At 36.2% G+C, this 288,358-nt stretch overlaps 1 protein-coding gene and 1 long non-coding RNA gene across 15 annotated transcripts; one reads left to right on the plus strand and one right to left on the minus strand.

Annotated features, from left to right (window-relative positions):
- Window positions 1-32,065: 32,065 nt before the first annotated feature.
- Window positions 32,066-196,519, minus strand: IKZF2 (IKAROS family zinc finger 2). Of its 14 annotated transcripts, none has more exons than XM_019838617.3 (9): window positions 196,097-196,519; window positions 194,058-194,124; window positions 192,479-192,527; window positions 191,574-191,681; window positions 91,391-91,657; window positions 84,500-84,667; window positions 54,379-54,516; window positions 46,329-46,472; window positions 32,066-40,434 (listed from the first exon to the last, which is right to left on the minus strand). In XM_019838617.3, exons 2-9 carry the CDS (start codon window positions 194,058-194,060, stop codon window positions 39,710-39,712), a joined length of 1,602 nt encoding a protein of 533 aa, XP_019694176.1. In that variant the 5' UTR covers window positions 194,061-194,124; window positions 196,097-196,519; the 3' UTR covers window positions 32,066-39,709. The 14 variants fall into 14 exon arrangements, with proteins under 14 accessions (XP_019694176.1, XP_019694179.1, XP_019694184.1 ...); XM_019838620.3 differs by having other exon boundaries at window positions 194,021-194,124; XM_019838625.3 differs by lacking the exon at window positions 196,097-196,519 and adding an exon at window positions 195,369-195,717 and having other exon boundaries at window positions 91,469-91,657.
- A 24-nt stretch (window positions 196,520-196,543) lies between these two features.
- Window positions 196,544-210,480, plus strand: LOC109502845. Its single transcript, XR_002161719.3, has 3 exons — window positions 196,544-198,072; window positions 209,214-209,274; window positions 210,448-210,480. It is a non-coding gene; the product is annotated as an uncharacterized LOC109502845 (long non-coding RNA).
- Window positions 210,481-288,358: the final 77,878 nt, after the last annotated feature.

A 288,358-nucleotide genomic window follows, 5' to 3' on the forward strand; every position in this document is an offset into this window, starting at 1 on the left:
ATATTTATTAACTGATACCAGTCTAAAACATGCTTGTACACGCTTTGTATTTTCTCTTCATTTTCTGTTTGCGTTCCACCCAACTTGTTCATTTTCCTCATCATTCAAGATTTAGAAAAGGTGGATTCATGTCAGTCCCACATCATGTAGATTGACTAAAACTAACTTCAAGATTAGGGTAGACCTATCTTCTCTGTAGAATAATCTGGAATTGCCCTTAGACTCCTTTGACATGTATTTGTCTGAATCCATGGGACGCTTAACTGAATTTCTTTGTGTTCCTACTGAGACAAGTGGTATGTTAGATTCTGACTCTTTCCAATCTTAGCTGAAGAAACATAATGGACTTTCCAGTGATTTATTTACTCCAAACAAGTTGCTACCACTGAACTGGAAATTCTTCTTCAATTATCCGTTTGGGTCTGATTTGGGATTAAAATGCAGAATTTTAGCCAAGATGAAACTATTAGCAATTTAGAAAACTAGAAATACATGTCCTGTCTTTGAAAAGAGAACACAAAATGCCAAATAAGCAAATATGACATCTATTTATATTTGTCCCTAGAAAGTAAGCTTCTGGAGAAAAGACCACAGTGGAATCGTAGTGTATGCTAGTGCATGAACAGGAAGGTAGTCATCATGTAGCATTAGCTAAAAGACCAAATGTGCATGATGGGTGCAGATATATTTTTATTTTGGATTTAACTCCTTAAAGGTCGCCGTCCTTCTGGCTGCAATTTAAAATACTTACAAATAAATGAGAACTAAATCCAGCCTCTTTAACAAATTGTTTTGGAACTTGAATTCTCTCCTCCGGTGCCTACATTTAATAAAATCAACTTAAGTGTTTCTTTGCTCCTTTCCCCTTTCTTTATTAAAGATGTGATTGGGGTGCCTGGGTGCAGTTAAGTGTCCGACTTCAGCTCAGGTCATGATCTTACAGTACGTGGGTTTGAGCCGGCATTAGGCTCTGTGCTGACAGTTCAGAGCCTGGAGCCTGCTTCAGATCCTCTGCCCCTCCCCCTGCTCATGCTCACAGGCTTGGTCTCTCTCTCTAAAAAAAAAAAAAAAAAAAAAAAAAAATTAAAAAAGTGACTACTATCCTTTTGTGAACATTTAGCACGAATTTACATTTCACCAATGTATTCGTACCTTGCTTCTTGGCCTTTTAGCAAAGTCAAAACTTGTTGCCAAATGCTCGTGCACCACCTAGAAGCCTCCCAGACAAACTATTGAATGACTCAGTTTTTCACACTGGCAGAAATACCCTGCCATTTTCCAAAATACAACTGCAAGCAGCATTTCTCCCTGCAGGACCACAGGCATCATCCGGTGTTAAAGAGCTTATGCCCAGACTTATATTTAACTAAACTGGAGGTGGGGGAGGAGGGCGAAAATATTTGTTTCAGAACTAATACAATGTAAAACTAATACAACTAATACAATGTAAAAGAACTGCTTTTAAATACTAAAGGCTAAGCCATACACCTAGAAGTATAAAGGTGATGGAAATAGTTTAGAATTTTTGTAGGTTGCTTGCTTGTGTTGCCAGGTTATGTTGTCAACATTGTTGCTAGGATGAAATGAGGGGCTGAATCCCGGAATTAGACCTCCTATCTCCCAAATACTCACGCCCATCTCAAGTTTTCTTTCCGATAGACTATTTTCCTATGATTTATTGTGTATCATAAGAGACAGCATATTGGGACCTTTTTCTAAATTTAGATGCTTCATATTTATTGTGGGGAACTTGGACAATGCAGTGAAGAATAATCCCTAGGCTTCTTGCAGATTTAATCAGTGGTTCCTTTTGTTATTTAAGACTGAAAATACTAAATGCATTGAATCTTTTTAGTTCAGTAAACAAAAACAACTAAGTACACAAAATTTGTCTTTAGATCTCATCCTCAATTCTACCCTCTTCTGGGATCTCAACTAAAAAACTTTCTGTCCCTCCCTCTCTCCTTTATACTTTTCTGGGAGCTGTGCTACTATCCCTGTGCTACTTTCTTCAGGGGGTTTGCAATTAAACACATCCTTCTGACCCGGGAATGTAAAGCTTTGTCCCTGTGACATTTCGGTTATTAATACTATGTTTTTCTTAAGAGACAGGCTCTGAAAGTAAACTTCATTAAATTTGTGATGGAGGAAGTGGTAGGAATTTTGTGCTCATCACCATGTTCTTTTTTTTTTTTTTTGCACTGGGGATAGTCAAGAGGCTGCTCCAATGGCAGCTGCAGCACACTCTTTTCCAGGAGGTTGTAGATAATAATGGGACTTAGGGGTGGTTTGATATTCTTCTAGTCAAAATTGAGACCGAGAACTCCTGGTGAATAAGCAGGGTTTTCTTCCGCTGCTAAATCATGGCTTCCCTCTCTTCTTTTCTTGTCATGGTGCCCAGTGTCCTTCAGATACAAAAACAGCTGGGAACATGTGGAATATGCCTGTGTCCTACAAGCATAGGTCATGAGTTTCTCAAGGGAGAATGATTTTCTTTTTCATTTAGACCAATTCAGGAAAAATTTATAAGCCATTTAAAAAAATTCAACATTCAGTATAGCTTCATTTGGTCTTTTGTGAGAAGTATACTCACTCCACTTAGATTACCCACTTAATGTCAGTAGAAAAAACTGGAGCCACTTCTTAATTACTTAACATGTTGAGATTTTTCATAATACAGGACAATTTTCTAACTGCATCCTGAAAATAGGTCCTCTATTACATGGAAAAGTCAGGAAGATTATAAAACTGAGTTAGGAGTTGCTCATCATTGACGTGGAATCTGATCTGTAAGTCATTCAGAACAATTAATGTCACAATTTCTATGAAGGGAGAATTAATTCCTTTGGAAGTGAGGACAGAGAGTTTCAAACTTGAGTCATGTGAGAAGAGTAGGAATTGAGGATGTGAATCCAATACTTAATTTTTAACATGAAGGCAAATGTCAAGATTATCTAATTCAGCCTCTCAGATTTTATAGACAAAGAACCGGCTCAGTTACATAACTTTTCAAGGCATTTCGTGGCAAAAGCTGGGGAGTCAGATGACTTCAGTTTGATTACTAGCTCCAGCATTTTCCAGTTGTGGGGCATGAAGCACGTTACTTTAGCTCTCTTTGCCATAGTTTTCTGTCTACAGAATTGGGATGATTTTGTAGTACTACCTCATAAAGTTATCACAAGGAATAAATGAATCTACTCATATGTTTAAACCTTTCAAACCCATACATGTAACTGATACGCACTCAATAAAGGATAACTTCTTCAACTCTCCTTCAGTGTGAGGCATTTTCACTTTTCCTCGTGACTTTTAGACTAATTTAAAGAATATTGAGGTATCTCCCATTTATACAACATTCCAGAAAGAAATAGCATCCCTATGAAGTTTAGAATTAAAATATGTTTTAGTTCTTGTTAGAAGTTTAAGTGGTCTTTAGCATGAACTTAGGCCAGACTTGAAAACCTGTAGTAACTCAACATGTTGAACAAGCATTTCAGGCCTGGCTAAGCCTTGAGGAATGGGAAAAAAGGAAGTGGAAAGCCTCCCCCATTCAGAGATAGTACTTCCCCATGCTACTCATAACTCAGACAGATCTGCACTTTGAAGAGGAGAGGGATAAAAAGATAAGAAAAGTAAGACTTTTCTTGCAACTCTGCCTTTTTTTAGAATTTCTCTTTTTGTGAATATCTTCCTTTGTCTTTCTAGCTCTCTGCCTATCAGTCAAGGCCAAAATCTTCATGAAAATTTCCCAAGGTACCCAGCCCACAGTCACCTCTTAGTTTCATGAAGTTCTGGCATTTGTTGTTGTTCCATTCATTTGGATATTAATTCCAAGCCACACTCTGAGAGCTCTTCTGCTGCTTTAATAATTGTGTTCTAACTTTTCCTGTGCTAATGTTTTGTTTCCCAACTAGGTTGTAAGGAACTTGAAGTTTCTGGAAGGTAGCTTTGTCTTTTTCAATTGGTTGACCAAGGAAAGAAAAGGAAAGGTAATACAAAAAAAGAAAAGTAAACACTGTAACTCAGAGGAATTTGCCAGAACAACTCAAATACCAGCTTTGCTCCATAAGCCCCACCCCAAAACTAAGCAGGACTGAAATGGCCAAAGCAAAGCCATAACAAAGCTCAGTAAATATTTAGCTTGTCTTAGACTACCGCAATAGATTCCTAACTAATCTTCTTGCCTCCAATCTCCCCTGTCCAATCTGTTCTCCACACAACTCCTCAAATGATCTTATGCTGGGCACCCAATAATCAGTTGTTTAACAGAATTCACTAAGCATATGTTTTGTCCAAGGAAAAAGTTACCTCAGTGATCCAAACAATGATATCAATCTTAGGCTGTAAGGGAAAAGGGAAAACTTTGTCAATTTAAAAAGTATAAGAACCTCAACTTAGAAAACAAGGTTTTAGCACAATGTATGCATTGTTTCTAAATTCATAAAGATGACTGCTAACTAGAGCTTGTTGCTTGTTCTTTGCTCTTTCAGCAATCATGGCAAAATAATTTTTCATTACATGACTCTGTATACAGTATTCAGTTTGATCATTAATTGTCTTAGTGGAATAATACTGAGGTTAGAAACTGTAATTTAGGAAATAGTCTACATTACATAGATTCATTTAATCCACCAACAAGTAGATATTCAGTACCTACTATATTCCACATGCCAAGACTGATAAAATACAACAGAAGTTAAGTCAAATACTGGGCTGTTATGAGAATCTTGTTTTGTGTTAGGCATGACAAAATTAATGCTTACAGGTAAAATCCTACCTTTTGAATCAGTCAGAGTCCAAACAGGAAACAGCACATTCAAATTAGGAAAGTTTGAGAACAGCATGTTGTCCCTTTTATGAACTGGGTGGAAGGAAACGATGGGCAGTGTGGTACACCAGTGTGAGAGCAGGGCCTGCACAAGCCTTAGGCTTGCAGAGGCAGTGGAGAACGAGGAGTTATCGGAATTTGGAGGCAGAAAAGTTGCTTGTGAAGAAGCAGCTGGACAGAGCTGAAATCTTTGAAATCCATGGGACTGGGGCCTTGAGAGATCCAAAGCCCCCCACTCTCCAGCACTCCCTCTTATGCTTGCGCAAAAGTCAGAGTGAAGGGCCTAATTTACTGGCATACACACACTTCAGCCACCCAGGCCACAGAGCCGCAGGGGATGGAGCATAAATGCAGAAGCGATGCTATTCAGCACCTCTTTAAAATTTTATCATTGGCATCTATGCCACTCTGTGTATGTTGGTTGAGCAGTGCAAACTCTTGATGGATGATTGATTTACATTGCATTTTGAAAACGGCACTATTATATTCTAAGGTTCCTAAGGCAAGGTGTCAGAGAAGCTGTCAATCACGTTTATAGAAAATAGGAAATTAACAAAGAAGAAAAAGATCGATTTGAACTTGACTTGGCTATGCAAAACGTCTAGTAATTTCAGCCATATATATTAATTGCTTACCATTTATGCCTAATTACCATGTAGCACAATAATGTGTATCATTAAACATGTGTCAAAGTCACTTTACTTACTTTGCAATGTTAACTTTAAACAATTAGCTCAGCTCTAGTTTGGACAGTTTTTGTAGGTTTTGACTCATGTAGATGTTCTTTCTTTTAACTCAAATAAAATATTTGCCTCAATGATATTCTGCCTGATCATGTGATTTCCAGAGACTGAGAAAAACTGAAAAAAAAAAAGTGGCATATCTTCTAGCAGTAATATGACTTAATTTAATAGTACTTAGAGCCAAACCAAAGCCCAGGATTGGGTTATCAACTAATTCCAGCCATGATATAAAGCAGGGAAAAGCTCCTGCCAGACCCTTTATAGCTCTTAAGTCATAGGACTCAGTATGCAGTGAACTGGCATCAGCAGGATCAGATGGGCAAGGGGTGTGCTAATTTTAGCAAATGTATCCTGATCACTAAGACCATATTCCATTTTTGTGCTTGAACTAATTTTTGATTGTACCATCAAACTGGAGACAAGCTGACTTGCCCTCAAACACCAACGGTTAAGGTTACCATGATGTGTTAGTACCACATATTTGCATTTCCAGTAAAGATTGATTACTGAGTGTATGCATTCATTCTAAGCACTTATCAAACAAAAATTTCTTTTTTATTTTTTTATTTAATTTTGAGACAGAGCATGAGTTGGGGAGGGGCAGAGAGAGGGGGAGACACAGAATCTGGAGCAGGCTCCAGGCTCTGAGCAGTCAGCACAGAGCCCCACGCGGGGCTCGAACTCATGGACTGTGAGATCATGACCTGAGCTGAAGTCAGACGCCCAAATGACTGAGCCACCCAGGCACCCCCCGCCCCCCGCAAAAAAAATTTATTTTGCCTCGATAAACAGAGAATACGTATAGTCCACAAATTCTAGATATTTTACATTGCCAGACAGAGAATGCCTGAAATACATTACAAGTTGTTCTAAAAAGACACAGTTTAATTCTATCAAAAAGCCATATTCAGCAGTGAGACTGACCCTGTAATTAGAATAGGCTCAAGATACTATGTGTTACTCATTTAAAGAATTAATTTGCTTTAAAGAGATGTTCCTTTCATCGCAGTGAATAGTTACTTTGCTTCACTTCTGGATAAGGATCTATACTCAGAAATTCAACAGTTTGAGCATCTGCTGAAACATGGGCCATATTTCATGGACTCACAAAATATCAAGATCTTCAGGGATTGTCTCCTCCATGGGGATTAATTTTCTAGGGTCTCATGAGACCTCTCAAAGTTACCATCTTCTCTTGGGGCGCCTGGGTGGCGCAGTCGGTTAAGCATCCGACTTCAGCCAGGTCACGATCTCGCGGTCCGTGTGTTCGAGCCCCGCGTCGGGCTCTGGGCTGATGGCTCAGAGCCTGGAGCCTGTTTCCGATTCTGTGTCTCCCTCTCTCTCTGCCCCTCCCCTGTTCATGCTCTGTCTCTCTCTGTCCCAAAAATAAATAAACGTAAAAAAAAAAAAATTAAAAAAAAAAAAGTTACTATCTTCTCATTGCAGGCCTTCACTTGTGGTAAGAGGGAGAGAATGGTTGCATTAAGTCCCAGTATGTACCAAGAGAAGCAACATGGTGGATGTGGAGAAAGACCAGTTGTTTGCATTTTGACTTCATCCTTGCATGCCGTTGTGTTATTTGACCTTTAGATAGTCTGCCTGCTGTATAGTGAAGACTGCTAAATTAATCACTTAAATGCCAACAGGCATTAACTGACCATGGTAAACAAATGATGCAAATAAGACAGCTGAGGGTATTTTTTATGAGTTGAGAACGCTTACTATATAATAATGTAGGGAACATAGCTTCCCTATATTGTTTGCCTATTTTCTACTATATGTTTAAATCCATCAGGTTATTATTTGAACAAGCATGTGAACTAAACCATATACCCACTATATACATGAAGTAACAGACACTAAATGGGAGCAGAAACATTTATCCCACATATCGTTGCATATATAGGAGGAAGAGCCTGGGATTGAGACCAAGTCTGTCTAGTTCTAAACCTCATAACCTTTCTACTTTTCTGTAAACCTTGGCAATGCGTTTCAGCATTCCAGTTACAGTTGGGTTTTTTTCTCCATGGAGATTTCCCCATTATCTTGTACACACAAACCCACAGCTTACTCCTGACTCTTCTTCTGACCTTTGTTCCTTCTTAAACATCTGACTCAGAGTAATCTTTCTGAAGCAAGACACTGAGATGAATGAAGCAGAAGTACTATTATGTCATTTGGGACAACGACCTATGGGCTGTGGTCAGCAGATTACAGCCTGGAAAGGTCACAATTTGGGGGTCAGAGGTGATGATTAATATGATGTCTTCTTTTATCAAGAGTTTTAAGAAATGTCAGAATGTCTAGTTATCCAGGTTTTCTAAGAAATCTGACAAAAGAATTCTTTTTCTCAGAGTTTGAAATAATCCACTTAGGTGCTCTGTAGCCCATGGTTTGGGGAGACTGTCAGGAATGAACAATTACAGATGTCTCCTTCTCCAAGGCTCATTCTGGCACCTGGGCCTTAGATCCCATCACTTCCAAATTCCTCAAGAAACTTGTTTCTACATGTTTTACCTTCATCTCTAGAGTCTTCAGTTTCTTCTTCATTTCTTTTTTTTTTTTTTTTTGCCTTCAAACTTCACTAGAAAAACTTTTAGTTTGTTCTGCTGTCCCCTCTAGCTACCATCTTATTTTTCTCATTCTCATTGCCAAGCTTTTGAAACAAGTGGATTCTATGTGCTGCCTCACCTTTGTTTCACACAGACTCCCTGTGGCTTCTGACATTCTGGCTGCCCCACTACCCTCTCACAGAGGCTCAGTGGTTTTCTGTTTGCCAGACACATTGGACAGGCTTTCTTCTGGCTATCTCAGTGCCATATTAACTGCTCCCTCCTTGAAACACTGGCTTCATGCTTAGGCTCTCCCTACAACTTTCAGTAGCTTCCTTTTCTTTTTTTTCTTTTGTATTTTTATTTTTTTCTTCTGTTTTAAGGCTTCTATGTAATGATGACTTAATGAGCTTATTCATCTTCCTTAGCTTTATTGAGAGGTAATTGACATACAATAAACAGAACATATTTAAAGTGTACAGCTTGATGTTCTGATATTCTTAAACACCCATGAAACAATCACTACAATCAAGATAGGAAACCATCAGCCCAACCACTTCTTCATGACCCTTTGGAATCATTCTCTCCTCCCTCTCTAACCGCCCCCATGCCCTGCCCAACTTCATCCCCAAGCAACCACTAATCTGGTTTCTGCCACATCAGATTAGTTTTCATTTTCTAGAATTTTTATAAAGAGAATGATACACCATTCTTTTTTGGGCTGGCTTTTTTCAGTCTTCATAATGACTTTGAATTGCTGTTGCGTGTATCAGTAGTTCATTCCTTATTGTCGTTTAAATTTGTTGTATAAATACACTTGAATTTATCTACTCATTTCAATTCTATCTAGTCTTTGGTAGACATTTGAATTATTTCTGAGTTTTGGTTATTACACATAAAGCTTCTATGAAAATTTATGTACAGCTTTTCTTCTCAATATATGCTTTCATTTCTATGGGATAAATCTCTTAGAGTGGGATGCAAAAATCACATGATAGTATATTTAGCTTTTTAAAAAACTGGTAAACTGATCTCCAGAGACCTGTACACCTTACATTCCCACCTGTAGTATATGAGAGTGTTAGCTCTTCCAAATCCTCCCTAACACTTGGTATGCTCTATATTTTAATTTTAGTTATTCTAATAGATGTGTAATAGTATCTCATTGTGGCTTTAATTTGTATTTATCAAATACCTAATGATAGTGAACATTTTTGTCATGTGTTTGCAATCGGTATATTTTCTTTGGCGAAGTGTCTTTTCCATCCTTCTGCCATTTTTTTTTTTAATTTTGATTGTTTTATGTTGAGTTTGAGATTCTTTACATATTCTGGATACAGATTCTTTAGTAGATATTTTCAGGTTTTCAAATATGTTTCACCCAGTCTGTGGCTTTCTTTTTAACAGTTTCAAATAGTTTTAAATTTTGACAAAATCCAATTGATCAATTTTTTTTTAATATTTTTGTTGTCATATCTAAGAAATCTGCCTTGCCTAAGGTCACAAAAATTTTACACTTTATTTTAAAAGTTTTAGTTTTAAGCCTTACATTAAGGCTTGTGATCCATTTTTAAGTAAGTATTATATATAATATGAAATATTAATCAATTTTCATTTTATGGCATTTGGGGGTCCAGTAGTTCTAGCACCATTTGTCAAAAAGACTATCCTTCCACCACTGAATTGCCCTCGAAGCTGTGTCAAAAGTCACTTGTCCATATGTGTTTGGGTTTCTTTAATTCATTCCACTGGGTTATTTGTCTATTATTATACCAACATCTTTATGTCTTCATTACTGTAGCTTTCTAATAAGTCTTGAAATCAGGTAGTGTTAGCCCTCCAACTTTGTTGTTCTTTCCCTTCCTTTTTAAATTCCCTACTGTGCCTATTCCTGTAGGTAACGCTATTGACATGAGCTTTTCTCTCCAAGCATGACCGGACTTAGTGAATTCTGGAAACATTCTCATGATTTTCATAGACCCTTTTTTGCTAAAGCCTCTTCATAAAAAAGCAGAACCACTAGCCCCAGCTTCTCCTTTGAGTTCCAGGCCTGCAGTTCTGCCAATAAATAGACAAGTATATTTGGAAATCCCATTTCTTCAAACTCTGAACTTTCTGCACTTCTCTGACATTCCCTACTTCCCTTCCCTTCCCTTCCCAGCTTCAATATGTCCCTCCCACCATTCTTCTCTCTGTTGCTCAGATCTTCATCTTTGACTTAGCTCTGTCTTACTTTCCCTTCTCCAATGAATCACTATACCCTAGCCATTTTTTTTTTCATTCAAAATGCCTCTTATGTATGTTTTCTCTTCTCTATTCTCATTGTTAGTTCATATGCTCATTTTCTCATGCCCACACTTGGCTGACTGAAAGCCCAACTGACTATCCCATTTCCAGACTCTTGCTGCCCAAACTATTTTCTCATATTTATGTTTCTCTTTCTTTTATATGTTTATTTATTTTGAGAGAGAGAGAGAGCAGGGGAGGGACAGAGAAAGAAGGAGATAGAGGATCTGAAGTAGGCTCTGTGCTGACAGCACAGAGCCAGATGCAGGGCTTGAACTCATGAAGTGAACCACAAGATCATGACCTGAGCTGAAGTCAGATGCTTAACTGATTGAGCTATCCAGGTGCCCCATTGGATTTATATTTCTAAAGCAAATTTACTCCCAATCACACCCCGTCCAGAAGTTTTCCTTTCTAGCTTTGTTTCCCTCTAACTCTCTTCTAACTTGCTCCAGATAGCTACTTTTTGAACTCTTATTATACTCATGAAACTGATTAGTTTTCTGAGAAAGTGTTTTCTCAGTAGTAGGGGATTTTAAGTAACATTTATTTAAAGACTTTGTAGAAAGGCTGTGATATCCAGGACTATCACAGGCTTTGTTTCCCAGCCCTACTACTCTATTTAAGCTGTACTTTTAGAGTTTTCAGTGAACTCAAAGACACCCAGTCATCTGACATGAATAATTTTATTTTATTTAAACTTGTCCCTTGTTAGAGCACCTGGGTGGCTCAGCTGGTTAAGTGTCTGACTCTTGATTTTAGCTCAGGTCATGATCTCATGGGTTCGTGGGTTTGAGCCCTGTGTCAAGATCTGTGCTGACAATGCAGAGCCTGCTTGGGATTCTGTCTCTCTCCTCTCCGTCTCTCTCTGCTCCTCCCCTGCTCGTTCTCTCTCTTTCTCTGAAACAAACTTCAAATAAATAAACTTTAAACAAACAAACTTGTCCTTTGTCCTATAGCCATACAAGAATATACATCCTATAATAAAAAACACAATAAAAAATAAGATCTAATGAAAATTCTCTGAAGTCTCTAAGACAAGTAGACCAGTTGGACTAGTGCTCTGTAGTGAAGAGTACAAATTCCTGTGACTATAGGTAACTAAAGGAGAATTTGCAGAAATGACAGGTTAATAAAGTTCCCCTTTCTTCAATGAAGACTTCAATAAATGTAGTTAAGTTCAACTTCAGTAAATGCCCAATTACTCTTTAGATTTCCCAGCCCTAATTGAATGTCATGGGAAAGTAACATTTATCATAACCAAAACAAACTTTAGAAGTTTCCTTCCTTATGATATTTTGTAGAAGAGATAACACATAGAACATTTTCTAATAAGTTTGATTCTCCTGTAAAGGAAAATATTATTTGAAGATCAATTATTTTGAAAATAAAAGAAATCTTAGAGCCTTGTTTGTGGATACAGAGAGACATGAACTAGGAAATGTATCTTCTGCTGGTTTTCAAGACTGTGGTATCTTTTTTTTTTTTTTTAATTTTTTTTCTACGTTTTTTTATTTATTTTTGGGACAGAGAGAGACAGAGCATGAACGGGGGAGGGGCAGAGAGAGAGGGAGACACAGAATCGGAAGCAGGCTCCAGGCTCTGAGCCATCAGCCCAGAGCCTGACGCGGGGCTCGAACTCACGGACCGCAAGATCGTGACCTGGCTGAAGTCGGACGCTTAACCGACTGCGCCACCCAGGCGCCCCAAGACTGTGGTATCTTGAATAGAATTATTAATATTATGAAAGTACCATAGTTCGGGAAAATATCAATGTTGATTATTCTGGCATAAAATCCTCTAGAGGCAGGTATTTATCTGTTTCCAATTAGCACCTAACAAAACACCTTATACATAGTAATAAGCATTACAATATGTATTTAAAAATTGAGTTCAGTGATACAATTTCCCCAATAGTAATAATACCAACATAGTTAAACAACCCACTTCAAAGGATTAAATAGATTCCTAATTGGCAGGAATAAAATGAAAAATGAAAAGACACAGTATAATTCAGATTTAATCTTATAAAAGCTAAGAAAATAAAATGGACAACCTGAATCAGAGCAGGGCACCTAATGATACAATTTTCTGATGGATTATGTAGGTTTATTTTTAAAGGCTAAAAAGTAAAACTTAGGGGAGCCTGGGTTGCTCAGTTGGTAGAGCATCCGACTTCAGCTCAGGTCATGATCTCACAGCTCATGAGTTCAAGGCCTGCATTGGGCTCTGTGCTGACAGCTTAGATCTGGCCTGGATCCTGCTTCAGATTCTGTGTCTCCTTGTCTCTCTGCCCCTCCCCTGCTCACACTCTTCCTCTCTCTGTCTCTCAAAAATAAATAAACATTAAAAAAAAATTAAAGCCTAAAAAGTAAAAATTAAAAAAAAAAAAAAAAAAAAAGCCCAGCACACTGTGTTTGTAGAATGATTTTCTTCCAAGGAGTTCAGGTTCTTTTTGGAAAGCCTCCATATTTTCAAGGACGTGCAGGTTCAGGTACGTGACTGTGTGTGGGGTAAAGGTGTCATAACCAGAACATGGTGTTTACAACACTAGGGCCTGTAGAATCTCCTGCAGTGCAACTTCATAGTTGCTTCAAAGTATGAGAGAATATTAAGTTTCCTAGAACTCTCATGAACAGAAGGTGTCTAGCTTATGTTTCTCTTCTTCATGTACGAGGAATAAGGGTTCAAGAAGGGGTAGTGCCACAGTTAACATCACATACCGAGCTTGCTCAAACATTGCCTGACTACTCGAGGTCTATATTGCATTAACTTTTTACCTGTTCAGGAAAGAGCAGGAAAGTGCAATGCTTTGTTTGGATGAAAACTCAAGAATTCAGGTAAGCCAAATCAAACAGCTTAGCCAAGAAGATGATTCAGCTTATTAGGACTTGGGCAGGCAAATGGGGGAAAAAAGGAGAGGAAGGCAGGGAGGGAACTCTATTCTTCCTCAGAAAACCAAACTCCTTCCCCCTAGAAATCAGCAGGAGAGTTTACTTTTGTAAAAAATACATATATATATATATATATATATATATATGTCATTTAATAGAGTCAGCAGAGTAAACGTTGAAAAAGAGAGACTTAGAAATAAATGTGCATGCAATGTGATTTCTGATGATTTTAAAAGACAATTTGAACATGAAGAGGTTTGAAGAGACTTGAAAAGGAAAAGGGGAGGGATGTAAGAGCGTGAACTTGTCCATTTAAGCATGTTTTTCCCCCCAGTCCTTACTGCTCATCTGAAAACAAGAAGTAGAGCAGGTCAGGAAAGGGGTTATGGTTAACACTGCAAGATGAAAGATAAGCAGCCAGGCAGTTAGAAGCCAAAGCATTTTATCTAGAAGAGCAGGTCTGGCCTTGTTTCCATCTTGATAAGAAGTAGATGGGAGAGCTTGTTTGTCCATAGACTAGGATGGGGCGGCAGGGCTGAAGGAGGGGGATAGGGAAGCCAGGGGCTTAGCTATGGAGTTGTGGCAAACCACTAATGTAGTGATAAGTGCCTCTTTTGTGTTACCCGTCTACCTGAACTTCGAAATTGTTAGACTTGTCTGTTTAGATAGCATGGCTGTGTTTCTTTCCAGTGTGAAGGCTTAAAATATACAGAAGGTTTAGGTGACCCGAGCAGGTTTATTATCGAAGTCTAAAATTTTAAGACAATGGCTGACCGGCTAGGCCACTGACTCAAAACTTGAAGAAAATGACATCTGAACTTAATTCCTCTTTAAATGGTATATTTATCTTTATTCTGAAGCATATGCACAGTATACTCTGAATTTCTTTTTAAAACTCTGTTTTCATTTCACTTCAATTCCTTTTTGTAAAACAGATTATAATAGGGGCTTCTCTTTTCATACTGTTCTAATCTGATGATCTAACTGGTTCAGAAGTGGTTTTTAAAATTATTAAAACTGACAAAGTTCTAAGATCACTTAGTTTTGTTCTTGGTATTGTTGGATAAAAGCCAAGGTGGTACGTTTCCTGGGATTTTATTTGCTATTACTTTTAGTATCTTGGTCCATCATAAAACTAAGAAACTAGAAATTCAAAATGAAATGAGTTGTTTCTATTTTTTTTTAAATAGGCCTTTACAATTATTTTAATGGCTAATTGAAATGATTTTAATTTTGCTGGGCTTATGCTGCTCATGCATTAATGCCATTAATTGCTCATGTACAATTTATTGAATAAGATGATTAGTACAGGATAAAGCATTGCAGGATAGAAACAATCCATAAATGTGTTGGAGTTTTTATAATCTAAACGACTCAAGAGAGAAAGCAGAACATCTGTAGTCCAAATGGTTAGATACTAAAACAAGTCTGTATAGATGACAGGTCAGAGGGAAGATCTTAAAACAATGTATTCTTAGTTATCTTGGCTACTTTACAGATTGTCTAGCACCTTGAGTCTTATCTTCTCTCATCCTAAGGCAATCCCTATAGATAATTAGCTGTGGACACTCCCTTCACCACTGGGAACAATGTCCAGAAGGCTCCACCAAGAGAGTTCTCTTTCTAAAATGCTCCCTACTTAAAATTTTTCTGTTACTATCTTTTGCCTTTGGCTACTCAGAGTTGTACTGGTACTGAAAGCTTGAGACCTGAAGAAATTTTAATGATGATGATGATAACAGCCTTTATTTATAGGAAACCTCCCAGGTGGCAGGACTCTATAAAGCAATTTACACATGCTGATTCTCCATTGGTTATAAATATGCTTTAGCTACTTGGCCCTAACTCCACTTCCTTTCACAGACAAGTTTTGCCAAAGAATAATTACTACTTGCTATTCTATCTCCTGACCTCCAGGATGCTTTTTTTTTTTTTTTAATTTTATTTATTTAGTTTGAGGGGGACAGTCCAGGATGCTTTTGTTTTTTTCTTATTAAAATAATGTTTATACACACAAATTTATAAGTGTGTAAAAATTAAAAAGTAAAATGTATTAATAATCTAACCACCCCACATAAACATTTTGATACATAATTTTCTAAAAATTGTCATTCATATCATTACATATGTACACATTATTTACAAATGAAATAATTTTAGTCATTTGGTTAGTAACTGTTTTCTAATAATCCATTGATATATTTCCATAATGTTAAATAGTTAACTTGCAACCATGAAAAATTATGTAGTTATCAGAAGGCATGGATATATAACTTTTTAAATAAATCTTATTACCATTGAATATTTTGGTTACTTTTGTCTGTATTGATTCAGCAAACAATATAAATACTTTATAGCACTTACTCAATTCTTGTAAAATCCAATTCGGCTGCAAAAACCTTACTGATAATGGTAATCCTTTTACTATTTTATGGATAAAGAAACTGAGGCACAGAATGCTTAAGAAGCTTCCCCAGATCACAGAGCTAGTAAACAACTGTGATACGGCTGCTCTCATACACAATGCTGCACTGAATGTCCTCATTTCTTATTTTTCCATAGAAAAATCTCTAAAATGAGAATGCTGGTTTTTCAAATGCATTGGCAGCTGACCTTCATAAGATTGACACTTTTCTTTACCACAGCTGTATATTTGCAGAATATAGACCATACTGGGTGTTATAATTTAAAGTTAAATCTCATGCTGTTTTAACTTGTATTTCTCATTCACAATCCTCTCAATCTAGTGGGCTTTTTTCAGTCCTGTTCCTTGAGCATTCCATAGCATTTGATAATATTTGATCACTCCCTTCTCAGGCAACTCTCTCCTGCTTCTGTGTGATATCACCTCTACTACTCCCTTCTAAGTTGTATTAACATTCCTTCTCTGTCCCTTCACTGATACTTCTCTCTGACCTCCTTTTTAATTTTAGTGTTTCTTAGCTCTCCACTTGATTCTCTTCTCATGTTGCAGTCTCCCTGGGAAATCTCATCCATTCCCATGACTTTAACAATTTAAATGCTAATGCCTCACAAATCTTTATCTCTTCTCAGACATCTCCCGTAAATTCTAGACTTATATAATGTAACTATCCATTAGACATCTTCACCAGGGATATTCTCCAGGCTTTTTAAAGCAGAGTATGCTTAAAATTAAACTTACCTTTTTGCCTCTAAACCTGCTTCTCATCTCATATTTACCACCATACAACCAAACACCTAATGTGAGACTCATTCTAGATTTTAGATGCTGTATTTACAGTAATGACAAATAGCAACAACTGTGAATTAGGTAAAGCTGGGTTTGAACCTCACCCATGCAACTTAAGATCTTGATGACCTTGGAAAAGTTGCCTAAACTCTCTAAACTTCACTTTTATTATCTATAAAACAAGGATAAAAATACATACTTTACAAGGCTGTTGAGAAGATGAAATGGGATGATGTATGTTACATGTGTTCTTTTCAGAGTTGCTGCTATACTAAAAGCACTCACTAAAGAGTATTGCTTCTTTGGGGATAATGTCTCACTTCTCACATCCAATCAGTTTCTAAAGCGTGTTGTTTCCAATTCTGTAACTTCACTCCAACAATCCTTTCTCTCTTTACCATCCCTGCTAATAATGTCTAATTAGGATCTAGTCATCTCTGCTCCCTGTTGAAGTTTTCTCTAACTTGGCAGTCCTCAACCTTTTTTCCTGTCATCAAAAAGCAGGATGGGTGATGTTCACATGTGGGATTCATTCCCTCAGGCAGTCAATGTTAAGTACAATTCTAGAAGTTGAGGCTGTAACTCCACCCTTTTCTTTCCCTCGCCAAGAGAGAGCACATTAAACTGAAAGAAAGAGTAACATCATTAAAGGGGTTAACTTGGATCAGTTCCAATTTATTTTTTAAGTCTGGTGCAAATCTGAATACTATATTTTTAGTAGCAAACTGCTCGTGGCACTTCTGTATGCTGCTACTTCATGGTCTAAAGCTTTGTGTTAACCAGCTGCCTTTACCAATTCTCTTGCACCACACTAATCCCATCCTCCACACTATTGCCAAAGTGTGCTAGTTTCTATTATGTAGACTTTACTATGCGCCCTGCATTTTCTATGGGATGAAATTCAACTCCCTTTAGTTCGGCATACAGAGGACTCCAAATGTGGCCCTTTTTAGTTTCTTCAGGCTTTTTAAATTTCTGTACTTCACCTTGCATGTGGACTCTTAAAACAACAAAATAATTGTCATCTCTTTCTTCACTCTATGCCCCCCACCCCCCGCCCCCTGCCTTACTCCTCATCCCACTGTAGTCTGCTTTAGGCTCCAGATGCTCCCTCAAATGTGCCTTTCATCCTGGCCACCCACAAACTATACTGCTAAATGTACTGGGTATTTTTCCATTCCGCAACAATGGGCACTTTGAACACTCCCCCTCCTCCTAATTCTTGGGCTATTCCCTTATTAAATCACATTTTTGGCTTTTTAAAAATTTTCCTGCCCATACTTTAATATTCTGCCTCCAGGACTCTTTCCTATGCAGTTTTCTCTTTGTCCTTCTGTTCTTTATATTCTATTAACCATCTTTGGGAGATTATCTCTGCTCTGGTTCCAAATACTATTTGTATACAGATGTATACAGATGTATATAAGACCACCTGTGGTCTTATAAGTGACATAATAAGCACAGTGTTTCCAGAAGGGACTTCATCATCCCCCCACGTCCCTCAACAAAACTTTTCTCATTAAAGCTGCATACTTCTGTAAATGGCACCACCCATTTACCCAATCTCTTAAGCCAGAAATCTATGATAATATATATTTAACCTCTCCCATTCTTTTTTGACCCCTCTATTTCAACCAGTTACATTTTTTATTGCTTATGCCTCACAAATGTCTCTAAAATCTGCCACATATCTCCAGATTCATAGCTACTACCTTAATGCAGGCTGCCATTGTCTCTTAGATTAACTTATCTCCTTCCTCCAACTTAGTTCCTCACCAACCCATTCTCCACACTCAACTGGTTCTTTTACCTCAATGCAAATCTGATAATATATCCCCCGATTTAATTCTAGATACAAAGATTTAATAAGACTGATAAGGCTTTCCAAGACCTGGATCTGGTCCTGCCTACCAGCCCAGACTACTTTCCAACTCCACTCTCATGCTTATGGGGTCCATAAGCTACACTGAACTTTTTTTTAGGTCCTCCTATTTGTTTTTGTCTCTGTTTTGCCTGCATGAGATGCTCTCCTCTCCCTACTCCCTTCCTTTGCCTGGTTTATTCCTACTTTAGAGTTCCTATCCTCTAGGATTGATAATGTCTGTCTCCCTACTGTAGATTTCTAAGTTCCCAGTGCTTTCCATATCATGCATCACATTTCTTTACTAGAAGCTCTCATCCCGTATGACTGTCAATAATTAGATTCTAATTGGAGAGCTATAAAAATGTTATCTACATATATTAAGCATTTATTTTAGCCTAATACATTTAAATGCACCATTACTCACCAGTTTTGGGTTTTTTTGTTTGTTTTTGGATTTTTTTTGATGTAGGGCTATGGCTTTTAATTTGGAGATGGGTCCATTGACTGGAAGTTCTTTGTCTTTCTTTACCACGTGTAAGTTCTAGTTTTATTTTATTAATTTTTTTTTTACATTTATTTATTTTTGATAGAGAGCACAAGTGGGGAAGGGGCAGAGAGAGAAGGAGACACAGAATCCGAATCAGGCTCCAGTCTCCAAGCTGTCAGCACAGAGCCTGACACAGAGCTCGAACTCACAAACCGCGAGATCATGACCTGAGCCGAAGCTGGATGCTTAACCGACTGAGCCACCCAGGAGCCCCAAGTTTTATTGTATTTAAAGTGGAGTTATAACTTCAAGTGAAGTGAAAACTTAGATGTTTGCCAGCCAACCTGAATGCAGAATTCTCTGGATTATTAAGACTTTCTTCTGAGATTTTCATAGTAGTCTATCCTATACCTAGTTGTGTGTGTTTGTTTGTTTTAAATGTTTGTTTATTTTTGAGAGAGAGAGAGAGAGTGTGAGTGGGGGAGGGACAGAGAGAGAGGGAGACACAGATTCGAAACAGGTTCTAGGCTCTGAGCTGTCAGCACAGCAGAGCTCGAACTTGGGAATGGTGAGATCATGACCTAAGCCAAAGTTGGATGCTAAACTGACTTGAGCTACTAAGGTGCCCCAATCCTATATCTCGTTTTGATAGAAAAGTTTTTACTGATTCTTCTTTACTGAGTCTTTCCAAAATATTCAACTTAATTTTGAAAGGAACAACTCTTTCATTTTACACTCTATTTCACTGAATTATGTAAGCAGTGTTTAATTATATTATGTGGTTACAATAATAAGTTAACTGTCATAAATAGTTTGGGCACAAACACAACTAATTCTTGGCAAGGATGCAACTCAACCAATGAGAGAAGTGTGTAGGCTTACTGGAGCATAGCCAACTGCCTGTGAGCTTTCACTGAGTCCTGAATATTAATCGGTTTGCTTAGCAAAGGCGATTGAAAATATTAGTTAATTTGCCAAATCAGTTAAGTGAGGGTCTGTTAAGGATGCTTTGTTATCATAGTCGTCTCTTTTCCACATTGACTTAGGCACTGTGAGGTCAGGAGAGGCATGCATGTCTTAGAAAGGGACCATCTCTCTTTTTATCTACCACTACACCTACCACCATGTGCTAGACACAAATATTTGCTGAAGAAATGAAGATATTAACAAACACGTGGAATACATACCTCTTCTAGCCTGTCCTTTCTCCACTATAGCTCAAGTGCCAATTTCTTAATTTATGCTGACTTTCCTGACCTTTCCATCCTCCAAAGTATAATGTGTAACTTTTTTTTCTGCCCCACTGTACTCTACACTTACTCCCAATATACCACTTAAATATACTCTTACTAACATTTGATTTTGTTTCTGTTTCTCTTTAATCTGTGACATATCTCCTGACAGCAGAAAAATGTTATTTTTGTAACTTGTGTTTAATATATGAATGGTACATGCTATTTATTCAAGAGCATTAATTAAAAGAATAAATAGTTCTGCCATGTAGATATTCTTGTCATCACTTTAGGTGAAGAAATTGAGGCCATAAAAATTGGACATTTTAAGTCCTAATACAAAACAAATGAATCTTGAGGTCTCCTTTACCTGTGGATCCCAAAGCTCATGTTCTTTTAACACTATTATATCTCCTTCAATCACTTAGTACAATAAAACCTCTTCTAGCAATGGAAGTAAAGCATTTCCTGGCCCAAATCAATCCTTCTCACCTGCCAGCTATTTGTGAATATTAATATTTTCTGTTTTTTTTTTATTAGACTCATAGGTAAACGTCAAGGAGGAAGGGCAGATGAAGAATGCTTAGGAAAAAGGGTACAAACCTGAGCAATAAGGAAAAGTATGTGGTTTGAATTAGAGGAATGTGGAGGTTGAGGTGGGAAAGAGATTGCATAAAGCAAGTCAGACTCAAGGATATAGATTTACCGTATGGCATTACTTAACCCATGGAATGAGACATTTGTATAAATTATCCATGCCGTTGTTTCCCTCCATGGAGGATACTGTATTTCCCATGTGTGGTTTGGGAAGGCTTCCTGGAGTAGATTGATTTGAAGTAGTATCTTGAATGGTAGAGAAAAATAGAGCTTAGTGTTTGGAAAAAGGTATTTAATCTGCAGACTGTAAGGCCAGTGATATTGAAGGAATTGACAAAAACAAAAAACAGGCAAATCCCGAGGGTGGGTAGTGTGAGAAGCTATTGCAATAGTGAGTGGTAGAGAATCTGTAGAATCTTTTTATTAATGATTTCTCCAGGACCTCCAACTCTGTAGCACTGACCTTTGAGTTCATCTTTGATTTTATCCAGATCAGACTTGCCTAGTACTCCTCTTAGTTCTTAAGACAACATACCTTGTGCCAAATCTCTTTGTTCTCAAACTAGTAACTTCATGTTTTAGAAAGTTCCGATCTAAAATCAATTCTCCAGGTTTTTTTTAACATTTCTGTAACTTATTTTCTTTCAGCATACTTAATAAAGTAGAAGTTCAACTTTTTGTGTGTTATACCACAGATGAACTATCTTCCATATCATCTGATTAAAACATGTCTAGGATATACTACTATCTTTCCTACCTCTCCTCATTTTTAGCTTTTTTGGCAAAGATGTACCTCCTTGTGGTCACCTTCTTCAATATCATTCTCTCTACATAATCATCTCTTATTTTTCTTGGCTACTTATAAATTCTCTTCACCTACAGCAAGATGGGTCAGTGGTCTCTTACTTTTCCAACTACCAATTTACTTCAATCACTTTACCATGAATTTTCTTCCCCTAAAATTAAATTGGCTATCTTCACTAAAAATTAAAGATACAGAATGATCCAAAAACATAAAATATAAATATCATTTTGGTATACTTTGTTTATCTTCATGTTTAAATCCCTGGCCCATCATTTGTTGACTACACAGATTTAGGTAAGCCATTAAGTACTTTTAAGTCTGATGTTACTCTAACTACAAAATAGGGTTGACAATGGCATCTACATCATATGATTGTTCAGAAAATGAAATAAGAAAAGCACCAAGATCACCACAGCAACTGCTACATAAGAACTTACTAAAAGGTAGCTGTGGACATTATTATAACACAGGAATATGTATAGAGTTTAAATGTTAGGATAGATCATAGATTTGCTATTGAGACCTTGGATATATGGCTAGTCCAAACTGAGATGCACTGTAAATATAAAGTACAAACTGGATCTCTAAGACTTTATGAAAAACAAAGAAGGTAAGACATGTCATTAAGTTTTCATATGTTTACATGTTCAAATGATATTTTATTTATTTTTTTTTATTTAAATTTTTTTTTTCAACGTTTATTTATTTTTGGGACAGAGAGAGACAGAGCATGAACAGGGGAGGGGCAGAGAGAGAGGGAGACACAGAATCGGAAACAGGCTCCAGGCTCTGAGCCATCAGCCCAGAGCCTGAACGGGGCTCAAACTCACGGACCACGAGATCGTGACCTGGCTGAAGTCAGACGCTTAACCGACTGCGCCACCCAGGCGCCCCGATGATAATATTTTAAATGTACTAGATTAAATAAAATCCATTAAAATTCATTTCACTTTAATTTTTTAAATGTGGCTAAGAGAAAAACTTTAAATTACATACATAGCTTATATTTGTAGCACATATTACATATCTATTGCATAGCACTACTACAGATAATGATAATCACACTCAGGAGTGGGTTTAATTTTACTTAGAAGTCCTGTCATAATCTTTGTATCTCAGGTAAAATTGTTATTTGTAATAAATGTTTACTAATTCTTACAATATATACATATTTAAAATATTTTGACACCTTTTATTATAAGATATATAGAAGATGCTCTCTCTTAGGATTACAGATTTTAAATGATCAACTTATAATTTGAAATTCTTTCTGTGTCCTGTATTTGTCAAATATTCTTATGTAGCCTGTGAAAATAATAAAGATTTACATGGGCATCATATATTTATGTACCCAGTTAATCTATATCTGTGTGGGCAACTGAAGATCCATGTGATAATAAATGGGAAAACTTAGTTAATTGTACTATAAATCATGCAGGTTACCTGATCTGTGGTTAAAAACTGGTCCTAGAGAAGCCTGTGTAAGGAAAAGAAATTGTCTAAAAGCTTTGTCTAGATATGGGGCTGTTCTATTACTGTATACCCTGCCTCTTAATTATGACCTTGAACATCATTTGACTGTGATGAAACCCTAGTCCCCAGTATGTGATTAAATAGTTGTCAAGAAAAGAGGCTTCTATAAGTACCGTCACCAAAGGCCTCAGGATGAGTGCCTCAGTTTCTGTCTCTCCAAACTGGGATGAGCTCCAATAACCTCTATGTCAAAATAAGATAATAATACATAGTACATTGAAATAAGTATAAACATATATCTACTTTTTAAATATTTATATATGCCACAGATCTTAAAAGAATAATCTTAGGTATTAGTCCACCACATAGATAACAAAGAAAAACAAACTACTCAAATGTTCATGAGGGAAGACACATGACCAGACTTCCCCCATCTCCCTGTCCCGTTCCAGCCTCCACAGCTGAGGTGTATGGGGACTCCCGCTCAGGCCAAGCAGTGCCCTACATTTGTGCAGGTTTAGGATCTCTGGTTCTGCTCTTTGTTTCTCTTTCTTAGACACGTTCAAATTCAGAGGAAGTGAAAATTGAGATACATTTCCCTTAAAAGTCCTCTGTAACGTAATTTCAACCTAACATTTTATCTTCCTGAAAACTTTTCAACAAAATTTTCAAAATTTCTCTTAAATACCACTTTTTCTAGGAGTCTATTCTTGGCTTCTAAACCTTCCACTATGAGTCCCAGGCCATTTGTACCTCTGTCTTAACCCCTGGTGACATCTTTGCTTTATAGTCCTTTTTGTATAAGTTCCATTCCTTCTACTGTTGTACACATTTATTGATAGAACTCTTTTATACTTTACATTTTAACCCCTTGAGTTTGACTTTAACACTTGCTTTCTTACTGTTCTCTGTCCCCAGATGATCTCATCTACTCTATGGCTTCAAGGACCATATGGTGTATAAATACACACTATATGAATTTCAAGTGGAGTTTATAAAACTTAGGCTCAGATCTCTTTCCTGGTATTAACCCAGTATCTTTAATTTCATATCAGACTTCTCCATTCGGATATCATACTAGCATTTCACACTTAACCTGTTTGATATGTTTCTCCTCTTTCTACCCCTCAAATCTGTTTCTCCCTCCATGATTTTGATGTCAGTAAATGGCACCACCAAGCACCTGCTTTGCCAACTCAGAAACTAGAGTATTAGCCTTAATTTGTCCCTCTTCCTCACTATGTGCATACAATCAATGACCAGTCTAACATATTCTACCTCTTATATATCTTTGGAATCTGACCACATCTCTTCATTTCCAGACCATTCCCATAGCATAAGCCACCATTATCTGTTTCCAGAATTTACTGCAGCAGCTTCTACTTCCAGTCTGGCATCCGTCCAATCTAATCTCCTATTGAAACCCAAGCAATTTTGTAGATCTAATTATGTCACACCCCAATAGAATCTTTATTGGTTCTTATTTCCCTTGGTATAAAAATAAAATTCCTTGAGTTAGAAAAACAAAGCCCTAATACCTGACTTTACTTATCTCCAGTTTTATCTCTTGCTATATTCCTCTTCTTATCCTATGCTCTAGCCATATCAAATATGCAATCCCCTAAAGGTAACCAGTCATATTTATTTTCTTTCTTTCATTGTCTCTGACTCTCTTTTCGCTTTTCCCTCATGTGTCTGTCTGCCTCTCTCTCTACTTTCCCTTCTAGGACTTGGTAGATGTCTCCCTTCTGCTTAGAACACATGTTCCATTTTCCCTTCTCACACTTCTGTCATCTTCAACTTTACTTCCATTTATCCTTTTGGACTCGGCTTAGATGTCACTTCTATCAGGATGCATTTTCTCACTCCAGGGATAAATTAGGTTCTTCTTTCATTTGTCTCCATAGAATTTTACTTTTAGATTTTTATTAATAACTGTCATGTTTTACTCCTAATGTTTTCTTTCTCACTGTAAGATAATTTACTTGAATATAGGGACTGTGTTTTATTTAATAGTATGTCCTAAACAGCCAGTCTGGCACATTAGAAATACTGAATAAATGAACTCCCTATGGCAAAATGGCAGCATGCAGTAGGCATTCTAATCCCTTATCGATGATTTTACCAGTGAATACTGTAACAGGAAGCAATCACACAGAAAGAAAGTGATAGCACAGAAAGGAAAGGGAGAGAGCTTATGGTCTCAAACTTTCCAAAGAGATTTTAATGATGAAAACTAAATCATCTGCATATTCTATCCTCTTAAAGTCATCCTATAGGCTAATTCTGTAGACATTTCCCTAAACTCTAAGGACACAAAATGACGTTGCCAAGAATCCCAGAATAAATAATGTTCACTGGGCCAGAATCCTAGAATAAAAATGTGACCATGTTGCTCCAAGCTTGTTCTTTTAGTACCAATTACTAAAATTAGTAATTTAGGAATTTCTTCAGGGTCCTCAAAGACAACTAAAAACTTTCCATCTTTAAATGATAATAATTTGTTTCTTTCACCTTGACAGAATCAGGTTTAAATATAAGTTTAAAAATGTGTACATTCTTTGTTTTCTAAATGCTCTTAATATTACTCAATGAAATAATCCAGAATATTTTTCACACTTAAATAAAAACATAAGCTTCCTTTACTTACAGTAAAATATCAAAAGGCCTTGTTGTATCATGAATTAAGTGTTACTCCTTATAAGTCAGGCTTGCTTTTGTACATAGTGATAAATGGGGTGGGATAAGCCATTCACTCTTACTGTCATTCAGATGGTCAACACTGTAGCTGTCCTTGTTTCTCCAAATTGGTTTTATTATGGAGTTATGCCATAATAGCTGGACAAATGGGATAAATTCAGATCTCATAGACCAAAACAAATTAAGAAGCTAAAGCTCTTTTCTTTTCCTAGACGACTGCATTTGTAATTTACGCAGTCTCAAAAGAGTGAAAATAAGTCTTACTTAAAAATGAGAAAAGTGGGAAACAGTCTTTGCTTCTGAGAAATACAAGGATTATTTATAATTCAGCCTCCAGAGAACTAAAGAACAAATAGCAGAGAAACAGAAACCAGAGTATCTACACATTTGAAATGTAACAAGCGAATAAATTATACTGGTTGTATGTTCACACTGTCCTGGTATATTATTAAAGGTGACAATTGTCCAATAGGAGGCTGATAGATTGCCATTACTGATACATGATGCTTGGATGGGCTGGGTTACCATGGGACACCAGCAATTGCCCAAAGCTACTTATAAACTTCTATGTGGTGACTAATAATCGTAGATGAGTTATACACACATTAGAAATGTAGTTGGCAGGGCCTACTGATATTAATATGAGCCACATGATCATAACAGAAAACACATATTCTTCATTATCTTGGTCATTTCTGGAGGCTTGTTTCTCTCTTTCTTTCTTTCTTTCTTTCTTTCTTTCTTTCTTTCTTTCTTTCTTTCTTTCTTTTTCTTTCTTTCTTTCTTTCTTTCTTTCTTTCTTTCTTTCTTTCTTTCTTTCTTTCTTTCTTTCTCTCTCTCTCTCTCTCTCTCTCTCTCTCTCTCTCTCTCTCTCTCTCTCTTTCTTTCTTTCTTTCTTTCTTTCTTTCTTTCTTTCTTTCTTTCTTCTCAATTGAGGATAATTTTGCCATGTTTTCCGAGTCAGATACAGGAGTATAACATAACTAGTAACTGTAGTAACTAACTGTACTAGCTAACCAACTGTAGTAACTAACCCAAACTCTTCACTGTTAAATTTTCTATAGGTTAGAAACTATGAACCAAGATAAATTACTCTAAGAATTCAAAATACAATAGCACAAATGAACATTTTATTAAAGCTTAGAGATACCATATTGAAAATGGTCTCTGAAGATAATTTTTTAAAGGCCACTTTTTTATAATTAAGGCAGAGAATGTTTTTCAGCATATTATAAAGAGAGATGTGTCCACTTTAAAAGATTCTATTAAAAACAAAGGAGATATAACACCATAGCGCTCGCTCACCTTTATTTCATAAGAATTAGGCAACAACTCACGTCATATCTCAAAGACCCAATGAAGGTACTTGAGATCTTGCAAATAAAGTGCTATTCTCCCTTTACCCATGCCTGAGGCAGTTTTTCTCATGCTCATAATGTGACCAAGCGATCACGTTCTTAGCTATAATCAGATTTGTCAAAACATTAAATAAGAAAGCAGAAGACTCTGGGCTTATACTTTTAGGTTTGACAATATATCAGTGTTATGGTTTAGCCAAAGTACCATTTGTTAGAATGACTACAAAGTAGTTTGGCTAAGAGTTTGGAAAATCATGAGTCATTTGCTGTCCCAGTTTTTATTTTTCCCTTGAGTGTTATCAAATGATACTAATATATATTCATGTTACAATCTGATGGAAATAAATAAATAAAACAGTGAAGGGAGGTGGGATGGGCTGGGGGGACAAGGGGTAGACTGTTGGAAGGCCAAAATATCAGGTTACTTACTTACATTGTAGAAGTAAGACAAGGAGAACATGATGGTACAGCAACCATCGCTGAAGACTGGAGAAACTTGTCAGGTCAAAGCCAAGAAATTCCAAATGGTTGTACATGTCTCATTCCTGAGGGCAGACAACATGAGGTAGGATTTTATTATAAATATATCACTCACTTTACAATAGATAAAGTTGAGACTGGGAGGGAATCTTGGAAATGCCCGTATGCTATAGAATTAACAGTAAAAACGTAAGTTAGTAGATAGGTTTTAGCACTACACAGAATAAGCGTAATATCCAGGCAGCTCACTGACTTTGGAGGATATAATAGAGTGATAGCATTGCAAACCCTTGGTATATCATGGACAGAGCTTCTAGTATCGATAACTTCATATTACTCTTGATGAATTATTCAAGGTTTTTACATAGGAAGACATTAGAAAACAAAGTGTAAATATAGGAAATTACATTCTGCAATAAGGAAAGAAAATGAATATTTTGTATGAGGGTACAGATAGTTTTAGAAATGGGTGAAGAATTCCATCAGTTATGAAGGATACTTGGTAAAAAACTGAAAGCCCACACTTAAGTAAAAGAGTCTTTAGGAAACCAATTAAGGATAATTTATCCATTAAAATTTTTTTTTTAACATTTATTTTTTGAGAGACAGAAACAAAGCATGAGCGGGGGAGGGTCAGAGAGAGAGAAGGAGTCAAAGATTCTGGAGCAGGCTCTAGGCTCTGAGCTGTCAGCACAGAGCCCGATGTGGGGTTCAAACGCATGAACTGTGAGATCATGACCTCAGCTGAAGTTGGATGCTCAACCCACTGAGCCACCCAGGTGCTCCTAATTTATCCACTTTTAAACTTCCTGCAGAAAATTTTTTTTTAATTACTGCCACTATTTTTAAAAAATGTTTATTTATTTTTGAGACAGAGAAAGACAGAGCATGAGCAGGGGAGGGGCAGAGAGAGAGGTAGACATAGAATCTGAAGCAGGCTCCAGGCTCTGAGCTGTTAGCACAGAGCCCGAGGCGGGGCTCGAACTCATCAACTGATGAGATCACGAACCTGAGCCGAAGTCAGGTGCTCAACCGAGTGAGCCACCCAGGCACCCCTGCAGAAAAATTTTAATTCCAGGTTATTGGTGCCCTTCTACTTAATGCTGTATTTCTCAGCCTTACTGATGCTTTGAATTCATTTGGGATCATTCTGTTTAAAAATTAGAATGGGGGCGTCTGGGTGGCGCAGTCGGTTAAGCGTCCGACTTCAGCCAGGTCACGATCTCGCGATCCGTGAGTTCGAGCCCCGTGTCGGGCTCTGGGCTGATGGCTCAGAGCCTGGAGCCTGTTTCCGATTCTGTGTCTCCCTCTCTCTCTGCCCCTCCCCCGTTCATGCTCTGTCTCTCTCTGTCCCAAAAATAAATAAACGTTGAAAAAAAAATTAAAAAAAAAAATTAGAATGAACAAAACGTTACTTATAAGGTATGTCTGCTAAAAGAATATTTTTGTTGTTCCCTACTTGGTAATATTTGCTGTCTTAGTCCCTTCAGGCTGCTGTAACAAAATGCCACAGACGTGGTAGCTTAAAGATAAGAGATTTATTTCTCACAGGTCTGGAGGCTGGAAGTCCAAGATCAAGGTGCCAGCAAGGACATATTCTGGTGAAGGCCTTCTTCCCAGGTCATAGCTGGTGGCTTCTTTCTGTGTCCCCACATGGTGGAAGGAACTAGGGAGCTCTGTGGGTCTCGTTTAAAAGAACATTCATCTCATTAATGAGGGCTCCACCCTTATAACCTAGTCACCAGCTAAAGGACTGACCTCCTAATATCAAATTGGCATTAAGATTTCAACATATAAATTTTGAGGGGGGCACAAACATTCCTACTATAGACTTGCTATTCTCCTCTGTTAATGGGGCTTGCCAATCAAATGCTGAATAAACTTCTTTAGAAAATAAAATGCTAGGCTAAGTATATCTGGAATTAAAGTCTATTTTTAGTTTTTTCACTTACTTGGGGTGTTTATGAACAAAATCACAACTGATCTGAACTTGTTTCCTATCAGTAACATGAAGTATCAAATACTCTACACTGCCATGAGAATATTGAGAGTGAATTAAAGCCCGTAACAATTGTGCTAATTTGCAAAGTACTTGTGGAAAAGGTCATAGTTTAAACTCATATATATTCTGTTTGCATTAAATTACTTCTATTGAAAGAGACTATATTTCAGATTAATCAGAATTGTGACAGGATGAAGAACACATAGCAAATGGTGCAGCAGGTCATGCAGAGAAGAGGGGAATGACAAAAAAGTTGATACAGACACAGATGAGGACAAGTGTGAGAAAGGAGCTAGAAAGAAATGTAGATGAATTACAAGACATGGGGGTGGGGGGTGGAAACACCAGGAAATTAAGGTAAAACAAATAGGGGGAAAAAGAAGGACACTCACTGCCTGGCCTGGGAGAATCCATTTCTGAGATGTACATCCATGTTTACTGCTCTAAAAGCCAAATGCCCTAGGTCCCCCATCTGTAATTTTGAATGGGAGATTTTAAGAGTCGGAAGCTCCATCATTTATAAAAGCTGTGTTGGCCAGTCTTTTAAGCTTTTATATCCACCAAACCTGAAGCAGTACGTGGTGGGCCCAGGGCATGGATATAACAGGGACTGTATTCCCATGTCCTCTTGGTTATATTCTCCTGCTTCCTCCTCAAGGGTTTCATGAAGCACTCCCAATGCATTGTGACAGGGACTCTGAGTCCACTCTTCATCAATTGAGATAAAATGACAAGTGATTCCTGCCTTTTCAGTAATAGGCTTACCTAAGGTCCAGTAGAGTCCAATCAACACCCTTACTGTACCTCCTTTACACCTTTGGTTCTTCCTGAAGCACTCAAAAGTCTTGTTTCTTTGCATATGTTCCAATCAGTCAGATGATCAGGTTCATACAGCTCTTTTAAGGGTTTCTAGAACGAACAACTCAACAGCAATACGGGCAGTATCTGCTTTTACTATTTTGAGGGACTTTGCCTGTGCTTGACAAAATTTCAGGTTAGAAGCAGTTGGTCTGATCTAAGACATTCTAGGATTATAGAACATCAGTAGGGGAAGAAAAAAGGTTAATCTTTCTTTTTCTCAGACTATTTTTATTTTCCAGGATCTCCCCCCACCCTGACATTTACCCATTTTTCTATGGATTATATATACTTTATCTCCTTTGTCAATTTATCCCATCTGCCTGTTAGGCTACTTCAGGGAAGCAAGTTTTGTGCCAAATGGAAGAAAAGCAGAACAATTAAATTTCACCCAATATTATCCTCATTGGTCTTCTAGTGAAAAGTTAAAATCATAATGGGAAATTTTAGTGGGGCTATTAATAAAACATGAGATGTTACTGGAAGTTTAATGGGTGCATCTTAGACCTCCCACGAGCAAAAGGTACAGTTGCTCACATCCTAAAGATGGTCCTTTGTCTTGAGCATATTGGTATATCTAAAAGTCATCTCAAGATTTCGATTATTTATCATTTGTCAGACCCTACTGCAATAGAAAAATAAAAAACAAATGGCATCTTTTTAAAGTCTTTTTCATTTTGCTGTTGTCAGTATTATAAGCCAGGTGAATCTGATAAATATTTCTTGTTGATTTTCAAGGAATTCTTCATAAATGTAACAATAGTAATTATTTGTTAGGTGCATCTTTTTTTTTTTTTTGCCTTGCTATTTTGTTTACCCTTTTCCCTATAAATTAGGTATTTTGAATGAAAAGACCATCAAGGAAGGAAAATTTCATTTGTACTTTTCATTCTATGTGAAATTATTGGGAAATGTGATCAATAGCCACGAAGATCTATAAACAGTTATTGGTGAAGAAAAATTCTAACAACTATCTGCCATGTTACAGTAGGCTTGAAATTGTCATAAGCATACAGTAGGCTTGAAATTGGGGGATAAGCAAACAGCTAAATGTAAATAAAATGAGTTTGCAGTCATATGTGCTCTTTTACATTTCTGGTCACTAAGACATCGGTAACAGAACAAACTTCTCATGGTAAAACATAAGCTGCATTTGTAAAATCCGAGAAGTTTATGATTCATATAGTGATAGTGTAACATAAAGCAGAACAGACAACTAGCCACATTTTTGCCAATGTGATTGAACAATGTCTATGACCTAATTCTTATTTAATCTTGGTCTGACTCCTAAGGAATGCTAGATTCCAATATGGTTGACCATTTGTTGGATCATTAACTGTGTACCTTAGAGCAAGTCACAACTTTCTGCCCTCAGGGTTCTTCTATAGAGGACAGGCTCTGACATACAAATCTCTTAGATTAAGGGTAAAATGAGATATATATGAAAACTGTGGAGTAAAGAGATGCCATCATTAACAAGTCATGGAATACTTTGTTCCCTGCTCTGGGGGACAACGTAGTAAAGATGGAAATTTCTGATCTCAAATGTATCCCTCTCTGGGTCAGGAAGTGTGACACATAGACCCAACAGCAATAACTTAAATAAGCCTGATAGTATTCAACAGTTTAATCTTCTGTATTTGGAAGATATGTTTGTGTACAGAGTTTTCACCAGAAAGTTTTTATAGCAAACACTTTATGTCAGAAGTTTATTTTATTGGTAAAATATTAAATAATATACAGAATTAAAAACTGCACTTACACTTCTGAGAAGAAATAAATCTTGGACAAATTATATGCTTGTTCCTGAGATTCCCTAAATTTATTCCAGTAGCTGTGCACTCAGACAGTACAAACCTTTATAATATAATCCTTTTCACAAAGTATTACAAAGTTTCTGCAGCTTTAGTTGTACACACATACAGACACACACTCACACATGCATATACAACACTCATACACGTATACACAGTACCCACATACATGCGCAGAACATGTATGTGTGTGCATTAAAAACAAAATACAAGTCCCACATTTTAGTCTGCAGTGATAAAACTGTTTAGCAGAGGTCTCCAAATTGGTATATAGCAGAGCTGACTTGTCACACAGCTGCAAAGACTGTTTCAGTATTTCCATAGTAAACCTCATTTTCTGAGGTATTGTATTTGAACTTTAAAAAAACTACATTACACTGAGCAAACCTGACATACAAGTCTGGAATTTTAATTTTACATATATATTTTTATATATTTCTTTTCAAAACAGTTTTTATTTTCCCAAATTATTAGTTTGAAAAAAAATGAGGTTTACTGGTTTGACCTATTTTTTTTTCTTTCGCTTCTAAAACTCAAAATATCCTAGAAACTGTCAAGCAATTAGTTTTTAAAGTAGTCTAATTACCTTTGGTATTGTTAAAGAAAAAAAATCTAAAATGGCCAAGACACATACTGTACAAATGCAGTAACTGCCTTTAAAAGAAATGCCAAAGAAATGTTATCTTTTAACAAAACATGTATTTACATTACAGCAGTTTTACTACAGGGACACAGGTATAAAAAAAGAAAACCAGTATTCTACATATAAATATGTATGATACGAAAAATACTTCTTACTTAAATTTGTATGAAAACAGTGCTCCAAATATTTCTTAAAAATTGTCTTCAATAGGTGATAGGTGTTTAAAATTGAGCTAAGTGCTTTGCTTTTATTTTAAAGTTCATTTCCAAAAGAAGGAAAATGAAATAAAAACTATTAGGTTCTTAATTTAAAACATTGGACAAGGGTCTAAGAAGAAAATGCAGTCTTTAAGAATTGCAACTTCTTCAACTTGAGGACACATTTCTCAGGCAAAAGATTACCAATTTTAATGGAAATTTAGCCTAAATAAAGATACCATGAGAATAAACCAGTGGCTTCCACATCCTCTAATCTTTTTATTATACGGTGTTTTTTTCTTTGCTTGTTGTGTCCTTTAAACTAACATGCCATGATCTTCAAGGATTTCTTTTTTGCCATTAACTAAAGAAAGAATAGATCAGTTAAAAAAAATAACCATAGTTTTTAAGACTTCAAGGAAAGTATTGCACTTGTACAGAAAGAAAAGAAAAAATATCTTTTAAACTAAATAGCAGAAGCAATCATTCGGAGATTGCAATTATAACACATGGTCTAAAAGGTCCAAGTATTAAGAGCAAATATGAAGCCTGGAGAGCCCCCTCCAAACCTGGAATATTATTATAGTAATGTTAAAGCATCTTCTCCCGACTGGGAGATTTTTAAGACTTTTTGCTTTAGACTTTTAACATCTTTCTAAACTCTTGCAAAAAAATTATTTAATCTCTCATACATTTTAGGAGGAAAACCAAATCAGAACACAAACCCAACAGAAAAGGAAGGCAAACATACCATATTATGATGACATGATCTCTGGCGTCCTATTTTAGGTACCCAATATTTGAAAGTGAAAGTAGCACAATGGTTATATACCTTACTATTTTTAATCCAACCACTTCTCTTTTTAATATAAAACTACACTTGAGTATAAAAATATGTCAGCAAATTATACAGCCAACAAAAAATCACACACAAAAAGTTAAGACTTAAGAGACCAATGAATCGGAAGTCAGAGTTGACCTAATCTTCAAACTAGTGGGGGAAAGAGAGGCAGAGATGTCCAGAGGCAGTGATGGAAAGGATGTGGACGGGGAGAAAAGGGTGGTTGGGGGAGGAGAACAAAGTTGAAGAGGTAACAAAGAACTTAGTTACACAGAAGGGGAAGTGATTTTATGTTCAAAATCTGAGAGTGCCTGACAGTCAAAATGTTTTATCACAGTTTCAGAAATTGAACTACTTAACAAAAAGACACAAAATAATACAACAAAAAACAAAACCCAGAGTCCTTCCCTTGTTACAGTGTATTCATTTTTCAAAAATCCACTTCCAGTAAATTAAGTAGAATCCTGATAAGTGCATAGTAGGGGATTCAGTGACCTCCACCCGTCTGAGAAGCTTTTCTTACTGTGTGTCACTTGAGGTAATTTGAAGGGCCCAATTAACTGCAAACTGGCTTATCTGTACCTTTATGAAGTTATATGTTGTGTTTTATGTGGCTTAGCAGAGGGCCTCTAAATTTTATATCTTATTCACAATAAAAAGGACATCTTAGAAAACTAGTCATTCACGTACCACTCTCTGTATGGGGTAAAGGTTACTTCACAACAAATTTATACAGAAAATATACAAATGCAATGTTATGGGAGAAAAATCCCATAAACAGAATTAGGAACTTATTTCTAAGAGTGCATGTGAAAAATATCCACAAACTTACAGTACAGCAAGAGAAAACTAAAAAGCTAGAAATATAATGTTACATAAAAACCTTATGGAAATCCCAAAACTTTAGGTTACTGCAATAAATGTAATAAAAATATTCAAGGTGTCATTATTTGGCCTAGCAATACACTATGATAAAAAGAAACACTAGCATATCACAGCTTCTTGGTCATATGACATTTGCTTTGTATAACAAGCAGCTCATTTTTATTTATTTATTTTTTAAAAGCTGTCATATCCTAACACATCCATTGCAAGTAATACACAATCATGGCAGGAAACCATTTGAGATTATGCTTTGGAGAATAGCAATGTGATATGACTATTCAGTTTTGTTTTGTTCAAGGAGAATTAATTACCTGCTTCTTTACATTATTCCATAAAACATTAATAGATTAGGAGACAAAGATTCTCAGACTAGGACAACACTAGTCTATAAATGAAATTTCAAAACAATACTGTATTTTATTGACCAAAATTCCACTAATAAAGCCTGTGTGATACTAGAACTGATTCTTCCTTAAAAACAAAACAAAACCACATACCATAATGCAATTCACAGCTGAAATTTCCCTCTATGCCATATTTTACCTACATGATCTTGTAATGGTATTCAGAAATACTATCAAACTATTAAGATTAAAATCTGGTTGCAAAGTTTCCTTTTACTTTAAACAGATGAGCTGAAATTCTCTGATTGGAACTTCCTCTAACAGTTTTGCCCTAAGAACATGAAGATGTATTATATAGTACTCAAATTTAAGTGGTTTTTAAAAATACATAATAAAAGTGTTTGTAGAGCTACAACAGCTAACCAACACTCTCTCAATGCATTTTAAAAAGGCACCAATATAAAGAAATTTTATAAGTATTTAATACATTAAACTCAGGATCTTAAGATACCAGTTACTGTATATTTTAATTATTTTGCAGAAACTGGAGGTTTAAAAACATTTCTGAGATAACTCTCATATATACAAATTTTAATTTCACCTCTACTCTTTTCTTTTGCATTTGGGGATTTTTTTTGGATAATCTTATACAGATAGTACTTACTAAAAATAATATATAAAATATAACTAAAGAGGACCACAAATGTAATGTATCTCTTCTTGTACAATGAACATTTCAAAGTAAAAAAAAAAAAAAAGTAGTCAGTACCTCTTATAATCTAAGTTCTCTCTTGAAACTAGGGGCATACAGGTTTTTTTTTGTTTGTATTTTTGCAGCTTTTTCTGTTCTTTTTCTACTTTACAGAATCATTTTGGAGATAGGATGACATAACATTTGGAAAATCAGTTAAAACATTTTCATCTAAATGCCTTCACTGATGTCAACATATCATAAAGACTTCATAGTTTTGTGAGGTGTAGAGTTGAGACATGGTAAGTATAAATAAAAACATCAAGCTCACTAAAATATTGTCTCTTTCCATTTGCCAACACGTAAAAATTAATCATTTTTTTTTGTATCTTCCTATTCAAAAGTTATTTTTGTTTCCTTCGTTTTGGAAGTTATACCAAATCAGCTTAAAAATCCTTTTCTTGTTTGTTTAGATTCATTCTGCAAGTAGACTGTAAAGGCCCAAGGTTTTAGTTTAATAGTTGAACTAGTCCTAAAGACATACTAATAACTTCTTTAATATTTCTTAATACAATCTGGTAAAGTAAGTTTACTAAATTTCTCAGGTATTAACTCTGATTTTAACTCTTTAAGTGCTCTTGCAAGACATGTGGTGACTCTAATTGCTTCTTTTCATGACTTTTCTTCAAAGGAGTGTGTATGTGTGTATGCACACATGCACGCACTGACACACGCATACAATTGCTTGTATGCATGGAGGAAAACCATTTTCTACTTTGTAGCCAAATCTAAATCCTGGTCTCTCGCGTTCTGTCCCTCCAGAAAATTCTCAACGGAATGTTTTAACGACTCGAAATCTCTTCCAATCTGCTTATTGGTCATCTTCACCGTTCTAAAAAGCCAGGTTAGAATGGCTTTTTAAAAGTGATTGACCACTATTAGAGAGAGGCAGCACACATCTCCAACAGGAGCTGGAGGTAAATTTCTGGGCAAAATCAGGGCAAAGCAATGTGATGAATTTCTGAATTTTTGCCAAACCAGAAGAAAGAGGCTAACCCATTTTTATGCCCCTCCAGTACTCTAATGTGAAATCTCACCTAAATAAATTGGGCATATAACTGTTATGTAAAATTTGATTTATTTGGTGTCTGACCCTCATATTTATTTTTAGGCCCTACCAACTTGCATATTTCCTTTTGTGAAGAAGGAAGCATGCAAATATAGCCATTTAGAGTTTCCCAGAAAGCACCATGCCCACAAAAATTCTAACCTGCACATTTGAATTGACCTCGTCCTCATTTGTCCCTGCCACACCCTGAGCCATCTTTATCTCTTTCTGTTCCTCATATCATGTAGCTAAGAAAGTATAAGTATACACTTGTAGCAAATACACTCTCACAAATATTGTCCCTTTGATAAAGTAGATTCTCAAATAGATGAAATCAGAAAAGGAGTACTGTCTTCATGGGGGTACTACACAACTCTTTAGGTCCACCTAAAATTCAGCTTCATCCCAGGGTAGGTAGACACATGATTGTTCATACACTGAAAAAAACAAATAGTGAACAGGAAGAAAATTCATAGATAATACCAGCAGAAATCCACACACAGCCAAAGTTATGAACACACTGCCATCCACATTTCCTTAAATTGCAGTAAAACACAAAATCAGTAACTTACGTTATTTACCTTCCTCCAAAAGGGAAAAAATATGAAATTCCAATTTTTTGACTGGTTAGTGTAGGGGGAGGTAAGGAAGTCTCAAAAGCATACTTTACCTTTGAATAAATTGTGTGTTCACCATGTACCAAAGCATGCAGGAGGGGAAAAAAAAAAAAAAACAATATTCTATTTAAAACGTTTCATGTCTCTGTTTTGGTGCATTCTCTTAGATTTAAAGGACTAGTTTGGACATTTCTCCAAAAATAATTATAAGAGGAACGAGTAAAGGAGAGCTGAGTTAAAATCATCTTTGCCCAGCTCTAGCTGTGTTAGTGCTCAGAAGCTGTTTAAATAAGCAGATGATAAATGAGAAGATGAGTCAAGAGCAGTATTGGGGCCGGATTTGCTTCTCTGTCCTTAAGTCTCTAATTTTGCTAGTTCTCACGTCATTCTGCATTAAAAACATAGTTTCAGCCTCCTATTTAATTATTTTTTTAAGAGCAGTTATCAGTTACTGTTTAACAGAATCAATACTCATAAATGGCTATCAGATAATCCAGCCATGGTCAGGCCTGTCCTCCCTCAACACAAGCAGCAATTTCTGTATCCAGGTATGTCCCCCCCAAAATGACTTGAATTGATCTCATTTTTCCCTTCCCTCTAATGCTGTTGGACTGCACATAAAAAACAGAGCACCTTTTTATAAATGAAATAAAAAATTTGCACATGAAAAATGATAACATGGATGGATTAAGAGGTTTTTTTTTTGTTTTGTTTTGTTTTTTTACTAAGGTACTGAGATTCATTTCTGACAAGGACTTATAAGTAGTTGAATGTGTTTGAGATGGAAAACTGTGCAGGACATGATGACTTTTGCTTGGAGGTTAGGTTACATTCTAGACCCCAAAAACTGTAAAAAATAAGTTGTTTTTTTTTTTTTTATCTGTGGTCTAATGTACAGGTTACAAAGAAGTTCCCTTTTCCTTGCACCAAAAGTGGTAAATGTTATTATTCAAGAAATACTAGAATAAATAGCCCTAGTTCCATAACCTTATGGGGTTCAAGTTACCATATTCAGGTCGAATTAGTAATTGCTCCGACATTTTGAGAGCAAAAACCTATAGCAAAGAGTTTCATGATCTTCTACTCAAGTAGTAAAGGATGATGGACTATGGATAGAACACTGGGTGGTCACAGCTTGAAAAAATCAGTGGGAAAAGAGAAATACCAGAAAAGGGATTTCTGAGTAGGTTTTTTTACTCCTACTGTTAGCCTAATTATGTTTCTGCTGACTGGTTAACACTGATTAAATGCTGATAAAGTGACAATCGTAAGCATACTTTTAGAAACAATTATGTACACTATGCCACCATCACATTACAACTTTAAAAGAAGACTTCCAAAACAAATTTATGAAAAGCAGAGGTCCTTTCTGGAAACTACTGACTGCCTCTTAGCCACTCTTAGACCATATGTTATTCTTAAAACTAGATAAAAATACTACTCATTAAAGGTGTTAAAAGTAAGGCTGCCAGGGTGTCTATAAAATACCAGTCATCAAAACTATGGAAAACAGTGCTTAAGTTTAGAAAAATAAGATCACAGGACCTCAGATGTATTGTAGGTGTCCTCAACTACCTGTAGTTTACAAGTTTTGCTATATGGTACAGTGTATAACATACCGTATTATAAATTCCATTGGGGAAGTAAACATAGAACCCACAACAACTCATCCAAGGATTATCACTGAAATTAACACATGTGTTTGTGTTCCATGATCTCTAGAGGAAAAAAAAAGTTTACATTTTGAAACAGTTTCTTCTTTGAAGAGTAAAATTACTTATACCACTTTAAACTGTGGAAGTTCTACCCAGAAAACTCCAAACTTCCTTGCCTTCAATCATAATCCTGAACATCAGTGGCAAATTAGAATCTCTTAGGTGAACCTATATGAATCAAGTGATTTTTTTTCCAAAGCATGATATACCTTATATTTATGCATGGCAGAAATGAACCGCTCTTAAATTCCCACGTTACCAAGAACAATATCCCCTGTCCCTTCTCTCTTCTGTTTCTTCCTTATTGTAATTAGGCAGAGTAAATGACACTGCATCCACAAAATAAGAATTAATGACAGTAATAATATTAAACAAACAAAAATAAAAGGTATGTCGACATCTGAGGGAAGGTGGGATTGTAAGTGCAGTATTTCTTCATGTGCAGTTTGTTACTTCATAGGGGTCCCCTTTGGAATGAAAAGGCCTAGTGGAATGTGTGCTCCCCTCGAACAATGTGTGATGAAAACTCATAACGGTCCTGGCTTCTGTAGCCACAGATGTTGCATTCCAGTGGGTCCCGGTAGCCATGGCAACCCATATGAATGGTGTACATGACATGGTCTAGGAAAAGGACTCGGCAGTGCTCACACTTGAAGGCCCTAATCTGTTCTCCTTCTCCATTGAAGACCTTGTAGATGTCCTTCAGAGAGCCCTTAGGAGCCTTGGTGGTATCCAAAGCCTTGACATCCTCCTTCATGTAAGCTGGGCTTTGTTTCCTCTTGGGATTTAAGGCAGGGTTTCCTTGGTAGGACTGGTGGTCATCATGGCTGCTTTCTGAGTCTGTAGAATCCAGGCAGCTATTGCTGGGAGAGGCCTCTCTTTCTTGGGGTCGACTCTTTGGTCTGATGAGAGAGAGAGGACCATCCATGTTGTTTTCATGACTATCGGAGGTTTCCCTGCTAATGGGTCTTTCTATCCTATTTGGATGATAGACCTGAGAATAAGCTGAACTTATAACCGGGGCCACCTCAGCGATTGTGCTTGGCGGGTGCTGCATCAGTGGGTGAAGGGCCTCAGCTCCAAGGTAGGTGATTGCATTGTTGATGGCTTGGTCCATCATATGAGACTGCATTAGCTCAGCCTCTTTCTCATATGTTAAGTTCATATCAAAGTGAATGTCTGGGTAGCTGAATCGCATGAGCTTTTCCCCTGAAAGGGGGAGGGAAAGAAAAGTAAAAAAAACAAACAAACAAAATACAACAAAATTAGTGACTGGATTAAAATATACATGTACAAAGTTAATTGTCTCCATTTTCTATAATATGATATTCTTTAGATCAAGCATTTGTGCTCTTTAATTCTGCTAAGACTCAAATACTCTCAGCCTGCAAAGAGGATTAGTAATAAGAATTTCACAAGCCATTTGCACTTGTTTTAATGCCATCATGAAAATGCATCTAGCCAGAAAGGTATGATTGAGTGTGTTATCCTATTTTCATTCTCAATTAGAATTTCCACTTGTCTAGAGCTCAGCAACTGTAGGCAAAAGCAGAAATACCAGGTGAAAATAAGTCAGAGACTATGCTTGTTTTGCATATTTTAGACATCAGTGACCAAGCCACAAAGAGCATAAAAGCGAGAGTGATCTGATTATAACATCTGTCACTTCATTGTTATATATGGTTAATTTGGTTGATTTAACTGCTACATTAGAAAAAAAAAATTATAGAGCTGGCATTTGTCACCGTAGAGAATTCAAAGATGACACCATTAAAACACTGTTAAAAGTTGTATTGTTTGATAAACTGAATGGAATTTAGGACTATTTAAAAACAGGAGTTATTTCCACAAGTAGTTTATTTACAAACTTGGAAAATAATATGTTTGTTGTTTTGCTTCTTGAAATGGGGAATTCATCATTTTTACACCATCCCTTCCTCGTTTAGACATATGGGCAATGGTGCTGATATGTACACCCATTGTTAGTTTTCCATGCCTTATCTTGATTGAAGTATTTTTGTAGTTTTCCCTTTAATATCTACTTCAACAAATCAGTATTTTACTTCAACACAGTGTCTAAAGATTAACCGTAAAAGAGCCTTGTGCATAAAGCAGAAGTCATTTTAATTTTTCTCCTTTAAATGTTTCCAGCTTTGGACGGTGTATTTTATCTTTTTAAAATTCTGCCACTAAAACAACCTGGTCTCCTACTAATTGCCTAGTTACTTTCATAGGTAAATCTTACAGATAAAGGCTTCTTAACAATATATGTGGACTTCTTATAAATGTTTAGTATGTTGTTATAGATGGATGCCTAATTTGTAATGTTGATAAAAGAATGTTTATCTACAGAACTGCATTCTGGAAAAGCACTTTTGGATCACTAGTATTATTTCAGGTTTGAAAAGAGGTCCCCAAAGTGAGATTAGGGTTATAATCAGAGTAATGAAAATGGAAGAAAAAAATGATGAGACCTGATCTCATGGCATCCAATTTAAGATACTGCAATGTTAAGACTTAAAAAGTTAAGCTAGACAAACCTAATCTATATTCTCAAAGAGCTTACAGTTTAGAGAGAGTGACAGTGATTTAGGAATCATTTATAATACAGTGTGATATGTGCTATGAGGTCAACTAAAAGGAATATATATTAAGGGAGTAAAAGAAGACTTCTTGAAGAAAGTAGCATCAGAGATAAGAATGTGATGACAAATATTAGCCAAGTAAAGGAATGTGGGGGTGGAGCAGCTGGTAGGAAAGCTCAGAGGCAAGAGGGTATGACTTGTTCAAGGGATTACTTAAATTTCAGTATATAGCTGACAGTGGAAATAGATGAGAAAGAGAAGATAATAAGGCTCATTCAACAGCTAAGGAATTTGAATTTCATGCTGAGAGCAATACAGATTAATAGGGTTAAATGGGAAAGTGACTTGACTAGATATTTATTTATAAAGATGGTTTAGGAGGTTATTGCTATAAAGATCTGGTGGCCTGAATTAGTATAGTGGTAGTGGAAATGGAGAAAACCCAATGAAATGGAGAGAAATTTAGAAAATATAGTTTCTAGGGCTTGGTGATTATCTAGACTTAGAATGAAAAAAAGAAAGAACTTAAGCATGGAGCCCGTTTCTTATCTGGGAAACTTAGTGGATAGCAGATAGAAAGATGATGAATTCAATTTCGGAAAACTATGAGTAATAGTCGTGGTCCAGTAACTGCTGAGTAGAGTCTCAAATTTAGAAGAGAGATCTGGGCTTGAGATGTAGATACATAAGTCATCAGTTGATAGAAAGTAACTTCTGAAGCCAAGAGAATAAAAGGTATAACCCAAGCATTGGTAAAGTATGAAGATGAGAAGGTCAAAAATAGAACCTGGGAGAACACCAAGATTTTTATGCCTGCCCACAGACCAAGGCAAGTTGGATTCCTGCACTGGGCCCCATGTTTACAGAGTCCCTTGCTCCTCATGGAATGAGGAATGTGTAGAGCCAAAGGAATATGCCTATCTGGAGATTACTCCCTAGACCATACCCTGGATACCCAAGACTGAAGAATTCCTTTCCCAAATGGCACTGAATTTGCACTAAAGGTTAGCATAGTCCTCTTCATATGGTCTATCCTCCTGGTATGCACACACTTAGGCCTGAGGAGAGGCTAATACACTACTCTTTATGTGCTGTGTGTGGGGTGCAATGTGAAAAGAAGCTGAATGTGCAGGCTGAGGTGTCCACATGCATATGCATGAGGCCCCTTTTGGTACTGGAAAGAAACAGAAGTGGGTCTAAGAGAGAGGGCTGGCTCCAGGTCAGGCAGTGGTTCTGCTCATGCTGTCAAGGTCTGGTGTGGAACTCTAAAGGATCTAAGCATTCTATATTTATTTGAACTCAGTCTTCCAAGTTAGGAAGGTAGAACAACAGTTTTTCAGCTTAGGGGCATCTGGGTCTCTCAGGTGGTTAAACATCTGACTCTTCGTTTCAGCTCAGGTCATGATCTTGTGGTTTGTGATTTCAAGCCCTGCATCAGGCTCTGCGCTGTCAGCACGGAGCCTGCTTGGGATTCTCTCTCTCTTTCTCTCTGTCCCTTCCCCTCCCCCCCTCAAAATAAATAAACTTAAAAAAATAATTTTCAGCTTAATTTAAAATATTAAAATATTTAGGCATATGAATGGAGGCCTTCATTAGTACTTTTGCCCCATCTGCATAGCTGTTAAGGGTAGATTCACAATGAAGACTGAGAAGGAGCAGAGAAGCTAGAAGAAATGCAAGAGATCAATGTCATGGATACCAAGGAAAGAAGTGTTTCAAAAGCAATTAATTATTCAGGAGTGGCAAATGTTCTGACTGATATAAGATAGTCTAAAAAGGGTCCACTGCACTTGACACTATGGAAGCTGGTGACGTTGATAAGAATCATTTCATGGGGAAGAAAACCAGGTTGCATAGACTAGGGAATGAGTAGAAAGAAAGAAATTATGGAAAGCAAGCATAGAGAACTCTTTCAACCACTCCATTTTTTGAAGAGGAGAAAGTAGGTGTAGCAGGAAGGAGATTTGGTTTTGAGGGAATTTTTTTTTTAAATGATGAGAGTTTATCATATTAAATATTAAAAGGAAAATGCCAATAGAGGGTAAAGACTGAAAATACAAGTGAGAAAAAGGAATAATAAAATGTATCAGGTGGGGGGGGGGGGGGAAGGCTGTGACAGAAGAATTCCAGGGCACAAGAAGAGGAATTAACCTTAATTAAAAAGAGGGATACTTCTTTCATTGAAACAGGGAGGAAAAAAAGAAAATATTCCAATAAATGCATTTAATCCTTATAAAATTAGTAATATTATATTGAAATCATTTGAAATGACTTTATTCCCTGTAAATTGAGCTAGAATACCATCAAGAAGTGAGATACCATGTTTGTGGAGAATAAATGTTGAAATGGCTATAGGATTCAGCAGGAGAGAGGACTATGCAGGGATGGGATCAAAGTAGGACTGCTACAATGTGGATGGAACAACTGATATTTGAGATCACTTATTCACTGATTCATAGTGACCAATTTGTAAGGCTGTGGGATTTTCTCCAAAAGTACTAGCAGCCCTGTAGATATGGGACAGATGCTTCTCTGCTTTCAATAGAGTGGGGTTTCCTAGTGGGGTTTCACTAGGAGAAGGTGATAGACAACAAAGTAAGAGAGTCAAGAATATTGGCAACAGAGTAATAAACATGATTAACCATGGAATCTAAGCTGATAATAAAAAGAGAGGAGAACACAAAAAGATAGAAAGTTCAGGGATCATTGGTCTGTAGGGCTTGAAAAGGTCAAAGAATAGTATTTAACTGAGGGGCATGGTAAAAAGGAATTTATAGTGAGTGTGGAGTGATGAAATTTTCATTTCAAAAACCATCACAGAGACAATGTGTGATTGCTTTTTATATACTACTCGAAAGGATAATCCAAATAAAGAAAAAAATACCATTAAATTCCTAATAAGAATCTAATGTTATTATTTTAAAATCAAGATGTAATTAGGAAAAAAATGTGTCCCCCTTTTCTAAGGATATAATCAAATCAAATTGAGAATAGCATCTCTAAGTCATAGTAAACATTGAAAATGTTACAAAGAACAAAACTAAATAGATTCAGAAGACATAAAAAAAAAAAAAAAACATTTATATAAAGGAAGAAAGACTGGAAGAAAAGTTAGGGCCCAAGGCAAGCCTTTGAGTATTCTTGCAGTATTCTTGATACTATATCAGTATCAACTGTGATCCCTTAGGGCCGTTCTCTAGTCTTTTTTTCAAAGAGCTCTGTCAATAAATCTCTCCAGCTTGTCTTAAAATGATATTTTGGTGATTTGTTAGTTCTGCGATTTCAGATTGAAAGGATATCTTCTCTAAGTGATTGATTATTGGAGTAAAAGAATTTTATTAGCCTTCCCTCCCTGAAATAACCAAAGATTTTCTACCAGTCATCACTCAACCCATATCAGGATGTTCCACAATACTCTTTGACAATAGAATATGAGAATCTATTTGAATATTTTTCTCTTCTAATTTTTACCCTTTATAGTAATAAAATCTATAAGAATAGATATATTACATATATAATTAATGGCAATTATTTATATAGAATCACTATTTTTATGTATTCTTTTTTAAATTTTATTTATTTTGAGAGAGACAGAGAGAGAGGGAGAGAGAGAATGCGAGCAAGGGAGGGGCAGAGAGAGAGGGAGAGAATTGTAAACAGGCTCCATACTGTCAGCACAGAGCCCTACACAGGGCTCAATCCCATGAACTCTGAGATCCTGACCTGAGCTGAAAACAAGAGTCAGAGGCTTAAAACCAATGGAGCTACCCAGGCACCCCACTATCTTTTATACATTCTTAAAAAACTTAGATGTTTTTTGCATCTAAGGGCTTGGAAATGAAAAAGAGAAGTCTAAATACATTATATTTAATCTTTTTGTTTCAAAACCATAGGCCAGATGAAAACAAAGATCCAAATATGAAAGATCCAAATATGCAAGATCTTGAATGTAGGTTGCTGCATTCAATGCAGCATTTTGGGGGAAAATATTTCTCTTAATTCTAGATAAAATAGTAAAAGCATTAATCTCATGTAAAGAAAACAGTTTAAAGACCTAGAACTAGTGCAAATTGGAAAACATCACAAAACTGGCTAACAGATGACACTATTCTCCTTAAGTATTTTTATTTTGTAAATAAATGGACATTTTTACATACTAGTGTACTTTATAATTTAGTTTTGAGGTAGCAACTTCTATAAGTCTTTCTTTAATTTCCTAGGCCCATATATCTAAAGGTGTGTGTGTGTGTGTGTGTGTGTGTGTGTGTGTGTGTGTGTGTGAGAGAGAGAGAGAGAGAGAGAGAGAGAGAGAGAGAGAGAGAGAGAGAGAAAGAAAGAAAAAGGAAAGAGAGAGAGGGAGGGAGGTACACATGGAACAGCATAAGGCAGAAGTGAATAATGGACAAAAGAGATGGGTATTTATCTCTTGAACTGAAATATACCATCTGTAGTTCTAATACATGGGAACATACTTCTCATTAAAACCACCTTTGAAGTAAAATCATTTGTAATGCTTACCCACAAACTTTTGTGGAGTGGAGCTTTTACGTTTTCCCATATTCCCTGTGAGCTTCTCTATGACAGCAGGTCTCTCAAAAGGCACCAGAGAAATATTGTTGTCCATAATAGGCTCTTGTTCCTTACAATCTTCCATAGGAGGTACTATGTAAAACCATACAAAAAATGCAATCTGATAATTTCTTCAACATTTTAAAAAGATACAAAGCTGGATTTGCCATCTCAATATGTGTTAGATAAACATAAGCTAGTATGCTTGGATAAAAGTAGAAAGAATAACCTTTAGTGTTAAAGTACACTCTTTAATTTTACACACACACATACATACACACACACACACACACACACACACACAGAGGGGATTTGTTTTTATTCGAGTCGTTCTCAAATCAATGACAAACTGTTGGCCACTATTGGTGGCAAACATGTTCATCTTGTTTCTCATCTTACTCCTCTGAAAGTGTTTTTAACATTGATTAAAATCAATACCACTTTAAGACTGCACTATTCTCAAGGCTTTTGGAGTTTATTTTTCTAAAACAAATTAAGTCAACTTGTTTTGCAGGAAAGCTTAAACAGACACACAGAATAACAGCACGATATTTAACCAGGTTTTTTTTTTCACCCATGTATTTTCCTGCAGCAGATTTTCTATTGATGAGACAAGTGAGCTATTAGCCCTACTGGTAGTAGATAAATACCTGCACAAAGCAGCCTTCATGAAGGAGTTTCAATTCTGAACATGTCTATACACAGTAAACTGTGGCAGCTTTATGACTCTGATTTATTTTAAAAAGAGCTCTTCAGCAGGATAAAACATTCCATTTCCAAATTGGCATATTTGCTCACTAAACTGCTCTAACTCATTTGACATAAACTCTCCAAAGCTGCTCCCTCTGCATCACATTTGTCTAAGTTGCTAGGGGCTAATAGAGTAGTTCACAGATATTGACATTACATATTGACGTTCATAGTATAGAAAAAGGATTTAACAAAAGTTTTTGCATAGAAATACTGTCAAAGGATGTTTAAGGATAGAGTAACATCTGAGACAGATGAGATCAATGATTGAAGCCAGAGTTCACAGGAAAGACCATAACTTATTCTTGATTATTGTTACTTTCTCTAATTGTACCTGTGCCAGGACCGTTTGGGAGCCTACAGGATTCCTATTTTAGAATATGTTTACTTGTTCAGCATACACTGTAAAATGATTTATTCTGCTCCTTTCATTTGTAAAGGAGAGTTCTACTGTGTGAAACACAATACATTCTCATTTATAAGACCAGGCACTAAAGTAAAATGAGAAAGCAAGAGATGAAAGTCAAGAAAATCCAGTGAACCATTCAGGTGACCTACTTAATAACCAATACAGGTTGCTGATTTTGAAGAAATGAAAAATGGCAACAGAAAAATCTTTTCCTAATTTGGACATGTTTAAAGAAATCTATATCCAATCTAAATTTTGGGTTAACCTAGTATATTCTAGTGGGTAGACCAGAAGAATTTAATCTTCAACCTTATAAGATATGGCTACGATTGGCAAGAGATTCTGCAATTACTGGATGTTAATGTAAAAGGAGATTATGAGATTCAGGAAGAAAGAAATACTCAGGTCATTTTCTATACTGATATAATCCATGATGTTACCAAATGGAAAAAAATTATATCCCAAGATGTTACACGAAACATTATGTTCTCTTTAGCCAATACTAAAGTAAAAAGGAAAGCAAAGAAAGGCTGACCAAAAAATTCAAACAAGGGTGGCCAGGAGGATGGAATGGCAGTCGAGAATGGATGTGGTTGGAACCATTAGTTAGATACAGATTATTGTCAAAGTCTTAATTTTTGTTTTGGGTGGTGGATTCATAGGCAATTACTACATTATTTAACATAACTGTCAAGCTAAAAAACAGGCTATGTATGGACTGAAGATGAAAATATGTCACAAACTGGGATCCAAAATGAAAGAAGGAAAGAAAAAAAAAAGGTTTGTTGTTGTAAATTTTGTTAAAAAAACAGCAAAACTGGTTAACAGGGTTTGCCCCCAAATTGAATATAATAATTAGTTTTGAAATGAGTAGTCTAAAACTTGGCAGTTTTGCTCTAAGTCTAACCTTGAATTTTCATATTTGCACACATTTAACACTCAAAACGAAACCTGGGTGTGCGAACTGTCCCACACCACATCCACCTCAATTCAGATGATTTGTCCCAAGTTCAATGAAGCTCATGTGAACTGAAAACAATGACTTTGTCAGAGCTCTGGTCTTACTTCTATTTAACATCAGCCCTCCACATATCAAATATTGAACCTATTTCTACCATATCAGCAATAATAATAGTAACTGATATATACTATGTGCTAAGTACTGTTTTAAGACTGCATTAAATTATTTAATCTTTTCAATAACCCCCTTGAGATCAGTCCCATCTCCATTTTGCAGATGAGGGAACAAAAACCCAGAGACTCCTTGCTGTTTATATCTAGTTCATACGGAATATGTGAGTTGAACCTAGGTGGCCTGGCTCTAGAGCCTGGGCCCTTAGCCAGTACACTATACTATTTTTTTTTTGTTGAGATAATTAGACTGTTGACTTTTAATAAACAAGTTTGACATATTTTTAAGGTCTGCCATTGGGAAAAGATCTGATACATTTTCTCAATTACATAACTAATCTGAATGTTTTTTTTTTTTTTTTTTTCTTTCATGGGTCTGGGTGCAATGTTTGGGCTTGAAACAGAAAACAAGTTCTTAAGTTAACTCAATAATGCATCAGTCACATAGTGAGAGATTTATCTAGGCTAAGAAAATGCCAATAAGCTAATCTTACTTGTTAGAGCAAACTTCATAACCAGCTATTTCCTTGACCTTATTTTTGAAGTTATAGCCAAGAGGAAAATATGTTTGTAATTGCATTATTTCATTATCTCATCACATTTATAAATCTTAAAGACAGAAGCATCTAAGAGTGTTCCCAACATAGCCATGTTTACCAAACAATCCACTCAAATTCAAAATCCAAAAAGACAGTCTAGATTAGGTCACATGTCCACCCCCTGGCCAGGAAAGGGCAGGGAAGCTACGCTTATAGTCTTTTCATATAATAGGAGGACAGTTCTCTAAAGGAAAATGGAAGTTTCGTTATCAAAAGAAGAAGGAAGTTTTGTAGGGCAGGGAAAAATAATGGATGTCATCTATATTGTCACAGACTTTCTCCATGTTGCCAAATAAAAAAAAAAATCAGTTTATCTTATTTTCTTGATAACATCTGACAGTACTGGCTTGCTTTGAAATCACTCTTTCCATTATCCATTCTCTGCTCCTACTTATCTTCATGGCTCTTCTTTTTTTTTTTTTTTTTTTTTTTTCTTTTTTTCCTCCTGGTGTTTTCTTGGCTTTCTAGATGTCTCACTCTATAGTTACCCATATAACTTTAGAAAACATATTACTTCAGGTTACAACCTCTATAATGATGACTCCCAAATCTTTATTTCCTACCCAGACTTCTCTTGAGAATTTGAGATCTATATATTCAACTTCCTCCTAGACAGTTTCACTTGGCAGTCTCTCACAAGTGCCTAAAAGGTAATGTGTTCAAAAGCCGAAATCTCCATTTCTCACCCCATACTTTCTCCTATTTTTCCAATTTCCATCTACTTAGACAGCACCATTATCTACCTGATCATCCATGCTAAATATCTGTGACAAATACTAGATTTCTTCCTTTCACTCAGTCTCCTTTCCCTTCTCTCACCTCCTCCTAATATACATACATGGGTGTACTGTGTATTTTAGATTTTACATGTATAGTTGCTCTCAATTTCTAACTGTTTATGCCAGGCTACTAAGCCCCACTTGACCAATCAGGAGATTGTTGCAATGGTCTACTTGCTTCTCTCTTGACTCTTTTATCTCCTATATCTCTAGAAATAAAATGTGAATACAATAATATTTTTTAGGATAAAATACAAAATTCTTTGCTTAGCACAATAAGTCTTTGATATTCTGTTCACAGACTATTTCTCTGGCCTATCACCTTCCAATTTCTTTTGCCCGTACAAACTGGGCTCTAATTATACAGTTACTTGTTGGTCCTTAACTCTCCATGATCTTTTAGGCTGCTATATCTTCACACATGTTGTTCTCTCTGCACAAAAGACTCCTTTCATGGATGGCTGTGTTGTCTTTCAAATCTTCACTCAAACAAAACTTGCCCCAGAAATTTCTCTTGGACACCTTGTCTGGTTTAGACATCTATCCTACATGCCCCTGTAAAGCTTATCAGACTATTGTGTTGGTTTACTGGTCTATTTCTAACAGCAGTTGGTAAGTAACCATAGGGTACAGATTGCATTTTATTTGTGTCTCTAGTACCTTTTATGATATAAGACAAATACAATATTCAAGGTTTTTTTACTGAATGACTTTATGGAGGAAATAATGTTACCGGATGGAAACAAGTTGAAGGAACTTACTAGAGTTTACAGGTTCTCAATTATGTTCGCAGACTTGTAATAAAGAACTTCCCTTTCTCAAATAATTCAAAGCATAAACTTAATAATATATGTCCTTGCTTTAAAGCTAGCTATCTTTTGGTTCATGCTTTCATTTTTGTCTCCTGGCAAGGGGGAAAAAAGCTAATTACATACTTCACTTTTTAAAGCTTTTTTTTCAAGCTAAAGGGCCTTGAGAAATGAGCATAAAGATAATTTTCAAATAAGATAATCTGCCATAAAATTAATTATTATTATCTTATTTCCAAAACTACAAGTCATGAATTTTCTCCTTTTCCCTCAAAGTCAAAACTTCTTATTCTATCTCCAAAACATGTCTCTAGTGTTTCATCCAGTTCTCTTCTCCTGCTCCTGTCTTCTCATCTTTTCCTTGGCATTCTTAATTCCAGTCTCTCCTTGTCCCTCAGTCAGTCATATCTCCTATATTCTACACTGGTGACATTTTTCTTTACAAGAGAAAAATCAGATTACTCCAGTGGAATTCAAACATTGTATTAGCGTAAAAGGCTCCATTTTTGCATTGCAACCAATTATGTTAGACTTATTTCCTATCACTTCTTTAACTGCAACTATGTTCAATGTCCGGGAACCTGCGAATGTTCTTTTATACTTCCAAGTGTTAGCCTATGGCAAGTGCTCTGCCTGGAACGTACATTCTCTGTGAATCTAATTTGTGTGATTTTTCTCAACCTGATGTACAAATCAAACACTGCACATAAGATTTCTTTGTTTTCTCTAGACAGAGTTAGGTCAGCTCTGCATTTGTGCTCCTACAGAAGTATGTATATGTCTTTATTAGAGCATTTATTTCATTTTATTTATCTTCTTTTAAAAGTACATATTTCCTATCAGACTATAAATGTAAGAAAGAAATTGCATCCAGGTATCTTTATATCCCCAGAATGTTTCATAAAAATAGGCACATAGCAAGCCTTCAATAAATGTTTCCTGAATAAAGTGAAAGAGTGCCTCTTTGACTTCAGACATGTCCCTCCCTGGAAGAGCCAACATGGGAAGAACATGTTTTAGGAATGAGTGGCTAGGAGACATAACTATGTCAGATATGAACCAAAACAAAAGAATAATAATGAATTTCAAAGAGTTAATGGCAGCCACAATGATGGTAATGGCCACCCCTACCACTAAAAATAAGATAAAAAAAACAGACAAGATAAGCAGGATAGTAGGAGAGGGATGGGGATAAATATGAATTTCACCGTGGCTGTCTTTCAAAGGAGACACATGCCAAGCTATGTATATGAGACAAGGTTAATGATGAACTCTGAGAATATTCTGTCCATGTTTTTTTTTTTTTTTTTCCTCTTTTGGTCAGTTCCTACCCCATACACTCAATTCTGTATTAAGAATATTAACAAAAGGAAAAGGAGATTAAGGATAATCTCAAATTATTACTACAACATACCTAGAAGTACAGTATGAAATGGTACTAATATAACCTTAATGTTTAAAACTATATCCAACATGGTGGAAAAACTAGTATTTGGGCCTATAAATGATATCTAAACCTATGTCCTTCTTCCACTCTCACCATACACTTTGCCCCCTGCTCTACCCAGTACCTCAGTGTCTTTCCCACTTTCCCCATTCAGTTCCAGTTTTACAGCAACCTATAGAAGGCTTTTCACCGTCGAGGGCTAAGCAATCGGAGAAACGGAGGTTGAAGCTATAGCTGTTTAAATGTCTCCTCCCCTCCTCAAATACACCTGCTTAAATTTTTTTGTCAGCGCTTATTTTATAACTGGTTAATTTGCCAACGCATAGTTAAATGTTGACTATTTATGTACACTTTACCTTCCCATAACAACATAACCTGTTTTAGACGAGACTCTGTTTCTAATTCAGATGTGTGTGCAACAGAGTTTCACAAATAACTCAGTGAAAAATAAATTAATATAATTAACCCAATCCAATGTCAAAATTGCAATGAGAGAACATTATATGGAAAAATTAGTACCACAAGGTATCTTAAGTTTCGGCATGCCCTCAAGCCTCCATCAGTTACCCTGCCTCAAACCACCTCTAAAAACAATTTAAACAGAAACAGTGTGCTCAAGTAGGCAAACGAAACTTCAAATGCCTGTTAATGCTGATAAGTAACATAACTTTCTAGGGTATGGAACACTTAATATTTCTTAATATTTAATGCCCTGAAATCTAATAGTGAAAAGAATGGTTTATTTCACATCCAGTCCCACTTAATTCTCATACCATACATGTGATGCACACAGATGCCACACAGCCAGGCCAGGCTTACTGGACTCTGAGATTTAGCATTTTAAGTTCCATGCTCTGGACCCCATGTTACCCTCATAAGCCCAGGTGATGCAAGCTTGCACTATCAAATTTACTAAGACATAAAGCACAGACAGGTTTTTAAAACTGTTAATAATGATACAAAAATAAATGTACTCATTCTCAACAAATAGAATTATATAATTCTTTAGATTATATAAACTACCCTCAAGAAGAAATGCTTCACTTATTCAGGGTAACAAAGTAAATATTTTAAATTTCCAATTCAACAACAAATAATCACTTGCTGTCCAATAAACACAGTTCCACAGTATGTACTACATAAAATAACACAAAAAAACCCCACAAATAATCCTTGAGCTGTATATAAGTTGCTAAATAGATATTTACATTTTAAAAATGACTACAGCATTCCCCAATTATACTATTTGATATTGACTAAATCTTTTAAAATAAAAGATAGAAGTGCAACAATAAGACTTTCGTATGTACTTATATTAAGGATAAAATTAATCAGCATAAAAATATAATTAGGACAAAACAGATGCCCCATATCTAAAGAATTGAAATTTATAACTTTCCTTTGTAAGGCTGATATACAAACATTAATTTTTAAGTAACACAGAGTTATTAATTGATAAACCTTAGAAACTACCTTCCTACCTGCTATTGTATATTATGGAGATGAGGATGTTTTGCTTGGGTTCTGATTTTTGTGGAGGGAAGTGGGTGCCTAATTTTAATCTAGATTGCTCCCTATACTAGTAGGAAGCAAAATGAGTAATTCCCAAGATAAATCACAAAACTGATTAGAGAAAGATCAATTGTATCACTGATCAGTTACCAAGAGAAATGAAAATACACAACCAACCAACTCTTTTAGGAACCCTACAGACTTACATAGAACCATTTCTAACTACTTGGCACAGCCAATGAAAGAGAAAGAGTAAATGCTCTCTTCCTTTGGTGTACTCAAGGTCGGCTGCCATTATTATGTTAATTCAAACACATGTTATCAGAAATACTTTGGGAGTATCCTAAAAACTCACTATAGGTTGTTTGCCAAGGGTCCCAAAGCTCAACTCATTTCAAGTGCTTAAGAAGATAATCCCATGCAAAGTTAACGCGATCTAAAATTGTTTGAAAAAAAGAGTAAGATTTCATCTTCTTGCTTAAGGGTAGAGGAACTGTTTAACCCATAAAGAACTACAGAAGTAGTGAGGGGGAATGAAAATGGTGAATGCCATTTCTACCCACCATGGTGACTCATGACCTGCCCAGCAGCCTCCATGCTGACATTCTGGAGATAGTTGTGGCAGCGTTCCTTGTGCTCCTCCAGTGAACTGCGCTGCTTGTAGCTTCGTCCACAGTAGTTGCACTTGTGAGGTTTACCCACTGCAAAGAGAATGCGAGGTTAGCGTGCCAGCAGTCTCATCCAAAGCAAAATTAATATCTGACTTTTGATAGTGTGGAGGAAGCATTTATATGCCTTTCAGACTCAAATCTCTTCCTCCTCCACACTCTGATTTAGGCGAGAAAAGCTAATAAATTTCTAACAAGACTAAAAGCGAGCAAGAAGATAAGGTAGATCGTACCTTTGGAGATAGGGGAAATACTGAATCAAATTCATGCTCTGACTGTATCCTAGATCATGAAGGGCTGATGATCATTCTTCAAATTATCTGACTCGTAACACTAACATTTGCCCTTACACAATTCTCTCAGCTTTGACTCATTCAAAAGACAAATCATGAGTGTCCTAGATACATGGTAAGAATTTTTTTTTTTAATTTTTTTTGCAGGGGGAGGATAAAGACAGAAAATTTTTACTGAATAAAATAAAATGCAATATCTTGAATGTCATCGTATAGTGAAAAGATTATTCATGGGCACCAAGGAGACTAAAAAGAATTCAAGTGATGAGAAAAAGTAAAGATAAAAGCAGAGAGTTTCTCTTTTCTTTCCACCTTGGTAATAACTATTCATACATGCAAAACTTTGCAGAGGAGAAGTGTATTCTCCCACATCAGCCCTGTTCTTAGGTTACCAAGAACTAACCTACTAGGTGCTTTGAGTCAGAATTATTAACAGTAACCACTGAAGTCCCAATATATTTAGTTATACAATGATAGCAGCATTTTCTAATGCATTTCACATTCAGGAAATGAATTTTCTTAGTAACCAGAGAGCCGTATGTCAATATACCTGGTAAAATACTTCAATGCTCACATTAAAAAACAAACAAACAAAAAAAACTTTGATGAAGGAAAACACATTTATGGAAAGAGATATGTTTTAATGTATGTCAAGTCACAAGGATATCAGAGAGCACATTAATTCTTGGTTTTGAACGAATATAGGAAAAAACATAAAACACCAGCTGGTCTGTGCCAAAGCCCTCATCAGTAAAGCACAGTATGAATCAGGTCAGTGGCCCTCATCTGACATAGGAATCACTTTGTTTTGCCCAAAGGACAAACAGACCACTCTTTTTCATAGTCAAAGATAGTATCTCTAACTCCAGTCACCTTACAAACCCATGCTATGACGCTGGTCACAAGAGGAACTGAAATACTGTAACAAGGCAAGGTGTTCATAGCTGCATAGAAATTTCACTATACTGCTAAAACACACACACACACACACACACACACACACACACACACACACACAGAATTTTTTAAATTGTATTTGAGGTACACATAAAGTCACTTATTTCATGGTCATAATTTTTCAAAATGGTGTTAAATAAAAGCTATCCAAGGCAGGATTAGTCATTTCTAAAAATATGAGGCAAACTAACTTCTATTTTTCAGAACCAAGGATTTCTATACATTGAACCAAGGTATCTCTATATTGTGAAAAATCTTTATCGCTGTGTGAAAGCATTAAAAATTATAAGAAAATACTTTTAGTCAAAAACATTCATGTAAATAAAATATTTATACATAATTGCATTTTAAGATACAGGACTACATACTACAAAAAGCTTTTGTTTGCTATTACGGTTACTTAATTTGGTGGTTTCTTATTGCTGTTTCTCTAGAAACGGGTGAATTTGCACTGAACAAGTCTACCTGTAGCTCACTGTAAACTAGTTTCCTCATCTCTGTCTTACCCTTTGTCACTCCTATTGTATTGTGTCCTAGGATACTATGTTTTACTATGAACATATCAACCGACTATGCTTTCTTCCCCTTATTTATATAAGCAAACCTGAGACCTCTCAACTTAATTTAAACATAGTTCCCTTACTCCCCTTGGCTCACAATCCTTTAGGAACTTTTAACTCACCTGACAAGGAAGAAAAGACCGTATACTTTTTACTGTTTTTGAAACTCATTTTTTTTTACTAGCCTCATTTTTGAAGTCTATCCTATATCCTCCTTTACGTCAGCTTCTCCCATTTTGACATCTACTTTAAAACATCGCTCTTGGGGCACCTGGGTGGCACAGTTGGCTAAGCATCCAACTTCTGCTCAAGTCATGATCTCATTGTTTGTGAGTTCAAGCCCCACGTCGGGCTCTGTGCTGACAGCTCAGAGCCTGGAGCCTGCTTCAGATTCTGTCTCCCTCTCTCTCTGCCCCTCCCCTGCTCATGCTCTGTCTCTCTCTCTCAAAAATAAATAAACATTAAAAAATTTAAAAAAAAAATTGCTCTTTCCTCTTCATCCCAAGTTGAGCAAACTGTTCTAGAAGTATAACCTCAATTTCCCCAAATCTTGATCTGTGCTCTACTATAGCAATCCACATACTGGACAACATATGTTGGACTTTGATATCCTCTGTTTTATCTCTAAGACATGTACTCTGGGAATGCTCCACCTTGTCCCTCTGTCTCTCATCTAATACATATTGGAAAAAAGCCTATCATGTACAAACACTGTGATGACGCTGGAATGTAAAGTGGAGAACACTCTCTTGGTGCCTATCATCCTCATGCAACTGGTAGTCTGGTGAGGAAGGCAGACATTTAACAAATACATAAGCAATATCTTACAAATTGTGGTAGATTCAATGGAGCAGAACGGTGTGCTAGCATAATGTGGGGAGCCAAATTTAGTTGGATAAAGTTGGATAGGAAGGTCTGCCTGAGGTAGGAACACTTTGGCTGATAACTGAAGGAAAAGTAAAAGTGAATCAGATAATGGGGGTGGTGGAGCAGGGTCGAGGAGAGGCAGTGTTTGAGAAGTTCCAGGAACTGCTGTCGTCCTCGTGTTTGTTCTCATGTACTCAGCCCCTTCAAAGTCTAGATCATGTCCTTACTACTTTTTTGAAAATTATTTTCAAACATCATCAACAATCCTTGCCAGACCTAATGGCTCTACTAGCCCCTGAAGACCACTTCCCTCCTGTCACTCCTTTGGTATTTCTTAAAAATCAAGTTCACAGAAATATTGTTTACATTTACTCCCTCTATGATGAGTTAGTTCATCTGTATGCTTATAAACCATGAGTTAGTATGTAAAACATATACATTCATAGAAGACCAGTATTTTACATTTATTTTGATAAATATTAATACATTCTCACCATCTCAAACACTTCCATTCTGATATTACTAAAACATTTTTATAAAGTCATCAGTAGCCTCTAAATCACTAAAGCCAGTGGACTTTGATTCTAAATCTTCCTAATTTCTTGGCCACTATCAAACTTTCATGTGTCTTGAATCTCCTATTTGAGCTTCTGGGATTAGATTTTGTGTTTCCCCTCACTGGCTTCTCAATGACTCTTCCTACCTGGCAAATAGATATGTAACTTCAGATATTATTCTCACTATAATTAACAGTCTCCCTCTGTTCCCTCTAGGTGAAGCCCTCATTTCAATGAAATGTCCAAACTGTGCTTGGAATAATTTCCCATGTTTGTAACTAGCTACTGGTCATTTAAACCATTTTAGAATGATGTTGGTGAACCAAAAGATGGAGTTTTCTTTTCTGTGCAATCACAGCACTCTGTCCATACTCTGTTGATGCATTACTTATGATAATTGCATTCTAATTATCCATATGATATCTATTCATCTCCCTAGTCCAAAAAATGAGCTTTGTCCTAAAGGCAGAGATGGTGTTTTACTCAGTGCTTGAATTGATAGTGGTTGTGGTGGTTATTAAACATAGAAGACACTCAATATATATTTGCTGAGTAACTGCCCTTCAACCTCATACTATCAAATGCCTTTTGAGTATTGCCTCATGTATATTCCTCTGAAATCTAAAATTCAGCAAATTCAAAATTATCTTCCTCCACAAAATTACTTTTTTTTTAATGTTTATTTATTTTTGAGAGAGAGAGACAGAGTGTGATCGGGGGAGGGGCAGAGAGAGGGGGCGACAGAGAATCCCAAGCAGGCTCCTAGATGTCAGCACACAGCCTGATGCGGGGCTCGAACTCGTGAACCGGGAGATCATGACCTCAGCTGAAGTCAGACGCTTAAAAGACTGAGCCACTCAGGTGCCCCTCCACAAAATTACTTCTTTATTCTGACTGTTCTTTTGTGCCGCTGTTACCACTGTTTTAATAATCCAGACTCACAACAAGACAGCCCTTTTTGTTGCCTCCTACCTCTTTTCCCACATCCCAGTAATTGCTAAGTTCTATATACTCAACTCCTTTGATGTTTCTCAAGTTTATCCTTCTTTCTCATTCCCACAACCAATATGCAAGTTCCGTTCTTCATTATCACTAGCCTGGGCTGGCACAATAGACTTCAAACCAGCTGTTTTCTTGCATAATTATTTTAGTCCTCTCCTTAACAACATTTACTGACTCTTAACTTCTATTGAATAATTCCAAATATTCCAAATCCCTTTACCTGGCATTCAGTACCCTATACTAACTGGCCCTAAGTCATACATCCCATCTTCTACCCCAGGATCCAGCCAAAATCACCTGGAGCTTTTACACTTGAGTCTTAGTTCTTTCTGGAATGGCTTCATACAATTTGGCCCTCTTGAAATCCTATTCATCCTTCTATTCCCAACCTCCTTAAACCACATTCCATCTAAAAGTGATCTTTCCCACTAAAGAATTATAACTGTATTGGCCCTCATACCTAGGAAACATTTTATCATGTATTTGCGGTTATTTATATATACATTCATTTTGATCTCTCCCATGTTAGACTGTGACCTTCTTGAGAAACTAGAGCAGTGTCATATGTTTTTGTAACCTGCAACAAGTTTAGTATGGTGATTTGTTCACAGCAAGAATACATGGGGTTTTCATTAGTAACATCATTTCTTAACACTTTAAATATTTTTTTCTCACTGGCTTTCCTTAAATTTCCCTAAATTTCCAACTTTCAAAGCAGTGCATCTGTATAGAAAATATGAAAATTCACCAAAAATATTTGTAATTATACAATTTGGAGATGCTATCTTTAACATTTTTATCATTTTCTTGCATTTCTTCTTGTACATGCAAAGACACATTTTGTTAGGAAATCATGTCACTATACATTATATTTATACTCTGCTTATTTTAATGAATATGTCTTAAACATTTCTCTATGTTATGAAATAACAGTTGCTAAAGTGAGGTAACAGATTTTTCTTAGAGTATATAGAATTATGATAATGTTGAATTAGTTTGCTTAGCATTCTTAGTCCTTTTCTTATTTAATATTTCTCACTTTACTATCATTGTATATGCTCTTACTTGAAGAAATCAAATAGTACTAAAGGGCATTTACTGAGATACACAGACTCCCCTACCCCTCATCTAATAAAAATCTACTTTAATGTGCTCTTTTTGGAGTTTATTAGTTTGATGTTAGAACTTCTGGACTGATTCTTTAAATTTGTTCCCCTTTCCCCATGTCAAATATTTTGACTTTACCCTTTTGACAAAAAAAAAAAAATTCTCATCTTTTTCTTTGATTCTTTCTGCTAAATGTTTTCTAGCTATCATGCATTTTAATTTCTAAGAGCTCTTTCCTGTTTTCTTACTCTTTTTTTTTTTAAAAAATAGAATTCTTCTGTTTTTTCTTGGGCACAATAACTTCTCTCTCTGAGCATTTTCTCTCTTTAAATTTTCTTCCCTCTTTATATTGTCTGTTTTCTCTGAGCTTTTTTCTTTTTATGTTGATCTCTGTATTGGAGGACTTTCTTACATTAATGGTGCCTGAATATATATTGTTCTTTCATATTGAATAGTGAGGCACTAAAAAGCTAACTGGAAGTTCAGGAACCGTAGGTGAGGTTTATGAACTATTACAGTGTAACCTCCTTATTGTTAGACTCCCATGTCTTCTCTTTCAATTTCCTTAGAGAAGATGCCTCCAATTTCTAATCCCAAGGGTGATAGAAGCTGGCTGTCCGCATTTGGAAAGACAAGAAATGGGGCCACAAATCTAAATGTTCAACTGTGGTCTTTTGCATTAATCCTTTGTTTTTTCCCTTACCCTTTCCTTGTTCAGCAGCCCCTAAGCCTGAACATTTCCAATTCAACTTCTCCAAAAAATAAACATTTATTTTTCTGTAAGGGGGAGGAAGAGGATTAGCTGGCTGGCTGTACTGGATGAGAGTAACTCTATGGTCTAACAATTTTGTACACAGATTTTTAAATTCCTTTCTATTTACTCCACAGCTCCATCCCTGACTTCAGTAGTCCTGTTTTCTTCCACTTTTCAGGATTCTATGGTGCCAGTTAGCTTGCTACTCATCCCTTAATCCCCTCTATAATCACTAAAGGTTTTAGTCTGGTCTTCCTCTTACCACCTCTTCCTCTATCTGCTTTCCATCTTCCTCTTGGCTGCTATTCTGTCCTTTCTCATTGTCTTTGATCTTATGAGTTTAAATTTCTATAAATGTCTACTGTGATTTTCGTGGAGTTTTAAGGAGTAAGACATGTTGCTTTTCATTTCATCATGTTTAAACAGCAATATACAGTATCACTTTTATTGTTGGTATAGTATGGTTCCGTAAAGATGTATTGTAATTCTCTAACAACAACAACAAAAAAGGCATGATATATATTAGGAAAGCTTAGCCATCAAAAAAGTAATCACAGATTAGTAAAACAGGGAATTTGTGGAAACGTAAAATTGCATATCTCCTCTTTTCTACTGTTACTTATTTAAGTATTCTAACACAAAATCCCCTAAAAAATTTTTTTAATGTTTATTTTTGAGAGAGAGACAGAGACACAGCATGAGTGGGGGAGGGGCAGAAAGTGAGGGACACAGAATACAAAGCAGACTCCAGGCTCCCAGCTGTCAGCACAGAGCCCGATGTGGGGCTCGAACCCGTGAACTGTGAGATCATGACCCGAGCCGAAGTCAGATGCCCAACCAACTGAGCCACCCAGGTGGCCCCTCCCCTACCTATTTTCAAAGATATTTTAGCTTAACCATTTGCAATGGATCTCAAAATGAACCACAGGCTACCCATGTTAGAATTCCCTGGTGTGTTTGTTAAAATGCAGATTCTTGGGCACCATGCTGGGTCTAGAATTTCTGGGGGTGCCACCTGAAGGTCTGCATGTTTAACAAACTTCCTAAGTAACTGCTTTCATACTGAAGTTGGAAAACAGTGGTTTTATAGAAAATCATAAATCATCATGTTCTTTAAGTTTGGAGTTGAGTTAAAATTTCTTTTTAAGGTGAAGAATATTTTTTTTAACGTTACTATAACGATCTTAACTGTATTATCAAAGGAGTTGCAATTAACTTTGCTTTCTAAGAAGTTTTGGGACTAAAATCTGAAAACCCTTGGATGAGGCATCATTTTGTTACTGGTATTAATACCAAAAAAGAAGTATTTTGGTATCAAAATTTACTCCTGTATGTTGATTCCATATTTTGAGGACAATGATACAGTTTAAAGTAAACTTTACATCAATTCTCCTTCAAATAAACCTGTGTGTCTGAATTCTAAAATTCAAGAGGAAAAAGGTTCTATTGATCCATTTCTCCTAAATTGCAAATTGTGCTGCTGTCTTTTAAGAGGACTACATGATGTTATTTCACATTAGAAAAAGCAACATAGAAATTAATCATCTCTACTAATAAAAGACAAATGGTTTGCCAGGGTGTTGACTGTGGGAGTCTATCTTTCCCAATTTCCACAGCATGACATTAAGTGACAAAAGGAATATGTTGTCAGAACACAGCTAAAGCCATTAAGTCATCTTCTTTTCCCCCCAGCTATAACTTTGAAACAACTGGAGAAAAGACAAAGAGGACAGAAAGCAGTTGTTTTAGAGTTCTCACTTTCCTGACTTGATGAAGCAGGGCTCAATCTCATGGTAACAGTTTTTCACTGGCTCTTCTAAGCAACCATCTTCTTCACAAATAAAGACATGTTACTCCTGAATTCCGAGTTATAATACATGTAGATTTTTATTCTTAAAAATCAGCTTTACTGAGGTATAATTTACACAAAATAAAATCCACCCACTTTAAGTATACAATTCAAGGAGTTTGGAAGTATATACAGTTGTGTAACCAGCGCAATTAAACTATAAAACATGTCTGTCACTCCAAAAATTTCATCTTCCTCCTTAGCACCAAATCCCTTGGCAACCATTGATCTGCTTCTGTCACTACAGTTTTGCCTTTTTTCAGACTTCATATAAAACTGATTCATGCTGTATGTAGTCTTTTGTGTATGGTTTCTTCCATTCAGCATAATGATTCTGAGATTCACCCATGCTACTGCATGTATTGGTAGTTTATTTCCTTGCGTGAATGTACCACAGTTTGTTTATCCATTCACTAGTTTGGGCTGTGTCCAGTTTATGGCTATTAGGAATAAAGCTTCTACAAACATTTGCAAGCAAGTCTTTGTGCAGATTAATGTTTTCATTTCTCCTGGTTAAATACCTACAAGAGGGATTGCTGGGTCATATGGCAGGTATCTGATTGACTTTATAAGAAACCATTCATATGTTTTCCAAAAATGGCTGTATCACTGCATTTTCCACTACAAACATATTAGTTAATAACTGCTCTAACATCCATGCCTACACAGTATTGTTAGTTTTTCATTGTACCCATTCTAATAGGTAAGTAGTGATATTTTATGGTGCCTTTAATTTGTGTTGTTCTGTTGTCTCACAAGACTGATCTTTTCATGTGCCTATCTGACACTCATATATTTTCTTTGGTTTGCCACTGACACATTTTCTTTAAAGTATCTGTTCAAATCTTCTGCCACTTTGTTTTCTTGTGTTTTTATTATCGAGTTGTAAGAGTTGTTGACATATTCAGGGTACAAGTCTTTTATTAGATATTGTATATGCTTTGCAGATATTTTCTCTAAATATGTGGCTTGCCTTTTATTGGAGTTTCTTATGAAAAGTTTTTTTGATTTTGATGAAGTACAACTTATCAATATTTTATTTTATGCTTTAGTTTTTAAACATTCTGAGAGAGAGAGAGAACGAACAAGCAGGGGAGGGGCAGAGGGAGAGGGAGACAGAGAATCCTAAGTGGGCTCCATGCTCATCCAGAGCTCAATGCTGGGCTTGATCTTAAGATCATGAGATCATAACCTGAGCCAAAATTAAAATTCGGATATTCAACTGACTGAGCTACCCAGGAGCCCCTATTTTTTTTTTTATCCAAAAGATCTTTCACTAACCAAATATCACAATAATTTGCTCTTCTGTTTTCTTCTAGAAGTTGCATTTTAACTCTTACATTTAGGTCTGTGACTCATTTCAATTTAATCTGTGTATATATGCAAGGTAAAGCCTATGCCATTCTTTTTTTTTTTTCTTTCTTAGTATTTATTTATTTTGAGATACACAAAGTACAGAGGAGGAGCAGAAAGAGAGGTGGGGAGAGAGCAAGAATCCCAAGCAGGCTCCGTGCTGTCAGTCCTTAACCAACTGAGCCACCCAGGTGCCCCGCTATTCTTTTTAAAATATGGATATCCAAATGTTCTACCTCCATTTATAGAAAATATTATCTTTTCCTCCTTAAATTATCTTAATATCTTTGTTAAAAATCAATTGATCATATATTGGGAGTATATTTTTTGATTCTCTGTTCTATTTCATTCATCCCTATGTCTATCCATAAACCAAAAGAACAGATACTTATAATATAGTATTCAAATCAGGTAGTGTAAGTCACACACCTTTGCTTTTTCAAAATTATTTTGGCTGTTTTAGATCTTCTGCATTTCCAAACAAATTTTGGAATCAGTTTGTCAAATTCTACAAAAAAAGCCTGCTGGGATATTGATTGGGATTGTATTAAACTGTTAGTCTTAATTTCAGGAGAATTAATATTTTAACAGTATTGAATCATTTAAACCATGATCATACTACATCTTTCCATTTCTTTAGATCTTTTGTTTCCCTCAGCAATTTTTTTCTTGCATAAAATTACATAAATTTATCTCTAAATATTTCATAATTTATGAATTTTATTTATTTTGGATGCTATAGTAAATGACATGGCTTTCTAAATTTCAGTTTCCAATTTTCCATTACTAGCATATAGAAATAAATTTGATTACCTTATATTTATGTTGCTTCTTGCAATCTTAATGAAATCCCTCATTAGTTTTAATTTTGGGGGGATGAGTTCCTTGTTTTTCTTCTGTATAGGTGATTATATCATCTAAAACTAAACACAGGTTTACTTATTCCCATGCAATTTGTGTATCTTTACTTCTTTCTGTTGCCATACTACATTAACAAGATTCCCAGCACAACGCTGAATAGAAGTAGAGAGAACAGACATTCTTGCCTTGTTCCTAAAAGGTGAACTTTCATTCATTAGTAGTATGATGTTAGTTCAAAGTTTTTCAAAAACAGCTTTTTACCATGTTGAGGAATTTCTTTGTGTTCTCTTGCTGAGAATTTTTTCTCATGAATAAATACTGAGTTATTTCAAATGCTTTTTCTGCATCTGTGAAGATGATTATATGTTTTCTTGTCTTTTTTGTTGTTGTTAATATGGGGAATTACACTGATATTTTTCCACTGCTAAATCAACTTTGAATTCCTGGCATACACTCCAGTTGGTGGTGATAGGTTATCTTTTGTTCATGAGGGATATGACTATATAGTTTTCTTTTATTGCACTGTCTTTGGTTTTGGTGTCAGGGTAATGCTGAACTAATAATTTGTTTGGAAGCATTTTTCCCCCTTCTGTTTTCTGGAAGAATTTGTTCCCTAATGTTTCCTTAAATTACTTCTTCCTTGAATGTTTGACAGAATTTCCAGGTGAAGTAATCTGGAGTTTTCTTTGTGGGAAGGTTTTTACCCATAGTTTCAATTCCTGGAATAAATACAAGGCTATTCATAAGTATTTCTTTTTGAGTGAGCATGGATAAATTTTATATTTCAAGGAATTTATTTCATCCACTTAAATTAACTGACATAACCTTTGCTCATAATATCCCTGTATTATACTTCCAATGGCTATAGGAGGTTTAGGGACATCCCAATTTCATATCTGATGCTGGTAAATTGAGTGTTGTGTTTTTGTACTGATTGATCTTGGCTAGAGGTTTATATATTTTATTGATCTTTTCACAGAATCAGACTTTGATTTTATTCATTTTTCTGTATCATTTCCTGTTTTTTCTTTCATTGATCTCTGCCTTTATTACTATTATTTCCTTCTTTTACACTCTCTAGATTTAATTTGCTTGTCTTTTGTAATTTCTTAAGGAAGCTTAATTAATTGATTTGAGACCTTTTTTCTTTTCTAATATAAACACATTTCCTTTAGTACCACTTCTATTCTCATCACTTCACATTTTCCTTTATATTCTGAACATATATTTATAATAGCTGTTTTATCAACCTTGTCTGCTAATTTCTCCATCTGGCATTTCTGGGTCTGTTTCTATTAACTGATTTTTCTACTGAGTATTGGTAATATTTTCTGCCTTCAATGCATATCTGTTAATTTTTTAATGGCATTCTAGATGTTGTGAATTTTACCTTAATAGACTCTAGATTTTGTTGCATTTCTTTAAGCTGTACCAGTCTGCCATTATGTTACTTGGAATCGGTTCAGTCTTTTTGATGTTTGCTTTTATGCTTCAAGGCAGTTCTAGAGCATGGTGAGTTACAATGGCGATAAGCTTTTTGAGGATTTTACTCAGTGACCTATTACGTCCTTCCACATTGGCCGGACAGCATGGACTATTCCTGTTGCTGCATGAGCTCCAGGAATTGTTTGGCTTTCTGCTTTCTTCCATTCCTTTTCCCAGCTGCAAGTAGTTTTTTCATACACATAGGTAGATCACTATTAAGCCAAAGAGTCAAGGAAGACTCTGCAAAACTCCAGAGTTTTTTTCTGTGCAGTTTCCTCCTGATACACTGCCTGCTACTCCTGTATACTCTTAGACCATTGATCTTCCTGGATTCTAATGTGTCTCCTCAATTCAGCAAGACTGGCTCTGTTTGGGTTTCCTGTTCCTAAGCATGGCCTGGAAACTGCTTCAAGGAAGGAGGCTCAGATAATTAGAGGACTCTCTACCTTTGTTTCTCTGGAACAAAGAATCTCTGGAATCCTAGTCCTGCAGTGCCCATTGTTCAATGTCTAAAAGTCATTTAATATATTTTTGCCTGGTATTCTAATTGTTCAGAGCAGGGGATAAATCTGGTTCCTAATATTTCATCATGTTTGAAACCAAAAGCTATATATGTAATTGTATTAAATACCAAGAAAGTCACACTAACCTTGTAAGTTTTGTTACCAATACAATTCAAGTAAGTGAAATGAAGTTTCTTATGTCTAAAATTCTATAATATGTGTTATAATAAATAATAGTATACAGTATAATAAAGATTCTAAGACAAAAGAGAGCAGGGTTACTGTTCCCAACTATCTCAAAAGTTAATATGTAGTCTTTGACATACTGTCCCTCAAAAAAATCCTACACTAACAAAAAGAGAACTATCAGTATAATTTGTCAGAGCTATAGATACAGATTACTGAACTGACCTGAGAAATAAATTATAAATTGAAGATGCAATAAAGAAAATTTGATAATCCTGACAACTTTTCAATTAGAAAAAATTTGCTAGTATTTTCTCCATCTGTCATTATAAGGAATTAGAACTAAATACCTGCCCCTGTACTAAAAACCCCATATACCTACCCAAAAGGAAGACCAAAGCAAACAGCCATAAATAATTTTGAAATAGGAATGTTTACCATAAATTCATAGGGTGTTATGAAGGTACATAGCACAATCAAGTCTTGTTCACTTATGTTTTCTTGAAATATGTCACTTCAAGAGTTATCCTAGTGAAACCTATAAAACAAATTACAATAGCACTAATACATGTGGTAAATGTTTTATTCTTTATATAGATGTACGTATGTTTACACATACAGAAACATGCAAAAAACCACATCTATATACAGAAAATATATTTACCATTTGTCATGATACATATAAAATCAGCAACAGCATTATGCATATATCACATTCATTTTCCTTCAATAAAATTAAAAGCACCCACCGTCCTATAAATATTTATAATGCAAAAAATGGGAACTTTTTAATGTGATTTTACCTGGCAATTGCTTACAGAATTACAAATTAATCTGAAGAAAGATGGGCACTGAAATATAATGCAACTGATCATTTTTTTCTGAGTATCCATAAGTTATACTTTGAAATTAGTTGTCTATTTTTATTGTATGAACCCTCTATATAAACAATTCTAATGTTCTTGATCCCTATTGTTCTATTGCTGCCTCAAAAAAGATTTTTCCAATTCATATTCATGCTACTAGTGTACGAGAGAGCCATTTCACCATACTCTCAACCGGTACTCTGATTAAAACAGTAATTCTCTAATGTGCTAAGCCTGTGATCCTTAAATTATAATGGGACACTGAAGCAAACTCTTGGGAAGGATATTTTAAAGTAAGATAAGCACAGGATATTTAAAATTTTTGAGGGACATAATAATATTCAACATGCCTCAGACATGCAAACTACTTGCTCAGTTTCAACATATCACATTACATTCTTTTCAATGACGTCATATCTTTGTGAAGCTAGGTTTCAGGAGCTGTGGCAACACAAAGCAAGTACTGTGTGAAAATAAATGTAGAACAGCAAATGAGAGTGGAGGTATCCAATCTGATTCTAAGATGTGGGAAGTTGTTCAGTATCCAACAAGGAGCACAATCCCATCGGTAAAAAATTGTGGCTGTTCAAGAATGAAATAAAAATATTATCTTGTCTGTCAATTTATGTATATTATTTTTTCAATTAATTGACAAAACCTTTTTGATATCTGTTTTGTGCCAACCACCATTCAAAGAGCTGGGGATACATTAATAAGACAGAGGAGGTCCACGATCTCACAGACCTTACCTTCAGATGACAGTGGGGAGAGACGGGCAACATGTACTTGAACCAAAAAACCAAGATAAGTACAGAATCTGATTCAAGCTCTATAAGACTTTAAGATAGAGACAGCAAGATCAAGAGTAACTAGGGGGATGCTCTAGGTAGGGTGCTTATGGAAGGTCACTTCAAGGAGATGCCATTTAAGCAAGTATCTCAAGGATAATGAGGCATCCATGCCAAGAACAGGGGAAAGAACCGAAGGGAGAGACTTCTAGGATCATCACTGCAAAATCCCAAGAGTATAAAGGAATAAAGGAACCTAGAGTGGTAAAAAAAAAACATAGAGTGAGGGATAGAGTGGTATACAACTAGACAGAAAAGATGAGAAGAACTTCCACTGGCCATGATAAGCAGTTTGATTTTATGAGAATGGAAGCCCATTAAAAGATTTTAAACAGAGAAATTACATGATTTAAACTGAGTTACTAAAGAGAATTCTGGCTGCTATATGGAGAACAGATTGGAAAGCAGGAGTATGTACGGTAGCTGAGATCACAGGCTTTGGGGTCAAGTAAAACACAGCTTATATCCCAGCTCTTCCTGAGTAAAAGTTGCAAAAAATATGCGTATGTGGTTTTAATGGCAGTATTTTTACTATATCAGAGCCCAAGTTTTTAAAAAATACTCTCACAAATCTTTGAGATTTATAATTTATAATGCTATTAGATTTATTTTATTCTAAATTTCTATATGTCCTCAAACATTATGGAAATATTTATTTCAGTATGATATCCTTTAGTTTTGTTATATTGAGCACTTTGGTGTGTGGATGTGTGTATATGTGTTGTATGGTTAAAATCTAATCCAAACAGTATACACTGTTGGTAAAATATGAATAAAAAATTAGGTAAAAGTATAATAATAAACTTTACATAAAGAACCATACATATAATACTTAAAACTACAAATTGTGGGGATGTTAGGTAGCATCTCTCCTATTTATTTATTTACTCATTTATAAAAAATCTTGAGTATAGCTAACACCCAATGTTATATTAGTTTTAGATGTACAACATACTGATTCAGTTTCTTTATACATTATGCTATGCTCACCCTCTGTAGATTTAATTTTCCTTATCTGTAAAATAAGGCCCTTAAAATAGTGCTTTTTACAAGATAACAGCTCATTAAAAATTAGCCATTAACTTTTTATTTTTGTAATGGACTGACATTTATCATTTACTAGGAAATACATATAATCACCACTGACCTCTACAAATCTTTAACTTTGTAGTTAACGCAAGAAGGTTCAACTGAAAGCACCCACAGATTCATTCATTCATCTGATACAGTATAAGGGAGGCACAGGCAAAACAGAGTAAGATCTCTTCTTGGAGATGCTGAATTTAGGATCTTTCATTTTTTAAATTTTATTTTAAGAGAGAGAGCAAGCAGGGGGAGGGGTAGAGAGTGAGACAGAGAGGGAGACAGAAAACCAAGCTGACAAATCAGAGCCTGATGCAGGGCTCAAACTCATGAACCGTGAGATCATGACCTGAGTGGAAATCAAGAGTCAGATGCTTAACTGACTGAGCCACACAGGGGGCCCCTAGTATTCTTATCTATATACTTATTATCATAACATTTCTGTACAAATTAAAGGGATTACTACTGTGATACATTGATTTCTGATACTTTAAATAAAAATTTGGGGCACTTGGGTGGCTCAGTTGGTTAAGCATCTGACTTCAGCTCAGCTCATGATCACAGTTTGTGAGTTCGAGTCCTGTGTTGGGCTCTGTGCTGACAACTCAGATCCTGGAGCCTGTTTCGGATTCTGTGTGTTTCTCTCTCTCTGCCCCTCCCCTGCTCGCACTCTATCTCTCTCAAAAATAAACATTAAAAGAAATAAATAAAAATTTAATTATGTTCTAAATATATATGATTATAATGAATGATATTGGTTTTTATATGCCTCATTTGTAAGATTTTTTTTTTAACCATTTGGGAGTTTTCTTACAAGATTTGGCAAGACAGTACAGGCTGTGGATGAACAGGTTTCTTTGACTCACATACACGGATCAAGTAGGAAAATAAGAGAGGGTGGAGGTTAGCTTACCAAAAAAAAAAATCCTTAAAAAAAACAAAATAAAAAAAACAGTGTGATGTGCCCTTTTGGACACTGAGTAATAAAGTTGGCATGCTGCCCTTCCACTTCTGCCATGAGTTCCAAGAGAACTAGGCCCACAGACTCAGGCATGTGAAAGAGAAAGTGTGAAATGGCCACAAATTCAGACTGTCCACACCAACATCCATGCAGGGTATAAAACTGTGCTAGTCAACTTGGTAATAAGACCAATGTCTATAGAAGACTTAGAAGAATGAGAAATGGCTCCATGATTCTTGCCTATTTCTTTACAATTCCTGACAAGAGAAAAAGATAAGGAGGAAAGGTTCCAGCAGTAAACTGATCTAAATACTCCCTCACCCAATTTAAGTGCTATATCACATGAGTATGTGTTATAGAAGACTTCTCTTTAATAATTCTTTCTAGAAATGAGTGTTTGAAATTTAAAGAAGCATGACAACTGCTATTTGAAAAAAGATAAGGTCATATATGCTATTAAAAAATTTAATTTCACACACACAAAAAATTTAATTTCTGGGGCACCTGGGTGGCTCAGTTGGTTAAGCATCTGACTTCAGCTCAGGTCATGCATGATCTCACAGTTTGTGGGTTCAAGCCCTGCGGTGGGCTCTGTGCTGACAGCTCAGAGCCTGGAGCCTGCTTCGGATTCTGTGTTTCCCTTGCTCTGTACCCCTTCCCAGCTTGTGCTCTCTCTCTCAAAAATAAACATTTAAAAATATTTCAAAAAGTTTAATTTCTGAGGGATGTATAAGGTAGAGTATATAATGATTATTGGTCTGGAAAAGAAAAGTGTTCTACTTACTGGATAGAAATCACATGGATTGTCTTACCAGCTAGCTTGACTGAAAGTGGCTTTTCTCTCCTGATCATATTTCAATGGGCAGTGCCTTAAGGGTGTGTTTCAGAGTCCAGAATGAAAATACTAATCCCATTCCCTCTCTCCAGTGTTTATTGCAAAGCATACAGAGAGGTACCATGGGCATCATTATCAGGACTTGGGTGAAATCAGCACAGCCCAGTTATGCAAATCATGTGTGCAACTGACACTGCTTGTGTACTATCAGTGTAATCCACCTCTATCAAGCACCTCCAGGAAGGAAAGGGGGGTGGAGGGTGGGGAAAGTTCACACTTGGGAGATCACCCAGAAAGTGGGCCAGGTGCCAAGTTTACAATCAGGTGAAAACAGTTCCTTCTCACGGGAAGTCTGCAGGACAAATTATACTATGCTTAATGCACCATCACTATTATGAATGAGCCACACTGGATTCAATTTCTGAATAATTTAATCCAATATGTCTATCATTATACGAGGCCATGGGTTAGTAATTTTTAAATGTGTCTCTTTGGCAAATCTGGTAGAAAAGTCATGATAATCTAGTTTCAAAATAACGTCAATATGAAAATAACTGACAATGATACTCTTTCAGCCAAGTACCTAATTTTCAGACATTTTTTACTCTTCACTCATTTCACAAATAATCAAATTGTTAGTATTCAAAGGTCTATACTTCAAAAGCTGAAATAATACTGAAGCAAACATTGAAGGAATGGGGGGAAAAGGTAGAAAACAAAAGGAGACACGAGAGGGAAAGATAATTTAATACAACAAGATGGATCGTGATTACAAAAAGCAATATGCACTTTAGAATCCCTTCTAGTTTATGGAGTTCCTGATCAGTCAGTAATTAAAGGAGATGATGTGCCTGTGACAGTGAATCCTGTAGCAAGAAATGACAATATATTTGAAGGCATTTCATTCTTAGGATGAATTAATAGACTGTCCCATGTGAAAAGACTTAAAACTAGAGTATTTGACCTTAAATTGTTTCTTTAATAATATGGACAAAAGTTAGTTCTATCTCTCCAAGTCAGATACTGCTTTTGAGCTTTATTTTAAACAAATTTGAAGATGAAGAACTATCTCTTCTTATCAGTTTCTCTGAGAGCATGCCGTTTATACCTTAAAAATACCACTTGGTTGGTTGAACATTCTACTAAAGGTAAATGTTCAAATATATTCAAAAGCAGGCCGAGTCATAATATTTTATAGGTATTTTCTCATAATAGTTAAAAGCACAGCTGAACAAAACAGAAATTAGAGTTAAAAATAATGGAAAACATGTAAATGAGTTTATAACAGTACAGTATATAACTGATAATGTTTAAAAAAATCAGTATTGGGAACTAATTACAACTATTCAATACTTATGAGCTGTTTTTATAGACAGAATATAGACCTTGGGATTCCAGGGTCTCAAAAAAATAAAAAGGCAGTCCTTATATAACAGAGTTAGAAAAAAAAAAGGTACAGTGAGGGGAAGTTATTGTTTTAACAGATGGATATTTATATGGTACATCTGGTCCAGCTGCTTTTTATAGGACAAAATAGTTTTAAACTGACAATTCGACATAAAGCACAAAGTTCTTAGGCTAAAAACTGTCAAACACTGAATAACAGGCTACAAAGTAATATTGTAAAAATCAGCCTTCCTAAGGTGTTTGGAAATAAACTAGAGAACTGTTCAGAATGACCGTAAGTAAAAAGATGCAGACTTCAAGGCTCTGGAGGTCTCTTCAAACAGTTAGAACTCCAGGGTTATGTTATATCACATAACCTAATTTTACAAAGTACTTATTCTTAGGTGATCTATCTGAATAAAGAATTATACAATAACTATTGGCCTAATTGAAAGCTAAGGTTTTCCTTAAAATACCATAGCAAGTCTTATTGAAAACTCAAAGGACTTATTTTTGAAAAATAAAATGAACAAAAAAATCAAATAATTCCTACACTGATCTGCTTACTCAATTATATTTTAATAAATCTCTGAACAATTCTTTAGTGTTATAACAAACAAGCATCTTCAAAATATGAATATGGTAAGGAATATTTACTTGGCTTTTTTAGAGTACAATAGATTTCCTTGGGACACTAGGATTTTTAATTTTCATATGTTTTAAAAGATTTCACTTTTTAAGCAATAAATGATTTTTGTTAAGAATCCTTTCCTACTTACTTTTTCCTCCTTACAATTTATAATGCATATATGCTATACAAGTTTCCATATATTAAAAATACATAATCTTCTATTCTGTTTAATATTTAATTTGGACACAGCATTAGAGTATGGGAGACATGTACCTGAAATGGCAATTAGAAAAAAAATATGCAATTCTAGTTCCTCCTAGAGTTAAAAAAAATAAGTATGCTAAGTATTATTTTGATTAATAGGGGTCCCAGACTTAATTGAAACACTATTTCCCCAGTGTATTGGGTATAATAAAGACAATTAAAAGGAGCAATATATAACGTAAGAAGCACACTAATCAAATTTCTAGGAATGAAAGGACTATAATTACTTGTTAAACTAAAAATCTAAAAGAGAAAACTAATAAAAATCATTTTTGTAACAGGAGTACTGACTCACTGATTCCTCATGAAAAACTCCCATAAAAATGTAATAAATTTTTATAAGGCAAATTAGATAATTTGTGTGGTAAATCTTAAGATTAATGGATGGAGTTTTAAATATAAACGAGTATCTTTTATTTTCCTGTACTCTTATATAAAGAAGTGTAGATATTTTATCACTGGGCTAAAAATTTGACTGTAATCTTCAGCTGGTATACTGTTAATGATATATTCCAATTCTTTATTTCTTCTTCTTCCCCTCTCTTCCTACTCCCTCTTAGAATATCATTTAAATTCCACGTGTAAAAAGATGTGTTTTTTTTTTCCTTTTTCAGCCAGTCATCTTGTTTTGAGTGTGACAAAAAGCAAAAGAAATAAGGGTGTAATTGCTAGATGTTTGAATTTAGCTAACATATTGCAATAAATAAAGCAATTCTAATAAAATATCCAGCATCAAGTAGATAAGCTCTAAATAACTCATAAGTGAAGATACTTTTAAAAAAACAAAACCTCAAACACTGATGATTATTGTACAAGCATTTTTTCTGAATGGAGAGTATTTCAGAAAAAGGATACAGCATTGTCATAACCAAAGTAAGAAAGTTTTGATTTCTTCTCTTATAATCTTAAGAAGTGGGGAATAAAATACGGGAGTTATTCACGGAATTATATGCTACTGAAAAAATAATATCATGTTAATCTGATATATTTCCATAAATAATAAAATTATACTATTCAAAAATTATTGTTAGAAAACAAACTTTTCCATGTCAAATACTAGTAAACACTACCAAAGTATTATTGTTCTTTAGGGGGTTCTGATTTATTAATTATTTATAAAACTTGATATCCTTTCACTTTTAAAAAATGTTATCAATGACTGTAATCAAAATTTAAGGCATGCAATTAAATCAAGTAACCAGGGTTTTGTAACCTTAAACCCATTTTCTATTCCAGTGTAAAAAATATCTTTTAGGTACTAATTAGCAAAGGTGAGGGAGGAAAAATTCAATATTGTGTTATAATTTTACTGGTGTTCAGCAATACAGTAGAAAGAGTTTTATAAAAAATACTTTTTTTTTCTAAGTTTATTTACTGTGAGACAGAACAAGCGTCCACCAGCATAGGAGGGGCAGAGAAAGAAGGGGGGGGAGGGAGAGGGAGAGGGAGAGGGAGAGGGAGAGGGAGAGGGAGAGGGAGAGAAAGGAAGGAAGGAAGGAAGGAAGGAAGGAAGGAAGGAAGGAAGGAAGGAAGGAAGGAAAGAAAGAAAGAAAGAAAGAAAGAAAAAGAATGAATCCCAAGCAGGCTCCACACTGTGCACAGCCAGATGCAGGGCTTGAACCTACAAACCATGAAATCATGACCTGAGCCAAAATCCAGAGTTGGACACTTAACCCACTGAGCCACCCAAGCATCCCTAAAAACTACTCTTAAGTGGGAATGTGTTTTAAGTAAACTTCTGCATATCTGGACCTAAGAGTACAAAATAAGAAAATGTCTACATCAAGGCTCTTTTTTTTTTAATATTGTGTTTTATTTAAGTTTTTATTTATTTTGAGAGAGAGAGAGCATGTGCGTGAGCGGGGGAAGAGCAGAGAGTGCGGAGAGAGAGAAAATCCCAAGCAGGCTCCACAATGTCAGTGTGGAGCCCAATGTGGGGCTCAGACTCACACGAATGGTGAGATCATGACCTGAGCCAAAACCAAGAGTTGGACACTTAACCAACTAAGCCACCCAAAGCTACCTCTTAAATATAGTTTAGCACGGGGCGCCTGGGTGGCTCAGTCGGTTAAGCGTCCGACTTCGGCTCAGGTCATGATCTCACGGTCCGTGAGTTCGAGCCCTGCGTCGGGCTCTGTGCTGACAGCTCAGAGCCTGGAGCCTGTTTCAGATTCTGTGTCTCCCTCTCTCTGACACTCCCCCGTTCATGCTCTGTCTCTCTCTGTCTCAAAAATAAATAAACGTTAAAAAAATTTTTTTAAAAATATATAGGTTAGCAGATAGTTGCAGAGAAGTAATAGTGGTGCTATGAAGGTTTGTGAAAACAAATCCTACTCAATTTTATATAAATCTATTTTAAAGTTAAACCACAGCAAACTGTAAGAAAAAAACAGTGGGGAGTAGGGACTAGTCTTTTACCCTTTAAGATTTGGCTGTAATGAATGATCAGCAGCCAACTTCTGGGAGAGAAGATAACACACTGTATTTAGTTAGCATCATATAATATTGGGAGCATAGGGAGATTTAAAGATCAAATTAAGCGATTTGATGCAGTCATATGGCTAATTTGCAATGAGCCATTCTAAACCCAGATATTTTGACCTCTAGATAGTTAGTATTTTTTTCTTTATCATTTGGAATCAATAAAGTTTTATAGAATAAATATATAGGGCTGTATCATTTATCCCAGAACATAAAGTATAGATTTTGGAGTTTGACTACCTTGGTATGAATCTAGGCTCTGTATGACCTCTCTGAGCATCAGTCCCTCATCTGTAAAATAAGAATAATAACAGCAAAAAGCTCTCTTGACCAACTGCCTCTCTCTAAAGCCCTGAATTCCTGGAGCTCGTAGGCCCCTTTGTATGCCCAAGTAAACACTCCAGTGGTTGAACTAGTCACTGAGTCCTTATGATTCTAGCCAAATCTATTTATGCCAGCTAAACCTGTTATTATGATTACATAAATTATTTAAATTTCCATATTTCAAGAAAATAAATACAAAACTAAAGTTGTTTCTGAAAACTAACTTTGCCACTCCGGAGAGATTCAATAAAGGTGAGTTGACTTAAAAAATACTAAAGAATTGTAGATGGGCATGGATACTCCTAAAAAATAGTGAGAAATCTTAAAAATTTAGCTGTTGCATAACAAGGGTGTTTAAGTTCTTAAAGACACTGAAAAAAGGGTCGCCTGGCTGGCTCAGTCAATTAAGCAGCCAACGTTCATGATCTCATGGTTTGTGGGTTTGAGCCCTCTATGAAGCTCTGTGCTGACAGCTCAGAGCCTGGAGCCTGTTTTGGGTTCTGTGTGTGTCTCTGTCTGACTGCTGCCCCGCCCCCACCCACCCCCCAACTTGTAGTCTGCCCCCCCCTCTCTCTATCTCAAAAATAAATAAACATTAAAAGAGTATTATTAAAAACAAAAGACACTGAAAATGGAATTAGAGATGATGCATTATGACTGTGGTTTAGGACAGAAAACTTACATGGAATTCCAAAACCAAATTCCTCACTGAAAGAAAAGGGACAGGCCTTATATCAAGAGGTAAATGATTACATAGATTATATATTTTTTAAATGTAAGGACTTTTATCAAAAGAATTTCTCATGTTACTAGACTTACTGCTGTTAATTGATAAAATGCCTGGCTTTGCTCATGTCAGATAAAAGGGCTTTAATTAAAGGAATAATCCTTGGGAAGTGCTTCGTACAGTGCCTAATATCTAGGAAGGTCTCAAGAAATTCCATATATTATCTGGTAAGTAATTACTGGGACTAAACAATCAAAACCAAGATACTACCTGGTGTCCTCTACAGTATGCAAGTAGAGTTCCAAATAGGAAAGGGACAACAGAGATTGAATGTATATTGTATTCTCTATATATTTTTCCTGAGTGGTTTTTTTTTTTTTTTTTTATTTAACATATAAGTGTACATCAATATCAGGCTCTTTGTTACCAAACTAGTAGATGTGAAAATTTTCAAATCTAAAATACAGGAACCAAAGATGCAATATTAATATTATAGAACACAGTAACTAAAACAATGGACAGTCATTACCCAAAGTGGGGGGGGGGGGTAGGAGGAACCAAAATACTTTGTACTAATTATATTCATAAAAAACACAAATTAATATTAAAATCATTATATTATGTTTAATACCCTATATTGATCATTTTAAGCACTGGTTCCTAAATTTTAGTCAATCTCTGGCCTATTCTGTTTCACCTTCATAGCCATTTTCACCCTTCTTTGCTCCTGCAGAAAGCTAATTCCTATTGGCTTCATCAGTAGGCTCCTTTGTTCTCTGGCTTCTGGTTGGGTTCAGTTAATGTAAGGCATCATCAAGAGACTGGAGGGTAGAGAAAGTGAGATCAAGGTGTTTATTTCTCAGTCACAGGTAAGTGGGGGGTACATTCCTCTACTGAAGGTCAGTGTTCAAGACCCATCTCCTACCTCTCTTAATTCTAGTGATCCCTTGATCCCAATGTCCCTCCAGACATAGGGCTGCTAATGGCTTCTTACTATTGCTAGCCTCAGAGTGCTTCAACAATCTTTTGTTGGTTTCCTTTATGACTCACTATTCTCTTGTTAATGTTATCATGAATGTCTCCAAATTTCCCCCCATTTGAGTGTCTCATTGCTCCTGTCATGGCCTTGATAGATCGTTACTAGTAGGAGTGGCCCAAGGCTTCAAAGAGTCAAAATGGCATTTTGGCATTAACTTGCTCATATTTGTTATTTTTTCTATATATATATTTTTTTAACGTTTATTTATTTTTGAGACAGAGAGAGACAGAGCATGAACGGGGGAGGGGCAGAGAGAGAGGGAGACACAGAATCGGAAGCAGGCTCCAGGCTCTGGGCCATCAGCCCAGAGCCCGACGCGGGGCTCGAACTCACGGACCGTGAGATTGTGACCTGAGCTGAAGTCGGACGCTTAACCGACTGAGCCACCCAGGCGCCCCTAACTTGCTCATATTTGAAGAGAACAGAAAGGCCTCCTTAATGGGAAGCTGATGGGATACTACTATTTCTAGGCATTTGTTGGCAACGTGACTACTTAAATCATCACTGCTGGTAGCATGTAGCCTTTACTTGCTGAAGTGACAATGGTGGTGTTTAGAGTGAAGACTGGTGTGTGATATGGCTATTTCTGATGGCCCTAAGGATTTATACAAAGAAGAAAGGACAGTTTGAAGGCCTTGAATGATCACTTCATGTTAGAGCACAAGTGGAATATCAAAGTCCTCTGTTGACTTTAAGAGTCCTTATTTACTTAAGCCTCAGGACAAATAAGGCTAAAAACCAACTCCAGAATCTGACTTGAATAGTTATGGAATTGCTGTAGTAAATAAAATGGGCAACACCAATACAACTTGGTCTTGGTAATGGACTAGTGAAACATGATTTGGTACTATCTGATCAAATACTAAGGCTCAGAATGTTGAACCTCCAAACACTCCCAAACCATCCTTGCTGGAAGACACAATCCTCACTTCCCACACTGCCTTCTAAGGAAACCAATGTTCCTATAAATCAGCTATCCCATAGTAAGGGACTTTCAATTGCTTTAGCGGAGGCAAGAACCCAATCAGAGAATGGCAATTCTTTTAAGGACTCATTTCTATTACCTCTCATTGCCCCTCGTCTCATAGTAAGTTAGATCCTAATATAACTAAAATCAAGGCTTGATCCAGGTGACAGCCTATACACTGAAAGAACTGCAAAACTACCAATTTGTATCAACAGGAGTCCAGTTAGCATGTAAGGGAATGAATTGATACTAAAGGTTTTATATCAAGAAGATGAACCAAAATGCTAGATTATCTAGGGCCAAATTTATCAAATATATGTATTCACCTGGGATTTGGGACTTAATACATTGCCTTGAGCAAGTGGGAGTGACTAGTTAATTGAATTCTTGATTCAATGATGGTTTGTTTGTAAAAAGTTGAAATGCCACAATTTTCTTGGCATATCAAAGAGGAAGAAGAACAAAAGCTCAAGTAAGTAAGAATAATGGAAAAGATCAATTATGAACCATCCTGTTCAGTGTGCTGCTAACATACTTCTGAAGGCACGTGTGGAGCATTCCCTTCACCAAAGAACTACTCTGGTAAGGAAAGAAGCCACATGCTTCAAAAGCTTATGGTAACCGGGGGAGCCTGGGTGGCTCAGTTGGTTGAGCATCCAACTTCGGCTCAGGTCACGATCTCATGGTTCATGAGTTCGAGCCCAGTGTTGGGCTCTGTGCTGACAGCTCAGACCCTAGAGCCTGCTTCGGATTCTGTGTCTCCCTCTCTCTCTGCCCCTTCCCTGCTCGTGCTCTGTCTCTATCTCTTTAAAACAAAAAAAGCTTATGTTAACTGTCTTCCCTTGGCTGGGGAGAACAATGATAGATATTGCAAATAGAACTGAGCTCCCTGATTTAAATGTATGTGTGACCTCAGAGTGGTCTAGGCTCTGTGTTAGGAACAAATATCAGGAAGGTGCAATTACCTTAACAAACCATAGGGATGGGGTGATAATCATGATGTTTTGTGCCATAGGGTCCTAGGGCAATGGCTAATCAATTATGGAGTCCCCAAGAATGAAATAAATGGTTAGACTACCAAGCTGCTAACCAACTTATGCAGAAAATGTCTAGGTCTTATGGGCAAAAACTGAACTTGCATAGCCATGGTGGGATTCATGATCTCTTATCCAGTGCCTAGATCTAAGCCTATTGTATTCATAGCCCAAAGTCACATAATTAGATGAAGATAGTCCCTTTTGGAAAAGATCCTGAAACCTGGCCATGGATATATGCTATGAATCTTCTTCTAAGTCATTCCAGAATCACCATGGCCATTTATGATGGTGACTATGCACTAGGAAGAGGGAAATAACAAGTCTTACCACATATTATCAGTTAGTGCTATTAGAAATAGCTCTGAGCTGACATTAATCTCTAGAACTCCAAATGCCATTATGGTCCACCAGTTCAAAGCGGGGTGCATATGGAGGTCAAGATAAATATGCAGACTTTACCCAAGTCCATCTTACAGTATTGTGAGAACAAATAAATTAAGCAATAGGAAGAAGTGTGTCTTTTTTTTAAGTTTATTTATTTATTTTGAGAGAGAAATCAGGGAGGGGGCAGAAAAAGAGGGGGAGAGAATAAGAATTGCAAGCAGGCTCCACACTGCCAGCACAGAGCCCAAGTGTAGGACTCAAATTCACGAACTGTGAGATCATGACCTGAGCCAAAATCCAGAGTCAGACACAACCAATTGAGCCACTCAGAAGCCCCATGCAATGGACAGGATTCTTATGTTAGTTCCCTGACCCAGGGCTATTACCAAAAGCTGAGAACAATGCTGTATGGTGCAAATATGAGTCACACGTGTAATTTCAAATTTTCTAGTGGCCACATTTTTAAAAGTTGGTATTAATTTTAAAAGACTTTATTTAATCAAAAAATCATTTCAACGTTTCATCATCATTTGCCCGCAAGACCTAGACAACCATATTTAGGTGCTTAACAGCCACAAGTAGCTGGTGGATACCATATTGGAGATCATAGCCTTAGACTTATATCTCTCCCAAGACAGTAAACTAAAACTGAAAGATGTTGGGTGGGGATTCCTACACACACTCATTTATACTGTTTATTGGGCTAATGATGGTTATACTGTAAGATGGTTCTGTGGATGAATGTAGACTTAATCACATCAAGAGCCAACTACAGATGCAGTTCTAGCTGTAATACCTTTATTGGCGCATATTAACATAGCCCCTGATACCAGGTATGGAGGTAGTGACTTAACAATTTCTTTGAAAAATAATTCCTTATCAACAAAGATAATCTGAAGCAATGTGCCTTCACATTGCAGGGACAGCATACTTTTATTATCTTAGCTTCAGGCTAGGTCAACTCTCCTCTTTGCTATAATACAGTGCAAAGAAATCTTGTTCATCTTGACATCCCACAGAACATCAAGTTGGAACATTACATTCATGGTACTGACTGGACATGGTGAGCAGGAAGTAGTAAATACCTGAGATGCCTCAGTAAGATATATGCTAGAGAATAGGAGATAATTGCCACAGAAAGTTCAGAGACTAGCAGCATTAGTGAAATGTTATGGGTTTAGTGGTCTACACATACTGAATTTGATCCTCTGTAATAAATGCAAATGGCTGCACTTTGCACCTGTCATCATGAAGAAGGAGGCATGTTTGGGTATATTGTTCTGATGTATGGGCTAGGTACCCAAAGGAAGAATGTTTCCACCATGGATCAGAGCTCTGAGTCGGTCATATTGGACTACTCCCTGGCTATTTGGGGGCATCTCAAGCTGCTAAAGTAACAGGGAGAGAAGTGGACTATTGGTTGGTAACTTTTCCAGATTACCAAGATGATTTGGGGGTGTTGCTATGTTTGGAACTCAGGAGATTCAATGGGGCACCTCTTTTAAAAAAATGTGCCCAATAATCCTGGTTACTGGAAAACTGCAGTAGTCCCAGGAAAACAGGACCATCAAATACTCAGTATTTGTAGAAATTAAGATTTGGGTCATTCATCAGATAAAGAATCCTGTCTAGCCCAGGTGCTACAAAACAGGGTAAGCTTAAGGGGAAGGTGGAATTGGTAGTAGAATAAGAAAGCTATAATGATCAATTTGAACTTTCTGAACAATTAGAGAAGCACGGACTTTAGCAGCTATGTTTTACACTGTATCTATTATAAAAAAAATTGGCAAATATTTTAGGTTACAGTTGGAAGTATAACTGAATTCATGTCACCCATTGATGAGGCACTAGCTGGATGACACCCCCCCTCATTACTCCATTAAGCTCTCCTTATTAGCCACTTTGAGTCTGTTCATATATCTACAAAATCATGACTTTGTATACCAATTTGTAAAATCAGTATGATTGCCGCTATGGGTCCATGTCTTTATTTTTTTTGAACCTCAAAGAGGCAATATATTTACAGAATATAAGATTTGACAGAAATAGCTTCACTTTACACACACACAATTTATAATTACACAGAACCATGTAAGAAATGTCGTGTCTGGCCTGGTAAAAGCCAATGGGAATGGCCTACTTTTGGAGTGACACCTTTTTCATCCCTCACTTCATTAGGCACCAGTCAGGAACCCCTAGATGACTCATGACTAATTTGCAAAAAGATGCTGATTGAAACTGCCCAGCTCAATAGAAACAAAAACCAAAGTGTCTTCTTAAACACCACCCACAGGGATGGATGTGTTAAAAGAACAAAAAGGATATTAAGGCAACACAAATTAAGGTGAGTATTGAAATCCTTCTTGAGCGCTGAAGGCATTAAACCTTCTAAGGATAATATAGCAATCCCAGGTAAAGTAACATGTGTACATTAAACCATGATTATTAAAAGCAACACAATTTTGTTAAGAATAAAATAGATGCTTAAAGTTGTATTTTTGCTTCAACTTCATGTAACAGCTAATGTTCATGCAAAGCTATGTTTTATATAATCTGTGGTTAGCTCAGTAATACTTTAATAAGCCAGAGTACATGGCTAGCTAAAGGAAGTTACTGTCACGTCTTAAGAACATTCTTTCAATAAAGAATAATTTTTATAATAAAGATGTAATTTTCATAGCATAATTTAAAATATAAAATGTCATGGTTAGAAATAAGGGAATTGCTATGAGTCAGGGAGGCAAGTAACTATATATACTTAAAATATTTTGTTTTAATGTTTGAATTAATTTCATTTTTCTACAACTGCTCCACATTGACAAGTTAATATCTAAATTAGTTTTATACATTTCACATTCATGTTAAAAAATAAGGCCTTAAGGATTAATAGGAAAAAATGTAAAAATAGATAATACAAGTATTACCTCACAATCCACAGCACTCTTTAATACAATTTGTCAATGTAGATGAAAATATCACTTCCATCATATCTTCATATTAAAATTAAATTTTAATATGTCACTATGGACAGAAGGATATAAAACTGGCTGGAGAGTACTCTATATTAATTTTCCACCTTTAACTTCTTGGTTATGGCAATTCATGCTAAAAGTCAAATGAGATTCATTCAGATTTCTAATCATTCTTTCTCTTTTATGTACTATATTCTAGCATTTTAAAAATATCACACTTACTCTAGATTTTCTAATGATGATTTATGAAGCAGAAAAATGTTTCAGAGAAAATCCAATGACTGTATTTTGAGAGTTAAAGAAACAAGGAGCGTTTAAATGAAATATAAAATACACCACAGCCAATTTGCTAATGAGCATAATATTTTCAAGTTTAAAAATAGTGATGTTTGATTTCCCACTCCCAGACTGGGCACTATATCAGTTGAAAAATATCACAGCTTTCATCTCCTCTATGGTGGTATCAGTATGTAACTATGATATTTTACTAGATTTTCTATTATCCTGGGTTAACCATAATTACAGAATTAATTATACATTAATTTATATATTATAAATTATTAATTATACTGACTTAATAATTATAAAATTAAAAATCACAGAAAATCCATAGAACACTTGTTTCCTTACTTCAATGGCTTAAAATAAGAGACTTTTCAGTTGACAGTGCTCCTTTTTGCCAAGTCTACGAGTCTAAAAAAGGAAGGGCCATATGCATCTTGCAAGATTTATCAGTTACTCAGTGTACACAAATAAAAATATTGTCTAGATAATTCCTAGCCATATACCAAAGCTGTAAGTTACTCTGCATCATTCTTTAACACTTTGCTGAATTCTCGTATTTTAGCTTTCTTCTCAAAGAGTCAGTGACACTTACCAGAGTGGGTCCTGAGGTGTCCTGTGAGGGCGTCCCTTCTTCTACAGGCATAGCTACAAAAAGGACATTTGAACGGCTTCTCTCCAGAGTGTAACTTTATGTGTCTCAAAAGGTTTCCCTTCTGAGTAAAAGAAGCTCCACACTGGTTACAGTGGAAGGGACGTTCACCTGCCAAAAGGAAAAGAGGTAGAAAAGATCAAGTAGGTTACACGCAAGTGACCAGTTTGCTGTAGACTACTAATCGGTGCTAGGTTCTCTGTGCTGAGAATATTCTCCCCTGTAAGTCTTCTAAACTTTATCTAACTAAAATTTGCTAATACCAAAGCCTTAAACTTCAGGCCAAGCACCGTTCTCTCTCTTTATATAAATTTTACAGGATTCCTGTCACTGACTCAAAAGAATCAGCAATAGCACTGACCACTGATTGAACAACTAAGTGCCACCACTTTACTGACTTTACTAGTTGCTTTACAGAGAATGTTTCAATCCTTGTATTTCTAATTAGGTATCTGTAATTTCAATTTACAAATGAAGAACTTGAAGTTCAAGTATCAAAGCATCTGATTATAGTCACAGAGCTAAAAAGTACTCAAACTGATAACTGAATCTTGCTTAGTTGGACAACAAAATCTTGCTCTGTTGTGCCACACTATCTCTTTTAAAGTTACAGAAATTTTAGTTTGGCCTGGAGGGCATCTTTAGTCTAACTCTTTCATTTAGCTGATGATTTATTACCAGGGGGCCAAAAAAGTTCAACGAATGAACCAGGTTAACAAAGCTCATTATCACAAAATCTCTAAAGCTTCACCCAGGCCCCAGGTCTCTCGATTCTCCTAGTCACTAACAGTGAAAGCTTTGGAAAAATTTCCGATATAAACAGTGAAAATCCAAAGAAAATTATTAATCCAGACATTTCCTGTATTAATTTTGTTGTGAAAATAATTTTATAGAAATCTTTTCTCTCTTTTCTCCTATTACTGGATACCACTATAAAACTGTTCAAGCCAAAATTATCAGTTTAGTCTATTGGGTCAACTGGCTGTCACAAATGTCACTGAACATAAAAATACACAGTTGAGGAAGCAGTAAAATTGGCAAGTACGGTCAAACCATGAAGAAAATGCTATTTTAAGTTTGCCAGTCTCTAAAGATATTCATGAAATAAATTATAAATTAGTACCTAAATAGTACAAAATAGTAAAGCTCAAAGTTTAGAACAGAAAGTTAAAAAAAAAAAACAATGCACTTTTGGTTTAACTGTACTATTTCTGTATTTGAGATTAGATGAAGATTATAATTTTAATACCTAAAAATTTATACTGAATTGTCATGTTTTATATCTTTAACTGAAAGATTTGTAAATAGTGAATAAGGAAACCTCAATATTTGGGTGAGGCCTTTAATGCAAATTCAGTGATTCTTTTTATTAAAGGAAGGTAGGAGGCATAAAGAAGATAAACTTTGGCCATTTTCTTGCAGCTGCCACTGCATATTCTATCATATAGATTTGTTATAATACCTAAAGACATTGAGTGATACATCAGGTGTTATCTTAAATTTTTTACTACTTGCTCATTTTGGAACTTTTTATGATATATACCAAGGGAAAAAAAATATATAACCTGTGTTTGTGTAGCAAGGGTTAAGGTTTTTCTTACAGGAGATCTTCTGAGCTAATTTATGAAAAAGTCCTTGTGCTGGTGTGTTAAGTGAAAATAATTTATGTTATGGTTACCTTAAATTTTATCTTATTTCATTTCTTTGATTCATTTGATAAAACTGACAATTAAATCAATGCTAAATACTGCTTAAAGGAGAAATACTTTACCAAGAAACCTCTTGTATGAAGTCTCACAAACTAATAAAAGTTTTAAAATAAATCTAAAATTGGTACATCTTTACACACATGTGCGCGCGCGCGCACACACACACACACAATTTAATTCATTGACATTTTTTTCAATGAAATAGCAGTCCATAGCTTTTTAAAATCAGGATTTTCTACTCCCCACCCCTGCCACGGAATTACTAATTAAAAAGAAAGAGGCACTTTCTCTGTAAAAATTTTTATACCATAGGAAAATAGCAAATGGAAATTATACTTTTCACTCCAAATATTTGATTTTACTTTTGAAATCTCTCTATGTAGGGTCTTCCAGGCAAGTAACTAATTAGTGTGCCATAACTTTAAAATAAATTAAATTAGTTTGGTAAACAAAAACATTTGAAATCATGTTTGCCTTTAGAATATACTCCTCAAACATGCTAACTTAGATTTTCATTAAGCCTCTTACAAGTGAAATATTTAAAAATTCCTAATTTAGACTACTGAATTTGTCATTCCAAGTAATACTAATCAAAAAAGAAAAATAAATAAAATAATAACTAGCTTTAAAAAGAATTTTAAAATTCATCTAATTGAGTATATGAGACTAATGAATGACAGGATAATTTCATTTTTACATTTACAAAATATTCCAGATATCTTCTAATATTTTTAGTAAGAATTATTTCTGAATTTATATGATCATCCTTAAAGGGGTCAGAGAAATAAAAAGAGGTCTAGGTATATCAGGAAATATTGTCTGTTGCTGAGTATGTAAGTCTTACATGGGAGGCATTTGCTAACTATATTCCATGGCCATGGGAAATAAAGAAAGGCATGATGAAGGTAGCAAGTCATGTTCCCATTTGTGATAAGAGGAAAAGGGCAATGATAATAATTCACTTTTATTTCAATTGGATGAAGCTTTTAGAAATAATCCGCTTTACATGAATTAAGTCTTGAATTGGGATTATGAGATATGTGGAAAATGATCTGATATTTAAGTAAAAGCTTCACTTAGCTACCCATATTGTGTATGTTACTTGAAACAACACATCTCAATTATTTTTTTAAATAATTTGCTCTCTGTAATAATAGACTGAATCAACTAGTCCTTTTAGAATTAGTTTAGACTTTGTCTGAAAATATATTAATCATGTTCTTCAGATATAAATAAAAGCAAACTTCAGGAAAACATCACAAATTTACTGAATTCACTATACAGTAATTCAATTGAAAAAATCAAGTAGGCTACTGTATCTGTGATAACTAATTCCCCCATGGGTGGGCACAAAAGTCTGGATTAACAACTCTGAATCCAGGAGAACAATTAATATGTAGCCATGCTATCATTCATTTCCATTCTCAATCTGCTTCTTGTTTTATTTTTTTGTTTTTTAATTTAATCTACTCAAGGACCTTTTTGTGGTTATTCCCAGAATGAAGTTATCTATTATCCATTGAAATTATATTTCAATATTTTATATACTTTCATAAACACATATTTCTAGATCTGTGTTTAAATATCCAATTGAAATACAAATATACATGCATCAATTTGCTTTCGTAAATCAAAGAAAGAGGGTGTTCCGTGTTGGATGGAACAACCACCTACAAATATGAAAAATCCCAAGCACCTGTTGAGAGGGCTTTGGAGCAAGAGAATGGTTCCACAAAGCTACAATGTACAAAATAATGTGCTTAAAACTTAAAGTTACAAAGTTGGGAGTACTCTACCCCAAATAAGGGCAAAGTTAAGGAAAGACTGTATTTATAATGTCCACATCAATTTATGTTTGTGCATGAATTGATTTACTACCCCTACTTCTTCTGCCTATATCCCAGTGAAGAGTGCCTGGAGTATCCGATGACAATATTACCTGATTACCTACTAAAGTAGCAATACCAATGAAATAACACAAAGCCATTTGTAAGACACTGGAATTGGTACTTTAGTAGAGTATGAAAGAGAAAGAAGAAGAAGTGAATTAGATATGATACTCCATGTCATTTTAGTAAACTGGGTGGTTGTGTAGCTTTTTTCACTATCAATTTTATATTAGATATTCTATGAGCTAAACACACAAACATGTTTCCTAAAGGCTTTCTAAAAATTTAAGACCACGCCTTTTATACTAGCTGTAAATAATTGGTAAGAGGGGGAAGTTCTAGAATGAAGACAGTAGTTCATGGTATTAATGAGAAAACATTTGGTTAATGACTAGATCCTGACCACATTTTTTCAATCTAGTTTAAATTAAAATTCACAAATAGACTTTCTGTTCTTGAATAGTATTAAAATGGAGTTGAAAATGTCATGACCCATTCAGATGTATAAACTGAGTCATCAGAAATACATATAAACATAGTAAATGTAAAGATACATCACAATTTTAAGGTCAACAATGTGTGGCAGGTATCCCAAGCTCCTCTAAGAATGGCTATTAACTTTAACAAAAACTTTCCAGATCTGAGGGAAGTATAATGTTTACAATACTCCAATAAACATTTATTAACAATAAAAGTTCACTGAGTTGCAAGAGGACTTTAAATAGCTATTTTGCCCATTCTCCTTGCCTTTAATAGTTGAGTGAATCCCATATTCATAGACCTTCCAGAAATCTGTATAACTAAAAACATTTTCCATGTCAATTTCAGGATTTTCAGAATCAAAATAATTCAATGCTGCTATAGTAGTAAAGATCAAATGAACAGTAGAGTAGGTATGAAACTACTTTTGTGTTTACAAACCAACAATCCTCATGACAATCACTGCAGATACAGTGAAACATTGATTAACCTAAATACTCAATAGAGCATACTCAGGTTCTTTCAATTTCCTTGACTCAGACCATAAGAGGTTTATTAGAAATCTTACAAAAAAGTTGTTGTTAGTGTACTTTTCAGCCTTAAAATGCACACTATATGCAATTCAAATGAAAAGTCATTATACTAATTTTGTTTATATGTTGCTAGAAGGGGAAAGTTACACATTTGAATGGGTGCTATCTTCCTCAATATAATCACTGTGAGATAATGAATACATAATAACTGTGTAGAACTCTTCTTTTAGAACTGCAATTAACATTACTTAATGAGCATAGAAGAAAAGAAGAGTCATTATTTTATAGACTTTTCATATTTTTATTATGAAATATCAAACCTGATCTTTTAACTTTCCTAGGAGAATTTTTTTTAATTGAATATTTATTTTTGAGAGAGAGACAGAGTGCAAGCAGGGGAGGGGCAGAGGGAAAGGGAGACACAGAATCTGAAGCAGGCTCCAGGCTCTGAGTCATCAGCACAGAGCCCAATGTGGGGCCTGAACTCATGAACTGCAAGATCATGACCTGAGCCAAAGTTGGATTAACTGACAGGGCCACACAGGCACCCTGGGAAGAAATTTTTTTCAATTAAGGTAAAAAACATTTGTACTAGTAATATAAATATTTTTAAAATATGCCGTTTAAAAAGGAAATTAAAATCAAAGCAAAAACTAAACATGTAACTGTATAGTTGGAATAAGGGTACAGGTTCCAAAGCTGATGATTTTGATTAAGATAACACTGATTTTAATGTGTAACTTCTTACTATAAATTTTAAGATATCAGCCTTAGGGTCATATCTCATCAGAAAACGTTGGTGCATTGAAGATACTGAGCTTGGTATATTTGGACAAAACCAGTCTGGACATCAGGAAACCTTGGTTCTAGCGTCATAACCACATAAGAGATAATGGACAAATCATTTGACTATTTGGGGCTTCACTTTCTTCATGTGTAAATGATAGATTTGGACTAGAAAGACTTCAGTGTATCTTGTATCTTTCATATTTTAAGCAGCTACTAATTAAATTGATTACTTAGAAGTAAATCTTTTAAACCAACTTCATTATGATTTATGTCTCTTCCAAAGAGTACCATATTTAAAAACTCTGAGTATTAGTGATTAATATTTTGCTATATAATACTACTTGGCATTATAGCTAAAGGTATCATTATCTTTATATCAATTTTCATATGAACTTAAAACTTTTTTAAGAGTTAACTGTCTGCTTTTCTTAACATAATCTCATTTTTTTTTTAATTTTTTTTTCAACGTTTATTTATTTTTGGGACAGAGAGAGACAGAGCATGAATGGGGGAGGGGCAGAGAGAGAGGGAGACACAGAATCGGAAACAGGCCATCAGCCCAGAGCCTGACGCAGGGCTCGAACTCACGGACCGCGAGATCGTGACCTGGCTGAAGTTGGACGCTTAACCGACTGCGCCACCCAGGCGCCCCTTATAATCTCATTTTTTTAATTAAAATTTTTTTTTCATTTTGCCAAAGAATTTATAGAGAGATTTAAATAAAGACTTCTCCTCATTTAGCTGTCTTTTACATTACACAAATGTCAAAAAGTATATATTAAATTAATCTGAGGTCTCTTTCCTTACCCTATTCCATGATTGCACATTCCTGCCAGCATACTCACCACTCTAGCTATACTATACTACACCCTACATATCTCTTCGCAGGAGCTATAATAAAAGAAGTATCACAGGAAGATGGTAACACCTTGAACTAGGGAAAGTATCTCCCTAATACAGAGACCCATGGTAGGCAAAGATTGATTGGAAATTGTATTCCAAGAAGTTAACCAGATAAGGTGAAAATGATCCACCTCTATATAAATGCATGAGTACCATTTTATAGTATAAACTCTTAGCTAGCAAACTATATTACCTGCCCATGGGTATGGTAAAATATTTATAGAAATACAAAAGGATTAAGTTACACAATGAGATTCTCCTATACCTTTTGAACCCTTATCATATTATTGCTATATTAAGAACTGTGGAAACTGAATCCCAAACTTCTTTTCTGATATGCTATTCAGATTTGAAGGCTGGAAGTCAAGACCCAGGCTACTCTCTGCTTTTCAGCAATCCAATACTAGCAGAATTCTGAAAAGGTAGTTTCACCACTGCCACCCCTGAATAAAAAGGAAAGAGAATAGATGTCAGGTAATATCAACATCAGATGTCACAGGCAGTCATCAGGTTATTCTTTCAGCTGCTTACCAGTGTGACTCCTTTTATGTACCATAAGCACATTGGGCCCAATGCAAACCATGCCACAGACGTCACATTTCAGTTTACCATTCGGAAGCCGGATTCCTCCCTCGCCTTGAAGCTCCTGGACTTTCCTGTTGTCAGCCACCTCGCTGCTCTCAATTAGGGGTTCTTCTAGGCCGCTACCTTCATCATGGCCCCTGATCTCATCTTCACGGCTCAGGGGTTTCCTGTCACACTCTTCATCACTCTGCATTTCTAGTTTTACTGAATTTGCTGTAATTAGAGAGAGAGAGAGAGAGAGAAATGAAGACATTTAAAATGCAGGTTATGTGTTGTTATCTACACTGCTTCTCCACCCAGTACCATTATATCAACATGGATGGAGATGTTGCATGTGCCAACACCAATGCAATGTCCACACATACTGTGCTCTAAGATATTTTAGTGACTTTAGCATGAAAGTAAAGATGGTTCAGAAAAGCTCTAGGTAAACAGAATGACACTTTATTTCTGCATATATTTCTTTCTTTAACTTATATATTTTTTAAGCAAGTCTTGAATTCTGGTATTGGCTTTTGAGTTTGTTACTTTTTGAGACTCAGGTAGGATTCTGCAAGAAACAAGATGAGATATTGCTTAACCCCCTGAGCCATGCAGTCAGCCTCTTCTTAATTTAACAATCATATGATTGTATGAATATACTTCACATTAGGTTTCACATCAGAGTACTTGTGTAAACCTGCTTCAGAACTGAGTAAGAGAAACTACTTGGGATCTTAAGCAAATGTCTTAGATGTATGAAGGCATACTGTCAAGGCAAGTATCTTAAAATGAGACTGAAAACATATATTCAATGAGGAGCTATAGAAATGTAAGGCAGAGTGCACAGACCTCATATGCTTGTAAGCTACTTTTTTATGTAAAAAAAAGTTCTCCGTGGAACATATTAGTCTGCAAATCAAAGTATTCCAACTTTATGCACACTAAAAAGCAGTGAATGACAGGAATGGCATAGCGTGCATGCACACACTTGTGACTGTTAAGAAATTTAATGCCTTCTGTTTGCTGTTTTTGGATCATCCCACAGAAAAGTTGGAATTTTGTTAGCACAACCCTCATTCTGGATTGCTGACAAAGTCTTTTCACAAAGCAGAAACAGGCTTTAAATGAATACCAGTTTTGTTTTGTTTTGTTTTGTTTTGTTTTGTTATCCAGTGATCTTGAAAATTTCTAAAGAAATCATATCAGCGTTCCTGAGCAAAACAAATTATTTGGTACTACTTGAATGGAGGAAATACATTCATAAAAAGGAAGTAAGTTCTTTTTACTGCAGCTTTCTTAGAGAAACCACATATTCTGTGATTTGTTATTAGTACTTTAAACAGGTAGTGCTACCAAAATGGCTCTTCCCCTGCTCCCCTCCTTGGAACTCCCCTAAGAACAGAGGCAGCATGGTGCAAAATGAGATCACTGTGTTTAGTCCAAAGACCATAGCTCTAGGACTGGCTTTGACACTTATTAGCAGTATAATCTTGAACTGAATATTTAACCTCTGAATCTGTTGTCTTTTGTTTGCAAACTACAAATGAATTCAAACTTCAAAATGAAATTTAAGTAGAATAGTTTAGCTAGTAAGAGTAAGGATCCCATAACCAGACTGCCTGGATTTGAATACAAGCTCTGGCACTCACTATAAGCAGTGTCGCCTTCTGCATGATACTTGAATTCTCCATGTACTCTACAAAATGAGGATGGTAATGGTAGCCACTTTCTCAGGCTGATGTGAACATTAAGTAAACAAATACAGAAAATGGGCTTAACTATTATTCTTCTGGTGAAAGATAATGCTCTGTTTATTCCATAAAGTTTGTGAAGATCAATTATAGTATGTAAACTACTCTGAGATCTACAAAAGATTTTACAGACTTCTTGGCCCCATCTCTAACAGAAAATATACTACATTGAGTTTTACCCTATTTACAAATCAGTAGTACTTGACTGGTTTTTGAGAAGGGTAGAGACATTATTTCGTCCATCTTAACATCCCCAACATGCTCAAAAAACATGTGGCATCTAGGAGGTTTTCAGGCAGTATCCACTGAGATGTTTTAGTAAGTGAAGATTTTTTTTAGAATTGTTTTATATGTTTAAAAAATACATGAATATAGTAAAGATAAAAAATGAAAATTACATCCTTTTCTCTCCAAAATTCACCATCCCATTATATTCTCAAAAGCAACCATTATCCTTATTTTCTAATTCAGAAGTATAGGTGTGTGTGTGTGTGTGTGTGTGTGTATGTGTTTATAGATGATAGTCTTTTTACACAAACAGGAGTGTACAATTTACCTAACCTTAACTATGCTTTCTTCATTTAATAATATCTGTTTAATTTTTCCATATTAGTACACAGAAATTCACAGTGTTCTTTTTAATGCCTGCATAGAATCTATTTTATCAATATAATTTATTCCTAGGCTCTACTGTTAGAAGTTTAAGATGGTTTATTGCTAGTATAGACATTATTATATAATATCACATTGAACTGTCAATCTGATAGATAAAAACTGGTATTTTACCATAGATTTTAATCTGTATTTTTTTTTAAGGTGGAGTTGAGCATCTATAGACATACATGTTTAAATGTTTGGAATTTTTGGGGGATTTGTCTATGAAAGTTCTTTGCCCATTTTTCTACTTGGTTGTTGGTCTACGCTCACTGAATTTAAATGCTTTATATATACAAAGGAACTCAGCCCCATGTGTTATATTTTTGCAAAAATACTGGTTAATCTTATTACTCAAGGGTATCTTGGGAGCATATACACTAATTTTACATTTTGATTTTTTAAAGTTTTCAATTATGATTTCTAGATTCTGTATTTTGCTTCAATAAGTTTTTCCATATTCAAGAAATTTTTCCATGATTTTTCCCCCTGGGAACAAAGGTTATTCTAATCAAAGTAAAACACTAATTTTTGCCCTATGTAGTCCCACATAACTCCCACTTAAAGAAAAAGTTAAGAAAATAAATTAAGAGTATGACTTTATATAGCATGACTTCATATTCCAATCTGTGAGCAAATTGTCCCACATGTTTAAGTGATGTACTAAAGGTTATAAACTGCACAGCAATGCCATCATTCATATTCCTGAACTGGTCAACATCTGATCAGCTACATTTAATGAATGTAAAGTCTACCAACATTCCATTTCAAGACTGAAGAAATGTACCTTAAAGTGTAGGTCTGAGGGGCGCCTGGGTGGCTCAGTTGGTTAAGCGGCCGACTTTGGCTCAGGTCATGATCTCACAGTCCGTGAGTTAGAGCCCCACTCAGACCCTGGAGCCTGCTTTGGATTCCCTGTCTCCCTCTCTCTCTGCCCCTCCCCGCTTGCACTCTGCCTGCCTCTCTCTCTCTCTCTCTCTCTCTCTCTAAAATAAATAAAACATTAAAAAAAAATGAGAGATGGAAAAAATATTTCTATTTCTTTAAAAAAAAGTGTAGGTCTGAGTCTGAAAATATGGGCCTCTTAAATTTCAAAACAGCACAGAATTATGAAGAATATGACTTGATATTATATTATCTTTTCCCTTAATAATATTATAATACATACATCAAAACATAATACCAAACATGGATAAAATGTCATTAAAAATTATTGTATATTAAAGTTATAGTTAGAACTTTGTCTATAGAGGAATGTAACTGAATATTCAAAAAAGCATACATTTGTTAGAACTAAAATACAGAAGAAATGGTAAACCCTAGCAATCTTTTCTCTAGCAGTCTTATACTCTAAGGGATTATATCATGTATGAATGTATACACTACTGCTATAGTAAATACAGTAATTTACATTCACTGATATAGTAAGTCAATAAATGCAGCACATTTTAATATATACATATCAGATTAAATTTTATATACCTATGTTGGCCTAAGTACAAACAAAATCCCATCCTAACTAATATTTAGTCTGCCCTACTAAAATTAGGTTGAAATTTAGGATAAAAAGCAATTAAAATAGGCTTTGAATTTTAATTGTTGAATAGAAAAATTCCCTTACTCAAAGAATATAAAATAAATTTCCCTACAAATTTTTTTTCTATTTAAGATGTTTCCAATTAATGCAAGACACTATATTTTAAGTCATTAATGATTAAATTCATGTGTTCAGTAAACTTATATACACCCTAAATTATAATTTATGTATCAATGAAAGATATATGATTATTTATAGCTATAATATATAAAGCTATTATAACTATTAAGCATTGTATAATATTCATAGTACATTTGTTATCAAATCTTTGAAATTAAATTTTTATGCTTCATTATATGGTATTTCTTTTATAATTTGGTAACAGGAAGATAATTTCTATGAAGATGAGAATCTGTTACTGTGAGCAAAATGATATCTCATTACAAATCTCAACACCAAGAATTATTTTTCAAGCTCGTTTCCTTGCTATACCTGAGTTTTACATTCTTAGTATCCATAGGAATTTATACACATTGTTCTATAATGACAAACAGTAACTGCTTAGTAAGAACCATATTTTGTCAGAACAAATTATTAGCAATGAAAGGGATGTGAAATAAGATTTTAATTATTTGATCAATTCATTCATTGTCATTCAATATTGTAGTCACAAATAACTATAATATATAGATACTTCAAAATATTCAATGAACAAAATAAAGATGCTTAATATATGCATCTTTTTTTCTTAAGTTAAAGGAGATGATTTACAGTTGAAAAAAGGAAATGTCAAATTTTACAGCATTAATGATCATGAAAACGTTAATCATGATTTTTTTTTTAGTAGACTCAGAGGTTTATAAACACAGGTCAAACAATAGTCAATAAAAATATTTTTATGTTCAATTTTATGTAGAAGAAGCTCTGAATGTATTTCAGGACAAAAAGTACCACATACATCTTTAAGCAAAAAGTTGCTTCAAAATGCAAACTCCCTCCTCTTCTTTATGATTTTAAAGTACTATTGAACTTCAGAATATAGCTTATAGATGCTACAAAAACACACAATTTAATTGCCTCCAATTACAGATGATCACAGCAATGCAGAGAAGTAAAGAGACTTACGCAGGGGCTTATAAGTGACTCCCAGGCTAAACAATTTTCAATTATAAAAGTTTCTTCAGTAACCATACTAGGCTCTCTACACTCAAAAGCTTCATAATTATCTTTGTTTCAAGATACATAATAGTGAATGATAAAGTTACACTAAACTTGCCTTTCATTCACTAATAGGGTATTAAATAAAGGGATAGAAGAATAAGAGTATTCAGAATAAGAGATAAGAGTAAACTCAGTAAGAATAAGAGTAAACAGATACAGATTACTATGGGAAAAAAGGCAGAAAATCAAATGGGGAAAATTACGTTATTTTGTGAAGCTGTTTTAAAAACTATTTTAATTCAGTATGTTTTATAACAAAAATTTCCTTACCACTATTATTTTACTATGAAAATTTAAAAAGAGAGTTCAAAACTTCATATATACCATTTAAAAATGAAATGGAAAATAAAATGTACAACATTGTTACACACACTCATAGATATCACACCTCTAGAATTCACCCACCTCAACCAATATGAAACAAAGACCAAAACGGAATTCTCTTTAAAAATAAATGAACTAGGGGACCCGAGGGGCTCAGCTGGTTGAGTGTCTGACATCAGGTCAGGTCATGATCTTGCAGTTCACGAGTTCGAGTCCCGTATCAGGCTCTGTGCTGACAGCTCAGAGCTTAGAGCCTGTTTCAGATTCTCTTTCTCTCTATGCCCCTCCCCCACTCGTTCTCTCTCTCTCTCTCTCTCTCTCTCTCTCTCTCTCTCTCTCTCTCCCCCAACAAAAATAAATAAAACATTTAAAAAAGTTTTTAGGGGCGCCTGGGTGGCGCAGTCGGTTAAGCGTCCGACTTCAGCCAGGTCACGATCTCGCGGTCCGTGAGTTCGAGCCCCGCGTCAGGCTCTGGGCTGACGGCTCAGAGCCTGGAGCCTGTTTCCGATTCTGTGTCTCCCTCTCTCTCTGCCCCTCCCCCGTTCATGCTCTGTCTCTCTCTGTCCCAAAAATAAATAAACGTTGAAAAAAAAAATTAAAAAAAAAAGTTTTTAAATGAAATAAATGAACTAGCAAATATTAAGTACAGGCTGCTTGCCTAATAATTTGCTAAAATTATGAAAGTTTAAAATATGATGAATATTAACTTAAATAAGAAATCCATATTAACAGGATAATACATACTCAGAAACAGGTCACGAAAGAGTTCATGACTAACATATATAATTTGGTTGCATAATAAATTTATTGACCTGAATAGTACATAAATGGAAAGAGGCTCTTCCTTAGAAATTGGACATTTACTATTTTTTACTCCATGTCTTCCTCAAGTCACCCACTTGTGTAAGATAGCATATGATTTCACAATGTCTGGCAACTAATGTCTTCAAATACTAAAGTTCTCACCTTTTACAATTTGGGGGAAAAAGATCATTTTTAATATGGATGGTGAAATATACTCAGTTAATTTTGTATTACCAAATTGAATAAATAAATTCTATCCTGATCCTTATTATGTGGTTGTAACAGATAATCCTATCATTTTAAAATGCCAGGCTTGGGAAATACCATAGTAATCAGAACCTAAAATATCATTATTAAAATATTTTTAATATCTCAAACTTTCTACAACTTAAAATATTATTATTATTAGTATGACTTGACTTTACTAATCCATGAACAGATTATTAAAATTCCTAGTTTGGAAAATAATGCAAAGGGATTATGATTTATTTGCTGTATTTGAAAGGATATGATATTCATTAATCTAATGGAGTGTAAAATAGGCTTTCTAGATTAGTTAACATCAAATCAGTGATTTATATCTGTTTAGTTTCCAATAATATTTTTTCAATTTTTAATTTTTAAAGGAAGTAAATACTCTGAGTTAAAAGAAATATTTGTTTCACAATGATGAACAAAAGGTAACTAAAGCCATTTTTTAATTACTAAATTGGAGGGGGGGGAATATAGGTATGATATGTAAGTGGACTTTTTATATGCTTGGTTTCTGTTGTGTGAGAATTCAAAAGGACACTTAAGGGGTGTTATTACTTACAAGCATCAATTTCTCCCCATCTATGCCAGCTACTTGAAGTGGTGTTATACACACTAATTGAATCAATATGTCTATCTAATAGTCTATGGAAGTTGCTTCTGAGCTAACTCTCTCTCATTTAAACTATTGAAACACAAACACCAAACATGATTAAATCCATGTTAACAGCCCAGCAGCTCTTTAAATAATGTGTTAGAAAAACAAACTGCCTTCAAAACTCTGATGTAAAGCACAATTATTTACTAAGAATTCACCAACAGTCTAAACAACTAAAGTAAAATCACACACAAAAAAAATATTTTAAGGTAGGTGCAGTCGTTTTGTAAAAATCTCAACAAAATTTCACACAGTATCCACTTTTTGTTTCTTTCAACTGTGAATAAATAAATGTGTAAGCCTCACAAAACAGCTCCCTCACAACATCCTTGAAGTATTTGTTTTATAAATGGTTGGACAAGTGCAGACACTGGTGTTGCCAAACTGCAGCTGAGCCATTTATGGGTAGCATTCTCAATATGTACATCACATCACCACATTTTCTCTTCCTCCCCACCCTCTCTTTCTAATAAAGTAAGATTATGGGGTTTTTTTTTAAACCTACAAGAACTAAATCAAGACAGTGCTGATTTCTGAAATACTTTTATTCTAAGAACAGTATCATAGAAAGTTTCCCTGTACCTGAAGTACCTGAAGGCAGGAAACCGGACTCTTTACGTCCCCTTCTGTCACTTAACTAATTGTGGAACCTTGGGATATTTGTTTACTTTGATTTACCCATCTGCATCATCTGAACAATGGGAAAAATGACATTTGATGTTCGTGAAAACTGCAGACTAATCTCTTTACACTAAGGATACAGAATCCTTTTAATAGTAATAGCAACAGAAAAATAGCAACTTATTACAATTCTTTATTATTTACAAAATATATACTCTGTTTCAACTGATACTCAACAAGGAATGATAGGTAGGGCAGTTACAGAAAAACAAATGGAGGCATGGCTGTTAAGTGACTTTTCTAAGAACACAAAGTTAGTAAACCTAGTATCAACTTCAGATCTTCTCCCTCTTAGCTAAGCCATCTTTCTATGACATGATAATGGCTCTACAATTAAACAAGTAACTAATATTAGTATTATAGTAATAGTATTATATTTAGGACAAATATCATTCATGGACAAATAGATCTTTTAGATGCTATTAAACCTATGTCCACTGGCTGAAAAATACTAGGGATTCAAGTCTACAATGGACAGATGAAATAAAAATACGTTAAGTTTCCATAAAAGAAACTACTGAATTAATATTTTCTATCAAGTTTGGAACATATTTGTCCACTCAAAACAACTACCTCCTAGTTTTTACGTTTGCTTTGGTCCTAAGGCAAGGGTAGATCCATGTTCCTGAAGAATTTGTCAGTATGTAATCCTCTATCCACCTGACACTTTTTTTTCTATATCCCATGACATGCTATGACTTATCAGTGGTAGGTAAAGACAGCCATTTGAGGAATAAGTCAATATTATCAGTTTTAATCTCTAAACCAACAGCTTATGGAGGATGGCATTTTAGGACTTCCTTTGTGGTCAAGTTTTGACAGTTTTGTGTCAATTGTTACAAAGATAAATCATACCTACGAGCAACTCATGTAGTATTTCATTTACGTTTAAAGGGTCTTCACCACAAAATAAGTGCAAACTAAGTGTCCTCTCTATATGAAAAAAAGAAAAAGGAAGGCAAGACACCTGACTCCTTGATGGTCTCCCACAATGCATGAAATCTTACAGAGTATGCCCATCATCAAACCACATACCTTCATAGCCCAACACAGTGGTACCATTGTAGCCCAAGGATGAAGTTTCAATATTTTGGCAGACTACTTATTCATGAGAAATGTACAATGTGGAGGAAATAAGCCTACTTTAAATAGAAATAACACAGGCAAACAACAGTCTATCCCTTTATCCATCCTTTAAATGAATGACTTCATTAGCCAAGTTCTAAAGATTCAATATCTGCCACATCTTGCCTATCCATCTCCTTTTTTGCATTTTCATGTAACCCAGAACAACTTAACATCACCTATGCCATCTCACCCAGAACAGCTTTCTAACTGGTCTCTCTTCTGTCTCTTGCCACTTTCCATTCCCCCAACTCATCCCCCATTATATTCAGTTGTTCGATTAATCTTCTTAAAGCAGAGCTCGTATTACTTTTCTAAATGTCTTCAATGACTGTCCAGTGTCTACAAACTAAATACAAAGGTGTTGGTGTGGAATTTAAGGACACTCTCAAGACAGCTCCACTATAGCTCTCCACCATATGTTCTATTATTAGTCCTTTAGTTGTTCATACTTTTTCCAGTCATTTTCCAGCCATTTTTCCTGGAACTCATCCTATACATCTCTACTTACTCTTTGTTTCTTGCTGGCTCCTATTATTGTTTTCTGGTATCCGTTCCCTATTTCTATCAATATTAGCATGCCATTCAAAGCTACTTATCTGCTACCTTTTTTCATGAAGTATTTCCTGAGCATAAAGGCACATTCTAGTGATTTCATTCATTTATTTGTCTTCACTCTACATTCCCTGTAGAATAGGATCCTTGAAAAGAAGTGCTATCTTTATTCACAGTTGTAAAATCACTGTACCCTTACATACACCAGACAGTCAGTAACTGTTGGACTGTTGCTAATCTACATATTGCACCCCTCTTTTGAAGTTACAGAGACCATGCATAAATTAACTACAGGGGACAAACAAATATATCAATACAGATTTGGTTTTAAACATAAAACATTATCAACATAACCTTGATGAAAAGACCACTGTATTACAGGAAAGACTGTAGGTGCATAATATGTCTCCTGATTTCATCATGACAGCCACTCTGTGAAGTACCTAATACTATCCTCATTTTACACATGAGGATGCTCAGAATGGGTGAAGCATGTCCAAGTGACACAACTATTCAGAGCCAAATCTGAACCCAGAACTCACTGATGAACAAATTTTTGCTGTTTTCCTTCTGTTACCAAAAGCAAAGTGGTTACTAGTGACCAGTAAAGAAAAAAAAGGGGGGGGGATGTTAATGTTAACGAAAAATAACTCTGAATTAGTGTGTGCATCTGACATGTGTGTGTGCCATTTTTTATGCATGTCTAATACAGGTGTAGCAGTGTGCCAGCTTTGAGTAAAGAGAAATTTGTCTGAGAGCCTGTGTTGGAAGAAGACCAGCTTATGGTGCCAGATTTTCTGAGCATGGATTTTATTTCATATAAGAGCAATCTACTTTGAACTGGTGTTTGGCAACCATCTGCTTAACATAACTGTGGGAGGTTTGTGAAGCAAATTATACTATGAAGTAATATCTTTAATAAGGGGAGTACAAATTTTCAACCAAACTTCTGTAAGAAGTAAAAGCATTATTGTAAAATCCAGCTGAGTGGGCGTATTCCAGAAGGGACCCAACACATTGCATTGCCAGAGGTCACTAAGGACGCTTAAACCAGGTCAGAAGGCAGTGCTGCCGGCATGCTAAAGAGAAACAGATAAGAAGTGGAGCAGGGTTTCTATTACAGGGCAACAGCAACAGAGGAAAGAACCAAAGTCATGCGACGTACTTCAGCAGCTTTACTTAGTCTCTGAACTGAAGTGACAGAGGAACTCAACAGCTATTCATGCTCTGGGTTCACATATCCTCGGTTTCTTAAATCTGGAACATACATACTCACATCAAGCTACAGAAACTCTTTCCCTGGTGTTCTTCCATAAATACTTCACTACTTGTGTGAAAGAAGCAGAGTTAACATTTCTCTTGAGATGCAGGACTGGTCAGTTAAAAATGTATACCCAGTAAAATATATCAAATAGTAACAAAGAGGAGAAAACTCACAGTGGCGATTAAGGAAACAATCTGGACAACCACCCAGCAAATTTTAACAGATCAGTATCAGATACTTATCTTCCACAATGTAGCAGCAGCAATTTTGTTTTTGTTTTTGTTTTTTAAATAATACCCCTAATGAGTTGACATTTTAGATAGTCATATAAAGTACACATGTTAACAGGTAAAAAAAAAATAATAATTGCAACATAGGAGGTACTAAGTGAATAATGGAAATGCTGGATTCAAATACCCATGTTTAAGTTCTATACACATGTGAACCTTAAGTCACTTAATGTCTCTCTGTTTCCTACTGTGCAAACTGAGGATAATATCCTCTATGTAAAATTCCTAAGACTGGGAAAGCATACAATCACTTAGAGTGGGCAGTATGGCCTGTGGACCTAGATTCAGTCCCCTTGGGTGTAAGGCCAGGTTCTTTCATTTACTAGCCACAGGACCTTAAGAAACCTCTCTGTCCTATTTTTCTCTTCTGTAAAATCAAAATAATGATAATACCTGCTTGTAGGGCTGTATACAATTGTGTATAGATACCTTTAGAGCTATTTTACTTATTAATAGATAAAATATGAAAGTGCATCATAAAATGTAGGACATCAAATAAATATAAATGTACAGGGATGTTTACTATTGGGAAGCACAGGATGATACAGAAGGCTCCATGAGGGAAGAGGCATTTAAGATAGGACTTACAGGCTGGATACACTTTCTACAATAAAGAGAAGAGAGATGGCACTCAACATTGGGGGCCATCATAAAGAAAAGAAAAGGCATTGATACATGTTTGAGTGACACCATTTTTTTCTGAAATGCATACATGCAATGAGTAACAAAAATAATATCTAAGAGAGTTTAAAAAGGAATAAGATATAAGAGAATTAACGCTTGTAAAGCAGTAATTTCAAAGACAGTTACTGTCAATTTATTAACAGACTGTGTTTCACAATATGAAGGAGGAAACTCCTTAGAATTCACTTATTCAGCTATTCAAAATTACTAGCATCTGCTCTCTACCAGGTCCTGCAATGCAGCAGTGAACAAGACAGATACAGTCCCTGCTTCCATGGCACTTGTGACATTTATGCACATATGGATATGTGTGTGTGTGTGTGTGTGTGTGTGTGTGTGTACCTTTTTTATATATATGAGCAACTACACACAGTAAAATACTGTGGTGAGAATAACTGGTAAGCCCTCTCCCAGAATATAATACTACTACAAAATCTCACTGCAAAATGTAGAGCATAAATAATCAAACACTCTCATAAGATCACTATTTCAAAAAGAAAGCTTCTTCTGAATTGGAAGTGGTTACTTTAAGCATGTCCTCAATCTGTGAACCGAAGTTTTGATTATTCAATGAGTTGTCTGCTCCCATTTCCAGATCATCCTTTGGCCAGCTTTTTAAAGCTTGTAACTAAAGTACATGAAACATTCTTAAAGTGATGACATAGTTCTATGTATCATAGAGACCAAGTGAGATATGCCAAATACAGGGCATACAAATAGCTTTTTTTAAAACTTGTAAAGGTAAGTTATTACATGTCTCAAATGTAAAAGAATTCCTAAGTCATTTAAATATACTTATTTAAAAACACTTGATATTTTCTGGTCAGGTCAAAAGTAGACTATACTAACTGGGTTTTATTCCTCCTTCTCTCAGCTTATGATTCAGTGCTGACACCATAACTCTGTCACCTCTAACTGGGCAGGTTACCTTCTAGAGACTTTGTTTCCTTAACTGTGAAATGGAGATAATGTGACTTATTTGTGCAGGTAAAATAATTAAAAGCATATCTGCCTGAGGCCAAGGCTCTTGAGGTCCCTGGAGTCTGTGGTACCTGTGATTCTAGGATTCAACCAGATTATACTTGAAATTTTATGCAAAAACATAATTTGTGTAATTGGTAATAACTGTTAGCTATTTAGTATTCAATATAAATTTCTTTATACAAAAAAATCATTGCTAAGACTGATGTCAAGGAGCTTACCCCCTAAGTTTTCTTATAGGAGTTTTACAGTTTCAGGCCTTAAAGTTAAATCTTTAACCCATTCTGAGTTGACTTTTGTATATGGTATATGATATGAGGCCAGTTTCATTCTTCTGCATGTTGTTGTCCAATTTTCTCAGTATCATTTACTGAAGAGACTATACTTTCCCTATGTGTATTCTTAGCTCCTTTGATGTAAATTAATAGACCATATACACATGGGGTGATTTCTGGGTTCTCTGTTATATTTATCCATGTGTCTGTTTTTATGTCAACACCACACTGTTTTCATTACTACAGCTTTGTAACATGGTTTGAAATTAGGAAGTGTGATGCCTCTAGCTTTGTTCTTTTTTCCCAAAGACTCTTTTGGCTATTCAGGGTCTTTTGTGGTTCCATACAATTTTTTTTTCCTATTTCTGTGAAAATGTCATTAGAATTTTGACAGAGACTGCATTGCATCTATATGGATTACTTTGGGCAGGATAACATTTTAACAATACTAATCATTCCAACCATCAGCATGGAATATATTTCCATTTATGTATGTCTTCTTCAATTTCTTTTCATCAATCTGTACAGTTTTCAGCTTACAGATCTTTTACCTCCTTGGTTTAGTTTATCTCTAGGTATATTATTCTTTTTGATGCAACTGCAAATGAGACTGTTTCCCACCCCCCCATGCTTTTTTTTTTTTTTTTTACTGTTTTCTCAACATCTCTTCTGATAGTTTGTTGTTTGTATATAGCAACACAACTGATTTTTGTACAATGATTTTGTATCCTGCAACCTGAGTTGGTTAGTTCTACAGTTTTTCTGATGGGTTTCTTTAGGGTTTTCTGTATATAACATGTCATCTACAGGTAAATTCAGTTTTACTTCTTCCTTTATGAATCTGATGCCATTTATTTATTTATTTATGCACAATAGCCAAGATATGGAAACAACCCAAGGTGTCCAGCAATGAATGAATGGATAAAGATGTGTTACACACACACACACACACACACACACACACACACACACACACACACACTGGAATATTATTCAGCCATAAGAAAGAAGACAACCCTGCTGTTTATAACAACGTCAATAAACACTGAAGGCATTATGCCAAATGACATAAGCTGGCAAGAGAAAGACAATACAACTGTATGTTACTACTTATATGGGAATCTAAAACAAGTCAACCTCACAGAAACAGAGATCAGAGAAGTATGTTGCCAGGGGCTAGAAGATGAGGGAAGGATGGAGAGATTAGTAAAAGGGTACAAACTTTCAGCTATGAGATTTTATAAGGTTTGAGGTTCTAATGTATAGCATGGTGACTGTTGTTAACTCTGTATTATATAAATTTAATAAGAGTGTAGAACTTAAATGTTCTCTCACACACACAAAAGATAAACACGTGAGGTGACGCATGTGTTAATTAACTAGGTGGGAGGACTCCTTTCACAACGTATACATATATCAAATCATCACAATGTACACTTTAAATATCTTACAATCTCATTTGTCAGTTATACTTCAATGAAGCTGAAAAAATTTCAGGAAGCATTTAAAAATGAATACTCTTCTTGGGGCGCCTGGGTGGCGCAGTCGGTTAAGCGTCCGACTTCAGCCAGGTCACGATCTCGCGGTCCGTGAGTTCGAGCCCCGCGTCGGGCTCTGGGCTGATGGCTCAGAGCCTGGAGCCTGTTTCCGATTCTGTGTCTCCCTCTCTCTCTGCCCCTCGCCCGTTCATGCTCTGTCTCTCTCTGTCCCAAAAGTAAATAAACGTTGAAAAAAAAATAAAAAATAATAAAAATGAATACTCTTCTTTATACAAAATCTCTTCCTACTTTGAGGTTCATACAAGATCCATTTTAAATCATATAACTAAAAACTCTAGCTTAAAACAGCATTCCTAAATCTATGTCCTAATGTATTTCTGAAGGTCATAGGTAAGAGCATGTTTAAATGTTAATGTGCACTTACATATGTGTGTGTTGTGTGTGTATGTATATACACACACATATATGTACATACACACACAACACACACACACATATACACACACGTATACACACACACAGTATATATATTGGAAACCTAGTTGGTATGTGTTGATGTTGGTCTTTATTAAGCAATAAATGTTAGCTATTTAAGCAAAAGCACAGTGTGATTAATGTACCATCCCATATATTTCCTTCAGTTGAATACTGGCTGGCATCCAGGAGGAAAAAAAAAAGAGCAAAACAAACACAACATACTCAAAAAAAAAAGAGTCCTACAACCTTCACAAAAAGCATAAAGTCCTTGAATCAAATAATGTTATAAAGACACTTTTGAATTTTCCCTTTTTTCTGCTTTGTCCCTGTAGGATGTAAACCCTGCCATTATGCATGGCTTGTGGCTGTTTGCAAGCTTCCTCCCCATCTGGGACTAAGAGGCAAATTGCAGGTTTCCAGGGAGGTGGAATGCAGTTCCTGCAGGGACTGCCTCAGCACTTCACATGGACTGTGCCAAGCCCAGTGATACCAGCTACCTTGCTCTCTGGGACAAGCAGCCACAAGGTTTTGTAATTTCAGTTACTGAAAACATACCAGTTGCTAGTTTCAGAAGCCTAGAGTCTTTCTCTGCTTGAAGACCATTAGTACACAAACCATTACAAGTCATTTTACTTCTTTCTACCTTCAAAATGAATGAAATTATTTCAGGGACACAAGAATACCCAAATCTACATTTTTGTCACATCCATCTCAAAGCCCACTGTCCTCTTACACACTCCTAGTACATTGCCTTTTTTCAAAGCAGCACATGCTTACTAAAAGCACTTCATTCTGTGGGAGCTGTCAGCAATTACTGCCATGAACTTTAAATCTTTTTCCTCTAACTACCATAGTATTCTAGAAATAATGACACAACTTCTCCCTGCTTTAAAATGTCAAGCTGACCACTCGGAAATTTAAACTGGGTTTCTCCAGGAAGGCCCAAATGAGAAGACATTTCACGAGCCTCCCATTTTATCTCCTTTTCCATTACTACAGTGCCTAACACCTTCACAGTGTAACAACACCTTCTGGGACAAGCTGAAACTAAAACCACAAAAGCTGCCACCTTAACAAAGTTAACAATATGTGCCTGGCAAGAGTAAAGTGTATACATACATATATATATATATATATATATATATATATATATATATATTTTTTACTTTACACTATCATTTGAATTAATTCTAGTTTCTTCCTCATAGTGCTATTTCTAAATAGTTTACAACTGTTGCGTAACTATTTTACCTAATGTCAAGATAGCTTTCCTTTAATTGTGCAATAATATTTTAGAAATATATACCCAGTACAGCGTAGTACTTTCATGCATTTTAGGATTAAATTTATTTTCAAATATCTGGTTCCACTTGTTATACTCAAAGAGAAAAAAAAGTTCTCTCTCCAAATTTTGAACTAACTTCATTAAACTAATGAAGCTTTACACTCCCAGCTGACACCAGAATTACAGATTTACCAGGTTAATGGGAATATAATAAAATCTTGATATAGTTTTTCCAATAATACAGAAAGTATATGACATAGTTTTAACTATGCTCAATTTTGGCAAATAGAGTTACATTATTTAAGAAAGAGCCATGTAGGGGTGCCTTGGTAGATGAGTAGGTTGAGCTTCTGACTTCAGCTCAGGTCATGATACCACGTTTCGTGAGTTGGAGCCATGCATGGGGCTCCCTGCTATCAGTGCAGAGCCCACTTTGGATCTTGCTTCCTACCCCTCTCTGCCCCTCACCTAGTCACACACTCTATTTCAAAATAAATATTAAAAAAAATAAAAGAAGAAAGAGCCATGTGGAGATCAAGTAAGGCTTAAATGGCATATCTTCAACCATACAAAGGAAAACCAAATTAAGGCAAAGGATCCTGATAAATCACTTTTACCAACAGAAAATTTAGCTTCTCTCTTCAGATATTAACGTCTTGTTACCACTCCATCAAATATTTAGAGTGTGCTTGCGAAGGTACTCGGTTGTACCTCAAGATGAGAGAATTCACTGGGTTTCATGCTGCCATTTTTACATCATCACTTTCCCATTAAATTCGATAAATAAGCAAATACATTAATTGATTCAGTCCACATTCACAGAGTGCAATCTATATACTGGGCATGGCTAAGTCCTAGAGGTACAAAGGTGAACGAGACAAACATGGGTTAGAGTCTGGCTTGAGATGAAGATGATCCCAACAATGTAGGTGGTTCTCTGATAGGGACTGCCAGGAGAACACATATCTCAGTGACACAATATATAGAATTTGAGAGGAGGAAGAAGAAAAAGACAGGAAAACCAATTATAGTATCCAAGTCTCGAAATAGTACCACTAAGAAAAAAAGAGTCAAGGTTCTTAAAGGCTAAATTCAGTACCAGTGGGGCCACAGGAATATATTCATTACGTGGGCCATTTTAAAATGGCTAGCAAATGAAAGAGTAGATGAAAAGATAGGGAGAAGTACTGACATTTAGCAAGGTTCCATTTTGTTGGGTGTCCTTCAACATCAGCCATTTGATTCCCCAATTTTTCTGGTAGGTATTAGCTTTGCTTTACAGAAAAGAAAGGCGAGGATCTGGACCACATGATAATGCTAAATAATACCATGACTCTGAACCAGCCATAATGTATTGACTACAAAGGGAACCAAATGGGGAAAAAATCCAACTTCTACAAATATGCGAATTCAAAGTTCATTTTCAACTGATGGCGTTCAATATTTTACTAGGTACTATACAGACGAATCTTATTGGTAACTGACCTCAGAATAGTATAGGATAAAGATTTACCATATAAAGCAAAATACAAACTCATTTAATAAGTAGCATGCAAATGAGTGAAAAGCAACATAATAAATACAAAACTGCAAAGAATTGGCAGAGAAAAGGAACTGAATGCAATGAATGTGTCTAAGCACTAGATTTTTATGCCTGATTTTAAGGTGGCAAAAGTATGAGTGTTCATTCATTCTACAAAAATGTCTGGGGTACAACTTTTATACCAGATACAGTGCTAAGCAATAAAGATATAGTGACAATCAAATCAGAGATAGTCTTTGCTTTCACATTCTGCTCATATCTGGTGGAGACAAAGGGAGATGACAGCCTTGCATGAGTCTTTATGTGAAGGGAGGAGGTAGTTAGTATAAAGGCAAAGAATGTGTAACAAGAAAGGCCCAGAGTAATTCATTAAAATTTCTACAATTAAGGACTTGTAGCCCTACTGTATAACCCTTTATCGGAAATAACTTCATTTCATTAATGTTTTACTTCTCTGAATTTTTGTTCTTAGTATGTAAACAACTAACAAAGCAAAATATTTACTGTTGAAAATATATATTTAAGTATCAGCTAGCAATTGTCACTAATAATTCCTAGATTGTCTCCATCATAAATATAAATAAAACTAGCTAATTGCCTGTTTTTACTACCATGAAGGTAGCTGCACAATGTGAATGAACCCTGGGGGGAAAAAAAAAACATACACACACACAAAATTTGAATGAAAATTTAAAATGAAACCTCTTCAACCCATTATATTCACCATCATTAGCTACAAGATTGCTCTGACAAGTAATAGAACATTTGGTCAAAAAGTAATAGCTTGGTTAAAGTTTCTATGTGCTGATAATAGTTGCAAGCTTTCACTATGCTGCCATATTATCAGTCTTAATGAAATTCACTTGTCAGTTCCATTTTGCAACAGTGAAGGCTTGTACTGCATGACAAGGGTAAAATTAAACTCTCTTTTCTTTTCCTAATCAAATCAGCTAATGATGAAAAAAAAGAAAAAAAGAGGTAACCCAGAAATTTCTGTCACTAATTGGTCAAAAAAGATTAGTTTTCAGATTCCTTTCCTTTTTTTTTTTTTTGTTTTTTTTTTTTTGTTTGCACTGGTGAACTCTTTAAATATTACCATTCAGCTGCTTCCTTTAAGTTCATTCTGTCTCCACTCAGTAAATTGAGTAAAACTAGCCAAAAATATGCAGGTAGGGTAAAATACAATGGTAAGGAATAACACAGTAGATAGTCAAGAATTTATTTCTAACCCAGCTGCAGGTTTTATTCACATTACCATTCACTGGGTATTGAACACATACTGTTGTGGAGTATTCCACTGGGCAGTTCATTCTAAAACAGAAGGCAAAGATACCTGTCTACATATCTGACTTTAATTATGAACCCCTGAGGTCTTAGTGAATTTCAATACTCTTGAAAGTAAGTCTAATAAGAGAAGGCTTATCCTGGCTGCAAGAAGGCAGAAGTTTTAAAGGAATGGATATAAATACTGTCCTTAAAAACCTTAAAGTGTACCTAAGCAATACATCATAAGTGCATACACTTCATGATCTGGGGAGAAGAGGGAAATAAAAATTATTTTTCTATTCTTTGAGAAACATCACAAATAAAGATTAATAAAGAAAATTAATGTAATTAATGTGGTAGTAGGAAATGATACATAATAAACCAAGCATCTAACTAGAAGATGCCTAGACAATACTGTTGGTTGATAATGAACTTCAGTGAGTAAAAATACGGGTCAACATGGTTCTCAGTTTCCCAATGAATAAATGGAAATAAACTAACTCCATATTTACCACAGAATAACTCTATAAAAGCCAAACAAAACATTTCCAAGGAAGTATTATACAAATATTTTCTCAATCATAAAAAATGTTTACAGTTATGGCAGAGAATTATTCAACACTTGATGAGCAACTGATAGACAGCATGTTATACCCTTGAAGGGTGTACCTCTTATATCAAAAGAAAAGTAGCAGAAAATCAATGTACATATAAATATCTTTCCAAAGTGCAAACTTCATACTAAATATACAAAGTTCAAGTCAGGAAAGTAAAAACCACATTAATTTCTGAGAAACCAAAGGTCCATACAAACTTATAAATAATGTAAATTAAAGAAATTCAAAATGATGTGAAGAACTGTCTCTAAAACAAACATAATCTGGAGGTTGAGAAAAAGTAAAATTCATTTTTTAATCCCTGGGGTTCAAAAACATGTACCTATTTGACCTGATGTCTATAATCTATTTTCCCAGTCCCTTGAATATATGTATTTTTCTATCATCTCAAATTTAAAAAGGTAACAGCATTTTTAATTATTTTGTTGCAAATGTCCAGAGCATTTATCTAAATATTAGACCAATTAATAGCACAGCAAAATACCAAAAAGTAAAAAAGACCTTTGATGAGACAGATCCATCTCAAAGTAAAAATATAAACACGATATTAGAATTTTCTTATTCTTTCCCTTCATTAGTAACCCAATATAAAACTAAATCCAAAGGAATAATATTATTTTTATGTAAATATTATATACAAATATTTGTGTCAAAAATTAAAATCCAGACTTAACATTAGAATTCACAAAAGCAAAACTCTTAAATCCAAAAGACCAATTACATGTTCATGTTTTTTTTGTGTGTGTGCATGTGTGTACTTAAGACTGGCATAACATTAATGAATGCATAGAGGTTATGGTTTAAGTCTCACTTAGAATTTAGATTCTGTGCTGTACTTTATTATTTACCAAGTTTTGCTACAGTAACAGTATGCTAAATTTTCTGAAGTTGTTACAATTACCGAAAATACCCAAAATCTTCCCTTTATATACTCTGTAAAAATTTTACCTTTAATACAGTAATGGAAAAAATTATGACAATTATTGATCACTATAAGCATTAAAAATTATTATCACTAAATATAAACCTAATTTACTCAGCCTTTTTTTTTAGCTCCAAGTACAAACTTTACTACAAAGATGTAATAAAACAGTTTTTTTCTTAAAATTAACTTTTAGTGATTTGAATTATAAGTGTAGATTTCTAGGTAACAAACAGTGGCATACAAATTAATTGTTTCTCAGCCACCTACCATACTGATACCCTGTTATTAACATGATTTGGACAGTTTCACCTAAAAAGAAACACTTAAGTCTATCCTGCCTTAATTTTGTTCTATTAAAGTCCTATTTTGTCTGTTCACTTAATATAGCCTTATCAGTATTTTTTTTAATTTTTAATTTTTTTAACATTTATTTATTTTTTTGAGAGAGAAAGACAGCATGAGTGGGGGAGGGGCAGAGAGGGAGAGAGAGAATCTGAAGCAGGCTCCAGGCTCTGCGCTGTCAGCACAGAGCCCAATGCAGGGCTCAAACCCATGAAATGCAAGATCATGACCTGAGCCGAAGTCAGAGGCTTAATCAACTGAGCCACCTAGGCGCCCCACCTTATCAGTGTTTTAACATATGTTTCATTCCCATTCATTAACATTAAATATAAAATAGTAAATCCCAGTGGGAAAAGTTTCCTAATAGTTTTTCCATATATTCACTACTGAAGCAACCTATTAGAACATGCTGTGTTTATATTTATTAGCAAAAAGGTCACTTAAACACTTAGACATATCAACAGAAATATTTAAGATTAACAAAGAAATATGTGAAAAGGCGAAGTATGTTTGTGTTGCACTCAGCAGAAAATACATATATCTTATGCCATATGTGAATTCTAATATAGATTTTATTATAGTATCATTAATTTAGTTGATTTTTTAAGTGACAGTTTGTTGTGGATGTTATCTAAATACATATTTATCAACACTCACTTGAGAATTCTAGCACAAATACTGTTTTTGTTAGGTAGTATAAAAATCTTCTTTAAAAATACAGCTAGTTATCCTCAAGGGAAACAGTTCATTAATTTTTCATTAACTGCTATTTTATGTTAACATCATAACCACTCACTAATTTATATTAAGCACAAGAAGTATATATTACTCATCCTCATTTGGGTGAAAAAAATGCAGATAAAATATTTCCATGTGACTTCTTTGTATAACTTAAGTACTGATGATATGCAACCTAAAGTACGTGGAAAGAAGATTTATGATCTTTCTTCACCTGGCATAAATATTATCAAAAGACTTTGGGCATAAAATAATCACAAGCAAGCACTGAGTGTGTGCCACCATCCACACACTGGACTTGATCAAATTTAGGTTAATGGCACACAGCAAAGAGCAAAGTAGAAATGGCATCACAGCAATTCATATACAGATATTAAAGCACACAGACACGCTAATACCTATGGTTTTTTAAAAAATAACTATTTGTAAAAAAAAGCCCCCCCCCCCTTTTCCACACATGAAATCACTTAAACTAAAACTTGACTTTTGTGAACAGGCAGGAAAAGATGAATGAGGCTTAATAAAACCCCACTGCAAAACTTCAATAGTCTCCAGGATGAAGTTGTCACATGGATTACCACACAGTTTTTCACCTACACAGAAAAACCTACTTCTAGCTATTCCATTTATTCCAAAACACTAGGACAGGAAAGGGTTCCTTATATAGAATGCCATTCCTAAAAAATAAATTAACAACAATAAAATTCCTAAATACAAGATATAAACAAGATATGAATAAGACAGACAAGTATTTGTGTAAGTACTGCACACCACACAACTGTGCTACTGGAGCTGAGACAGAATTATTTGGAGGTAAATAATGTGTATCAGGCATATAATGCATACATGAAAATTCCATACGACGGCTTGCAATGTAGTTATGTTGACATAGCACTTGTATTTTGCCCTTATTTAAAGTAAACGAGATAAGGTATGTGATCTGCTTTTTAACTTTAAAAGTCAAATGCATGTATTAACTATGGCTATTAGGATATATTGAAATTAAATATTTGATATATCAATTGTATACTGACTTCCTTGTATTCAACACTGAGGAACGGTTATTCATTTTCAATTGTTCAGGAACTTTCTATATTTTTTAAAAATTTCTTAATGTTTATTTATTTTTGATAGAGAGACAGTGCAAGCAGGGGAGGGGCACAGAGAGAGGGAATCCAAATCAGGCCCCAGATTGAGCCATCAGCACAGAACCCGAAGTGGGGCTCAAACCCATGAACCGTGAGATCACGAACACAGCCAAAGTCAGATGCTTAACCAACTGAGCCACCCAGATGCCCCAAGGAACATTTCTGTATGTTGTTTTACATTAGAAGAAGCTTGAGAGATATCCCACTTCTTTTAACTGAATTCTACAATTCACTATAAAAAAAAAAAAGGTATATGAACTTAGAACAAAGTATATGGAGGCATATAACTAATGAACAAATCACTTCGAGAAAAAATATGGTCATTATAGAATATAAGATTGTTACACATTAGCACAATTTTACCAAAAGGACTGTAGAAAATCTTTATGCAGACTGCTTACAAATGATAGAAATATCCATCTTACATAGGTGAGATTAACCAAATCTGGTTTAAAGAAGGGTTATTTTAATGATTTCCCAGTGACCTAATTCTCCATTACAAGAATTCTAGTATCAGGGCTGCCTGGGTGGCTCAGTTGGTTAAGCTTCTGACTTGATTTCAGCTCAGGTCATGATCTAATGGTTTGTCAATTCAAGCCCCACATCAGCCTCTGTGCTGACAGTGCAGACCATGCTTGGGATTCTCTCCCTCCCTCTCTGCCCCTTCCCCACTTGAATCATCTTTTTTTTTTCCTCTCTCTCAAAATAAATAAATTAAAAAAAAGAATTCTAACATCAAAGGAATATCAGAATGGAGGACAAATATGTATACTAATTGTCATCTGTTTATATTGTTGGTTCTTAAAATATACTCCCCAAAATACAAATGTTCCATTATATAAAGTTGAAGTATTCCACAGCTAAAAGCAAAATAATGCTGTTTTCTTCTCATCACAGTCAATATCTAGAACTTTCCACAGTTAATTTTTTTATAAGAATTTATATTAAACTGCTATTAACTAAGTCTTACCTATAGTGAATGCTGGCAAACAACAAAATGAATGAAAATAACAAATGAACATGAATGACAAAAATGGTTTCTCAGTTTTTTAAATTTACTTCTATATATTTATTTTAAAAAATCATGTTCACACCTAATTTGACTGATAGAATATCTCCAACTGTAAACAGATTAGCCATGTAGCCTTTAAAAAAATCACGAATACATGCGTATATGTTCAGCTGTGTGAATTTTAGAAGTTTAGAAACAACTAAAACTTTTAAGGAAATTTGAATATATGGATAGCAATATTTTACCTTCTATTGAAATGCTAAAATAAAAATACACTTTTAAAAAAATGTAGGATTTTCCCTCTTCATGTTACATTAGTTCTTTGGTCCATCGCAACAATTATTACATTCTTTTCAGAAACAAAATCTGTTTGATAGAGATTATGAGACTACTTTGTCTGAGTTTATATTACAATGTAATTCATACTTAAATAGTTCTACATAGTTCACAGAGTACTGTCAAATCTGCCATGTCATTAGATCTTTACACTACAATATAATGTAAATGTATTCCAATACATACAAGGAAACTGAATCCCAGAAAACTCAACTGACTTGAGTAAAATTGAAGAGCCTGGGCTTAGATTATGTTGGCTTTTTGCTTTTGTTTTTGTTTTTATTCCAAGTACTGTGTTTCCCTTTAAAAAGTGAGGCCAGAAAGGGAATTTTATGTTTTGATGAAATAAAGTGAATGACCACAGAATTTTGACCGTAAGTTCTTTATCTGCCCCGTAAGTATGGGCCAGACGGACAACCTACCAAACAGGATGGAACTCTGTTGTCATTTCTTGCCATACCAAGGTCGTTTTTCTCTGTGTTAATCTGACTGCCAAACTCTGTTCTCTAAGAGTTTTCTGTTTCCAAAAATAGCTTACATGGGGAATACTAACTTCTGAAATATCAGTTTGATATAAAAGAACAAGCCCATCATAGTTGAAATTAACTCTATTAAAAAAAAACTGCAAATACTGTATTTATTGTTTTTATTGTCTTTAATTTTCTTTTTTATTTTGAGGGGTGAGGTGAAGTAGTATCTATCAGCAACAGGCTCCACACATAAACCACCATCATTGACTCCTTGCATATTACCAAGAAGGGAAGTTCATAATGCCCCACCCACCACAATTGGGCAGACTATGTTTGTCAGTCCACATAAAACTGTATAAATTTGAATAAAATAGGCAAATTTGTCACTTTTTTTTTACAGTACTTCTATTTTTTCCAAAGTACTAGCACCTAATTGTTGTCCTTTTAACATCCAATGGTGCTCCATTTTAACATCCAATTTATTCTTTCCACAACATATCCTAAATGAACAATACCTGTATATGCTTTCCTATCACCTGCCCCAATCAAAATTCACCAATCATTTCACCCATTCACTGGAACTGTGGCAAAAGCTTTTAAGAAACCAATTACCTAATCTGATAAACTGATGAGCCATTTCTAGCAAAAATGTGATTAACATTTAAAAACCCATATGTACCCCAATTAGATTTCCTATAACTTACAACTAGAAAGTTCAAAGGAACAAAAGGAATAAAAATACTTTTTTTTAAATTTTTTTTATTTATTTTTGAGACAGAGACAGAGCATGAACGGGGGAGGGTCAGAGAGAGGGAGACACAGAATCCGAAACAGGCTCCAGGCTCTGAGCTGTCAGCACAGAGCCTGATGCGGGGCTCGAACTCACGGACCGTGAGATCATGACCTGAGCCGAAGTCGGCCGCTTAACCGATTGAGCCACCCAGGCGCCCCAGGAATAAAAATACTCTTAACAGGAAAAAATGGAGCTCCTGGGTGGCTCAGTCTGTTAAGTGCCCGACTCTTGATTTCAGCTCAGGTCATGATCTCATGGTTCCCATGTTTGAGCTCCATGCTATCAGCCCAGAGCCTGCTTGGAATTCTCTCTGCCCCTCCCCCGATCACACTCCCCTCAAAATAAATAAATAAACCTAAAAAAAAAAAAAAGAGGAAAAGTAAAAAGCACCAAGCTTGAACTACTATATAGCCTGGAAAAAGTATACACATACTGTATGTTCAGTTCTGATGTGATAACATGAAAGAGTCTTTCGCTCACCCAGTAATCCATAAACATTAACTTTTAAAGAAGTTGGAGACTTGCTTTAAAATAATCTTTGAGGGGCGCCTGGGTGGCGCAGTCGGTTAAGCGTCCGACTTCAGCCAGGTCACGATCTTGCGGTCTGGGAGTTCGAGCCCCGCGTCAGGCTCTGGGCTGATGGCCCAGAGCCTGGAGCCTGTTTCCGATTCTGTGTCTCCCTCTCTCTCTGCCCCTCCCCCGTTCATGCTCTGTCTCTCTCTGTCCCAAAAAAAAATAAATAAATGTTGAAAAAAAAATTAATAAAATAATCTTTGAGGGGGGCGCCTGGGTGGCTCAGTCGGTTGGGCATCTGACTTCGGCTCAGGTCATGATCTCACGGTCTGTGAGTTCGAGCCCCCACATCGGGCTCTGTGCTGACAGCTCAGAGCCTGGAGCCTATTTCAGATTCTGTGTCTCCCTCTCTCTCTGACCTTCCCCCATTCATGCTCTGTCTCTCTGTGTCTCAAAAATGAATAAATGTTAAAAAAACTTTTTTTAAATAAAAAAAATAATCTTTGAGGGACAGTAGCTTGGGTATAGTTAAGTAAAAATACTATGAATTGATAACTAGTGAAGCTGCTTGATGGATACATGAAAGTTCATTAAAAATCTCCTTCTCTAGGGGTGCCTGGATGGCACAGTATGTGAAGGTCTGACTCTTGATTTTGGTTCAGGTGATGATCACAGAGTCGTGGGATGGAGCTCTGTGTGGGGTTCTGTGTTGGGTGTGGAGCCTGCTTGAGATTTTCCTCTCACCTTCTGCCTCTCCACTCCCTCTCCCTCTCAAAAAAAAATAATAATAAAAATCTATTTCTCTATTCACATTTTCCATACTAAAAGTAAACACAAAAAAGGGAGAGAAGAATTAGTCAATCAGTCAATTATTCAATCCAGGGGCAACAGTTATGAAAAGGAGCAATGTAATTGAGAACTTTGAAAATAGTTGAAATAGAGGCGCCTTGGGTGGCTCAGTGGGTTGAGCATCTGACTCCTGATTTGGGGCCAGGTCACGACCTCAGGATCAGCTCACATGGGGATCCGTGTTAAGGGTGGAGTCTGCTTAAGATTTAAGACTCTCAAGGGGTGCCTAGGTGGCTCAGTCAGCTAAATGTCTGACTTTGGCTCAGGTCATGAGTTCACAGTTCATGAGTTTGAGCCCTGCACCGGGCTCTGTGTTGACAGTTCAGAGCCTGGAGCCTGCTACTGAATTCTGTGTCTCTGTCTGTGCCCCTCCCCTGCTTGCACTCTGTCTCTGTCTCTCAAATAAGTGTTAAAAAACATAATAAGATTTTCTCTCTCTTTCTCTCTCCCTCTCTCCCTTTGCCCCTCTCCCCATCATGCTCTCTCTCTAAAATATGAACTAAACTAAATTTTTAAAAAATGGTTGGGGCGCCTGGGTGGCTCAGTCAGTCAAGCATCTGACTTCGGCTCAGGTCACGATCTTGTGGTCTGTGAGTTTAAGCCCCACATTGGGCTCTGTGATGAAAGCTCAGAGCCTGGAGCCTGCATTGGATTCTGTGTCTCCCTCTCTCTCTCTGCCCTTCACCTGCTTGAGCTCTATCTCTCTCTCAAAAATAAATAAACATTAAAAAAAATCTTTTAAAGTGATCAAAAAGAAAAAAAAAACATTTAACAATGTAGGACAATAAGAAATAAGGATAAAATGCAAATGATTAAGACTGTGTAAAATAAATGAGAACTAAATATTGGGAAAACACTTTAAAGAATTTCTTAAATCTAGTAAAATTTCATAGATCTGATTAACGATTTTGAAAGGAAGAGAATTAGGTTTCAAAAACAATGACAAATTTAAGAGGAAGTATATGAGTTAGGCATGGCAAGAAATGGTTTATAGTAATGAAACAAACCATATGATACCAAGCACATCACTGACTCAAAATCCTAACTAACTCTAATAGGCTTGATAACTGCAACACACATGGTAGGTATGGGGGGAAGGCCACTTCCTAAGTTAGTTTTAGAATCCATTTAATAGGAGATGGAATGTTTGGCAAAGTCCTGATCTATTCTTAAATTAGTTCAAATTATTAAGAATTTTTATAAAGAAATGTTGAAGTGTTCGGCTAGGATTTTTTATTATACATCTATTAAAACTGATAAAAAGAAATTCAAGTTTTATTCATTTGCCCAACATTTATTAAGTTAGGTGGAATCATAAACCTAGAGGCTATAAAGATGAATAAGGTAGAACCATTGTCCCTGAAACTCAAGGGGAGACATAACAGGCTGGGGAAGAGCACAAGAGGTGGTTCAGGAAAATTTATAGCCCACAGAGCTGGCCAGTGGTTATCCTAGCAATCAACCAACTGGAGCCTGGCCCAAAGGTACAATGGACTCAAGATATCAGCTGGAATAGAAGGAAAAAATAACAGATATATGAATACGGCATTATTAGATTCAGTGTAATTCTAATATCCACAATATCCTCAGAGCAGGTGAAAGGTGACTGGCAATGATCGTAAAGGAAGTAGCAGAAGCATCCATTCTTTTAAATATTTACTGAACTACAAAGAGCTCAGTCTAGTGGAGACAGAAAATCAACAAATAATGAGAATATGGTGTGATAAGTATACTTTTAGATGTGTATACTTAAGATATACGGGAAGATATCAAGGAGGGGATGACCAAAGGAGTGTGAGTATGTTAAGGAAGTCTTCTCAAACCCTTGCTGACTAAACTGCATCTTGGAACATGAGAAGGGGTTTGCAAGTCAAACTGGGTGGAAGGACTTCCAGGCAGAGGGAATAACATGTACACGTGCAGTAGAATATGAAAGAATGGAGCGCACACCCTTGGTGGTCAGAAACTAGTCATGGGGAAAGTGGGATTTAAGGGCAAGAAATGCAAAATCCTGGGAGCAAACCACAAACTCAGGCTCTGAGGAACTGAGGTACCAAGGTTAAGCCAGGACTAACATCAAACATAACTGTATTCAACTGGTGAAGCCACCACACAGCTAATTTCCTCCCTCTTTAGGGCCTAGAATCTGAGTCCATTAAAGATATCCAGCTGTTCTGCAAAGTCAGGCAGATCATTAAATATATTTTAATAAGAACTAAACTAGCTTTAAACTATAGACCTAATAAAAGTCTATAAGGAACTAGCGAAACATGTGATCAAGTGAAATGTGAGGCTGATTACAAGTTACCAATAACTGAAGAGAAATTTAAGATTTCTGGTAACATGTCAAGTGGGAATTCATTTTTCTAGTTTTGCTCTACTCAGTAGTGTTGTCTACTATATATTAAAACAATTTACCATGAACTCCAGCAGCAATGAATATATAATGAAGGCTTGCTATTTAAAAATTATTGTGCTAACTTTAGGAAATAAAAAATAAAAATAATGATCTTTACACTCAAGAATCTTCCAACCAAATTAAGAAAATAAAACAGCTACCCAAATATATGAACAAATATACAAAGCAGGACAATGTCAGCTAAGTGCTTTCTTTTATTCACCAATGTACTTTTTCACTGGCTTATCCTCTGATGTTATATTCATGCCATAAGTAATGAGATTTATAATACAAAATAGTGATAAAAGGAGAAAAAGGCCATTATGGTATCAGTGCTAATGGTGGCAGTGAACAAATCTTCTGAACAAATTAATTCTAAAACTCAAAGTTTATAGGGTTTTGATCTTACATATATAGTCAGTATCCCACATCATTCAAATTACTCAGAACCCTCAGTATATGAGATGTGAAAGAATATTTGGACCATCTGAATTGAACTATTATGAAGTGAGAGTTAAAAGCATCCCCCTTCAAAGTTTGAGGAGTATGTGAATAAGAAACATCTGCTGTCAGGGGCACCTGGGGGGCTCAGTCAGTTAAGTGCACAACTCCTGGTTTCAGCTCAGGTCATGATCTCACGGTTAGTGTGTTCAAGCCCCACATCAGGCTCTGCGATGACATTGTGGAGCCTGCTTGGGATCCTCTCTCCCCATCTCTCTGCCCCTCCCTTACTCACTCACTCTTTCTCAAAAGAAAATAAATAAACTTAAAAAATATATATCCGCTGTCAACTCTACACAAATACTAAAAGGCTTGTAAATTTTACTGACAATTGTTTTGGATGGGATTTTCATAAAATGAAGTTGTTACATCCATAGGGTCATTTTCATTACCTTTGACTGTTCAAGGTTTCCTTCTTCATGCTGAAATATGTTTGAAAAACAATGTCAAAGGAGAGATGTTGCTTTGCTTTACAGGGTTATTAGCAATTCATTTAAGTCCCCAACAAGCATTTTATATTTACTTTCCTTCATGTGTCTGCTTATATGATGGTAATTTTATACCTTTCATACAAAACCTTCAGTTCATATATGTCATATAGGTGAAAAACTATTAAAAACTATAGCATAGAAAACATGAAATATCAAAATTAAATAATGACAATACTCTGCCTTTTACAATGTTTGAAGTTTAAGTAACCTACATAAGCTCTCGTGGAAAGAACAAATTTTGAAGTAAGTCAGGCCTTGGTTCAAATACCCAAGACAACACTTACCATTTACCAATTATTCAAGTATCCCTGTCTAAACCGTCATAAAGTGAGCACACACTCATCTTAATTTCAAATTCTAAAGCTGTCATTTACCAGTTGTGTATCATAGGGCAAGTTAGTTGGCTTCAGTTTCCCTCTCCTAGAATGTTTCCCTGATTAAAACAAAAATAAGATGACAACAGTTACTTCCCAGAGATACTTTAAATATTAAATGGTATAAAGTACATGAAATCATCTCAAATAAGGCCTAGCACATAGCAGCACTCAGTAGTTTGATTCCTTGCTCCTTCTCTAAAGAATTCCCCTAAACTATAGTTTCCTCACACAGTATTAGTTTAGTTCCTACAGTCAGTGTTAGAAAAGTGCTTGGTAATTATTTTTACTATAGCTTGGGACACAGAAATGAATATCTGAAATCTTGTAGAATAACAAAGCATACAGAAAGTATTTTTTGAAACAGTCATAAAATGAGAAAACATATGAATAAAAAATTATCTGTGTCACTCTAAAACAGGAATATACTTGAAAAAAATCATGACTTTCCCATAACCTTAATGTTCTGTGATGGAAGGTATCAGTCTATCTTAGTTATCTGATGTCTTCCCAATTACCAAAGACAGTACTAGATATGTAGTAGATAGTCCATTAATATTGTCCTACACATCAATGAATGAATGGATATGCAAAGGACATGATTCACTTTACCATCAAATATTAAGAGATTTCAATCGGGGGGGGGGGAATTCTCTTCATCACTCATTTAAAAACCTCTGCAGTCTATATCATTTATTTTTTTTTAATTTTTAAAATTTATTAATTTGAGTATAGTTGACACATAATGTGATGCTAATTTCAGGTGTTCAACTTAATGTTTGACAAGTTTATACATAATGCTATGTTCACCATTAAGTACAGCTACCATCTGTCCCATTACATCAATATTACAATATCACTGACTGTATTTCCTATGTTCTGCTTCTTATTCCAATGACTTACTCATTCCATAACTACAGTCTAAAAAAAAAAAAAAACAGCTTCCCTCAACTGTCTCTTCTTTAAGTATTTTCTAAGATGCTACACAGTCCTATGCTTTTGCTGGGATATGTATTATTTGAAAGTCCTTCATACATGAGGGGCACCTGGTGGCTCAGTGAGTTAAGCATCTGACTTCTGCTCAGTCATGGTCTTGCAGTTTGTGAGTTTGAGCCCCACATCAGACTCACTGCTGTCATCTTGTCAGCACAAAGCCTGCTTTGGATCCTTTGTCCCCCTCTCTCTGCTCCTTCCCCGCTTGCACTCTCCCAAAATTAAATAGGTATTACTTAAACAGTCTTTCATACATGAAAAATATTAGCATGACTTTCCTAATCTGAAAAACTGCAATAACAATGACCTTTGTTGAAGTCGTATTTTGCAAACTTTGCAGTGCTTTCCTGTTTCCCTACCACGCTGACATACTGCTCTTTGCTCATGCAACATTCCTTTTCACTGGATGTCCTTGTTTGTCCTCATTCTCCTGCTTTCATCATTCCAGGTAAAACCCCAATGTTATTGACTCAAAGCATATCCCTTTCTGACCAATTTTAGCAAAATTAATGTCTTCTATCAGAGCAGTGATCCCTGATTATAAGAGGAGTGATATGATTTAACTGTCTCTTCTATTAAGCTATGCATTGTGACCTGAGAACAATCTTATTCTTCTCTGCATTCCAAGTACTTAACACAGTACACACACATAGTAATATTCAGAAAATCTTTACTGAAACAAATTGAATCCTTTCTCAAGTTATCTTTCTAATTTGTTATAAAAACACTTAGAAACAGATGTTGTTATGTGCAATTTTTAGTAAACATTTTTTTAAAGAAGAAGATGAGATCTCTCTTTTATCAAAAGGTGCTAAAAGCAACTAAATATTTTCCAGATTATGTATGCTATCAAATAGAAAAGCTTTTGGACATATGCTCATGTTACCAGCCAAATTCGCCAATAAAGTAAGTGATCTATCATGGATATCTTACAGATTGAATGGCATGTATAATAACATATTAACATCAAATATTAACATATTTAAATGTGATTTCACTTAAATGAGGTTTTTGTTTGTTTGTTTGTTTGTTTTTAAATCTGGTTTAGGTCTGTCTTTGTTCACTGTATTCTGATTCCAGAAACTATTTTTAAAGCTTACTTACAAAAGCCAGTTTTTTTGTAAACTGGAGTTGACTCGGTTTAGTCAGTGTGTTGGTTTCACTGTGGTGTAATAAAAGAATGAGAGAGTAGCTATCTGTTCAGCAAAGCTGTTGCAGCATTAATGATAGGGAAACTGACCTGAGAAAAACATCTGAAACCCACAACATAATCTGTAGAATGAAGGAGGTGACACTGCCAGTCAATACAATGTACTCCATTTAAGAATTACCTTATCCTGATGTATAACCTCATTATGTTCTGCTATGTGTATGGAAGAGCAGGTCTTTATTCTCCATTATCCTTAAGGAGGTTGCACCCTTGTTAATGATAGGTGTCAAGATCTCCCAAAGAGATGGACTTTACTCACTGGAAAATGTTGAGACTTTCCGGGATCACTCTGGCCAAGTTCTTAAACTTGAGAAGGTGGTGATTAAAAGTTAGCAAGTGTCTCTGTTGTGGTGAGATGTGGGGTAAAGAATGATCACTAACCCAAACTGCAGGCAACATCAAATACTAACTTCACCGAATTACAGAACTCAAGACTGCTTAGAATAGGAATCACCACTTCACTTGGACTTAGGAAAATTTTGAATTTTCACCTTAACATTATACTAACGAATCTTATGTTCTTCAGTATTCAGCAATACTTCTTACCATTTAAATATAACTTAGCATGTAGACATGTAGAATCCAGGGAAAGAATCTCTGGAATGTTGTAACTGTTTGAATAGTTCCTATCCTGCAAATACCTGCATCTAAAAAGAAAAAAGAAAAGAAGAGAAAGAAGGAAGGAAAGAAAGAAAAAAGGAAAGAAAGAAAGAAAGAAAGAAAGAAAGAAAGAAAGAAAGAAAGAAAGAAAGAAAGAAAGGAGAGAAAAGGAAAAAGGGAGAAAGAGAGAAGAAAGAAAGAAAGAAAGAAAGAAAGAAAGAAAGAAAGAAAGAAAGAAAGAAAGAAAGGAGAGAAAAGGAAAAAAGGAGAAAGAGAGAAGAAAGAAAGAAAGAAAGAAAGAAAGAAAGAAAGAAAGAAAGAAAGAAAGAAAGAAAGAAAGAAAAGAGGGAGAGGGCTAGGGCGGGAGGGAGGGAGGGAGGGAGGGAGGGAGGGAGGAAGGAAGGAAGGAAGGAAGGAAGGAAGGAAGGAAGGAAGGAAGGAAGGAAGGGGTGGGCAGGCTGGAAGAGAATAAAGTTGCAAATGTTACTAATTTTTTAGTGCTAAACTCCCTGAAAATATAATTTTAACAGTGCAAAATAGTATATGACATAAGGTATGATTCACAAAAATCAGACTAAAATAGTACTAAATTTCCATGGACAAGAATGTCACCTGTGGCTGTGGGGAAGCAGAAGTGATCTTGATGAGGTATGAAGTTAGTTCAGGTGATTAACAGGAGGCCACTTATTTTTCACACATAAACACTAGCCAAAGTGGGGAAGCTCATCTTTTTTTTTTCCATATCCCTACAAGATGTTTGGAGATTTCTAGATTCCCTCAGCAGGAACCACAGGGGCTAACAACTCTTTCAAAGAGACACCCCACCCCTTATACAATCAGACACCAGTCCAGCAGCCCCTGGCTATGCTCAAGCAAGGAATTTTAGGAATGGGGAAAGGAATGGCGTATTCCCTAGAGAGGCTAGCCTGGAACACGGGTAGAAGGGGGAGGGAAAAAGGGCACCCTTCACATCCCTGTCAGTCAACTATTATTAACTATTATGCTGATGGAATGGAATCTAACCTTATACTGGCCATGTCTGGCTTTCCTCCAGGTTCAACACGATTGCCAAGGAAGAGACTGTGGTTTTATTAAGTGATCTAGCCTTTGCTCTTTAAAAATCTCCATGTTAATGCAATAGGGAGTGTCTCCACATTATATTCTCTAGTATACATTTACTCTGTTCTAAAAAAAAAAAAAAAAAAAAAAAAACCATGTCTCATAATACCAGGACACTTAAATTAGTAATCTTAGGTTTTAAAGCAAAGAGTAGGGTAAGTCAAATCAACAGAAAACCTGAGCAAATCAAGTCTTGACATACAATGTATGGTGAGATTAATCCTGGTGGAGCAGAGAAATAAATGTGTTTTAAACACTGCCTGTTGCTTCATTTTGACTCACTATTTCTGTGGGAATTTTGATTTGCATAAAGGTATTGCAAACCTTAAGAAGCACCACAGATTAACTCTCAATCACTAATCATACTTACAATTCAAAATAACCCCACATGTTCTTATAAAATTCAAAATACTGATTTAAATATTTTGTAACTCTAAAATGTATAGTAAGCAACCTCATTTAAATAAGAAAAAAATCACTTTATAGATATATATGGAAAATGACAATCCATTATTATTTGCTCATTTATAGCCTATTTCATTCCAAAATATTTAAAATCAGCTTTAAAAATAATATTCCTGGCATGCCTGAGTGGCTCAGTCAGTTAAGTGGCCAACTTCAGCTCAGGTCATGATCTCATGATTCGTGGGTTCAAGCCCCAGTCGGGCTCTGTGCCAACAGCTCAAAGCCTGGAGCCTGCTTCAGATTCTGTGTCTCCCTCTGTCTTTCTCTGCCTCTCCTCCACTCACTCTCTCTCTCTCTCTCTCTCTCTCTCTCTCTCTCTCTTAAAAATAAACAAACATTAAAAAAATAAAAAATAAAAATAATATTCCTTTTCCAAAAATAATAGTCAAAACTGAAGATATTTAATAGGTACTAACTTTATGGTAGGCACTATACCATGAGTTTCACAAATATTATCTAATGTAATCATCAAAACAATAATGAAATAAGTGATATTACTCCCATTTATATTGAGAACACCAATTCTTAAAAAATAAGTAGCTTAGCCAAATCTTATAATCAGTAAGCAGCAAAATCTTAGAGAATAAAGATCTGTGAAAAACAAAAAGATATAAAGACAGGGAAAAAAAAGAGTGTATCACACATAAAAGATCTGCTATACATATCAGGAGTAAAGTCATGCATGATATTCACATATCTGGCAGCTTTGAACCTCAATTACACTGTAAAAGTAGTTTCAAAACTGCACTGTGCTGTAAGAGCATTCTGGCTCTCCCATCCTTTGGCTAAGACCTTTTGGTTAACAGTCAAGATCTCTATCTGCATGTCTTATAGAAATGCATCTCAAATTCACCTGTTCAAAACAGAATTTTTCACTCCAATCGCTAAATTCACTCTTCTTCCCAGACCACTTCCCCCATATCTGTGAATGACATCACTATTCACAGGGTTGCTTGGGCCCAAAATTAGCAGTCATTCCTAAGATCGCTTTTCCCCCACATGCCATTTCTAACCTACAGGCAAGTCCAATAGGTTCTGCTTACACAATACATCTGACCTTTTCTCATCACCTCATCATTCTCACTCTGGTTGGTGGGAGCTCCGGTTGGTGAGTCCACCATCATCTTTCATGTAGTTCACTTTCACATGGGCCCCCTTAACATCCCCTGGCTTGTACCACTGCTCCCTGTGTCTACATGCCACTGAGTATCCAAAGTGGTGTTACTGTTCTGCTTATTCACACCATTATGACCACACTGGTCTTTCCATTCCTCAAATACACCAAATAAGCAATGTTTTACAATTCCCCAGAATGATCCTGATACATCTTCCTTTAGTGAATCTAATGCTTTCATGTAACAAAACATTTTGGCTGTCAGATCTGCCCAAAAAGTAGCCTCTAGCCTCTAGCCTCAATTCTGTTTGTAATCAGTCATGTGCATGACAACCTTCATTCTGCAAAGGGGAGAAAAGGTAAAAGTACAGCCTAGTATCTGTTCCCTGTGGAACTCCTTCCTGAGATTAAATTTTTACAGAGAGGAATGAAGGCCAAAAAAAATGATGGAACTGTTTCATAAGAAATGAAAATCTGGAAAAGTGATTGTGGCTAGAGACTGACCAAGAGGCACTTACTGATATTCTGGGCACTTAGCAGAGTTTGCTTAAAGCCGAGATGATACAGTATGGCAGAATTGGGGAAAGGGTTCCCCACACACAAAAATATCTCAGAAGCCACACAGATGGCATCCTTGATATGAGCCCTGGTTTCCTCCTTACAGGTAGTGACAAGAAAGGATTTTTGCCAAGAACTTGTTGAGCTACAGATGTGGACATCTGGAAGCCAGAGGAGGAATGGCAAGCCAGTGTGTGGTAGTGACAACTAAGAGAATGGTTTTCAGACATCTATGAAATGACAGTGGGTCCCCAGGTAACTTGGAACACTGTGAAGGGGCTAATTTCCATGAGTCAGGCCAGCAGGGTTGCTACTGCAGAACCTCAACTCCCTTAATCTGTTCACTAAAGTATATGTGTCTTTTTATGAAAGTCACAGGCTGGTGAGGTCTGTAACATCTAGGTTCACCTATAGGTGAAGCCCAGTTCTTGTTGTTGTTGTTGTTTTCTTTTACTCTATTTCTTGTATTTTTTAAAAAATTTCTGGGGCGCCTGGGTGGCTCAGTCGGTTGAGCGTCCGACTTCGGCTCAGGTCACGATCTCCCGGTATGTGAGTTCGAGCCCCGCGTCGGGCTCTGTGCTGACTGCTCAGAGCCTGGAGCCTGTTTCAGATTCTGTGTCTTCCTCTCTCTCTGACCCTCCCCCGTTCATGCTCTGTCTCTCTCTGTCTCAAAAATAAATAAACATTAAAAAAAAATTTAAAAAAAATTTCTAATGGAGAGTAAACAAACATCATCTTTTTGTGTCATCAGCTCCAGACTCATTTATTTTGACACTTACACTTTTATTTGATGCTCTGGCCATATACAGAGGGAATTATATAGTCAAATGAAATTATTTTATGTCAAACTTTATTTTCACCAAGAAATAAAACAATTTAAAAATTAAAGCTTTCTAAAAATTGCATATGCAATCAGTTAAGATAAGGTATGACTGGTCATCTTATAAAGGAAGGAAATCTGGGCATAGACATGCATTCAGAAAAAAAGCCATGTGAACATGAAGGTAAAGATCAGGGTGATGCATCAAGAGGTCAAGGAATGCCAAACCACCAACATCTAGGAGGGGAGGCCCGGAATAGATTCTCCTTTATATGTCCCAGAAGGAACCACCACTGATGACACCTGGATCTCAGATAGCTAGCCTCCAGAACTTTGAAACAATAAATCTATATGGTTTAAGCCACCCAGTCTGTGGTACTTTGATATGGCAGTCCCATAAAATTAATACAAGCTCAGATGAGATACATTCCTTGGACCTCAAAGGAAATGCACAAGTGATCAAGAAACTACTGTAAGAACCTTTTGAAAGGCAAAGGAGGTGAATTCTGCAAATCTCAGATAAATAAACTTGCAATGAACCCACTAAAATTAGTAGGCAAATGTTTATGTAACCACTTTAAAAAGAGTTCCACTATGGGTTCACTAAAAATAACATTTTTATTATTGATTCAATTTATTATACCGGTAAATAAAGAAAGCGTGAACTTTGTCTATCCTGAACTTAACTGCACATCAAAGAAACCTCTCAGGATATTCTTGAGGTCAAAATAGAGAAATATGCAGGAAATAACATGAGTTAGGTACATTCATAACAGGTTGAACAACCACACCCAAAAATAATTGATTAAGGAAAGATGTTAACTTGATGAGAAGTCTCAAGTCCTATGCCACAGGGCTACTATAACCGGAATGAAAAAAAGCATGCAAGGCATATTTAGCAAACCTAAACACAAGCTGATAAGGATACCTGATCCCTGAATGGCTATGTCTGGATTCCAGAAATTATCTGAGGAAACATTGAAGGAATTAGAGATGTTTAAGTAGGAGACAAAGAGCAGAAAGGTAGATATGAAAGCTCAAGGCTAGATATATAGAAGATACAGGATCAACAAAGTTCTTGCAGGAAAGGTCCGAGATCTTAATAAAAAAATACTTCACTTCTCTCTGCCACTATCACTCTAGTTCTAATTAATACATTTTACATCACTATTACTGGTTTTCTTATGTCCACTAGTTTCCCCATTTTTCTTTTGCAATTTTCTAATCCATGTTCTAAAACACAATTATAACCCATCTTTTATAACCTGTAACCATAATAGCGTGCTCTATCATCTCAAGGTACAATTATGGTCATATTAAATGTTTACTTTAAATATAACTGATGAGAGCTCTCACTTGCCTTAGAAGTACAGTCTACATACCATACTTCAAAGAAGAGTAGAAAGTACTGATTACTTTGCTACCTCTGAGGCTACTGGTCTTTTATCACTCATGAATGCTGGTCTAATACTGGCTCCCTATTCAAGCCACAGTGGTTTACACTTACCATTATCAACTGCTCTTCCTCAGTGTACAATTACCCTCAGGACATCTATACTACGTTCCAGCATTAGCCTCAGAAGCTAAGAAGCTCTTCTGAGTTTGGTCCCCAACCTGGGTTCCCCTTTACTGTCCTCAAATAATGTTTTCCTTAAGATATTTTTTATTTCAGGACTCTTATTGCCCTTTCTTGAGATATTTTTTAATTAAATTTTTTTAAATATTCATTTATTTTTAAGAAACAGAGAGGCAGAGCACAAGCAGAGGAGGAGCAGAGAGAGGGGGAGACATAGAATCTGAAGTGGTCTCTAGGTTCCAAGCTGTCAGCACAGAGACCAACACGGAGCTTGAACTCATGAACTATGAGGCCACCCAGGGGTCCCTGTTTTTTTGTTTTTGTTTGTTTGTTTGTTTGTTTTTTTGTGGGGGAGATAGGGCCACATAGCTCCATCCCAACAGAGACCAGGTATTAGTTTTTTCTCTCCCAGAAAACCCTGATCATCTTATGTAAATTGATCTCCTCCTCCCTAGAAACCAGCTTTACAGAGCAGAACATACCTGCATTCCCTGGAGGCAGAAGTCTTATATTAATGAAATCAGAAAACTTTCTACTCTACAACGACTGTGTACTTGCTCTACATTTCCAGAACTAAGGAAGCCATTTAAGTAATACAGAAAATCAGCCTTTCTAAATTTAAAAATCTGCCCCCTCTCCCCAAAAAACATAAATCAAATCCTGTCAGAGCAGTATTCAAAATCTTTCAGTAGCTGTTCATTTGAATTAGGATAAAAATACAAACTTCTTCCTATGATCTACAAGAAAGTATAATGTCATAGGGCTCCTTCCCACCTTTCCAGCCACCAGGCCCATCCTTCATCTTGCTCAAAAATACTAGGGCTGCTTGTCTTCTTTCACTTCTTTGATGAACAAAAACACTTGCCTACCTTAGGGTTGTTGCACACAATGTATACACTAATCTCTCACACACTACAGCTCTGTGTGTACCCCCTCCTTACCAACTCTTCACCTTAAATTTCACCTGTTCTAAATATTCAATGTAAACTAAGGCCCTAATGCTCTTTTTCATTATCCTCCTGTTCTTTGACTTTGCAGTACCTATCATAAATCAGTATTATACATTTCTGTGTATGCTTAATTTTTAATGTCTTCTCACATATTGGACTGTAAGCTGTATAAGGCCAGAGCCACGTCTGTTTTGTTCATTACTGCAGGGCAAATTCAGTGCTTGGCACATAAAACATCAGGAAATATTTCAAAACTGAATAATAACTAGGAGTGCCCAACAGCACCACCAGCTTTACAGGCTTGGAAAAAATCTTCAGTATACATCAAAGGTTTTGCAGAAAGGACTCCTGAGATAGAAAGCAACATCAACTACACAAACTCTAACTTTCTAGTTCTGAAACTAATACTTTATAAGATATAGTCTGTTGTATGGATTCTAAGAAGAGGAGGTCATTATAATCTGGGAAGTCAGTACAAGTTTCAAGGAAGAATTACCTAAGATAGAACTGACATAGAACTTAACAGAAATCTTTCACGTGGAATCGCACAAGAGAGAGAATTTCAGAGGTGTGAAAATGAACAAAGGCAAACATAAGAAGGGAAAGGAGAACATCTTATGTTAGAAGATCAATCTGACTCATTGGGAGAGGTATGGAGCAACAGGTTAGGCAGAAATGGTAAGGTCAGTTGATAGTCTGAACTGAGTCCCATCTCTTGATCAGAAGAGTAAAGAAATTAGGAAGAGCCACCTGTATATGATGACTCCGTGAGAGGGAAAAGCAGGCAGAGGTCAAGGGCCAGTAAGAAGCTACTAATCTACCATAATAATTATGAAACTTAAAGTAAAGACAGGGGTGATATTCTCCATATCAATTGCATAAACTGGTGCACTAGGAACAGGCAACAGTTCCCATAAAAGATAGCTGCAGGTGCCCGGTGGGGGGGTACTCAGCATTTGCAGAGGCCAGGGTAGGGGATGACTCAAGGGAACTGGGGAAAAGGGTATTTCTCAAAACTGTAGAGAAGCATTTTACTATTTTAGCAATCAGTATAACTGTACCTGTGAGTACTGTGTGACTATCATCCCCAAGTAAACAAAGCCTAGATGGGACAAGGGACAGTAGGATAAGAGAGGACAGGATCAACTCAAAAGAAATCTCAAGGGAAACAAAATAAGAAACTAGAAGACTAAGTATGAGAAACAAAGAACATTAAGTAATCAATGAGTTCAAGATTTCAAGCCTGTAGAACCCTATCGAGTACAGGGTTATACTAATGACAGAGATAAGATATTTTAGAAAGAATAAATTTGAATGCAGTGGCATAGAAAAAATCTGAATTTTTAATGTATTAAACTTGAGATGTTATAGTTATTTGTAAACATCATAAAGGCAGCTAGAAACATAAATCTTAAATTCAGAACTCAAAGTTGAAGACTTTGAGAAAAACTAAGGAAAAAACAGTTTAAATGTGATAACTGTAGATAAGCTCTTTAAACACTATAATGAATGCCTGATAGATTTTAGAATAAAACAAATTAAAATTGACCAAAATATACCATTAAATTAAAAATTAGGATGTTATATAATATTGCAAGCTGAACAAATCATTCAATAAACCCAAAATCCATTTAAAACAGTGATCCTCAATCCAGGATGCATTCTAGAATCATTTGAGTAATTTTTTTAAATCTACTGATTGCTATGGACTGAACTGTGTCTTTCCAAAATTCTTATGTTGAAGATGGGGCTTTTTGGAGAGATCATTAGGTTTAGATGAGGTCGTGAGGATAGGACCCTCATAATGAGGTTAGTCACCTTTTAGGAAGAGATACCAGAGAGCTTCCCTCTCCCTCTCTCTCTCTCACCCATATCCCTACCCTTTCTGTGCCTTGTGAGAAAGCACTGAGAAGGTGTGTATAAGCTGGGAAGAGTCCTCACCAGATCAAACTATGTCAACATACTGATGCTTGAACAATTAAATGAGAATCACTGAATTAAAAAATATTCTAAGACTGGGGGCACCTGGGTGGCTGTCGGTTAAGTGGCCGACTTCCGTTGAGGTCATGATCTTGCGGTCCATGAGTTCAAGCCCCAAGTCGGGCTCTGTGCTGATAGCTCGGAGCCCAGAGCCTGCTTCTGTTTCTGTGTCTCCCTCTCTCTCTGCCTTCACACCACCATTCATGCTCTGTCTCTCTCTGCCTTTCAAAAATGAATAAATGTTAAAAAAAATTTTTAATAAAAAAATATTCTAAGACTGCAAAAATAACTAGATCCAAATTAGCCACCCAACTAATTTAATTGAAATATTCTGATAAGAAGATCTATGACCTAGGAAAAAAAGTGTTCCACACATAGTAAGCCCTCTATAAATGGTTGTTACATGAGCAAAATGGACAAATGAGAACTGCATGAATGACTAACAATAAAATGATCTTATGAGGGAAAAGTCAAACATCACAAGCTGAGAAAATATAAAAATTTAGTCTTCAATGGAGAGGAACACAACAATAAAGGCTTACCTAGATAATGAAAATAGTTTAAACACTGAAGAGTCAAAAATTTAAAACCATGCATGTATTACTTATTTTAATATTACATGCACCTTTAATTGTTGAATGGTACACAATAAACATTTCAACAATCAATTCTAAAACTACTTTTATGAAAACTAATACAACTTTGAGATTGCTTTTTTAAAAAACTTTTTTAATGTTGTTATTTATTTTTGAGACAGAGAGAGACCGAGCATGAGCATGGGAGGGGCAAGAGAGGGGGAGACACAGAATCTGAAGCGGGCTCCAGGCTCTGAGCTGTCAGCACAGAGCCTGACGCGGGGCTCGAACTCACGGAGTGTGAGATCATGACCTGAGCTGAAGTCGGATGCTCAACTGACTGAGCCACCCAGGCGCCCTGAGATTGCTTTTTGAGCTAGTTTTACTTAAGTCCTACTTAAGTTTCTTACCATAGATGTCTATTAAGGCTGAAGAACAAGTGGACATTTCAATTTATGCTAAGTTGTGTATTTTGCTATTCCACTAAATCTAAAGAAAAATAAGTTATTGCATATATTTCAGCAAAAGCAAACTCAGGAAAGAAATTCGAATCTAGTATTTCTAGCTCATCTAAGGAAATTGTTTCCATTTGCTAAAGAGAGAATTACAGGTATTGAAAATATAAATATTATGACGTGGAGTAAAAGAATACCATTTGCAGTTTCCTTAGTATCAGTTGATACTTGTAAGGAACCCATGTCTGGGTTACAGTGACTACTTAACATCATGCCTTTGGGAAGATAACCTGGAAGACATGCTCAGAAAAGCATAAAAGAGGAACTGGAGAAGAATGGATAGCTGAAATCTCTAAAATCAGCACCTATTCTCTGAGCATAAGTTGTTTGATCAAGAGAACATCATACTCTAAACTTGATACAAATTTAATAAGCTTACTGGCTAAAAGATTGACTCTAAAAATGTCTAAGAATATCTAAAAATATCTAAGAACAGCAACTCTAGCGTGGCCCCCCAAATAAAGCTGCGGATAATTATAGGTAAAATTAGTTTGATATTTTTTTTCTTAATTTTTTAAAATTTTTAAATGTTTTATTTATTTTTGAGAGAGAGACACAGCATGAGCAGGGGAGGAGCAGAGAGAGAGGGAGACACGGAATCCAAAGCAGGCTCCAAGCTCTGAGCTGTCAGGCTCCAGGCTTGAACTCACAAATCATGAGATCATGACCTGAGCTGAAGTCAGACGCTTAACCGACTGAACCACCCAGGTGCCCCAGATATTTTTCTTTCTAATTATCAAAGCAACAAGCTCTCATTATATAAAATCGGTGAACACAGAGATACAAAAACATCCATGAACCTACCCCTACTTTTAACATTCATTTTAGCACGTCTCTCCATCATATCTTTTCAAGGAGAGTTGAGAATACATATATATATGTTGTAGACATATATAATATATGCTATATACTGTTTTACTCCTCTAAATTGGTATAAACCTTTCCCACTGTTACATAATATTTCATAAACAGAATAATGATAACTTAAGCATTATTTCCAAAAATAATTTCCAATTATAATGTTCAGTGACCATAATCTTCTGTCCGTATTTCTGACTAGTTTCTTAAGATCAGCGTGTTAAAAGAGGCACTAGCATTAGTAGGTTAAAAAACCAGCATGGACATTGGGGGTCCTGTATATACACTATAAAATTTCTTTCGAAAATAGGGCACAAATTTATACTACTATGAGTATGAGTAATATTCAAAAACATCAATATTACCAATAATGTTATCAAATCAAACTGGTGCAACATTAGCAATGTAAAATAATCTCACTGGTTTTCATCTTTTTAATATCACGAGTGAAACATGATATTTCTTGTTATAAGGTGTATTTCATGATGCAACATGAACTTGGAGAAGGATGAGCATTTCCTTCTTTTTTCTTATTTTTACAACATTTTAAGATGAGTTCGTTGTGCAAGCTATTAACTCATGTGATAAAAATGTTGAAATGTGCCAATATCAGTCACTGAAAGACTAAGCTATTGTCTTTATATTTTAAGAGATAATACATTGAACAGGTAGTAAAATCAAGGCTAATGTTATACTTTATGTAATAACATGGTTTACTGTGCTAATTAATACAACTGTGGAATCATTTTAGATATTCAAGTTAACTATTGTGTTTCTGGTGTGCTTGGGTGGCTCAGTCAGTTAAGCCACCAACTCTTGGTTTCAGCTCAGGTCAGGATCTCACAGTCCTTGAATTTGAACCCCATACCAGGCTTCACACTGGCAGGGCAGAGCCTGCTTGGGATTCTCTGTCTCTGTCTCTCTCTCTCTGCCTCCCCCCAGCTTGTTCTCTTTCTTTCATTCTCTCAAAATAAATAAATTTTTTAAAATTATTTTAAAAACATTATTGTGTTTGTAAAAATATGCAATTGGAAATAATCAGATTCATAATGTAAAATGATAAATATTTTAAAACATTTTATTAGTAAAAAATCATATCTAAATAATCAAAATAAAATTTCATCTCTGCTAAATTACCAAATAAAGTAAAAATAAAATTCTGTACAGTTAAGCAAATAGTTATACTATATAATCTGTAAAGCAAAATGCAATACCAATTCTATTTCTCTGGGCTTATTTATTTTTTCTACTATATTTACTTTTGCTGATAGTAACTTAAATCCCAAGGTTCATTCCTGATTTAATATTTTTTAAATATCCAGAAACCTCCACATTTAGCTTTCATGTCCAGTAGATAAGTTAGATAACTTTTAAGATCAATCATATCCATGAGATTATATGTCTTAATAAAATATAATAATTTTAATTAAAAAACTAGTCCCAATTTCTTCATGTATAGGGGTAATAGTGATTCCTTCATTAGAGGTTGTTGTATTATAGAACCTGGCACATAGCCCACAGAGGTGCTCAATAAATATTATTCCCGGGGCGCCTGGGTGGCGCAGTCGGTTAAGCGTCCGACTTCAGCCAGGTCACGATCTCGCGGTCCGGGAGTTCGAGCCCCGCGTCGGGCTCTGGGCTGATGGCTCAGAGCCTGGAGCCTGTTTCCGATTCTGTGTCTCCCTCTCTCTGCCCCTCCCCCGTTCATGCTCTGTCTCTCTCTGTCCCAAAATAAATAAAAATATAAAATAAAATAAAATAAATAAATAAATAAATAAATATTATTCCCTTATGTTTCACTCCTCCCTCTCCCATCTTTCTGTCAGTATATACTTGTTGACAAATAAGTTATTGACTTGTAATCAGACGTGGGATTAAAATAGGATATAATTACATATTTACAATATCCATCGCCAAACATTTTTACTCTATTAACAGTTGAATATAATCCACTAAAGTATAGGATCATATGAAAGGATCAAATGAACCCTTTTCCAACTCAATATTAAAAAACAAAAGACACTTTGCAAAAGATTACTTTCTGCAAGAGTGATTAAAATAGTTAATATGTATTAATTAACTTCAGAAAATCCCACAAGTTAGGTCAGGTACATGAGTCTATACTAATGGTTCGAGGCCTTCATTGTGGATCAATTTATTTAGGGAAATTAACAAATCATTATTGACACCTGAGCCCCACCCCTGAAGATTTTGATTAAATTGGTCTGGAATGGGCCAAAACATTAGGATTTTTTAAACATCCCCAGATGATTCTAATGCGTAGCCAGAGGTGAGAACCACTGAACTATATATTACTTAAGAGGAAATAAGTTACAGAGGAATAAAGTGACTTGCAAAAATGTATAAAGGAAGTCAGTAAAGAATCTGAGACTAAAATCCAAGTCTCCATTTATAGTAATTATAAGGAAATCTCATTCTACAGTCAAAAGAGGTTTGCGCATCTGATACTGCATAACCTGGAAATATTTAAACACTTCATTGAGATAAGTGCTACATTTAATCTACATTTAACTTTATGCAAAATACTTAACAAAAGATCAGCCTTACTATTTCCATGAATTTTTTTCATTATGCTACATTAATTACAGAACTAGTACTTCCTCTGCTTTTTACTCTGAATAATTAAAAAGAAAAACACTCAAAGTCTAACATAAAAATCAGCAATTACTTTTTGCTATATAAAGAAAAGTAAGTCTTCATAACGAATGTATTCTATACAAAAATGAACAGACAGAAGGAAAAGATGTGAATAGAATCACTGCCTTAGGTGATGGGCAAAGAGTCCCCAAAGCAAAGCACTCTCTTACTCTGTCCTGGTTAAAACCTGTTTGTCTAGGGATTGGCTCAGCTGCTCCAGTTCCAGCTTCCCAGCCTTCCAGGGTGCTGACGTGACCTCAATCTTCTCTTTGCTGGAGCTGTATCCAACTAACAAAATCCAACACATGCAGGCACTTGTTTCTCCATTATCCAGTGCCTTCAAGGGCAGCAGAGAATCAGGAGTCAGTCACCTCTTGTAGTTCTGCCCTTGATAGTTTTTATCCTCAATCTTTAAGCACTGTCCAAAGGCTATCAGGCAGATGGACACATCAATGATCAGTGGTAGAATTAACCAAATGAAGACAAAATATAAATCCAACTAAGTATTAACTAGTTGAATTACAGATTTTTAGAGAAGTGAAAGCATCCAGTAAACCAACTGACTTTACCCATTTACTGATTAAGATCCAAAGGCTTATTTCACTGAGGACTCTACATGAGGAAAGTTAACTTTCGTCCTTCTCTTCCTGCCTGTCTTCCTTCCTTCCTTCCTTCCTTCCTTCCTTCCTTCCTTCCTTCCTTCCTTCCTTCCTTCCTTCCTGTTTTTCATTTGCAAAGATAAAGAGAAAATAGGTTATTGAAGAGGCTGGGGAAGGGGAAAAATATCTGAAGCATTACTTTATTACATGAAAATATTATATACATGCTTCTTAAGATCTGAGTATCTACGTCCACATCAAGAGTAGGGATGTCATTTTGATAAATCACTTCTCATCTCCTTTTTGGGAAGAAGGATTCTATTTGACAAACAGTATCAACTATAACTTGAAAACATTATCCCTAAAATTCTACGTTATTAGTAATTTACACTAATAGACTTTGAGGTCAAAATCGACCTGTGTGGTGAAGCCTCATCTTAATCTCCTCGGCCAATTTACCACTGAAGATCTCCAAATACTTGAGCTTTCTTCTACCTCCAACCAGCTCCTGATTTTAAAGCATGATACAAGTAAAAACATTAAAATCTACTGAAACATAAAAAACTCTCTTTTTTGCTTCTAGGACTAAAAAAGAAAGTCCTAAAATTCTGGAATATAAATTAGAAAACACCATCTCCTAGCCCAACGTACAAAATTTACACGTTTAACAACCCTCCCCCTCATCCTCATCTTCAGAATGAGGATACTATGGAACCCACTCCAATTTGCTTTTTTCACATTGAGATAAAATAAGCTCATACCTGGAACATTATAAGCACTTAATAAATGATACTTAGGCATAAGAATAAGAGTTCTGCTGGTTTAGATGCAATAAAAAAGTTAGCTTCCATTTTTCACTTTAGTTTCCTTTATAAAAATTATATGGTTATTTACACAAGTAGGCTATATAAGTTGGTTTGGGATATGTTTACATTTTAATGTATGGCATTTTCAGGTAATTGACACTGGGTACATAGATGACTCTCCTCATGTCGTCTAAAGCAGTGCTTGTCAAACACTCTGTGAAGGACATTTTTGTTTTAGCTTCCAATTTGTCTCAAATACCTTCACATAATGCAAAGAAGTGAAATTTGAAAAACACAAAATACAATCTCCCAATTTTGTTACTGTGTCAAGTTTTTACAAAAGTTTTAAACAACACTTATTTAATTTCTGTATTTATTTCCAGACAGACAGGTAACAAACACTTCCCAGTCCACAAACCACATATCAAGTAGGCCGTATATCTTTGTTACAGAGAATGCATACTTGATTTTAGAAATGATGGCTAGTGATGGTTTTGTAATAAACTAAAATTCGAATTTAAGAATCCTTCTCATGAATGATATTTCACTCACATGGATCTCAATTTAACTTAGACACCAATTTTTAAAAAGTATAATAGTATACTATATTCATCCCTTCATAAAAAATACATATTTATGGGCACCTGGGTAGCTCAGTTGGTGAGGCATCTAAGTCTTGATTTTGGCTTGGGTCAAGATCTCACAGTTTGTGAGATTGAGCCTCATGTTGGTCTCTGCACTGTTAGCACAGAGCCTGCTTGAGATCCTCTCTCTCCCTCTCTCTCTGCCCCTCTCCCTTCTCAAAATAAGTAAAAATAAACATTAAAAAACTCCACATATTTAATTTTTGATCTTAAAACATTATTGAAGAAACTGCACTTTAACTTAATACTGATTTAGAACAAAGAAGTACATAATAACTTCTATCCCGTAGAACAGTCACTAAATAAACTATGAGAAACAAACAATAAGAGTAACCTCACATTTAAATAATTAAAAGAAGTTCCTCATACTAATCTAACTACAATATGTTTTGGACGTTTGGCAACTTTAACAAAACCTGTTGCTACTTCAAGTAGTATTTTTTTTTAAAAGTGCTATGTACCTGTATAGAGTTAAAGAAAAGTCCCAATAATATAAGGCCAACAAAATCAATAATACATTAAATTGCTTATTTTTCCTTACTGAATATATAATACCTACTTCTCTTCTTTTATGGTTTCAACACAACTTCTTATCAGTTTTGACATTAATGCCAATAACTTAACAATATAGACCCTGCCTACACAGAACTTCACTAGGGTTAACCTTTTTATATACTTATATCCCTTTATTGATGAAAGAAATTCTCCTATATCCCTAACAACTTAATAATACATTCAAACCAAAATGAGATGGACAGAAAACATTCTTGTGTCTATAATGACAAAGTTTGGGTTATCAATAAATCACTTCATACCTTTCAAAACTGCCTTAAAAAAAACTCAGAAACCATGAAATGTTTTCACTAGTTATTTAAAACACTACAAAGTATTGACGATTGGAGATGAAAGTGAGAGGCAGTCTCTAAAGCAACGTTACTTGTTATTTCTCTAATCTGTCATACGGCAAACTAGAAGTTTCCTTACATAAAGCAGTCCAGGAAAGGTATCAGAGATGGAGTGGGTAGACACCTTCACTCCAGACTGCTTCAAGAATGCACTAGGAAAAGGACTTGTGATCTACAAGCTTCCTCCACAGTAAGGTTTTTCTGGTGACTGACACAACCTTCTATGAAGATGATTCTGAGATTACAAAAGCAAATTAGTTTCAACAAGAGAAAAGCATTTCCCAGGCCCAAATTAAATTCATATTTCATTTCAAAAAGCAATGTTTAAAAACGCTTAACGTCCAAAAAATGAAAATAACTTCAGGACTCAAACACATGAGGCCACAAATAGCTATCAGATGAATAATCCAGGGCCTTTCAGAGTACTTTTAATCAGTCTCTGTACTCCATCACACATGAAATACAGTACAGCTTGTTCCACGTTTGGTCCAAGATGCTAATGATAGTAGCTGTGGCAATCAAATCAGTAGCACAAATGATAGTACATTCACACCTAAAGTGCAAAGGAACATTCTTACCGCTTTATTCTCACCTTAGCTCTGTCTAAAGGACAGAAAATAATGTCATTCCTCCCTTAACAAATAAACCCGCCATTTCAGACAACTGATCCATGACGGGTTACTAGTATCCAAAACGGACACTTAGAACAGTGTCACCATGCAAGCCAATAGGAAGTGATTTCCAGGCTGAGACTTGAATCTGATACACAGAATTTTCACTCTGTTGATTAGAACCAGGGAAGAAGCACATACGATACATATTTTTAAAGTTGCGCAATTTTCAGTTTTTCGGTTATAATATATTTTAACTGGAATTTGTGGGTGGCATCTTTCAGGTGGGACACACATGTACTCCCAGAAATAATTGACTGCTTTCTGTACCCAGGAAAGCCAAGGTGTGGTACTGGTAGGAGTTGCCAAGGTATCTGTTTGCCCAACTTCTACCCAGCGGGAACAAAAGTAATGATAAGCTCTTGAAGCATAAAGTGAAAGCGGAAAAAGATAAAATTGCAGATTGGATTTCCAATACTGAATTAAAATGCTCAGTGCTGTATAGTGCTTGACCGTACAAACAAAAATACACCAAAGCAGTCCACAGTTCACCAAGGCAAGTCTGGAGGTTATTTCTGCACCTCTTCTTTATTTCTGACATAGAGGCAATATGAAATTTTAAGAAGAAATAAGATGTCAATCTCTTAAGTTTTCAATAACTCATTATCAGAAACTAACAAAAAGAATACATAAGAACCAACAGTATACAGTAAAATGAGTCTTAATAAGACTGTACAATATTTAAGAGAAAGGGTCTCAATTATATTGAATCTATAGAAAAATATACTCTTTATTTAACTAATAATGAAATATTTTGCCCTTTTTGTCACATTCACACTATACCAGAGGAAGGGGGAGGTGGCAAAGAGGAAAGTAGTGCTTCCTCAGTAATACTCTGCTACCGTGCAATAGCATGTGTGAAGGCACCAAGACAGAAGCAAGTATGACAAATGAGGTAGATGAAAAGAGTACCTTTTTACTCTAGAATACTGTGGGATAGGTAGTATTGGAAAAATAAAAGTAGTAACATGGTATGGAGGCAAGGAAATAACCTGAGGCTTAAATCCATAAAGTGATCACAGTAATGGTAATATAAACATAACAATTAAAAGCTACTGAGAGCCCATCATGTTCCAAATACTATACAGGAGGTTTAAATATACATTTAATCTAATTCTAACAATCTTAACAAATAAGCATAATCCACTTTTCTTTATATAGGTCTGTCAAGTGAGGCTCAGAAGTATTAATTTATTCATACAAGGTCACTTAGTAGTTAACTATTTTGGGGGGTAAATAATGATAGATTGTGATAAGTGATGACAGAGAGACAGACAGACATGTATACATGTTTATCACAGCTAATGGAAACCCTGTGACTGTCTCCAAAGCCTGGACTGACAACTTAATAAAAAAATCATAAAAGGCTAATAAAAAAAATATTTTATTAATGCTTACAGAAAATAATCCTCTGATTGATCAAATCAGCAACTAAAAAGGAAAGGCTTAATATAAGCTCAGTGGGAACTTAATAAAATGTAGACAGAATGAAAAAATGAATGAATGAATATAAGATGACAAAGGATGAATGGGCTTTTTTTTTTTTTCCCAAGGAAAAGAATAGGAAATCTCTAACCTTTCCTATTGCTACTTCCGTTCCCTGAAAGGAAAGGTCTTCTTAAAATAAAACTACATCTCAATCTTTAGTAAGTGTTTGTTTTACAAATTTTGGACAATTAGGGAAAATAAGAGAAATAAGAAAATATAATTTTTTTTTAAGAATTTATTTTTTTTTTTAACATTTATTTATTTTTGAGACAGAGAGAGACAGAGCATGAATGGGGAGGGTCAGAGAGAGAGGGAGACACAGAATCCGAAACAGGCTCCAGGCTCTGAGCGGTCAGCACAGAGCCCGACGCGGGGCTCGAACCCACGGACCGCGAGATCATGACCTGAGCTGAAGTTGGCTGCTTAACCGACTGAGCCACCCAGGCGCCCTAAAAATATAATATTTGAAGGGAGCTTAACAATGAGCTATTTTAAAGGTATACAGATTTGCTAAACATGTTAATTTTTATCACATAGAACTATTACAGAAATACACATTGTAGAATTCTTTATTAATCACAAAGTGATCAGATTTATTAAAAAAGTTAAAATTACTTTGAATTCTCTAAAAAAAGAATATTATATTTTGAAATGTACTGAATAAAAGGAATGCTAATTATGTCATATAAATGATGTATATAGTTTCTGCACAAAAATTGAGTTGTTCCTTTTATTTTAATGCTCACACACTTCAGATTCTATTTGTAATAGAGATAAAAAGCAAGGAGAAAAAAAGACTTAACTGTTCCATACCCATAAGTACTGCAACTCTCAGAAAAGCATTACTAGTAACAGTTAAAACAGAACCTGTTAGTCTCTTAAGCTACCACACAAGTTTTTAAAAGTTTTGCTTTGCTGTGGTTTTAAATCTTAGTGTAATCTCCCTACCACTGCTTCCAACGGGCAAAAAACAGAGTGAAAACTCAAATACGACAGTAAGCCAGAGGACAGAGACAAGGCTCTCTCAGACCATTCCTTAACAAACTTGTTGATGGTCCTGTCTACACCATCCTAACGCCTGTTTCTCTGGCCTTGAGCCAAGTGTATCATTTTACTCTGAGTGAAGAAAAAGAGTTTCATTCTTCCAATCTTGTACTACTTTCACCCTGACCTTGTAATCTTGTTTTTCCACATTTTCTAACTACTCAAACAAAAGCCTTACCCCTAAAATATTCATACAGGATAAAAAAAGAAAAGAATGCAAAGGAGACGTTCTCTTTATAGATAGTACTCATAGTACTGGGCACTATTTTAAATACTGATAAGGGCAAGCATGGAAGCAGGGACTCCGTTTGCACCCAGTGAATTCAGGTAATGTAGCCATTGTTCCACATTGCTATGGTCTGGTGACAGGAACCCCAACTAGAACAAGCTTGCCCTGCATTTTCCTTTGCATTTAGATGCCAACTTTGATAAGGTCACGCCTTAAAAGATCCACATAGCATGCAACACACAGATAGCAATAAAGCCTTCAGCCATTCCCATACTCAGATAGTCAGTAAAAAGAAGAGGAAATCAGAACAGCATTCACATGCACAAACAGATTGACACCGCCAACCCATTTGTAACTACAGCTATCTAGATCCCTCCTCACACCAGGGACTAAGTGGGGCCAACAAGAGTAATGGAGAGACTCCACCCCTCCTCCCCACCCTGTTCCTAATCCCAGAACTTTCTCAAAAGAGCTCAATGCTTTCCCTCATTGGTCTCCTTTCATGAGTATCCAAAAAAAAAAAAAAAAAAAATTCCTTCATTACTCTGTTTCTTTCAATTCTAATGATTTCCTGAAATGTCCAATTCCTGACCCTTTATTCCCCTGAACCTCCTCAAAGATTTGACTCCTCTACTGCAGAGCTCTCTCCCATGAGCTACCCATAGAAACCAATTCCCTTGACTGCCTTCCCTCCCAATCATTCCCCAAAGATCCAATCCACTTCACCCCTACTGTTTTCCTTTCCAACTGCTCCCAAAAGAACCTGACATCACTATTAGTGAAAATACACAAGAGGTTTGGGAAGAAGGGGAGAGCATACCACTGTAGCAAAGAAACCACACACACACACACACACACACACACACACACACACACATGAAGGAATGACATTCTAATTCCTAAACTGGTTTTTCTCTTACCTGAAAGTTTTGCTTATACGTAATACATCATACCATCTCTGATACAGTCATACCTTCCCAAATTGCTTGATGAAATGATTTTATCTAAAACATCTAAAGAAGTGCAATATATGTGCGTGTGTATGTGTGTCTTCTAATAAAAACAACACAACTTACAGAAAGCTTACTAACTTACAAAACTGTGACAAAAATCAAAAGACTTAGGTACAAAGGTCCTTTTTTTTACCTCCTGTCAAACACTGGAAATCAGAATTCTGAAAAGAAACAAAACTTCTTCACCCAAAACTACTGATAGTTGGCATCATGCTTAAAACTCCTGTTGAGAATGCCATGCTCCAGCTAACAGTTAAACCAAACTATCAGAAACTCTATTTCATTGTAATGTTTGCAATAAGATTTAAGCGTTTTGAAACAACTGCTTTTACAGTATTTAATTTTTGCCTACTTCTAATAATAAAACATCCCTGGACAAAAGATAAATGCATAATTTGTTTGAGAACTTTTTTCAATCTCTATATATATTGTTATAACCAGAAACAGAGATAAAAATTGAATGATTCCATTTTTTCCTTTTTTTTTTTTTTTTTTTTTGAGAGAGAGAGAGAGTGCAATTGGGGGAGGAGGCAGAGGGAGACGGAGATCCAAAGTCTTAAGCAGTCTCCATGCACAGCACAGAGCTTGGCATGGGGCTCAATCCTATGACCGTAGGATCTTGACCTGAACTGGTATCAAGAGTTGGACCCTTGGGGCGCCTGGGTGGCGCAGTCGGTTAAGCGTCCGACTTCAGCCAGGTCACGATCTCACGGTCCGTGAGTTCGAGCCCCGCATCGGGCTCTGGGCTGATGGCTCAGGGCCTGGAGCCTGTTTCCGATTCTGTGTCTCCCTCTCTCTCTGCCCCTCCCCCGTTCACGCTCTGTCTCTCTCTGTCCCAAAAATAAATAAAAAATGTTGAAAAAAAAAAAAAAAAAAGAGTTGGACCCTCAACCGACTGAGTCACCGAGGCACACCAATTTTTTCTTTTAAGATATAAATTTACCTAAACATTCTTTATTTAAATTGTTAAACTTCATAATTGGCTACTTTAAAAATAAAACATAAAAAGCATTACTATAATGACTGAAAATAATGAATCAAATAATAAGTATTCAAATATTTTTAACACAGATCCTATAATTTTTTTTTCCTGTGGTTTCTAAAACAATGATTTATGGACAGAGGAGAGCAAACGCTTCCTGATTAATTTAGGACATCTTTGTTTGCTCCAAGTGAAAAGATGGTCTAACTACTTTTAAGAAACAACATTTGTTTTTAGTCAGTTTTCCATTCTGATACCTAATATTGAAAAGCCCTTTGCCACGTGGAAAATATAAAAGTAAAGGGTCCCCAAATCTCACTCTCCTATATCTAGTTCATAGCACTATGATAAACACACTAAATAATGCATGTATTTAAGATACAGTAATATATAATACTTGGATAAATGTGTTAAAAAGCATCTAATTTTTAGATATTCTAGCCTCAAAGATTTTTAAAAATTTAATGTAATTTTCACTCAAAATTCTCTATCATTTCATCAATCAAGTCATCATATGGTAAAGAACAGATATATCATGCTATTAATGAAAAAAAATCATATATATAGAAATTAATTATGTCACATGGAAGGGGAGCAAATTAGCCTATCCACATCCAGAAACAACACTTAATGCTCCCTTAGATACATAATAAAAGAGGGCTATCACAAAGGGCTTGGACTGTTCATAAAGGACAATCAAAATAATGGACTTCTGAAGATACTTTGTAATCCCTTGCCCTTGAGAACTTTAAGGCTTAACAGGGCAGAAAAACAAAAAAAAATTTTTTTTATTTGAATGAGATTTATTACATTTATTTCAAGAAAGAGATGATAATTATAAGGTCTCATGGCTTCAAGGTTGTAACTTTTTAGGGAGGGGAATCTTTGAACTCCAAACTGTATACCTCATTTTATTTTCTTTTAATTTTTTTAACATTTATTTATTTTTGAGAGCGAGAGCGAGAGCGAGAGCGAGAGAGAGAGAGAGAGAGAGAGAGCACGAGTGGAGGAGGGTCAGAGAGAGAGAGGGAGACACAGAATCTGAAGCAGGCTCCAGTCCCTGAGCTGTCAGCACAGAGCCCGACGTGGGCTCAAACTCATGAACCACAAGATCATGACCTGGGCCAAAGTAGGATGCTTAACCAACTAAGCCGCCCAGGTACCCCCACATACCTCATTTTAAGTATGTGTGCAGACATGCATTTTTCCAGTTTTCATTAAAATTCTAGAACTGTAGAACTGTCTCTAAATGTTTCTCTCCCTAAAGAGAAGATTCGGTCAACTGTAGTGAAAACTTAAACTTAATAGGTGAAGTATGTGAACTGTGGTTCAAGTTCAGTTAATGCCAGAGCTTTCATGTGTCAGAGTTTTCTGTGATAATTTGGATAATTTACCCTGATATAAATACATGTATCTTTCTTATGAATACTCAGCAGAGCAGAAAAGAATTAAACATACATTACACATCTATATTTCTAAATTCCTTGGAGAGATACCACAAAAATCCTAGATCTTGACAATATTTTAGAGAATTTTAAAGAATAACTGGAACATGGAATAATACCTTCTGAATTGGAAGTTAAAAGACTTGACGTTTGTCTATTTACTAACTGTGTAGCCTTGAGCAATTCACTAACTTTTCTGTGTCTCAGTTTTCACATCTCTATGTGAAATGAAGGGTATTGAAATATCTCTGAAAAGCTATGATTAAATGAAATGAAAAGAATCAGAGACATGAGATCCTAAATTAGGCAAAAGGTAACATAAAGACAACAGGGACACCAAATTGAATTGTCAGGAGCATGAAGTGAATATAAAATGAGGAAAAATGATTTAAATGACTCGATGAAAACCCACCAGACATCCTTTTCAGTATTTAGCTCACTAAATATTCTTCACAGTATTCACAATGGGTGTTATATATGATGTCAACTAGATCAACACCAGATGCTAAGAAATGAAATAACGAAAACTATATAAGACATAAATTATTTCACTGGAAAGTAAGGGATTTTTTTCAAATTAAGCAGAAGTATGACAGAACTTTATACTTTCTTTTCAATTTCTCCTACATTTACATAGCATAAAATACCCTTGCTTAAATTAGCTTAATATGCTACTTTTACTCTCCCCAATATCCTGTGATCTGTATTTGATCTCAATAAGCAGATTTACTTGAAAGAAAAGGCATAGGGATCATATTTTAAAAAACCCTGAGTTGTGGCCCACAATTTCAGAGAGCTGAGCTACATGCTGAGCTACTGAACTGATGTGACCTGAGATCTGATCCCCCTGTGGTAGCCACCAGGCTACAGTGGTAGTGTTACTTTACCAAAATAAACCCCTCCCCAATACAAAAACGTGCCAACAGTGCTTCCAGGTGCCAACTACTACTCTTCTGGAGTAAGATTCTAGTAACAAAGTTAGTACAGTTTGAACTACTTTTTCTTTAGAAGGAGGTACATATATTTAGATTCTACCCATCCTTAATCTATTCTCAAAGTATCTGTAAAGGTACACTGCATGTATATGCAACACCTTCATTGTAGAAAATTTGAAAATCTAGAAAATATAGAATGAATAAATATCACAATTCCAACACTCAAAGACCACTACTAACATTTGATATATATTCTTACCACCTTTTCTCTATAAAATAAATATATATACATGTTTATACATAGTGGGCTTTTGTTTAAAAATTTAAGGTCCTACTATTAAACTTGGGCAGTCTTTTAAATTTCTGTATTTTGCAAAGTTTCTATGCCATAATTATCTTTATAGCACATGATTTTTGATAGTTGAATCTTATTCTAACCAGTGAATATGCCATTTTAAAACAATCTAACATTATTTAAAATATTTCAAAGAATTGAAATCTAATAGTTAATTCTCCATGTTAAATATTCAATTTGAGATTATTTTAACAGTTACTAACTGTTAAACAGTTTAAACTCTGAGTAACTCTCTCAAACTCTGAGTAAAGGAGAAATGCATGTACCCACAAACTTATAGTAGTGAAAATATTGTAATCAATCTCTCCATTTTATTCAAATAAATGAAATATTATAGAGAGTGGCAAACTGGAAATATTGTCTTATTAACATTCATCTTGGAATTTTAGGGCTGCATATCATAATTAATATAACCACAGGAATAATAAATGCTTGTGTGCAGTATCTTTTATGCTGAGTGTTTCTTAAAGACATTCACTCTAATCCTGACTACAACCTTCTGAGTTAAGTACTGGTATCTTTTCTACAAAGTGAGAAACCAACTTTCTGAAAGGTTAAATCATGCATACGGCTAACAAATGAATTCTACCAAAAAGTAGGATGTAGCTCTTGAATCCCATATTGAACACATGTCCAAAGATCTCATTTATATTTATGTCCTATATATTTATATTTGTTAACTGTATTTTAATGATAATGAAAATAGAGTCCTAAGACTCCACTCTTACTATGATGTTACAGCATGGCAATTTGACAATGTTATACTTCAGAGAGATAAGTATAAGCAAGGTAAAATATATGCAAGGATTTTTAATGATATTATAACTTTCAGTGTTGCATGTTAAACATAATAATGTCTGGTAACTTTAAGAAATATTCCAGTCCCTGACTTTTGTTCAATATTATTTTTTTCACTGCCACTTACACACATTTTTGAATAATTGTTTGACGGTATTAAAGTATAAGAAACAAGACATAAAATGCAATTAAAATTATTAAATAAACATAAAAATTAATACTACCAACAAATGATAAGAGTATGAGGAATCTGTACTTAAATTGTATCTGGGGAAAGCAAATCAAGGGATTATGCAAGTCTTTCACAGTTCCACTTGCAAGGAAGGAACTGTGGGGCTGACATTTGGTTCCATTCCACAGAAAAATTATGTTCTCAATGAACTCACATGAGTTTGTTATTTTTTGTGTTTTTTTTTCTTTTGGTTGAAGAGATCTATATTTTCATAGCTCAAAATTTAAAAACATATAAATAGAGAAATGTCTTGGTTTAAAAAAAAGGTTATAGTGAAGAATCTTGCTTCCCAGTTCCCTATCTACTGAGCTCCCATCCCTCAACCTACAAACCCCCCCCCAAAACAATTAACCAACTTACTGTTTTCTTACATTTATTTTCAGTTCTTAGCAATATTATTTTGGAAAGCTTTCAATATGCATAATATTCCTCATTTTCTGTACTCCTGCATCATATTCCATTATGGATGTACCTAATTTACTTAACTATTCCTCTACTGATCAAGACACTGTCTGCAAAATGATTCCCAAACTTTTGCTATTGAAGACAAAGCTTCAATGAATAAATTTGTACATTTAACATTTTACAAATATGTCATAATATAAATTTGTAGAAATAAGAATATTAAATCAAAGCTTATATGCATTTATTCCATTTACATTTGAAACAACTTACATTTGCATCAACAGTGGAAAGCCCTCATTTCCTTGGAGCCTTGCCAATAGAGCAGGCTAATATACATTTGGAATTTTGCTAATGTACTAGATTAAAAAGGCTGTCAGTGTAGTTTAAGATTTCTCCTATTTTGAATGAAGTTGGAAAAATTCCTTAAAAGTGTGAAAGTCCATGTTTTTTTTGTTTTTGTTTTTGTTTTTTTTTTCTGTGAACTATGGGTAAGGACACTTTGACCAGATTTCCATTAGGTCTTTGTCAATTATTATGAGATGTTACATATCAGGGAGATTGGATCTTTATTCATGAGTTGAAATTTTTACCTTCAGTTTGTCATTTATCTTTTTGCTTTGTTTATGATATCTTGTTGCTGTAAAGTTTTAAACTTGTAAAATTTTGAATATTTTCATCTTTAACTGACTTTTGAATTTTGAGTTTTATTAAAAAGGCGTTCCTTATACTAAAGCCATAAGAAATCCATATTTTATTCCACTACTTTTATGTTTTCACTTTTCACATTTAAAATTTTTTTTTTTAACGTTTATTTATTTTTGAGACAGAGAGAGACAGAGCATGAACAGGGGAGGGGCAGAGAGAGAGGGAGACACAGAATCTGAAACAGGCTCCAGGCTCTGAGCTGTCAGCACAGAGCCCGATGCGGGGCTCGAACTCACGGACCGTGAGATCATGACCTGAGCCGAAGTCGGATGCTTAACTGACCGAGCCACCCAGGCGCCCCTTCACCTTTCACATTTAAATATCTGTTCTAATTCAGTGCTTATCCTGATGTTCAGTATAAGACAGGAATAATATTGAGTCTACTTGTCAGAGAAAATCACATTCCTTCCCATTTTAAAATATTCTTTTGTATACTATTTAATATAAATAATATTCAATTCAATGAAAGTTGTATATTAATTTTGAACTTCCCTATTACTCAATTATTTTGTTGTTTGTCATCATTTTTCAACTGATTCTCTGAAACTTGTGGGTATAAAATCTTATCATCTATAAATAGCAATTTGTCTCTCTCTAATTTTTATAACCTATTTTCTTTTATCTAACTACACTGGCAATCTCCTCTAGCATGATATTAAATAATAGTGAAGAAAGTAAACCAAATTTTTTCTTGTTTTTCTGATGCTAGTGAATATGCCACATGTGTTTTCTCACCAATCATAATAGCTTTGGTGAGTATATTTTATTACATTGAAGAAGTTTCCTTTTAATCCTATTGTATTGAATGCAGAGGATGGTTTTTAACTTTTTATCATAGGTCTTTTCAGTGTCTATAAAGATAATACGATTTTTCTCCTGATATGATAAATACTAGCAACTTTCCTACTATTAAACCATCAGTATATTGCTGAAATAAGCTCCACTTGTTGATAATGTATTTCTACTTTAATGGAATCTAGCCTGTTAAATTATTTTTTAGAAATTACCACTTATTTTGGGCTACGATTATTATTTGACCATATTAAACTACCAGAGGCCAAGTCTTAAAGTAATAAAAAATAACCAACCAAAAAGATCTGGGAAGGTGAACTTAAGTTTAGGCTGGAGATCAGATACACACTGACTGATTATATTATACTGTTATAGTTCCACTGGTTAGAAACTATGGGGCTAACATATTCAGTCCTACTCCACAGGAAATTTTATGTTCAGCAGAAGGCTTTTATTCCAATGCTGTGTGGGTTTTAATTTAATATAATACATTAATTCAACTAATAAAGAATTACCGAATACCTATTATTTTCAAAGCATTGAGTGGCCCTATAGTATGGTTCAATGGCTTGCAAATGTTTTTTGACCTAGATACACAATAAGAAATACATTTTTATTACAACCCAATATACATGTGTATCTATGTGTGTCTAAATATATATTTGTGTATATGAGAAATGGTTTAATAAAACAATATACTATATATAATATACACTTAATATATAAAATGTTACTTTATATTCTATTTTTTTATTCCATATCATTTTTATTAAAGGGCTAGTTGCAACACACTATATTGATTTTCTAACCCATAATAAGTTGCAATCTGTAGTTTGGGAAATAGTGTCACACTAGTTACTAGAACTAGCTACTTGGCTACTAGAACAAGGATTCTAGAGCCAGACAACCTAGGCTTGAATCAGTTTTACATCTTAATGGCCTTTAACTATAATTGTATCTCATCTATAAGACAAGGGCAACTAAGTATAATTCTATGTCTCATGTATAAGACAAGGGCAAAGTATATACCTCATAGAGTTCTATGAAAATTTAATTAGTTAATACTTGTAAATACATATTTCAATAATAAAGTTGCCTGGTTCGATAAATTACTTCCTTGAGCTTTCAGCTGCCAAAAGAAAAGCAGCATCTGAGGAAAATAACCTCCTAAAATATAGAAACTGAGGAAAAAAATCATTAAAAACATAGACTTCCTATCCTCTACTAGAAAAAATTATGAGCATTCCAGTATGAGCTCAGTGTCTGATCTGGGCCATGTCTTCTTTTCCAAGGCCTTGGAAATAATCAACAAATATTTGCTGAATTAAATAAGCATTATGGTTTCCATTTTATTCTCCCTTTATATACAAATGCACATAAGTCCTTTTAGGGGCTATATGAAACCAATATGCATGCTAAAAAATTATATTTTTCCAGTACATTATAAAGAAGTCACCAAGCATTATGAGTCTTAATTATATACATTTTGACTATTCCACAGAAATGTATAAATATCTCTTACAGATATTTATAAGAGGTAATCTTAGGCTCCAGATTTTCAAATCCGTAAACTAGATAAAGAAATCACTTTTATGCTATGTTTCTTACGATACTTATGAAAACCTTCTGGCTTATTGCCTGTCCCCTATTCCTTACTGCTTCTGATTGAGTAGTGAAAGAGGTAATGGTACCTTCAACGTAACTACAAGTAGGTCAAAAGGAATTTAGTGACTAAGTTTCTGGAATACATGGGTTCAGTGTCTCTTACCGATAACTTCCACAGAAGTTGGTGGCTTTAAGAGAGGTGGTGTGAATAAATATCCTCCTAGGGAGTAGAGAGAGCTTGCCCTCTCCAGATTTATATGCTAATTCTTAGGGGATTCAAAATGAAATGGAGACAGACATAGGGAAAATTCTATATAAAAGGGCACAGATATCCAGCTATCATTCCTACAATAACAAAATTGAGCCTATTTTATCCTCCAAGCCTAATGCATACCCATGCTGGCTCCTGGCACAGCTTTAGCAAGAGAAATCCAGGTGATAGATAAATCATGGTACAATTCTAACACAGTTTGAAATGGTAGGCAGAGTAATCTTCACAGTACTTAGGTGTAGAAACATCCTAAATCCAGCCTGCAGGAAAGAGTCCCTTTATTCTCTCCTTAATTCACAGTATTCTAGGCCATCTCCAAAATGAACTTTGGAACCGAAGTTGAAGAGGTATTTATTAGACCTAATTTCACTGTTCTGTCATCTTGCTAGAATCCATCCTCTATACATATCAAATGATACTAATATTTAGGCTACCTCTGGTAAATACGCTACATTAATTTCAAGTATAATCTCAAGAAATCCCCTAATTATGCAAGTGTCTGTTTCTTCAAAAACCAAAGACAGTCATGTTTGAAAGTTAATTTATTCTTGAAGTTAAAAATTTTTTTCTCTATACCCTCCTTCCCTTCTCCTTCCCTCTCCTCTCCCTGTCCCTCTCTTTTTTCAATTGTACACACTGACATTTCACACATTTTCTCCTAATTGTGTTAGAGAGATAGAGAGGTATTTGTTTCGTTTTAACATGTTCCTAAATCTGAGTAGGACTGTATTCTTACATGTGGCATCTATTCATCAAGGAGGGGCAACGTACATGAGTTTGACAGAAATAAAGGAAGGTAAATGGATATTTTTATACTTATCACAGGGATAGCAAGTGCTAGCAGGCTGGCAGGACACCCATCTCCCATTGAAACTGCGACACCACCCTCCTCCTAAGAGACACATAGCAACCAGCCCTACCTAATACACCTGCTTGAGCCTTGATCTTTGCCCTCAGATGGCTTCCTGAATTCCTTCAATAGTGACATCCACTCCAAAGTTTAAGTTCAAATAACAGCTCGCTGAAAATTTTCAGTGTTCATATTTATGAACCTGTGTGTATTATAAAGACAAAGGTGTTTTTATTTTTTTTTTTTTATAAAAAACTCCAACAGTTTTATTTTGATAGATCCTAAATGTAAATCACTACAGAAAAACCTAAACGAGTACTTTGGTTAAGTAAAATGTTAAGAAAGACTAGCTTTTGTTATTTTTTGTTTGTTATTATTGGGTTTTTGTTTTTTGTTTTGTTTTGTTTTTGTTGTTTTTGTTGTTTTTGTTTTTTGCCTTTCATGTTTCACCCACTGATTACTATTGGATTGACTGGAGAAACAGATTAGTGATCTTATTAAGTCAATGTGTGATGTACAACACTGTATGAACTACACACATTCACAAAATAAAGTATATGAATAAGAATGTGAAAATCAGGTAAGAGATTCCTTAAAAAGAGACTCCCTCCAAATGCATGAAGATCTGATTCTCCAGAGCACCGAATTTAATACGACTTTGATTACAGCATAAACTTCTTAAGAAACAAAAATATAAGCCTATGCAGGAAAAGCCTTCTAGAATTAAACCAAATGCACATTAACTCTCTTTTTAAAGTTTATTTATTTATTTTGAGAGACAGAGAGAGCGAGGGGCAGAAAAAGGGGGAGACAGAGTGCCAGCCAAGCAGGCTTCACAGAGCCTGAGCAGGGCTTGATCTCAGGAACTGTGAGATCATGACCTGAGCTGAAATCCAGAGTTAGACATTTAATCGAGTGAGCTACCCAGGCGCCCCTACACATTAACTCTTAAAAGCTGCAAAAGAGAAGTTTCAACCACGCTCTAAGAAGACAAAATCACAACTAAATTAGGTAATGCCAGGGCAGGGTAGCTGTGGAAAAGCTGGTAATAAATGTGTATGATCAAATACATTATATCATATTTCATGTTGTTATATAGGTCTTAATCTAATTTCATTCACTCAATATTCAATAAATATATTGAACTTCTAGTGTATGCAAGGCACAGGCCAACAAAAATAGAATTATACATTTTTATGCCTTAGATATGAACTGGTCCTAATTTGAGGGAGGAGGGAAGGGAATAATAGTGACTAGAGAGAAAATAAGACTTCTAGTCCCCTCCTGAATAAACATGCTATCTTATTAGTTAGATGAAATTCTATAGGCTTGAAACAATGGAAGAATTCAATCACAGATGGACTATTTCCTTTTATTTCTCTGGGAAAATGTCTGTTTTCATAGTGAGGTCTCTCAAAATGATAGCAGACTAATCAGTACAGGTTCTTGAGATAATGGAAGCTCTCCTGGCTAAGCAGGCAGCCTGCCCATCAACTTCAGATCCACATATCTCCCGAATTACAATCAGAGACTGGGGTTCACACCCTGAAACCAATCCATCACTCTCATCTCCTGCCTTAAAAATATATTAAAGAGATAGGTGAAGGCACTGCATGACTCAAACCATGTGGGTCTCAACAAACATGTCCCATTTACTCTCATGGAATAGTCATACTTGGCATTAAACCAAGTTTTTCCCATCAATACCAGAAAATAATAGAAATGCTGTATGCCAAATGTCGGTAAACCAAGAAAGTCTAAATATTTACACAGAATAATTAATACACAGAATTATTAATAATTCATAATTAAAATAATAGATCTTATTTTAAGACATTTTAGAAAAGAAGTAGCTCTCTCAGAATCATCATTTGGGTGTATGATAGGAAAAAATGGCTGTGTAACATCAACTATTTTGTAGTGCAGGAAACAGATGAACATAAGGGAAGGGAAGCAAAAATAATCTAAGAACAAGGAGGGGGACAAAAACATAAGAGACTCTTAAATATGGAGAACAGACAGAGGGTTGGTGGAGGGGTTGTGGAAAGGGGGGTGCACCAAATGGGGAAGGGGCATTAAGGAATCTACTCCTCAAATCATTGTTGCACTACATGCTAACTAACTTGGATGTAAATTAGAAAAATAAATTAAATTACAAAATATATTTTGTAGAGAAGGTACACAAAAACAGGGTAAAATTCTTAGACATACGGAAGCGCTGCTCTTTTCATATGAATGAATGATAAATGATACTTTGTTAACTTTCTGGTTAATAACACTATTTGCAGGAAAAACAAAGTCATGTTATTAACATCTTAAATGGTAAGCTCTCCCTTAGTTACAGGAGCACAAAGAGATGAATGAGTAGGTTCATTATCACTGAATGAAATATTCTGTGGGTGTTAAAACTCATAATGAATATATGTGCTCAGTAACATGAGACAGTGTTTAGAATGCATACTGTTGAGGGAAAAATAATCGTATCATAAATTATTTTTATTATATGATCCCAGCCATTCCTATAGCAAATGACCTGGATAGATATACTATGAATTGTTAAATAAATTAGATGCAAAGCACCTAGAACAATGCCGGATATACAGTAAATGCTATATAAGTATTTCTACTACTATTGTTTTGCATAGTAATTGGTTCTGATTATGAGATTGAGTGTTTTTTCCCTGTTTTCACTTATGCATATTTCTTTTCCCCTTAATTAACCTGCATTCATTCTATTAAAAAAATTTACAGTTAAGTATGTATGTATCATGAAAATATACGTTATTAAAATCATCATTTTCACATCCAATAATCACAATGCAGGAAGATTAACCCATATTATAAATCTGTCACATAACTGGAGTACCCAATAATTATTATTCAATGGCATTTACAGTAGAATTTGGTAGGAAATAAGCTCAGAACTAAAGGTATATAGAAAGGGAAAGAAGCAAACATTAGAAGTTTGGACATCTGAGTGTTCAGTGCTGTACTGGTAAAGAAATTAATTTCACAAAAGCTCCTGACCCCAATAAACAAACCAACATGCAAATGAGCCATCATTACTCAACACTGCCTCCCTAACACAGAAAGTGACAGGAGCTACTGCCATTCATCCAACAGTTATTTAATAATAGCATTTCACATTTATGGGATCACTTACTAGATGCCCCCAAACTCTGCTAATAGCTTCATGCTTCATCTCATTTAATCCTTTCAATAGCCCTACAAGAGAGGCGTGCTTCACAATCTTTAGATCAGAGGGAGATGAAGCACAGAGGTTAAGTAACTTATCCAAGGTCATACAGCTGGTAAGTGGAGCCAGGATTGGATGTAGGCAGAACCGAGGCCCCAGCTGCTAGTCACAGTTAGTTATTGAGCATCTACTATGTGCAAAATGTTAGGGACATCAAGTAACTGATGACTGCTCCAGCAACTTGCCAAGTTGCTTGCCCTAATAAGACCAGGGTCTCTAACAACTCTCAATCTGAGCCCCCACCTTTAGCACCACAGTCACGATAACTGCATTTATCACCACTACCACCAGAACTGCCATAATTCTGTTAGCCATTCCTGACCATATAGGAAAAACGTATTCCTCAAGTTCTGATTTGTGACTTGAAATGTATTTCCTCATAAATGATTAGTTTGCATAATACTATTAAAACTACTGAGGGGCACCTGGGAGGCTCAGTCGGTTGAACGTCTAACTTCAGCTCAGGTCATGATCTCATGGTTGGTGAGTTGGAGTTCCACATCTGGCTCTCTGCAGTCAGCGTGGAGCCTGCTTTGAATTCTCTGTCCCCCTCTCTTCCTGCCCCCCCCCATGTGCACTCTCTCTCTCTCTCTCAAAAAAAAAAAAAAAACAAAAAAAACTATTGCTTAGATAAATGTCACATTAACCAAGCTTTCATGGACTATTCTGGAAATTTAACCATGATTTTACCACGGCTTCATATGAAAAAAAAATGCATTCTTTTATTCCATAATTTTATTTTTAAAATTATATTTAAAAACAACTGAGCTTTTTTTTTCCTTTTAGTATCCAGTTCTACAACATGCAGAGATTCACATAACCACCACCATATTCAGGATACAGAACAAAACTACATTCTTAATAAAAAAGAAAAGTGGCTTATAAATGGACTTAAAGGTAATCCCTGTTATATTAAAGATCTCCTGTTCTGTGTCTTCCAGCTGATCAGGTATTCCTTCCTTCCTAGGAAAAATGCCCTGGATACCAAAATAAAAAGGTTTCGTGTATTTCTGCAAAATATATTTTTATACCTTTCGTCTTTACAGATACTTAAAGCTGTGGTTTTATGGGGGCTCTATCAAAATGGCTGCAATGCTTTTCCATTGCGGAGTTTGCACAACTGTGGAAAGTATTAAATGAGCACAACTTTTCCACACTACACATGACTGAGCAGTGTTTGTCCAAAGACAAGGGCTGGGTGGAGGTCTCTGGTCTGAGATTATCAAGTGCATATTTATGTAATATTCAAAAACATTTGTAAATGTGTTCTGTATTTATAAAACTATAGCCATAAGTTTCTTATACTGAAACAACAGTAAACAATATCAACTCAACAAACTGAAAAAGGTAGTTTCAAATCTTATTAGCTCAAGCTCTAGTATAGCTTTATAGATACATTCACCTAAGACTCCCCCACACCTCCAAAATTAATTGACACAGGGTCAAAGAATGGCCAAGGAGTCATTTCCAGATTCTAATATTGTCTAACACTTTTTAACCACAAATTAATCTTTAGTGCTGATGTTTAGTACTCATGGGGGAAAAAAAGTCTAAAATCAGGTCTGACACTGTCTTCAAGCTGGGAAAACAGTTACATTGATGATATCGATTTGGCAGAAAACAAAATAATTTTCACGGCCCCGAACTTCTCAATACACTCCAGTGTGATCTGGTGCCTGAAATTCCCCTTACTAGAAATTTATCACAACTTGAGACCAAGTTTCTAAAAAAACCTCTATTAAAGAAGCATATGTCCTACAGTAAAACAATGATAATCCATTAAACAAAGTCACTTCCTAAAATCTCAGATTCAATGAGTTTACTTGATTTGTTCTAGGACAGGACAGAAAGCTCAGAAAAAGGTTCCCTTTTCCATAGATGAGTTTCCAAAACCATAGATAGGTCTTGATTTGGATGAAAAGGAGTTGTGAAGACACTTATCAGAATCATGCACCCTGAGAGGAAGGCAGGACCCAGTGGGACAGTGAAGCAGCAAGAAAGTACCACAAGGGAAGTGGGTTTTTAAAGAGGAGTGCTAAAGAAGAAGAAAGGAGAGCAAAAGGGGCCCAAAGACAATTCAGGTACTTCACTACAGCTAGCCTTATCTACATAACCTTTGCTGGGGCACCAGTGGCATGCCCCTTCCTGCCTTCTCAGTATTCATCCCACCACAACCTCATTTTTTTTTTTTTTTAATGAAATAGGTCAGCTTAACAAAGGGCAAATAAGCGAGCTGAAACAAATTTCCTTAGGTTTAGCCAGGGGAAGTTTCAACAGAAGTCTAAAACCATGAGCCAGCACAAACAGGAGAGATGCAAGTGTGGGAGAGAAGAAATATGAGAAGGACAAAGAAGAAAGGGTGTACATGTTACAGATGACACATACAAGGAAGTCCATTCGAATTTTGCTTATTAATACTGCAGCCTACCATGTAGCCCAGCTACAGATAGACCCATCTCGGCCACCTCCAAATGACAAGAATAAGCATGCAGCAAGACGCGAATAGCCTTGAGTGCTGAGTATAAGACGATCTCTAGAGCTCTGGGTTCAGAGGTGACCATCCCCTATGGATCCTTACTGCATCCTGTTAACGTATGGGCAGGTGAAAATTCGCCCCTACTGTTTGATCTTTCTTCCCCTCAGCTAAAGAAGCCACCACCTCTTGCCTTTCCTCAAAGGCAGCCCCCACTCCCATCCACTTCATGAAAGCCCATTCAGTCTCCCTTAGTCACTTGTTCACAAAACACTGGGGAGGTGTGTACCCATTCTGTACTATGTAGAGTGGCAATATTATAGGTACAAAGATAATAAGACACAGCCTCTGCCCTGCAGGAGCTTAGTCTGAAACAGGAGAGATATAAAACAGCAACAATAGAATGTGGCAAATACTATAATGGAGAAATATACACACTCAGTGCTACAGGAATATGGGGAAGTAGCTAAAGTTTTAAAGAAGCAGTAATATTTGCTCTTTAAGGATTGCCTGGTGGAGAAAAAGAGACAGAAATTCAAGGAAAAGGGAAGGGTTTATGCAAAGAAAAGACAATATGAAAGAACTTGTTATGTTTAAGACATGGAAATGCCTATGCCTGAAGAATGGTGTATGTGCAAGGGAATTTCAGGAGATGAAGATAAGAAGATTGTGTTGTTTAATAAAGGAAGTACTATAAACTACTAAATAGAGCTTATAAGCTCTATTGTAGCTCATAAGGTATGAGGTACAGTCATGGGTATGGACAGTCATGAGGTTTTTAGGAAGAATAATGATAAACAGATTTGCAGTATACAAATCTGTGACAAGATTACAGAAAGGTGATTAATTCTATGAATACAACTAGAAAACAGATGACCTCCATTTTTTTCTGAAAAATCAGTGTATCCTCTGCCTTAATTATATGGATATAGTTGGGAAACTCTGTTATGTTTGCCCGAATATCTCAAACTCATGTCTAAAATATTCAGTTGGTAATTAACTTTTTACCTATTTATGATTTCTCTAAGTTTCATTCTCCTTAAATTTTTCTTCTTTTTTTTTTTTTAATGTTTATTTTTGACAGAGAAAGAGACAGAGCATGAGCGGGGGAGGGGCAGAGAGAGAGAGAGACACAGAATCCGAAGCAGGCTCCAGGCTCTGAGCTGTCAGCACAGAGCCCGACACGGCGCTCGAACTCACAGACCACGAGATCATGACCTGAGCCGAAGTCGGACACTCAACTGACTGAGTCACCCAGGCGCCCCAAAGTTTCATTCTCTTTAAAGGAAGAATGGGTTTTTCTTCTCTGTCCTACACACAATACACGGTATTTTCATAAATTATTTACTTAATTCAATAAACAATCATTGATTAATATGCATAATAATTACCCTATAGGATCTATTTATAAATCAGTTTTATACTTTCTGATTTTATTTCTACCCATTTTTTTTTATTTTTATCAATTCTATTTTGTCCTGTGATTCTGTTTCTCATCTATTCCTACAGACAACTGAAGAAATATAAGGTCACCAGGTAAGTCTTTGCACAAGTGCATTTAAAACATGCATCTCTTCTTTCCTTTTGGCTCTAGCTCATGGGGATATGGCTTGCTATCTTAGGCAAATCAGTACTTGGGTGCCACACTGATACCATTAGCTATATTTCTTACATTCAGTAGTAATTCAATGTGGAAGCTGGAATCCCCGTGAAACTGTTAAGCAGCTCAAATAGGATATTTCACCAGTATTTTTTCTAACAACCAGAGTCGATAAGTAAAAGGACACTCATGAAAATTTTGTTATTACTTTTTTAATAACTGCTCTTGGCAGACTGGTCACTAAATGTTTTGACAGCTTCATCGAGGTGCAATAAAGAAAAACATAACTACAGTACAGGCCTTTTATAAACATAGCATTGCTTTAAAATGATCATTAATGTGCAGACAACTAAGAATAATATTTGTTACCATTCTTAAGAATTCCTTCTCAGTTTGGTTAGAACTGAGCGCTAATCAGCTGTTGAAATCTAAACTGATTATTTCTGAAGTGTCAACAGATGTACAAGCTCCCTGGCTGAAACAGGAACATGTATCTATTTTTCGTAAACAGGCTGAAGGAATACAACTGAGAAAGAAGTGGAGAGAGAAAATATTCAGTCTCATCAAATGTGGCATGAAAACGTTGCATATAGTTTTACAAAATGCCCCCAAAACAAAATTCACTGAAAGGCCAAGAAAAAAAGAAAATGACCAAAGGCAGGCAGAGAAAAAGAATAAAGACTTTTCGTGCCTATTACAATAAAACGACATAACATATCTTTACATTTTTAGTTTTTTCTTGAAAAGAGCAACCACTATTACCTTTCTCCCACCTCCTGCAAACCCTAAAGATACAGTTCAGTCAAATTCCTGCACCATCATCGAAAAGTAAGAAATATTTTAGCGTCTGATAGTGACAAGCTACAATCCCCTTGCTCCTTGGAGCAACCACTATCTTCTTTCCAAGTACACTCCTCTCCAATTCCCTGCATGTATACTACTTGACAGTGTTTCCTAAACTTGCCAGATCAGGGTCACAGGTTCCTTCCTTGAAGATTTTGACTCAGTACACCTGACATGAGGTATGGGACTCTCTATTTTTACAGGCAACCCAGATGACTCTTATGATCAAGCAAGCTGGAGAAACAGGGCTCTATGACAAACTATTTTTTTTTTTTAATTTTTTTTTCAACGTTTATTTTTGGGACAGAGAGAGAAGACAGAGCATGAACGGGGGAGGGGCAGAGAGAGAGGGAGACACAGAATCGGAAACAGGCTCCAGGCTCTGAGCCATCAGCCCAGAGCCCGACGCGGGGCTCGAACTCACGGACCGCGAGATCGTGACCTGGCTGAAGTCGGACGCTTAACTGACTGCGCCACCCAGGCGCCCCAGACAAACTATTTTTAAAATAACTTGGTTATAAGGACTATTCTTTCCCAGAATTTCATAATGTCCCTTGCCATGACAGGAGACCCACTGTAATAGTGAACTTGGGAAGCACCCCTATCAAATCAGCAATGACAGGATTAAATGGGGCAGCACATTTCCTAAATGTTTATCCAATCGTTTCTCTGCCAGTAAATGCCCTATTTAGGTAATTCTCCAAAATAAAGCAAAGACAGACAAAACCTAGCTGTCTAATCAAGAGAAATCCCCACCCTCCACAAGGCTAAGTTTTACCACAAGTGATCTGGAACACTTTACATCTCTGTTGCTAGGGTCAACTCCTCCCCAAATGTTCACACAAAGACAAAGCCATCTAATTTCCCTATTAAATGTGAGTGAGTCACCATCCTAACAATTTAGATTGTTAAGGTGCACATATTGAAATATATGCTTCCCGGCACAATTCCATATCCAATTACAATAGTAAATCCAATAAAGGCACGGTAAAATTGTCACTCAGGCAAGGGAGAAATAGGAAGTCATGAGCCAGTTCAAATATTGCTAATGTTCTTGGAGGAACAAACGTGGATGCCTAAAACTCCTGTCAGGAGACTCCAAATTATCTTTTCACCTAGGAATCTTTCCTAAGAAATTTCAGTTGGAAAATTTTGAGAAGTTTCCACATCCTGAGCTAAATGAATCCCTGAAAGATGATCCTATTTCTTTTATATGAATTTTGCAACATTTCCCTATATGCCTTTTTACTTTTAAGTCCCACTTTTAAATCTCAAAGCATTAAAATTTAGAGTAACATAGTAACTACTAAAACATCTATGCATAAAACTAAAAATTTTTCATTCCATTTGAAATGGAAACATAATCAGCGGATTTCTGCCTTGAAAACACATATAGTAGTTTTCTGGCAAAATATCATCTTAACTATACTTTAATCTGAACTGTCAAATAAAAGACTTAAAAGTCATTTAAGGATAAAATAACTAAAAGTAGCATTAAGATGTAAGCTACCGAAAATAAATCCAGGGATTTTTGTTTTGTTTGTTGTGTTTTGTTTTGTTTGCTACTTAACCATACTTAGATGGTTTACTTGTAGCTGTTTGGGTGAAGATGGAAAGACAGGGCATATATGTTACCCCTGTGGCATTATCCCTCAGAAGAAATTAAGATGGTCTTTTAAAGACAAGGGTCAGTGCAAAATTCTAAAAACCTACATGAAAACCTAGTCTACAAGCACTAATATAGAACAAAGCATTTAAAATTCCCCTTAGATTTTTAGTTTGTGTCTTAGCAAAAAGCAGTGACATTCTAGAGAGGCAGATGAGAGCTCAATGTAAGGAAGAAGTTTTTGCGAATCAGAGCCGACCAACAATGCAATAGTGAGCTCCCTTCCTCTAGCTCTGGAAGCAAACAAAATCCCAGAGACCACCTGTCATGCATGCTGTCAAGGATATTCTTGCTTTGTTTAGGAAGTTGTTCTAAATGACCTCTAGGGCACTTCCAAGTAAGTGTTTGATTCATCCGGGTTATTTTCAGTGGTCAGATGAATGACATGGGTACACACACACACACACACACACACACACACACACACACAGAGAGCCCCAGAAGAAAACTTGGAAGCCCGCTATTTTTAAATGTGACTTTTGTAGGCAAAAAAGCAGAGGTTGAGGGGCGCCTGGGTGGTGCAGTCGGTTAAGCGTCCGACTTCAGCCAGGTCATGATCTCGCGGTCCGTGAGTTCAAGCCCCGCGTCAGGCTCTGGGCTGATGGCTCAGAGCCTGGAGCCTGTTTCCGATTCTGTGTCTCCCTCTCTCTCTGCCCCTCCTCCGTTCATGCTCTGTCTCTCTCTGTCCCAAAAATAAATAAAAACGTTGAAAAAAAAATTTAAAAAAAAAAAGCAGAGGTTGATCAGCTATATCCTCAAACCATAATTCTAGGGAAGGGAAAAGGGGAAAGAAGTCCAAGTTTGTTCTACCTTAATATTCTCTTTGAATTAAAAGAACAAGCCCAGGTCCAGGTGACTTCTAGCATATTCCTTAGCAGGCCACCACACTTTAGTTCTTACGACAGACTAGGAGCTACAAAACTAGAAAACACAGTTGGATGCTCATGAAAAAACATATTTGTCATACAATAAACTTTCTCTGCTCTCATGTATATTTCAGTTTCCCAGGTGAGTAAAACACAGGGCGAGTCTAAACCTAGTAGTTCCCGGAAAACTGTACAACAAACAAAAAGAATACTAAACTCAAGATTAGACTTAGCCTGTGAGTTTCCAGGCAACTCAACTTATCTACGGAAGGCTCAGAGATGTCCATCAGTCTTGAAATAGGAAAGAAGGTGAACTTGGGTTCTACACAGGTAGCTCTTTACACCCTTATACCTTACCTAATACCTTAAATTAATACTAATTAAATTTAATTAATAAAACAATTTTTAAGTAAAACTTTAATTCTGTATTCTTTGCTTGCTACTTCTTTTTATTTTTTCCTCCAAGTTTAACATACAGTGCAATATTAGTTTCACATGTACAATTTCGTGATTCATTACTTATACATAACACCAAGTGCTCATCATTACAAGTGCCCTCCTTAATCCCCATCACCTATCTAACCCATGCCTTCCAGTAACCATCAGTTTCTTTATAGTTAAGAATCTGTTTCTTGGTTTGCCTCTCTTTCCACATCCCTCCATGTTCATTTGTTTTGTTCACATATGAGTGAAATCATATGGTATTATTTGTCTTTCTCTGACTGGCTTATTTTGCTTAGTGTAATACTCTCTAGCTCCATCCACATTGTTGCAAATGGCAAGACATCATTATTTTTTTATGGCTGAGTAATATCCCACTGTATATATATAAAACATCTTCTTTGTCCATTTGTCAGCCGATGGACATGTGAGCTCTTTCAATAATTTGCCTATTGTTGATAATGCTGCTATAAATATCGGGGTGCATGTATCCCTATGAATTAGTATTTTTTGTATTCTTTGGGTAAATACTGAGTAGTAAAATTGCTGGATCACAGGGTAATTCTACTTTTTTTTTTAAGTTTTTATTTATTTATTTTGAGAGAGAGAGAGAGAGTGTGTGAGCAGGGGAGGAACAAAGAGAGAGAATCCCAAGCAGGCTCCACACTGTCAGCATGAAGCACTATGTGGGGTTTGATCTCATGAACTGTGAGATCATGGCCTGAGCTGAAATCAAGAGTCAGATCCTTAACTAACTAAACCACCCAGATGCCCCTATTTCTAACTTTTTGAGGAACCTCCATACTGTTCCAGAGTGGCTGCATCAGTTGGGATTCCCACCAACAATGTAAGAGGGTTCCCAATTGTCCACATCTTCACCAACACTTGTTACTTCCTGTGTTGTTAATTTTAGCCATTTTGACTGGTGTTAGGTGATATCTCATTGTAGTTTTGATTTGTATTTCCCTAATGATGAGTGATGGTGAGCATCTTTTCATGTGTCTGTTAGCCATCTGTGTGTCTTCTTTGGAAAAATGTCTACTTATGTCTTCTGCCTATTTCTTAACTGGATTATTTATTTCTTGGGTATTGGGTTTTATAAGTTCTTTATATATTTTGGATACTAACCCTTTATCGGATATGTCATTTACTAGTATCTTCTCCCATTCCATAGATTTTTAGTTTTGTTGAATGTTTCCTACTTCTACTTTTTAGATACACACTCTTTCCTCCTAAAGTAATTGCTGCTTCATGGACAGCCAGGTTTCATGATATAACAATATTTCGTTCACTTCTGAACTTTATCGAAGTACTATGCTAAATACCTTGGATGGACTTTTTATGTGATTTGCCAAGATGAACCGACCAGTAAAACAAAAGCTACTTATGCTATACAGTATTTAACATTCTAAAGTTTTTACTTATCATCAAATGATTGGCATCCTTCCATTAAATCTGCCTCAAAACATGGACACCAAATAAAATCTTTTTTCTTCCTTTCTCAAAGCTCTTAATAAAGATTTTAATTATAATTTCTCCTGGAAGCTAAAACAGAATTGAGCCTCAGGGACAGAAATTAAACACAGATATCCCTACCAAAAAACATTTGAAATAATGTTTGAGTAATCACAAATTAAAAATGTCAAATATCCCTACATACTATTTTCTCCCCTTCAAATTAATCAAGATCAAAAAAATTCAATGTTGTCAAAGATAACAAAACAGACTCACAAGCTACTTGTGATGTGAACTGGTAATTTTTTCAAAAGGCAATCTGATCATACTTTATCCACCAAAATGGTTATTGCAAAGATTTCTTGACACAGCAAATCTACAGCCAAATTATCCTAAGAATGTATGTAAAGGTAAATGGATGGACAATGACATTCGCAGTAACACTATGTATTTAAGAGCAAACACCTAAAAACAAATAAAATATTCATCAGTGAGAACTAGCTAAGTAAATCATAGTGTATCCTCAGTGTAGAACAGAATTACATGCATCCAAGAACTAAGTGCTGATATGAAAAAAGAAGTCTCTAAATGAAAAATCAAGTCATAAGTCAGTAGGCACAGTGTAATCCTACTTGTATTAAAAGAAAAAATATATAGAGATGTGGTAATCTGTATTTCAGCTGAACTAGCACTATACTGAACATGCTAGAATATATGATAAAACTATGGAAAGACAATTCGTAAATCGGTAACATGAGAAAGTGAGGATGGGGATTACATACATAGGCTGTGGGACTTTTCATTTTACATCTTTTTCCACTTTTTAAATTTTATACTCCATTCACATATCACTTTTCTTCAGAATCTTTGTAGGCTACTCTTCAGCCCCAGAGCATGGCAGAATTTTGTAACACTGGCCACATCCCCTGTGGGATGAACCTCACTACCCACACCCTATCATCCCCAGCACTATCATGCCCTAACACCAAAGTTCCAGTTCGGAACTTACGTAATGGATGGTTTCAGAGCTGACATTTCCCCCACCACTTTTCTTCTTTCTTCACATCCTTATGTTTTTTTGTGCTGATTTGAACCTCTATTTCTCTAAAATATAAGCTCTTTTGAGAACAGGGTCAATGCTGTCCTAATCCTCACTTCCCCCAATAGTATCTAGCACAGTGCTTAGCAGGTGCCAGTAATAAATAAATGTTAAATTTGTTTTTTATGAGAATATTATAGCTCTAAGGTTAAAATGTATTTTAAAAGGAAGAACCTGTCACTTCCCTGATCATGTAGGTCTGGTAATAAATCACCTTCATATTACACAAAGAAACACTAAGGTACTTCAAACTTACAAATAATTTGCCATTAAACAACTAAGAAAAAGATGAAGACAGAAACAGTAAATAGGTCTAAATAATTTTTTAAATGTTTAGATAATATATAGCCCTTCATTAGGATGCCGTATGGGGCAAGATAACTCAGGCAAAGAAAAAGAAATCTGGTTGAAGAAAAAAATGTTATAATATCCTCATTTCCAACAGTGTCAACTACAATTTCAAAAAAAAAAAAAAGGGATTGGTTTCAGCTCTGGGTACACATTTATAACAGTGAGTAGGAACTACACATCAGAATGGAATGATTATTGATTTCTTAATGGATTACGGCTGCACAAATTTACACTCACCAAAAAACCATCAATCTTTGGGTAATAATTATAAACCTATCACAGTACATACAGCATTCTGACTGAACTGAAACTTACTGCTATCTGCCGGGAAATGACCAATTTTCTACTTCTCCAGCTTCAACCACAATACAGAATGGTGAGCAGCTACTTACATCAAATGCTATTATAGGACATGGTTTGTAACAGCCACAGTATGTACCATCTGTGAATTGCTATTAGAGAGGTAAACAATCAGGTCCTAGTGGACTTTTTTCTTATTATTCATTAGCTATGAAAACTGTAAATAAAATGAGCATCAGGAAGCTACACTTGTCAAAGACTTATCATTACCAGCGAGTTGTGGAGAAGGGGTCAAGGGCAAGCACACATTAACTAAAGTCATGCTGTTTTGATTTTATATCCCAATTTTAAACCTCTCCCCAACTCTGCATCAGAAGCACTAAACCACTAAGCTACAGAGGTTAGGTCTCTTTCTAAACTCTAAATGTGTTCTCAGTGAATCACATTTTTACTAAATGCCAAGTGGAACACCATTACAATTAAGATATTATTTTCCTAAAAGAAAACCCCACATGCCAGTTCCACCTAGCAGTCTTTAATCATTGGATGATGATGTGATCCACTATTAATCAATTAAGTTTCTAATTCTCGTATTTTCCAGCTGTAGGGTTTACATAACACCACTTGCTTCCAGATAGTTAATCCCATTCTGAACACCTTACTGATCTATATTATACATATACAGTCATAGAATGAAGACAATTAATCGAACTCAAATAAAGGTAATTTGGACTCAATAGTACACTTGTTTCCATTTTCTCTTAAATATTTTTTTAATGTTTATTTATTTTTGAGAAAGAGATATAGTGTGAGCAGGGGAAGGGCAAAGAGAGAGAGAGAGAGAGAGACAGAGAGAGAGAGAATGAATCTAAAACAGGCTCCAGGCTCTCAGCGGTCAGCACAGAGCCCAACACAGGGCTTGAACTCAGGAATGTTGAGATCGTGACCTAGGCTGAAGTCAGACACTTAACTGAATGAGCCACCCAGGCGCCCCATTTCCATTTTCTCTTTAGATTCTAATCTACCATCATAATTTTTTGGTTAGATATATTAATTTTATTTTCTGAAAAATTATAACATAACTTTTCACTAAATTAACTAACAAAACAATATGTATTTCCAAAGCATCTTAGGAACTAAAGGAATTAGATTTGATTGTTTTTATAAAGCATTCCCTTTCCTAAGTACTCAGAGACTATTAAATCACCATGATAATCAACCATAATAATTAAAATGCCACTAAGTATAATATAAAATCAAACAGAAAAGCTAAATAAAGTTACCATTAAAAATATATTTATGAAACAACAATGGATTTGTGAAACAGTGAAATTTACAGATGTCAAACTTTTTATTTAATAGAAAATATTCTAAATGTTGTAACAATCAAGTCAGAAAAATAAATGTATTCTCTAGAAGGCAAGAAATAACTTAAGACTGAGATAACATTACTTGTATCTCAAGTATCTTAGGAACCATGTCTAATAAGTATAAAAAATCACAAACAAATATTTACAATTAACAAACAAGAACAGCTAATTGTGCCAGAAAATGAGCTAAATGTTTTATGTAAGTTACTGCATTTATTTCTTAAACCTTATGAAAGGTTTAACCTCTTAAGGTAAAACCTTAGAACCTATTATTTGTAGCTGAGGGAAGTGAATGTAGAAAATCCAAGGAATATTCCCAAGGTCACATAGTTGAAAAACAATCAAATATCAGTAATTACTAAGGCTTAACTTTAAAGTAAGGAGCAGAGCTAGGAATCAACTCCATGTCTATGTAACTTGAAGGTCAGTACTCAACCACTTCCACTAGATCTCACCTCAAAATACAAGAACACCCACAGGGACTGCTGTGTTTTAGTGCAGACAGGTACCCAGTATTTGTGCTAAGTGGAGTAAATAAATTAATAAAAAGGAATGAAAATTTTATGTAAGGGCAGGCACACCAAGCCAAAGCCAGAAGACAAGGCTTTAAATCATTGTTCTACTACTCTAACCCCAGGTGACCATGGGCCTAATATATAGATTTCTAAAATGTAGGCTACAGAATGGATATTACAATATAAAATACTGTGTTTATGATAAAGGTGCATGTGTGCACACACACACACACACACACACACACACAGAAATCTATTTATGGAAGGCAAAGGATAGGAATTCAGTTAGCTGCTGAGCCCACCTCAAATCACCTACTATGTTCCTGGTTCTACTCTGGGCACTAGGGCTATGTGAGTAACTGATACAAATGTTCCTCAAGTTATGTGTTGGGAGAAGTGACAAATAAATAAATTAAATAATTTCAGATACTACCAAATATGACCAAGAAAATAAAGTAGAGTAATGTCATAGAATGCCTGAGGGAGCTTATTTACCCAGGGTGCTCAGGAAGTGCCTTTCCAAGGAGGCAACAATTAAGTTGAGAGAAGAAAAGAAGGAGGCTTTCATGCAAAGCTATGAAGCAACAGTGTTCCAAACAGAAGGAACAGTAAGAAAAAGACCCTCAAGGGAATAAATCTGCCGTGTCCAAGGAGAAGAAAGATAGAAGGTATTTTGAAAGTTTAGAGAACAAGAAGAATGAAGGAAGAGGAGTTCAGAGATGGAGGCAAAGGCCACAACCTTTAGGATCTTGTAGACTTCAGAAAGAAATTTTAATTTTATTCTACTTTCAACGACAACAAAAAAAAATTGTGTTTGAAGCGATGGATTGTTGTGATGTGATTTAGGTTTCAGAAAGTCCACTTCTCGGGGCGCCTGGGTGGCGCAGTCGGTTAAGCGTCCGACTTCAGCTCAGGTCACGATCTCGCGGTCCGTGAGTCGAGTTGGGCTCTGGGCTGATGGCTCAGAGCCTGGAGCCTGTTTCTGATTCTGTGTCTCCCTCTCTCTCTGCCCCTCCCCCGTTCACGCTCTGTCTCTCTCTGTCTCAAAAATAAATAAACGTTAAAAAAAAAATTAAAAAAAAAAAAAAGAGAGTCCACTTCTCGCCTACTGGGTGGATGATGGGGAACAGAGGAGCAGGAATGGTAACAGGAAGACCCGGTATAAGATTCTACAATATTTTAGGCTGAGGGGATTGGGAAATGATGGTAGCTCAGCCCAAAGTTGTCGAAGTGAACATGGTAAGAATCATGCAAATTCAGGATGTATTATTTATTTATTTATTTATCAAGAGAGAGAGACAGACAGACAGATGCCAAGAGCTCACACAGGCGCTGGGAAGGGACAGAGGGAGAGAGAATCTTAAGCAGGCTCCTCGCTGGGCGGGGAGCTTGACGTGGGGCTTGATCTCAAGAAACCATGGGATCATGACAGGAGCTCAAATCAAGAGTCAGACACTTAACCAACCGAGTCCCCCAGGTACCCCAAGATATATTTTAGATGTGAAGCCAAAGTTTCCTGAGGGACTGGACTTGGAGTTTGAGGAAAAGGAACAATACCAAACGTAGATTTGAAAGTCAAAGCACCATCGGTACCTAAAAAATAAACAGAGAGAGAAGAGGACCTGCAGATGGAGGCAGAAGTGCTGCTAATGGATGAAGGTGAGCACCAGATGTTTCCTGTTCACTGAGTCACTGGCACCCACTGATAATGACACTTCTAATGAAGCCAGTCCTTCTCTATATTGTTCTCTTAGAGGCAGTAGACACTTCTCACATTTCTACCAAAAGCCTCTAGCTTTCTGATTTCAACTAACTGGATTATTTCCTTTATCTCAATAGCCACTAACCTAGAAAATCAAAACACATGATAAAAATAGAAACATGGAAATATATAATATATAATTTCCCAGCCTAGGGTCTCATAGGCAGAAAAGTAAAAACTCAAAATTCAAAGTATAAGAGCATTCAAAAGCAACAAAATGCTTTATTATAAAGTGATAAATACAATTAATAGGAATCAATCACCAGCTTTGTGCCCATCTAGATACATGATCCTGAAAATATATTAATATCCCAAATATCCATGAACTCCACACTTGAAAAGGATGCATCTGGAGGAGTGAAGGTTGTCACTGTCCTGAAGAGCCACCCAAGAAAGTAACAATGCTCATTAACTGATTAAAAACAAACTAGCCAGCAGCTAAAAATGTTTTGCAGCAATTCAAATCCAACCACTCACACAAGAAAAAAAAAAAAAACAGAAAAATCACAGATTGATTACCACAAAGGGTCTTTTTCAGTATAAAAATGCAGATAACCTGTTACCATTAAATTGCTACTAGATGAATACACACACTTTCATTTTAGGTAGGATTAAGTACATTGCTTTCCTATATATGCCAGTTAAGTATAATGGGCTTATTAATTTATAGAAACTTATGTTAAGAGAACTACATTTCATGAGCTTCCAAATGACATACAATTTTGTTGTAATTTTTTTTTAAAGGGAAACCACAAGTAGAGAAGCAATAAAAAGAAGATGATCTTTTACAATTAAAAAATGAGAAGACTTGGTATTCTCCAAGCTCTTAGATATTACTGCCTTAATTCTTGTGGCTAGACGAATAATTACAAACAATGTTTGCAAAACTAGATAACCATTGCTCATCTAAAATTGCTTGGACACATTTAAACAGTATTTCATAAAAGGATTCAGATGAAAACTGCAAAAGAAAAACTTTTATAAGGGTTGTATAACTGATCCTAGGTACTGTTATGATAACTATATCATGGACAAATGTGACAATTAACACAGTTGGTCTAAGAGAATTGAAGTCTGACCTCACAATCTAGCATAAGCAGAACTGTACAGTTTTAAGTAAGAGCCATTTGATTCACAAGTTTTTAAACGATCTTTGGGATTGAGCTACTGGATGAGAGTTCACTGAAACAGCAGCAATATGATATCCCTTTTCATATGTGTCTGGTAAACAGGAAGGTAATGATTTGGGAGAGTTTAGATCATGAAGATTGAAAATCTTGAAAATAATAATAATTATTATCTAAAGTTATTGTTATTATTTAACGTTATTACAAGTAACTTTAAAAGTATAGACTTTCTAAATAATACCAACAAATAATCAAAATGTCTCCAGGTGAATTTCATTTCTTTTAATATATATATATATACACACATATATATATATACACACATATATACATATGTATGAATATATATATAACTACACAGATATACATACATTCATATATACACATATATTTACATATATACACATACACATAAATTAGACGTACATATGCTTATTTATATGAATATAAATATATGTATATGCAATATATACTTTCACATAAAAGTAAATAAAGTCAAGATTCTCTACAGGTCTTTTAAAGTCTTTTATAAAACCTATTTCTAGGGACACCTGGATGGTTCAGTCAGGTAAGTGTCTGACTCTTGATTTTGACTCAGGTCATGCTCTTACGGTTCATGAGTTCGAGCCCTGCATCGGGTTCTATGCAAGCAAGCATGGAGTCATTTGGGATTCTCTCTCCCTCTCTCTCTCGTGTGTGTGCACGCATACACACACACACACACACACACACACACACACACACACTCTCTCTCTCTCTCTCTCTCTCCCAAATTAAATAAATAAACGTCAAAAAACAAAACAAAACACCTATCTCTACATTCTAGAGAGTGACACTGGCCTGAAAACATGTAATTTTATGAAGCCATGTGAAACTTCTAAGTAAGTACTTGAAACTTTTACTCCAATGTAGTATTCTGCAGTATTCTGCTTGAATGTGTGTTGAGAAGAGAGTAAGCTAGGGCTAACTTTAGACCATTTATTTTAAAACTGCTCTGTGGGTAAAAAGACTAGCTGGGTGATTTAGTCACTGATATCCTCATCACAGATAGTGCTTAAGTGTCCAAACCTGTGGTGATAACTTACAAGAATAATTGAGATCTGTCTCTAATGTATCCAGTCAGATAAGCAACACATATTAACTCATGATATATTTAAATTAACAGGCAACTTTCTTAATTGAGAGATTTCTATGTATAAGGCACTGTGCTAGCTAGCTTCTATAGAAAACAGTAACTAATATTTCTTGAATTATTTCTTGAAATCTGTTAGGCAGTGTGACAGATAGAAGCTTTAACTAAAGCTATTTTATTAATCCTCACAATAACCCCAAGAGACAAGCATTAACTTTCCCTCATTTATAAATGAGGAAGTGAAGACTAACACACAGCACAGCCGATAATATAAATTCAAGCCTGTTCATCTCTGTCTGCTATCCTTGGGCAACAGAGATTACAGTCATTTCCCCTACCCTCAAGGAGATTCCAGTTACACAGGGGAGATAAGATGAACACAAATAAGGGAGTAAAGGTAAAACAAGATAGGAAGTGATAAAGGCTTCCTACTTTTTTTTTTTTAATTTTTTTTAATGTTTGCTTGAGAGAGACAAGAGAGACACAGCAGGAGCCAGGAAGGGGCAGAGAGCAGGGGAAACACAGAATGCGAAGCAGGCTCCAGGCTAGCAGCACAGATCCTGCCCCAAGGTTCGAATGCAAGAACCTTGAGATCATGACCTGAGCCGGAGCTGGACACTTAACCTACTGAGCCACCAGGATGCCCCAAGGCTTCCTAGTTTTTAAAGAAGAAATTACTCCTGAATAAAAAGGATCATTTAGCTTGAGGGGCACCTGGGTAGCTCAGTTCTTGATTTCGGCTCAGGTCACAATCTCATCATTTGTGAGTTCAAGCCCCACTTCTGGCTCTGCGCTGACAGCATGGACCCTGCTTGGGATTCTCTCTCTTCCTCTCTCTCTGCCCCTCCCACACTTGCACACAGGCTCTGCTCATTCTCTTTCTCTCAAAATAAATAAACTTAAAAAAAAAAAAAAACGATCATTTGGTTTGAAAGACTGATTACACTGTCACTATGCTAACAGTAACCCTGACCCAAGAAAAGCTAAACTTGGACATAAAAAACAAAATATGTATCTTTAAATGATCTCATTGGGATTTATAAAGATTTCTGCACCTTTTAACCAAATGACCTATGAGTAATCTGTTTATATGTACTCTGCTATAAAATCTTATTTTTTTTTAATTTTTTTTAAGTTTATTTATTTTTAAGACAGAGAGAGACAAAGCATGAACGGGGGAGGGTCAGAGAGAGAGGGAGACACAGAATCGGAAGCAGGCTCCAGGCTCTGAGCCATCAGCCCAGAGCCCGACGCAGGGCTTGAACTCACGGACCGTGAGATCGTGACCTGAGCTGCAGTCGGATGCTTAACCGACTGAGCCACCCAGGCGCCCTATAAAATCTTTTTAAAAGAATATCCACTTTTCTCCCTGATTGCTCACAAGATAAAAGGGGGAAAATGGCCATTAGAAGGGTCTGACACACAGCTGAGAATCCCAGATACACAACAGGGTGATGTGTTATGATATAGGACACAGAGCACCATGAGTATGGAATTTATGAAATTTCAGAACCATACTGGGAATTCACTCACCAATACATCCAGTAAATAAGTAAACAAGTCCCCGCTAACAGATCACTCTGGGCCAGGTCAAGAGGAGGGCACACCGGGCAGTCAAGTCCTGCCTCAAACGCATCTTCTGAACTGCCATCCTCAAATGAAATGCATTACCACTACTGCGCAATTACCATTTCAATTATATCCCTCACAAACAGAGCAGGTTTATTTGTGATTCGCTTTAATTAGGTAATTTTAGTTTCATTTCGTTAGTAATTGATTTGAATACAACAGAATTAATAATTGCCTCATATCTGCACAGACGTTTCTTTTCAAACAAGGACTGACAGCACTCAGATGAGGAACGAAAATATCTAGTCATTGATGCAGATATCTTGTGTTTTATTGGCAATGCTTTTCACTCTTTTTTTTTTTTTACTATCATTACAGTTGTTGGTGTAAAAGCATATCCTTCGTAGAAGACTATTTAATATAACATGTTTGTGGAGTCTATTTCTTAGCTATTTGATTCAAGTTTTTTCTTATATTCATTGTATCTAACAATAAAATAATACCTACCATTCTGGTTTACTTACCACGTGACAGTCACCATTCTGGAGACTTTATGGATATTATTCCTAATGCTCGCCACTCCTCTGACAAGGCAGATATTAATGTCCCTGTTTTACAAACTGAGATGCCAAGACATGAAATATCTGCCTAGGGGTCACAGATCTGACATACAATACCAGGACTCAGTTTTTTACACTATGGAGGAAGGGGAAGGGAAAATTCATTTAATCATGTAATTTAAAAATATATATATGCTCATTATTTTCTAGTAATAAAATGCTTAAGTACTGCCAGGAAGAGTAAATTCCTCAGGGACTGCTTAAATAAATATTTAAGTTCAAGTTTTAATGAGCACATTGTACGTTAAATGTGAAAGCATTTCAAATAGTGTAAAGTATCTTAAAAATAAAATGTTACTTTTAATAGGCTTAAAAACAGTTTTCTTAAGCAAGTTAAACATATACCCTGATCTTGTTTTTATTATTTATGAGCTTAGCAAACTTTTCATTCAACAATAATACATGTGTAAAGTTCGTCTCATGTCTGATAAATTTTTACTGCAGTATTATCACCAGGTTAATTTTAGAAGAGTATTCCAGTGGGTAAAAGCCAACCTGGGAATTCTAAGTCTCTGACAGAGTATGGTCTCAAGAAAGTCTTTTAAAACACTCAGTGCTTGTGTCTTAGATACTTTAGGAGGAAAATGGAAAAACAACAGATCAGAGAACAAAAACTGGATGCAAAACCCCATCTCATCTGCTCAATATCAAGTTCCTTCCTCATTGCCACCTCCCAAGAGGGAAAAAAAAAAAAAAAAAGCAGAGAAAGTTCTTACTGTTTCTGTCAGGACTATGGCTTTCTCTAACTCCCTAACCCCTTTCCCACTGAAGTGAAATAAAAAGGCAGCTGAGGGACAAGACCAAAGTTTACTGTATTGGTGATAATTCAGAAATACAACCAATTAGGGTACCTCTCACACACAGTATGTTTATTACACAGTCACTTTTGCAAAAGATAAAAGAAACAGACTAGTCCAAAGTGACCATAAGTAATACCACTGTTTATGATAGCAAGCAACCTACTATAGGTGCTAACAACTTCACTGCTTCCATCTACCCATCTTTCTAGAATGATACCCAGAGTACTTCAGTTATTCTAACCACCCCATCTCCTACTCCTGGCTTTCAGATATCTGAAGAAGTAAACATCTATTGAATCTCAATATTTATCATTCATCTTCTACCAGAAATCATTCCAACCTTATTGCCCATTCTTCATCATTCAAACAGGTAATTTCTTTAATTATAAATAAATTCTTTATACTTTCTGAAAGAAGAAAAAAAGGAAGGAAAGATCCTATTTTTCTTTTGTCCTATTCCTCTCTCTGGTAGATCTAGGAACTCTAGTGGATTCCGTGGCTTACCCCTCACTGCTGCACTCACCACATTTATTCTTTCTTTCTTCTTGAGCTAGCTGGTTTTTTAGTTCCCTTACACTTCACACCTCTGCTCTTCCCGTTCATATAATTGAAGTTATTTTCACAGGTCCTACTCCCATTAGTAACACACCACAGCTGTCTTGCCAAAAACAGCGTATCCTTAAAAGATTTAATATAAAAGTTAGCAATACTCAATGGAGTTTTAAATTGATGAACATGAGGGGCGCCTGGGCAGTTCAGTCTGTTGAACGTCAGACTTCGGCTCAGGTCATGATCTCGTGGTTCATGAGTTCGAGCCCCACATCAGGCTCTCTGCTGTCAGTGCAGAGCCCACTTGGGATCCTCTGACCCCCTCTCTCTCTGCCCCTCCCCCATTCATTCTTTTTTTTTTTTTCTGTCTCAAAAATCAATGAACATTTAAAACTATTTTAAAACTTTAAAGAATAAACTGATGAACATGAAAAAGAGACTAAGGCACTTTTTAAAAAGTAAACATGATTGTCATCATATACAGGTTACAACCTTTTTTTTTTTTTTTTTTTTAGAGGGAAAGAGTGTCAATAGAGGATCAGGGCAGAGGAGAGGGAGAAGGAGAGGGAGAGAGAGAGGGAGAGGGAGAGAGAGGGAGGGAGAGAGAGAGGGAGAGAGAGAGAGAGAGAGAGAGAGACAAAGAGAGAGAATCTTAAGCAAGCTCCTCACTCAGCGCAGCTCCCTACACAGGGTTCGGTCTCATCTCGTGATCGTGAGATCATGACTTGAGCTATAAAAGCAAGAGTCCGACACTTAACCCACTGAGACACCCAGGTGCCCCTACAGGAGGGAGGGGATAACTTACTCCACTCAGATTTATTTTGGTATCATAATGCTATGTCTCCTTACCATTTCTGGAAGTACACTGATATGTATATTACTTCAGTATCTCATGCTATGAATGAATATCACTCATAAAAAAAAATGTAGCATATATTACTTTATTTGGAAATTCCACTGTATTATAGCAATTAAGAAAATACCTTATACTAAGACTAAATCTAAAATGATATTGAAGGAGTCTGAAGACACCATTTTCATATGAGAATAGCCCTGACTTCAGTATTCATCATTAATGGCAATAGTCTATTTTCATTACTGTATAACATCACTGAAATTTCAAAGTTAAATCCATGTGATCAGAGCTATCATTGGTTCTTACAGAAAAGTTTCAGACTTTTTGTTTGAGAAGATGTCTGACTGAATTAGGGTGTTTTTTAATTACACAAGTAAAAGATCTTTTGTGAAAAATACAAATAATGCAGAACTACTTGGAATAAATGACAAAATGCCCCATTTACTCTCCCAGACTCCAAAATGAATTCTATCAATAGTGTGATAGTTCTTTCTTGTCCTTATTCTTTGCATTCACATGTATGCACATACACAAATGCGCACATAAACGCACATATGCTTTTAAAACACATATGGCACTTTCTTGTACATACAGTTGTATGGCGGCAATTGTTTAGTTAATGAAAGCTTCTCTGATTTACTGGAAAAATATTATCTCTTCAAATTCATTACCAGCTATTGTACTCAAAACTTTGGGGCCAACTAAAACTACTCAAAGTCATAAAAATGTTTTTTTTTTTTTTTTTTTATGCAAAGAGCCTTACTGTAATAACAATTTATGTAAAAATAATTTATTTTAAATTGTGGGGTTTTTTTGGGGGGGGGCACAGAAAGAGGTTTCTTTTTTGTCTGTTTTTGTTTCCAAAAAACTGAATCCAAAAACTGTCATTAGGTCATTAATGTGTCATAGTTCAGACAGATGGTGGTGTGTAATTCATATTTTGAGAGTTTAAAAACAGCAGACTCCCAGAAAATATATTCCCTTTTCTAGTTTGCAGTTATGTCCACACAATATCTATTACTGCTTTCAAATATTTTGTGAACATTCAGCATTAGAATAGAATTCATGTCATATTTCAAAATACTATATTAGAATCAGTTTTTAAAGTGTTTGGATTTTAAAGCAATACCTAAAAATGACCAGGTATGATTGGTTATAATGTTTATTTTTTAAACAAGAATCTTTATGAAAATCACCACGACAAGAAAAAATTCATATTGTTGTAGAAGAAATGACACCTCTTTAGAACTCAACCAGAAATTCTTAAAGCTAATTCAACAGAAACAGAGCAATGCAGCATCCTAGCACTTCAAAAGATGACCAAGTCCTGCATGCTGTATCTTAGTAAGAAGGTAGGGTTGATACAGTGAGGTGTAATAAGAACTATAACTTCCATGATAATAAGAGAGCAATGACAAAAATGTCAAAGGTGTAGACACCCAGAATGTTAATTTATTAGAACGTGACTTTACACTGATTAATTATATGCTCCACAAAATATCTGGAGTGCATAAGAAAAGTTAATTGAAGCATTTCATTTTGTACATGCCACTAAAATTAGTTTTAAATAAGTGGTAGAGAACTGATTTCAAAATTATAAGTATGTGGAATTCAATCTGTAAACTCTAAATGTGCTATATAAAGATAATAGTAATGAAGATGATTATGGTGACCAGAGAATATTCATGGAAACATTTACATTCACTTGATTCCACTGAACATGATTGTATAGAATTAGAAAACTTAAAAGCTGTTTAGAATCTCAAAAACCATCTTTCAGAGGCTGATCTGAAGATTACAAAATTTTGGTGGGGCGCCTGGGTGGCTCACTTGGTTGAGCATCTCAGCTCAGGTCATGATCTCAGGGTTCATGGGTTTGAGCCCCACATAGGGGTTCTCACTGACACAGTGTGGAGCCTGCTTAGGATTTTCTGTCTCCCTCTGTCTCTACCCTTCTCCCGCTTATGTGTGTTCTCTCTTTCTCTCTCCTTCTCTCTCTCAAAAATGAACATTAAACAAAAAAATTAAGATTACAAAATCTTTTTTAGAGTGAGACATGGTTAAAAACAACACATTCCCAAACAGAGAAAATCACAAGTTAGGATTTCAGAATTATTTCAATACCTAAAAATTTAACTTTTCAAACTTCCTCAAATAGGTCAGAAACACATTACTTAAAAATATATATTGAATATAATCATAAGTATTTCCTTAATTCAACAAATAACTACTAGAGAATGAAGAGATAGGGCATGGTCATTTTCCTCAAAGATTCACATCTGGAAAATCTATGAGTAGCATTTCTGTAATCAATGTCTGGCCCCCAAATAAAGCTGTATGCTTTGACAAATATTCTCAAATTCACATCCAGTAATTAAGATAGCCTTCCTTATTAGCTAAACTAAAATACCGTAATTTTGTATAAAATCTCATTTGCTTTCATCAGACTACTACAATGATTTCATGAAACTGGTGTAATATTTGTTCCTCTTGACCTATAAACTAAGAGCACTTCTAGATCCCCAACTAACTTAAGGTGTCCTTCTCGGGTGGCAGTGCTATCTCCCATCTTCATTTAAAACTTTAAGGGGCACCTAGGTGGTTCAGTCAGTTTAGGGCCCTCCACTTGATTTCAGTCATGAGTTGGAGCCATATACAGGGCTCATGTTGAGCCCCGTGTTGAGTCCCCTGTTGGGCTCCTCACAAGGCATGGAGCCTAAGATTCTCTTCTCTTTCTCTCTCCCACTGTCCCTCCCCAGCTCATGCTCTCTGCTCTCACTCTCTCTCAGAAAAAAACAAAACAAACAAACAAACAAAAAACTGATTTTAAGACGTCTTAAATTGCTGACCGTATCACCTATCAACGTTTCTGTGAAGAGAAAATAGAAGTTTGAATTTAAGGTAATAGTAGTTGGAGTATCCTTGTATGCATTATAAGATTATTTTTAGAGTTAAGCTATAAAATCAACAATCAACAAATCTAAATCAGGAATGTAAAATTACACTAAAGAAAATGAATCCAACCTAGGCTAGCAAAATTGGTTGTAACCTGATTACACGTAATAACATGAGTTAAAGACTGAATCCGAAGGATTTAGCCAAGGAAGCTGAGAAAAAAAATAACTCCTACAAGTATTTTGGCTGAACCTATATCTATGCAATCTAAATCCATGTCCATCCAGAGAAGAAGAAATTAGACAATGGACTTAACCATAATGACCAAATGGCAATGCTATCTCTATCGTGATGCTGAACATATTAGGCTCTCTTAGTCTGATGCCATTAAACATTTGAATTATATAACTAACTCCTTTTCTTCAGATTCTTTGCTTACCAAGGTCAGTTCACAAGAACAAAATATTCTGGTCAAGCCAAATGGAGTCATCCAGATCCTCTATTATTTGGTTGGGTTTTTTTGTTTGTTTTATTTTTAATCAATGTACAGACATAAATTGGCCTTCTGATTTTAAATATCAATTTTATAAACTTGTTTATATAAGTCAATCCGGAGATCTGAATCCACTCTAAGTGTGCTGCCAATCAAATTTCAGAACTTGTAAGGCTTATGGCCAAATCTTGCATCATAAAAAATGTCTTGGGGAAATGTTAACCTTTGGGAACCTACTTGAAAGCTTGTTGCATTTTCATCTCTGTTTCACTGTGCATCTTCAAATTTATATACTTTTGAACAACTCTTGGTGGTAAAAGGTGAGAAGCAATTCATTCATTTATAATGGATATAACTCACGGTAAGTACACCACACTTATTTGCTTCTAAATGCAATAGGATTATTAATGTCTCAAATAAAATACGGATTCATTTGGAACCTGAAAGACAATATCCCTCTCTACAAAACTCTTAACATATTTTTTGTGCCCCAGCATCAGCAGTGCATCACACAAAGTAACTCCTTAATAAATGTTTACTGGATCAATGATTGAAAGATGAAAAATATCTCTCTAGAGAGTTCTGAATCTCCATATACAGGAAATCTCAGATGAAGCATTTCCATCATTAACATTCATTTGGAATTCTATGGTGTCTCAGGTAATCAAAGCTTACATTTTTAAGATGGAGTTGTATTATGGATATTTTGAGATAATAAATATATTTATTAGGATGTTTTCCATATCACATCCTAGGTAATTTTACCCCACAGGCACAGTATTATAAACTTAAAAACAAGTTAAATAGGTACTAAACCATTTTCAAATGAAGTATATGGTATACATTAAATTTATGATTTTTAAAAATAAATAACCCTAATAGATATGATACTAAATATACCACAAAAACTTAAAGAGAAGGGCCAGCATATTTTGTTTAAAAATCGGTGAGTTAATCGCTTCAACTAATCCAAATTCTGAGACTAGCATAAGAAGACTCCATTAAGCAGAGATTTCATTAAAACCTGTATTCATACATTTCAGTACAGAATTTTGACTTAACAGGGCAAGTAGGAAAATAAAATCACTGAGCAAATGCTGGGACTTACTCGTGGAATAATTTTTTCAAAAAACTAAACTACTGTTCAAGTAATACATTAGCAAATAACAAAATCACAAGCTACCTATGAGATTTCCAGTATAATCTGTCCATATGCCTGATTGCTATCTTCTCCCAAATCCTACCTGTGCTTCAAACTCTCTGGATCCAGAATTAAACTAAACTAAATCTTTTCCTGGAAACCTCTCCAACATTTCCTATCCTCCTTAATGGAACCTACTACCATTTATCCAATAATCTAGGAGTCACCATCGTGAACTTCCTTCTCTCCTTAATCCTACTATCCAAGTCCAATCCACTTTAAGCTATGAAATATTTCCCAAATCCTTTTCTTCCTTTTTGTCCCCACTATCACCAGCGCTCACAACTTCTCACTCAACCATTGCAATAGCTGTTAAAAATACCCCTGATCTAGACAGGTCCTCATCCACAATCTTTTTTTCCCCACAGTACAGCCAGTGTGATCCATGTCAATCAAAAGACAGAAGTCATCTGCTTTGTTAAAAGCCTTGGCTCCCTTGAAAATGAAATCCAAAATTTCTCTTATACAAGATATTCCTTCATCTTGCCTGATTAATTGTGCAGAGTCATCTGTGGCCTCAAATCCTGGGCACCAACCTCACACTCTAGAAATACTAACCTGCTTTTATTTTCCAGAACATGCCATGCTATTTCTCAGCTCTCACGGTGGATACTTCATTTACTGAAAAAGCCTTCCACTTCTCTCCTAAATCCTCTTCCTTTGATAAGTCTCAGCTCAAGCGGCCTTTTTCTCTAGGAAGACTTTCTCAACTAGTACCACCTTTCATTCCACATAACAATCAGAATACTGAGCATACCACAGTATAATGCCCTGCTTACCCGTCTTTCAAACTAGAATGTGAGCTCCTGGAGAACAGTGTACTATTCACCTCCGGATTTGCCTTGCAGTGCCTGATGCATAAAAGGTAGCTTATAAACTTGCTGAATTAATCAATTAGAATAATACAGCAACATAGCAAATGCCTAGAACTGATAATCATACGTTTTAAGCTTACTTCAAAAGTGAAACAAGTAACTATTATCCCCAAACGCACAATTAGCAACAATCAGGCCTGCAATGTGATTAGGTACCACCAAATAAGAATTTATGGTACCACCAGAAGCATCAAAGGAGGTGAAATTTTAGATGCAGATCTTCTTTAATTTTTTTAAATATTTATTTCTTTTTTGAGAGAAAGAGAAACAGAGCATGAGCAGAGGAGGGGCAGAGAGAGAGAGGGAGACACAGAACCCAAAACAGGCTCTAGGCTCTGCAGTCTCAGCACAGAGTCCAATGCAGGGCTCGAATTCATGAACTGTGAGATGATGACCCAATCCAAAATTGCATGTTCAAACGAATGAGCCAGCCAGGTACCCCTAGATGCAGACCTTCTAAGAAAGAATTGATTATAGATATAGATAGGTTTCTCTATCAAATGAACTTTTTCTTTTTCCATTCTTAATGACTGGTATCTTGAAGCACCAAAGGTAAGCAATGATTTTCATTACATATAACCAAAAACATAAAACTATAGCCAGGAACACTGAAACCCAATAAAAAGAATTTCCAACACACAAATTCTACTTCTTTGTTAACCAAAATCTTCACACATGCTTTAAATAATAGAAATGCTTTTCTTCAATTTTTACCCTGAATTCTTAGAAACCTCTGTCTCTGTTCCATGGATGTACATAATAAAAAGGAAAGAGCAAATGATCTGAATTTCAAACAGAAATGGATTTGAAAACAAACTCTTTTTATTATGAGTCACTGATCGATGATAAAGCAAAGACTCTTCTGAGTGATAGCAGCAGTGATTATTTATTGCATCTAAGCATACACCAGCAACTGTGCAAGTATTTTGTACGTATTACTTCATTTAAACCTCACAGCAGTCCACTGAAGTAGGTATGGCTTATCCCTATTCTACAGATAAGGAAACTGAAGCTCAGAGACATGAAGTAACATATCTAAGGTCACACAGCAAGTGGGAATTCTAACACAGGCATGTATAACTCCAAAGCGTGTATTTTTAAACACTTACAATCTATTGCTTCTGTGTCTCAGTTTTCTGTATTATAAAGTGGAAGAATTACTTCCCTCACAGAGCTGTTATGGAGACTAAGTGAAATAATATGGACGTATCTAGCATAGTGTTGGGCATCCTATATATACTCAATAAATTATGCTCTCCGTCCCTTCCTCACTCCAGTGTAAACATTTATCATAAGGGATATATAGTTCCCAAATACTTCTTACCTATTTCAAAGCATAGATATTCTGAGTCTTGATTAATTCCAAAAGGAAAATACTACCAGGTCCATAAATATATTTGATCCAAACAGATATAAAGGGAAAAAAAAATCAAAGAAAAAACCCAACACATTCCACCTAAGTTGATGACTGTCCCCCTGCTATTGATTGTTCAGAACATCATAAGATCAAAATATATCAATATTTAAAGTTAGGAGAAAAGAGCATGGGACCCAGAAATCTCAATTCATTACAGCTTGAAGGAAGACTCCCAAAAGAACCTAATAAATCATGTTACATTAAAAAAAAAACAAAACGTACTTCCAGTAGGGAAGACAGATTTGGAAAAAGACAGAGGCAATAAGAATAATACTTGTATAATAAGTTGATTTGTTTGTTGAAGACAGACTTTTATGCTTATATTGAAGCAGTCTAAAAATGCCAGGAGGGGGAAATGAGGGGCAAATAAAAATATACAGCATTTTTACTGTTAATTCCCTACACATACATACTTCCTATAGTTTCTTTTTTTCCTTTTGGTTTAGTTTATAACCATGATACTTACCTCTGATAGGTGTAAAGAAATAAAATCAAACTTGGGGTGCCTGGGTAGCTCAGTCGGTTAAGAGTCCTACTCTTGATTTCAGTTCAGCTCATGATCTCAGGGTTCATAAGATGCAGCCCCTCACTGGGTTCTGTGCTGACAGTGAGGAGCCTCCTTGAGATTCTTTCCTCTCTTTCTGCCCCTCCCCTGCTCTCTCTCTCAAAATAAATATTTTTTTTTATTTTTTTAATGTATATATATATTTTTTTTAATGTTTATTCACTTCTTAAGAGACAGACACAGAGTGTGAGCAGGACAGGGGCAGAGAGAGAGGGAGACACAGAATCTGAAGCAGGCTCCAGGCTCTGAGCTGGCAGCACAGAGCCTGATGCGGGGCTTGAATTCACAAACCATGAGATCATGACCTGAGCCAAAGTCAGATGCTCAACCGACTGAGCCACCCAGGTGCCCTTAAACTTTTTTTTAAAAAAGGAAATAAAATCACACTTTTCTCTTCATTTCCAGACTAGTAAAAAACTAAATGTATGCTGGATGGATATATATATATATATATATATATATATATATATATATATATACACACACACACACACACACACACACACACATATACGCATCTAAGTACAATAATTCAGCACAGAGTGAGTTCTTACATCAAGCCCGTCTGGTGTTATATTAGGGTGTATATCCCATGGAAATCCAACCAAGAGTGACTACCAAACGAAGCCACAGAAGACAATTCAGAAAGCTGGTCAGTCCCATAATATAAACAGTATTTTTAAAAGTGCATGAGAGCATCTGATATCACTCCACCTTCATAATAACCTTCCTCTACTTCTATAATACAGTTTTGTCACCAAAACATGAATCAGTATTGGACATGGCAGGCACCCTGAGATAATAACGTTATAAAGAGATATCAGTTAAGTGATGTAACTAACCCACAAGGTAAAATCACAGTTTTATGTCCCAATCCTGACAACTCCATCCTTCTGTTAAGGGACCTAAAAGGCCAACTGATTTCTTCAGACCTCCATTTCTACATAAGAAAAATGGAAATCATAATACACTTCTGCTTCACTAGGCTCTAAAAATGGAAACTAGCTAAGAAAAAAAAATGAATGTGAAGCACTCTGAAAAGAATAAACTAGATTCCCTGACCTGATTATTGGTCAGAGTCTTGTAAAACTAGAATTACTACTTCTTCCAATTCCACACATGCCACCTGGCCATCAAACTGACTGGTAAATAGTATTGACGGCAAAGGTGATCCACATAGAAAGTTTTAAAGCAATAGAAACAAAATCTGTGTCACAATGTATTTTCATACCATTAACTACCTCCAAGGGAAATTTACTTATTGGCATTATAAAAGTAGAAGATAAAACGTGTAAGGTTACAAATTTTTGAACCTTAAATTTTGTTTTAAATAGTCGGCAGCACGTATAGATAGAATAGTTTGAAACCGATATGGAAGCAACTATGCAAGAACTGGAGAGGAGCTAACCCAGAAACAGAAGGAATCACAAAGGCCAAAATACAATATGGATTATTTTTATATTGTTCTATCTGAGTTGTCTGTTGCACATTCTTAACTTTCAGATTCTATTTTTAAAATCACTTAACACTGTGTATTTCCAGTAGCCATCAAGGCATATACTGTCATCCCTGACACTGAAGATTGTCAGCAGACTCAATATGCACACTAATGATCTCAGGCAACAATGCCCATCTTCTTTATCAAAGAGACCTTATTCCAGAAAAAAAAGTCTAAAATTCTCTAAGAAAATTCATTCTAAAACATAGGAAGTAGCTACTGTGAAATGGTAAGATCCATATCGCCTCTCAATTTTTAAGATTATCTTACGTGCTAAATTTTAAAACCCCAAACTGTCAGACATCATAACATTTTTAGTTTTCCCCCAAGTTGCCGATGCTCGTTTCTAGCACTGTCAAATAATGATAGCTGCTGTCATTATTTTTTATACAAAAACTGGTAGCAAGTTGTACAGACACCCTTCATCTTAGAACGGTCATCAAATAACCTAAATAAAGGATCAGTACTTTGTGCTAAAACTGATCACTTTCCTAATACCAAAGTAAATGGGCTATCACTGGTTATTGATACTTTATTGCCAGAATGTTATTTTATTTTTTTTTAAAAAATCAAAGGTTTTAATTCTTTTAATTTTTTTTTCTAAGCTGCTTTAAAATAACTTTCTTCCTCTTACACATATAGTCCTGTCCTCTCCTTGCTGCTACTGAAGGTTATCTTATTCTGTCACAAAGGTAGTCCCATTACTTGGGGCTTGAACACTTTCAATCAAAATCGCAATTGTTTTTGGATGCAACAGCCCTTCAGTAAGTATATTTGAAAACATAAAAAAAAAAATTACAGAAAATAAATAAGCTATTCTTATTTGATAAAGTTCAACAATTGCATTTAAAAGGATTCAGGAAAACTGGTCATCTCAGACACAAGTGATCTGACAGGCCCCAAACACACAAAAACTATTCCAAATCACAGAAAAACATCTGAGTGACCGATTTTAGGTCTCTTGTTCTAAGTAACAGACAAGAGTCCCTCTTCACCACTATTTGCCTTGGCAATCTAAAATGCTGATATTCTCCTGGATCTAACAGAAAGGAAAAATGGGTATCTTCTCCATCTAACACCTAAGTGGGTAACCTAGATACTGTAAATAGAGGCTACATAAAGGATGCAACACACAGCTCTGAAGTGAGAGCCAAATATTTAACCTGCAACTCTTTGGAAAACAACACGAAAACATGTGCAGCTTAGCCAAAGATTGTATTAACACGGGATTGCCACAGGCTAGTAAGTTTGGGGGGGGGGACTCTTTACCACATAATTTTACTGTTGTTGGGTGAGAAAAGCTCAAATGTTAAAAGCATAGTTCTTATTTGTTCAAACTGATGATACCCACACTCTGCGATGTTTACTTAAAATAAACGGATGAACTGCTTTTTTGAAGAGTACTTGTAAAACCAGAATCAAATTCACAAATAAAGCAGCCAATTAACAAGTATTTTCCTGCTGATATCCTAGTGGTGGCCAGGGGATGACAGCTAAGAGTCTATGATTATTCAAAGTTTCTAAAGTTTCTAAAGCTGACAGCTAAATATTAAGCTAACAGAAATTTTTGTATCTATCTTTACTCTTTAGGAAATGAAACAAAAATTATCAGAGAAATAAAAATCTATTCTACCAAGGAACTAATAACATTAAATGTTAAAATATAAAAATTGTATTACCTACACTGTAATAGTAGTACAACTTTTGTTAGATTATAGCCAACTAGCCAAAAAATAAATAAGTGCTACAAGATGCATTACAAAAGATTAACACTATAATTTAACATACATTCACTCACTCACTATTAGTTTTTCTTTCTACGTGATAAACGAATTTCAAAGACTGCTTCCAGAACGAAATATTCTGGGAAATGCTTCCCAGTAATAAAAAGATAACTTTTATGTAAGTAAATTCACATAGTTCAATCAAAATTTTAAGCCAATAACTAATATCACTTGAAGTTAATGAACTGCAAAATGTATTCAACAGCACTCTATATACTTTTGCTTATAATTCAGAAGTCTTTACTATTTACAAAACCAGTAGTTTTATAATAACCTCAAGTTTTGAGAACTATAAGAGGAAACTGGAAAGGAAAATTCGTTCTCTCTGGATAATCAGAATTAACTTGAAAATATATTCATAATTTAGTAGCTGATTCAGTTTCCTTCAGTTATTAAATCTTTGTTTTTTAAAAAAAAAAAGGGAAAAAATGTCCTTTCCTTCACACATCACCCAAACAGAAAACTTTCAAATTAAGTTATATTTACATATAAGCCAGATGTCCTTTCTACACAAGAATATAACACATACAAAAGTATAAGGGAAACATAAGATTTCAAATTACGTTTAAGGAGTAATAGAGCATTTGCACCTAATAACTAAACTGATAAAACATTATAATTAAGAGAAAACAAGCCATATTCTTAATGAAGTATTTTGTCTTCTGTCACGGACAGCATACAAGTTGCTCTTTTATTACACAAAAACAATGTTTACTACATCAATGAATGACTCTATCAAAAACAGTGGCCCAAACGGTCTATTCCTGCAAGTTCAAAACATCCTTCCTAACGTTCACAGTTCTTCCCTGGATACCTGGATAGTCTAAAACAAAACGCTTTCATTTTGTTGGAGAAATGGATTTAAATCAGATCCATAAATTTTCCATTACACTTCACTTCCAATGCTTTAGAGGAGAAACTTTCACATATTAAAAAAAAAAAAAAAAAAGTAACATTGCGATTCTACCACTGATGGATTAGCTTTACACCAAGGCAATGGTAAAATCATTTCATTTTTCTACTGTGAAGAGTCCTTTGGAAGCGACTTGTTTCCATATTCTTTTATCCAACAACAACAACAAATCTAGTCACAAACCTGGCAAGTCAAAGCAATAACCAGCAAAGTCTAACATTTCTTACCTGATACAGGTAAGCACCAGCTCCCAAATGCCACCTTGGGATAGGTCAGACTAGTAAGCAGGCTCATATTTTATGATACTAGAATGGACAGGAATAAATCTGTGTTGTTCTTTCTTTAGCAAAATCTATAGCAGCAGCTACACCACAATGTGAGAGGACCCCAAAGACCTAACAAATTCAAGTGTGTCGCTAGAGAAATAGGAAAAAAAAAATCATAAAATGAAGACTTACTGCTTGTCATGTGACTTGGTGAGGCGTGCTGTCCATTGGGTGTGCTTGAGGTGAGGTCAATTGCCATAGTGGAGTGCTCCCTTTCAGGTGAAAGCTCATTGTCACCTGCTTTCACAAAATAAAATCTTTTGGTCTCTGTTCATTGTCACATAAAATCTAATCACCAACTTTGCTTCATACATGCAGAGGCATGCACAGCTTTGAAATTTTAATGTAATCCATTTCGGCCTTAAAAGAAACTATAAGGAAATATAATTTAGAAATATGTAGCAAATGAACGAAATAAGGAAAAGCCATGACCAGCCCACAATAAAAAAACTACAAAATCTGATTATCACAGTATTCTTAACTGTAAAACACGAGCAAGTGGAATAGTCAATTTCTAAAGTATTTTTCAGTTGAAAAACTAAATTTTCTTTGAACACCTAATTTAACCATTAAGCATAGAGCATTTATAATGAGCATTTTTCCAAAATGCTATCAGAGAGTTTGATGTTTAAAAGGAAAGTTTCCTAAAAAAAAGGTCAACTTAAGGAGCTTTCACATTATGTGTGTGAAAAATTAGGTTACAAAGTAGTAAATATTTAGCACATGCCATATTAGTAGACATATATGTAACCCGACATTCTAAACTTAAAGTAAATGAAAAACCCCAGTAGAAAAGTGTTGATCTGCTAAGCTACTAACTGCTGATTAAAATGTTGTCATGAATAAAGTGTATTTCTGTATTTCCTTCGTTTTGCTTCTGTGCTGTTATTGTCTCCAACTCATTTAAAGGTGAAATTGTGAACAGATAGAAAATAAGAATATAGAATTCCTGACAAACAATAGTTCAGAAAATAAAATACAAGAAACACAAACGTAACTTTATTACCAATAACAAATTAATGAAAATGAATACTTACACGTTATATAGCCATCAATAGCCTCTGTTTCCATAGTCAAAGTGCAGTGCTGCAATACAAAAGATTATACCCTTTACACAATGATCCCTTTCAGTATCTGCCATTAAATGCTTAACTTATTTGAAGCTCCAAGCAATTAGCCCATGTTGGTGCTGCTGCAACCTGTGCCCAAGAAACATACTACAGTGTACTGTATGTGCTCATTTGCAAGTCAGTGAACTCTTTCTGCAAATGATCTGATTCCTGCTGGAGATAGGATAGGAAAGATAAGTGTGCTGTGAGATGGGCTGTAGCAAGAAAGGAATGACTCTCTTAATCAGAATTTACTTAAAGAAAGAAGAGGGTACACCTCAAATGTGCCAGCTTTAACTGGGATAGAAGTATTTTACCAGTCACTACTTCCCATAATCACACTGCAGTTTGAGGACTTCCCTGGTATACAGATAGCTCTATTCACAATTGTTGCAAGTTGGTTCATCATGTTCTAATAGGGAGGAGGGAGGACAAACAAACATAACAAAACAAAACAAAACAAAAATTTAGTGCCCAAGTGTGTCTGGAAGGTTTCTGCAGCAGTTACCTTACTCCCAGACTTGTATTGACATTTTAGCCTACACTAAGTTCTGTGGAAGCACCTGTTCAATGTAACCTTAATTTCCTGCCAGACCATGGTTGGATACAAATGCCAAGACAACTTAATAGATTCTGATTTTGAAAATTTCATAAACTTTTTGCTCTCAGGAAGGGAATCACTTTTTTAAAGTTTGGGGAATTATTTCCATGCACCAATGACACAAAACAAGAAGTTAATTCTCAGAAACAAAAGTAAATTGTATGAGATGACACCCCCTAGCTTTGATTTCACATAATGAAAAGATCGATAAGCTAACTGTATTCTTTGAAGGAAAAAGTTTAAAGAATTGACATGTCCTGAGGAGATTTTTACTTATTTTTTTTTCCTTTGGCCCTGGTCCTTTTTGCCTTTAGTTTCAAAACTCTCTCTGCACCAGCAGCTAAATTATTCACAATGAGCCATTTCTGTATTGATCGCCAAGTATATTTAGCCCTGGCTCCTGGAATTTCTCCATTACTTACTGGAAAACAGGCAGCTTCACTTCTTGTCTCCAAAACCACTTCCCTTCTCCCTCCCCTCCCCTTCTTCACCACCACCCTCCCCACTCCCCCCCCCAAAAAAAAAACTTTTCTTTCTTTCTTTATGGAATAGTCAGATCAAATTCCCAACTCAGTCACTACATAGCACTTAAATTTCAACCTGCTGTACTGTTATCAAATTCTTTCAAATTATGATTACATAAGGTTTTCAAGAAAGGCATCCGTAAAGTTTAAAAGGGGAGCAGTTTCTTCGGATATTTTACAAATGAGTTTATCTCTTTAAAAATGTACACATTTAACACACACATATTAAAAAGAAAGAAACGTCAGAGAGAAGCGAAAGAAGTCTGCCCCATCAATGAAATGGTTATTAACCCTCAGAGGAGAGAAAGAAAAAGAAAAGGAGAAAGAGAAACGAAATGTACATACAAAAGAAATTGTCCTTTGATTAAAAAAGATTCATCACCATTTCCAGCTCTGTCGGGAGATCTCAGCTTCTTCTAACCCCTCAAAGAGGAGGTGACAATGTCGGGCTGAAGATAAACGGAGAAAGAAAGAAAGAAGTTTTTGTGTTTCCCCCTCTCTCTTTCCCTCCCTGGCCCCCTCCAAGCCAAGCCCCCTGCAGAGTTCAAGGCGAGGAGGAAGGAAAAGCACTTTACAGGTGGGTCATTCCGAGCCCAAATCCTGCAAACAGATCGGCTGATAAACAAAACCAAGAAATGAGAGAGAAGGAACACCCCCCTCTCCTCCTCCTCCTCCTCCTCCTCCTCCTCCTCCTCCTCCTCGTCCTCCTCCTCCTTCTACCCCTCCCCCTCGTCCCTTTGGGATGGTCTAGTAGGAAAAGTCACTCAGGAATGGCACCACGTACTTTCAGGAAAGAGGAGAAAAAAAAGAGGGAGAGAGAGAGAGAAAGAGAGAGAGAGGTCAGTCAGTGCTCCAGCAATGCGATTAACAAGAAGAGAAAAAACTTGATCCACCGGTTCCTTAAGAATCGACCAAAAGCTAAGACAAGAAAACTGAAAGAAAAGGTTGGGGGGGGGGGAGTAAGAGGGGAGGGACAGTCAGGCCGAACCCAGCAAGGAACCTAGGCCAACTTCACAGGACTGTTTTTCGCCCTTGGCAAAAAGAAAAAAAAAAAAAAAAAAGGAAAAAAAAAAGAAAGAAAGAAAAAGAAAAAAAAATTAAATCTTAATTCCATCTCTTTCGCCCATACTAGAACCTGTCAAAGTGATTTAACTGCTGCCTTTTCACATGTGTCATAGCAGGTTTTTTGCTTTTTAAAAAATTCCAACAGGATCTGGATATTACCTTCTATCAGGACAGCTGCAATTTATTCCAGGCTACTCAATCTTTCTTGGAATTCAAGTTAAAACAAAGCAAAACAAGTCAAAATCCATGACAGCTACAGAGATGAGAACTGATTAATCGATTAACATCCCCGAAACAGATTACAAGAAGGGGACGATAAATTAAGGCAGAAGACATCATCTTCAACCCGATTCCCTGAGCGTCCCTTTACAGAAATCATTATCCTAATCATAACCACAATCCATCCCGCCCAGAGAAAAATATCTATATTATCATTATTACTGGTTAACAGCAACAAGTCATTTGATCACATCACAGTGCAAAACGAGACGCTATATAATTACACTTAACTTTGAAAGCACTCCCCCCCCTGCAAATCAGATACACATATTTATATATAATCTATGAATCAGAAGACAAATAAAACAAGAGCTGTTCTTCACCACGCAAAAGCCAAGCGGAGATTTACCTCAGCAGTGCATGCAGTAAAATAATCCCATCACCCTTTTGTTTGTGTTTACTGTTAGTGTATCCTCTCTCTTTCTTTCTTTCCTGTGCCTAACGTGTGTTTGTGCACTGCAGTTGGTGGTGGAAACTAAGGCAGTGGATCTGTAGCTAAGGGTAATCCTGTTTTTACTTCCTCCATCTTCAGCGAGGAGCAGGGTTAGCCCGGGACAGCTGGTCAAACCCCGAGAAACCGATCCGCCGGAGCCCGAGCACATCTCCCCCGCCGGCCGGGCTCGCGCAGACGCCCGCGGGCGGAGGGCGGGCTGGCGGCGGCTGGCGGCGGGGCCCGGGGCGCGGGCAGGCGGACGTGCGTGCGCGCGCGCGCGTGTGTATGCGTGTGTGCGGGGCCTGGGCGCCGGTGCGGGTGCGTCTGTGTGTGTATGTGTGTGTTTGTGTGTATGTATGTGTGTGTGTGCGTGTGCGCGCGGGCTGGCGAGGGCGCGTGTGCGCGTGTCTGCGCTCTGGGCCGCTCGGCGCGCTCGGCAATCGATTACAGGACAAGTGCTGCCCGGCGGCTCCGCGACGCGCGCACTCCCTCGCGCCCACCCGCGCGCCCGGCCGCGTCGCCCCCGGCCCTGCGGCCCCCAGATGGCGAACCCCGCCCCCAAAGCGGGACCAGGTAACCCGCTTCCGAGAGTGCCACGGCGACCCCAGGTCGCTCCCTCCACCCCAGGCCATAATAAATCTCACGTTTGCAGCCGGCTGGGAAGGAAGAATTGGAGCGGTGAGGGGAGGTTCATTTCGGCCGCTTGAAGTTTTCTTTCAAACTGGGATTTGTGACGAGGCCGGGCCGAGGGAGCGGAACGAAGATCCAGGCGCCCGACGCGGAGCTCAGGCATCGGCGTCCTGGCCGGAGTCGGGTGTGCGCGTGGACCCACCCACTCAGGCTTCGCAATAAACTATGCGGTACAATTTCAGAAAACGGCTCCGGGTAGACCAGGACACGAATCAGGATAGAGGGGTCCTCGAGAACGGATTTGAGAAGTGAATTCAGGTCTGAGATGAAGCTCAACTATTTTGAAAGTGCTTTACAGTGCAATTTTAAAATTAGAGTGTTTACTTGCTTTTTACTGCCCAGGGCTTGTGCCGCATTCACCAAAGTCAAAGGAACGGGTGAGGGTCCAAAAAGTTGGTCCCAGTGACGTGTTGGCCGTCAATATCATCAGGTACAGCACAGCTTTTTTATTTGGGAAGAATGTCTGGACCGTCATGGAAAAAGCAAATGCATATTTCTTCTACAAATAGTAGCATTTAGCATCTTACTTGACCACATTTGCAAAAAAGAGGGAATAGAGACTTCTATAATTAAAGGGAAAAGGAAAATGAAAGGAGCTGAAAATACTGAACTGTGTAGTCTGGGTGGCTTAAGTTTGAAAACACATGAAATTATCAGGACTGCCAAACAGCATTTCTGAGAAACCGTATCACAGATTGTGAAGAAAATCAATGCTGAAACAGTTAGGAGGAGGCATCATACTCCTACTCCTTTCAAGAATCCCAAAAATAGTTGCTGAGTTGTTGGGTTGTTTTTTTTTTTTCTTCTTCTTCTTCTTCTTTCCTGCTGAGGAAAGCGAAATGCTACATTGAAAATAAAATCATCAACTATATCTTAAGCACTAGTCTGTATGTCTATAAAATTTTGAATTGTGTCTTTAGATTTCAGGGAAGAAATTCATTCACATTAATAAACACCAAATAACAGATACCATAGGACTTGGGTAATAGCTGTATTTAAGTTGTATTGTTAATTACTTCAGAGTGTATGCATTGTATTTTTTAAAAACAATTGTACCAACAGGCTCGTTTTTAATTATGAAAATTGGCAGTTGCTGCCGTAGTGCAACAAAGATTAACCGATTTTTCATTGGAGAACAAATTATTTGGGCTCAGGTCAGCAACAACTTGCAGTTCCTGTGACTTCTATATTGGTAAGGCAGGTGTTTTTTGTTTTTTTTTAAACCTGTTATCTAAATAAAAGTCATTTTCCTGAAGTCATATTTGGGAAAGCTGTGAACATAGAACCCCACAAATCATTCTAATCATCCCAGTAGAGAACAAAGATTTTAATCCTAAATTATCTTGGAAAATTGACATGTTGTTCATAATATATAAATTCCCAACATATAAAGGGTAATATAACTTCCCTGAATTGTCACAAGTCCTTCCTAAAAATTAAGACTGTATTTATCTGCAAAGTTATGGAGGTCCTTGGAAAAGCTGAACTAAAACATATTCAAAATTAAGATGAACTATCTGGATAGCTTAACCAATTTAATTACTAGTAGAAGAGGATCCATTGTGAAGTTTTAAGAAAGTATCCTCAAATTTCCCAAAGCTACCACAGTGGAAATAGTCCTTACCCCTGGCTGATAAGAGCTTAATTTAGCTCCCTTGAAAGCCTATCCTTTTCAAGAGTTGCTTTCATTGGCTCCAGAATCACCAGAGGCACACTCTCTCCCTCTAGTGGCTAAGCATTCAGGCTCTTTACATTTGGTGGCCCTGTCTCCCCAAGAATGGGGGATTTGGGCAGGGAGCAATAGCTCCCAAATTTTAGAATGGCAAAGATCTTATAGCCACTTAGACCGTTTGGGGGAAATTTTTACCTGTTTTTAACATGTTTCTTTCTTGTTTGCAGATTATGGTGTGTCCAACTCACCCCCAAAAAAGTGAGTTATGTTTACATACTAAGACTAAGGTTTCTATTTCACCTTCTGCAGTTGAACAGTCCTGGCTCTGAGACACAAATGTACTTATAGAAAGGAACCTTTGTAAAAACTGTAGTAATTCACTTTGCTGACTGTTTTTCTCTGCAGTATTTATATAGTGGCTAGAGGATGTATTTATTTCCATCCTTTGCTGTAACTACACTGCACACATTTTTAAAGTACATATAGGGTTATACTATGCATAAAAACATACCACTAGGGAAGTGCAGTACTGTATGTATATAAATTTTCACTTTGGGGAGGTAGTGAGGAGGTGGGAGGAAACATAACCCACACCCACCATTTTTCAAATAGATGCTTCTTTCTCATCCTTTGTGTCCCATCCTACCAGAAACTGTTCCTTCCCAGCACTAACCCTTATCCTAGCTCCTTGCACATTTCTTTCATTGTACAATCTGTAAATATTTTTAATTTGCTGAGTTTAAAAAAAAAAAAGTATCCCCCCCCCCACTAGAATGTCTTCTTCTTAAGAGCAGAGATTGTGTCTGTTCTAACAGTTGTTTTCTCAGAAATAGCACAGTGTTTGGCATAGAGTTGGTACTCAATAAACCTTTACTGAATGGATGACTATGGAGCTAATCACATATTCACTTAGCTTCATGTGTTAAACTGTTGTAAGGGCCAAAAAGGGTATGATAACAAAGATACATTCTAATTCCATAAAGATTTTGGTCAAGTCTTGGTTCATAAGTCATGTTACAAATATTAACAAGTCAGCTCTGGGTTCTGTCCACATGAAGAATGTGAACACCTGCGTAGATGATATAACTTTTACAAATATAAAAAGGAAGAATGGTTAAAATTGTACATAAATATAATTTTGAGTAAAATACACTTATGTGACCCCTGTTTCAAAAACAAATTATTTCATGTTATTGCCTAATAATTCATGAACCTAGTTGACTATCAAAGAATGCAACATTTAATTCTATAATCACTGAATGCAAGTAGCAAAAGAAATTTTTAATTTTTGTTAATGTTTATTCATTTTTGAAAATGAAAAAGCACAAGTGGGGGAAGGGCAGAGATAGAGGGAGACGCGAAATTCGAAGCAGGCCCTAGGCTCTGAGCTGTCAGCACAGAGTCTGATGCGGGACCTGAACCCACTAATCAGTGAGATCATGCCCTGAGCTAAAGTTGGATGCTTAACCAACTGAGCCACCTAGGTGCCCCAGCAAGAGAAATTTTTAAAAGGTAGTGTAGCTAAAAGGTGCATTATGAAGTATTTTGTTTTCTTTGGATGGTTTATTTCATCTGTGTTTGATTTAAAAACCCTAGTACCCTTTAAAGGAATTTTAACAAAAATGATTTTTTTCATTTTTCAAGGAATTTACTCCATGTTTTTAAGAGGGTAAGAGGGGACAAGTCTACACATTGCAATACTTTCCTAATAATAAAGGAGAAATTTTTGGAAAATAATTATATATTAATTATTTTTACTTAGATGGCTTCATTGTGCTAGACACAGAACATAATCACCCAAAGTAGGTTCCTTAAAGTAACTTAAATCCCTGAAAAAAGTTAAGATTAAGAAGCACACAGGCAAAATGTTTTAAAACTGATTGCTTGTTTTATTTTTGTCAGTTGTTGTTCTCTTTGAAGTGGTGTTCTCTTTTAAGCGGGATATGGAACAATGGTCTCATATTCTCCTGTCGACCTAGATTGGCACTATGAAGAAGCAAGCAAGTCAGAAATAGAACCATAATTTCAAAGAAAACATTCTAAGATACCAAATCCAGTTCATAAGTAAGACATATTAATACCTCCTGACCACATTGATAATCTGGGGTCTGCTGGGTGGCATGTGAGTCCTATATGGTAAGGGTCTTCTCATTCCATCCACCTTGAACAATAGTTTCTTTTAACAATTCTTAAGAGTGTCACTTTGCAATTAGAGATAAGGTTCTTGTGCAAATACCCTTGTCCCTAGAAAAGGTAACAGGGTGACTTAAATTCACACTTTGATAGAATAATATCAGATTGCTTCTAAAGAGCACATTTTGATGTAGAGCAGAAGATAAGCTGTCTCTATCCCAAATGAGAATTATAAATTGTGGGAGTTAAACTTAAGGCCAGGGGGGTGAGGACTGGAGAAGCTTCTGAATAAAAATGAAAGTGTACATTTTTAAAGATGTCGTCAGAATATACCATAGTTGCTTTAAAATGCAGATGTGTTCAGTATTTGAGGAAATGAATTCTATTAATGCAAAAATGAAAGAACTTTGAGCTGGGTCAGGTGTAGATAGTTGATGCTTAAAAAAAAACTGTAAAAGGCATGGAGGAAAAAAATTCTTCTAAAACAACCTTAAAATTTATGAACATAAAAAGTATAATGAGGTTATTGAACTCTCCAAAAAAGTGTTAGCACAAGAGAAGAAAGAAATGATTCAGCTTTCCGAAGACACAACTCACATATAGAAAGGATAACAATAAGGAGAATGCATTGTCTAGTGAGTATTAATTATTTATTTTTAAAGCATATTCATTTATTTTGAGAGAGGGAGAGAGAGCACCTGAGTGAGGGAAGAACAGAGAGAGAGAATCCCAAGCAGGCTCCACACTCCCTGCACAGTGCACAGAGCCAGACACAGGGCTTGAACCGATTAATTGAACCAGGAGATAATGACCTGAGCCAAAACCAAGAGTCAGATGCTCAGCCAACTGAGCCACCCAGATGCCCCTAATTTAAATATAATATAATAAACACTCTCTGGGGATAAGAAGGCAAACCAAAAAGATCATCTGACTTTGGAATTGGGAAGTGAAAATAGGGCAGATTAGCCTAGAGACCTTTCATACCAAGAGTTGGATTCTGCTAGAGATACCCATAGTCAAAGAAAGCAGAATGATGACAGGTTACATCTCAAGGAAATACTTCATGGTTAAACCAGTGCCAATAGGAATATGATCCAGTTTTGTTTGGTTTCATTTTGTTTTGTTTTAATCCTGTGAAACGCTTTGGAATTACATGTCCAGTTTTTGTGAGAAGCCTCAGCTCCTTGTGAACCAAAATTCTTTCACAGTACAGCCAAGTCTAATCATATGTTTAAACAACCCCATGTAGACTGAAGAAAATAGAAGACCACATTACCAACAGATAGTGAAGAAAAGAATCCAGGGATTCAACCTTCCCCCTCTTTTATAGCCAGATGGTGACAACTTAGGGAATTAAAAGCCACACAGGGATAGAAATGGGGAGCCGTTTCCTGCTTGATAACTCTGAAAGACAGTGTGTGGTTTTGAAGAGGGAAATTAATCAAAGAAAGGTCATTTACAGGTAGTAAAGTCAAATGTCACCTCCCCCAATTCTCATGACTTGTGGTTTAGAGAAAGGTTAGCTTAATATAGAGGTTAGTGTGGCATTCTGAACTGTCTCAAGACATGATATATGCAGATGAGAATAACACCATCAGTATCCCTCCCCTTAACAGCTATGTTTAGGCTTCAAAAAGGTATTTAAAACTTGACGTCATGGTGAGGTACTAGGCACCTGGGAAAGTCCCACTTAGTAGACTAAGTATATCATCAAAAGTCCTATAAACTATATTGCAGATATAGTTTTTAGCAGAGAGTAAGAACATTGCAATACTTCATTGGAAGATTATGTTTTTGAAATATATCATTTTTGAGAAATTAATATGCAGAATCTACAACACTTTAGATTGATGATATAACTGATCTCAAAGTTGGAGTATCAGGGCACCTGGGTGGCTCAGTCGGTTGAGCGTCCAACCTCAGCTCAGGTCATGGTCTCATGGTTTGTGAGTTCAAGCCCCATGTCAGGCTCTATTGTAACAGCTTGGAGCCTGGAGACCTCTTTGGATTCTGTGTCTCCCTTTCTCTCTGCTCCTCCCCTGCTCATGCTCTGTCTCTCTCTCTCTCTGTCTCCTTTAAAAATAAACATTAACAAAATATTTTGAAGTTGGAGTATCAGTGGAACTAGCTATATACTATCATTACCATTATAGGCATTTACTTTATGCCAAACATCATGATAAGCATGTTATGTGCATTATCTAATTTAACCCCATAGCCATTTTTAACAGAGATAATGTTAGCCCCATTCTTCACATGCAGAAATTGAAGCATGAATACATTACTATCTTTTTCAGGATACCACAATGTCAGAGCTGGACTCAAAGACATGTTTTAAGTTTTAAAAAGCCAATAGTGATAACCACCATGATATACTGTCACCTAAATAGCCAAATATACTTATCAATCATACAGAACTGTTGATGCAGTTAACTCCAGCCCTTTAGGTAACTACTATCTAATATTGAACCACTTGGAAGAAAACCCAAATGTCTACGATATTCTTAGAAGTTTATTCGAATGTTTTATCAATATAGAACTCTACCAAATCCAGTGCCTATCTATGTGAAACATAACCTATTTGACATCTAATACTTTAACATCAGGTATTCATCTGTACCTTCCTTGAGTTCTTCTGAACCAGTGAATGACATGAGAGAACCACTGAGAGTGAATTAAAAGATAATCACCCCATAAAGAACTGAGTATCAATTAATGGCGACAAAGAGATAGAGACAAGATCTTAACTTTAAATTCTGGATCACCAAGCACATTTGCACTTTTGTTTCAAAAGTGATCACTTCTGATTCATTGCTTCCCCAAACATAAGCATCAAACTCCTTCCTTTTGTAGACTTAACTCACCTATGTGTGCAAAGAATAAGTGACTGACTTTGTGTAGTGAATATTGTCATTTAAAATGGTTTTGGTATTCTTTTTTTTTTTTTTTTTTTAATTTTTTTTTTTCAACGTTACTTATTTTTGGGACAGAGAGAGACAGAGCATGAACGGGGGAGGGGCAGAGAGAGAGAGGGAGACACAGAATCGGAAACAGGCTCCAGGCTCTGAGCCATCAGCCCAGAGCCCGACGCGGGGCTCGAACTCACGGACCGGGAGATTGTGACCTGGCTGAAGTCGGACGCTTAACCGACTGCGCCACCCAGGCGCCCCTGGTTTTGGTATTCTTAAATGACATTTTGAATTCAAGAAACAGATTTTTTTTTTCTAGTGGAGAGCAGCTCTCAGTTTATAGTAAAGGTCAATTTGAGCATTTTGCTAGGATCCATTAAATGAAGCCTGTGAGATTAGGATTTTTTTTTCTGTTTTAATTTACAAATTGAATACTGGAGTAGAGACATGAAACTATGCTATTTTAATTAGGTTCTTCTGTCTCCCTTTGCATATGTATAGAAGTTATGTATTTGTTCTCTCACAGTAGGGTTTTTTACGAAAAACAAAAAGAAATAATACTTTGATAGCAGAGATTCTATTTATGAAGGAAGCTGATTGATGGCTTTGGGGGAAGTTTGTTTTAGCACATTTTGAATAACCTGTCTTAAGGCAGAAGAGCTTCCCAAAACATCTTGAAATAGCCCCAAAATAAAATGAATGAGGGGTCTGGTATGTTCATAATATATTCTTAAAAATAATTGAACATCTCCCGATACTTATGTTCAAGAATAAATGCTTAACAGAAGACTAGTTAAATATTCAGATAGGAATCCTCTTTCTTCAGAGCTTAATATATCTGAGAGAGGGGTACCCTTCTCCCAAGTCTTTGAGAATATTCTTGATGTGAAGATGACACTGTAGGCTACAGACCTGGTACCATTAGACTGTCTTTCATACACAGAACCCTTTGATCAATTCCAAACCCAACATTGTCAACTTAGTGATGTTTGCACTTTCCTTGTCATTTTCCTATGTGGAGATAGTATGCTTGAAAATTATTTTCCTTTATGTATAAATGTTTCTGGGTTTATATAGTCATGTCTTAGGAGTTTAAATGTTTTTAGTTGTCCTAAGTGCATCTATAAACTTGTGTTTCTGTAACCACGTAAGGCTAAAGGCAAGACCCTAGATAGTAAAGCTCAGTAAGCTACTCCATTCCTCACATGCACATGACCATTGTCATCTGCCCAGACCTCTCTCCTGACCCTCAAGAATATCATGGTCTCATCCTTTTTCCTGTTTTAGAACTTCTGTGAATTATTCAGCCTCAATCAAGCCAGGCCACTTAAGGAGATTCATGAGGGACAAACAGCATTTTTGAGATAAGCTGTCTAAATGGGATCATTCAGAGATCTGACAGGAAAACCAGGAGATCTAAGAAGATGGAAGGAAGAGAAAAACAGCAACAAATTCTGCCTATAGTGATGACAGCAGAAAACAGATCAGAGTCATTGGGAAGACCATAAAGTGAGGAAATACAGGCTGTGAATATAGAGCAATAATTTCAATGAGTTTGGCTTTAAAAAGAAAGACAGAGGCTAGTAGCTGGAGGAGGATATGGGGTTCAGGGAAGTTTTTTGTTTTTTGTTTGTTTGTTTTAAGACTTCAGCATGTTGATCAGAAGATGCCAATAGCAATTTAGGGATTGGAGATAGAAAAAAAATTGGTAAAGTGAGGTCCCTTCAGGGACAGGAAAAAAAAATATCTAGAGCACAAGTGAAATAATTAGCTTCAGATAGGGGAAGAGATACCCCTTATTCTTAAGAGAAGTAAGAAAAGATGAATATTTTCAAATAAGTCTGTTAGTTGATTATAGGAAGTTGGGTAGGGTTGGAAGAAGGTGTTATTAACTGAGAAGGAAGGGAATAGTGGCTGGATTGAAAGTTTAACAAAAGTGAATAAGCTTGAGATGGTTGCTATGAAGAATGTGAGAGATGGTAACTAAAAAGTATGTGGAAAATAGATGGGCAGAATAGAGGAAACAGTTGAGGCTTGTGACCACAAATAAACCATCCGTATACTTGATGCTATAACTTATAGGTGAGCTCATAGACCAGGTATAATGATTTTGACAATATGAACCACAGGATTGACCCGGTGGAGAAATTTAGACAAGTAGGGAGCTGTAAGACCCTAAACTAAAGTTGACTTTAATTAAAAGAAAGAAAGTAATGGACTGTTGAGTCAGCCACATAGAGAAGGATGCCAACAGAAAGGGTGCCAACCAATACAAAAGGTAGAGGGATATAGAGACCTTGAGTCCCATTGTGGTTGAAGAGCTTGTCTGAAAGGGAATACTGAGTGAGAGGTATAAAAGTATACAGGACTGTGAACGGAGGTTTGATATTTCTGTTGAATAACAAGATACTAGGATCCAGAATGGAGGTTGAGAAGTCATGGCTTCTGGGGGCTGGATTATTAGAAAAGGGATAGGATAATCAGGAAGTTATCTTGGGTCTTGGAAGTAGAGGAAGATATTGAACTAGGTGCTTAAGTCTTTGGAGAGCTAGTCCCTGTAAGGCTAATAAATAAGAACAAGGAGGAAGAATAGTGAGGAGGTAGCAGTGAAGAAGGACATCAGAGGAACTGGAGTTTTACACAAAGTATAAATATTCTAATATATACCTATACATACATATACATATATATATATGTATGTATATATACACACGTGTATGTATGTATACATACATGTATATACTGAAAAAATATATATTTCAGAATACATATATTCTGAAAAAAAATGGTTCAGGTTGTATAGGAGATGCTGATCCTATTTTCTAACCCTAAGCTAAGTGAATTATAGGAAAATCAGTGGCCTTGACTTGAGAGGACTATAGGTGGGGTGACCTTGACATCTGCTTTGTCAATAATAGTCCCAATTTGCACCTGTGGTAATGACATAACTATTAATAGTGCTTTCTTTTAGTTCTGATTTCCATGTTAAACTACATGTTCACCCCAGCTTAAAAGGGAGTAGTGGCCTCAATGGAGAGTTCTTTCATTTAGGAAACAAATATTTTTTAAATTAGTGAGAGGATGTAGGATGGAATTTCTTGCTTGTTTTGCTTAAGAGAGGAGTTTCAGGGACCATGGTAAGAAAGGTTTGGGAGGGGAAGGAGCAGTGTTATATTGAATCAGAGGAGACAGCAAATAGTGTGGTTGAACTGAGAGTGTGGCATGATGAGTTGGCCTACTTGGAGCTCCCATATTCCATTTCAATTGCCTTATCAACTTTTTGGCTCCTGTGATCTCGAATCAGATTGACAGCCATGCCTTCAGAAGTTAAATATGCCTATTATTATTTATATCTTTACTTTGTGGCCAGAAATTGTAGCACTGTAACACAAGGTGAAAGATTCAAGAGGCCTAAATTGCTGCAGATCATGGCTATACAATGGCTCCTAATTGGAATGATAGCCTCCTAACACTTGCTTCCCCTGCACTTACATTTTGAACTTTCTTTCTTCAAGGTTTTGGCATATTTGGTTTTCTCTGCCAACTCAACACCATTACTTCCTTAAAAATCAGGGTAAGGAAACAAGGCAACTTCTGACCTCTGGATCTTCTGAAGACTGGTTTATTCATCAAAGTCATTAGATCTTACCAAACATTGTATACTGAGAACTGATGACAAAAGGAATAGAGTACTTAAGTCAGATGATAATGCCAAAAACCAAATAGTAATGGCCAATCTTGCTGAAACCAAAATATTCTTATGTCTCTAGTTACAGCCATAGGCTAAAATACACCTTCAAAGACCAATATAACAAGTAACCATATTAGAATTAAATATTTTTCTTTTGTAAAAGAAATGGTCCCACTTTGATTCAACATAGAAGTCCCCATTACAACATCTTCATGGGAGATCTTTAAGTCAATGAAGTCATTTGTATTTAAGTCTGCAAATAATACACTGTAATGCAACTGAGGCATAAAGCTTATTGATGTAGCTTATGGAAACATAAATAAAGCCATTTCCCTGAGTTATGGGCATTCTTCATTCACCATGACAAATAAATATATAAGTTAAAAGGAGTGGCTTTTATTCACTTTCTAAAAATATTCATTCCAATTTACAAATAGACTGTTCTTAGGAATCCTTAAAGCAGTGAGCTTGCAACATCAATTTAAAATGAGTCATTTATTTAAAAATCTATACAGTTTTTCAGAATTACCTCATGATAAGAAATCAGCTTCACTGCCTAAAACCATGGTTCACAAAATTGTTTTCTGTGCCTAAACCATCCAAAGGTTTGACATATTTCTATTTAGTTACATCGTTCCTTGCTTGAAAAAATTCTAATCAGCGCTTACTCTCCTACCCGTAGCTTCCCACCCCATCCTAGAGGAGTATCAGAGTATTGGAAGTATTGTAGCAGTTTGAAAATAATTCTCCTAGAACAGTGTTTTTCAAATGTCAGGTTGAAACCCAATAGAGGGCTATATATTTAGTGTGTCATAACCAGCATTAAAAAAAATGAAATAGAATGGAATAGAGTACATCACATACAACAGGGATAAATAAAAAGGTAAAGTTTGATTTCACAGATACACATATCTATCTACTGGGTCACCACATAGAATGTATTTTTACTCGCTATGGATTTCATGACCAAAAAAAGGTTGAAAGCCACTGTTCAAGAAAATAGATGAACAAGTTGAGGTCTATCACTTGATTGAAATACTATATAGCAGTTATATACTACTACATATGTCAACATGGATAAAATAACATTATGTTGGGTGAAATAAGCCAATAGTAAGAGAATTCTTACATTCAACACTTAAAACAGTATTATGTATTATTTATTTACATATATATGTAGCAAAAGTACAATAAAATGGATAAGAAAGATACCACTCCCAGAATAGCAGTAACCTCTGGGTTGAGATGGGATGTACCTACAATGTTTGATTTCTTAATAAAATTCCAGAAGTCAGGAGACCTTTGTACTGTTTTCCTCTGATTGGTTCACTTAATTTCCCTGATAATTATTTCTTTGTATGTGAAATGAAAGAATATCACAAAAGAGGGGTGCCTGGGTGGCTCGGTCGGTTAAGCGTCCGACTTTGTCTCAGGTTATGATCTCACAGTTCGGCAGTTCTAGCCCCATGTCAGCCTCTGTGCTGACAGCTCAGAGCCTGGAGCCTGCTTTGGATTCTGTGTCTCCCTCTCTCTGCCCCTCACCCGCTCATACTCTGTCTCTGTCTCAAAAATAAACACTAAAAAATTTTTAAAAAAGAAGAATACAAAAGAGTGATCAAAATGTCCAGCTGGAAAGAGAGGTGGATTGAGTTATGAAGATTTGTTTTAATCATATAATATTTAACCCATAGAATTTAAATGATTTCTCAATGTTACCAGCTAGTTAGTGGTAGAACTCAAGCTAAATAGAAACAAGTCGTCTAAAATCATACTCTTTCATTTTCTACCATTTAACTGCCTTTGATGAAAGGCAAAAGGACATGGTATCATTTTATCCAGGATGATAAAGTCCAAAGATCACCATCATCCTCACCTTCACCACATAAAATGGGCTTGCTGACCCAAAGGTTCTTCTGGTGCTACTAAAGGAAAGATTGAATTCTTTGAAAAGGTCAAATTTAATTAGTGTGTGTGTATTTATTGTTACATATTGAAAGAAGTTATGATCACTGGTTTCAGGTGATCATTCAGTTTAGTTTAGCTACACCTTATCTTAAATAACTGATGGTGGCCAATGACTGGTCCCCTGTAGTTCTTTGATTTATAAATTAGATAATATGAAGGAGTTCTGTTCAAGACTGATTTGTAGTTATTGTTAGAAGTTGATTAGTGATTGATGCCCCAATACTTCCAAAAAGAATTTGAACTCATTGTAAATTCGGAGAACAATAGCATAAAAAAACTACGTATAACATGAAAGAAACTAAGAAGCAAAGGGGAAAGAAAAATAATCAAGAAATTCTGTTTATAAAAAACCCACAATTGAATACAAAGCTTGCTTCTGAACTCATAGCAACCAAGCAAAAGAGGAAATACACTACTTGCTCTAATTACCTAGGAAGCCTGTGAAGTCATTAGCCCAAACACACACACAAAATTTCCCAGCTCAGTGCTCCAAGAGAAATTGACCCAGCTGATAATGACAAAAGTGTCATTGATGGCATGGTAATCAAAAATCTTGAATCAGAAAGCCTAGGGTCAAACCTCAGCTCTACCATTTACTGTGTTACTTAATTAGACAAATGTCTTAATCTCTGTCTCCTCATCTATTGAAACTGGATGGTAATAATAGAATTTACCTCATAAGGTTTTTTGTTTTTAAATAGGATTAAGTGAGTTGATGTTTGTAACTGATCGAATCAAGGCAGAGAACAGCCCTACACTCTGGTAAGAGTTATATTGTGTTTCTTCAATAAATTAAGCAAGCAAATCATCTGAATAGAAGCTTTTAAAGGACATTCTTAAATTAGTGTGATTGCAGTTAGAAGTTGATTATAGTGACATACAAGCTGACCGTTGTTCTGTCCCGTATGTTTCTATTTCCTTCCCAATTTTTAAAAATCTTGTTTCCATTTTTAAAAGAAAAATTAGAAAAATAAACATAGTCTCTGCCACATGGATCAGAATACATATTTTTAATGCTTGCTCTTCAGAATGTAATTCTCCTGATAAAATACGTCAGATTCAGGTTTTTTGTTTTTTTTTTTTAATACAGATTTCAGCCAACTATAAATTAGAGCATATGTGTCATTGCCTAGAAAAACCTCACATAGCAACAAACAGCTAAATTAACCCACGCTCATGTAGGGGGTGCAAGGTTTTTGACAATTTGCAAACTAAGATATCTCCCCCAGAGTGCAGACACTATCCAGTTTTTGTTTGTTCACCCTCATTGGAAGTCTTTAAAATGGAAAATTTGACATAAGCATTGTTTAATGAAATCAAAGATTAAAAAAAAAAAACCTAATTATAGACAAAAACTTTTGTATATGAAAAGACAGCATATTCTAACATATCATATTTATAAGCATTTTTAGTTCTGTTTAATTATTAAACCACATTTTGTATTGTACCCCTGAACTATTTTGCTACTATATGTTATAAACACATGTTTTATAATTCCGTTTAGGCTAACTTGACATCTACTATCTACATTAATAATGTTTGTATTTAGCTCACAATAAAATATATGTTTTTCATGTATGTGTATCTTATCTCCCTTACTATAGTGGAGCAATGTTAGAGAAAGACTGGGTCAACATTTTTTATAATGGTCTTATGTCTTAGTACAATGATCTACACAGATTTGGTACCATCTTTGTTAAAATTATCATTGAGATTGAATCCTTCATCAGTAAAGTAGTATAAAATATTCCAAAGCTGTCTAGTCATTCATTCATTAAAAAGCACCTTTAATGCAATTTCCTTTCTCTTTTGCAATTTTCAAGTATCTATGCTATTTTATTTTTGATTTAGGTCTTTGCACATTGGCTAAATCAAACCAAACTATTATTGCCTTTTGCAGTTTTTAAAAGTCGCTTTGTTTTCTTCTCTTTGCAGTGTTTATAAAAAGCCTGTCTCGGGGCGCCTGGGTGGCACAGTCGGTTAAGCGTCCGACTTCAGCCAGGTCACGATCTCGCGGTCCGTGAGTTCGAGCCCCACGTCGGGCTCTGGGCTGATGGCTCAGAGCCTGGAGCCTGTTTCCGATTCTGTGTCTCCCTCTCTCTCTGCCCCTCCCCTGTTCACGCTCTGTCTCTCTGTGTCCCAAAAATAAATAAATGTTGAAAAAAAAAAAAAGCCTGTCTCTGGAGTGTTTTTACTCCTCTTCTTTAGAAGTTATATTATCATAATATTTCAGTTCTCACTATAAACCTCAAACATTGGTGTCCATTTAGAGTACTGTATTCATATTATGTACTTTAAAAAAGTGAGCTATGTCTTAAAATAGTATATGACTTTGGTATGATCACAGAACTAAAACTAGGATTAAACACCTGTTACTTATTCTCAATTTTTTTTAACCCAGGCTAGAGAACATAGTGAACTTTTAATTTTTACTCTTTTATTTGTATGTTTTCTTTTATGTAATTCTGGTATTTTTGCATTTCACGATTAGGTTAACAAATTCAGTTTTCATTTGAATGAAATGAAAAATTAATGTGGACATTAAATTGAAAGTAAAGCAAATAGTATATGCTATTACTTAATAGTAATGCAGAATTCTGGACTAACGTATCTCATTCTTTTATGTTTTTATTTGAAAGACTGTTCTATAGTAGATTTCTTTAGGAGCAATATATTTTACGAATGGTCAGAATTGTTAGCTTATCTCCTTTCCACTCAATTCTTATTTCTCATTTAGCTATAGAAGAATTTAAACTTCTTTTGGCAAGGGGCACCTGGGTGACCCAGTTGGTTAAGCATCTAACTTTGGCTCAGGTCATGATCTCACGGTTCATGGGTTCAAGCCCCATGTCTGGCTGTGACCGCTCAGAACCTGGAGCCTGCTTCAGATTCTCTGTCTTCCTCTTTCTCTCCCTCCTCAACTCATTCCCTATCTCTCTCTCAAAATAATAAACATCAAAAAAATTTTTAATAAAAAAATCAACTATTTTGCAAATTCATATTGTAAGTTGGATAGAGAGATTTTTTTTTAAATTGCAGGGACTGATACCTTTATCATAATTCATTTTATTATTTAAATTTTGATTAATTCCAAGAAATATTTGAAGTTACTGTGGGAGATATTTGAGAATCTGAAGAATTAATTTAGGATGTTATCAATGACCATCAAGGAAGAGAATTAAATTCAGAGTGACATAGTGAAAGCATTGTAATATATTTTGACACAACCCATTCATTTGATATATTGTTTATCCTATCTATATATTTCAGGGGGTCATAATCATAAACTTTGAATATCCTTTTTTAAAATCTCTAATTATTGAAGTGAAATTAATTGTGATATGAAATAATAAAATTGTAAAGAATTACCGTAGCTTGCAGATTATTAATTGTTACTGAGCTCTGATTTTTTAGTAAAAGTTGATTATGTTGCTACCTATCTCCATGGACAGAATAATGTGTGTTTTAGAAAAATTATCCAATGTACCTTATAATAAAAGGCGAAAACTCTTTTCAATAGAATTAATAAATTATTGCTTAGATTTATTCTTAACAAAGCAATTTTTATCAAGCCTTATCTAGCTAAGTACAATAGCAACAATAGGGGGAAAGTCAGAATCTCTCTCATTACCTGCTTCCATAATTGTGCATGCATAAAGTATGCTTGAAGCCTTTGTAAGGAGAGATCATACAACCTGAATACTAATTTTGTGAGTACTGTAATTTCACGTCTGTTATCCATGTTCAAGCTGGTTGTGCTTTGAGGAGCAGCTGAGGCTTTATGGAAAACTTTTTAAAACATTCTATTTAGAACCAATTCTTATGTGCTCTGCGTATTTTTCTTCCTTTGTGTTTTATTTTGAGAACATTTGTATGAAAACAAGATCTTTGTTTCTTACAAGCACATCTGCTCTTGCTGCTTCTAGATTACAAGAAGTCATCATCCTCTGTGACATCATAATCATTTCCAAGGCAACCAGTTTGGCTCACTTTTAAAAAAATATATGATGAAAAGTTAACAAAATGTCAGCAGCAGCGAAGTGTTTATCTCAAAACATATACATAATAACTTCCCAGTTTTCTGCACCTACTGCATGTGGCCTGTTTATTTCAAAACCCGGAAGCTGTAGCCTATTGAATTTAATTACCTCAGAGTCCAGGAGACTGTCAATTCCATTACTCACAATTTAGAGGAAAAACAGAATGCTCAAGAAAACAAATTCTGAGGTGACCAACTTTATTGTACCTCAATGACCTGTCACATGGCGTGGCTGGTGCTAGTTCAATGAGGGAGGAAATATATGAGACCTTGGTGTTTTATGTTCTACAGTAAATAATGATATAGATTTGAATAACAGCTGGAAGGATCTTGAAGCCTTTTACTTGGAATGATTTTATGAACAGGCACTACATTCACTCAGCCACTTCAATGCTGTCACGACTGTGATGAAATGTGGCTTTGAGAGGCCTCAGAACATAATCATTTGGATAGCAAGCCAAGGCTGCTAAAGAGGACTGGAACCAGGATCAGATTTTGTGGCATGTTCTACTAAATCAATATTTTTCAAAACTATGAAGTTTTAGTTCACAATAACCAAGCAATCCATAAAGAAATATTTATTGAGTATTTGCTGTGTGCATAGCACTGTATGGGTGATTGTGTGTGATATAAGGCAGTACACATGCAATCCCTGACCTCCCAAGCCCTTCTTTGAGATGAATATCTACTTATTAGTATCATCTTTTTTTTTTTTTTTGGCACTACTAAAATACTTTTAAATTAAATCCTTTCCGCTTCTATTTAAACAGTCCCATTTTATGTTTAAAGGTATCTATGTCATATGGACCACATTAGCTGAGGATAACCAGTGGTCTGTGCCCAAATCAGCTGTTCTATGTTGAATGCTAAGGAAATCTGGAGAGAGAGGGCTCAGAGGCAGTTGTGGTCTGAGTGCACTTGGACTCAGAATGGCAGGAATAGGATTCATGATTCTAGACTTTAGTATGAAGCAAGTGTCAGCTAAACTGGTAGCAAATACACAAAATTGTAAATCTGAAGATAGATCAGAAATGGGAAAATGGGCCAAAGTCATAAGGGCAAAGCATCCAAATCAAGGGAAGAAAGGCTAGGGGATATATCTAAACAGAAGCCGGGCAGGTGTTGTACAAAAGTCAAAATGGCAGGCAAATGCAATAGGTCTGGGCAGAAGGGTAGTCAATATTGTAGAGGTCCAACTGCATGAATCAGGGACTCAGTCAAGCAAGACTGAGCTCAAAACTGGCATAGCCACTCATGTAGGACCAGCGACCAAGGCAGGAACCAATTAAAGATGGTCTAAAGTATTAAACGCCCCATGATTGGGCATAATTTATGTATATATTTATATGTATTTGTGTATTCTCTTGTTCAGTGCTAAGACTGAACTATTAGACACAAGGGTTAATAAAACTGATAAAGTTGATCTTATGAAACATTATACTGGGTAAAACAATAATTAATGTAGCAAATAAATATATTACTTAAGTGTGTATTATATGTCAAAGTGTTGCAATAAGGAATAAAGGAGTCAGGCTGGAGGGTTGTTACTTAGATATCACTGAATATAACATTGAGTTTTAGAACAGTTTCTTGACCCCAGTTCTTACCCCCAGCCTTTATGGCCTACCAACTTTACAGCTATTTAATATACACCCTTATTCACAGCTTTTGTTTACCAATCACTGGCCTCCCCACACCCAATGATTTCCACCACCAATACCTCCTTTGCATCCTTGATTTATCCCATATGTCTGTCCAGTCTCCAAGATCAACTGACATCCTTAGCCTGATTTGTCTTGTTGCCACTTAAGCCCTCATGATGATATGTCCTTAAGTTAAAACTAGCTTATTGTGAGGGTGGCAGCTGGTTCTATTCAGAAGAGCCTAACACTTGTAATAAATAAGCCCAAATAGCGCCTGAGTGGCTCAGTTGGTTGAGCGTCCGACTTCAGCTCAGGTCATGATCTCACAGTCCATGAGTTCGAGCCCCGTGTTCGGCTCTGTGCTGACAGCTCAGAGCCTGGAGCCTGCTTCCGATTCTGTGTCTCCCTCTCTCTCTGCCCCTCCCCTGCTCATGCTCTGTTTCTCTCTGTCTCAAAAATAAATAAAAACATTAAAAAAAAATCCCAAATATCTCCGTGACTTAACACATTAGAAGTTTATCTGTTGTTCAAATGTTTGATGAGATTCAGTACCTTTCCAACCTTGCTCAATCATCCCTTCAGGGGATCAGAGTCCTCTTCTGACTCCTCTGCGTCTGCCTGGCAGACAAGGAAAGGGAAAGAACAGAAGATCATGAGGGAAATTTCTGTCAGTCAGTCACAGAACATTGTGCATCCTTTCTGACACATTTCATTGGACAGAACTCAGTCATATGGTATACCTAACAACAAAGGAGGCTAGGAAATATAGCCTAACTGTGTTCCTTGAAGGAAAAAGGAAGTACGTTTGATGTGTCAATAGTGTATCTTTTTATTCACCAAATAAAGAGAGGAAGGAAGGAAGGAAGGAAGGAGAAGGAAGTAAGGAAAAGAAAGAGAATCATTCTACTCTTTATCCCACACAAAGAATTTACTCCCCATCTCCCCAGGTGAGATCATTCAAAGTGCCATCCAGTCACTGAATCTGCTTAAAGTCCAGAATGTTCAGGCCCGTGTCTCTCTGTCAAGTTGTGACTCTGTCAAGTCCACTAAGGACTTGGTCTCATGAGTATGTGACCTGTGCAGTCACGTAGGTCCCCACCCTCAACTGGGCCCCTGCAATTGGTTTAATGCTCCGCTCTCACCTCATGAAATTACTAATATTTTTACCATTGAACTTGTGTTTTGTAAGTGAAGTCCAATGGGATAATGGAGCACGCACATGAACAGAGCAGGTGTGTGCAATATGTGCGTCCTTTGTCCCTTGCTACCCCATTCATGCGCAGTTTGTGTTACTCATGAGTGCAGAATTCTGGTGGACCTATGATGCTTGGGAATTTAGCAAGACTCAATGTGAGTACAAGTTAAGCATGCTGTTTCTGTGGTTGAGTAAGCAGGGGATTGACCATGCTTTCCATTTGAGCTGGAAACTTGCTTTGAACACAGAAAGAAGGCTACGGCATTCTAAGAAACCCGGAAGATCCAAAAACTCTATCATATCCTTTTTTCCTTATGCTATCTTTCCCTGTATTAGCTAACCACCTACCCTAACATCATGTTGTAGAAGGAGAGGGGAAGATTGGGCAACCATAGCTCCCTCTTGCATTCTTTTCTTACCCATCAGTGAGCCAAAGGCACATAGTACTGAAAGAATGAGCACACAAAGAAAAGCAAAATAAAAATAGTTGCGTTATTGTGTGCTACATTTCCACTGCTCTGGTAAGAACAAAATGGATATGTGTGTTTGAGCCACAAAGTAAGAATTGTATAATTTCATTAATTCCACACTTGAGTTAAATGCTCTTGTATTTGCATTTAAAACTGGTATTGCACAATAAAAACATGAATAGTAAAATTAAACATTTCTTTATTTAGAATGACATTAAGTAGCAAATATAAAATACTATGATAAGTCAAAACATACTGTAAAAGAAAGGATAAGGCTTTATATTTTAGTACTTTCAATAGCAATATTTCCCTGCTTATTGAATAAGGAGTTCAAATTTTCATTTTGCACTAGAACATGCAAATCATGTAGCCTTCCCTGGGCCTGGTGCTCTATGTCCTCTCTCCAGTATAACTGCAATAAAAGCTTTCAGACAAAAAAAGGGGTGGGGGGGAAGAATAGGATAAACGTAGCAGTCAATGACCCACAAAAATTATTAAATCCTTCTGGAAAGGCCCCGTGAAGGGTGACTAACCAAGACAGGAATAGTTTCTTGTTCTGTCCCTGATTCTTCTTTCTCCAGCCCTTTTCTCCTCTCTCTGAGAGTTTCTTCCTTAACCATTATCTTCCACAGAAATATCTGAAATGGTTGTTGAAGAATTCCTCTCCTGTGGACTGTGCAGCTTTCATATCTCTCTTCCTCTCTAAGGGTGGTTTTAAGGCCTTTTTTTAGCCCTGGCTCATGGTTTCATTGCCACTACAATTTCTTCAAAAAATTTTTTGGTAAGTTTCTGATCTATTTGCTTTCAATTAAGTCCATGTGCCAAGGTTTTTTAACAGTTATTAAATTTGGTTTATTCCTTGTTTCCTGGTCCCCATGTTTTTTTCTTTAACTTAATGACAGGTACCTTGAGGCAATCCAAAACAATATGCTATGAAACAATATGCTAACTTTTCTTTCTCTCTCTCTTTTTTTTAACTTTATTTATTTATTTTGAGAGAGACAGAGAGAGTGTGAGCAGGGGAAGGGCAGAGAGAGAGGGAGACAGAGAATCCTAAGCAGGCTCCATACTGTCAGCACAGAGCTTGACCTGGGGCTCAAACTCATGAAACTGTGAGATCATGACCTGAGCCAAAATCAAGAGTCAGACGCTTAACTGACTGAGCCATCCAGGCACCCTTATGCTAACTTTTCTGATGGTTACTGAAGGGCTGAGTTGTTTCAGAAATCTCACTGGCCCTTTGTCATTTGGGGCCACTTGTATTCCAGGTCCCAAAGGTATCAATTTTTCAACCAAGGAAGGCTCTAGATCCCTGAACTCTCTACTCTTGCCATTTTCGGCTTGAAAACTGGCCCAAACTCACCTGAGTACATGCCTTTCTTGCTTAAGTGGTGGCCAACACACCATCATGCTGACAGTTCTAACTACTTCCTTTGAACTATAGGCTCAGGAAGCTTGTGACCTGTCTTCCATGTTGTCCCATGACAGCTTAACTGAAAATCTTCTGAGGCATAGCAGAACTCTCCAGATATCTAACCTGCTGTATTGTATCCTTACTAATGTGGCAAAGGCAGAAGTGAATGGCAGATAGAATTAAATTTCCTTCTAACCTGCAACCCATTGACAACTACTTAAGGCAGGGAAAGTAAAACTTTCTCCAGGAACTCCCTAGGGTTTTAATGTTAATAATTTGCTAGAGAAAGAAATAACCTTAGCTTGAGGATAGCTAGGCCTCCAGTAATCTGTGAGTCTTTAGCATTTGAAAATCTCTTTGGAAACTTCCCCTTGACTTTACCTCCCCCAATTCCCAAGTATATAACCAGTCTCTCCTGTGGGTCTGGGGAAGCTCTTCCTGCCCACTGGTCCTATCCCCATGCTTTAATAAAATCACCTTTCCACCAAAGATATCTTTAAGAAGTCTTCTAGGCCTTCAGTTCTGAACCACTGCCACTCCAAAAAACCTGATCACTCACCTTCTGCTGGTTGGTCTCTAAATCAATGGCACTTATCTTGGGGTTTTGTTAGAACAGCAACATGTGCCAAAATATTAATTTCCGTACTTACCAAGGGAAGATAGCTGCTTAACTACACACTAAAATTTCAGTGCCTTAACATATTAAAGCTTATTTTTGTCACACTACACATTACTGTGGGTTTAGGATCAGTGACATGCCACTAAGTGATTAAAAGAACTAGGCTCTTGGGGCGCCTGGGTGGCTCAGTCGGTTGAGCGTCTGACTTCCACTCAGGTCATAATCTCATGGTTTGTCAGTTCGAGCCCTGCATCAGGCTCTGTGCTGACAACCCAGAGCCTGGAGTCTGCTTCGGATTCTGTGTTTCCCTCTCTCTCTGCCCATCCCCCACTCATGCTCTGTCTCTCTCGTCTCAAAAATAAATATAAACATTTAAAAAATATTTAAAAGAGAACTAGGCTCCTTCCATCTTAACTTAGTTTATTTTGTATGATCAAAACTTATATTTATTAAAGTCTTGGTTTAAAACTCTTTGCTTGAAACAATCAAAAGTTCTGTTTAGAAGTTCAATTTATTTTAATGCTTTCATTTAACAACTGAAAAAGACCACTCACAATTAGAGGTAGAACCAAAGGAAAGAAATATTTGTCTACACTAAAATATATACAAATGCACATATAGTTTTCAATCGCATTCAAAAGTTTACACAAAGATTTTGTTGAAATTTAAGTTTCCACCTTCTCTGATGTCAATTAGTAATTCTTACAAAGCAATCAAAAGATTGACTATTTTGGTTTTTTTTAATTATTTTTAGTGTTTATTTATTTTTGAGAGAGAGACAGAGAATGAGCAGGGAAAGAGGGAGACACAGAATGTGAAGCTCCAGGTTCTGAGGTGTCAGTACAGGGCTCCAACCATGAGATCATGACCTGAGCCGAAGTTGGACACTTAACCGACTGAGCCACCCAGGTGCCCTGACTGTTTGCTTTTGACAAATGGACTTCAATCACTGAAATATTTTTAAGCAAGCCAGAAAATTGTATTTTTTAAATTTTCTAGGTATCAAGACATGGGAGGGATTTTTAAACATGGCAGATTTACTTATACTGTTTCAGCTACCAAAAAAAAAAAAAAAAAGAAAGAAAGAAAGAAAAAAGAAACTATAGTAGAAATCATTTCAAAATTCCTTTTCAAAATATGCCCTCCACAGCATGAGATTTTTTAAAGCAATTACTATTTCAGTCTTTGTTAAAACATTACCTCTACCATGAAAAGACTGATTATTTACATTTTTGCAAGTGTCTGCTAGGCAGTATCCCCACTGGTTATCACAGAAAATGTCACCAACCAAAAGCTGACAGTGTAGCCCACTGAGGTCAGTCTTTCAGGGCACAGAAAAGAGTGAAAGAGGGTGAAGAGTAGAGCAGGAGGAGCCAATGAAAGACATCTAGCATACCCATAAAATCATACCCATACACATGTGAACTGCAAGATACTGAAAGTGAATGAATGAAAAAGAGTACCATGGTCAAGAACTCTAGTTGTGGAACCCCTACACCTCACTCAGAAAAACTTGATATTATCATGTGATAAGAGACTGATCGGAGTCTCTAATAGGGCCTCTTCTTTAAACAAATTGAGAAATAAAATGGTATGGGCATATGAAGACAAAATATCATTTTATTATTAAAAGTCTAGATTAGAGGGGGCGCCCGGGTGGCTCAGTCAATTAAGTGTCAGACTTCCTCAGGTCGTGATCTCGTGGTTCAGGAGTTTGAGCCCCATGTTGGGCTCCGTGCTGACAGCTCAGAGCCTGGAGCCTGCTTCAGATTCTGTGTCTCCCTCTCTCTCTGCCCCTTCTCTGCTCATACTCTGTCTCTCTCTCTCTCTCAAAAGTAAATAAAACATTTAAAAAAATTTTTTTAAACCTAGATTAGAGAAGGTAGCTTACTTAATGTGAGAGCCTAGTGGGCCTGCCAACAGGGCCCCAGAATGAAGAAGCATACCCATTCAGTCTAGGCATTGCTAGACCAGGGCAGGCCTCCCTAAGAAAGAAGACTGCTCAGGTAAGACTGACATCATTAAGTCAGAGGAGTGAAGAGACTGAAAGTTTGCCTAGGAAATTCCCTTCTAATAGAAGCAAGTTGTGAGAAAGCAATGTTCTCCTCTACCAAATTTCACTTGAACAGATCTAGTGAAGGTGTCAGGGTCAACCCATATATTCAATATCAGTACAATTCAGTGTACTTCTTTTTAGATAAAAATACATATAACTACAAGTTCTAATGTTTTCTTCCTCTAATCCCTAGAGACTTTTCTGCAGACCCCTTAGGGTTCACATGCACCACTTCGAAACCATTTGGCCAAAGAATATGCTAGTAGACCAGTGTTGGCAACCACGGTCCTAGCTCAGTTTCTGTTAAGCATCCTGGCCAAAAGCAGGAAGAATTTCATACCCTGTTCTTCGTTTGCCTTTCACACTCTGTTGACTGTCATCCAGGTGTGCCAGAATCAGGTTTAGTCCCAGTCCCATTCCCAACCACGTGTCATGCCCATCTTCCAGGGAGTGTGTTCTCTGGTCCTTTGTGGATAGCCCAGAATCCACCTGTCACTACTGCTCAGTTCTAAGCTGAGTGCTATTGACAGCATGTCAGCCTTATGATTATATATGAGGGACAACACATTATGTCAATGCACTTAAGTCTTTTCTTTATCGGGTATGAAGGTTAGAATGACTTATTTTTTATCTGCTTGACTCAAAGCAAATCAATTTAGAAGTTCTAAAAAGAAAAAGAAAAAACATCTTATAAGGCAGTTTACACAGTGAATAAGATTTTAGGTTCCTAACCAATGGCTTCACAGTAAGAAGGGGGCCTGAAATGACAGAAAGACTAAAATGAGAGATAAATGGCACTCATACTCTCTTTTATAATTTTGGGCCAGAAACTTATTTTTTTAAATGGTTTCTTTTAGAATATATTTAAATTTACAGAAAAATAGTTGCAAAGACAGTATAAAAAGTGGGCTGTATAATTCTCAATAGTTCTCAAATCCATTTAAAATTTGTTTACTTGTTTGGATTTGGTTTGCTTTTTATTTTTGGAAGTCATGTGCATTTAATGTCACTTCAACATTTCAGGACAATAATTCCAAGAACTGTGTAAGAAGACACCACTGCCATTTTCCAAGGATTTAATTAGAATGAGAATTCAGAGCTATGACCTCTGGCCTCCTTAAGTAGATTTAGGAGAGTTGAAATTTGCTCCTCTGGGCAAATATTTTAGGAGGCGATGAGCATTCAGCTTTGTTTAAAATACTACTTGTCATCAATATACCCAAGAGACTGACATTTCTAATTTTTTTTAATGTTTATTTATTTTTGAGAGAGAAAAAGACAGCATGAGTGGGAGAGGGGCAGAGAGAGAGGGAGACACAGAATCTAAGCAGTCTCCAGGCTCTAAGCTGTCAGCACAGAGCCCAGCATAGAGCTTGAACCCACAAACTGTGAGATCATGATCTGAGCCAAAGTTGGATGCTTAACCGACTGAGCCACTCAGGCACACCTTTTTAATTTTTATTAACATTTATTCATTTTTGAGAGACAGAACATGAGTGGGGGAGGGGCAGACACACACACACACACACACACACACACACACACACAGAATCCAAAGCAGGCTCCAGGCTCTTAGCTGTCAGCACAGAGCCCAATGTGGGACTCAAACCCACAAACCTTGAGATCATGACCTGAGCCAAAGTTGGAAGTTTAACCAACTGAACTACTCAGGTGCCCCTGAGACTGACAATTTCTATTTATTGCTTAATGAGAGAGAAGTTCGAGTCTACTGGAGTGTCTTTCAGCACCAGGAAAAGAAAGAAAACACACTGTGAGGAGTAGACCACTCTTTGAAAGGCTAGAAAGGTCACCAGTCTTTCGATTAGTTTGTAGTAGTTTAGAAGCTCGCTGTCCAATCATCCAAAGAGAAGTATGAACTCAAAATAAGGGAGTGTGGTTGCACCTTTGCCACTCAAACCTCATGCCTTTAGAAAATATGCTCTTTGGGGGCAGAGGTCCTAATTCTCCAAGTAGAAATTGTACCTGCCACATAGTGGGCACTCAGAAAAATTTGGCAATTCCTACTCTGTGTAAAAGAGTAAGAAGAGACCACTGAATTCTCAGCAGAAGAGAGAAGCTTTAGGAAGAGGAAATTCATGATTTAGCTCCCTATTTTTAAACCTGTGGACTCTGTAGGGAAAATGCACACATGGTCCAAAAACTGAACAGAAGTCATTAGCTCCTGCATAGATCATGGAAAACTGTTTCTTACCGAAATCTAGAGCATCCAAATGATGGGGTTTACTGTGTAGCTGAGAATGGCCACTGGCTAAGGAAGACGCAACATAGAAAGTCTTGTCAATAGAGACCAGTGGTTCTCACCACACGTGGGGGAAAACAGTGAGCAGTCACCTCCACAGAAGTTTCTCCTTCCCTAGGATGGCTCTGGCAACTACTTAATGTGGTGGCGGAACTTGATGTAAAAAAATGCTTCTCAAAAAATGCTGGACAATTCTCACTGCTTTATATCATGAGACTTCAGGTCTTTGCAAACTAACTGTTGGAAAATATACATGTTACCATTTCATGTAATAATAATTGGCAAGCTTTAGGGTCAGTGTGTACCTCTAGAGAGTATTTTTCAGCTTTTAAGCAGCCAAATAATCATATAGTAATCCCTTAGAGTAATAGGTCCTCTTTATACTATGGATATCTGATAATGAGAATATTTAATATTTCTTGAGCACTTACTAAGTGCTCAGCAGAGTACTTAATACTTTGCTCTAATCTTTAAAACAACCACATATGGTTATATTACAATCCCCATTTTTAAGATGAGGAACTGAGTCCTAGAGAAATTTGCCCATCCTCACACATTAAAAAAAATTTTTTTAAGCATATTCATTTTTTAGAGAGAGAGACAGAGCACGAGCAGGGGAAGGACAGAGAGAGAGAGGGGGAGACACAGACTCCAAAGCAGGCTCCAGTCTCTGAGCTGTCAGCACAGAGCCTGATGGAGGGCTCAAACCCACAAACCGTAAGATCATGGCATGAGCCAAAGTTGGACGCTTAACTGACTGAGCCCCCAGGTGCCCCTGCCCACCCTCACACATTTAATAGGCTTGGATTCAAACCCAGATTTTGTAAGTTCTAGAGCCTGTAAGCTTGATTACTACATCACATTCATAGAAAGCCTAATATAATAATTTATGTGCTTTCTTCTTACATTGTTCTATTATTTGTTTACTAACCCATATAGTTTAAACAAATGTAGCCATAGTCATATGATAGGAAACTTGAATTAGGGTTTGTTGGCTTAGAACCAAGGTTTTCTTCATTTACTTCATTCAATGGAACTGTAGTATGCCCTTCTTTTGCACTTAGCACTCGGTAGAGGATACAAACATAAGACATAAACCCTACCCTCAGGGATCTTATATTGTTGAGAATAAGAGCCCATATATACATACTACAAATTGAATAATCATAAAATCTGTATGATAAAGTTCTAAGTGAGTTGTACAGACAAGTGCCATAGGAGTTCAGAAGACAGAGGGCTGGGAAGTCTTGTGGAAGGGGAAGCTGAATGATTCCTTAGAGTGAGTAAATTTGCATAAGTAAAGAAGTGACAATAACCTACTTCTATACCTACTTCTTCCTACAGGACAGAGGGTGCACAAAGATTGCAAGGTATAAATAATCATTGATATGTCTGTGGGGTAGTAATTAACCAGCTTAGATAGAATGTATAATTTGTGCTGGGGAAAAGGGAGAAAGTAAGTGAAAATTAGAAACATGTAAAGAAAGCCTTGAAGGGCCATCCAAAGCTTCACCCTTGTGGGGCAGATGGAGGGAACTGGCACTAAGAAGGTTGTAGCAAGAAGGGTAACTGGACCCAGAGAAGTGGAAGCGATCAAATGACGAAGCTCTGGATGGAGGGGAAGAGTAGGTATTTGGGAGAAGGACAGATGGCAGGTAAGTTTATGGGTCAATGAGGGAAAGGATCTAGACTGAAATCCTGATGAGTCTGAACCTTTGAGAACGCCGCCTATAGAAAGCTGGTCATGGTGGAGAGCCATTATGGAGGAGACACATAGCTTAGTAGATTTGAAGAAAGCAAAGAATTTGAAATTAATTATATAAAATGAGCTTTCAAGAAAGAGTTGGAGTTGTTGAGGATGGCACCCAGTTTTAAATACCAGAAGGAAAATATGAGCCCAATTCTATAATTCTGAAAATAACAAGGAAGGGTCAGGGTCTTTTGAGAGTGTGGAGGCAGAGAAAGAAAAAGAAATGCAAAAAAGTTAAAAAGTGGTTTACTTGGATTTTTAAACTTCAAAGGAAGGAAAATGGAATAACAATGGTGTGTTAAGTATCTGGAGACTCAAAAATCAATCAATTTCTCTTTTCCCCATTGAGTGATATGAGAAGGGAAAACAAAGGTGTAGTCACTAGAGGTTAAACGTTGTGGTATTTTCTGAAGAAATTCTGTCTTGCTTAAGGAGAGTGGGAAATGAAGTAAGATAGGAAAATGATGACTCCACTTTTAAGATGCTTTGGTGACAACTGTAAATAAGGAACTGCAAAGAAGAGTTTAAATAAGTGAAATAGAAATTTATAAGACATAATAGAAAGAATGGACTCTGTGGGAAATGGAGACTGAATCAAATTTGAAAGTTGGGAAGTTGTGGCGGGGTGGGGGGTTTGGACCTCAGGCAGCTCATGTAAAGGATAGGAATTATGGGGAAGAAGTTGGTTAAGAGCAACAGAGACATTGCAGTCACATGTCAGACGAGGCAAGCATGTCCATGAACACAGTCACACAAGGGCCAGTTTTAATATCTTGAATAGAATGTTTCATAGTTCATTAAGCACCCACCCTCACCCACTGATCAGGTTTCAGGTTTGGAAACCTTGACTTTGAGTGGTTACTTGGAGAAGTGGAGAGAGGAAAGGGAAATTTTTGGTAAGACAGAAGCCAAAACAAATCTACCTTTCCCTCTCTGAAATGGAATGATTGCCTGGGAGACTGCAATAACTGGCATTTCATCATTTCTTCAGTCCAGCAAATTGAATATAATGGTGTCCTTAACTTATAAAGCATTTTGAAGTGCCTCCTGAAATCATCAAGAAAAGAATGCTGTGTATTTATGTTTCTGTTTTTCAATGGTTCACCTCAAATGCCATCACTTCTAAGAAGGCTTTTGTATTGGAAGGAGGGTGTGTATGGATGCATGGAACAGACTGTGGTGAAAATAGTTGCTTGTCCCCTAGTATTCTACCCTCATTGTCTAGAAGCCACATGTTCTGAGTGAAATTAAGCCAGTTCAGCTTCTCTAAGATTGGACCCTGGTTAGCTGATGCCAATTTGAGTGATACAGCCATGGGACCCCACATCGTAGAGACTGGCTCATGGATGATGGGTCATGTCAATCAAGGCTTTAGGCTGCTTCATATATGGGATTCCCCTGTCAGAAAGATTGGCCGAGTGTGGTTGGCCGAGGACTTCAGTGGTTCAGTTAGAAGGAAGTCCAAGACTTTAGTTGGTATTTGAGGTAAGAATATTAGTCAATAATTTTCTCACTTTCTTTTTGCTTACTCCTACCCACTTATTGTCATTGTTGGTAACCATTTTGTAACAAGGTTAACTAGACTTGGAATAAATTTGCTGCACCAGAAAAAAAACTGGAGAAATAAAATAGCTCCTTGGTGAATACCATAGAGCTGCTGGATCAAACCTTACCTGCAACTTTCACTACTAGTGATATTTTGAGTTTGTAAGTCAATAAATTACCTTTATTGTCAAGACTAGTTAAGTATCATAACTGAGACACCTTTTTGAATTACATTTATACTCATCTACTAAAATATTTTATTGTCCCCATTTATTTGAATCTTAGCACATACTGACTTGCCCTGAATTTATTGGCCTACATTTCTTATCTTTTCACACAGATTTTTAGCACCTTGAGGACAAGGACTGAAAATTACATATTTCCATGTTTTTCCTAGCTTTCAGAATACTACTTTGCATATCATAATTCTTAATAATTACCTGTAAAATGAATTAGTCAAATCTGTGGACTTGTGCATTTAATTTCATTATCACCAAGCTGTAATAAACACATATTAATAATTCTAAAACTGTTGACTAAACCAAGTATGAAACCATCATTGTTTTGTCATTTGATTTTTTTGTTTGTTTGTTTGCACGTTTCTCTTCCTTGCTATTGGAAATGCTGTAACGGTAATTTCTGTTTTCCATTTTCTTTCCCATAGACCACAAAATTTTTTTAAATGTCAGGATAGTTCATATAAAGTTATAAAGATTAGCAAAAAATAATCAGTGTTATCAGTTCTGTTGATGTAATTCTACCCAAAAACTGAGTATCTTGAAATTTTAGTTAGCTAATGCAGCCTTATCTTGGGTAAAGAAGAGATTTACATGAGGATTTGGATGCATTGAGGATAGCTGAAGCCCACAAGAATTCTACCTTGCTTTTAATTTAAACCTTGACTCTTACCAGATATTTTTCCTTGGCAGACTTAATTTCTATTGGTCACTTTTCTCACCTATATAAAATGGAGATAATTATATTATCAGTCTTATGAGATTGTTATAAGAATCAAATAAATTAGCAAAGCAAAGCACTTAGATTAATGTCAGATGTAATAAGTACTTTATAGGTGATAACTGTTTTTCATCTTCTTCCTCTTTGGCTCCTCCTCCTCCTTCTTATTTTTCTGCAATATTGTTCTAAAATTATTGTTACTACCATCCATGTTGGGAAGCAATTGCAGGATTTTTCCACGTAAAAACAATTTATTCTACTTTCAGGTGTAAGAAAACGTTTTATTTGCTGTTTCATGATAAAAAATAATTTTCCCATGTACCCTGCTATAGATAAAACGTGGTTGGACTCTTTTTCAGTCATGTGTCCATGCAACAAATAAGTCTACCTATGAGAATATTAACAAATAGATGTACCCTGGAAGAGAGTAACAAACTTATAAAAAATATGATAATCATATAAATAGAAGTTACTTTTTCCATAAGGTAAACACAGTGATCTTAAAAAGGAATTTAACATATGAAAAAATTTTTTTAATTCATAAAAAGTAGGTTGTAAAAGTTCATCTGATTTTTATTTTACCTTATTGCTTAATAAAGCTAATTTAAAATTAATTACCTTTTATTGAAATGTTCATTGAGATAATTATATACTAATGTGCATTTGTAAGATATAACACAGAGAGCTCCCTATACATTTTGTTCATTTTCTCCCTATGGTAACATTTTGCAAAACTGTAATCTGATATCACAAGCAGGATATTGACAATTATACGATCCAGAAATCTCATTCAGATTCCCAGTTATTTGTACTCATGTGTGAGTTTGTGGACGTGCAGATGCACATGTAAATTTTCTCACCTCTCTTCGTTCCTGTATCCACCACGGTCAAGACACTGAACAGTTGCAACACCACACCCATCTTTCTCCATTCCTTTCTGTACTTATTTTTGGAACTAAGAATGAGTTAATAGGAAAAAAAAAGAACAAAGTAATCCTATGAATCAAACACCCCAACACATGATTGTTAAACTACTATATTATAAATTCATTCACAGATAGTCATGCATTTCTGATGTAAATTTCCCTGAGAAACATTCATTAACAGGCATCTCTGACTATGTATTTCTGTGAATACACATGCATTTCTCTAGCATCTCTACACATCTTTATTTCTCTCTCTACAATAGAATTAAGAATATAAGGACTCATTCATTTATTTACTCCATACTCAGTTGTCATTATTTGACTTGTAGGGATCTATTCAATATTATTAAAATCAAACCAATGACTGTGCTATTTGATTTAAATGCTCTAAGCTCTTATTTCACCTTTTATATACAGGATTTTACCCATGTTTATTAGATGTACATGACATCAAGGCCCATTTATGGAAAATATTAAAATGTAAATGCATACTGTATTTTATTTTATTTTGAATAGATATTACATGTGTTTTAAATACAAAATGTCAAAATATAAATTATACCTAGATTATCAATATCCTTTAAAAGTAAAATCATAGTCCAAAAACTGATTAGTTAGTAAATGCATTTATCAAGGTGTGAGAAATTATAGAAAACTTGAGATTTATGGCAGCAAAATGGAAATACAGGAAGATGAAACCAAAAGGTGTGCTGCGTACCCTTTAAATAATTTCAATGCAAAGAAACCAGTCATTCAGGAACGACTTTGGAGAGTTTGCCTAGCTGTGTTCCTTTCCCAGGCATGAGTTCCGTCAGCTGAGATCTCTGGAGGTTTTCTCACCAGGAAATGGAAATAAGCCCATTTGGAAGGAGATAGAATTCCATTTACAAATGGAAATATTTGTAAGAGATTAAATATTGATCAAATTTTGCTATATTTACTTCATATTAAAATCTATATGTATAAGTGCTTCATCATTGAGTTCAGTTTCTGTAGGATTGTTCAGTTCAAAAAGCAACACAGTAGAATTTGTTTCTACTGTTATACAAAATTAATGCTTCTCATATAAAATGATGGAGATAACGTGTTTTTGTCATTTTGTGGTGTGGCCAACGTGATGAAATATGGTAGGCAAAATAACTGAAAAGAACAAGCAAAACTTTTGCTCCAACCCTCAAACACCCTGTGTCTCAGCTTCTTCTTTTGTAAAATGGCAACATAAAAAAATCTACAGAGTTGTGCGAGCTAAATTAGTTGACATGTGTATATACTCAGGAACATAATAATCACTCAAGAATGTGAGCTGTTGCTAAAGCATCATATTTAAAAAATGTATTCTCAACTTTCATTCTGATATCTTCATTATGTGCAATTTTACTGAAAAAAATTGTATTAATAATTGTTAAGAAAGTAACGTCAGAGATATTGCAATAATACTCTGAAACAATCATTGAAAATTAGCTGAGAGGCACCTGGATGGCTCAGTGGGTTAAGCATCTGACTTTAGCTCAGGCCATGCATGAGTTTGAGCCCTGCATCAGGCTCTGTGCTGACAGCTCAGAGCCTGGATTCTGCTTCAGATTCTGTGTTTCCCTCTCTCTCTGCTCCTCCCCCATTCATGCTCTGTCTCTTTGTCTCTCAAAAGTAAACATTAGAAAATTAAAAAGAAAAAGAAAATTAGCTGATTTTGCTATTAGAATTATTATTTCTTCATCATAAGATTTAACAATAAATGACAAAGTTCACTATATAGAATAGAATTACAGTGAGACACATATATAAGTTTGCTAAACAGCCCTCCCCCCCCATATGTGCTGATAAGGAGAAATTATCAGATATTTCAAAGTGTTGCAAAATCTTACAAATAAACGGTGAGTGCAGTGGGAAGATTGAGGTAGAATGGTTATACGGGCTGTTAGCCTTGGTATGATATTTCATTTCCCTTTCTTTTATTTCCTCTGTCATCATTTCTCTACTCGACATTTCCCAGCACCTTGCTATCCGTTATTGCTTATTTATCATATACCATATTTAATACCAAGCATGACATTGTATTGATCAACCCATTATGTCTTTCCAGCTTGTCCATCTACTCTGTTCTGATGGTTTTACACATTAGCTTTTTTGAATGATGGTGTAATTTGATTCACAGTCTCTGGTACATACGGCTTCTTGAGAATATATTAGGCACCTCTGTCAACTGCTGTAGTTCTTTCTGGGCAAACAACAGGAGGTTTCGCTTTTACCTGCTGACCACTTCTTATTCTCCTTTGCAGGCTTTTCTTCCTCTGCCTATTTTGTACATGTTTTTCCTCGTGTTTTTATCCTAGATTCTCTTTAACTCTTAATCTTCATGGTTTGCTTAGATGATCTCTTTTTCAATAGCTCCGATTACAATCTGCATAGTAAATGGCTTCAAAATCAAACCCCTAGGCTAGACCTCTGTATTTTGCCTTATGAAAACTCCTTGTGATGTCCTACAGACATACACTCAGCAGGACCACACTGAACTAATTATCTCCCAAGCCAATCTATTACAGAGAACGACACCCATAACCACATATGTTAACTCCTCACTCTGCTTACCTCCCACAGCCAATTGGTGATCAATCCCTGAAGAATCCACCTCAAAACAACTTTTTCATTTGTTGTTTCACCGTTTCACTCCCTTTATATTGCCACAACTCTATTCCAGGCCACTGGCCTCTCTTGCTTAGATTATTGCAAATCTTTCTAATCAGTTTCCCTCCATCCGAAATATTCTCAAGGATGCTGTCAAAGTAGTCTTTCTTAAGTGTGAATCTAATCGTGTCACTCTTCCATTTAAAAACCGTCAATAACTTCTTGCTCTCAGAATAGAATTGAAGTTCTTTGTTTTAACTCCTAAGGCCATTCACAACCTGACACTATCTATGAGTGAGGATGTTTAATGGCGAAAGCATAAACTTTGAGATTAGATGCCTGGATTTAGATTTTAACTGTTCATTCATCCTTCCTTCCTTCCATCTGGCCATTGATTCAACGATCAATGGATTGATCCATACATCCATTTACCCATTATTGAGCAATCGCTGTGTGCCTGGCACAGTTCTTGCCTCTGTGAAGAACACCGACAAAGCCTAGCCTCCTGGAGCTTTCATGCTAGAAGTACAAGATGAACAATTAACAAGAGAGCAAATGTAACATATCAGATCATGATAGGCTGCTCCAGAGTGGTGGCTGTGATGATACTGATGTGCATATTTAGTGGCATTGAGAGAGATTGAAAAAAGAGCACAAATCTCTCAGGTAGAAGAGTACTGAATAGCTCTTTTTTCCCCAGCTAAGATCATCCTGAGGCTAGGTGTTTGGGGGCACTTTACATTTTATTTTTTCTAGTGCCTAGAAGAATTTCTAGTTGCTGTGTGGAGAAGAGAGAAGAAACAAGAATGGAAGCAGGGAGAGACTTAAGAGGTTGTTTTCAATTTTTCAGAATATAGATAAAATAGTAATGATAGAGTAATGATAGAGTAATGATAAAGTAGTTAATGATAGAGTACAGATAGAGTAGTCATGATGGACGTAGGGAGAAGTGGTTTGACTCCAAGCATATTTCAAAAGTTAAGCCCACAGGACTTGCTCATGGATTAGATTTAAGGATAGGAAATAAGAGAACTCTTAAAGATGGCTTGAAGGTTTTGACTTGACAAACTGTGCATGCTGGAGCCATTCACTGAGATGGAAAAGAATGAGGGGAGATTGTATTTGGATTTCAGAAGGGAGAATCAAAGATCAGCAATTAGCTATGTTGAGATGCCTTGTGCATGCCCAAGTGCAGATGTCAAATAGGCAGCTGGATAGGACACTATGGAGTTCAGATGAGTAGTTTGGACTGGGATGTAACATTGGCTGTTGTTTGAGATAATGGTTCTAAAGCCACAGGACTGAATGAGGATATTGGGCAATGAGTGTTGATCAGAAGGAATGTGCTAATAAAAGTTTAATGAATGGCTCTGCATCAAAAAATGTGTGTGTGTGTGTGTGCACTTGAACATTAGTCTACTCCTTTAGACAGAGCTTGTTCCATTTAATTTGCCATAGTCCCCACTATAAACTTGGCTATGCATATACAATTACACAGGCCTTCTTCACTCATCTGTATTATCTGTCTGGCTATTTAGACATTGGAGTTTGTTAAACAGCAGTAGTCCTTCTTACTGGGTCCTTTTCATTTTTTTTTTGTTTTTAAATATACTCTATCTAGACCAGTGTCAGCTGTAAAAAGACAAGCTAGAAATATTCCACTGTCTAAATATGTTTTCCAACGCATATAAAGATTATTTTTATTACCTTGAAATTCTTTAATTTCTTCTTGTTGAACTGAGAAGTTGGCACACTGTATATAGCTGCTGGGGTGTGGGTGGCTCAGGAGTTGTGTTTCCAAGAGAAATTACCAGGTTGCATTGAATAATTATATATAAGCTTTGGGTACCTTCTTGGGGAGGACAATATTGGTATATAGGAAATATCAATAGGTTAGTGTTGATCAGTCCTTAAAGTTGAGACTGACAGGTTAAAGGAGATTTTTAAAAGGACTTTTCAAAATATGGTAAGGAAGACCCATTTTACCTTAATTTTTTAAACTAAAGCAATAATTTTAGATGTAATAAAAGAACCACAAAAGTAATTTATTATGGAAATGATTCAGTGTGGAAAAATTATATTCTGAATAGTCATGAACTGGATTTGTCAGCAGGTGAATGTAAGGACCACTGGGTTACAAGTAGATGCTAAACACTGTCTGAATTAATTATCCTTTCACTGAGGGCATAAGGTTACCTTGCAATCATATGCCATAATTTTTAAGGGATTCCCCCCCCCCCCGGAAGATGTATGAGGTAAAACTAAATAGCAGTGAAAAATATTTCACATTAAAACCAGAACCATTAATTTATAGTGAAATAGAAGTCATGATTTTCTCTCTTTTTAAATTTTTATTCCTCTTTCTGTTCTTTTTGTTCTCTTTTTCTGCTTCACCTGTGTTTCCTTTCATGGATCTACTTGTGATATTTTTCTTTGCCCTGCAGAGCTTAGATGTAACTTCCTGTGTGGTACTCAATACCTCCAAGACCTAGGACGCACCTGGAGAGCTATGGTACTATTTTGAGGTAAGTTATAGCATAAAACTGCATTAGCTACCTCATTTGTGAAAATTATACCAAATTCCCAGATATGTGGTAAGCAGTTGCTGGTAAGAACACAATCCTAATGGTTTTCGTAATTGATGTTTTCAAAACCAGAAATAATTCTGACCATGTTGCATCCTCCTTTTAGGACTTTAGTGGTGAGAAAGGATTCTGTGTTTTATGAGGTTTAGTAGTATTATATTTAGACTTTTTTTTTGCTGCTTTATTTCTGTAGCAAAAAGACTTAAGTTTTTTCTTATACTAGTTTGTGAAACACTAATGGAATATAGATGCATATATAGGTATAATATATGTATATACACGTTAGTGGTAGTAGAACTCCAAGAATGAATTTTTGTAGCAGACAATTCCACATGCTCTGGAGGATGAGCATTTTTCAGCTAGTATGATACTTTCTTTTTTTTTTTTTTTTTTTTTTTTTGGGACAGAGAGAGACAGAGCATGAACGGGCGAGGGGCAGAGAGAGAGGGAGACACAGAATCGGAAACAGGCTCCAGGTTCTGAGCCATCAGCCCAGAGCCCGACGCGGGGCTCGAACTCACGGACCGGGAGATTGTGACCTGGCTGAAGTCGGACGCTTAACCGACTGCGCCACCCAGGCGCCCCTAGTATGATACTTTCAAGAGAGGGGGTGCCTAGGTGGCTCGGTTGGTTGGGGATCCGATTTCGGCTGAGGTCATGATCTCATGGTGAGTGAGTTCGAGTCTTGCATCAGGCTCTGTGCTTACATCTCCGAGTCTAGAGCCTGCTTTGGATTCTGTGTCTCCCTCTCTCTCTGCCCCTCCCCCGCTCATACTCTGTCTCTGTCTCTCAAAAATAAATAGATATTAAAAAAATTTTTTTAAAAAAGAAGACATCATTACATCATGCTGTTTGCCTTTTTTCAATAAAATGCACAATTCAATGAAGGCTCTTCCAGTTAACTTTTAAATTATTTTGTCCTACTTTAGAATAGCTTTTGGAATTCAACTTTCTGCAGTGCTTGTTGGTCTACACATTAATTATAAACTGCTTGACCTTAATCAATTTCTCTTCTATCTATTAGTCCAAATTCATACTTAGTGTTTAAATAACTTAAGGGACATGATATGACTCATGCAAAACTTCCATTGACTTTTACTGGAGTCGGTGAAATTTTGTCAGACATCCAGAGTCTAAGTCGTTACTACATCCCAGAATACAAACTGCAAACGAGAAACTGGTGAACTTTGTGCCATATAGCAGGTTAATGCTCTTTTAATGTTTTTCCTGGTCCCAAAGGGATTTTTTGATAAATATGTAGCATTTATAATGACATTTAGATTCCTGGTAGACAAGTATTAATTTATAATATATACATATACTTAATGGTTTTATTATATAAAATATTAACATTACCATTTATTATTATCATTATTGTTATTTTTCTTTAACATTAGTTTCTAGGCACTGAGATGGAGTCTGTGTACAGAAACAATAAATTTTTGCTGATGGTTCATTTCTAAAATATTTAGGCATATTTTTATGGTATTATGCAGCTGAAAAATGTTCCTCATATAGTTGTCACTGAATAAAGATTACCTAGAATAGGATGAAACAAAAGGAAATTAGCAATTCCAGAATGATGGTGGCATAAGGGCACGGATTCTATCCCCAACCAAAAAAAGTAGCTTTTGTACAAAATAAAGGAAACATAGGGGTAAGGTGGAGTGGAATGAGTGGGAGGACACTTGCTCTGGAAATAATATCAAACACAGACCGCAAATGCCAAAGATTTTCTCCCAAATAGTGTAGAATGTAGAAGTAAGTTAAAAGAAGATGCCCAGGCACCTGGATGGCACAGTCAGTTAAGCATTGACTTTAGCTCAGGTCATGACCTCGGGGTTCACGAGTTGGAGCCCCACATCAGGCCTGCTGCTATCAGCGCAGAGCCAGCTTTGGATCCTCTGTCCCCCTCTCTCTAACTCCTCCCCCACTTGTGTGTTCTCTCTCTCTCAAAAATAGACATTTAAAAAACAAAAGTCAAGGGTGCCTGGGTGGCTCAGTTGGTTGGGCATCCGACTTTGGTTCAGGTTCGTGGGTTTGAGCCCCGCGTCGGGCTTTGTGCTGACAGCCTGGTGCCTGCTTCAGATTCTGTGTCTCCCTCTCTCTCTCCCCCTCCCCTGCTCATGCTCTGTCTCTCTTTCTCTCAAAAAGGAAATAAACAATAAAATAAATTTAAAAAAAGATGCCATTTCTTCCCAACCTTATGGGAAGTAGAGGAAATTCTGGCAAAGCCTTGCTAATGTCAAAGATCCCTCTGGCTGCAGGCCAAGTCTGAGGATGAGGCCTTGGAGCTGCTTTCCTACCAAAGTTCAACAACATTCCAAGGCCCTGCTGGCATCCCTGGAATGTAAAGTGAGCACCCAGGCCCTCCTCACTGCTTCTCTGATCTGGCCTTTTGAGAATTGCCTGAGTTCCTTCAGCGGAAGGAGGGCATCCCTCTCATATAAAAGGATAAGTTTGAAATAGCGACAGGAGGTGGACAAGAAAATAAAGCAAAACATTAAAAATAAAGGAAATACACAAAGTATGGAAAACAAACTAAGGTGACAGAAGAAGTTCAGTTCGCTTTGCATCAGTTACTGTGGGTTGCAATCCTAGTTCACTGACTACTAGATGTGTCCTATTAGGTTTCTTAACCTGTTTGTGCTGCAGTGTTCCTGTCTATGATGAACACCGACATGTGAGGAATGAATGGTAATATATCACTTATATAAAAGGAGATTGTGATAGCACCTACCACATACTAAGTATCCCATAAATGCCAAATGCTTTTATTAAATTAAATAATTTATTGCATTTTGTTTAAATAATTAAATTAACTATTGCTATTATTAAATTTTATTTATTCAATATTATTAAGTCTAAATGAAAATGGGGTTAAACAACTCATTTAGTGAAAAGATGCACCCTCAAATTAGGTTGAAAACTGTCTCTATGGTGTATAAAAGAGAGAAAACTGAAACAAAGAAGACAACAGAAAAGTTAACTGCTATTACCCAGTCACATTCACTCTGTGCAGGGCTATCCCAAACATGGGATAAAGGCCATACTCTTCATCCTTTGGCTTGTCCCTGGCTACAGCAGGTTGGCTCAGAGGTGGACACCTAAGCAAGGACAACCAGGCCACGGTCTGGCTGGTGGCTAATGGCCTGCACTGTGTCTTGACTGAAAAAGGTTTGGGAGAGGAGTAGATTCATTTCTTAAATTGGGGGGATTTCACGAGCTGAGTCGAAGAGTGTTGGAGTGACTGGTAACTCCTTATAGCCTTAAATGAAGTACAGCAAAAGAAGAGGTACATAGAAAGAAGCTTGCCCTGGGTTTGGGTTTCTCTGTGGCTAACAGACAGGAAAATGTATGGATATGGTACATCTCTGTTGCAGGAAGTGGTTGCCACCCTTGCTTCCTGCTCTGAGACCACTATGTGACAACATCAGAGTCCTCTGTTAAGCTGTTTTGTTTTGTTTTGTTTTGTTGTTAAAATTGGGATCCTGACAGGGAATAATGTTATCCTGGATAGACAATGAGGAGAGCTGGGAATTCTTGGCACCCTAGCCTCTATGAGCTACTTTCCAGTGCAGATCCTCTCCCACTTGTGATGAGACTTCCCTTTATAAATCCATCCTGTGACCAAAGCTTGGAATGCAGCAAGGGCTTTTGGAAGTAAGCAAAGGCAGATTAAGGAAGAAAGGCCCTTTACTACTGATGTTTCCCTTCAGGGCCCTGAGGCTTAAGCCTTTATTTCTAGAAGAATGGGGAAAGGAGGAGCTAGTCCCATTTGTTGCTAAGCAACCAAAGCTTTGCAGGCCTGTTCTCAGGTCACGTTTGCAGCTACTGAGAATCAGTGACAAGGTGGCTGTAGCAATGCAGGGAGAAGTCGCTCATTTCAAAATTTCTGGTTCTGTATTTTAAACGATGGAGCTCTCAAGAACAAAATTGACCAGAAGCCTATCAAAGTTCTTCAAGAATGATGTGTTTTTAGAAATAAGCTAGACTTAAGAAGGAAGGGTAAATTTCAGACTCACACCAACCCAGCAGGGCATCTCATCTCCCCATGCAAAGTCCAGGCCTAGTACCCAAAGGATGTCAAGAAATATATACAACCTGTATGAAAGAAAAACAGAAACTGACCAACTAAAGGACTTCAAAGGGTATTAGAATGAATGGAAAGACATTGCATATCATTTTTGGGAGGATAGATATTGTAAAGGTATGAATTTTCTGTGAATTTATTTGTAAATAGGGACCTTCTCTGTTTTGTTTGTTTTTGTTTTCTTTACATGAGAATATAATCCTCATTTGTTTGGAAAACTAAATATGTAGGATTATGCAGAAGCATTCTGAGAAGGAAGAGTGATGATTAGGAATTTACCAGACATATTAAACCATATTGCTAAGATGTGACAATTGAGACAGTGTGATAACAGGATGATAATTGATACTGTGTGATAATAGCATAAGAAACAGGCATATCAATGGAAGAGATTAAAGAGTCCAGAAGCAGACACAAGTGGGAATTTAGCAAGGTGACATTTCAAATCAGTGCATTGAATGACATCTCCAAAAAAATATTTTAGAACAAAAGACTTACATTTGTAAAAGTATAAAGTTGAAGCCCTACTCCCATTTACACCAAAATGTATCCTAATCTTATTTCACATTTAAAATCAGATTTTAATTGAAAAAATGAGATCATAAAGCATGAGAAGAAAATTTAGGTCAATAATGTTATAATCTTGAGGTGGGGAGATATGTTAGTCAGCTCAGATGGCTCAGACTGCCGTAACAAAATACCACAAACTGGCTTAAGTCACAGAAATTTGTTCCTCCCAATTCTGGAGGGGAAATACAAGATCCAGGTGCAGGAAGGTTTGGTTTCTATTGAGGCTTCTCTCCTTGGCTTGCAGATGGCTGCCTTTTCACTGTGTCTTCAAAATTCATGTGTTGAAGCCTAACCCCCAATGTGACTATATTTGGAAACAGTGCTTTTAAAGATGTAGTTAAGATAATAAAGTCATAATGGTGGGGCTCTGATCCAATATGATTAGTGTCCTTATGAGAAGAATAAGAGACACCAGGGATGCATGTGCACAGAGAAAACGCTATGTGAGAAAATAACAGGAAGTATTTCCTAAGTACTATCTGAAAGGCAGAAAACAGTCATTGATTTCACAAGAAATAAAAGGAATTCAAAGAAAATATTAAAGTCTAATTTTTCATTAATTTGATTAAAAATAATTGCTAAGACCAGGCATTGGCAAGACCAAGGAGATACAAATATATAACAGTATGTCACAGTGTTGGTGGGAAAGTAGGCTGATATAAATCCTGTGTAGGGTACTTTGGCAATTTGCAACATATTAAAAGAATGTGTATGCCTTCTCCCTTCTGAGACTTCATCCTGAAGAAATAGTTTTGGGGGGGGCATAAATGAATTTACAAGAAGGTAAGTTGTTACAAGGAATGAAAATAGAAAACAAATTTGATGTTAAGAAATAGAGGACTGGATGGACCAATTAAGACACCAGTTACACAATAGAATACTCTTCACTCATTAAGAAATAATCAGTTCTCTGGATTATGGACAAGAATCTCTAAGACATAATGTTAAGTGAAAAAAAAAAGCAGGTTAGACTATGTTCCCATTTTTGTAAAACATATAAATAGAAGTATGCATGTTGAAAAATTATTATATATAGCTTGAACTGATTACATTGAACATATAATATTTTGCTAATCAGAAAAGAAAGCTCTTTTTATTTTTAATCAACTATTGTAGAAATTAAAAGTATATTGAAATATATTTTTAAAAGTATCTAGAAAACATATTTTTTAACTGACAAAAAATAAAAGTAGATAAAAGACTCTTGCTTAAGGAGGCATAGACAATAGGAAAAAGGCCTTTTAAAGACTGTATAGGTTTAAACATTTGGGGAAAACAGGCTCAAAGCTTTCCTGTGAAACCTTTCTCTGTCTGTAGATGAAATGTGGTAACAGAGAAGGGCCCCTTGACACTGATGAGAAAGATTTTGAGAAATACAGTTGGATGGTGGAGGAGAAGAGTTTGCCCCACAATGTTTCTCTTTACGTTGATGTCTATCCCTAATGTGCAGAAATGTGCATCAGATTTTCAAAAGTGATAACACCAGCTATTAAGATTAACGGAAGTTTTGAGTGATTTCTCTCTTTCCTAATACATGAAGTATTGCCTACTGAACAAGCTTTTGAGTTCCTTTTTTTAAGGGGAATATTTGATTTTAAAAGATCAAACATGTCCATATTATATATAGTATTAGAAATTCTCTGTTGGAAATCTTTATTATACTCTGTATTATGTGACTTTGTCAAAATTTTTTAAATCTTTTTTTTTTGCTTCCTAACAAGTATATTTAAAAATATGCAAAGTTCACTTTTTACGGACTTAATACTCAGTCTGTTGTGTTGATCCCACACATACCCATGATGCTAAAAATTCCATGCTGGCATTTCAAATGGGAGTGAAACAGCATACTGAACTACTTTCAGCAAGCCTTGTGCCAAATAATGAAAAAAAAATTTTTTTATTTATCATGAGTCCATTTAAGTACCAACGTGTATGACTTTTGTATTTAGTAGTGAAGAAGAAATCGACAAGAATAAGATGGTTATTAGGTTTTGATTACACATCATACTCCCAACTACAACACTTTTTTGTTTTACTGCAAAAGCGATATGTGCAGATGTGCAGCCCCATCATCACGTTTTGCTTTCATACCTATTGGATGAAGTTTTTTGGCGGTAAGGATTCAGCAGGAAAGGACAGGGAAATTTACAAGATAGGGAATGAAGTGTATAAGGGCTAGAGACCCTGTGGAAGGTGAAATACACATCCTGGAAGTGAGAAAGAAAAATAAAAACAAGCAAAAGGGGTGGGCATGAGAATTGATAAGAGCAAGGGAAGTTTAATATTTGAAAGCTTCCTGACTACAACTACTGCCTATTCTTTCCCCTAACACATATTCAACAGAAGTGCTTTGCTTTTTCCTAAGGAACATATCATTTTAATTCATGACATTTTGAGTCAAGTAGTGTACTGAAAAGTTCCATTATATATGTCTTACTTTTTAGAAAGACAAAAATTGTTCCTTCAAATATATGATACATAGCTCTAACATTAGCAAAGAGAGTCAAAAGAGAGATCAAAGAAATGTCAGTTGCTTAAGATATTAAGACATTTAAAAAGAAGCAAAACTATAAGAGTAATTTAAGCAATCCAAAAGTTAAGACTCACTATGGGAATAAGTATACGTTTTTGGACGATCATAATAGAAGGAAATCAGAAGTGAGGTCTCATGAAAATTTTCTGAATATTTTAGATAGATACTTATTCAATAAATATGCATTAAGTGGTCACAGGATTCATATCAATCTCTTGTTTCTTAAATTATATATTAGTTCTTAAACAAATCTTGCCCCCAAGAAACTTATCATAACCATGTTGCATTAAATAACTGTTAAGGAATTACAAAATAAAATTTATATTAAAGCAAGAATGTGTACATGTATTACCAGAGAAAAATATTTAAAACCTTCAGTAAAATGGAATAGCTTCTATAAATCAGCTTGGTACATTTGCTACTGTAAAAACTTATCTCTAATTTTTAAAAGGTTTAAGGAGATCACAGTTTCTCAATCCACGTATATACTTCTTTTTAACAGGTAGCTGAAAAAACTTTCCACACCATACTCCTTTTTTCATGTGGTAAGAATGTCAGCAGTGTAGACATTTATGATCAGGAGTTCCAACTTTTGCTATACTCATTTACTATGTAACTTGTTATTCAGAATGTGTACTTGCCCTTTAAAAGCATTCCCAAATGAATATAAATATCTGCAGTTTCCAGATTGTAAAATATATATATTTATATGATTTATTCTTTTGAAGTAATTGATAAAAATGATTTGTAAAAAAAAAAGGCAAAATATAACCTTTTAACAAAGGAAAGTTTCTAAACTTGAGAATGTCAGAAAGTATAAAGGTTGGGTGGAAATAATGATGATTTTGTATCTTAAGCACATTTTTAAGTAGTAATGGAAAAAATCCAAAATGAAATATTTATAAACTCAAAATTATTCCTGTGAATCAATGGATTTTAATTTTTTTAAACATTCATTTATTTTTGAAAGACAGAGAGAGACAGAGCGCAAGTTGGGGGGGGGGAGCAGAGAGAGGGAGACACAGAATTGGAAGCAGGCTCCAGGCTCTGAGCTGTCAGCACAGGGCCCAATGTGGGGCTTGAACCCATAAACCCTGAGATCATGACCTGAGCTGAAGTCTGACACTCAACTGATTCAGCTATCCAGGCACCCTGAGCATCAATGGATTTTAAACAAAATATGTAAATGATTACGTTATCTTTTTCATCCTAGGAAGTAACAACTCTCTCACACTGATCATTTGGGTGTATAACTTTATGTCTTTGATTCTCATCTTGTGTTTCTATACCAAATAACAGTGTTCAAACTCCTCTCATATGTTTATCTAATTTTACTATTGTATCATATTGTTGGTTGAAATAGCATTCTCATCTTTAAGATATGAAAACTGAGAGTTATTCATTCTATCAACCATCATATGTTAACTGACTTTTATTTGTCAGACACTGTGCTGGACTCTGAGCATCATCCTTGACTCCAAAGATTTAACAGCAATGACTATGCAATATAAACATTGTATAGCTAAAAACATTGTAAAGCTAGCAGTATCTGGGGTGCTTGGGTGGCTCAGTCAGTTAAGTCTCTGACTTTGGCTCAGGTCATGATCTCACGGCTCATGAGTTTGAGCCCCACATCAGGCTCTGTGCTGACAGCTCAGAGCCTGGAGCCTGCTTTAGATTCTGTGTCTCCCTCTCTCTCTGCCCCTCCCCTGCTCATGCTCTAACTCTTTCTCTCAAAAATAAATAAACATTAGAAAAAAAAAACAGCTAGCAGCATGTATGACATGTGCTGGAAATACATAGGAAAGAAAACAAATTCAAAATTGGATCAGGAAAGGCATCTTTGAGAGGATGAAAGCTGAGCCAAGTATCACGAATAGACATTAGATAGGTAGATAACCAGTAGAAGGATGAGATACTTTTGTGGACTGCAACCTGGGCAGCGGCACCAAGGGCAGAGTGTATTGGCCATTCTGGGAACAACTAAAGAACTATAGAGGCCCACTTTAGGTTGGGATGGGAGAGGGGAAAGAAAATGGTGAGGGATGGGGTAGGAGACAAATCCAAAGTCTAGCTTATGAAGAGTCTTATACATTATGTCAAATGGGATTCATACTGAAGGGTGTGGAGAACCAAGAAACTCATCAGATTTGATCCTTTGAAGAAAACCCTATGGCTTTGGAGAGGAGGCAAGATTGTAAGGTATTGAGTCTTCTGGGGAGGCCATTTTAATAAAAGAGATACAAAAATGATAAGGGTCCAAACTAATGTAGCAGTAGTGGGAATAGAAAGAAACCATATAGGGGTGCCTGGGTGGCTCAGTTGGTTAAGCATCTGAGTCTTGATTTTGGCTCAGGTAATGATCCCAGGATCATGGGATTGAGCCCAGAATCAAACCCCATGTTGACCTCCGTGCTGAGTGTGGAGCCTGCTGAAGATTCTCTGTCTCTCTCTGCCCCCTTCCCCCGCTCATACTCTCTTTCTGTCAAGTAAAAGAAAAAAAAAAAAGAAAAGAAAAAGACCATGTAGAGTTTATTCAAGACATTAAATACTTTTTAAATTTGTAAATATAATTCACAGTGGAAATAAGGCAAAATGAAAGTTATGTGAAAACCTAATTCAGATGTCCGGAATCGTTTGCTCAATTTAACATATAAGTGGGATTTTAGAAAGAATTACTGTATAAGAATAGCCAAGAAAGTTTTTAAAAATGAATAAAGAAAATAGGAAGTTAACATTATAAGATATTAAAACACTAAAAACTATCATAATAAAACAAAATAATTTTGATACAATAGGAACCAGAGCAATGGAACCGACCTCCAAACCGACAACAATAAGTGTTTGTGGATCCAAAAGCATCATAAGGAAAACCAAAGACAAACAATAAACTGGAAAAAACACATTCACCAAATAAGAAAGATAACGGATTTATTCATAACTTTAGTGAATAAAGATCTCTTAAAATTGCATTAAGTAATGATAAAACACTCTCAAAGCATATAAACTTTTCTAAATATAAACAAGTGGACAATAATCATATGCTTATTGAATAAAGTAGAAATTTATTCTTATATAGAAAAATAAAAATTAAAACAAATATATATCATTTTTACATATTGAATTACAGAATAATAAAAAACAATGCCAATTATTAATGAGTACATGGGGAAATGGCCACTTTCATATATACCTCATGGCAATAAGAATGCACGAGAGTGAATTGTAAAATCTTTCTGAAGAGCAATTTTGGCAATATGCATTTAAGTCTTAAAAATGTGCTTTGACTCAGCAATTCCAGATATAGGAATTTATCCTAAGGAAACATAAATATATGAAGAAATTTAGTGTCTTTGCCTGTGTCCTCCAAACACAGACCCTGAAACAAAGTTGTATGGATGAGTCCTTTATTTCAGTGTTATCCCAAGGAGCAGGAATGAAGGCAGGGGAGCAAGAGAAGGAAGGAAGGAAAGCCGGCTTAAGGATGCAATACTGATTCTCACCATTATGGGCAAGAGGTTGCTGGATATTGCAAGGGTATCTGGGAAGCCATATAAAATGTATCTCAGGCTTTCTATCTGAGGGGAAAAGGGGCAGCATTTATATACTTGCTCCTGTCTCTTACTGGGTTAAAGTTCACCCCGCAGGGAGTTAGCGCTACCACATTTCCAGGTTGTACACAAAGAGCTAATGTTTATCCATCCCCATCCTAATGTGTCAAGTCCAGCTTGAGGATCACTCCCCCTGTGCCTGAGGTGAGGTGCTGTCAGGTTGCACTTAGCTGAAGCTTATCAATGCCCTTGAATTGCCTGGAGAATGAGGGTGAGAGGATCTGTTGTGGTGCATAGGATATATTCAACAAAATCCATTCCTTGCAACATAGATCTGTTCGTGTCCTCCATTACTATGTCCTTCATCTCCCCCTACTATGACATTGGTCTTCTTTTTTTGTGAGAATAAGTTGTCTTCACTTCTTCTCTGAAAGACAAAATGTACAAGTCAAATTTGCCACAACCTTTTTCAAGGCGATGACAGTCACAGTTTGTAGACAGACTTAATATAAGATGAGTGAAGAACAAGCAAGCAAAGTAAATAAAACCAAAACAAAACACTTCACAACTTCCACTAACGCTGCTAGTCCACAGATGTAATTGCTATGTATCACTTCCATTCTTCATCACCAGTTCAAGATTTCCCTCTCCCACAGCCAGCTCTTGGCCCTCAGAGTGGAAATGGATCCAATGTAATCAACCCGCCATAAGCTGGCTGGCTTATCTCCTCAAGGAATGATGCTAGATCATGTGTTGATCTCTGCTGCCCACAGGTTGGTCATTCAGCAGCACAGTATTGACAGAGAGGCGAAGTCTAGTCTCTAACACTGCCATGATAGCCACTGCTCTCCTAGAGCTAGTACAGTGAAGGAGAGAGTGAAGTTGACATCCACAGAGCATTCTTTGTGGTGGATGTGCTCTAGTGGGCACTGATGTTGAATACAAATCTTCATTCTTTGTGTCCAGTGCATATACCTTTTTAAGAGATTTACATCTTATTAACTTTCTTTTTTTTAATGTTTATTTATTTTTGAAAGTGAGAGAGAAAGAGAGAGCACAAGCAGGGGAGGGGCAGAGAGAGAGGGAGACCCAGAATCTGAAGCAGGTCCCAGGCTCTGAGCTGTCAGCACAGAGTCCAACGTGGGACCCAAACTCATGAACTGTGAGATCATGACTGAAGCCAAAGTTGGAAGCTGAACCAACTGAGTCACCCAGCTGCCCCACTTCTCATTAATTTTCTGAACTTGTTTTTAGATCACTGAAAAACCAACCTAGCCATTGCCACTGCCTAGGGCTTTCTATATATCCTTTTTTTTTTTTCTATTTGAATTGAAGTAAATGCACTGTTCACCACCTTCCCTTTGGGAGAATTTCCCTTCACTAGTGTCACTTAAGTCATCCTGAGTGATGGTACAATGCAGTGTCAGCGCATTTTAAAAAATTATTTTAGAGACAAAGAGAACGAGAACATGTGCCAGGGAAGAGAGACTCCCAAGCAAGATGCGGGGCTTGACCCTGTGACCCTGGGATCATGACCTGAGCCAAAATGAAGAGTCAACGCCTAACTGACTGAGCCACCCAGGTACCCACAGTGTCAGTCCATCACAATACCGTGCTGACCCATCTGTGAAGCAGTCCAATTGCTTTCATTTTTGCAACTGTTTGTGTTTAGAGAAGACCCTCTACCCCCTTGAAGTCACAGGTTTGAAATGATATAGAGGTATTGGTGAAACAGAGTGGTTCACATAGTGTGTCTGGTTCACATGCTTATGTCTTTACTTAAAGAGGATACTGTAACGTGCTCCCAAATCAGTGGGTCCCTACAAACTTTATAGATGTGACAGGCTCCTGAAGTTTTGTGGGTTGTATTGTTCAACCTTTGACAGCCATGGGTCTTTCTGGGGAACCAGCTCCTCACCAGGTCCAATTAGTGATGTCATTTATAGTACAACAACTAGGAACATAATCTCAGAAATCTTGTAATGTCATTTTACTGCATTCTATTCACTGAAATGGTCACAAAGCTGCCTAGATTCAAACTACCACCTCTTGATGGAAGAATGGCAGGTTCCTAGAATAATATGTGGGGTAGGACATAATGATGTGGCCATTTGGGGGAAATGTAATCTACCACATGCGTTCTCTGGATTCACATAATAAATCCATTTTGCCTTCCCATCTCCATGAAATTTTTAGCCACTTTCTTAATAGCCTTGCAAGCAAGTTCTCACATCTAGCTTTAGTGCAAGTTGCAAGAAACCATCCCATGAGAGTATTAGCACCAGTTCCAGATATTCCTGACAAGATATTGAATCCTGAATTATGGGTTATGGATACTACTCCTATGTCAAAAAATGTTCTGCAATCTATATTTTTATTCTAAAACCTTCATTATTCATGCTAAAGAGCCATTCCTACATGTCCTCCTGAATCCTGCTAATACATATTATCCAGGTCCTGCAATTTCTCTTAAGAGCAGGAAGTATACATGGTAGTCACTCTGTGATTTGACCCTGGTTACTGACTTGGAGACAGTAAAGCATTTTCAGTGGCAGGTCTTGCATCATCTTGCAAGGCACGAGACTCAGATGAGGCCATTGCAGGTTCTCCACACAATGGAAGAATCCTCTCTTCTGACAAAGGTGCTGCCTCTGCAAAATATCAGGTTGAGAATGAGACCATCCAAATGTTCTCATTTCAGTTCTCAACTCCAACACTTTCCCTATCAGGGCCCCAATTCTGATATAGAAGTTCTGTCCACATGCTGCCTCATAATTTCATTTAAACTTTGCCACTCTTAAACTTGTATCTTAAGCCTGATTTTCAGCTAAGTGGGCACAGTAGCTGGAGGAGATGAGATTCTCCTTCAGAGCTTCCGTAGTGAATCTCTGACTTTCAGTTTGTTAGAGTTGACAATTGGCTATTATGAGACTTCATTTTCTTTTATTTTTTTAAGATTTCTAATACATTGAACAAATGATGACTTATACCACAATCCTTATAACTGTAGCTATAATTGCCTCCATACCATTGAGACGTCTCACCTTCTACCTACACCTCATCTCAATCTACAAAAGGAGAAAGCTTAGTAATTGTGACGTCATCTGTGACTGTGTGTGGCGGGGAAGAGGGGAGTCCTCATTAGTATCTGACTATTGAGGAATCCAGCTCCAAAATCTTACTGTGATGATATGATTCTAAGTTCATTTCTAATATCATCTTTCTTGATTTGTTTTCCCCAGAGAGCATAACCTAAAACAAACGCTTAGTATAAATGCTTTATTTGGCGAAGTTTGCACAAGGGAAGCAAAGAAGATAAAGAGGAAAATCGCTATGGACAGTTGGTAGCTAACTCCTGTAGGACTGAGAAACCTTATAAAATTCTTATCAGGTCTTCCTATCCTGGGCTAGAAAGGCGATAAGCATACATCCACCAGGTTCACTCCTATTGATCAGAATTTCATCCCATGAGGTATGGGCATCAGGAGGTTTCTTGGAATCCCATGCCTTGGACTCAATGGAAAATTGAGAGATGAGAGGCTGATCACAGGTACCTGAGAAATGATGTTCTCTGTTTGCATCCATGTGAAACTTGTCAGATATTTTACGGTATAGTTGTCACCTGATAAAACCAGGTAAGAATTAAAGAATCTGAAGAAGTGCTTAAGAGGTGTCCAATACTAGAGTCATAAGAATGTTTATCATATCATTAAACAAAGGAAAGCAATTGATAAATTCCTATCTATTCAGGATTTATTCAATAAACTGTGTTAGGTCCATTCAGTGAAACACTATGGATCCCTAACAAAAATCACAATAATAGAAAGATATATGGAGATATAAAAATATTCACAATAAATATAAAGTTGAAAAATCTGGTTATATCAGCAATGTATGACCTGGTTTTATAAAATCAATTCTGTTTTGTCTAAATCAATAATTTTCTCAGTCTTGGGAATGACTAATGTACTTCTTTATCATTTATTTTTTTCCTATTTATCTTGCTATATCCTTTTGGGCTTCTACGCAGGCTACAGGAGACCTCACTTTCTCTCCAGAAATTATTTCCAACTTCCTACTAATAGAGAATTCCCACAACAACAATAATTCTCCTCCTTCTCTATCTTCTGCTCCTTTTCATTCTTGTTCTTATTCTCCTTCATAGCATCTTCTTCTGCATCAGCAAGATAAAGAATGATGAATTAATGTTCCTTCTGGACAAAAGCCTCCTTTTCTGAAATTTCTTACCAGTTACCTTATCAGTTGTATCAGTCTCCTTAAACAGTAGGAATTTATTCCTCACAGAAGTCCAAGACCAAGGTGCCATTCAATTAGTCCCTTAGCAAGGACTCTCTTCCGGCTTGCAGGTGGCTTCCTTGTCATTGTGTCCTCAAATGGTGAAGAGACAGAGAAAGCAAGCTCTCTGGTGTCTTCTATAACAGCACTAACCTCCTTATGAGGGCCCCATCCTCATGACCTCATCTAAACCTAATTGCCTCTCAAAGGCCTCATCTCCAAATACTATCACACTGGGGGTTATAGCTTCAATATACATTTCGGTGGGGCACAGTTCAGTCCATAGCACTTGTTGCAATTGGTATTACAGAATCACAGATTTTTAGGCCAGGATGAAATTGAGAAAATCTAGTTCAACCTTTTACTCAAAAGCAGGGATCCTGGCTATCGGATTCCTGAGAAGTGATGGTGCTACTTCATGTTTAACTTATAACTTTTTACACATGGGAAGCTTACTAGCCAGAAGAATCTTTCAAATGGTGTATTTGTGTCTTAGGATGAGAACAATCCTGAGGACAAAGTAATTTTAAAATCTTAATAATAACAATAACAGCAAGCACTTATGTTGCTCTTACAACACAACAGGAATAATTCCAAGCACGTTTCAAACATTATTATATCTCGTCCTTACTCTAACCCTATAATGTAAGTGTTATTTACTATCCTCTTTTTACAGACTAATAACCTGAGGCACAAAAGAGTTCAAATACCTTGCCCAAGGTCACATGCTTAGTAGTAAGTGGTGGGACTGGAGTTTGAAATCTAGCCATCTGGCTCCAGAGCCTGTACTTTCAAACATGACATAAAGAAAATAATTTCCAGAGTTTCCACTTTTATTTCCTTCATTCTCGTTTGCCATTGCTCCCTTATTTTTCATAAGGTTTCTATGATCTCTAGGCCAAATGAGATTCTAAAAATAACAATTTTAATCTTCAAATCGAGGGCATGATTTCTAAATGGACCAAGTTATTTTTGTGAACCCTACATAAAATTCAGGAACAGAACTTTGGAAGGAACTTCCAGATGGCAGTAAATCTTCACAGTTCAGTAATTAAGCCTTTTGAGAATGTTACTCTGTTATGGAGCCACTGCCTGATTAACTGTACAATATCAATTATATCAAACGGCACTACTTTAATTCTGTCAAAATTTAGAGAAATCTGACATGCTGACACGAGACTCTGTGAAGTGTGATAATGAGCTGCCAAGTGTCATAAAGTGCCACGGGGGGGAAAACACCCTTGCTTTCAGAATAGAAGTTTTCTTTTTCTTTATTCATATTAGGGTATGCTTTATTAAACACCATGAACATCCAGATTCACACATCTCTCCTGTTTCAAACGAACAGTCTAATTGTTTAGTTTTTATGAATGAAGCTCAAGTGATAATAGACAAATTTATAGAAAAAATAAATAAAGCATATATGTTTGGTTGAGAAAGATTATGTATCTAGGAAATTAGTCCCTGATCCTTTTGCTCCCTCATTCCTGTGAAGAATGGTTCTCAGAAAGTTAACTGTAACTTTGCAAAAGTTAAAAGTTTGACTTGCCTCATTTTACAGTGACAGACACTTGTCTGGTCATTAAGGACAAATCCAGGCTGTTTAAATAGCAAAGCCGGAGTTATTAAGTGACAGGATCTTTCAACAAAGTTTGGCTTTCTTGAAAAAAAAATGTCCTTTTCATAAAAAAAAATAGAAGGGATTTTATTATAAATATAACAGCTATCATCAAATATGAGAGCTTAGGGTTTCATCAATGAAGTAATAAGAATAGTTAAAAGGTGCAGTCCACTCTGTGTTTTGATTTTTCCATCATTACATTATGCAATATTTAAATATTTAAATTTTCTGTTTGTGACCTGTAGTAGACAAAAGGAACCCTGCATTATGATTTAGAGAGATGTATGTATGCCATTAATAAACACCTACTATGGAAAATGTATTCCTTTTCATATATTTGGTGATCACCCCTTTCCGAATCACCACCATATCTGCACTCCTTGGCCTCCTTTTTACCTTCCTTCATGCACTTCCAGTTACCTCCTGGATATTTCCATTTGGAATTCCCAGCGCTCTGTGGAACTCAAATGTCCAACCCATCAGTGATTCCAGCATCCTCCAACTTATCCTCTTTTTTCCCTTTCCTTGCTCAGGAAAATCATCATTTTCCAAGTCACCCAAAGTTGAAACCTCAGACTCTTTGTTATTTCTTCTTTGGATCATCCTTTTTCAGGCTCATCCTTTTCCTTGATAAATCTATGGATCTGTAAACTATTTGTTGAATCTTTTGAACTCCATAGTACCCAAACACAAAAAAGGTTTTATTGTATATTTTTAAATTACTGCTTTCTATGAGTAGTCAAAACTTTGCTATTCTTAATGACATTTGGAGAAGATTCCATTTCCTGGAGTTCCCTGTACTGATATTGGTCAGATTTTCCTTTTCCAGAAACTTTAAGCCCCTGTGATTATTCTCCATGGCTACTCTATGCTGATCTTCCCCTTTCTCAGTAAGCTTTCTCTTCTTACATATTAGCAAGATGGAGCAAACCTTACATCTGTGTTTCTTGGACCCTAGGAAATTTAGGCAGCCCTGCGATGATAAATGGTAGAATTGCTGGCTGCCACATTACCTTCCTGTCTTTGTCTGGTGGTCGTTTTCCAATTATATTTTTCTTGGCTCTGATAGTTTCAACAAAACAACAAATGCATCAGCTGAACTGGATGGGATACCACTCTCCAAATCTGGCAGGTACTTTCAATTGTTTATGAGTGATTTTCTTGGGGTTCTTCTCTTATTGGTCTTTGGGAAGGGAAGCACCCCTCCCTCCCATCACATTGTCTTCTTCTGCCTATGGGGTGGAGGTGGGGGTGGGAAGGTAAATAAAAGCCACAGCACTCTCTCTTCCCGTATTTTCTCTTTATATAGACAATAGGACAGATTGCAGGTGAGATTACAGTAGGAGAGGGGTGAAGTTACTTGAGGCTTCTTTTTCTGAACTTTGGGTCTTAGTAACCAATTCTGGGGCAACACAAAGGGATTCTACTTAAGATACTATTACAAGTCACTAAATTGTCCTGATATTTCACTCAAAGTGTTTTTCACATTCATAATAGTGGCAAGAATGTCATCTTAAGAACTAGAGTCAGATTTTTTTTGTGCACATCTATGTGTGTGTATGAATGTGTATGGGGGGTGTCATGGAGAACACTGTCTTCTTTAAGAAAACTCTCCAAATAGAATACATATTGCAAATAAGAGATATAGCTCATCTGTATCTCTGCTGTCTACCAGGTAATCTTACCTACTTAGCTTTGGCACTTCAAGATCCCATCATACCCTTTGAAATCAGAAAGTGAGTTTCTCACTATCTTCCCTGGCCTACATAGGTCAGATTTTACAGTTCATGAGAGTGCTGCTATTCAAAGATGTTAGTGGCCTCTTCTCATGCATTGCTCAATGTCTTAAAGAAGAAAGTGCACTCTGGGTCCTTCTGATGGACCTGATAGCAAGGTGGATGTGCCAGATACATAAGATGTATACATGCTGACATTCCCATGTTTCTGGATTATTTTCTCTACATTATGCAAGGGAAATTTTGGCATCTTACCCTCTGCCATAATCCATCACTGAGTCCAGGTTTCATTTAAGCAAACAAGCTAACTTTTAGATTCAGCTATCAGAGCTTATACATCACTCAGAATTTCTGACAAGTACATCATGTTGATAACTTTGGTCTGAGCCAATGTTAATCCATCCCACTTGACTAAACATTGTTAGAATTCATATTCCTCAGAAATTAGTCAATACAAATTAGCAAGATCTCACAGTTCACTAGGTGTGGTCAGATTTTGTACTTTTTGCCAAGGCATGCTTGGATTTGACTGTGGTTATAGGTCTAGAGGCAATGAAGGCTATTGGAGGTGTTGAGAATAAACTGCTAATGAGATTATGACAGGATCCTCAAGCAAAGAAATGGTTGTCTTCACAGACAATAGAGACTGCTTCTGCTGCTGAGGGAGGTTCAGGGAGATTTGACAGCTCTAAGTCCTCTTATTTGCCTAAGCACACCTAGATGTGCTCATTCCATGTTTTAAGGTCCATTCATTTCCAATCACATTTTAAGTTGCATACAAAATATTTGGCATGGCTGTTGAATCCAAGTTATATTTTAATGCTATAAGATACTCAATACTTAATTGTTGAACCCAAGTTCCAGGCATTTCTGCTCTATAGTTACTAAATTATCATTCAAAACACATCTCTAAACAAAGACAATGAAAGTTTACTACTCAAGAACATTTGCTGAAAGAACTATGGAATAAGAGAGAAGTTGAACTGAATAAAAAGGAAAAAAATTCAAGTAGTCATTTGGAGCCAAGAAATAGGGGAAGATATAGGCAAATCAAATTAAATACTAAATGTTATGAAAAGACTAATTTGCGGGACATCTCAATGCAAAGAAGAACTAAAATAATTTGATGTAGGGGCGCCTGGGTGGCACAGTCGGTTAAGCGTCCGACTTCAGCCAGGTCACGATCTCGCAGTCTGTGAGTTCGAGCCCCGCGTCAGGCTCTGGGCTGATGGCTCGGAGCCTAGAGTCTGTTTCCGATTCTGTGTCTCCTTCTCTCTCTGCCCCTCCCCCATTCATGCTCTGTCTCGCTCTGTCCCAAAAATAAATAAAAAACGTTGAAAAAAAAAATTTAAAATAATTTGATGTGTTAGATTGGATTGTTGTTCAGCAAATACTCCCTCGCTCTACATTTCACCTGCCTGGGAGGAATATATTTCTGCACCTCATTGATGTTGGGCTTCAACCTGTAACTTGCCTTGGTCAATGGAATGCTAACATATGTAATACAAGAAAAGTCTTGAAATGTGCATCTTTGTTGTTCTTGCTCTTGCTTTCCCGCTTTTTGCAACGTGAAGAGTGTGCTGCGGAGCATACCTCCATGTTTGAGGAAGATGAGAGACATCCGAGGGAGATCTGGCTAATGCATAGCTTGGACCCAAAGTTTAGTCTAGCCAAGCCCAGCCCAGCTTAGTCATACCCACCTGATCCAGACATTTGAGTGAAAATGATTTTTTACTGTTGAAAACAATAAATAATTGTGGTTATTGGTTAAGTAGCCAATACGTACCTAACTGATACATAAGCTACTAATAAGGATGTAAAAGCAAGGAAGATTGGATTTAAAATGTTCCATGTTTTGGGGTGCCTGGGTGGCTCAGTCGGTTGATCATCCAACTTCAGCTCAGGTCATATCTCAAGGCTTGTGAGTTCGAGCCTTGATAATTGCTTATACCTCTGAGGGATTGGTTGTAATAATTCCATTTTCATTCATGATTTTATCTATTTGGGTCATCTCCCTTTTCTTTTTTTTTTTTAATTTTTTTTTCAACGTTTATTTTTGGGACAGAGAGAGACAGAGCATGAACGGGGGAGGGGCAGAGAGAGAGGGAGACACAGAATCAGAAGCAGGCTCCAGGCTCTGAGCCATCAGCCCAGAGCCTGACGCGGGGCTCGAACTCCCGGACCGCGAGATCGTGACCTGGCTGAAGTGGAACGCTTCACCGACTGCGCCACCCAGGTGCCCCTCCCTTTTCTTTTTGAGAAGCCTGGCTAGAGGTTTATCAATTTTGTTTATTTTTTCAAAAAACCAACTCTTGGTTTATTGATCTGCTCTACAGTTTTTTTTTTTTTGATTCTATGTTGTTTATTTCTGCTCTGATCTTTATTATTTCTCTTCTTCTTCTGCTTCTATTTCCTTTAGGTGTGCTGCTAGATTTTGTATTTGGGATTTTTCTTGTTTCTGGAGATAGGCCTGGATTGCAATGTATTTTCCTCTCAGAACTGCCTTTGCTGCATCCCAAAGCATTTGGATTGTTGTATTTTCATTTTTGTTTGTTTCCATATATTTTTTAATTTCTTCTCTAATTGCCTGGTTGACCCATTCATTATTTAGTAGGGTGTTCTTTAACCTCCATGCTTTTGGAGGTTTTCCAGCCTTTTTCCTGTGGTTGATTTCAAGCTTCATAGAATTGTGGTCCGAAAGTATGCCTGGTATGATCTCAATTCTTGTATACTTATGAAGGGCTGTTTTGTGACCCAGTATGTGATCTATCTTGGAGAAGGTTCCATGTGCACTCGAGAAGAAAGTATATTCTGTTGCTTTGGGATGCAGAGTTCTAACTATATCTGTCAAGTCCATCTGATCCAATGTATCATTCAGGGCCCTTGTTTCTTTATTGACCGTGTGTCTAGATGATCTATCCATTTCTGTATGTGGAGTGTTAAAGTCCCCTGCAATTACCACATTCTTATCAATAAGGTTGCTTGTGTTTGTGAGTAATTGTTTTATATATTTGGGGGCTCCCGTATTCGGTGCATAGACATTTATAATTGTTAGTTCTTTTTGAGGGATAGACCCTGTAATTATTATATAATGCCCTTCTTTATCTCTTGTTACAGCCTTTAATTTAAAATCTAGTTTGTCTGATATAAGTATGGCTACTCCAGCTCTCTTTTGACTTCCAGTAGCATGATAAATAGTTCTCCATCCCCTCACTTTCAATCTGAAAGTGTCCTCAGGTCTAAAATGAATCTCTTGTAGACAGCAAATAGATGGGTCTTGTTTTTTTTATCCATTCTGATACCCTATGTCTTTTGGTTGGTGCATTTAGTCCATTTACATTCAGTGTTATTATTGAAAGATATGGGTTTAGAGTCATTGTGATGTCCGTAGGTTTCATGCTTGTAGTGATGTGTCTGGCACTTTGTCTCACAGGATCTCCCTTAGGATCTCTTGTAGGGCTGGTTTAGTGGTGATGAATTCCCTCAGTTTTTGTTTGTTTGGGAAGACCTTTATCTCTCCTTCTATTCTAATGACAGATTTGCTGGATAGAGGATTTTCGGCTGCATATTTTTTTCTGTTTATCACATTGAAGATTTCCTGCCATTCCTTTCTGGCCTGCCAAGTTTCAGTAGAGAGATCCGTCAGGAGCCTTATCGGTCTCCCTTTATATGTTAGAGCACATTTGTCCCTAGCTGCTTTCAGAATTTTCTCTTTATCCTTGTATTTTGCCAGTTTCACTATGATATGTCCTGCAGAAGATCGATTCAAGTTACATCTGAAGGGAGTTCTCTGTGCCTCTTGGATTTCAATGCCTTTTTCCTTCCCCAGATCCAGGAAGTTCTCAGCTATTATTTCTTCAAGTACCCCTTCAGCACCTTTCCCTCTCTCTTCCTCCTCTGGGATACCAATTATGAGTAGATTATTTCTCTTTAGTGCATCACTTAGTTCTCTACTTTTCCCCTCATACGCCTGGATTTTTTTATCTCTCTTTTTCTCAGCTTCTTTTTTTTCCATAATTTTATCTTCTAGTTCACCTATTCTCTCCTCTGCCTCTTCAGTCCAAGCCGTGGTCGTCTCCATTTTATTTTGCAGCTTATTTTTTTTTTAATTTTTTTTCAACGTTTTTATTTATTTTTGGGACAGAGAGAGACAGAGCATGAGCGGGGGAGGGGCAGAGAGAGAGGGAGACACAGAATCGGAAACAGGCTCCAGGCTCTGAGCCATCAGCCCAGAGCCTGATGCGGGGCTCGAACTCACGGACCGCGAGATCGTGACCTGGCTGAAGTCGGACGCTTAACCGACTGCGCCACCCAGGCGCCCCTATTTTGCAGCTTATTAATAGCATTTTTTAGCACCTCCTGGCTGTTCCTTAGTCCCTTGATCTCTGTAGCAATAGATTCTCTGCTGTCCTTTTTACTGTTTTCAAGACCAGTGATTAATTTTATGACTATTATTCTAAATTCATTTTCTGTTATATTGTTTAAATCGTTTTTGATCAGTTTGTTAGCTGTCGTTATTTCCTGGACGTTATTTTTGAGGGGAATTCTTCCGTTTGGTCATTTTGGATAGTCCCTGGAGTGGTGCGGAACTGCAGGGTACTTCCCCTGTGCTGTCTTGGATAACTTGCGTTGGTGGGCGGGGCTGCAGTCAGACTGGTGTGTGCCTTCTTTTTCCCTCTCCGAGGGGTGGGATTCACTGTGGGTTGGCGTGGCCTGTCTGGGCTACTTGCACACTGCCAGGTTTGTGGTGCTGGGGATCTGGTGTATTAGCTGCGGTGGATCGGCAAGGTGCACAGGGGCAGGAGGGGCAGATTCAGCTCGCTTTTCCTTTGGAGATCCGCTTTGGGAGGGAACCTGTGGCACTGGGAGAGAGTCAGACCCACTGGAGGTATGGGTCCACAGAAGCGCAGCGTTGGGCGTTTGCGCAGTGCAAGCAAGTTCCCTGGCAGGAACTGGTTCCCTTTGGGATTTTGGCTGGGGGATGGGTGAGGGAGATGGTGCCGCCAAGCTGTGCTCTGTTGTCCGTGGCTCAACAACTCTCCCTCCCTTTGTCCTCCAGCCCTCCCGTTCTCTGAGCAGATCTGTTAACTTATAAACTTCCAGATGTTAAGTCCTGCTTGCTGTCAGAGCACACTCCATCCGGCCCCTCCACTTTTGCAAGCCAGATTTGGGGGTCTGCTTGCCGGCGGGCTGCCCCTCCGCCCCGGCTCCCTCCCGCCAGCCAGTCCGTGTAGCATGCACCGCCTCTCCCCCCTTCCTACCCTCTTCCGTGGGCCTCTCGTCTATGCTTGGCTCTGGAGAATCCATTCTGTTAGTCTTCTGGTGATTTTCTGGGTTATTTAGGCAGGTGTGGGTGGAATCTAAGTGATCAGCAGGAAGCGGTGAGCCCAGCATCCTCCTACGTTGCCATCTTCCCAAAAAATAAATAAACCTTAAAACAATTAAAAAAAATTCTGAGTTTCTTGAATTGTTTGGGAGAAGAGGTACTGGTTAACATATTTTAAATCATTATTGCTTTTTTGAAAATAATATATATTATTATATTTCATATAATATGTATAAAATATATAAAAATAATATATATTATATATTATAGAGATAATTCTCTCTCTCTCTCTCTCTCTCTATATATATATATATACACACACACAAAATTTGTATATTTGTACAAAATTCTAGTGTACAAAGGTATTTGGTGAAAATCATTTTCTTTCCCTATTTATTCCACAAGTGCCTATTTCCTAGCTTCACTCACCCTGAGGCAATCACTGTTACCTGTTTCTTAGGTGTATTCTCAGAGATATTTTGTACATTCATTCAATTGTATATTTGTCTGTGTATGCAAAAATAGTAACACATTAGTACATAACAGTTCCTTTCATTCTCTTACTAAACTGCATAATTGGAGTTTGTTCTGTTATCAGTACATATTGGAATGAATTTTTTTTTCAAAAAAGATTATTATAACCTATTGTTAGAAGTAAAACAAGTTATTTTTTTGGGTCCCCTCTGTATAATGATTGCCTTTACATTTTGTTACTCAAGTAAATGTATTATATAATAAGGATAATCATTAAACATTTAGAAATAGAATAAATAAACTTCCAAACCAGTTAAGGAAAAGAAGGGAGAAAGAAAACTCATTTGCTTATTAGGCGGCATGAAAAACGGAAAAAGGAAGAAAGTAAATGGATGGTAAATGGAAACATGCTACATTCAGTAATATAATGTAGTATAATAATACAGTAGAAACAAATAGAAATACACTGGATACAGTCATCATAATGTATACTAGTAAAATAAGCAAGTTAAAAAATGAAGCTCCTAAAACTAGATTTTTTGGAAAGCTCAACTAAATGCTTTTTATAAGAGATTTGCTTAAAATGTGATTGCACAAAACATTCACAACTAATATATAGAGATAGAAAAAGAAATACGACAAGATAACTACCAAAATAAATCTGGCAGGGGCATATTAATACCAGAGAAAATAGACCTTAAGAAAAAAATTAATCAGATAGGTATTTAATTCTAAAGTTTCAATTCACCAGAAAAACAACATTTTCAAGTCTTTACGCATAGGCATATAGTAGAACAAAGTTACTTCAAATATATAAAGTAAAAATGGATAGAATTATAGGAAGAAATCGGCAGATCTACCAGATAATTGGATAATTTTAACACCTTGATTGAAAGTTAATAAATTCAAGCTAAGCAAAAAGTGGTAATGATAAAGAAAATTTGAATAACAAACTTAAAACTTGAGCTATTGGTCAATTGTAGACTCACAAAACAAATAGAGAATACACATTCTTTTCAGTCACATATTGATTATAAAAATAATTCACAATTAGGTTCAGAGAAAAATCCCTATAAATAACAAGAAATTAATATCATGTAGATTGCATTTTCAGATCAAAATGCAATTAGTTTATAAAATAAATAAGGAAAGAAATCTCATAGTTCTATCTTGGCAAACTAAAAAACTAAAATTCTAAGTAATTGTGGGTCCAAAAGTAAATAATGTAAATTATGACATTTAGAATTAAATTTCGGTGAATGTATGATATTAGAAATTTGTCGGACCCAGTTATCGAAGTTCTTAGAAGACCCTTTTAGCTCTTTATAGATACATACCTAAGGGAAAACATGATAGAAAAAATGAGGTAATCATTAAACTTAGGAAGTTACAGTAAGAACAACAGAATAAAAGCAAGACAGTAGAGAATAATAAGCAGATATATAGATTAATGAAATAAAATATAAACACTAAAGAATATCAATAACATAAAAACTAATTGAGAGTGGCAAAATTTACTACCTAAAAGAGAACAGATAACCAGTATTTGGAATGAAAATGAGGGTGTGACTAGAATAAATTAATGATGTATACTTGTTATCTATATGAAGGTACAGTTGAAAAATAATCCCATGTCTTATACTGGATTCTTTTATACTGTTCATTTGATTTATGCTCGTTTTGAAGCTCTGAAGAACTGTCAGATTCTCTTCGTATGGCACTGCATTAGTGCCCCTGACAACATATCTGAGAGGCTTTTTGGACACACACATTAGTTCTGTCTTTTGGTATATCCTCAAATATGACTTTAACGTAGTGTAGTTGGGATTCTATATTGGCCTAGGAACAACTGTGAAGTGATTGAATTTTGTATGTGTGCAGGAGTTTCTATTTTTCCTTTTGGGGTCTGTATAGTATTTCATGATGCCATATTTCTAGGGTTGAAAGACTAGTCTATTGACAGCCATTCTCAGATAATCTATTTTGCTTTCAATCTCTTCTTCCATTTACCAAAGACTTATCTCAAAGAATCACACAGTTGAAAATAAAACGATAAAGTGGTTCATAACTCATCATAGGTTAATATAATAACTCTTCTAAGATTATTTGTGTGTAAATAATAGCTAATGGTTTAAAATCAGATAAGTGTTTTAATGGAAATATAGGCATCAAACACAGTAAAATGGGCATAGTATTTTTCAATGCAAGGAAGGTTTAAGTGCTTAGAAACAATATGAAAGTTGTTCTAATTTGAGATTGGCCTTGCAAAACTGACGTAATGAAGTTCTACTGCAATGTTTTAACTTACTGCACTCCAGGTTTTATGACTTACAAACACATAGAATTTATTCTTGAAAAAAAAAAAACAATGTATTCTTGGAAGAAATTGTAGATGAATGAGTACAAATCCATCCACCAACTAAAAAAGTAGCAGGATTAGTTCATATTAGAAATCAAGACCAGCTTACTGTAGGTAATCTCCCGGCTGGCTAATGCAGAAAAAGGAACAGCCAGAACCAGTTTGGGCAAGTCCAAGTGTTAAGTGAGTCACCAGAAGCTACAATGCTAATCTTTTTTTGAAATAACTGATTGTTTTCCATTCAGGTTTGTTCCAAGGTCAAGTAGAGTTTCAGCATTCCAAGAAGAGAGATGGAACTACCTCCTTGTTGTAGAACATTTTGTTCATGTCACAAATGTTCATGCATATATTCAACCAACTGCTATTTCCTGACAAGACTGTGTTTCAGGACTAACTTTTCTATTTACATTTCCCATAAAGAAAAGAGTACTGTTCCTTGAGAAAGCTATTTCTTCATTAGGGCAGGTTCCATATTCAATCATTTTGTAAATTCTGAAAATAAAGAACAGACTAAATAATGAAGCAATATTGTGTAGTAGAATAGACTGTCAAAAATTTCATTAGGGGTCCATAAAAGAACCGAAATTAAAACTTGAGTATCCACATATATGGAATATTCCATAGCTTGAGAGGATCATATCCCCTATTTTTTTCTGCTGTATAATGCATTGCTGCTGCTACTTTTGTATTAACTAAGGAAACTTATTAATATCTAATTGTTTAAAATGGAAGAATATAACTATATTTTTCTATTTATAGGTAATATTAATTTTAGTATGTAGTATCTCACACTACTGAAAACACATCAACCTATAATCTGATACAACCATTATCATCATCTCCATGTTACAGATGGGGAGCATGAGGCTTAGAGAAGTTAGAGAGCAGGACGTCCAGAATACAAACAAACAAAACAAACAAACAAACAATAAATCTGGTGAACGTTATAAAAAACATTTATTTAAATCTCTGTAAATTGTCCTGAGAGCAAGGGGTAAGGCAGGCCATAAAAAGGAAGAGATCTGCAGTTTTACCTGTGGAGGCAGTTCTTATTTGGAACAGAAAGAAGAGAACTTCATATCTAAGGGTGTTGTCATGCAGAATGGAGATCCTGGTGGAGAGCAATTACCAATACAAACAAAACTTCAGAGTAGTCAGAAGCTCACTAGACAGAACCAGTGAAAGAGATAGTCAAAAAGAGCCTTCCTGGGATCATACTCAATTCTGGGAGTCAGAAAGGTTTTGCAGATAATGTACACTGCACATCATCAAAAAAACTCAATCTCAATTTCTTGGGACTGGTGACTCCTTTCTTTCGTCCACTGGATTTCTCCTTTCTTTCTTCAATTTTTGCCTTTTTTGAATGGAAATGACAATAACTATTATCCTATGCCTGCCCCACTGTTGTATTTTGAAAGCAGGTAACTTATTTTCTAGATTCATAGGTCCAGACATAGAAAGGAATTTTGCCCTAGAATGGCTCATACCGAACATCTTAATCATACCTGATTTAGATGATTACATTTGGGACTTTTGAGCTAGTAATGCTTAGATGACATTTTGGACTTTGAGTTCATGCTGTAATGGGTTGAGACTTTGAGAAATTTGGGAGTGGGGTGAGTGTATTTTGCATATGAGATATACTTGAATCTTTGGCGACCAAATGGCAGATTGTGGTAAGCTGAATAATGGTTGGCACAAAGATGTCCACATCCTAATCCCTGGGACCTATTAATGTTACCTTATATGGCAAAAGGGCTTTGCAGGTGTGATTGAATTAAAGATCTTATGATGGTGAGATTATCCTGGATTGTCCAGATGGAACCATATACAAACACATGGATCTTCATAAGAAGGATGTAAGAATATCAGACAGGGTGATAGGAAATGTGATGAATGATAGAAGTAGAGACTGGAGTGATGGAGCCCAGCTCAAGGATCATGAGCAGCCCCTAAAAGCTGAAAGAAACAAGGAACTAATTTTTTCCTGGAGCCCAGAAGTGACCAGCCCTGCTCTCATTTTGACTTTATCACATTAAAACTGATTATGGACCTCTGGCCTCCAGAACGGTTAGAGAATAAATTCCCATTGCTGTTAGCCATGAAGTTTGTGGTAATTTGTTACAGCAGCTATAGGAATCTAATACAGTAAGTATGTAGGTAATTATGAAAGAGAATATGATTGCATATTTCTTTTCCTTTTACCTCTCGTATGCTTTTCAAAGGAATTGCATAATACAATACAAACATATAATTTGGGGTCTATAATGTAGAAATGTATTTGATAATAATGGCATAAAGGAGAAAGGTGTGAACAAAACTGTATTGGACTTAGGAAATGACAATAGATGATAATGTACATCTGGTAGAAAAAAATGAAGAGAACCCCAAAAGATAGATAGGAAAGTTAAAATTACAAACTCTGTAATTCTATATTGGGTTTCTTCTCTTTATTTAAAATATGTAAGGTTATATAATATAATAATTACAGCAATATATTGTTGGATTTATAACATGTATAGACTTAATACGCATAACAGTAATAGCACCAAAAAAAAGTAGAGAGAGAACTAAGCTACATAAGAATAGAATTTCTAGATTTCATTGAAGTTAAGTGAGTATAAATCTGAATTAGGTTCTCATAAGATACACTTTGTAGGTCCTGAAGCAATTGCTAAGAACATGACTATAATTAAACAAATCATTAATGGAATTAAAATGTTACAATGGAAAATATCTACTCACTATAAAATATAAATATAAAATAAAGTAATATATAAATATAAAATAAGGTAATAAAGGAGGAATATAGGCACAAAAAGGAAATGAAACATATAGAAAATAAAAAGCAAAATGACAGATGTAAATCCAACCATATCGATAGTAACATTAAATGTGAATGTATTGGGGCGCCTGGGTGGCACAGTCGGTTAAGCGTCCGACTTCAGCCAGGTCACGATCTCGCTGTCCGGGAGTTCGAGCCCCGCGTCAGGCTCTGGGCTGATGGCTCAGAGCCTGGAGCCTGTTTCCGATTCTGTGTCTCCCTCTCTCTCTGCCCCTCCCCCGTTCATGCTCTGTCTCTCTCTGTCCCAAAAATAAATAAACGTTGAAAAAAAATTTTTTTTTAAATGTGAATGTATTAAGCAATTCAATAAAAAAGAAATAGCAAAATTATATTGAACAAAAAAACAACAAACTCAAACTATATGCTGTTTACAGGAAATACTATTTAACGTTTTTTTAATGTTTATATTCATTTTTGGGGCAGAGAGAGAGAGAGAGAGAGAGAGAAAGAGAGAGACACAGACAGATCATGAGTGGGGAAGGGGCAAAGAGAGAGGGAGACAGAATCTGAAGCAGGCTTCAGGCTCTGCGTTGTCATCACAGAGCCCAACATGGGGCTTGAACCCATGAACCGTGACATCATGACCCAAGCCAAAGTTGGACGCTTAACCTACTGAGCCACCCAGGTGCCCCCAGAATATACTATTTAGATTTAAAAAAATTGGTTGAAGGTAAAAGAATTGAAAGATCTATGCCATGCAAACAGCAACCATATAAAAGATCTGGAATGGCTACAGTAATGTCAGACAAAATAGACTTAAAATAAAATATATTGCTAGACATAAACATAGGTCATTTAATAATGACAAAAGGATCAATCTACTAAGAAGATATAACAATTGTAAACATATATGTACTCAACAGCAGAGCTCCCAAATACATCCAGCAAACGCTGACAGAATTAAATGAGGAAATGGAAAATTCAACAATAGTTAAAACCTGTAATATTCTTCGTTCAATAATAGATAAAACAGACAGAAAATCAACAAGATAGAGAATTTTTCAGTGGCAAAAATAAATGAATTACTGATCATGTTACTAATTGGATGAAAGATGAAAATGTTACATAAGGAAGTCTGGCACAAAAGGTTGCGTGTTTATATGAATTCATGAATATAAAAGAATAGGCAAACTTACTGAGACAGAAAGTAGATTAGTTGTTGCTTAGAGCTACAAAGCTTGGGAGGGTTCAATGGAGCAATGGAAGTGACTGCTATGGGATTTCTTTTGAGAGTGATGAAGGTATCCTAAAATTAGATTATGTGCCCTGCATGATTCTGTGAATATATTTAAAAACTTTGAATTATACACTTTACATGGGTGAATTTTATAGTAGGTGATTTATATATCAATAATATATCAATAATGGGTAGTTTTTTGTGTTTTTTTTTTTGTTTTTTTTTTCAAAGTTTATTTATTTTTGGGACAGAGAGAGACAGAGCATGAACGGGGGAGGGGCAGAGAGAGAGGGAGACACAGAATCGGAAACAGGCTCCAGGCTCTGAGCCATCAGCCCAGAGCCCGACGCGGGGCTCGAACTCACGGACCGCGAGATCGTGACCTGGCTGAAGTCGGACGCTTAACCGACTGCGCCACCCAGGCGCCCCAATAATGGGTAGTTTTAAAGAGGATACAATTGCAGTGGGGGTTGGCAAACTTCAGCCCACAGGACCATTCTGTCCTTTTGTCTTTTTGTCTTTTTTTCTTTTTCTTTTTTTTTGTGTGTGTGAAGAATGCCAAGTTAAGAACATTTTAATTATTTTTAATAGTTTAGAAAAAGTCAAAAGAAGAATGGTATAACATATGTGCAAATCATGTGAAACTGAAATTTCTATGTCTATTACTAAAGTTTTATTGGAATACACACGCAAAGATAAAGATCTGTATTTAAAAGCAGAGTTGAGTTCAAACTCAGTTGGACTGAATTGAGAGCCTTATAACATAACCACAACAAAAGTCTGTTAGGCACAGAATAGAAATGAGATTTGATTCAGATGTATTCTGAGATCCAGAACCATCATCAGCCACCATCACCGTGATGTGTGTTGGGCAAAGGGACAACAAAATATACCAAGTGTTGACTAGCAGAAATTTTGTGTGAAAGAGGAGGCAAGATAGTTTTAATGGCTTTATTTCATACAAGGAAATTCTTGAACTAAAGAGTGAGCTAGCAAGACTTTTTAACATACCGACCCCATGAGTACATAGAACAGGAATACCCTTTACTATAGAAGGTTGCTATGCAACTGTATCTAGCATTCCTTTTTAAGGTTGCTCCTTCATGTAAGGGATTTTTGCATATACATGAACAATTATGCACCAAATATCATGTTCTTTGTTTTACTTAATTATGCATGTCTCTCCTCATTTCTGTTCAGTGATGTCAAGTTGGTACCTTGAAATCCGCTATGGCAGGAGTATTTACACAATAAAAATCGGAGGGCTGTTGATTAAATGTTTACTAGCACAATACCGGTTCAGGATGATTACCTATAAGATGCATTACTTGCCTTTAAAAACACCTTGCCTAAGCTCCTCACATCTTTTATGCATTTTCCTCCATCTTGGAATGGGGATGTGGTGGTGCTACTAAAGCAGCCTCTTTTTGTTTTTTCTTTTCTTTTTTTTTAATCCCATGAAAGTAGGAGGAGATTGGGTTCTTGATGACTTCATGGAACCATATTATTTGTTGGCTTTCAGGTGATGCTGTTGCAGCTGGTCTGGAAACCATACTTTGAGAACCATTATTACTTTGGATTTTTTGTTATGTGCAACTGAATCAAATTGTAATTGATACTGTTAGGAAATTCTGGTAAATTAGAGAAAACACGCCTCATCTAAAGGCATTCCTATTCAGTGTTTTAAAACACTGAGCTGACCAATAATACACATCAACTGGCCTCATTAAGCTGTGGAACAGAGTCGAAGAACCTTCAGCTTTGGCCTCTCTGTAGCACTCTATTGCCAAGAATTGATATTCCCTTACTCTAGGATGCACAGAGAAGACCATGTATTGTAAATAACATTTAAAAAAGCATAAATATAGGTATTAGGAAAATAAGTTTAAACAGTAACCAATATGGAGATTGGAACAGACCCAGTCAGTGCACCACCATAGCTGACTTGAATCTTTTTTCATTCCAGTGCACACTGACTCCAGGTGTGTTTTCACTCTGAAATTGCTAGCACTGCGTGTCTTTGTTGGAGGGTTGGCCTCAGGCTGCTAGAACTCATTTTGCTTTACTTTGTTAGAAGTACCTGGGAGTTTATATCTCCCCAGGGGCAATTCGTAACCAATGATTGACAGGTGCAGGAGAATATGTATTTCAACTACTTTGCTTTGGTCAAGATAAATGTGAAGTGTGGCCTACACTGCCTTCAGACATCTTTTGTGGGAAAAACTTACTCTTTGTGAGATTTTGCTTGATAATACACCCCTCCTTAGTCACCTTGCTAGTCTCATTTCCCTACAACCCTAACGGTTTTTCCTGGGAAAGTTTCATATGCATCCTCATTTCAGAGTCTGTTTCTGGGGAACCCAACGTAAAACAGAGATAAGAATTTCAATCTTCTCAGAAAGCAGTAGAAGAATAAAAGGAAGATCAGTCATCCTGTTCTATCTTCTCAAACTTGAACTTTCTCCACTGACATGTCTCAAATATCCAGATGTGCTTGGGAAGAAAATCAACTCATTTTGGACATCCAGTCATTTAGGAAGTTGGCAATATACATCTGGTTTTTAGCACAGAGGTCAGATGCAGAGATATATTAAATTAAAACAAGTTGGGTTGTCAAATCATAATGTATGAGTTATGCTGATTTAGTTTTCTATGAACTACTTTGTTCATCCTCACCTAATTTTAAAATTCAGTACAGCTGTGAGTTTCATTAAATGTTTATGATCCTATTATAGGATATATTTTTAGCCTTAATAAAAGGAAGTTGATAAAGCTTCATTATCTGTCGTTTCAGAGGAAGAGTAAAAAATCTAACATCTACCAAGTGAGTCTATAATATGTCATAGTAAATCTTCTATTTCCCAAGCCTTTGTCTCTCTTTGACATCAAAGATAAATGACTATTACTAGAATTAATATCTCTTAAATATATCATGATTCTTCAACATTATTAGCCAAAAGGCTGTTATGAAAACTTCACTAAAATAGAATTTGATTTTCTTTGTATGAACTGCAAGGGTTACTGTGAATTTTTAGTACCCGTACTGGAAATGTCTTCCATATTAACTCAGCAGGTTTTCTTAGAGGAGTAAAATTATTTTATACGTGAGAAAGGAAATTACAAAATGTCGTGGCAAAATTCTTCTTCTTCTTTTTTATCTTTTGAAAACCGTGATCATTTAAATCACTTAGCTAGAAGAGGATAGTATTACTTCCAGGCTCTGAATCTTGCTTTAAAGTGGCACAAGCTTGGTAGCAAAATAATATAACTTAATTGACCTAGGGAGAGCTCTTAAGAAACATCCCCGAGATGTTTGAACTACTCCTATTTCTCCTACCAAATGCAAAAGATAATTTTAGAGTAAGTTTCTTTGTACTATTGTGAGTTCCAAACGTAATTTCTCTAGAAATGTGTGTCCATGTAAAAGGTCCTTTAACAGTTGCTATGGAACTAGTTTCTGACACTTACATTATTAAGGCTCATTTTGGATTGGAAGGGAATGCATCTGTAAGACACCGAAAACTGCTTTCGTAATTTGAGGCTGAGGAAGAAAATAATTGGAAAGTGGAAAAAACCGAAAGAATGCGTTTATAAGTATTGGTTACATGAAGATTCTGTTTTAATGGCAGTAGTGTTAATAATAAAAGATCATTTCCTACATCATCATCAATGAAAAGATATTTTAAGTTCTGGAATTGAGACGTTTTTGTTTTTAAAATTATGTGATAATTTGGGTACCTAGTCAGAGCCTGACAATACTGGCCTACATTAAGTTTTAGAAATCTGCTCCTGTTTTTAAAGGTATATACCAGTGGAAGCAAAACTGGAAAATAATTAAAGAATGTTTACCTACCCTACATCCCTTAGTTATTTAGGCATTTTTATGTTTTCTCTACTCTTTCCTGCTATGAAAAGTTTGTCTCTGACAGAAAAAATGAATACATCAATTCACACTGAGAGTTATTGACTGTAGAATAGTTTACACCCAAATATAACACCATGCACACTGTCCACCAACCCTTCTCCTGACTTCATTTTATTTTTACTGTCCATATTTTCTCTTTTCTTCTGACTTTACTACTCATTTTTTCTATTTACTTTGGAAGCTGCCTCAAACTTATTTTGACATGAAATTGAGTTATGAATACACAACTAAACCTAAGATGAATGGTAAATAGACTATTTAAGAGTTAGCATTGTCTTATTTTTATAGATGAGAAAATTATTAGAACAGAGGGGTAAGTGACTTGCCTCAACTTATTAGCAGTTTTTATAGATGTAAATTAGGGCCTAGAACTCAAGCACTTCTTATTCTGGACCCAATATTCCCTTCACTGGAAACCCTGACTTTTCTGAGGACATCTGTGAAACCAGTTTGGTTGTAATCACCATAATATTAAGTGTCTTCATTTCTTATTTAAAAAAAAATGAACTATTCACTTTCTGAAACATCCTTTTCCACATTTGAAATTATAGGTCTTACAAGTAGGTACTTTTAGTCTGCTTTGGTAAGTACTAAACTCCTCGTGGAATGGGAGAATACAGGTGAATTCCACCACATTAAGTGGCTGACAAGGAGAAGACACTTGTTAGAATGGTTGAGCACCTTTAAAAAAACCAAGGGGAGAGATGCTGAAAAGGTTTTCTTTATGTTTTGATCATTTGTTTTCTATTATATCATTGTCAAGCCATCTCACAAGTCCCTGTTTGAAAATTTTTATTCTCATAAATGATGTATGTAACAGGCAATGAAATTTAGTTTCCTTTGAGTTAATTTTTAACCTTTGAGGTTTTTATTTATTTATTTTAATGTTTATTTATTTATTTTGAGAGAGAGAGAGAGAGAGAGAGAGCGAGCATGGGAGGGGAAGAGAGGGAGACAGAGCATCCCAAGCAAGCTCTGCGTGCTGTCAGCACAGAGCTGATGCAGGGCTTGAATCCACGAAGTCAGACACTTAACCAACTGACCCAATCAGGCACCCTGAGTTTTATTTTTCATATGAACACCAGATGCATGAAAGGATATGAGTTGGGTTACAATTAAAACGGTATCATATGTAAACTTTAGTTTTTCCATAATTTTCAATTTTCTCAGACTTCCTGGATATCCAGCTTGACCTACTTATGCAGATTTTTATCATTAAATTATAGACTTTGAAAATGTTTCTTCATAATGTTCTGTCTTTTTAAAAAGTCAATGCTTGGGGCGCCTGGGTGGCGCAGTCGGTTAAGCGTCCGACTTCAGCCAGGTCACGATCTCGCGGTCCGTGAGTTCGAGCCCCGCGTCGGGCTCTGGGCTGATGGCTCAGAGCCTGGAGCCTGTTTCCGATTCTGTGTCTCCCTCTCTCTCTGCCCCTTCCCCGTTCATGCTCTGTCTCTCTCTGTCCCAAAAAAAAATAAATAAACGTTGAAAAAAAAAATTAAAAAAAAAAAAAAAAAATAAAAAGTCAATGCTTCCATTTAAAACCAAAATAGTTTTCATGAAGTATATCAGTAAATTACACTTATAGCAAAATACAGGCATATCTTGGAGACATTGTGGGTTCAGTTCCAGACCCCTGCAGTAAAGTGAATATTGCAATAAAATGAGTCAAATGAATATTTTGTTTCCCAGTGCATTTAAAGTTTTGTTTATACTATATTATAGTTTATTAAGTGTACCATAGCATTATGTCTAAGAAAACAATGTACATATCTTAATTAAAAATGTTGCTGGGGTGCCTGGATGGCTTAGTTGATAAGTGCCCAACTCTTTTTTATTTTTTTTTAACTTTTATTCATTTTTGAGAGACAGAGAGAAACAGAGTGTGAGTGGGGAAGGGGCAGAGAGAGAGGGAGACACAGAATCTGAAACAGGGTCCAGACTCTGAGCTGTCTGCACAGAGCCCAGCGCGGGGCTCAAACTCACACACTGCGAGATCATGATCTGACCCAAAATCGGAACTCAACTGACTGAGACACCCAGGCGCCCCGGTAAGTGCCTGACTCTTGATGTCAGCCCAGGTCATGATCCCAGGGTAGGTCATAGGATCAAGCCTGAGTCAGGCTTCACATTAAGCATGGAGACTGCTTAAGAATCTCTCCCTCTCTTTCCCCCGCCCTCTCTTTCCCTCTACCCCTTTCTCCTGCTGTGCTCTTGCTCTCTCTCTCTCAAAAAATTAAAAAAAAAGATTGCTAAAAAAAATAACCATCATCTGAGCTTTCAGTAAGTCGTGATCACGGATCACAGATCACTAGAACAAATGTAATAATAATGAGGAAGTTTGAAATATTGCAAGAATTACTAAAATGTGACACAGAGACACAAAGTGAGCAAATGTTGTTAGAGAAATGGCACCAATAGACTTGCTCGACACAGGATTGCCACCAGCCTCAAATTTTGTTTTGTTGTTGTTGTTATTGTTTGTTTGTTTTTATTTAAAGTTAATTTATTTATTTTGAGAGAGACACACAGAGAGAGAGCACAAGTCAGGGAGAGGCAGACAGGGAGACAGAGGATCCAAAGTGGGCTCTGTGCTGAGAGTAAAGAGAGCCTGATGTGGGGCTCGACCTCATGAACCATGAGATCATGACCTGAGCAGAGTTTAGATGCTTAATAGACTGAGCCACACAGGTGCCCCACCAACCTTCAATTTGTGAACAAACAAAACAAACACCAAAAAAACCCATCTGTGAAGCTTAATAAAATGAGGTATGCCTGTAATGAATTAAAAAAAAAAAAGGTAACTGTGTTACCTCATCAAATACAGTTTTACTAGAATGAGAGAAGCAATCTGTTGTATTTCCAATTCAGGAGAGAAAAACTAACAGAGAAAAAGGGCTGTATACTTTCCAGTCAATACATATTTTCTTATTGTTGAGATTGACTTGAGAACCCATGTTCTATTTTTATTATTCTCCTTTTGCCTGTATATGAAATTTTTAGGAAGTTTTCTTCATCAGAAATGCCATAGAATTTTTATGTATACTTTTTTCACATGAATTATCCAGAATATGTGCTGTCTAATTAAAGTAGAGATTTTTATGTTACAATATCTAGTCCTTCACCCCATTTTGAATCTATCACTTCGGATATAAGTGAAACACAGCCTTAGAAACTCAAAATGCAGGATGTTAAAAGGATATTGTTTACATTTACTACCTATTAAATTGGGGGAAAGGATGTGGGAGAATGACAGTTAATATAATTAAGTTTAAAACTAAGTATCATTTTAACTATTGATCAGTTGCTGAAAGCATTACTTTGGAAAAAAAACAATATGAGGAACTGTCTGTTTAACGATAGAAAGATCATTTCACATTGCAAGTGTCACCTCTTTAAAGGTAAGAAAAGGTGTTAAATTAGATGAAGTCCAAAAGTCTTTCCAACTTTAACCTTCAACTCTTCTTTCAGTTTTTTCACTTTAAAAATATCTAAGTAGTAAGAATATAAGGGTACACTCCTCCCTATATTTATCAAAACCTACTATACTTTTGAGGGAGGTACATTAGATTAACTTGGTCAGGCCAACTTTTTTAATCTGTGCCTTATCTGGGGGACAGAATAGTTGAAAACATGATTAATACAATGAAACTGAGATCATGACATGAAAGTACACATGATCTGATAGGTGAGAAAGGAAGGAATTCACTACTGGAATAACCATGAAAGTATATGATCATTCTTGGTGCAAAAGAAACAAGACTATTATTAAAGAACAGAGGGGCACCTGGGTGGCTCAGGTGGTTAAGCGTCCGACTCTTGATTTCAGCTCAGGTCGTGATCTCATAGTTTGTGGGTTTGAGCCTCACATCAGGCTCTGTGCTGACAGTGTGGAGCCTGCTTGGTGTTCTCTCCCTCCCTCTCTCTCTGCCCCTCCCCCACTCATGCTCTGTCTTTCTCCCTCCCTCTCTCTCTCTCTCTCTCTCTCCCCCACTGCCCTCTCTCTCTTTCTCTCAAAATAAATAAATAAACTTAAAAAAGAAGAATAGAGTATAGCTATGTGCCACAAAGATATATTCCTTCATGAGTATCTAGAGAACTGAGCGGAATATTTCTGTACAGATAAAAGAAGATTAGAAACAAAATGGGGCCGTGTCATGTCATAGTGGTTACAAGGCTGAAATGGGGGTTGGATTGCTTGAGATCCTACCCTGAATATAGCACTTATAGTTGGGGACCCCAGACAATTTATTTAATCTCTCCGTGCTTTGGGGCGCCTGGGTGGCTCAGTCGGTTGAGCGTCCGACTTCAGCCAAGTCACGATCTCGCGGTCCGTGAGTTCGAGCCCCGCGTCAGGCTCTGGGCTGATGGCTCAGAGCCTGGAGCCTGCTTCCGATTCTGTGTCTCCCTCTCTCTCTGCCCCTCCCCCGTTCATGCTCTGTCTCTCTCTGTCCCAAAAATAAATAAACGTTAAAAACAAAACAAAACAAAAAATCTCTCCATGCTTCAAATTCCTTACCTATACAATGTGGATTATGGTAATGCCCACCTCATAGGGTTGCTGTGAGAATTACATAAGATTAAACATAAATGTCTTGGCATAAAGGAGGTGCCAATAAATATCAACTATTATTATCACCGTAGGAGGGTACTACTGAGAACCTGACTAAAGAATGTGAATAAATTAAATTCACCTGGCGTGAATGACAAAGCTAGACTTCAAGTACACATTCAATTGAAAATCTCATTTCTCAAAAGCAGAACATTTGATAAATTCTTGTCTTATCTCACTGATAGTTTCACCCAGTAAAAGGTAAAGAGAGTTATTAGGGAAATTGGTGCTAGGGAACTATGCATTTGCATACTGGCTGCATGGGGAAAAAAAAGAACAAAGTGTTGAAAGGAACCAGTGTAACTTCCCAGGAAATTACTGACAGGATCAAATTTTAAATTGGTGAAACACAAGAAGAAAGGCCACATACTTAAATATTACGATGATACTGCCTGTCAGGATAATGTCAGGGGTGCTAAAATCTAAAATGAACTGTGATGTATGAAAAATGTTAAGGTTAACAAAAATTTTAAATTATGTAACGGGATTTCCAGGGAAGAAGAATGAATACATGTGATGAACATCCTTTGGCAAAGACTACTAATGAGCCAAATTTGAAGCCTGCTGGTAAAGAAGGTGATTAAGCCAAATTGTTATTTGGTGAAAAAAGGATGGAGACCCAAACCCCTTCCTGTTGAAATTCAAAGTTATTGAAATTTGTTAGGATGAGTTGAGGTAGCCTTGGCCTAGGGCTTAAAGCATATAAGGGCAATTGCTCCCTTAAATTAAGGCAGCATAAGGGTAGGAAGAAATGGGGCCTCTAGGCTGACCCCTACACCAGGTCAGATGAGTGAATTTGAATGAGGATTCTGAATCCACAAGGCAACAGAATCCATGAGGAATGGTGAACACATGCTGTCCCTATTAATCTGGGAGCAAGCTATGTATGGCAATCTAATGAGTTTGAACACTGATATCCCAGGCTCAGGGTAACTGTGGGAGAAGGGTGTTGTGAGTCGAGGTTTCAGAAAACTATAATGGGCAGAATAGCACTTCTATTGGCAGCCCTGGTGAGGTTTCAGCAGGCAGGGAGAAGATGCTTTACCATTAGCCATAGGAAAACAAATGGAAATATGACTTTTGCTAGCCAGATTTCATGTGCAACACTAGGACTTTGTGTATGGTGACCCGGCCAGTATCATAGCTTCGTGTTCTAGTGTAGTTGCCCATCAAGAAGTGGCCATGATTGAGCATCCGACTTCGGCTCAGGTCACGACCTTGCGGTCCGTGAGTTCGAGCCCCGCGTCAGGCTCTGGGCCATCAGCACAGAGCCTGGAGCCTGCTTCCGATTCTATGTCTCCCTCTCTCTCTGCCCCTCCCCCGTTCATGCTCTGTCTCTCTCTGTCTCAAAAATAAAATTAAAAAAAAAATGTTAAAAAAAAAAAGTGGCCATGATTCCTCCAACCTCAAGGGGAAAGGTATGAGCAGGTATACTTGAGTGCTAAGAGAATATAATCATGTCTGACCCTTTAAATATGAATAAACAAAGGGGCGCTTGGGTGGCTCAGTCAGTTAAGCATCCGACTCCTGGTTTCATCTCGGGTCATGATCTCATGGTTTCGTGAGTTTGAGCCCCACAATGGGCTGTGCACTAGAAGTGCAGAGCCTGATTGGGATTCTCTCTCTCCCTATCTCTCTGCCCCTCCCCCACTTGCTCTGTCTCTGTCTCTCTGAAAATAAATAAATAAACTTAAAAAATTTAAATATAAAAAAATACTAAAAAAAAATTTAAATATGAGTAAGCATGGGGAGGTACCATCAGGGGAAGAAGAGGCTCAACTTCCTGCTCATCAAGGCATATGTAACCTGGAGCAGGGCTTCTTAAACTTCTCAAACAGAAACCTTTGTAAAATAATGAGTAAATTACTTGAAAAATGAAATTTAAAAAAGATATACACTATAAAGCCCTATTTTTTTGAATCAGAACTCAATACATATAATCAGAACAAATGGAACATAGGGAAAAATAGTTACAAATCATATAGGTTGCTCATTGGAACTGTGTGTTCATGTGTGGAGGAGATTAATACACTTACCCATTGAACTGGAGCTTGTTTAGTAAACGTCTTAGTGCCTCTTACTCGGGACATGTGGGGTGTGTTGAAATGAGTAAACAGATGAGACAACTTAGGCCACCATAGGCTCCTCCTGGCCACCCTGGGACTGAGAAACACCTCTAAGCCTGGTGGGAAAAATGAGACTAAGCTCACACGGTCACATAAAAAATATGCTGAAAGAAAGCTTCTATCGCTCTTTCTGTATGCATTCATGAACATTATGAGAAAGAGCACTTAATTACAATCCTCATTCACAGTCTCCCTCTCTGTGATCAACTAATTGCAGATGACATTGGAAGCCTTGAACAAATCTTGTTTTACATAATATAAGTGGCTAGAAACGGATTAATTTGCAGATATGGAAAACTCTCTTATGAAGAATGTGTACTACAGTAAGAGTAGGACTCTGCCATTATCGCACAACCAGGAACCTGATTTTTAATGTTGAAATTCTTTCATTGTATAAAATACACTATTCTTAATATATTACCCTTCGTGTTAAAAAAAAAGTTAACACTAAATTTTATTTATGCAAGATTTTTATTTTACATTTAGTTTAATGAGCAGTATCAAATTTTACAGTCACTATTTTTCAATTTTTAAGACTCAAAGGACATTGGTAATGTGCTGACTTGACATAAGGCGCTCATAGCAGCAAATGGTGTGATCAGGTGTAGAACTCTGGAATGCTATAATCCCAAAGCAAAGGTCTTGTCAGGTAATAAGAAATCAAGATTGTCCTTTATCCTCTTCCATGACTTAGTCTAGATGATGCCTATCCATATGACAAAAGAAGTCAAGGCTTTAAAATTCTGGGAATGGGGAGTAATAAAGCAAGTTTATAGATGCCGTCTGTGAAACAGAGGGGAGGGAATGAAATCAAATGCACTGCCGAGTGAGAAGCAGTGGGGTAAGTCTTCAGGGTGGGTGCTCTATGCCCAGAATATCTGGATTTGAGTCCTGGCTTCTTTCTGATTACCTGTTATTTATTAAATGGTGAAATTATTCGTAATGACAGCAATTTTCCTTATAGCCTCATTCTGAGATTTAAATTAATACACTTAGATCCTGGATAACAGTAAGGTCCAAGAAGTGTTTGGTATTTTAACGTCTCCAAACCAACGCAGGTCTAAGTAAAGCGTGCAGAATGTTTCTTATATCACGTTAAGTACTAATGTACTATCTGAGGAAAGATGATCAACCAGAGGCTGTTCTGTGATCGGATGCCTTCCTTTACTGATAAGAGAGAAAATAAGCAGCCCCCGTAGTGCGAGGTCCTCACCAAGATCTCAAACGATGTTAGCCTTTCCGAAAGCAGGTATTTTTTGAGCACTGGCTATGTGCCATGCAAAAAACGAAACATTAACCTGCATTGTTGTTTCTTTTAATCCTGACAACAACCCTGTGAGATAGGAATGCTTTCTATTTAAAAGGAGAAAATGATAACCGAGATTTGAGTAATTTTCCCAAGATCACAAAGGTAATAAATTGCAGAGCTGGTATTTAAACCTGGCTGTCTAATTCTGGACTTCCTACTTTTATACTACACGGTACTGCTTCGATGACTCCCTTAACGTTTTCTTCTCTAAGATATATATTAATAGTGAAACAATGAGCTACCACTGGTGTCCATTGAGCTATCTTTCCCCTCTTAATCTGATGGATCACCTGAAAGAATTCGAAGTCAATCCGTATTTAAACAGAAAAGGCTGTACTATTAACTTTTCATTACCTTCAGAAATATGTCCAAAAAACTCAAGTTTTCATTTGGTGAGTCATGGAGCCTTGGGGTTTTGTTTTCATTTGTTTTTTGACCTATAAACTGGGAATAACACCTATCTTGCGGGGTCATGGTGACTGTTTAATAAAATAATTCCTGTTAAGTGCCTAATAGCATACTTGGAATATAATAAGTAGCTGTGATTATTGTTGTCCTTGAGAGTTACGTGTTTCCTTAGAGCAAAGGCAGCCTGGGGAGGGATAAGGATGATGTGAGGGAATGCACAGTGGTTTAAAGAGAATATTTAGAAGATACACATGTCTATGCCATGAAGATTTCTACTCAGTTGTAGGGTTACACAAAGTCTCTCTTTTCTGCTACTCTCCTTGCTGAAAGCTGTGTCCTTTTAAAGCATATGGGTAAGTATCATATTGTGTGTGAAAATCAAAGAGGCACTAGTCTAAAAATATGTAACCTGGATTCTATTCCTGGCCTAGCTGCAGACTCCTGTTAACTTATTAATATGTGTATGCCTCAATTTCTTAAACATATATATAGAATTAACTCTTTCTTTCCCACTTAACAGGAGTTCTGGAGTGATGATTGAGCATCCTTAAACTCCTGAGTTCTCTTAAAAGAAGCGGTATGCATATACAAGGCTTATACTATTAGGTCACATATGCTTCAGTTTAAAAGTGCTTTGGTGACAGAAAAGGGATTCTATCTGTATGTTTACAAATAGGAAACTGTGTTCATTTAATAGGAATTTACTTTTTTGATGAATTTTTAAATTCTCATATGAAAAACTTCTTATATCTAACTTTACAAAGTTAAAAATGGGTGCACACTGACAAAAGAAACTTAGCAAATACCCACTTTAGCATGGTGACCTTATGCTAACTACAAGAAAATTTGGATTAACACTATCTAGGGGCACAATTCAGCATATCATTGCCTTCAGTTTATTAATTTCAGGTAAATAATCTTAATCAATTTTGGAGTTGGGAAAAATGGAGCTTATACTTTTAAATTTATTTTTCTATCAGATCCTTTGCTTCCTTTTTATTATCCTAGATTTCTCTACAAATAGTTTATAATCAGGCCATGGTAATCCCCTGTGGAGATTTATGTATGAACATATATTTGATATGTCTAGGACTTCACCCCCAGAAATTGTGATTCAGTTTGGCCTGCCTTGGGATCTATAAGGTCAAAAGGATCCACAAGTGATTCTAAAGCGTGTCCTTAATTAAGCTGTATGGTGGCATTCACAGACCCTTTTAATATGAGAGTGAGGTTAGCTTTTCCCTAGCATTGGCAGCCACGTCTGTAGAGAGAACATACTGATGATTTCCCAGAAATTTTGTTTTCCAATCTTACATGTGTTTGGATAGAGTGGAAAATAAGGATGTATGAAAGAAAGAAAGGGACATCTTGATTTATGTGGGTCCGGCACCAAGTTCACTTGTGTAACTAGAGCTTCTTTTGTGTTCTTGTGTCTTAATGTTTATTCCTCATGTTTTTTTTCTTCCTTCCTCTCTCTCTCTCTCTCTCTCTCTCTCTCTCTCTGGAAAGGAAAAGTAAGAAGGGAAATAATGCAAGGAAAAGAGAAGGAGAAGCTGAGAAAACATAGATTAAAACTTCAATTTCCTTCTTAAAATAGTGTTTCCATTCAAATACAAACGTAGTCATAAAGGAACGTGTTAAATCTCCTGTGTCAGACCTAAATAAATTTCCTAGTCATTAGGCATTTGACCAGAGCTCTTATTATTTTTTTTTAATTCAAGTTAGTTAACATACAAGTGCAGTCTTGGCTTCAGGAGTAGGACCCAGTGACTCATCTCTTATGTATGACATCCAGTACTCATCCCAAAAAGTGCCCTTCTTAATGCCCCAAGTTTCCAAACGGAGTGAATCATTGGTACCCTTGAGTCACTAGCATTTAGGAATCTCTGTTAGAGTCTGACAGCATTCAGTGGTAGTTCAGTGTAATGTAGCAGAAGTATTTTTATTGTATGTAGCGTTTTCTTGGACTTTGACATTTTCCAATTTTCTTTGATTATACTACTCCTTAAAATTAGCTGAACATCCAATTCAGAGGGCTGTTGTATAAAATGTGGTCATGAATGAGCAAAGGATTTTGTAATCTGGAAAGTGACATAGAAAATTTGAATCTAATTAAAAATCGCCATCATGAATTTAATGGTCCATAGGATGCTTATCCTGGAAGCACATTTTATTATGTATACATACTTAAACCCAACCTTTGTAGAAAGTTAAGGCACTCTTTTTTTAGAACTTACAAATATTTTTATTCATAGATCGAGATATCACAGGAAACTTTGCTTTTGTTTCTGGCAACGATGAATTGTATTGAAGAAAATTAATTGAACTTTGAAATTTTCAAAATGCTTTTATAGCAAGTGTAAATAAAATTGTTTCCAACTGCAAATTGTTTTACATAAAATCTAGGACAGTTTTCTTAGAGAACATAGTTTACCTTTATTAGAGGAAATTGTTCAAAGTAACTGTGAAAAAAGGCTTTAAAAATAATTACCATGCTATTGTATGGTGATGGTAACAAACGCAAGTAATGCAGAAATTGAAAAAGTAAAAGGAATGGTTCCTGCTCTACCCTGCACGCCTGCACGCTATGTTCCAGACACAGTAACTGTTAATCTATTGGTGTGTATTATTACCGTATTTTATTTACACATATAGATGCTATAGATGCACGTGCATGTCCACACACACACACACACACACACACACACACAGACTCAGTCTCTATCTCTACCAGGAGTTTATTTTTCTTTTAACAAAGATTATCCCTTTTTACATATTAAAGATGTTCTCAACAAATGTTTTAAGGCACTTCTAAGTTAGATGCCTAAGGCTCAGGTAATGCTGTGCTTGTGCTAATTTTTTGACTCAGAGGATATCAAGAGTGAAAAGCTGTTCATACCCAATTTTTCTAAGTGTCAGGGAAATGTACACCTGTTTTTATGTCTTTGCCTCTCTGTGTCTCCCCAGGGGATAAAGCTTTTACTCAGGGGATTTCTGGTTGGGGGAAAAGGGTCTGCACCACAGTCTCACTCTAAGTGATTATTATCACACCGGTAAGTTTCCACTGTGGCTGCTGGGTGCAGGCTGTGAACACATTTGAAGTCAGCAGGGGACCGTTAGAAACCTCCCCTTTGCTGAGAGGAGCTGTAGAAACCTCGGCTTCACTGAAGCATACTTGCAACCTGCGGTCAGTTGCTTCTTTTTCATGCAGCGCTGTTTTAAACTGTCTTCTATCCCACAGAGCAAAAACACACTCGACAAAAAAAAAGTACAAACAATCCCCATGAGTGTTTTTGAATTTTCCTCTGCTAATCTTATTGTTAATGGTATGAGGTCTTGCCAGGAGTCATTTGTGGTTTAGGCACACTAAATAACATAACATTCACACACTTAAAAACAATTAGTATCAAGCATCAAATCAAATGCCATTTGATACAAAACCTAGACTAATTGGCTTTTCTACCTGTTTTATGAAAAAATCTTTACAGATTGCTGACTTCTCTGTGAGGAGGCATATTTAGTAACCTGTGGAAGATACAGGACACTCTACTTAATAATGACATAATTGCATAAATTGCATACTGTGAAGTTTGCATATTAGATTATCAGCAAACGATTATCCTGTTTAAAATAAAAATGCTCTCCAGTAGTTAGTGGAAAGTGATTCTAATCTGCATTCCCTTATCTATGCCTGTCCTTAGCTGGCAGTGAATTTAGCAGCACTTAAATTCCTATTCACTGTGAATTGAAATGATGTTGCCCTTGGTTGAGAGCATTGATTTTTCTGCCAAATGGAGTTTAGGCAGAATTACCATTTACAGTAGGAATTTCATGAGGAATTCAAAAGTCATATAAATTTAAAAGGAGCCCACAACTATTACCCTTACACCACCTAGGACTAATTAATCTATTAAAAATATTTTAAAGTTTGAATTATATGCAAAAACATGTGTAGTTACAGATATCATTCCCATTCTCAAGTCATCCAAAAACTAATGATAGAGACAAATTAAATTCCACCAGCAAATGACCTCAAAACAATGGTAGGTCATGGTGAGGAGCTACTTCCGGTAGGCTATTGGCTTTATTTATTTGTTTATATAGTTCTTGTCCTATTATTAAATCGTAAAAATATATCATAAGCCTTAAAAAAACTATTGAGATTAGAAAAAAAAGTTATAGTGTGATAATTTTATCACTATCACTGGCTCAAGGGAACCACTAGTTAAATAACCTTTAGTTTGAAAACAAAACTATAGAAAACATATTTTTTCAGTGTATTGGTTATTGATACTGACATGTGATTAATTTTATCTTTCGCATTTGTACTTAAAAGCACTAATTTCATCATTTGGAGCACTAATGTTGACTATGAGCATTTAGAATTTCATTATCATTTTATGTGATTTTAGGCCAAGCATTTATCTTTCTGAGCTTTCCTTGTCTTCCCTGAAACAGATACGATTGTTTCTATCTCATGGCTAGCTATAAAAATAAGGATGGCTTCTGAGCATGAGAGGAAACCTCTGAGCTCCCTCCCCTTTCCTTCCCTTCAAGACAGCCTCTGTCTCCCATTTTGCTTCTATTCCCAAGGAGGGGGACAGTGCTCTGATTGGATTTCTTTCAATAATTCTTTTTTTTTTTAAATGTTTATTTATTTTTGAAAGACAAAGAATGCAAGTAGGGGAGGGGCAGAGACAGGGAGACAGAGGATCCAATGTGGGCTCTGTGCCTCCACCAGACAGCCCCATGCGGGGCTTTAACTCACGAACCATGAGATCATGACCTGAGCTGAAGTTGGACACTTAACTGACTGAGCCACCCAGGTGCCCCCCTTTCAAAAGTTCTTGATGTTCCTGCTTCTTAGGCTCCGAGTACTCTTTCTGTTTCTTCCCCTTTTACCACTGCCATTCCTTCTGTGTCTCTGGCCCTGTGGGATTCTTGGAAGCTCGGCCTTCCAAAGACTTGTAAAAGGATCTAAGATCTGATGTAAGAGTGTAGGACAACTTTGATGATCTTAGCAGGCAGTTTATGAATATAGTATTTGGGCTTTTCTGGCCTGAGACCCTGCATCTCTGTTGTAGGGGGTCCTTGGAGGCAGGGAGTATTGTGTGGGGAGAAAGGTCTCAGAATGAGCTGGCTGTTCCTCATCATTTCTGTTTATTTAATTGACCCTATATTAGGAGGAATTCCTTCAAGAGACGTTCAGTTAGCTGATAGACCTTCTTAATATTCTGTGCTGTTGAGAAATTATATTGTTTGTTGTGTTTCCATGGATATTCCATTGGGAAATATTTCATTGGAAAGGCGGGGGAGACTGAATCACATATGGTTAACCGACTGCCAGAATGAACACGAAGTATTTTGAATTGAATTAAAAATATTTTTTAAAAGATTTCCTTTATTTGGAAGTAATTTCTACACCCAATGTGGGGTCCAAATTTGCAATCTCGAGATCAAGAGTCACATCCTCTACCAACTGAGCCAGCAAGGTGCCCTGGATTAAAAGTATTTTTTGACATAGGTAATACATATTTATTGTGAAAAAATTAAAGGACAGTGAGAGAAAATTAAAAATCAAATTTTCATCATTTTAAACTACTATTGTTAAAAATTTTACACTTCCAGAATATGTGGATTATAGGCCAATAGACCAATAGATAATTTATTTATATTATCAATTACTATTACATATAATATTACTTATTCCATATTATATGACATAATGTAAAATAAGAAACTTTTATAACTTTTAAAAAAATTAGCATAATACAGAGCTCTTTTTGTAAATAAATGCATTTTATAGCAATATTTTTGTTAATTGCTGTTTCCCATTGTATTTCATTTGTTTGTTTCTTATTGCTTTGTTTTTCACAAACTTAACATGTACTTTTCAATTTATTGTTGATGTCACGATTTGATTTGGTAATTATGATTAAAGTTTTATTTTTATTTTTTTATTATAAATTAAAAATTTTTAAATGTATTTAAAAATTTGTTTTGAAAGACAGAGAGAGAGACCATGATCTGGGGAGAAGGTCAGAGGGAGAGAGAGAATCTTAAGCAGGCCCTATGCTCAGCATGGAGCCTAATGTGGGGCTGAATCCCACAACCCTGGTATCATGACCTGAGCTGAAATCAAGAGTCAGATGGTCAATCAACTGAGCCACCCAGGCCCCTCCATAAAGTCTTAAAGCATAGAGCTTCTTTTTAATATTTGGATTCTTTGCAATAAATGCATGTCATTTTCAGTATCACTATTTAATACTTTATTCAATTTCTTGTTTTTAGTGGTATAAACATTTGCTTGTTCAGTTTAAGTAAAGCGTAGGGTTCTGCTGTTTTGTCAGCACAAATCTGCATGTGTTCGTCCTTTTGCATTTGCAGCTGAACTACTCCAACCCACAGATTCCTCAAGTATAAGAGTCTAAAGTCATGTTAGTTTTGTGTTTAACTTGAAGACCAATCAAAAAGGATGGAAATCATATACATTCCTAAATATAAACAGAATTGTGAAAAAACATACATGTTTGTTAAAATCAAATTTTTCTTTTGCACAACTAATTGCTAAGGTAATCAAAAGTTATTAGATAGGAAGGCTCTTTTGGCTGAAGTTCTTATGTATATGGATATATATATGTATTTCTGTCCCAAATCACTCGAGTTTACAGTTTTTCATTTACTCTTTAAGATGAAAAGAAGTAGATTTTTATCACACAATGAGTGCTATGAAAAACAGGGCTTCTTGCAGCATTTTAAGATACCTGGAGAAAGGGCTCTGTATCCATGAAACGTCTAATCTTGATTTATTTTCATTCTGTTCAGCTCACCTCCCTCATGGCTCACTGAACCACAAGAGAATGGATTTCCTGAAATGGTAACTTTGGCTTTCAAGGAATCACTTTGTGTCAAATCATTCATTATTCTGAGACTTCTGGTCTTATTCTGCTCTTCTGCAGTCCTATTGAATGACCCAAACTCCTTAGTAGGGATAATTCTGAGTAACTAACCAAGAAATTGGTTACAGTAAGTGAGTCTTTTCTCCTTGGAATGCACAGGTGCTTTTAGAACCTATGTTCCCATTGGAGGGAAGAATGTTAACTTAAGAAAAATGTAGAAAGTATCATTTAGAGATACCAAAAGGGATCATTTGAATACATTAGATAATAAATTTAAGGGTTCATTTGGTCCTCCCAGCTCTGTATTTATGCATATAAGTGTGAAAATAGATCAATAAGCACAGAAATGCTTTTTGTTTCTTTAATTAATTTTACTAGTGAGGAGGCCTTGAATGCACTGTAATTCCTTACACATGCTGATTAGTATTCTGTCATATTTTAACATTCTCTTTTTTTTTAATGGGGGGGGGGGCGGATAGTGTCTCACTTAAACCTGTGAAATAAGAGGCTCTGATACAATTAAAATGAGCCAAACAGCTGTGGAGATATTTCTGCACCTCCTTGATGAAGAAGTAATCTAGTTTGATAGATGTCTTTATTTCTATCTTAATCACAGCATGCAAGATTAGGAATACATGTGTTTCACTTCAGTTAATTACTCAGAATGCATGCGCAAATACAGGGCTTTATTTCAATTAATTACTTTGATTTCAATGAACTTAAAAGAGATCACACCAAAAGTATCCATTGGAGTCCTTAGATAAATCTGATGAATGCTAGAGAAATTTTGTATAATAGCCTCTTCCGGTCTAGATTTTTTGCCATCGTGGTGAAAAATCTGAAAGCATAAACATGTAGAACAGATAACAATAAATCAGATAATTGTGGGACCTAATATCCTGTCTTTAGTTACAGTCATTACCTGAGGGTTCAAAGAACAGTGAAAAACTATTAGATTAACTGTGCCATAGATAAAGGAAAAAATGGAAAAGCATTTGTTCTTTCTCATACATTGATCCACAAGTTATGACCATAAACATAAATTTTATTAGTGACTATTCTGTTGTGCTGCTCTTGGAAAAGTTTATAGATTTAATATCTACAGATTTATAGATTTAAGATTTATTTTCTCATTTTCATTGTGTATGCTAAAATTCCGAGTTCTAAACCTCCTGATGAGGGGGTACCTATGTAAATAAACTACTAGAGTTCTCTTTATAGTTAGAAACCAGAAATAATCCTTTGACTCTGGGATATGAGAAAAGCTTCAAAATAATTAAATGTGGAGTATACAGAAACAAGCTGAAAGGGCACAGATAAAATAAAAAGCAGTTTAAGCCTCTGGTTTATTTATGAGAGACCAAGACTAGTATCTGGTTAAGTATCCCCTAGAAGAAGGCAGCGTGCTATCATGAATGCTGGAGTTCACAAGAAAGCGACTTTGTAGAGTCCCCAAAAGTAACCCCAAAAGTAACATAATCATGTGAAATCTTTATTAGAAAGAACATTTGCTGGGGAAAGAGAAAAAGTGATAAGAACAGTAACACTAAAGGTGTTTAAGATGAGGTAAAGAAATTGTTAAAATTTTCAAAAAAATAATGACTGAGAAGAAATACTTTTGTGGGGCACCTGGGTGGCTTGGTCATTAAGCATCTGACTTGGGCTCAGGTCATGATCTCAGGGTTCATGAGTTCAAGTCCCACATTGGGTGAACATGAACCCCACTTCAAGTGAACATGAGCCCCATTTTGGGTAAAACGCGTCACTCTTCTCTCTCTCAGCCTCTCTCCCTCTCTCTCTCTCTCTCCTTCTGCCCCTCCTGGGATTCTCTCTCTGCCCCTTATTCATTTTTGCCCCCCCATTCAAAAAAACAAAAACAAAAACAAATACTTTTATGGCAGGGACACTGTTAACTCACAGTAATATAAAAAAATGAGAACTGTGCAAATATATGTACTAAAAATGTCTGTAAACAGCTTGATACTTTTCCATGGGAAGCCTTATAAATGTCTCCATGAAAAAAGGGAGGACATATTTTTTCCTATTTTATTTTAAAATTTATTCCCATTTCTAGGAGAAGTACCAAATCTGCTGAACTAGGAGGAATCCATCAAGAGTGCTACACAGAAGTTAGTAACAATTTACCCCTAACTTCTAGGCATTTTCATGATAAATAAAGATGCAGTGTTAAGTATATATATAGTATATACATATACATTGTATACATATACATTATATATATACAGGTACATATATGTATAAATGTATCAATATATATCTAGATCATCACATATTAATATATAAAAGTTTGTTTACTTATTGTGCTAGCAGCAAACCTCAATGGAGTTAGCGTAATTTCTGCACTTTGTCAGAGAATGTATCCTTTTTTTGATTTTTTTAGTATTTATTTCTGAGAGACAGAATGAGAGAGAGAGAGAGAGAGAGGGGAAGAGAGAGAGTGTGTGAGTGGGGGAGAGGCAGAGAGAGAGGGAGACACAAAATCTGAGGCAGGCTCTAGGCTTTGAACTGTTAGCCCATAGCCCGATGCGGGGCTTGAACTCAGGGGCCACGAGATCAGGACCTGAGCCAAAATCAGATGCTTAACCAACTGAGCCACCCAGACACCCCAGAGGATGTATGCTAACTACATTTGTATCTGTCATAAGGCAAAGGTATTCATTCACACAACAGAGTAACAGCCACAGGAATTTTAAGTTTGGACAATCTTAAGGAATTGCTTTCCTAGTTCCAATTTGACTCTCTTGCTAAATGAGCATTTAAGCTATTTTATTTATCTTATTTTAAAGTTTCTTTATTTTGAGAGAGACAGAGACAGTGTGAGCAGGGGAGGGACAGAGAGAGAGGGAGAGAGAGTCCCAAGCACACTGCCAGCACAGAGCCCGATGCAGGGCTTGAACTCACAAAACTGTGAGAACATGCCCTGTGCCGAAACCAAGAGTCTGACTGAGCCACCCAGGCTCCCCAAAAGCAATTTTTAAAGGAAGCAAAGCAAAATAAAATAAAAACAATAACAATAACAGAGAAGCCCCCACAGCTTTCAAAAGCTCTACTGGAAAAAAAAAAAAGGAAACTGTTGATGAAAACAGAGAAAACACTAATTTGTCAAATTTTCAGCTTAACCCAACAGAGGTTAAGTTTACAATATAACACAAGTTCAAGACCCCCTTCTGAAAAAACTGAAGAGATGAAAATACTTCACACATTGCTGGTATATTCTTGAGAAAGAGTAGTCCAGCTGAGAGAACAGTTGCTTTCTGACTTGTCTTAGAAAATCTAAATTCCAACATAGTTGTTCGATGAAACTATACAATCCAAACCTCCTCTTATTGACAATGGAATTTGGCTTTGGGTAAGTGACTTCATTACTCATCTGTTAGTTATTCTTTGAACAAAAGCAGTTTTGTTGCTCAACCTAGGATCTGAACAGATAAATGTCTAACACCCTTTGCACTGAAGGTTGGTGTGGTGCCGAAGCCATCTCGAGAGTTCAAGAGTAAGTGTCACACTATTAAAGGATCTGAATATCAGATTCATTCACATTAACCAATGTCCATGAGCTGCAAAATGTACAAATAATGACTTCCTCTGAGATAACTCAATTTTAAACTTTTGTGTGGTTACCAAACTGGAAAGTTCAGTTTTTCTAAAATCAACATCCTCTATTGACAAGAACAATTAGAAATAACTTACATTATACAAGTGGAGATTGTTCCAGAATATTTTGGAATCAGACAGAATGTAATGGATCATTTCTGTCTCTGAATTGTAATGAACTATCCAGATAATAAATAAAAGAGTTTGTTTTCAGTGTCCATTGGTTGATAAATGAAAGAGTTTTAACACCAAGTCCTCACAAAGTTGCAAAAACAGGGTAGATTTCCCACACTGTTTTTAGAAACCAGGGAGACGTATGAAAGCTTATTATTATGTCAGAACAATGTTAGTGGCTGAGGAATTTTGTTTTGATTTAAAAGTAAGCACATATTAAAACATGGAATAAAATAGGCAAAAATTATTATTTAGTTGTTGACTCCATTTTTATATGACTTAATGTTAACACCTGACTTTTAAAAAACACTGAGCCCAGGGGCGCCTGGGTGGCTCAGTCGGTTGGGCGACCGACTTCGGCTCAGGTCATGATCTTGCAGTTCGTGAGTTCGAGCCCTGTGTCGGGCTCTGTGCTGACAGCTCAGAGCCTGGAGCCTGTTTCAGATTCTGTGTCTCCCCCTCTCTCTGACCCTCCCCCGTTCATGCTCTGTCTCTCTCTGTCTCAAAAATAAATAAACGTAAAAAAAATATTTTAAAAAAAATTAAAAAAAATAAAAAAACACTGAGCCTGCAAAATATGTGAATGTTTGGAGCTAAAACTATCCTTTTGAGAAAGCATTAGGTAGTACTACCTAATTTTTTTTTTGACATTTCTACTTTGAAACATGGTCATTTTTGTAAAGGTCCTGCTCATATACACCCCATAAAATTGAAGATATACTTCAGGACACTATAAAATTGTTACAACTAGAGAAATTTGTTAGGTGAAAATCAGTGGGCATTTACAGGTAAAATATCTATCAATTCATATCTATGCACACATATGTACATGCATATATACATAATCTATATTTATATGTAAGCTCACATTAACCCAATGGAGATGTGAAATAGTATGCATTTTTCAACAGAAATTGTTGCCATCCTTTTTGTATCTGAAGTACCTTTTATTGAATAACAGTAGAAATTCAATAAATATTTATTGAGTTTTCAAAATTATTTAAATTTCGCATACTTAAAATATTGCCCAGTATATAAGAGTGATTGCATTTATTTTCAGATATCACAGATTAGTTTTAAAAAGTCTGTTGCCTTCCAGCCCCACTTCGGGTGAGGGCAAGCTCTGATTCCGGTAAAAACACAAGCCCCACTTTGGGTGAGCCCCACTTCTCTCCCCCCCCCCCCCCCCCCCCCCCCCCCCCCGCCCAGCCCGTCTCTCTCTGCCCCTCGCTCACTTGTGCCCACCCCTTCAAAACAAAAAAAAGTGTGTTGCCTTTATTTTCAAAGCACTCTGCCGAGATAGCTCAGGCTATCCATAATTGAAAGGAAAACATTTTAATTGAAAGGTGATCCTTAGATTTAAATAACAATGGCTATTGACTGTCCAGCTTTCGGGTATCTTCAGATCAAAAAGAAAAGAAAGATTAGTTGAACTAAGTAATATAAATAGGCACAGTTGCTTGTCTACCTTATTTCTTTAATATCTCTCTGCAAATGGTAATGATAATTTTCCTGGGATAACTTAAGTCAAAGGGAGCAAATACAACGCCTCAGGGACCAGGCCCATTAAGCACCTTCTGGAGTTGCTGCGTTGGCATGAGACTTGGGAAGAGACGGTATACTCTGTTTTAAGGTATTTAAGTTCTGTCTTCATTTTTAAAACAATGTGTTCCTCCAACAAAACAATTTGCCTCCCTAACATTTGAGTCAGAGAGTCTAAATTAAAATGAATACACAACAGTGGTTCTCAGCTTCTGTGGAAAGACAGCACCAGAATGACTGGATTCCTCTGTAAACGCACATTCCAGTTCACTCTTGGAAGTTTTTAACGCTGTAGAACCAGGAGCCCGTACTTCTATGCACAGACAAGTGTATATTTCTAAGAATTTATTGCTAAAAATATACAAATGATCATAAAAATCAGATGCACGTTTCAAAAATAATCTAGTCATCAGAAATGATAGTGCCTGAAGAAGTAGTGTTTGCTCAAACGAGAGGTCCCAGTCGAGCGGCAGTCCTGAGGTTTCATATGGGCTTGTTATACCCATTCCTAGCTATGGCGTTGGTCTATTTGAGCTTGGCTTTTGTAAAATATGGACAGAGTACACAGTAGAGATCA

Source organism: Felis catus, chromosome C1, assembly GCF_018350175.1.
Source record: "Felis catus isolate Fca126 chromosome C1, F.catus_Fca126_mat1.0, whole genome shotgun sequence".
In the NCBI taxonomy this organism is placed as follows: Eukaryota; Metazoa; Chordata; class Mammalia; order Carnivora; family Felidae; genus Felis; species Felis catus.

Coding starts and splice junctions, on each gene's coding strand:
- IKZF2 (XM_019838617.3), bottom strand. Junction 191,682..192,478: donor TATTGATGGCTATATAACGT/GTAAGTATTCAT, acceptor ATTTTGTGAAAG/CAGGTGACAATGAGCTTTCA. Junction 84,668..91,390: donor ACATAAAAGGAGTCACACTG/GTAAGCAGCTGA, acceptor TCCTTTTGGCAG/GTGAACGTCCCTTCCACTGT.